Source organism: Hyperolius riggenbachi, chromosome 5, assembly GCF_040937935.1.
Source record: "Hyperolius riggenbachi isolate aHypRig1 chromosome 5, aHypRig1.pri, whole genome shotgun sequence".
Lineage (NCBI taxonomy): Eukaryota > Metazoa > Chordata > Amphibia > Anura > Hyperoliidae > Hyperolius > Hyperolius riggenbachi.
In genome coordinates, this window is record NC_090650.1 from 148,184,581 (window position 1) to 148,418,137 (window position 233,557).

At 44.3% G+C, this 233,557-nt stretch overlaps 1 protein-coding gene across 3 annotated transcripts; it reads left to right on the forward strand.

Annotated features, from left to right (window-relative positions):
* Positions 1-72,537: 72,537 nt before the first annotated feature.
* On the forward strand, positions 72,538-208,723 carry COA1 (cytochrome c oxidase assembly factor 1). Of its 3 annotated transcripts, XM_068236359.1 has the most exons (7): positions 72,788-72,842; positions 105,957-106,098; positions 174,233-174,303; positions 178,582-178,678; positions 179,914-180,065; positions 205,915-205,991; positions 208,311-208,723. In XM_068236359.1, the coding sequence occupies exons 4-7, from the start codon at positions 178,585-178,587 to the stop codon at positions 208,420-208,422; spliced, it is 435 nt and encodes a 144-aa protein (XP_068092460.1). In that variant the 5' UTR covers positions 72,788-72,842; positions 105,957-106,098; positions 174,233-174,303; positions 178,582-178,584; the 3' UTR covers positions 208,423-208,723. The 3 variants fall into 3 exon arrangements, with proteins under 3 accessions (XP_068092461.1, XP_068092460.1, XP_068092459.1); XM_068236360.1 differs by lacking the exons at positions 72,788-72,842; positions 174,233-174,303 and adding an exon at positions 72,538-72,617; XM_068236358.1 differs by lacking the exon at positions 174,233-174,303.
* Positions 208,724-233,557: the final 24,834 nt, after the last annotated feature.

Sequence of the window (233,557 nt, forward strand, 5' to 3'; positions counted from 1 at the left end):
ACCTAAGTGATGACAAAAGGCTCGCCAGAACCTAGATACAAACTGGACTCCCCTATCTGAGACCACATTTTCTGGTATGCCATGTAAACGAAAAATGTGCTGCATGAAGAGACCTGCCAGTTCTTGAGCAGAGGGGAGTCCGTCTAGGAGAATAAAATGAGCCATTTTGCTGAATCTGTCAACTACCACCCAGATAACCGTCTTTCCTTCTGACCTAGGGAGTTCGCCCACAAAGTCCATCGAGATGTGGGTCCATGGTTCCTCAGAAACTGGCAAAGACTGAAGGGTGCCCGTTGGAGCCTGTCTAGACGGTTTATTTCTAGCACAGACTGAGCAATCTTTGACAAACTCCCTACAGTCCAGGGCCAGAGACGGCCACCAAACATACCTAGACAGCAGATCCTGCGACCTTGCAACCACGGGATGCCCTGCATTTTTATGAGCGTGGAACAACTGCAGAATCTGCAAACGTAAGGGCAATGGTACAAACAAAACCCCATCGGGTTTCTCCTTGGGGACGTCCTGTTGATAAGGCTTTAATGCAAGTGACCAGTCTTCCCATGTCTCAGTGGCTGCTACAACCACCCTCTCAGGCAGAATGTTTTCGGGGATTGGTGGCTGTACTGTTTCAGGCTCAAAACATCTAGACAAAGCATCAGCCTTGATGTTTTTACTTCCAGGCTTATAGGTAATTATGAAACTGAATCTCGAAAAGAATAACGACCAACGAGCCTGTTGGGGGCTGAGCCTCTTGGCCCCCTCAATGTATTCTAAATTTTTATTGTCGGTGTAGACCGTGATCACATGCTTTGCTCCCTCGAGCCAATGCCGCCACTCCTCGAACGCAAGTTTGATAGCCAGTAATTCTCGATTTCCAATATCGTAATTTCTCTCGGCTGGAGAGAATTTACATTAAAAAAAAAGCACAAGGATGCAATCTGCCTTGGAGACCCGAGTGCTGAGACAGTACAGCCCCAACCCCTATCTCTGATGCATCCACTTCCACTATAAAGGGGCAAGAGACATCCACATGTCGCAAAATAGGGGCGGAGAAAAACATACTTTTCAAAGATGAGCAGGCAGAATGCGCTTCTTCAGACCAGTTGTAAGTGTCCGCCCCTTTTTTGGTGAGGTCAGTGAGAGGTGATACCACAGATGAGAATCCTTTAATAAATTTTCTATAGTAGTTGGCGAAACTAGAAACCTTTGGAGTGCCTTCAGCCCTGCGGGCTGTGGCCACTGCAAGACACCAGACACCTTCTTGGGATCCATGGAGAGCCCAGAAGGAACTTCAGACACCTCGAAAAGGCATTTTTCGAGTTTAGCATACAGGTAGTTCTGTCTGAGCTTCTCCAAGACAAACTTTACATGTTTCCTGTGTTCAGACAAATTTCGTGAGTAAATTAAAATGTCGTCGAGATAGACTAGAACAAAATGCCCCAGAACCTCTCTGAAAATCTCATTAATCAACTCCTGGAAAACGGCAGGCGCATTACACAGCCCGAAGGGCATGACCAAGTACTCGTAGTGCCCATCGGGCGTGTTAAAGGCCGTCTTCCATTCGTCACCCACCCTGATGCATACCAGGTTGTATGCCCCTCTCAGATCTAGCTTAGAGAAGATACCTGCATCAGTAATTTGGGAAAACAGATCATCAATCAAAGGGAGTGGATAATGATTTTTTTATGGTAATTTTATTCAGCTCCCTATAATCAATACACGGGCGAAGCCCACTGTCCTTTTTCTGAGCAAAAAAAGAATCCTGCTCCGGCCAGAGACTTAGAAGGACGGATAAAACCCTTGGCCAAGTTTTCTATAATGTAATCCTGCATGGCGAGTTTTTCTGGACCAGAAAGGTTATATAAATGACCTCTAGAGGGCATACAACCTGGTCTTAATTCAATGGGGCAGTCAAAACTCCTGTGAGGAGGAAGTTTGTCTGCTGACTTGGGACAGAATACATCGGCAAAGTCAGCATACTGTGGGGATACACCCTCGATCTGAACCTTGGTGGCACATACAGCAACTCCATACAATGCTGATGGCAGAAGGGAGACCAGCTAGACAATTGGCCGGAACTCCAGTCTATCCGAGGGGAGTGTTTCTTTAACCATGGCATACCAAGAATCACGGTAGAAGTGGCCATCTTGAGTACAAAAAATCATAATCTTTCCTTGTGTAATACCCCCACATGACATAAGAGAGCTGGAGTCTGAGAGAGAGCCTGCCTGCCTTGTAATGGGGAGTCATCAATTGCCATGACGAAGATCTGCCTGTCTAAAGGAACAAGAGGTATCCCCTATTTCTTAATGAAATCAAAATCAATAAAATTGGCCTCAGAACCCGAGTCTATAAATGCCTGGGTAGACAAAACTTGGTCTTCCCAGGTAATAGAACAAGGGAGCAATTAACGTTTATCAGGTAGAGGTAAAGCTGGCTCGCCTAGGGTAGTACCTCTAGCTACGCCTAGGCGGCAGAGTTTTTCGACCTCTTAGGACAGTTTTGTATTATATGTCCCTTTTCGGCACAGTATAGGCAGAGGCCCTCCTTTCGTCTCCGGGTTTTCTCTACCTCAGATAATCTGGAGTGACCGATTTGTATCGGCTCATCCTGAGGAGGAGAAGGAGGGGACAAAGAGAGGGGAACAGTTTTAACAGATAGTTTACCCCGAGTTTGCTTTTGATACCGGATGCGGCGATCAATTTTAACTGCCAGTGCTATTGCCTCAACCACTGTTTTAGGCTCTGGGTGGCTGAGCATTACGTCAGACACTGGGTCTGATAAGCCGGTTAAAAAACAATCCGGTAAAGCAAACTGTCCCCACCTAGCCCACACAGCCCACCTTCTGAATTCAGTGGCATAGGTCTCTACTGTATTATGTCCCTGCTGGAGGATCTTCAGTTTCCTCTCAGCAGTCACTGCGATATCTGGATCATCATAGATTATCGCCATCGTTTTAAAAAATTCTTGCACCGAGGACAGGGCCTCATGACCACTAGGAAGACTGTAAGCCCATGTCTGAGAGTCCCCAGATAACAATGTCTTGATAAAGGTTATCTTTTGGCTCTCAGAACCTGAAGATACAGGCCTCATCTCAAAATACGAAAGACATCGGTTTCTGAAGTTTCGGAAATCAGACTTATGCCCTGAGAATTTTTCTGGCATGGGCATTCTAGGCTCTACGACTGGAGGGAACTGCACTGGTGCGTTTGCAGTCTGGAGGGTCCGAACAACCTCAGACAGCTGAGTGATCTGTGGCTGTTGGGTATTGACCGTTACGGTTAAATTGTTCACCGCTGTGGTCAAGGCCTCAACCTGGCTACGCAGTGCGTCCATAGACATTGTGGTCTGCTGTTATGTAACAATGTGTCAGCAAAAACACTAATATCTGATTAACAGCAGCACTTTTTTTTTTCAAATCATGTAGCGAGCCCAGGGCTCGCTACATGATAGCCGCTGAGCAGCGGCAGCTCTGCAGCCACTCCGATCGCTTCCGGCGATCGGAGTAAGCAGGAAATCCCGTTCAGAACGGGATTTCCTGCAGGGCTTCCCCGGTCCCCCGGTCGCCACGGGACGTCACAGGGAATCCCGATCCACCCCTCAGCGCTGCCTGGCCCTGATTGGCCAGGCTGCGCAGGGGTCGGGGGGGAGGCGGCTCGGCGGGGCGGATTGCGGCGGATCGGTGGCGATCGGAAGTTACAAGCAGCTAGCAAAGTGCTAGCTGCTTGTAACAAAAAAAAATTATGCAAATCGGCCCAGCGGGGCCTGAGAAATCCTCCTGCGCAGGTTACCCCGAGCTGAGCTCGGGATAACCGGCAAGGAGGTTAAGTGGTGATCTGCAGTATCACCACCAATGCAGATATATAGGCAAGCAATCAGTATCTTACTGATAGTAGATCAGCGGTAGGCTTACTAACACAATCAGTACTTTAATAAGAGTGATCACAGGTGATTAGTGCACAGTATACAGGAGTACTCCTATGTGATAGCCCCCCGGCTGTAGGGACTATCACTAACAGAATGGTCGTACAGGCAAAGTCGGTAAGGATCCTTCAGCAACAGTACAAAATCGTGAGGCTAATCGTAGTCAAAGAGGAAGCGGAGGTCGGCAACAGGTCGGACAGATAAGGTACAGAATCAAGAGGCACAAATCAGAATCAAAAGTACAGGCAGGAAATCGTCAACAGATCAGATAGCTTAGTACAGAATCAGGAGGCAGAAATCGTAGTCAGAAATTCGAGCAGAGGGTCATACACAATAAATCAACAATATCTTTCAATTACAGTTATAGCTATCAAAGGTCTGAGCGCTAACACGAAGTATTCGCAACAGCAGACAAGGAGCTCCTTTTATGCTGAGGATCACTCAGCAGAGCCGCCCAGAAGCCCAGCGAATCAGGAGGCCTCATGAGGTCAGCTGATCTGAGAGTCAGCTGACCCTCCTCCTGGAGAGATAAAGGTCCTGCCGCTGGGCGCGCGTGAGCAGCCCCTTCTCTATGCGCGGCTGAAGGACCTATGTGAAATGACTGAGCGGCGGGAAACGCCGCTGGCTGGTATGCGGAAGCGGCGGACACGCCGCTCTCTGCCGCTGCGGTATCCCCGCCGCATGTTACAGGTAGATTCCTGTGCAAACCGAGTCTCCATGCTAAGAGCTGGAAAAACAAATCCTCACTGCAAACAAGTAAAGTGAGCTTGAACTTAAAGGATACTCGAAGTGACATGTGACATGATGAGATAGACATGGGTATGTATAGTGCCAAGCACACTAATAACTATGCTGTGTTTATTTTATTTTTTCTCTGCCTGAAAGAGTTAAATATCAGGTATGTAAGTGGCTGACTCAGTCCTGACAGGAAGTGACTACAGTGTGACCCTCACTGATAAGAAATTCCAACTATAAAACACTTTCCTAGCAGAAAATGGCTTCTGAGAGAAGGAAAGAGATAAAAAGGGTCAATAGTTCATAGGTTTTAGCTCTGGCATACTTCAATGAACATGTCATTGAGCAAAAACAATAACAGTTATAACTTAAAAAGTAAATTTAAACATAAAATAAAACTGTGGAATATCTTAAAAAGTAATTTTTAGGAGAAGGAAGATAAATACAATTGTTTATTTCATTAGTTTATTTTTGCCTTGGGTTTCCTTTAAGCCTAAAGGGAACCTGAAGTGAGGGGTATACGGAGGCTGCTTTTTCGATAGTAGTAAAAAAGGGCACACTTGACCAGTGGACTAATTGGGCTATACCATGGGCGCCAGTAGAAAATATTGGTTTGAGTGCCACAGCAGAAACTTGGGTGCCCGGTATATAATCTCTTGAGGACCCCAGGCTTACACCCCCCTAGCTTTAACGTTTTTTGAATGGCTATACAACTTAGCACCCTTTTCTTCCCACCAACAGAGCTTTCTGTTGGTAAGATCTGATCGCTGCTGCCGTGTGTTGTTTTTTTTTTTTTTTTTTTTTAAAAGAAAAGGTTTTTTTTATTTTTATATACCCCCCCCCCCCCCCCCCCCCCAAATTGGCACTACACTAATGGTACGTACACACTTGCCACTATGGTCGTTTGAGACAGCAGATTAAAGATCGGTCTGCCGACAATCGGGTAAAGAACTTTACCAAACAATTATTAAGTACAATGACAAACGAACGATATCGGCACGATGAGAAAATCCAACAGGACTGATCATATTGAACGACAATCGTTACAAAACTATAGTGTGTACAGTTATCTGCCGAGCACGATCATTACAAGGGCCAATGTGTCTGCGTTGGATTCTGCCCAGCTTCCATACATCCTGTGTAGCGCGGCCCACAACGATTGTTACATTATAAATTTCAAGTTAACTATCATATATTCTTATCTATTGTAACCCCATGTTTGATTTTTTTTTTTATTTTATATAAATATGTACACAACATTTCCCTCTGATCGTTCTTTTCTGCGAGAACGATCGTTAATATGTGTATGATGATTGCTGCATCCCATCGTTGCATTCCAATCGTTCCAATACTATGGAACTCCCTACCTCCACCCATTAGACCAGCCCCCTCCTTCAACATCTTCAAGAAGGCCCTCAAAACTCACCTTTTCACTTTGACCAACTACCCCTCACAAGTGCTCTAAACCCACAGCTGAACTCTGGTCCCCTACCTTTCGTGTCCCTACCTCTCCCTCTAGATCAGGGGTCTCAAACTCAATTTACCTGGGGGCCGCAGGAGGCAAAGTCAGGATGAGGCTGGGCCGCATAAGGGATTTCACAAAAAAAGTCAATCAGCAGCTACCGCCCCCTCCCCCCGATCCCTTGCATTGATTTTTATTTCATAATCAAATTCACACTGAAGCGAACTATTTTGCCTATTTTACCTTATAGTTTGCTTCAGTGCTCCCATTACAAGTAATCCGCCGCGTCCCCGCCACAAAACGAGGGCTGCCTCTCCCCACCCCTCTCTGTGAAGGAAGAGTGAGATGGGTGGGCAGAGGCGGCGATGCGCCGCATTGACGTCACGAGGGGCAGAGCTGAAGCTGAAGGCTCTGCCCCTTCCAGGAAATGCCGGCGGATTGCCCCCAGGGCGATTTGGGGGCTCTGCAGCCCTCGTTTAATGGCGGGGATGCGGTGGATTACTTGGGAGCACTGAAGCGAACTATAAGGAAGCTTTTGCCGGCGGGGGCCACAAAATATTGTATCGAGGGCCGCAAATGGCCCGCGGGCCGCGAGTTTGAGACCCCTGCTCTAGATTGTAAGCCTTTGGGCAGGGTCCTCCTCCTTTTGTGTCCTACCTAATCAGAATCAGTTTTATTTCGCCAAGTACAGCAGGGCTGTACTCGGAATTATTTGTGGTACACATGGCATAGGCATAGTATAGGAAGACCAGGGGTGCAGCTAAGGTTTTTGTGGCCCCAAGCGGACTGTAGCAAGAGGCCCTATCCTGCGGCGCGCGAAGCGCGCCGCGGCGAAAAATGGGTGTGGCTATCCCGCATAAGTGGGCGTGGCCATGACATGTGGGTGGAGCAGGAGGGCGGATTGGGGCGGGGCTGTTTGCGGGGAAAAAATGGATGTTGGGGTGATTGAGGCGCGCGTAGCACGCCGAAAGATTGGCGCGGCCATGACATTGTATGGGCGAAGCTTAACCGTAGCACAGCAAATATAGCCAACTATGACCATTAAATAATAAATGCAGCAACAGTTACCCCAGACACCAGAAAATAAAAACGCAATTTGGGCCACATTTCAGCAGAAATCAAACGCAATTAGGGCACATTTTCAGCAGAAATCAAACGCAATTAGGGCACATTTTCAGCCGAAATCAAACGCAATTAGGGCACATTTTCAGCAGAAATCAAACGCAATTAGGGCAGAGTTCAGCAGAAATCAAACGCAATTAGGGCCACATTTTCAGCAGATATCAAACGCATTTAGGGCACAGTTCAGCAGAAATCAATCGCAATTAGGGCCACATTTTCAGCAGATATCAAACGCATTTAGGGCACAGTTCAGCAGAAATCAATCGCAATTAGGGCCACATTTTCAGCAGATATCAAACGCATTTAGGGCACAGTTCAGCAGAAATCAATCGCAATTAGGGCCACATTTTCAGCAGATATCAAACGCATTTAGGGCACAGTTCAGCAGAAATCAATCGCAATTAGGGCCACATTTTCAGCAGATATCAAACGCATTTAGGGCACAGTTCAGCAGAAATCAATCGCAATTAGGGCCACATTTTCAGCAGATATCAAACGCATTTAGGGCACAGTTCAGCAGAAATCAATCGCAATTAGGGCCACATTTTCAGCAGATATCAAACGCATTTAGGGCACAGTTTAGCAGAAATCAATCGCAATTAGGGCCACATTTTCAGCAGATATCAAACGCAATTAGGGCACAGTTCAGCAGAAATCAATCGCAATTAGGGCCACATTTTCAGCAGATATCAAACGCAATTAGGGCACAGTTCAGCAGAAATCAATCGCAATTAGGGCCACATTTTCAGCAGATATCAAACGCAATTAGGGCACAGTTCAGCAGAAATCAATCGCAATTAGGGCCACATTTTCAGCAGATATCAAATGCAATTAGGGCACAGTTCAGCAGAAATCAATCGCAAATTCGCAATTAGGGCTGCGGCTGCAAAAAGAAAAGAATTTACTCACCTGGCAGGCTGGCACTGGCAGAAGTCTTCTCTCCCTGGTCTCCTCTCCCGGCCGGCTTCTCAGGCGCGCAGTTCCCACGGAGCTCCCTTCCTGGCTTCCTCCTCCAATCTCCCGCGCTGATTCATGCAGGGCTACGGGTCGGGAAGATGGCCACCCGAAGCCCTGTACTGGAGACATAGTCTCCAGAGCAGGGCTTCGGCGGCGGCCATCTTCCTGTAGCCCTGCTCTGCTCTGCCAGCCCGGCGGGGCTGCGGGGAAAAAGTGACGTCACGCCGACGTCACGGAGCCGCCGAGGCCCCTAAGATTGTGAGGCCCCAAGCGACCGCTTGGTTCGCTTTATGCCTCGCGGCGCCCCTGAGGAAGACAAGACATACAACACAAACAGTTGGAATTACAGTAATGGTATAGGTCTGAACCTCGTTAGTAACAGATCCCAGTCATCAGTTAGTGTTCTTCCTGTCATGCAGGAACCGTCCAATACTAATAATAGTCATGACAATAATAGTAGTAATAATGATAATGATGATGGTGGCCCCCATACTGCCCAGGGCAGTGAGAACCAGGGCGGGCAGAGGTGAGAACTGGCTGGAAGGCCCCGCTAGGGCATGCCAGAAGGCGGGCCTGACGCTGGGAGTTTGGAGTTCAGCAGCCGAACCGCTTGGGGGAAGAAGGTGTTCTTCCGTCTGGAGGTTTTGCATGGTATAGTCCTGTAGCGGTGGCCAAATGGGAGGAGCTTGAAGTAGCGTCTGCCTGGGTGGGAGGGGTCACGGGAGATCACAGTGGCCCTCTTCATCATCCTAGCGGAGTGGAGGAGATCAAGTGGTGGAAGAGGAGACCCGATGATCCTCTCTGCGTCAGTTATGACTCTCTGTAGTTTGTATTTTTCACTGGCCGTTGCACCCATGTACCATACAATGATTGAGGAGCAAAGGATGGATTCTATGGTGGCAGTATAGAAGCTGGCCAGCAGCTTCCTGGGCATGCCGAATCTGTTTAGTTGGCGCAAGAAGAACAACCTCTGCTGAGATTTCTTCTGAATGTTGGTGGTGTTCTGCCCCCACTTCAGGTTGTTGGAAAAAGTCATGCCAAGGAACCGCACAGATGTCACCCTAGAGACTTCGGTACCCTCAATGAGGACAGGTGGGAGGGGGGGGGGGAGGATTTTTCCTGAAGTCCACGACTAGTTCAACGGTTTTAGCAGCGTTGAGTACTAGGTTGTTGTCTCTGTACCAGTTGCAGATTCTCTCTACTTCGCTGCGGTACTCATGCTCTCCGGAGCTGCCAATTAGGCCGATGATGGTGGTGTCGTCTGCAAATTTGATGGTTTTCAGAGTCCGTGGATGCAATGCAATTGTTGGTATATAGGGAGAACAATAGTGGTGACAATACACAGCCTTGTGGAGCCCCTGTGTTGGTGGTTCTGATGCTAGAGTAGCAGTTGCCGAATTTCACCTGTTGCGTTCTGTTTGTCAGGAAGTCCTTGATCCATGCTCGAAGGGAGGGATCTACTCCGAGCCGCGTCAGATTTGTGAGCAGGATGTCTGGGCAGATCGTGTTAAACGCTGAGCTGAAATCTAGGAACAGGATCCTGGCATAGGAGGCAGGGTTGTCTAGGTGCTCAGTGATGTATGCCAGGCTGGCATTGATGGCGTCCTCCACGGATCTATTTGCCCTATAAGCAAATTGGAGCTGGTCGAGGTGGGCGTTCGTTTGCTTCTTCAGATGAGCAAGGACCAGCCTGTCAAGGAGCTTCATAACATTGGAGGTTAGGGCCACTGGTCGAAAGTTGTTGTGCTCAGTGCTGCCTGTTTTTTTGGGGACTGGTACAATTACGGACCGCTTAAAAAACACGGAGGGACAGTACCGTCCGATAATGACCGCTCGAATAAGGAGGGTGAGCACAGGGGCTAGCTGATCGGCACAGGTTCTCAAGCAAATCGACGATACTCCATCTGGGCCAGAAGGCTTCCTGGGATTCAGCTTACGGAGGTGCCGGAGTACCTCTGGTTCGTAGACAGCGACAGGAGCCAGGGCACCGAATTCACTTTAAGAGGGGGGTCACCTTGGCCGTCGCTGTTTGGCCCACATGCTGGTTTGGTTGCTGCTCGAACCTGCAGTAGAACTCATGCATTGATTGCATCTATTTTCCCCTCTAACCACCCCCTGAGACACCCATCAATCACCTCCTGTCACCCCCCTAGCACTCCATTCCATCAGATCAGGCCCAATACAACCTGTCATCTAAAAGGCCACCCTGCTTATGACCGGTTCCACAAAATTCGCCCCCTCATAGACCACCTGTCATCAAAATTTGCAGATGCTTATACCCCTGAACAGTCATTTTGAGACATTTGGTTTCCAGACTACTCACGGTTTTGGGCCCGTAAAATGCCAGGGCAGTATAGGAACCCCACAAGTGACCCCTTTTTAGAAAAAAGACACCCCAAGGTATTCTGTTAGGTGTATGACGAGTTCATAGAAGATTTTATTTTTTGTCAAAAGTTAGTGGAAATTGATTTTTATTGTTTTTTCACAAAGTGTCATTTTTCACTAACTTGTGACAAAAAATAAAATCTTCTATGATCTCACCATACACCTAACGGAATACCTTGGGGTGTCTTCTTTCTAAAATGGGGTCACTTGTGAGGTTCCTATACTGCCCTGGCATTTTAGGGGCCCTAAACCGTGAGGAGTAGTCTAGAAAACAAATGCCTCAAAATGACCTGTGAATAGGACGTTGGGCCCCTTAGCGCACCTAGGCTGCAAAAAAGTGTCACACATGTGGTATTGCCGTACTCAGGAGAAGTAGTATAATGTGTTTTGGGGTGTATTTTTACACATACACATGCTGGGTGGGGGAAATCTCTCTGTAAATGGACAATTGTGTGTAAAAAAAATCAAAAAATTGTCATTTACAGAGATATTTCTCCCACCCAGCATGGGTATGTGTAAAAATACACCACAAAACACATTATACTACTTCTCCTGAGTACAGCGGTACCACATGTGTGGCACTTTTTTGCACCCTAAATGCGCTAAGGGGCCCAAAGTCCAATGAGCACCTTTAGTATTTCACAGGTCATTTTGCAACATTTGGTTTCAAGACTACTCCTCACAGTTTAGGGCCCCTAAATTGCCAGGGCAGTATAGGAACCCCACAAATGACCCCATTTTAGAAAGAAGACACCCAAAGGTATTCCGTTATGAGTATGGTGAGTTCATAGAAGATTTTAATTTTTGTCACAAGTTAGCCGAAAATGACACTTTGTGGAAAAAAAACTATTAAAATCAATTTCCGCTTACTTGTGACAAAAAATAAAATCTTCTATGAATTCACCATACTCCTAACGGAATACCTTGGGGTGCCTTCTTTCTAAAATGGGGTCATTTGTGGGGTTCCTATACTGCCCTGACATTTTAGGGGCCCTAAACCGGGAGGAGTAGTCTTGATACCAAATGTCGCAAAATGACCTGTGAAATCCTAAAGGTACTCATTGGACTTTGGGCCCTTTAGCGCAGTTAGGGTGCAAAAAAAGTGCCACACATGTGGTATCGCCGTACTCAGGAGAAGTAGTATAATGTGTTTTGGGGTGTATTTTTACACATACCCATGCTGAGTGGGAGAAATATCTCTGTAAATGGACAATTGTGTGTAAAAAAAAATCAAATAATTGCCATTTTGGAAAGTAGACCCTTCAAGGTATTCAGAGAGGAGCATAGTGAGTCCGTGGAAGATTTCATTTTTTTGTTGTTGCAAGTTAGAAGAAATGGAAACTTTTTTTTTGTCACAAAGTGTCATTTTCCGCTAACTTGTGACAAAAAATAAATTCTTCTATGAACTCACCATGCCTCTCAGAGAATACTTTGGGATGTCTTCTTTCCAAAATGGGGTCATTTGGGGGGTATTTATACTATGCTGGAATTTTAGCACCTCATGAAACATGACAGGTGGTCAGGAAAGTCGGAGATGCTTTAAAATGGGAAAATTCACTTTTGGCACCATAGTTTGTAAACGCTATAACTTTTACCCAAACCAATAAATATACACTGAATGGATTTTTTTTATCAAAGACATGTAGCACAATACATTTGGACAAAAATGTATACAGAAATTTTACTTTATTTGAAAAATGTCAGCACAGAAAGTAAAAAAAATCATTTTTTTTGACAAAATTCATGTCTTTATTGATGAATATAATAAAAACTAAAACTCACAGCAGCAATCAAATAGCACCAAAAGAAAGCTGTGTTAGTGACAAGAAAAGGAGGTAAAATGAATTTAGGTGGTAGGTTGTATGACCGAGCAATAAACCGTGAAAGCTGCAGTGGTCTGAATGGAGAAAAAGGCTCTGGTCCTTAAGGGGTAGAAAGACTGTGGTCCTCAAGTGGTTAAATATGCAATATAAATAATATATACAGAAAATCGTTATAATCAACAATTATAGAGACATTAATAGCCAGTATGAAAATAAAAGGGAGAAAATACTTAGGTTCGTGGAAATATGTCCTTTCTGGGAAAACTTGTAAAGTTCCTTTGTTTCAGTTCAGGAGCAAAGTTCAGACAATGGCTGCTAACCACATGGTCCTCTGGCTAGCAGCAGCATGCTCTCGTGAAGATGGGATTTGGAGGACTGAGGTCCGCCTGCTGGCAATGTGCTTCTGATGAAGCTGGTTTGGGGGCATGGCAACGCCTGCCCCCTCTGAATTACCCACCAATGACAGTTCGTTCCCTCTGAGAGAGATTTTAGGTTTAAACTTATAAAATGCTGTAACTCATAAACGATACATGTCATATTTAGGTGGATAGCAGATTCATAATTGTCAGAAAATACCGATTAATATAACATCAGATGTGATTAGGGCAGAGGGTCCCGTTCCTAAGATGGGTCATACACCAATAACATTGGGCAGATTTTAACGAATAAGACTATATAAATTTCATAGCTGTGCTATACACGGTCTCCATGTAACAGACAGAAATCATACAACACATGCATTCAAATCTGCCCCCATCGGTGCCGCACTGGCTAGCTCTTCTATGGCTTCCTGGCTTCCTTTCAGGCAGCCATATGGCTGAAGCAATTGACACCTCTGCTAAGGACCAGATTCCAGTCACATGCTAATGTATCATGCATCATGTGAGTGCAGGTACTAGGTGCTGGCTATAGAGGAGGAAGGGGTGCTGGGTTGAAAAGCAGGTTACATAGTTACATAGTTATTTGGGTTAAAAAAAGAAAACCCAGAAAAACCAGAAAATAAAGTACAACACCAGCCTGCTCCCTCGCATATCTCTGTTGATCCAGAGGAAGGCGAAAAATCCTTACAAAGGCATTGTCCAATTAGCCCCAAAAGCGAAAAAAATTCCTTCCTGACTCCAGATGACAACCAGATAAAATCCCTGGATCAACACCACTGGGCATTACCAAGTAATTATAGCCATGGATGTCTTTCAATGCAAGGAAAGCATCTAAGCCCCCTTTAAATGCAGATATAGAGTTTGCCACAACTATTTCCTGTGGCAATGCATTCCACATCTTAATCACTGTTACTGTAAAGCACTCTTTCCTAAATAAATGTCTAAAACGTTTTTCCTACATGCGCAGATCATGTCCTTTGTGAAAGCCTAGGGACAAAAAGCTCATCCGCCAAGCTTTAATATTGCCCTCTGATGTAGTTATACACAGGGCCGGATTTCTGCAAAGGCCACAAAGGCCATGGCCTAGGGCGGTAAAAAATCAGAAGGATAAAAGGGCGGCAGGACCTGAGAGAGATAAGAGACTGAATGTCAAAATAAATCATTTCTCCTGCTCCGAACCCACCCCGGCTTTGCTGCACACACAGTCAGAATTCCAGAGCTCCGTGTATTTTCCTTACTTCATGGTGTGCGATAAGACAGTGCTATCTCCTGAACATACAAGCTTCAGTTTAATGCCAGTGATGTAGAGAAACATGGATCACCATGTGCTTGCTGCGCAGTCTGTGACTCTTGTTGTAGACACAATTTCTGATCCAGTAAAAGTAAACATTTTAACAGAATTATTTCCACTTTACAACTCAAGCTGGGCTAAACAATGTATTGCTAGTCAGACTCTGTTAATGACTTGAGCCATTCCTTCTCCTCTCTCCCCCTGGATTATAAATCTTAAACAGAAAGATAAGGTTTTTTTTTCCTTAGAGAGATTTATGACAGCCCCTTCTAAGCTAAATCGTAACCCCTTGCTGGCTCATTTTAAGGCAGCAGTACTGTCTGCAGTAGTATGAGATAGACAACTTCTCTATAATTATAATTGCAAATGTACTGTTGTATACTTTTGTATTGTTACATTCTGTTTTGTATACCAAAAGTAATAACATACTTATTAATTAAAATTAATTAATTAAAAAAAAAAATATATATATATATATATATATACCGTATATACTCGGCTATAAGTCGAGAAATTTAGGTCTGATCTACTTTTGTAAAGTAGGGGGGTCGACTTATACTCGTGTCAGACCTAAATTTCTGACTTGTAGCTGAGTATCAATTGACCCCTCTGCTCTGCATCTGCTGCAGTATGATCCCACTAGTGCTGCCAGCCAAGCGGATTTTATCCCCCTGCTCTATGATTCCTAGATGCCACAATGCTGTGCCCCCCTGCAAGCAGGAGAATGGACTAACCCCCGCTCATTACTTATTCTCTCAGGCGGCAGCTGAGAATGCTGGTCCCCGCTGAGCATGTGATGCTCCGGCGGCTGCCGGGGTAGGAGCCGCTCACTTTTCCCCATTAAAATGAATAATACAGCTCTCTCCCTGGCACTCGCTGTATGTGCTGACACTTCAGGGAGGAGCAGCAATTAGATGGGCATGGGACAATGATGAGAATGGCGGGGGGCGGAGATTAAATCGCCGGTGTCCTGTCATGAAATGCTGCTTGCATCAGGGATAGGCAGGTGAGGACAGTGATCGGTGGCTGGAACGGAGGGATTTAGAGCGGCTCCTACAACCGCTGCGGGAGTAGAAGCTGCTCTAAAAATCCTTCTGTTCCAGCCACCGATCACTGTCCTGACCTGCCTATCCCTGATGCAAGCAGCTTTTCATGACAGGACACCGGCGATAAAGCTTCATTGACAGTGCGGTATCCTCTATACTCCCTCCTTTCCGCTCTCTGTCCAATAGTACAGCGCGACTCCCGATGTCACATGACACATGAAGTCACATGACATCAGGAACCGGAGCTGTACTATTGGACAGAGAGTGGCATGAATGGAGAGTGTATAGAGGATTCAGCGCTGGCAATCGAACTGTAAGTGTTGGCTTCTGCTGCAGTGCTCACTGTGATCGCACAGAGGGGGGGGAGAGAGGATGGAAGCACAAAATAGTTTAGCATTGCGGGGAAGGGGACAGAAAGAAGCTGCCTTCCCAGCGCATAACATTACAGAGTTGTGCTGGGAGGGAGGGGGGATTTTCAGTGTGTTGCAGGTGATTTAGCACTGTGGGGAGGGATAGAGAGATGCTGGCTGCTGGGGCTCTGGGAAGGGTTTATTGTTTAAAGCAGACCTGATCTCAGATCTTTCTCTCTGCTCTAAAAGATATGCAATAGCATGATATCCTTTAAAAGAAAAATGCCTTTTGTTTGCAGATGAATTGCAGAATTTGTATCAGCTGTAGTGTGTCTACTTCCTGCTTTCATGGAAGCAGGCATATTGTTAACATCCTGTGCTTTCAAATGAGTTTATCTGCCTTGTCAGGTGACACAGAGAAGAGATCAAATTACAACTTGTTATTAGACACAGATGAGTAGGGATTAGACAGGCTAAACTCTCTTAATACATACAGTTTGCATTTCTCTATGTTTTCATTATGTCTTGTGCAAGGCTTCAAGTCTACTGTGCAGCCATTAACTTTGCTAGATAGACTTATACTTGAGTTATTAAAAAATTCCAGCTTAAGAGGGTCAAATAGTGGGGTCGACTTATACACGAAGTCGACTTATATCCGAGTATATACGGTATATATATATATATATATATATTTGTACCTTGTTGGCAAACAGTAAAAAAAAACCTGTGAAAGAATCAGTACAATAAATAATAGAGAATAAATGCAACAGATCTGTGATTACAGAAGAGCAGAGAGGGAGATGAACGCTGCTCTGCTACTTCATGCCTGGTACACACCATGCAATTTTCCATCAGATAGACGGGTCGAACCAATTATTTCTGACAAGTCCAATCAGATTTCTGATAATTTTTCTAATCGACTTTGTATAAGTGATCGGAAAATCGATTCAACCCATCTATTTGGTGCGTACCAGGCATTAGGGACTCACTGCTCTGACAGGAAAAACAATCATTCATCATTTTTTAGAGAGAAAACATTCATAGGTATACACGAGTCACTAAAACAGGCATTTCCTCCTGCAAACAAGTGATCGTTAGGGTGCATACACACATCAGACCATAGTCTTTGGAAAATGAAAGATCACAGACCTATCTTACCACCCTTCATGTAGTATGAGAGCATTTCTACACAGTCTATTCTATGGAGCTGAACTCAGACATCCATCAGACAGAAATCTTTGCAAGATGCTGCACACACAGATGCTGTACAGACACAAAAGATCAGTACCTGCAAAAGATCTGTTCCTGCCAAAGATCCGTTCCTACAAAATGCATTCATAGTCTATGAGATCTGCAGATCCTCATACACACCTTGTTTAACTGACATTCATCTGCAGATCAGATCTACCAGGATGGATTTTCAGATCTGCAGATGATTGTCTGATCTGCAGATGAATGTCAGTTAAACAAGGTGTGTATGAGGATCTGCTGATCTCATAGACTATGAATGCAATTTGCAGGAACGGATCTTTGGCAGGAACAGATCTTTTGCAGATCCTGATCTTTTGTGTCTGTACAGCATCTGTGTGTGCAGCATCTTGCAAAGATTTTTTTTTTATGGGGAGTTCAGCTCCATAGAATAGACTGTGTAGAAATGCTCTAATACTATATGAAGGGTGGTAAGATAGGTCTGTGATCTTTCATTTTTCAAAGACTGTAGTCTGATGTGTGTATGCCCCTTAAAGGGAACCTTAACTGAGAAGGATATGGATGTTTCCTTTTAAACAAGTCAGGGTGTTGGACAGAATGATATTGAGTGAAGGTGCATACACACATCAGACCATAGTCTTTGGAAAATGAAAGATCACAGACCAATTTTCCCCCCTTCCATGTAGTATGAGAGCCATACCTACACAGTCTATTCTATTAAGGAAGGGGGGGGGGGGGGGGGGGGGGGCGGGTTGGTGGTACCAGGCCTAGGGCACTGGGAAGTCCAAATCCGGCCCTGGTTATACATCTTAATTAGATCCCCTCTAAGGAGTCTTTTCTCCAGACTAAATAAACCCAGTTTATTTAACTTTTCTTGGTAAGTGAGACCTTCCATCCCTCGTATCAATTTTGTTGCTCGTCTCTGTACCTGCTCTAAACCGGCAACATCTTTCCTGTAATGTGGTGCCCAGAACTGAATTCCATATTCGAGATGTGGCCTTACTAGAGAGGTTCTGGGCTCTATGTGGGTGCTAAGTATTGGGGGGGTGGGGTCTGTGGGTGCAGCAGGCACTCCAGAGGTCACTGTGGGTGCTGCTAGACAACACATGCATTCAAATCTGCCCCCATCGGTGCCGCACTGGATAGCTCTTCCATGGCCACCTTGGGAGCTAGCTTCCTGGCTTCCTTTCAGGCAGCCATATGGCTGAAGCAATTGACACCTCTGCCAGATTCCAGTCACGTGCTAATTACCAATCACAGGCACCCTGTACCTTAGGTTACTGAACTATTTCTCTGCTGAGAGAAGGAGAGATCCCAGGCTTGACTACAGGTAGCCCCTACACAACCAATCCAGATTCTATCGTTAATCGCAGTCGGTGCAGAAAATCGATTGCGATCGCATTTTTTTCACGGGCGGTTCAAGGACGCCGTCTGCGGCTGCGCAACCGTCCGTGACACCTTGTACTCATACTGTGCTGCATGATCCGGTTTTTCTTGTATTCATGTATTGTCATTTTGCTGTATGTCACCCCTAAATAGTGTCTGTAACCTAAACTAATGTCCAGCGCTGAGTAATATGTTGGCGCTTTATAAATACAATAAATAAATAAATAAATATTGTTCATCTGGTCACTATCATTCCTTGTATCCCTCTCACTTCAGGCTCCCTTAACAAGATTAAATGGTGGCCAGCAATGCATAAACTACACTGGTAATCATGTGATAGCTTTGAAAAACAGTACAGTACAGATACAATAGGTCCTAGTATAACAATAGTTCCTACCAGGAGCGTAACAATAGCCCCTGCAACCCCCACTGTTGCAGCAGAAAAGGGGGTAACCAGGGCAGAGGTAGCCCAGTCCTGTGGTGCAGTCAAATGTATAGCAGTGGCAGCTGAATGTCATACTTTACATACATCCAGTGGTGGGATAGGTTCTCCTCACTCTTCAATGCAACAATGCACAGTCTATCTTCTTGCGGCTCCTGGTATATGTCATGTGACATTTAGATATGGAAGACCCAAGGAGATAACCTGTACAGAACATGGATGCACTGAAGAGAGAAGAAAGGAGAACCTATTCCACTGCTGAATGAGGTTAAGTCTGAAACTATGGCCTCAATTCATAAAGCATTACCACATGCGTTATCGCCCAAGCGGTAAATTACCGCTTGGTATGTTTTTGTTAGTCGATTCATATTCGGTAATAGTGCGGTAATGGTGCAGTAATGTAAACGTTGTTTGTGTCGGTAAAGTGAATGATGTGTATTCATGAAAAAAAAAGGGGGAGTAAGGAAGCAATAAATAACAGCTTGTTATCGCCAGCAAAGACCTGGCGAGTTTGCTCCACACAGTAGCATTTTAGGTGACAAATGGAGCCCTTGCAGCTTAAAGGGAAGGTCCAAGCAAAAAAAAAAAATGAGTTTCACTTACCTGGGGCTTCTACCAGCCCCATGTAGCCATCCTGTGCCCTCATAGTCACTCACTGCTGCTCCAGTCCCCCGCTAGCAGCTTTCTGACCTCGGAGGTCAGGGCCACATTGCATACATTTTTACGCATTCCAGCTAGTGCAGGAACAAAAATGTACGCGTTGCACCACTAACGCGTAAAAATGTATGTGTTAATGTTCCTGCACTAGCGGGAATGTGTAAAAATGTACGCAATGCGACCCTGACCTCCGAGGTCAGAAAGCTGCCAGCGGGGGACTGGAGCAGCAGTGAGTGACTACGAGGGCACAGGATGGCTGCATGGGGCTGGTAGAAGCCCCAGGTAAGTGAAACTCATTTTTTTTTTTTTTTGCTCGGACCTTCCCTTTAATGTTATTGGAATTTTTAAGGATACAGAGGAGGAAGGGTTAGAAATCGTACAGAGTTATATAATTTATAAGAATAAATATATATATAATATATATATATATATATATATATATATACTATATTTATATTTATATATAAATATGTGTATAAAATATAATAATTTATAAAAAAATATAATAATTTATAAAAAAATATAATAATTTATAAAAAAATATAATAATTTATAAAAAATAAGTCACGTGTCTAAAACTGCCCACTTCTACCCAGCATGCACCTTGTCATTGGGAAGTAAGGGGCAAACTACCGCACTCAGCAAATTTTACCGACAGCTTTCCGCACCACACCGCACACTTACCGACTGCTATCGCACTCGGAATTTTTTTTTTCTCCACAAAAATGTTTTATTAAGTGCAATAAATGTGTACAATCAGAAGGATAAGAGAGAGCATAAACATCCACATAAATACACTAGTACACGCATTAAGAACATTCACTGTATGTCAGATGAGGTAAACAATGAACGATGAAATATGAATGCAAACAATGTTTAACTAGAGAACAGGTTAGCTGAACCTCTGCATCAGTGGACACTGACGCTTGTCATAATCTTTTAACCTGGTAATACTTACTGCCTCACTGGGTGGCAGCATCTATAGAATGCTTAACTAAAAGTGGGTGCCAGCAGCGCTAAGGCCTCTATCACCGGCACCCTCCATGGTGTCCACAGATTGAGCTTAGGATGGATGAGCTATACAAGGGTCCACCGAGCAGGGGTGGGCTATTAGGGAATTGATGTGGCTGTGGAGACCAAGGTGACTAGGTCACGCTTATTCCATGAAGGGGGGGAGAACTCGTAGGTTGTCTTCCAACCCCTGATAGATCAAGGCAGGCGTTTGCGCCTAATACAAAGGGGAGAGGTTCAATAAGCAAGAGAAAAAAGAGAAAGGGACAGAGTAGAAAGAAGAGAGGAAGGAAAGGAGTAGTAGGCAGGGGGGGAGGGGGGTGGCCGGCCCTGGCTACACCAGAGGTTCAAGAGTTGGATTTTTGGAGAGGCTGGAGCAAGAGCCAACAAAAGAATGTCAGCCAGCCCCTAGACCACTAGGAGAGAAGTGGAGAGTCCTTGATGGTATTGGTTAACATAGGGGAGCCAGATTTTTTCAAAGCGGGGAAGGGAGTCATCAAGGATAGCCTTCATCCTGTCAAAACAAAGTGCGTTACTCAAGTTAGTTCTAAATTGAGCTATTGGCAGGGATGGAGATTTCCATGAGCTAGCTATTACCCGTTTTCCCGCCAGGCAGATATGCATAAGTAATTTATATTGGTGGGTAGTTATTTCTGGCGGGCGCATACCTAAAAGGGCAATTTCAGGTAGCCTAGGGATCCTAACTTTGATAGTGGAATAGATAACCTGATAGATTCTGATCCAGAACCTCCGGGCTCTTGGGCACGACCACCACACATGTAAGAGAGTGCCCCTCTGGCCACAGCCACGGAAACATAGTCCATTGCAGTTTGTGTCAAATTTGGAGATGCGGTGTGGGGTGAGGTACCATCTTAGGAGCACTTTGTACTGGGTTTCAACAAGCGAGGCGCTTATGGAGCATTGTGGGGTGACCGACCAAATGGTGAGTAGGTCCTCTTTCTCAAGAGTGGTATTTAGATCGTGTTCCCATTTTGTGACATAGGATGGTTTTGGGAGGCTAGAAGGGGAAACGATGCTCTTGTATAACACGGATATTAAGCCCGGGGATCCTGGGTCAGAGGCACAGATGTGCTCAAAACCCGTGCGCGTCTGGAGAGAGCTATGGCCCTTGATCAGTGTGGTGAAGAAGTGTGTTATTTGTAAGTAACGAAGAAATTCTGACCCTGGCAACTGACACTTTTCTTTTAAAAATGTAAACGATTTGATTGCAGTGTCGGTGGTTAGGTCGTAGAGGATTGTTAAATGTTTATGTTGCCACCAGTGGAATGCTGAGGGGCTTTCAATACCCGGAGTGAAACTGGGGTGGCCTAGAAAGGAGGTGAGAGGAGGTGTGCTGATATCAGGCTGCCTTTATGCTTAACCGCGTCCCATATTCTGAGAGAGTGCTTAATGATTGGATTTTTGATGTTTCTACATTGTTTAGGAGATAACCATAGCAGATTCCCAAGGGAGATGGGAGAGCAGATGGATTGTTCTATGGAGGTCCATTTGGGGGGTTGGGATGTTGCGTTCCACATGGTTAGCTGTGATATCTGCGCAGCTTTGTAATAAGCGCTAATATTGGGGAAACCTAGCCCCCCATCGCACTTTAGGCGAAGTAGGGTGTTCCTCGGGACTCTTGGTTTGGTTTTACCCCATATAAACGCAAAGATAGATGATTGCAGGTTTTTGAGTGTTGGGGCTGGGATATTTACGGGTAGGACGTGGAAAGCATAGAGCAGCCTCAGTAGGACCACCATTTTAGTTGCGGCGATACGGCCGACCCAAGAGATGCAATATCTCTTCCAGCACTCCATAGACTGAGTGACCCCTCTAATTAAATCTGGGTAGTTTGCCTTGAACATGGTGTGGTAAGAGTTGGTGAGATAAATTCCTAAATATTTTAGCTTTTTAGGCTCCCATTTAAAATCAAAAGAGGCTTTCAGGGGTTCAAGCTCTCGGAGGGAAAGGGAAACATTGAGTGCACAAGATTTATGGCTGTTTATTCGGAGGCCCGAGATATCCTCAAATGTTAAAAGAATGTCAGCTAGGTTGGAAAGGGAGTTATGAGCGTCTGTAAGTGTCAGGACCACATCGTCTGCATACATGCAGATTTTGTGTTGAAGGCCAGCGATGGGGAGCCCCCTGACCCCTTCATGTCTATTTATCAGTATGGCCAGGGGTTCCATGGCGAGTGCAAACAGTATCGGGGACAGGGGGCATCCCTGCCTTGTGCCTCTACGGACCGGAAAGGTCTCAGATCTATGTCCACTATACTGTATAAATGCTTGTGGGGAGTGATAGAGTGCTCGGACCCAACATTGGAAGTTAGGGCCGAAGCCCCAACGAGATAGCAAGGAGAACAGGTACTCCCATTATAGTGTGTCAAATGCTTTCTGAATGTCAAGGGAAAGAAGCATCATGGGAGTACCTGTCTGCTCCGCAGAAGAGATGACTTGTAGCAAACGTCTGACATTGTCTCCCGCCTGGCGCCGAGGCATGAACCCCACCTGGTCCAATCCAATGATTGAGCCGATGCCTTCATTGAGTCGAGTGGCCAAATTTTTGGCCAAGATTTTAATATCGACATTTAATAGCGATATGGGTCTGAAGTTAGACCAGGCGGTCTGGTCAGTTCCAGGCTTGGGTATCATGCTAATTGCTGCTGAAAGTGATTCCATCCCAGGTCTCGTTCCCTGTAGCAGGCAGTTGAAGGCTTTTTGCAAGAAGGGGGAGAGAATGTGTGCAAATTTTTTATAATAAAGGGAGGGGAATCTGTCCGGGCCGGGGACCTTATTTATCTTGAGGGAGTGAATCGCCTGAAGTATCTCCTCATTAGTGATGGGCTGCTCGAGACTAAGTTTGAACGAGTCTGTAAGTGGGGGGAGGGAGCATGTGTCTAGAGTGTTTTGAAGAAGGACTGTGATGATATTATCTGGGGATTGATACATTTTAGAGAGGCCTTTATGGAAGATCTTTACTATTTTGCTAGGATTGCTAGTGAAAGATGTGCCATCTGCACGTAATTTGAGGGCTTTGAAGCCTGGGTCTGCGTTTCTTAATTTTCGTGCAAGTATCGATGAGGGTTTATTATAATTTACATAAAAGTGGAATTTATTCCACCGTAAGCGTTTCTCGGTTATGCTGGTTAAATGGAGATTGAGTGCTTCAGCGGCCTTGAAGCAAGCTTGTTTATTTTGGGGTGAGGGATCGGCAGAGAGTTGTTCAGTGGCTTTTGAGTATGCTAATTCTAAATGGCCCAGTTCCTGCAGTTTGCGTTTTTTCCTGCTAGCAGCAATGCCCACTAAGTGGCCCCTAAGAACAGCCTTATGGGCCTCCCAAACAGTATAGTCAGAGACGTCTGTGCCTCCAGAATTTATATGAAAATAGTCTGAGGTGGCCTTCCAGGGTGGAAAAAATTGTTGAGTCAGAAAGAAGGGATTGATTAAGCGACCAGCGCAGGCCTGGAGGTTTGGTAATGATAGAGGAAAAGGTGGTAAGCACTGCACGGTGGTCTGACTATGGAACTGCTTTGATCTGCGCTTTGGTCAGTTTAGGAAGTAAGTTGGTATGGATGAGGCAGTGATCTATGTGGGATTGCGAATTATGGGGATGGGAAAAAAAAGTATATTCTTTTCTGCAAGGGTGTAGCTCTCTCCAACTGTCTGCCAAGGAGGCGAATCTTAAAAGGTCCTCATATTGCTTAGCGTATCAGAGCTCCGCAGAATTGGAGCTGGGTGTTCTTGGGCTGTCTCGGTCTAAATGAGGGTGTAGGCACATGTTAGAGTCCCCGCAAGCAATTATGGTTCCCTGCGCATGCGTCTGCAGCAGTTCTATAAAGTGTTTAAGAAATGGTAGTTGGTCGGTGTTTGGGGCATAATATGAGGCTATAGTAACCTCAATGTCATGGATTGAGCCTATGAGTAAGAGATATCTGCCATTAGGGTCCCTGATTTCTTTACTGCAGGTGAAGTTAACTGAGCTCCTAAAAGCTATTAGTATGCCCCTGTGCTTGGTAGGAGCGCTCGCCAGAAAGAACTGCGGGAAGGTGCGGTGCATGTATTTTGGGTCGTATGATTTAGGGAAATGTGTTTCCTGCACGCAGACTATGTCAGCGTGATTGGCACGAAAATATGAGAACACTTTGGAGCGTTTGACAGGTGAGTTGAATCCTTTAACGTTTAAAGAGCAAACATTTAACCACTTGCCGACCAGGGGATTTTTCACTGATCGGTGCTGCGTGGGCTCTGCAGCCCGCAGCACCGATCAGGAGTGCAGCAGGGCGATCAGACTACCCCCCCTTTTTCCCCACTAGGGGGATGTCCTGCTGGGGGGGTCTGATCGCCGCCGGCTGCATTTGCTTAGCGGGGGGGCTCTTCAAAGCCCCCCTCCGCAGCGTTCTCCGCCGTCTCTCCCGCTCCCTCCCTCTCCCTCCCCCTGTGAACTGCGCAGGACGGATTTTCGTCCTGCGCATTGAAGGATAGGCTTCAGCCTATCATATGCCGGCGATCCCCGGCCAATCAGAGGCCGGGGATTGCCGATCTGCCTTACGGCGCTGCTGTGCAGCAGTGCCGTATGATGTAAACAGCGGGGATTTCTTCTCCGCCTGTTTACATTTTGTCGGCGAGCCGCGGTCGGCGGCTCTCCGGCTGTTCACGGAGACACCCTCCGTGAACTGACATTTTCCATGGTAACCCGCAGACGACCAGTTTACGCCAATCGGCGTTAGCTGGTCGTCAAGAGGTTAAAGCCATCTCATCATAGTAAGGGGGAGAACTGCTGATTTGGTTGAGGATTTGAGGGAGAGTTTCCCACGTATGAAGCTGTTGGCGGAGCCAGGGAGGCCAGGGTAGGATGGGAGAGGAGAGAGAGAGAGAGAAATGAGAGGAACAGGGTGTGAGAGGGAGAAGTAAAGAGAATGAGAGATAGTACATAAGAAGAGAGGGAAGTGGGGGTGTCTGAAACATCAGAGACCCCCAGACATGTCTTATCGATGCCCTTTGGCATCAGGACGTACCCCCGGGGCCTCACAAAGCAGGGGCTCATGGGGTACAGGTGGGGGCACGAGATGGGTGGGGGAGAGCTTATAAGGTGGAAATGATTGTGGTTGAGAGGTTGTGAGTGAAGGTTTAGATTTCTCTGCGTTAGGGTGTACAAATGGAGCTGCTAGGGAAAGGCTAAAGCAATAGTGCTTGGTCCCAGTTTCCGGGTGTGTGGGAGTGGGGTTATGCTGATAAGAAGCTTGTGTGGAGGCCAATAAGGTAGTTATCTTAGGTCTATGCAACCCAGGGGGCTGAGCATGCTGAATGCGTAGGGCTTTCCATCTCCCGCTGCGCGGGCCCAACCTAGGAAAGAAAAGAGGGTATAATGTCCTCCGTGTTAGCCCGACTACGGGAGAGGGGGGAAGGGGGGTCAGCGTCTGGGCAGGTTCCCCGGGGTTGCCGCCCTGGAGTGAAGTTGTGCGATTAATGCTTATCAGGTGTCTCCCATGTCGGATTTGAGCCATGGGGATAGGAAGACAGGGCCAGATGTATCCCAGCGGTGGGGTGTTTGTATAAGATATAGGATTCGGGGTTCCCGTCCCCGCGTCACAGGGTGTGAAAGTGCGTCCCCAGAGACGCAGGGAGGGGGAGCCGTATAACGTTAGAAGGCAGAAAGGAAGGATGTTCCCAAGCCGCTTTAGGAAAGCAGCAAGCCTAGACAGAGGGCAGATGTTTACAATAAAAAGGCATATGTTTGGCATAGTTTGTAGAAGGTCCAGGCATTATAAGTCTATCAAAAGGCAACGAGAACAGTAAAATAACAGAACATAGACATTAACTATCTTATTATAGGAGAAATGAGTCATGGGCCCGAGCGCATGCAGGGGGAGGGTGGGCCCAAAAAGATGAGCCGCGCACGTGCCACAAGCACCCAGGCACACGCTCCTATGCGATCCCAAAAAGGGACTCCCAGGGGACCCGGGAGGGCAGCACAACATTGTAACATTATAACCCCATCCTCCCGCGCCGGAGACGTATAAAGGTTAACTAAATAATCAAGTTGAAGAAGTCTCTCGACGCGGGGGGGGGGGGGGGAGGAGGGGGAACCCCGCCATTATGCAGTTCCAAAATTTGCTTCATAGGCTAGTGCAGTTTGTAGGAGAACTATAAGAATCAATCACTGTAATCAACTTAAGCCAGTAAAGCAGAGTGTAACTTGTTGCTGCTCATTTGGCTCTATGAGTTGCAGCAAATATAGGCACATAAAAATAACGTGCGGGGCTGGAAGCAGGTGTAAAAAAATAGAGTCAAAATGCTCCTGAGATGGGTAAGTTACCCTCCGTGGTGAAGGTTGTAGCATAAATCAGCAAAGTATCTTTGTATATGGAGGGCGATGTTGTTTCCCCAGTGGCACCTTTGTCAGGATGGACCCTATCCCATCATGGCGGACATTTACAGTCTCGGTAGTTCAGAGAGGTGCAAAAGTAAGCAATCGTGCTTGACAAGGGCAGGCATTCAGAAGGGGAAATGGGCTGCTCCATATGGCCATGACGATCCCACTCTGTACACTCACATAGAGCAAGCAGTACTAAGGGTGAGGGAGTGGGCCCGTCCGAGAGCCGAATCAGTGGTGGTAAAGGTGAAAGAAAAAAGGGTCACTTATCTGGGAGTTCAAGTAGCTTTTTGGAAGACTTGGGATGACAGTTGTTGCAGAGCGTGCTTTCGATCCTTCGTACTCCTTTGCTCTCGAGGAGGTGACTGACTCTGATGAGAAGATGGTTGAGAAGGGGACCCTCCCTGGTTCTGCGGTTCCTGCGTGGGTTTCGGTGGCAGAGGCAGGCCTAGTAAGCGGAAACGTTCCCTTGCATCATCTAGGGAACGGATGATCTGCACTTTATCTTGCCAGGTGAAAATTAGCTGGCCTCTTTCTCTCTTAAGATTTGCAGGTATGGGCGTAGATCCTTGCGTTTTGCTAGCGTGGTGGGCGCCAGGTCGGCATAGAGCTGGTATTTGTGGCCTTGGAAGGACAAGTCAGGCTTGGATCTTGCAGCTTGCAGGAGTTTTTCTTTAGTGAGGTAGTGATGGGTCTTCAAAATTATGTCTCGAGGAACACCGTTGGTAGTTTGGCGCGTTAGGGCGCGGTGCACCCTGTCCATCTCGAGGTGATCAATGGGTATGCTTGGAAGGAGTTCCTGGAAAAGCGCGGTAACGAAGCCCTGCAGGTCTTGCACCGACTCAGGAATTCCGCGGATTATCAGGTTCTCCCTGCGGGACCGGTTCTCGGAATCCTCTTGCCTATCATGTATAGTGTGTACCTCTGATCGGAGGGCCGTGATCTCCTCCTCGTGGCCCTCAAGTACCACTGTGGCGTTGTCGAGTCTATCTTCGATGGCGGAAGTGCGTTGTGAGAGGTGGCGTATCTCGCGCAGGAGCTCGCATCCCAGCTGTTTGTTCGCACCTACTACCTCCTGGCGGATGATTCTTCTGAGCTCATCCAGGGTAAGTTGCTCAGGGAGGGAGGCAGGTTTTTCAGCGGAGGGCTCTCCTGCAGGGAAGAGCTCCTGACTGTTCTCAGAGCGCTGATCTGGCTCAAGTTCAGGGGTGGACGCCATCTTGGGAGACTCCGGTGGCGAAGATGAAGTCGTGCTTTTGGCTCCGGTTCTGGCCCTAGTGCTGGTGGCCATAGCTCAATCTGACCGCGGGACCTTCCGAAAGGCGGTGCGGTAGAACAAAGCGCTATTCGTGCAGAGGTGATAGCTTTAGAAGCAATTTTTTTCTCCCCGTACTCACGCGGGACCTAGATTAAGCGGCCATCTTGGTCTGCTGCGCGCATGCTCCCCGTCCGCACTCAGAATTTTTTTAATGAATTCACTGCAAAAAACCCTCATTTACCTCTAGCGGTAATTTCCCGCCCGTCTCTGAACTACCGCACTCATTTTTATGAATTGAGGCCTAAATGGGTGATTCGTGAAAATCCCCTGGTCAGTGGCGTCCCTACTGTAGAGCGGAGGGGGCGTGGCGCACCGGGTGTCAGACACCCAGGGGGGTGTCGCCACGACCCCCCACAGCAGCACAGCAGGAGGGGGAAGCAGGGCTAGAAGGAGGGGCTGTGGAGGCAGCGGTGGGGAGGGGGGACATATCCCCCCCCCCCTCCCTCACCTGGGACCCCTCCTTCTGCCTCTCTCTCCCCCTCCAGAATAGCGTCGACAAGTGCGTGGGAAGCCGGAGGCGTATGGACAATTACTCACCTGATTTCCACGTTCCAAGCGTGGAGCGCAGCGTCATGACGTTACAGGTCTCCGTCTTCAATGCCGCCCACTGTGCTTCCTGATTAGCGGAAGCACAGTGGACGGCATTGGAGGCGGAGACCTATAATGTCATGACGCTTGGATCGCGGAGATTAGGTGAGTAATTCTCTGTACGCCTCCGGCCGCCCCGCACTTGTCGCCGCTATTCTGGAGGGGGAGAGAGAGACAGAAGGAGGGGTCCCAGGTGAGGGACCCCTCCACAGCCCCTCCATCTAGCCCTGCTTCCCACTCCTGGGGCACCTACACTGGGGGCAACTATACTAGCTTACTGGGGGCAACTATACTAGCTTACTGGGGGCAACTATACATATTGGGGGCAACTATACTAGCTTACTGGGGGCAACTATACTAGCCATACTGGGGGCAACTATACTAGCCATACTGGGGGCAACTATACTAGTTTACTGGGGGCAACTATACTAGCCATATTGGGGGCAACTATACTAGCCATACTGGGGGCAACTATACTAGCTTACTGGGGGCAACTATACTAGCTTACTGGGGACAACTATACTTACTGGGGGCAACTATATTAGCTATACTGGGGGCAACTAAACTATACTAGCTATACTGGGGGCAACTAAACTATACTATCTATACTGGGGGCAACTATACTGGCTGGGGCAACTATACTGGCTGGGGCAACTATACTAGCTATACTGGGGGAAGCTATCCTGGCTGGGGGCAACTATACTAGCTATACTGGCTGGGGGCAACTATACTAACTGTACTGGCTGGGGCAACTATATTAGCTATACTGTCTGGGGGCAACTATACTAGCTATACTGGCTGGGGTCGACCATACTAGCTATACTGGGGCAACTATACTAACTTCATTGGGGGCAACTATACTAGCTATACTGGGGGCAACTGTACTAGCTATACTGGGGGCAACTATACTAGATATACTGGGGCAACTATATTACCTACACTAAGGGCAACTATACTAGCTATATTGGGGGCAACTATACTAGCTATACTGGGGCAATGGCAGCGCCATTCTCCAAGCACCCCTAAAGCACCCACCAGCGTGAACTGACTTTCGGCATCTAATAGACGCCGTGTCAGTTCACTGACGCAGCAGCCCACAGCTGCGGCAGAGCAGGGCTACAGTAAAATGGCATCTGAAGCCCTGCTCTGGAGACTGGAGCCATTTTCCCATAGCCCTGCTCTAAGTGCGGGAGTTTCAGTTGCTGGCTGGCTGCAGAGGATTGTGGGAGCTGCGCCTGACGGAGGCTGGGACAGGAGGTCTGCTGCTGCTTCAGGTGAGTAAATGTTTTTTTTAATTTATATTAGCAGGTGTATCGACTGTTCTGGCCAGGTCTGCTACATGATTGCATGTATTTTCTGGTCAAATCTGCCACATGATTGCATGTATTTTCTGTGCAGGTCTGCCACATGATTGCACGTGTTTTCTGGTCAAATCTTCCACATGATTGCATTTATTTTCTGGTCAAATCTTCCACATAATTGCATGTATTTTCTGGTCAAATCTCACAACTGCTGAGGCTAGGAGCACTCTAAACGGAATTGCTAGCGATGTGGAAAACACAAACATTCATGCACATAATAAAAGTGTATGTATAAAAACCGCATAGCTCTGCGTTTTGCGATGTGCGTTTTTGAAATGCACAACTTGCTGCGTATTTTTTCCCGAGACACATGTAAATCACACAATTCATGCCAATGAGGATGTAGAAGTACTGCATTTAATAGCTTTTTTATATACTTTTTTGGTTTTGAAAAGCAAGTTTGGTGATGTATTTCCACTTCCTGTTCACTTTCTAGTGATGAGCCAAACAGGACAATGAAATTGTGTGCTGATAAGCTTTAACAGTTGAGTGTTAATGATGTATAGGCTGTCATACTTGCTTATCATGTGCACAGGGCTGGATTTACTATAAGGCGCTGTAGGCACATGCCTACTGGCGCCTGATGATGGATAGCCATCTCACTTTCTTCCTAGAGTGCCTCCCTCCTTCCCTATGAAGAGTCCTGGTGAGAGTGTAAATGAGTTTATTCAAACTGCTCTTGCCATTCCACTGACGAGATCTCGCTTCAGTCAGGAGCACCTCTAACTACCTAATACTTTGGGCACCTCTAGCTACTGAATACTGAGGGCACTTCTGGCTACCTAATACTAAGGGGCATCTGAAGCTACCTATGACGTGCAAGAAAAGTAAGGTAGTAGTGACAGCTGGGACAGCCACCACACTTGCGGTGCAGTTTGGTGGTTTGTAGGTTCATCAAGGGTGAAGTCTAAAGTGCCAGGACATCTGTGTCTATAGGCTCCTGTGATGTAAATCCGGGCCTGCATGTACAGCTCAATGATTTAGAGGAAATATAAACTAAATGAAAAAAATCAAGTGTAACTTACCTGGAGCTTCTGTCGGCCCCCCTGCAGCCGTCCTGTGTCTGCACCGGGACAAACCGATCCTCCAGTCCCCCGCAGTGAGCCAGTTTCGTTTCTGGCGACTCAGGCAGCCCTGGCCAGGGCCAGTTCTAGACTTTTTGCTGCCCGAGGCAAACTTGTGAGGATGCGTCCAATTGGAATGATCGCACAGCACCCGACAATTTGCACTGCACGTTATAGCTACGGTGAGCCCCCAAAAAAACACCCTCAGTATTGGTAGGCAGCCAAGTATAGGTGCCCCCAGTATTGGTAGCTAGGTACAGTTGCCCCCAGTATTGGTTGGCCAGGTACAGTTGCCCCCAGTATAGGTTGGCCAGGCACTCTCTGCACTTCCTGTTTCTGCCTGGTGCTGCCCCCAGACTTCTGCCGCCTGAGGAAGTCGGCTCACTTGGCATCATGGGCGGACGGGGCCTGGCCCTGGCCATGCGTGTCCTTGATCACGCTCCTGTTGCCGGGAGCATCCTGCGTTGCTATTTTCTCTTACTGTACATGTGCAGGACGCTCCCAGCAACGGGAGCATGCATGATTAAAGATGCGCACGGCCAGGGCCACGCAGTGCCCATCAACTGGCAGAGCCGCTAGAAACAAAACTGGCTTGCTGTGGCGGACTGGTAGAAACCTCTGGTATGTTAAACTGGATTTTTTCATTTAGTTTAGGTTCACTTTGAGTAGTTAAGGTTTAGGTACAGATGTTAGTGTAAAGGCCTATGTTTTACCCTACCACATGCTGTCACCTGTACTAAGCTTCTCAATAGTAATTCATAGGTTTGTTAATACCCATTCAATATACCTATACAATCATGTCTTCAGTAGCCTGACAATATCGAACCACATACACATGCTGTATGTTGCATTATGGCACATAAGTAAACAATAAGATTTAAGGGCTGGTTCATACTTTTTAGCACTTTGTTGCTCGACTGTGATCCATAAAGCCACATTCTGCATTAGGCATAGCTATTGCTGAGGAGGACCCATGTGAAATCATTGAGCTTGGCTGCAATGACTATGTCACCTGTACACAATTAAGCACGGCCCCACAAGCTCCTAACTACAGTGTTAAATCGTAATCTGTTAGGGCCGGTTTCCACTAGGAGCCATGGCCGTTTCCAATTTGAGTGGGGCCCCCATTGTGCTGCGACAATGCAACTCCAATCGCTAAGCCATGCCATGCACAGCTATAGAGACTTAGCTGCATGCTGCAGAAATCTGCAGCATGCCAACCAGATACGCACATCAGTGCAATCTGGACAGTAAATGGATGTAAAAGATAGGCAGTGTTTCCCGCCTCTCTCGTCAGCAGGAAAACGCTGCAGATTAGTGCCAAATTCAGCACTAGTGGAAACAGGACCTGAAGTTCCTTAGCTATGGTGACAACAGGGATCAGTAAAAATATGATGTATAATAATATGCATACAATGTGACCTTTGTTGTTTTATATTGTTACTTTGACAATATTGTGTCTTTTTTCATCATGAAAATAAAGTATATTGTTCTTTTGAACATTTGTGATGTATGTAAGGTTATACATACAACATTTGTATTACTCTTAACTGCTTGGTTACAGTGAAAAAAAATGGGTGAAAATAAACCCTTTTTGATAAAAAGGTTGATATCCAAAACGTGTTTGTCTATTGCTTTTGTACATACATGTACCTTCTATGTAAATATGAGAAAGATTTGATATACTACATATACTAGGTATTCCTCAGACAGGGGTGGGCCAGTGGGGTAATGCTTTCACATTATACAGCACTGACAGTTTAAGGTTATGAAACACTTTAAACATGTATTAGCCTGTAGTAAAGGCAAAGATTTTTACCTTCGTGTCACTAATAATTTCTCCTCGGGACTGATGGATATCCTGAATTTAGTGCTTGGATTGTAAAGGTCTGCACACAACAACTGAAGCAGTTTCTGAAACCTACAGATGTGAAGATAGTAAAACATACTGTATATCAATATACTCAGCGTTGCCGCAGCTTCACTCTCTGCCAGTGTCCTGTGATTCCCTCCATAGAGTCAGGTCACTGACAGCTACAAAGGAGAGCCCAGGACACTGGCAGAGAGCAGAGCTGCGGTGAGGGACACATAGGCTTCTAGGGGCTGGAGAAAGCCCGAGGTAAGTAAATCTGATTTTTTTGTATCATGTAAGTGAGACAACCTAAAGGGAGAGGGATATGGAGGCTGCCATATTTTTTCCTTATAAACAATACCAGTTGCCTGAGTTTACTCCCAAAAAAAGTTAGGCAAAGTGACCCTAAAGGTATTCACACATTGAATACTGGGTGCCATGTGGATGTTGGTAATGGGGGTATTGGTTGTCATGTGGGTGCTAAGTGTGGATGGTCTGTGCCATGTTGGTTCTGGGTGCATCTACAGGGTGTCATGTGGGTGCTGGCTGTGGGTGGATATTGGGTGTCATGAGGGTGTTGAGTGCAGGTACAACGTGCCATCTAGTTTCTTGGTGCTAGATGGGAACTAGATGTCATGTGGGTGCTAAATGTGGGTTCTGGGTGCCAAGTGATGGCCTGGTGCAGATTAAACTGCTGGGTGCAGGTACTGTGTACAAGTACTGGGCGCGAGTACTGAGTGCCACATGGGTGCAAATACTTGCCATTCCTTTACTGGGTGGTTGCTATTGGTGGGCATTGGGTGTCATGTGGGTGCTACCGTATTTTTCGCCATATAAGACGCACTTTTTCTTCCCCAAAATGTTGGGGGAAAAGTGGGTGCGTCTTATGCGGCGAAGGTACGGATTTCGGGAGGCAGAGGTGCGCAGGGAAGCACTATATACATTACCTGCTCCTGCCGCCGCGCTCCTGGCTCCAATCCTGGCTCCCCGATCCTCTTCTTCCATCTACCGCTGCCCGCTGCTGCCCCCGCCGAACATCGCTGGCCGGTCTTAATTAGCCGCATGGATACACTATCAGCACACCACGTGCCGGGGTCACGCATGCCGCCGAACGCTGGCCGGTCCTAATTAGCCGCGCAGGGATACGCTATCAGCACACCACGTGCGCCGGGGTCACGCATACGCATGTGTGACCCGGCGAACGCTGATAGCGTATCCCTGCGCAGCTAATTAGGACCGGCCAGCATTGTTCGCGGCATGCGTGACACTGCCACAGGGGACACTGGCACAATATGGGACTCTGCCACAACAGGAGACACTGCCACAACAGGAGACACTGCCACAACAGGGGACACTGCCACAACAGGGGGACACTGCCACAACAGGGGGACACTGCCACAACAGGGGGCCGGAGACACTGGCACAGGGGGCTGCAGGCAGAACAGGGGGATACAGCAGGCACAGGGGGACACGGCAGGCACAGGGGGACACGGCAGGCACAGCAGGGGGAGACAGCAGGCACAGGGGGACACGGCAGGCACAGCAGGGGGAGACAGCAGGCACAGGGGGACACAGCAGGCACAGGGGGACACAGCAGGCACAGGGAGACACAGCAGGCACAGGGGGACACAGCAGGCACAGGGAGACACAGCACAGGGGGACACAGCAGGCACTGGGGGACACAGCACAGGACCAGCACAGGGGGACACAGGAACAGCCAATCACTACACTGACCACATAGAGGAACATAGGCAGGCAACATGGGAACAACCAATCATAACACTGTCCCCTTATGTAGTGTAATAGTATGTAATGTAACTGGAAAGGGGGGTTAAAAGTCCTTAAGACACCCCTGCATCACACCTAGGTTTAGTTTTTCTTTTTTTCCTGATTTTTGCCCTCTAAATCTAGGTGCGTCTTATATGCCGGAGCGTCTTATACGGCTAAAAATACGGTAGATCCTCCTTTTGCAGTAATTACAGCCTCTAAACGCTTCCTGTAGGTTCCAATGAGAGTCTGGACTCTGCTTGAAGGTATTTTGGACCATTCCTCTTTATAAAACATCTCTAGTTTATTCAGGTTTGATGGCTTCTAAGCATGTACTTTATGTACAGCTCTCTTTAACTCACACCACAGATTTTCAATTATATTCAGGTCTGGGAGCTGAGATGGCCATTCCAGAATGTTGTACTTGTTCCTCTGCATTAATGCCTAACTGCATTTAGAGCAGTGTTTAGGGCTGTTGTCTTGTTGAAAGATCCAGCCCCGGCGCAGCCATAGCTTTGTCACAGATTCCTGGACATTGGCCCCCAGAATCTGCTAAAACTGAGTGGAATCCATGCGTCCCTCAACATTGGCAAGATTTGCAGTCCCTGCAGTGACCACACAGCCCCACAGCATGATCGAAACACCACCATATTTTACTGTAGGTAGCAGGTGTTTTTCTTGGATTGCTATGTTGTTTTTCCTCCATGCATAATGCCCCTTGTTATGCCAAAGTAACTCAGTTTTAGTTTCATCAGTCCACAGCACCTTATTCCAAAATGAAGCTGGTGGCTACCTCAAGCGGCTCTGTTTGTGCTGTGGGCGGAGAAAAGGCTTCCTCTGCATCACTCTCGCATACAGCATCTCCTTGTGTAAAGTGCGTCGAATGGTTGAACGATGCACAGTGACTCCATCTGCAGCAAGATGATGTTGTAGGTCTTTGGTGCTGGTCTGTGGGTTGACTCTAACTGTTCTCACCATTCGTCACGTCTGTATATCAGCGATTTTTCTTGGTCTGCCACTTCGAGCCTTAACTTGAACTGAGCCTGTGGTCTTCCATTTCCTCAATATGTTCTTAACTGTGGAAACAGACAGCTGAAATCTCTGAGACAGCTTTCTGTATCCTTCCCCTAAACCATGATGGTGAACAATGTTTGTCTTCAGGTCATTTGAGAGTTGTTTTGAGACCCCCATGTTGCTACTCTTCAGAGAGAATTAAAAGAGGATGGAAACTTACAATTGACCCCCTTAAATACTCTTTCTCATATTTAGATTTACATGTGTATATAGGTCAGGAGTCACTGAACTTACCAAGCCAATTTGAGTTCCAATAATTAGTTCTAAAGGTTTTGGCATCAATAACATGACAACAGTGCCCAAATTTATGCACCTGCCTAATTTTATTTAAACAATTATTGCACACTTTCTGTAAATCCAATACATTTCATTTCACTTCTCAAATATCAATGTGTGTGTCTCCTATATGATATATTTAACTGACATTTTTTATCGTAACAACCGATTTATACAGGAAAATCATGACGATTAACAAGGTTACCCAAACTTTCGCATCCCACTGTATGTATGTATGTATGGATAGATGTGTGTGTGTGTATATATATATATATATTCCTTTTATTCTCTCTAAAATATGTTCAAACTATCTAAACAAATAGCTAGCATAAGGCATTCAGAAATCCCCTTCTCATCACAGCGTGGTTATGCTATGTACATTCAACATTGCGCTGAGTTGAATATTCATTTTATCTTGCCACTATAGCAGTATCTGCTGAGAGCAGAAGTGGAACACCGCCTACTCTTCTCTCAGACAACTCACTTTAATCTTCTGGTCAAGATAGGCTCCCTGCTGTGCTGCTTTCAGTAAAAGTGCTGCCCTCTCCTTTTTTGCCTTTATAGCAGGCATGGGCAAGATTCAGGTCAAAGAAGTATAAATATCTCAGAATTGCAGTTACTGTACTAGTTGAGTAAAGCCTGTAAATTAAAGCACAATACATGATAAAGCTGTGCAGATAACTTCAATCCCAATAAGCAACCCCAAGCCTGTTGGTCTGCTGTTCTCCTTGTCATCTTGAGCTGTCAGGCAAAGTGGGTATATTCAGTACATCCCAGAAAACTTTAAGTATGTCAAATTTGTGCTCAATTAGACATTTTCCCTCTCCAGGGTGAAGTTACTCATTAGTGTTACACATGTCATGGGTGAATGGGGAGCAGGTATGTTCAGTGGCGTAGCTAAGGAGCTGTGGGCCCCGATGCAAGTTTTACAATGGGGCCCCCCAAGCACTCTATACATAACAATTTATACGGCGCACCAAAATATGCCAATGGCAACTACAGTGTCAGAGGTGCAAGAAGAGGATGGGGAACAGTTTGGTAATGATTACCACTATTCAAAGTATCTACAGAAGTCATTATTATGAGCATAAGACCAATAGAGAGCTAATTCTGTAGTTAAGGGAGGGCCCTTCGGGGCCCCTCTGGCCCAAGGGCCCCGATGCGGTCGCTACCTCTGCACCCCCTATTGCTACGCCCCTGGGTATGTTATATTTGGTGTTATTGATCTCACCCTTTCTGATACCGGTCACTACCTGCTTTACTCAAATGTGCATTGTATAGTTTCTGGAACTGCATCATTTATGTAAAGCCCGGTACACTTTGAAAGCACTACCAAGAGTTTACCTAATCATAATGAATATATCCCCAACATTTTTTATTGGTGGTGTTGATCCAGAATACTCATGTGACAGGAGAGGCAGAACAATGTGCTCGGGGGTCAATCAGGCATAGGGCATCACTAAAGATTCAGCATGAAGCCCCCTGCACACTGCAAATCCGATTTGCGATTCCGATCTTTCCTGGATGCTATCAAAAGAAAAACGCAGGAAAAAATGCAGCATGCAGTCCCGATTAAAAATCGCAAATCGGAATTGCATGTAGTGTGCAAAAGGCCTGAGATGGGGAATAATTTGCAAACTCAGAAAATGTTCAAACTTCCCTCATTAAGGATAGGAGAATAAGCCATGTTTACAGTAACAATAATGATTACATTCAGGTTGGGGGTTGGTTGAAGAATTTTTTCCTTCCACAATTGGTCATGCCCATTAGCCAATCCCATCACATTAATAGAATTGATCAGTTTTTCCAAGAAAGAGGGACAGGGACAGGGACTTAGGCCTCGAACCCACTACAGTCTTTTACCAGCGATTTAAGCTTTTTAGGAATCGCTGGGAATTCCAAAAGGCGTTTGCTGCTGAAAGTGAATGGCTGTGATCCCATTGGAGCAATTGAGATTTGCCAAAATTGCAATAGTCCTGCATGCAGCATTCTTGGAACCATTTCATAAGGGAAGGCAGGACTTTCCTTGAAATTGCTCTGGAAATCGCTCTGCTTTTAAGTGGCAAAATCAAAAATGGGTCCCAGGCCTTAACCTTTTGCCTTATAATAGACCTATTATATTTCTAAACATTTATCTTGTTTACAAGAAGATGAGATTGAACAGATCACCTCAGAGATCCTACTCCTTCTACAGATCTCAGATGCACAATCTCTTTTCCCCATCCATCTTCACTTTTAGAAGCATCTCAGAGCTGCTGTGTTGGTTCACTCAAGCTCTGTCTATCGTCCGTTTACAGCCCTCTTATTCAGGCTTTCAGCAGTCCTAAATAAATTCACAATAGTGATGGTGAAATGTGCTGCTTTGAGGCTACAAAAGATTTTTAAAGTTTCCTCCTGGTAGCTTAGAACAGGGAAAAACTTCTTGCTACATTTAAAGAGGAACTCCAGTGAAAATAATGTAATACAAAAGTGCTTCATTTTTACAATAATTATGTATAAATGATTTAGTCAGTGTTTGCCCATTGTAAAATCTTTTAAATCCCTGATTTACATTCTGTCATTTATTACATGGTGACATTTTTACTGTTGACAGGTGATGTAGCTGCTGCTTGCTTTTTTGGCAGTTGGAAACCGCAGTAAACAGCTATTTCCCACAATGCAACAAGGTCCACAGACAAGAAACTGCCAGGAGTACCACGGTCCTCAGAGTTTCTTGTGGGAGAGGTTTCACCAAAATATCAGCCATACAGAGTCCCCTGATGGTCTGTTTGTGAAAAGGAATATATTTCTCATGTAAAAGGGGGTATCAGCTACTGATTGGGATAAAGTTCAATTCTTGGTCGGAGTTTCTCTTTATGTAGTAAAGACCACACTGATCCAAGATGATACATCCAAGATGGCGCCAAGGAGGTAGCCACGGCCACAGGGCTCTGGCTCTCATCTCTTTTTTCTGCCTTTCCCCTGGGACCAATGGCTAGAAACAGCTTTGGTGGTCCCCCTCCAACTCCGCAACTCCATCGGGAGGATGAAAAACTCTCCCCGAGCTACAGCTACAGTGCCCGACCACCCACGCTGAGGTCTGGCTGACCACGAGGTCAGCTCCAGCTGATCGCCCATGTGGTCGCCAACCTCAGCTGCTGCAGATAACGCTCATCTCTCCACCACCATCTGCTTCCTGTTGCACGTGGACACCACACTGACCTGTACAGGAGGCGGAACGCTGAGCTCGCCTGACCCCGGCATCCACGCTGCTCCTCCGCTCCACGTGTTACCTCTGCCAGGGAGACCAATGGACGCTGAGATGCAAACGCTGGCATCCATGCTGCTTTTCCGGATCACTGCTGCCTGGGGCACTGGAGACCAGAGGAGGCTGGTGCGGCTCAAAGGATCATCCCAGCTCCTGCATCCCCGCAGACGGACCACGTGGGCAGTTACACTGCCGCTGCCAAGGGAACCGGAGGACACCGCAGTTAAAGGCACAGAGGCAGTTCCACCGCCACAGTGGGTCTAATGCTGCCACAGCTGCTTGCACACTTCCAGGCCATCAGATGCTGCTGCTGCCTGCACACTCCCCCAGTTAATCATCCTGGAGCCCTCTACCTGGGACTACTATCTTCCTCAGGGCTAGGCTATTGCATTTTACCAAGCAGCACTCCACCAAGCGCAGGTCTAACGCAGCCCCAGCCCCGAATGGAAGATATGGAAACTGCATCACAGGAGCTACGCATCGACCTCAGCCACTTTGACGCCTAGCACATTCCCTAACTTTGGGTACCAATTTCTGCAGCAGACAAAGCCAGCCAGTGAGACACAAACGGACACTATCCGATCAGGTCGTGCCGCAATCCTAGGGGGACTCTATCACTGTCCTTTTCACTTTCTCTCTTTCTCTTCTTTACTCTCCTCTTTCTGTCTCTCTCCTAGGGTTAGACTGGGGAGCATCTGATTCAAAGTATCGCTGCAAAGTGTTTTGAGTGCTATGGACGGCAGCGGATTATCCCCCCTGGTCCTTCTCCGGGGTTAATCTGTTATGTATGCTTCTATCCATGCTTTATTTCTATGCCTTTGTTCTTCATGTGTTATGTATGCTTTATTTCTATGCCTGTGTTCCACTGTTCCTACCGTATGTATCTACTCTATATGCCTGTGTGTATCTACTGTATATACCTGTATTTCCTGTATGTATCTACTACTGTATGTATCACCACCGACCCTGTTGTGCCAAAACCAATTCTGGGTATTGGCAAAATAAAAATTCTGATTCTGATTTTGATTCTGATAAATTTGGACTGGTTTATGAACAAAGCAGTCAAATTTAATTCCAGAACAGATGACGGTGTTTCGGGACTATTACTGTGTACAAGAATTTAGACTTCCTTCTTCCTGCTAGTGAAACAAGAAATATGAATGCATTAAGTGCCCAATTTCCTATAAGCAACATTAGTTTTGCTAAGGGATGCAATATCTCCATTGAAAATTTTCACATCCTGCATTCCATCATAGAAATGGGTGAAGAGGAGTTGCAGAACTCTGCAAATATACATCCTTCTCCAGAGAGTGAGATTGCCTATTCTAGTGGAAAAAGTGTCAGAGTTTATAAAAGGGCATGTCCTGGAAATTCAACAACTCCCTAGTGTTAACTTCAGAGGCCACTCTGACTGGGAAGTACACCGTCTAATCCAAATTACGGTAGTTTAGGGTCAGTGGTCCCCTTCTGGAAAGTTCCTTTTCTTCAAATCACAGGGAGCTTTTATCGGTTTAGTTTGAGACCTTTCAACAACCTGATAGGCTAGAACTATGTTAGAAAACACATGTTGTTTATGTCAGAACACTGTGACCACTTCTTATGCAAAAATTGTTTATGCCTGTTTTACGAAAAACTTCAGTGTTGGATATACAGTACAGTAGAATCCCTTTATCTAAACTTTCAGTCCCCCCTCCGCCATTTACCCCCCCCCCTCCCTCTTTTTATATTTATTTTGAAAACCTTTTCTTTTTCTTTGACATTTTGTTCTTTTTTCTGTCTTGCCTTTTTCCTCCCTTTCTCTTTCTTCTTTTCATTTAAAGTATGAAAGTCACGATACACTGTGATGATCTTGGAACAAGAGTACGGTAATACAAATCAATATAAGTAAATTGCTACATGATTATCAAGAAATACTTGAGGCATATTTCATTGGCTTATCTCGCTAGCGCAGACCAACCCTGCCTGCTTAGGAGCATCGGGTGCTCTGGTGCTGGTGAACCATTGAACCACTATGATGAGATATTAGGAGAAGGCCTGATATGTTCATACAAGTTGATATATTGCTATTGGTGAGTGACATGATTGGTCTATATGAATTGATATATGGTTTTGATGTACTGATGTGAGACACTTCTTTTTCAGAAAATATTATTCAATGTATTGCACTAACTTTGAAATGTTTTAGACTTATTGATGCTATTACTGTGTATCTGATCAAATGTGATGCTATTTTTTTCTGTACTATTCTATCTGGGGGAAAAAATTATGAAAAATAAAGAATCTAAAAAAAAAAAGAAAAAAAAAAAGAATCCCTTTATGGAAAACTTCAGGGAGTGGCGTAACTACAATTCATGGGGCCTCACAGCGACACTTTGATGGGGCCTCACCAATGTTCACAACCTTTCTCTTGCCTTCCCCTGGTGCCCTTCATGGCCTTGGCGTCCTTCTCACAAGGATCATAAAACAAGTGTGGCCATCATGATCTCCACACTCATGTCTAGCCACATAAAACCTGTATCAGAGAAAAGAGGAGGGTAGTAGTTGGGCCCCCCTGTAATCACAGCTCTGGGCCCAGGGGGGGGGGGGGAATTCCCGAAAAGTCTTCCTCAGCCACTCACAATACAGTATAATATATGGTCTGGCATCATGCTGGGTACACATAAGGCAATTTCCCATCCGACTGACAGGATCTAACAATTATTTCCTAAATGTCCGATCTGCTCCCGATCGACAACGGGATTGATCAGGAGCAGTTTGGATACAGATAATGAGGACAGCCAACATTGCTAATGAAAGGGGGAAGTGAAGCATCCACACAGCAGGGCACAGGGCTGTGCTCATACCTGACTCTGTTACATTCTCCAGAGCTGCTCCATGCTCTGTACACACACTGCTGCTCCATCCAAAGTCAACTGGTGTCTCATCTTGTGCCTATCCCCAGTCACTGCACCGGCCCTGGTCTGAAGGAGGATTCTGGGCAACTGTAATCCTCCCCTGCGTTTGCCTATGGGCCTCCCTGCAATCGCAGGGGCTGCTTCCCTCTAGTTATGCCCCTGGCTTCAGGGTACCTAGCCAAGTAATTTGCTATATCAGAATTGGTTATACGCATTTATACGTATATTCATATAGGCGCACAGTTGGGAACTGGAGACTGGGTTCACTATAGCCAGAGGTTTACTATATCTGAATTTACTATAAAAAGATTCTACTGCATAATGCAATGTATGCTATTTACACAGCTCACAGATTATGTAGATTGTGTAAAGCCCGGTAAACTTTATGTGCACTTTCTGCACATGGAAATGGTACAGATCTTTAGTTGATTTAAGCAAGTGTCACATGTCAGTTCTGGTACACTTCAAGGCATGAAAATCTATATTGAGTTGCTGGGTTAAACAATATGCCTGGCTTATGGACACTCGCTGGGCCGGATTTACCATAAGGCACTGTAGGCACATGCCTACAGGCACCTGATGCTAAAAAGGTGGCTCACTCTTCTCCCCATGTGCCTCCCTCCCTCCTTCCCTTTGCAGAGTCCTGATGAGAGTGTAAATGAGAGGTTACTCACCCTGCTCTCACATTCCACTGATGAGATCGCCCTTCAGTCAGGGGCACCTCTAGATACTTGATACTGAGGTTCCTCTAGCTACCTAATACTTGGGGACACCTCTAGCTACTTAACCACTTAAGGACCGGGCTGTTGTTTGCTGATCTGTGCTGTGTGGGCTCTCCAGCCCACAGCACAGATCAGCAGTGAGGCAGGGCGACCAGACTTCCCCCCTTTTTTCCCCACTAGGGGGATGACCTGCTGCTGATCGCCGCCGCTCCGTGTGGCCGAGCGGTGGGGCTCCTCAAAGCCCCTCATCCGCAGCGCTATTCCTCCCTCCCTCTCCCTCCCCATTGCTCCATGGGCGGCACAGGACGGCGATCCGTCCTGCGCCGCCTCTGATAGGCTTCAGCCTATCAGATGCCGGAGATCCCCGGCCAATCAGAGGCCGGGGATCGCCGATCTCCTTTACAGTGCCGTATTGATGTAAACAGTGGGGATTCTTCACCCTCCGTGAACTGACATGGAACTGTCGCCCGAACGAGCGGCCATTTCCATGTAAAACCACAAACGACCAGCCGCCGCCTATCGGCGTTATGCGGTCGTTATGTGGTTAATATTGAGGGTAATTCTGGCTACCTGATACAAAGGGGCACCTGTAGCTACCTATTACAGGCAAGGGAAGTAAGGGAGAAGTCACAGCTGGGTCAGCCAACACACTTGGGGTGCAGTTTGGCGGGGTTTGCAGGTTCATGGAGGGCGAAGTATAAGGTGCCAGGACCTCTGTGCCTATAGGCTCCTGGGAGGTAAATCTAGGCCTGGACAGTTGAGTACAGACCCTCTAGTAAATTTAAGAGCCCACTCTACTAAAGCAGTCTCCTCCTTCTGGGCGTAAAGAACATCTGCTTCAGTAGTCTCAACATGTAAAGCAGTGAAATAGTCATCTTTTAACCTTCGTGAAGCATTAATGATTGGATGTCTTAACAAATAAAGATCTGTCTATTGGGCAAAAGAGAAATGTAAGAACAAAAACAACCTATTAATGAGTATCAATAGTATTACAATTTGATACTAGGGACAGACAACTTAAATAAAAAGCATTGTTACTCTATTTTATTGTGATTGTGTATCACAGATATTTCAATGGCTGATCTCAAATACTTTAAAAAGAAAAATCTATGACTTCATTAGAAATATTAAACTTTGAGATAAAAAAGATAATAAAGGGTCGGCATTGAGGAAATGTAATTAAATAAACCCCCAGTGTATGCTTATGGAAGTAAAAGCTTTGTTTAAAAAAAACCCAGTTCTTATAGAAAGAAACTGTAGTTAGCAATTTAAGTGTAAAAGTTTTTTAGGGTGTGACTACTGGGTCTTTATCTGTAGCAAACACACAGCACACTAGTTCACACTACTTTAAATGTGCTGAATGGTTCACATATTTCAAGTAAGACAGGTTAAAGAAAAGAATGTGAAAACCCAAGTGTTCATACAAACAGAAGTATGTACAGTACATTCTGAATAATGAGTCGACCATGAGAGGCAATATAAAAACTAAAATCTACTGGAAAGCTTACATTATACACATAGTCATGCCAGATAAGAGTGTACACTGGACATTTGCTGCAGACCTGTCACTTCTTACTTCTCACCTCTAGTCCTTCATGAATACATACTTTGGTTTAAAAAGGGTCATTGTGTTTTAAAGTGTACCATGCGCATGCGCAGAAGACCACGACTGATGCGACTGAGCCAGTTAGGGCTCTTTCACACTAGAGGCTGCGGTAGAACAGGCTGAAAGTCAGCCTTTTGCTTAACGCCAATACATAGCGTTTTCAAAGCGTTTTGAAAGAGTTTTACAGCTCATATGAAAACGTCCTTTTTTTTTTCTTCTATAAAAATAAGTGAACAAGACAGCTGTAAAACGATTTGAAAACGCTGAAGTTGGCGTTTTCCATTGACTATCATTGAAACGCCAACAGCCAACTTCGGCTGTAAACAGCCCTGAAAAAGCTCCTGGGAGCGTTGAAACGCAACGCTCCAAAACGCCGAGTTAGATGTGAAAGGTAAAATGAAAGTCTATGGACTTTCTTTTACCTAGCAAAACGCCAACTTCGGCCGTGGCGTTAAAACGCCGAAAAATCCCTCTGGTGTGAAAGGGCCCTTACTGGGGCTGATTATGCCAGAACGGCAGACCCCGGGAGGACGGCGAGGGACATGCTTATTGGGCTGGAGGAAGCCCTGGCTGGAGGAATCTGGAGTTTAAACAGTCTCTGGTTTCCTTTAAAGGACAAAAATGGGTTTGGGGAGCCCAGAGCAAATTTAATTCAAAAACAGCTTTATTAAAGATCTAGTAACAAAATTTCCATACATACAAACTTGTAAAAATTCCCCCCTTAAAAACATATCAGAAGCACCTAGTATATATGGCCATATTAGTCCTTATTGAAGTGCACTCCCATTTCATCAGAACTAAATTGTGTACACAAATTATCTTCAGGCCCATAAAATAGGCAATCTTCAATTGTTCTATAGAAATACTTACGGGTGAGACAAGCTTTTGTATATATGGTTTTGATATCCTGTTGTTTACACTTTAATATTTATTCCTTTAAAGGACCACTTTCGCAAAAAAACAAAAAAAAAACAAAACCAAAAATGCAGAGTGCTCTCCCCCTGCAGCATCTTTCCCATTACCAGCTGCATCCACAGCATCCCTCTACCACCCTCCAGCAGCACTTCATGACCTCTCCCGCCCCCTTCACCCACAGTATCTCTCTCATCCTCAGCACCCACAATTACATTTCCCTCCTCCCAGCCTCCACAGTGACCTTTCTCTCCCCTAGCAGCACCCACAGTGACCTCTGGAGTGCCCCCTGCACCCACAGACCCCCCTCCCCCCCAATACTTAGCACCTACATATCGCCCAGAACCTCTCTAGTAAGGGCACATCTGGAATATGGAATTCAGTTCTGGGCACCACATTACAGGAAAGATGTTGCTGGCAGGGGCGTAGCAATAGGGGTTGCAGAGGTAGCGACCGCATCGGGGCCCTTGGGCAAGAGGGGCCCCAAAGGGCCTTCCCTCAACTACAGTATAAGCTCTCTATTGGTTCTGTGCTCATAATAATCACTTCTATAGATGCTTTGAGTAGTAGTAATCATTAACAAGCTGTTCCCCATCCTTTTCTTGCACCTCTGACACTGTAGTTGCCATTGGCAGGTTTTGGTGCACCAAATCAATTGTTATGTATAGAGTGCTTGGGGGGGCCCAATGTAAAACTTGCATCGGGGGCCCACAGCTCCTTAGCTACGCCACTGGTTGCTGGTTTAGAGCAGGTACAGAGACGAGCAACTAAATTGATACGAGGGATGGAAGGTCTCACTTACCAAGAAAGGTTAAATAAACTGGGTTTATTTAGTCTGGAGAAAAGACGCCTTAGAGCAAAGGGGATCTAATTAATATGTATAACTACATCAGAGGGCAATATAAAAGCTTGGCGGATGAGCTTTTTGTCCCTAGGCTTTCACAAAGGACATGATCTGCGCATGGAGGAAAACCGTTTTAGACATTTATTTAGGAAAGAGTTCTTTACAGTAACAGTGATTAAGATGTGGAATGCATTGCCACAGGAAGTACTGTAGTTATGGCAAATTCTATATCTGCATTTAAAGGGGGCTTAGATGCTTTCCTTGCGTTGAAAGACATCCATGGCTATAATTACTTGGTAATGCCCAGTGGTGTTGATCCAGGGATTTTATCTGATTGCCATCTGGAGTCGGGAAGGAATTTTTTACCTTTTGGGGCTAATAGGACAATGCCTTTGTAAGGATTTTTTGCCTTCCTCTGGATCAACAGAGATATGTGGGGAGCAGGCTGGTGTTGTACTTTGTTCTCTGGTTGAACTCGATGGACGTATGTCTTTTTTCAACCCAAATAACTATGTAACTATGTAACCTGCTTTCAACCCAGCACCTCCTCCCCCATAGCCAGCACCTAGTACTTGCACTCACATGATACCCAGTACCTGCACCCGGCCCCGACATCGTACCCAGTATTCACACCTGCACACAGCCTCCACTTGGCACACACTATCTGAACCAACTAGCACCCACATGGTAACTAGTACTTGCACCCCGAACAATCATTTAGTACCTGCACTCAGCACCCACATGACACCCAATGCCCACCCATAGCCAACACCTACTACAGGCACCAAATATTCATAGCCATGTGGCACCCAGTACCTGCATCAAGCACCCATATGATAACTAATACCCACACCCATCGTGGCACTGAATACCTGCACTTACCGGTACTTAATATTGCTTTTATTTCTTTTTTTAGCACCTGCCTAATTTTTTTAAACAATTATTGCTCTCTGTAAACTCAATAAACTTCATTTCACTTCACAAATATCACTGCGTGTGTCTCCTATATGATATATTTAACATTAACAATCCTGCCACAACTACATAACACTGATCCCTTGCTCACTCCTATTTTGTCCCCCTCTGTGTCGCCTAATGCCCCCTGTGCATCTTTTGTCCCCCTCTGTGTAACCTCTTGTCCCCCTCTGTGTCACCTCTGTTCCCCCTGTGCCTCTTTAATCCCCCTCTGTGTCACCTTATCCAGCTCTGTGTTAACACGTGTCCCGCTGTGCCTCTTTTGTCCCCGTGTCACCTATTGCCCCACTCTGTGTCACCTCTGTTCTCCTTGTGCAGTGTTCTCCCCAGAAATGTTTTCTAGATGGAAAAGTAGCCAGGTGGAGTGGGATTGGGAAATTTGGTATTTGGGAGTATTATTGGTTAAATTATTGGTTTGGGGAATGGGGTGGCTTACTGAAGGTGATGGGGGAGGGTGTGGATGGAGATGCTGGGAAGAGGGAGGAGTTACTGAGGGTGCTGGGGGGTACAGAGAGCCAGAGCTGCATGATGCAGGGCAGTGAGGAGACAGCTGTCACCTCTTGTCTCCTCTGTTGCCCCATGTCATCAACTCTTGTCTTCCCTACTGTGTTTCTCCAGTGTCACCTTTGTGCCCCCGACTTTCACATGTCACCTCTTGTGCCCCCTTACTTCTCCATGTCACCTTTTGTTCCCCCAGCTTCCCTGTCACCTCTTGTGCCCCCACTCCCCCCCCGTGTCACCTCTTGTGCCTCCGCCTTTCCCCCTGTGTCACCTCTTGTGCTCCCAGCTCCCCCGTCATCTCTTGTTTTCCCAGCTTCCCCCCCATCATCGCTTGTCCCCCAGCTCCCCCAATCATCTCTTGTCTCTCCGTGTCATCTCTTGTCCTTCCAGCTCCCTCCACTTGTCATCACCTGTTCTCCCCAGTCCCCTATCCCCCCCCCCCTGATATCACCTTTTGTGCCCACGACTTCCACTGTGTCACCTTGTCCCCCAGCTTCCCCTTGTCATCTCTCAGACTCTCAAGTATGCCTAGTGATTATTAGCTAGAAAATTAACTCTGGCTTCTTTGTCAGTATGCACCAGTTGGAGGTCTCACTATCTAAAACGAACCCAAGGGGGCCAATCTAAAATCCCTATCAAAACAAAAGGAAATAGGAAGATGAATGAGACACAGTGTACTCCCTTATAGTGATGGTCAAGTAGATGCAAATAACTTCGTGTTGATGCAAATTTATGTAATTTTTTTATGAAAATGTATGCAGCTTGAAAATGAACCAATGGAATTCTACATCAGCAGGATTTGATTGGTTCATTTTCAAGCTGCATAAATGTGCATAAAAATGTGCATACATTTGCATCAACTCAAAGTTATTTGCATCTACTTGACCATCACTACTCCCTTGCACCTCCACCCTACCCAGTCCCCATACACACTCCCCTACCCATACATTTTCATATATCCAGTCAATTGACTCTGTCTAGGATATTGGTCACACTGCTTTTTAATTATTATTTGTAAATAAATAGAATGTACAAAACAAAACAAAACAAAACAAAAAAAAAACATAAATAAGACAAACTATAAAGAGAATTTAAAGCCCTAGTTCATCTTCCTGATTTTTTATTGTTTGTAAACGAGTGAGTAAATGTGCCATTACTCACACACTTTTTATATTTCATGCAGTCATCCTAAAAAAGCTCCTTTAGGAAAAGTCTAAGTAGGAGAGCTGGAAAGTGGAAGTTGCCCCCCCCCCCCCCCCCAACCATCACCTGACTTTGCTGGTCTCCTCCGTCAGCTCCCTTCTGTGGAGCACTAGGGAGAGGTGGGCAGGGTCAGCTGTGTGCTCAGAGGGAATGATCAGTTGGTGCCACCTCACAGGTCCTGTCTGACTACCACATGTGGGTGATGCTTGGACTGTTCCCAGACTTGCTGTTCTCTCAGGCAAGGAGCATCTGACATAGCAAGACATCTTTGGAAACCCTGCCAGCTAGGAAATAAAACAAAAGGTAATACAATTTTAAAAAAATGCATTGCAGTTTGTGGTATGTACAAGGCAGGATTCATACTTTTTGTGCCCCTAGGCCAAGTATGTTGAGGCTCCCCTTTCTCATACAGCAGTGCCCTTCCAATCCCATGTGCAGCCCCTCTTCCTTGTGTATTATCCATGTACTTTCTTTCATGAACAGCTCCCTTGAGCATCAGTTTCCCTTTTTCAGGAATTGCTCCTGATTTTCAGCCTCCTCTTTCATATGTAGCAGCCAGACTTTCATGTCCAGGTGCCTCCATGGCTGCAGCCGCCCAAGGCCCGGGCCCCTATGGCCTTTTCAGAAATCCGCCCCTGGGTATGTTCCACACAATAAGCATCAAAAAACTAGAGCCTTAAGGGCTGGTTCACAAGGGTATCTGCTTGACATTTGCCTCTTATTGCGTTTGAATGCTGGCATTTAACAACTATATCAATCAACGCCCTTTGAATTCTTTTGCAACCTTTTTGTTCCAATGCATTTTGTTGGCTTTTAAGAAGAAGAAAAGAGGAGGGAGTTTATTTTTTTTTTTTTAAGGCTGGGAATGCAATGCACAGGAAGGGGAAATGCCTTTGTACTTCCTGTTCTCGAAATGCTGGTAAGATTGTTTTCTCAGTGCTCTGATCTACTAATTTAATTGCTTTTTTGCTGCAGAAATGGATGATCTTCAAGTTTGTCTTTTGCAGCTGAAGCTGTTGGCTGTTTTGGAATACTCTGACAGTTCAGAGGGTGTCCAATCAAAGCATGTGGGTTCATCCCATAATTGAGCATAGGTTAACCTTTATGGCACTTTATTGTGATCTTCAGAATCATCCTGCAAGGTTCCACAGTTATGTCAAAAGTACTGTGCAGACCTAATGAATTATTAGCCCTGTTGTCTCTGTATCTTCATAGACAGTGTACAAACATGTGGTTGCCTGTGTACCCAGCAGAACGGCTCCTGGTCAATCTAAGATGAGTAGCCTCCCCTGCTCATCTGCCTTGCACACCCCACAGCTCTCTTCATACAACTAACCTTATTCGCACGCATAGTCATCCCCCTCCCATAGCAGGTGCCTTATGGAATGCCCGCTCTGTATGTAATAAACTGGAACATATCCATGACCGTTTTATCACACATGGCCTCACCTTTTTTTAGAATAACTTAAACATAGTTACTTCCCTCAAACACTGTCTCGCCTGCTCATATGGCAGCCTACAATTCAGTCACATACCCAGACCTGGTAATAAACTTGGTGGGGTTGTAGGCATCATTCTTTCTCAAAACTATTCATTCAGCCCTCTTCCTGCTGCCTCTGCCTTTTGTTTCTCATCCTTTCAAGTCCACTCAATCTGAGTCTACTCCTCCTTTCATTTTCAAATTTCTGTAATCTATCGTCCCCCAGTTCCAGACAGTCTTTTCTTGCTCTCTTCCTGTCCACTGACATTCCGTCAGTCATCTTTGGGGACTTCAACATCTTCATCGACATTAACACCTCCTGCGCCTCCAAGTTCCTGTCACTTACCATCTCCCTTAACCTCACACTTTGGCCCACCACTGCAACCCATGCTGATGGCCACACATTCAATCTAATCTTCACTAGATGCTGTTTCCTATCCAACCACATCAACTCTCACTGTCTGATAACTTACTCAAATTCAACATCCTTCCATTCAGTCCCGACACATCCCCATGACAGACATACATAAGTTCAGAAACATTTGTAATCTTATCCTCCAAATGCTATCAACCTCTCTGCATTCTCTACTCACTCTACCCTCTTTTACTGACCCTGAGCTAGCAACTGCTCATTCTGTGGCTCTCTCCTCCATAGTCTACCATCACTGGGCCCTTCAACAACCCTGGCTTAACAAGGAGATCAAACTACTAAAAACGCCACTCCCGGATAGCTGAATGGCGTTACAAAGTTACAAAGAGGCTTTACATACACTCAGACAGGCCTTTTCAGCAGCCACCGAATGCCCCCTCGACCCCATACCCTTTCGCCTCATTACTCACCAATCCTCTACCCTTTCACCTGCCTTAACTCCCTTTTCAACCTTTCTCTCACCAAAGGCATATTTTCATCCACACTCAAACAAGCACTCATAATGCCTATACTCAAAAAACTTTTTCTTGAACCCTCTTGAACTTCCTTGCTTAACTAATACCCTTTTTCTCTCTTCCCCTTCTCTGAGCGCCATGTCTACACTGGCTGACTGTCACCTCACCGCTAATTATCTGTTTCACAACCTCCAATCTGGATTCCACCCCAGTCACTCAACCAAAACTGCCCTACTCAAAGTAACCAACAACCTGGCAACTGCTAAATCTAAAGGCCTTTACTCTCATCTACCTGGATTTCTCTAACGTTTTGACACAGTGGACCACCCTCTCCTTTTCCAAATCCTCTCATCTATAGGCATTCTGGGTCTTGCTCTCTCCTGGCTTTCCTCTTATCTCATAGATAGGACCTTCAGAGTCGCATACTCTGGCACCTCCTCCTCTCCACAACCCCTCAATGTTGGAATTCCCCAAGGCTCAGTCCTCAGACCTCTCCTTTTCTCTATCTACACTTGGTATTGGTTAGCTCATCAGTTCCTTTAGCTTCCAATATCACCTATGTGCTGACGATACCAAATCTACCTTTCAGCACCCGGGTATTTTAACAGCTCGTGTCCCTGACTGTCTCAACGCAATTGCCTCCTTCATGTCCTCCCGTTTTATCAAACTCAATATAGACTGAAATGGTAATATTCCCACCCCACAATTCAATGCCCCTGCCTGACATCACTATTTCTATTGCTAGCATTTCAATAACGCCTATCCCCCAGGCTCACTGCCTAGGTGTAATACTGGATTCAAGTCTCTCATTCAAACCACACATTGACAAACTATCCTCCTCTTATCGCCTAAAAAAATCTGCATCTTCCCTTTTCTCTCACATGACACTACCAAACTTCTGATAATTTCACTTGACTATTGCAACTCTCTGCTCTGGGGCCTCCCCGCCAACCATTTAGCCCTGCTACAGTCTAACATGAACTCTTCTGCATGACTCATCCACCTCTCCTTCTGCTTCTCCAGCCCTATTCCCCTCTGTCAGTCCCTTCACTGGCTGCCAGTTACATAAAGGATATAATTTAAAATCCTATCTCTCCACAACCTAGCTCATTCTTATCTAAATAAACTTATTTCCAGATATCACATACCTCCCAACATTTTAAGCACAGAAAACAGGACACTTAGGCCACACCCCCAATACCCTCTAGACACGCCCACCATTAATTTTTTTATTAAATATTTTTATTTTAATTAATATTATTAATATGACTCCTGAAAGGAGTGTGGGGGAGCGTGTGTGTTCCCGTGGGTGTGGGGGAGCGTGTGGGTGCCCGTGGGTGGGGAGGAGGCGAGAAAAAAAAAACTGATCGAGGCACCAGCCCCGGGGTTTGTATGCGGGATGGATTGCTGCCGCTATTTCTCCCTCCCTCCCTATGTGCCCCCCAGTGTCGCCCCCACCTGCCTGCAGAGAGTTCAATGCGGAGCGGGATGTCATTTAATGATCTTACAATTGCCTCTCTGTGCGTTTCATCTGCTCTTCTCAGCTTCCTGTCACAGGAAGCAGGAAGCCAAGAAGAGCAGATGAAATGCACGGAGAGGCAATTGTAAGATCATTAAATGACATCCCGCTCCGCATTGAACTCTCTGCAGGCAGGTGGGGGCGACACTGGGGGGCACATAGGGAGGGAGAAATAGCGGCGGCAATCCATCCCGCATACAGATCCCCGGGGCTGGTGCCTCGATCAGTTTTTTTTCTTCTCTCTACCCAGCGGCCGGGACGAAAGGGGGGGCAGAGCGGGATGGCGGGAGGGCCCCCCCAAATCGGGACTGTTGGGGACTATGGATATCATCTTACATACAATCTATGCTCTACTAACAATGTTCTACTGTCTTCCTCTATGGTTACCACCTCTTCTCACTCTCACAAGACTTTTCTCGATTCTCTTCCCTCCTCTGGAACACCCTCCCTCAACAAATCCGCCACTCACCCATACTTACCCTTTTTAGGTGCAATCTGAAAATTCACCTCTTCAGGCAAGCATACTTTCCTACCTAGGACACTGTGGCCACTGACCACCATCTCTACCATCTCATACACAGTATCCCTACCTACTGTCCTATCCCTTAAACCTTTGGACCGTAAGGCCTTTTGGCCAGGGCTCTCTTCCCCTTTTGTCTCACAATGCTGTGTAATGTGTGTGCATACCTCCCACCCCTGTGTAAAACTCTATAGCTGATTTGTTCACTGCATCAGCTGTAATTTACGGTACCATTGTCTTGTATTAACTGTTGTATTGTTTATTTTGTATTGTTGTACCCAGTATACTGTTGTACAGCACCACGGAAGATGCTGGCGCTATATAAATCAATAATAATGCTTTTGCTTTTCAAAGCTCCATATTGACTTATTAGTGATGATTAATCACTATACATACAATAATACCATAGAGAAAACATAAACATATGGCTTGCCGTACTGGACAATTGGCATTTTTGTCCTACCTTTATTGTTATTGTTCAGATTTGTTTGTATTTTTCAAAAATCCATGTGATCGTAAATGTGTACATAGTTGAGCAACCAAATGCATAGTTCAGTAGGTTATGTAGTATGCAAATGGGTATTTCAATTGACACAAAGATTTTTCAAAAAAATCTAAATACATTTGAATATTATGGAGAGGGATGCCAGGTGTCAGGTATTTGTATCTGTATGTTTGCCCTAATAACCTCCTGGAACATGCATATTTTCTTTTCTTGTATCATTCTTTCTAAAAGCAGGTTGGTATCCGAAGCTTATTCAGGATCCATAAAAATAGTGCTGGTAGGGACTTTGCGTTACGGATTCCAGGAGCAAAGTTAACAGATCAGTTAAAAATGCACAAGTGTGGACAGCTCCTATATCTAACATAGGATCTGTTGACCAGGACTGTTTCTGGCCATGTTGGTGCCCCAAGCAAGGCACCTTTTGTCTCCAAACCCAAATCTAGTAAACAGGAAGATCATAACCTACATCAATTAGTTTTGTGGGCACCAGTAACAAATTGATAGTTTACATAGAAATAATGTTGTTTCTCAAAATAAGTTTGTAAACAATACCCAAATTATTACCAGGCCATATCCATATCACTGTTCCAAACTCACTGAACCTATGTAATAAACCTTTCCAAGAATATATGAAGCTGTGTGTGTATCCCCTTTATAAACATTATACTGTTTATGTACAGCCTGGGATTTACAGGGCAGAATCGTGTTCTGAAAATCCAAGCATAGTGGCAATAATCAACACAGCAGTAGTATCCATTTAGATATTAAAATTACCATCCATCCCTTTCTTAATAGAACTAGCAGTTGGCTATAAGAATTACATAAAGTAAAGTGTGCTAAGACTAGCTCTGTGGTGCCTCCTCCTACAGTTATCACCCCAGGCACCTGCCTGGTTTGCCTATGCTCAAAAACATCCCTGCTTCTGACATGTCCATTCCTGCAATTTGTGAAATGGACAAAATCTGTTTTTTGTTTTTCTTTTTACAGCAAATGTGAACTGAGCCTAAGGCTTCATCACCAATTACAGTCTCCTGAGATTGATTGATTCCCTTTGACTACTGTACCTTAAAATGAGAGCACATGCACAATTTTCAGTCACACAGTGGCACAATTTAGTTGTGTTGAATAAAGTATGTGTAATTAATCATACTAAAGGAATGGATGGTACTATTTGCTGCGTACGTACAAAAAGGGCGCCCGGACAAAAAGGGCGCGGGGTATAAACGCTAATTAATAATTAAACATTGTGGAAAAAATGTGTACAGCGCTCACTCTGTGCACTGTAATATGAGAGTTATACCATAGAACCTGCATCAACTGTTTCAGAACATTCTAACACATACACAGACTAAAGTATGACAAAAAGTCTCTATAGCTTAGGGAACAGTTCAGTAGGCAATCAACCATCAATGTCCACTCCACAGGATCGATGCAATACACCACCAATGAGGCAAATGCTCCTAGACACCTCCGCAGTAATTAGTATACAGTAATACTCTCACCAATGTTTAGAGGCTGGTACCAAAGATGCCAGCAAACTCGCTTTATATATCTCCCCGCTATTCTGGTGGCCTTCCTCCTGCAAAACAGCTCAGAGAAACAAGGGGGGGTACATAGCGTAAATCAGTTTGGATACTAGTACATCAGCAATCCCTCCACCGGTGCTGTAAAGCCAGTGCTGTTAGATATTCATAAGGCACCCTTTGAGGTTTAAGTGTATCCACATGCAGCCCGTGACAACACAAAGACTCAATATGCGCTCACCAGATTCCTATGCTGACCCTCTAAAGACCAGCTGTAGCGCTTGTGATGCCGGCTGCTGCTTGATTTACCCTCGTGTCATGGCTGTATTCCTTAAGAAACTCAGAAACGAAAGCTCCCATAGCATAATTCCATTTAATAAAACTTATGAACACATAAAAGTTACACTCACATTTGTTAAAACGATATGCGCATATCATAAAAAGGCTCCTCATCTGTAGCTGTCCATCCGCGAGACGCTGCTATCATTTGCACATTTATGTGGTTTCAGCAACCAGTGAGGTATTAAATAGTTTACATGACGTGATTAAGCTTGAAAATGGCAGTGTAGCCCTAAACTATACTGTTTTTCCCCCCTAAGTAAGTTCCCTGGCTTTCTTTTCATTACATTTGGCTTAGGTATTACATGCTTTAATAAGTGCAATCCATTACGTTCAGTTAAAACAACAGGCAAAGTTCATTGTTGCTCATGCAATAATAAAGAAGCAGCGTCTTTAAAGTGAACCTCCGGACTAAAAATCGACTCAGCAGCACTGAAAAGGCTTTGTGTTTCTTTAACAGTTTCACAGCATCAGAACGTTGTTTCTCTTATACAAGCCCCATTTTTAGCTGCACAGAAGAAAACTGCTGTTTTGGTGCAATTTTTTTTTTTACAATTTGAAATTTTAAGCCTAGCGTGTGCAGCTGGGAGGGGGTAATCAGGACACAGGATAGTTGGAACTGTGTCTCCTGCTCCTTGTCACCTCCTTTCAACCAAAAAGATGGCTGCCCCCATGACAAAGATGGCAGCCCCCATGAATCACAAACATTTGCCTGTTCTTTTAAAACAGGGTGGGTAAGAGATTATATTACCTATCTATTCCTATTAACATAACTAATGTAACTTGATGACAGTATGTTTGTTTAGGCTGAAGTTCCCCTTTAATTCTTCTGTTGTTGTTAGCAATGGGGCTGTGAAGTAAATTTAACAAGGCTATCTTTTTTGATTGTTTTTCTATGTATCTGTGATAAGCAGAAACTCCCTGGGCCTGAACCATATCTTTGTGCAGGACTGATTAGATTCAGAGGGACAATGATTGCTATTTGTCAGTTTGATTATTCAATTGTCAGGTACCGGTAATTTTTGGTTTTTGAATAAATGTGGCCGTGTGAAGAAACTTAAAGGGGTTCTTTCGCGAAAAAAGTAGGCAGTTAAAAAATGTGACAGATGACAGGTTTTGGGCCAGTCCATCTTTTTAACCACTTGAGGACCTAGGGCTTTCTACCCCTTAAGGACCGGCCACTTTTTTTCCATTCAGACCACTGCAGCTTTCACGGTTTATTGCTCGCTCATACAACCTACCACCTAAATGAATTTTGGCTCCTTTTCTTGTCACTAATAAAGCTTTCTTTTGGTGCTATTTGATTGCTCCTGCGATTTTTACTTTTTATTATATTCAGCAAAAAAGACATGAATTTTGGCAAAAAAATGATTTTTTTAACTTTCTGTGCTGACAGTTTTCAAATAAAGTAAAATTTCTGTATACATGCAGCGCGAAAAATGTGGACAAACATGTTTTGGATTAAAAAAAACCAAAGTATTCACTGAGAGGCATAGTGAGTTCATAGAAGATATTATTTTTTGTCACAAGTAAGCGGAAAATGACACTTTGTGAGGAAAAAAAAAAAAAAAAAAGTTTCCATTTCTTCTAACTTGCGACAAAAAAAAATTAAATCTGCCACAGACTCACCATGCCCCTCTCTGAATACCTTGAAGGGTCTACTTTCCAAAATGGGGTCATTTGTGGGGTGTGTTTACTGTCCTGACATTTTGGGGGGTGCTAAATTGTAAGCACCCCTGTAAAGCCTAAAGGTACTCATTGGACTCTGGGCCCCTTAGAGCAGTTAGGGTGCAAAAAAGTGCCACATATGTGGTATCGCCGTACTCGGGAGAAGTAGTATAATGTGTTTTGGGGTGTATTTTTACACATACCCATGCTGGGTGGGAGAAATACCTCTGTAAATGACAATCTTTTGATTTTTTTACACACAATTGTCGATTTACAGAGTTATTTCTCCCACCCAGCATGGGTATGTGTAAAAATACACCCCAAAACACATTGTACTACTTCTCCCGAGTACGGCGATACCAAATGTGTGGCACTTTTTTGCACCCTAACTGCGCTAAAGGGCCCAAAGTCCAATGAGCACCTTTAGGATTTCACAGGTCATTTTGCGGAATTTGATTTCCAGACTCCTCCTCACGGCTTAGGGCCCCTAAAATGCCAGGGCAGTATAGGAACCTACTGTCCTCTTTCCAAAATGGGGTCATTTGTGGAGTCTGTCCTGGCATTTTAGGGTCTCTGCAATCATTACATGTATGGCCAGTATTAGGAGTTTCTGCTATACTCCTTATATTGGGTATACAAGTAATGCACTCTGGGCTGAAAGGAAAAATGAACGGCAAACATACCTTGCTCCACATCAATGGCAGATCTTCCTCCACATCAATGGCAGTGATAACCTCAGGAGAGAGACACCCCGTGCCACCCTGCACTCAGGGTGAGCCACCAACTTATGTGACTGGGCCTCAGAACTTTAGTATACAGCATTATGCCTGTAGGATACAGCAATATGCCTGCCAATAGAGATGACTCTGTGGCATTAAAGCATCATCATAGGCCCAAATCACATATAAACCGGGGGTGTCCACACTCAAGGGAAATTCAAACATGCCGTCTTATATCGCCAACCCAGGACAGATCAGCAATATCAAGCATGGAAACCGATCCTTCTTCCCACTTTTATGCTTACCCGTTTGGTCTTCAAGCTTACCTCTCCTCTCCCTGCGACAATGTGCAAAAGACCACTGAGTGTGTGCCTACTCCTGTGTCTGGAGTTCCCTAGGTTCTAATAGTGTACCTGCTCGTGGTACCTCTCAAAACACGGCCCTACGCATAGGCCAGGCTGGTCAGGACAGCGGGGACAATAAAAACTGGTGTCATTCCTTCTTCCAGTCCTGCTGCAGACACGACAACGTTTTCTTCGGATGCGTTGACCTGGGGCACACGGAATCTGATAGGCGTAATGCCTACCATGCAGTCGGCTAGTTGCATCTGGGGGGGGCTGGCACCTCCTGGATACAGGATGTCCAGAATTATCTGTTCTTGAAATTGGAGGAAAGATCCAGTTCTCCCAGCCTTACTGTAGAGAACAAAGCTGTTGTAAACTGCCAATTGAATCAGATAAAAAGACACTTTCTTATACCAGCGTCTTGTTTTCCGGGTCATTAAATAGGGCGCTAACCTCTGGTCATTGAAGTCCACCCCTCCCATGTTGACATTATATTCGTGGACGACAAGGGGCTTTTCAATGACCTTAGTTGCCCGTTGAATTTGGACTGTCGTGTCTGTGTGAATGGTGGACAGAAAGTAAACGTCCCTCTTGTCCCTCCATTTCACCGCGAGCAGGTCTTCAGTACGCAAGGCGACCCTCTGCCCCCGTAAAAGTCTGGTGGTAACGAGCCGTTGGGGGAAGCCCTGGCGACTAGGCCGCGCAGTGCCACAGCATCGGATTCCTTCTAACTTTAAGTGCTGAAAGAGGGCCACACTTGTGTAATAATTGTCCACAAAAAGATGGTACCCCTTCTGGAACAAGGGTGACACCAAGTCCCACACAACCTTTCCACTGCTCCCCAGGTAGTCAGGGCATCCGACCGGCTCCAATTTTGAGTCTTTTCCCTCATAGACCCTAAAACGACATGTATAGCCTGTGGCCCTTTCACAGAGCTTATACAGTTTCACCCCATACCGGGCGCGCTTGCTTGGGATGTACTGTTTGATGCCAAGGCGCCCGGTAAAGCGTAAGAGGGACTCGTCTACGCAGATGTTCTGTTCAGGGATATAAGCATCTGCAAATGTTGAGGACAGGTGGTCTATGAGGGGCCGAATTTTGTGGAGCCGGTCATAAGCAGGGTCTCCCCTTTCATGACAGGTTTCGTCGTCGTTGAAGTGCAGGAAGCGCAGGATGGACTCAAATCGTGTCCTGGACATGGCAGCAGGGTACAAGGGAACATGATGTACTGGGTTCGTAGACCAATACGACCGCAATACATTCTGTTTCATTAGTCCCAAGTGAAGGATAAGGGCCAAAAAGATTTTAATGTCGGAAACTTGGACTGGTTTCCACCCGAAAGGCTGGGCATACATGCTCTCCGGGTGCTCGGTGATGAATTGTGTGGCTTTACGGTTGGTCTCAACCACAATTAAGTCCAAGAGAACCTGGGTGATGAACAGCTGCAAAAATTCTAGGGCCGTTCCTAGATGAGCTGTCGCCACCTGGACTCCAGACTGGGCGGTGAAAGGGGGCACTACGGGTGCGGCGGAATCAGGGGATTGCCAATCTGGTTGTGCTAGCACCTCTGGGAGTCTATGGGTACTACGGGCCCGTCTTCTTCTTGGTGGCTGCGACGGGGGTACTACTGCACTTGCCACCGAACCAGTTTCAACTTCCATGCTGACGCTTACCACTTCGCCAGGGTCTACGGAAGCACTGGCACTAAGTCCAGGAGATGCTGCGCTGCTGGTGCCTGCCTCACCAAGAAAACTATCAACAGCGCTAGCACCACCCTGCTGCCCTTGAGGCGGATCCTGCGCCACCTGCGGTCTAACGACTTGGGGTCTGGTACGCCTGGCTCTAGCCGGGACCATAGCCTCGTCATCACTATCGGTCAGGGAACCACTGCTTTCTACAGGTTCAAATTCAGACCCGGAAGATTCGACGGATGATTCTTCCCAAAAGAACTCATCCGACTGGTCCATGTACCTGTATACCTCGTCATCGGAAAGCCCCCTTCTTGCCATTTTGGATTGCTAAATTTATGGGGTTTTCCTCCGAGACTACCCAGAAAAAAAGAGCATCTACCTAGCAAAAAGGGAGTATTTGAGAGGTATTGGGGTTGGTGGGAAGTGGGGTCTCAGAGGCAATCAAACAATCACGGGACAATCAAATACAATTACAGCACAATCGACTCCAATCACAGCACAATCAAATCTGATGCACTCGGAAGGTGATGGGGGGAGGGTGGGATTGGGTGTGGCGGGAAGTGGGGTCTCAGGCAATCAAACAATCACGGGGCAATCGAAGCCGATCACGGGACAATCAAATATAATTACAGCACAATCGACTCCAATCACAGCACAATCAAATCTGATGCACTCGGAAGGTGATGGGGGGAGGGTGGGATTGGGTGTGGCGGGAAGTGGGGTCTCAGGCAATCAAACAATCACGGGGCAATCGAAGCCGATCACGGGACAATCAAATACAATTACAGCACAATCGACTCCAATCACAGCACAAGCAAATCTGATGCACTCGGAAGGTGGTGGTTGGAGGTGGTGGGGGGGGAGGGTGGGGTTGGGTGTGGTGGGGGGGAGGGTGGGGTTGGGTGTGGTGGGGGGGGGGTGGGGTTGGGTGTGGTGGGAAGTGGGGTCTCAGGCAATCAAACAATCACGGGACAATCGAAGCAGATCACGGGACAATCAAATACAATCGCAGCACAATCAAATACAAGCGCAGCACAATCGAATACAAGCGCAGCACAGTCAAATACAATGCACTTGGACGGTGATTAGGGGGGGGGGTCTGAGGGCGATTTGAGGGGGTGGGGGGTTGATCAGGAGCCCGCACGGGGCAGACTGAGTCCTGATCTGATGAGAGGCAGACACAGGGGGTTACTGATCAAAGATCAGTTAGTGATCGCTGGGGAGGACAGATGTAAACAAAGAGCAGGGGATGTAATCAGGCGGGGGGTATGAGGGCAATCGAGGGCCTGGGCAGGTGATCAGTTACCCCCGCGGGGCAGTTAGGGTCTGCTCTGATGGGTGGGGGTGCTGAGGGGTGATGGACAGGTGATAGACAGGTGATCAGAGGGGGATCAGGGGGTAAGGTAGCTGTATACAGATGTATACAGTATACAGGGGGGTAGTCTGGGATGGGGTCTGGGGGTGATCTAAAGGTAGGGGGGGGATCAGGGGTGACTAGGAGGCAGTTAGGGACCTAAACTAAGGGGCAGCGTCGCTAGTTAGTGGCAGGTGGGGGGGGTGGGGGTTTTGCAGGGGTGCAAGGGTGCTGGCAGGGGTCTGCTGGGGTGATCAGGGGGGGGGTATGAGGCCTGGGGTGGGTGATCAGGGGGCTGTAAGGCAAAAAAAAAAGGCTGTGTGCTGCTACTTACAAAGTGCTTCCTCCTCGCTAGTGGTCTCTGCAACAATGAGACCACGAGGCGAGGAGGAAGCACGTATAAGGCACTTTGTTTACTTTACAAAGTGCCTTATACTACCTGATTGGCTACTTTGTTGGATTCCTCCGCTCCCCGGCTCTGCTAAGTGGCCGGCGAGCAGAGGTAAAATGCCGGGCTTCCGACTCCCGGCGGAGGATCGCGTCACTGATGACGCGATCGCTCCGCCCATGCCCCTACAAGGACCGCCGCCATTTGTCAATACGGCGGTCCTTGCGGGGTGCACTTCCCGACCGCCATTTGTCTATACGGCGGTCGGGAAGTAGTTAAGGGGGATTCTCAGGGCTTTCTTTGTTTTCAACAGCATTTCCTGAACAACAGTTTAACTGCCAAAATAGCAAGATGCCAGCCGGCCTCCCTAATCACTTTCACACTATTATGTCAGTTAAATTTTGAAACTGTTGTTCAGGAAATGCTGTTGAAAACAAAGAAAGCCCTGAGAATCCCAAAAAGATGGACTGGCCCAAAACCTGTCATCTGTCACATTTTTTAACTGCCTACTTTTTTCACAAAAGAACTCCTTTAAAGAAAAAATAACTGCTCCATACTCTGTACACACTCTGCTGCTCCATCCAAAGTCAACTGGAGCAGAGCTGGGACAAGGTCCTCCAGCACCCAAGGCTGAGACAAAAAGTGCGCCCCTCCATCCCTCCGCCCCAGCCGTCACACACTGATTGCTACTAAACTAAGAGGCGCCCCAGGGCCCCCAACCTCCCCAATACCTTAATCTCTAGTTATCTGACTTGCAGTCACTGCCATGTATCCCCTTTTCCTATTTCTTTCTGCTTCAAACACAATTGGGAATGACAACTGAATGAATTGTGCGCCCCCTCCTACACTGCGCCCTGAGGCTGGAGCCTCTCCAGCCTCTGCCTCGGCCCGGCCCTGAACTGGAGTCAACTTGTACCTGTCCCCAGTCACTGCACCGATCCTGGTATGAGGGGGGATTCTGGGCACCTGTAATCCCGCCCTGCATTTGCCTATAATACCCCCAAACCCCATTTATACTCATGAGATCCCTGACACTGCAGTAATAACTTCAAACTGGGGCTTTCCTCTGGGTTTCTGTCAGTTTCTGAAAGGTAGTCTGTTGCATCATTGCAGTGACTCAAACGTCTCACAGTGACTTTTGGGATTAGGTGTTGCACTTGCCCCACTCACTTCTTTCCTTTGCTACTGAATGGTGGGGAGACATGGCGGTTCTAGCTATGGGAGGTACATAGCATTAGTATATCGAGCAGTGGGCATGGTTTCCTGGGAAGCAGCAGTGTAGTGAAGTGGAGTTGGCACAGCTACAGTATGTCAGCTCTGAGTGCTTTGATATTCCTGGCTGTCCAGTTAGTTGGTAGTGTCATGTGACTCTGAAGCTGAAGACATATGGAAGTGGGTGTGGGCGTGGGAGAGCAAGGTAAGTTTGAGGGGAGGGGATATGGAAAAAAAAAAAAAAAACAGAATACGTTGGGCAGACCATGAAGAACTAATTAGCCAAATGTAAACAATTATGCATATAAATATACCTAGAGTTATCTCCACTAGCAACAAAAAACACAAAACAAAAGCAGACCACTCATGTAGAAAGTAAGCAACCTAAGGATCTCACACTTAAAGAGAAACTCCGACCAAGAATTGAACTTTATCCCAATCAGTAGCTGATACCCACTTTTACATGAAAAATATAATGATTTTCACAAACAGACCATCAGGGGGCGCTGTATGACTGATTTTGTGCTGAAACCCCTCCCACAAGAGGCTCTGGTACCGTACGGTACTCTGGGCAAACTGCCACAATGTAACAATGACACACACAGGAAATGGCTGTTTATAGCTGACTGTTAAAGCCAGAACAGCTACATAATCTGCCCACAGTAACAATGTCACCATGTAATACATGTCAGAATGTGAATCTGGGAGAGGAAAGATTTTACAATGAGCAAACTCTGACTAAATCATGTATACATAATTATTGTAAAAATTAAGCACCTTTTTATATTAAATTATTTTCACTGGAGTTCCTCTTTAAAAGTTAAATAGCACAATTTACTGCACAGTTCCTCCCAAAAAAATGTGTGACTACTGAGAAAAAATTGGATGAGCGCGATTTGGCACCAAAAGAGCAGTTATTGTATTTTCACTACAGTTCCTCTTAAGACAGCTTTGGTAACGTCCACAATGGTTGCTTTGGGACAGTGTACAGCTTTTCTGAGTTGGAAGTTGACAGATTTGCATCAGGATTTTACATGCTTCAGAAGGCTTACACAGTAGAAAGCTTGTCTATTCTTCATTTTGAACTAATCTCACTAATATTATAAATGCAAAAGTTTGGATGTTTGTTACCAATCACGCAACAATGGCTGAACAGATTTGAATGAAATTTGGCACACACATAGTACATTACCTGGAATAACATATATGATACTTTTTATCCCCATAACCAAAAAGTGGGGGGTGACAAATACAAATTTCACCGGGAATGTGTAACTACAACCATTCTTACACTGTTAATGGTATGGTTCTCAAACTTTGCACAGTTGGTCACTGGGTGACTGGGATTAATATTCAGAAAAGTGGGTGGAGCTTACAAAAGCCAATCAAAATTCCCCTATTTTCAAGGGGAATATACAGTATGTAATTGCTGCCATTCTTGCACTGCTAATAACAATAATATTTTTATAGCGGTTTTCTCCCTGGGGACTCAAAGCGCTGTGACCCTGCATTATGCAGTCTCAAAGGCTAGAGAAAAGAGGTGAGTTTTTAGCCTTTTTTTTAATAAAGCTGTCCACAGAAGGAGTCTCTCGTACTGATTGTGGAAGTGAGTTCCATAGAGTAGGCCCGAGCACCAAATGTTAAGTGTGTCCTGGGAAAAACCAGATTCATCTTGTTGGCAGAGTGGAGGGAGCGTGGAGGGGCATAAAGTTACAATAGATCCGCTATGTATTTGGGTCCCATGTGGTTTAGAGCCTTGAATGTCAGCAGGCAGATCTTAAAATCGATTCTCCATTTTACTGGCAACCAGTGAAGAGTTTGCAGTACTGGGGTGATGTGTGAGCTGCGGGGGGCATTGGCTAGGAGTCTGGCTGCAGCATTCTGTATTAGTTGTAAGGGGCGCAGAACCTTATCTATAGATCCGATGAACAGGGCATTGCAGTAGTCTAGGTGGGAGGATACAAATGCATGAACCAGGGCAGGTAGGTTTTCACCTGGGATAAGGTGTTTGATTTTCGCTAAAGAAAGGGGGCAGTGCTGTGAGCTGCAGGATGCCTGAAGATATTCTGGTGTCTCAACTTGTGCCGGTCTCCAGACACTGCACTGCCCTGGTCTGAGGGGGGATTCTGGGCAGCTGTAATCCCCACCCCCCCTGTGTTTGCCTATGACATATAACACATACAGCTAAGAAGTATTTTTTCCCAGACTAAAATAAACTATGAATTACTTTTCTCCTATTTTGCTGTCACATACAGTAGGTAATCTGACAGAACTGACAGGTTATAGGACTGACATAGGAGAAAAGTAATTTATGGCTCACTTTACTCTGGAAGAAATGTACTTATTTGTACGTGTTTCCATGTATTTTACAATTTTTATCGGCAGGTCTCTGGCAATGCAATGAGGGCTAGATGTCCCCATCTGTGACTAATCTTTTTCTGGTTGGTGGGAAACAGAATTAGTGGGAGGGATGTTGGTGGGGTGGTACTGCTACACAGATAACATGTTTCTCAGTTAGCATGGAATTTTTGACTGCAAACCAGAATGAATTCAAAACTAACTACATTTTGGGACAACATACTTAGTAGTGATGCAGTTAGTGAGGCTCGTTGCCTTCAGGTTAGCTCCAGTTCCCCGTTCTGTGCAGTGTTTTTTTTTTTTCAGGGAGGGAACACACTTGACTGTTTTCGTGCGCGTTTTCTGCACAGAAAAACTGTGAACTCATGTTAATCAATGTGCTAGTGCACACTTACTGTGTTGTTCGCACGCAGAAAAGAAAACTGACATTCTGCATGATGACTCTGGCAGTTTTCTCTATCAGTTACATCAGCTGCTGTGAAAAAACGCACGCGTTTTCCTGCATGGAAACACACTTGGTGTGCAGAAAAAGTTTGCAGAAAAACGCGCGCGGAAAACTGAAAGTCGTGTGTTCCCTGCCTCATGGAATCGTGGACGTTCACCAAGCCATGAAGCTGTGCATGTGAACTAGGTATGTGCAAGTTGTAAACAAGGAAAACCCTAACCCTTTTGGAGAGGTTTGTGAAGAGAGGTTATCTGATAGGATGCCTAAAAACAAGGTACTATACCTGTATATAGCAAATATACGATTGTGTCGAAAGAGTCCTTGCTTCTGCAGGAATGGTGGTGATATTGGGGCTTCAAGGCGAGAGTGCTAATGCTAACCACTTTGCCACTGTGCTACCCCAATGATGGTGATGCTTCACAACAGTTGTTAAAGGGGAACAGAAGTAAGAGGTATACGGAGGCTGCCATATTTATTTCCTTTTAATCAATACAAGTTGCCTGGCAGCCCTGCTGGTCTATTTCTCTGCAGTAGTATCTGAATAACACCAGAAACAAGCATGCAGCTAGTCTTGTCAGATTAGACTTTAAAGTCTGAAACACCTGATCTGCTGCATGCTTGGTCAGGGGCTATGGCTAATAGTATTAGAGGCAGATGATCAGCCGGGCTGCCAGGCAACTGGTATTGCTTAAAAGGAAATAAATATGGCAGCCTCCGTATACCTCCTACTTCAGTTCCCCTTTAAGAGAGCAGGCCAGATGGATATATATAGTAGGCTCTGTGATCCTGAAAGGTCTGAAGGAGGAGTTAACCCATGGTTTTCTTTTTTTTAAATTTCTTTTTTAAATTGATGAATTGTATTGTTTTTACTCCAGCTTAGTTAAGTGCTGACTAACACACCTTGTGCATTGTGGGGTTAAAATTGATTTATCTTTTTAATCGAGTGACACATATAGCTGCCATCATCTTAGTTCACTTATTTCAAGAATGTTTCCTATTTTTTCATATGTTTTACTCAATTCAATCAATCTTTGATATCACTTTATTTGGTTGATTTGTTTTAATTTCTACTTCCCACCCTTTGTCTGTATTTCCCTTACTAAAGTGAAGAGGGGCCTATAGTAAACAAGTAAAAAGCTTCTTCATGAACTATAATGTCATATCCCCAACATCTTATTTTATAAGGAACTACTGTAGGAAGACTTTGAAATGGGCAACATTAGTATCTGTGACAAGTTTTAAATTGTCACAGATAATACAGTCATAGTAATAAGAACTATTTATATAATAGTAATTATTGACTTTGCAAAATGCTTATGGTTCAACCAATAGATGACCAACAGAGAGATTGACAGAATAAAGGCAAAACAAAAGTCAGTCTTCAGCTCAACAAGTTTTGTGAAATATTTTGTACCACTTGTGTATTTTGTATATTGGTGCATACCATTGTCTGTATTATTATGTACCCCATGTTTGTTTCTTACTTTGTATCGCACCACAGAATACAGTATGTGGGTGCTTTATAAATCAATAATAATACTACAGTAAAATATTAAATATCATTTACTTCCTCAGAAGCAAATAATAAAGGAGAACCAAAACCCCCTCTGTGCATAAAAGTCTCAATAAGGCTGGATCCACACTATAAGCGCTTTTCTGAGCGCTTGCTGAGCACTTGTGATTGCTGAGCGCTTTCTTCTGAGCGCTTTTTAAAAATCACTCCCATTCACTTTCATTAGAACCGCGGTAAAAATCACGTAAAAATTGCAGCGATCACGCAAATTGCATATGAGGCGATTTTTACGTGATTTTTTTTACCGCGTTTCTAATGAAAGTGAATGGGAGTAATTTTTAAAAAGAGCCCAGTAATCACAAGTGCCCAGTAATCACAAGAAAGCGCTCAGAAAAGCTCTTATAGGGCTGGGGCACACCGAGCGGGTTTTCAGGTGTTTTTGCAGCCGCTAACGGCTGCGGATATGCATGGTCAATGTATTTCAATGGGGTGGGTCACACCAGAGCGGGAGGCGTTTTGCTGAAACGCATACTCCCGGGGTGAGGCATTTTTTGGATTGCGGAGGCGTTTCTGCCTCCAATGTAAAGTATAGGAAAAACGCAAACCACTGTAAAAAAAAGGCAGTTCAGAGCGGTTTTGCAGGCGTTTTTTGTTACAGCAGCTGTTCAGTAACAGCTTTACTGTAACAATATATATGAAATCTACTACACCAAAACCGCTTCTCAAAACCGCAAAATGCTAGGTGAAACGCTACAGAAAAATAAGAAAAAGCGTTTCAAAATCTGCTAGCATTTTGTGGATCTGCTAGCGGGTTTTGGTGTACACCAGGCCATAGTGTGGATCCAGCCTTCACGAACATTCTACACAGATTCTACAACAGGAGAGTGTGTGCATCAAACACCAAGTGAAACCTGATATATCTGGCTGCAAACTTGGCCTGATTGGCTCAATTAAGATGCATTGCTTGTGCAAATATGTCTTCGCTTTCACTTGCCAGAATATGCAGCTTACAACTAATTACACTCCAAAGTTTGCCCTGCGGAGAATAGTCCATGCAACATTCAGGACTTTAAAAGGGGTGCCACACCCCATGCCCCCATGAGACGGAGCCGCATAAACAGAGCTCCAAGTCCTCTCACTGCTCAGAAACCCTGTAGCTGCACCTGGATGGAAGGGAGTTCTGAGAAGTGCAGAGACCCCTCCCCCTCCCAAGCATGGCCACAGCCAGGAAGAGCAGTCCACACCCACCTCCCAAAGGATAGGTATCTACCTTGTAACGCATTACATCCATCTGAAGCGGCTTGGGAGCACCACAGAAAAAAGGGTGCAAAGCAGGGGCCACCCCAAGCTGATTAAAGCTCAGGGGTGACTCCCATGCATCGCACCCCAGGAAGGTGTTTTTGGGAGGACAGGCGCAGACGGGTCACCCAGAGAGGGCCATCCACCACCCACCTCCAAGGGAAAGAAATGCAACAATACTACATATGCAAATTTGCATTTGCTTTTGCTTGCCAGAATATGCGGGGTCTTTCAACTAATTACACCACAAAATTTTGCCTTGCAGGGATTAGTGTGCGCAACAATGGGCAGTTCGGTAAAATATTTTTGGTCGGTAAAATACCTCATTCGGTGTTTTACATTTTTTTTTTTCCCAAATTCACTAAAGTTTTCCTGCATGAGGCAGAAGTTCGGTAATTTACTGAACAAACAGTTGCCTCAATTCACTAAGACCTGCTCGGTAAGGCCTCTTTTCCATGAACAGCTGATAGGCAGTGAAGTGACTCTCAAACTCTCACAACTGCTCACTGCTGCCTGGTAATTGCTCACTGCTGCCTGGTAATTGCTCACTGCTGCCTGGCAACTGGTTGCTGAGAACACAGTTCAACTGTCCATGGAAAAGAGGCCTTTGTGTCACTTACCAACGTGGAGAAGGTCAGCGAGCAGGCATGAAGCTCTGTGTGTGACTCGGAGGTTTTCTGTCCAATGCAGCCTGTCATCCCTTTAGATGTGCTGAAGATCCCTTTAGATGTGCTCACCAAGGGGCGCTCTTCTGTATGCTAGAATACAGATTTACACATTTAAAGGGATGCAGGAAAGCCATCAGAATTGTCAGCTTCCTCTGCTTTGTTACAGTGAAAGACCCACCCAATACCCCATTGCATCAAATCAGAGTGAAGAAGCAGCCTGTGTGGCTCTCCCTATTGGCTGCCTAGGTCTCCCTGTTGGCTGCCTGGCTCTCCCCAAAGGCTGTCTATCAAATCCACCACACAGAGACAGCATGGGGTAAGCGAGTCATTGGCTGCTGTGAGCTGGAGAAAAATACTGAACACTTTTGGCCGGTAAATTAAATGCGGAAATCTTTGTGAATTGAGATATCTTGACATTTCCTGAGGTAATTACCACACAAGACTGTAATTTACCTCACTAGTCAGGAACTCTGATTTTCTGAGCGGAGATAGGTTTAGTGAATTGTAATTTGGAAAGGTGATCGGTAAGGGCCCGTTTCCACTATCGCGAATTCGCATGCGTTTAATTGCCGCATGCGAATTCGCATAGCCAATACAAGTGGATGGGACTGTTTCCACTTGTCAGGATTCCTTCGATCTCCCTCTGTAGGTGAACCTTCTGCGCCTGTCCTCCTCCCCCCCCCCCCTCCCCCGGGGTTGGATGCGTGGGAGCCACCCATGAGCTTTAACCACTTGAGGACCCACCCTTTACCCCCCCCCCCTTAAGGACCAGTGTTGAATTCTGTGATCTGTGCTGGGTGGGCTCTACAGCCCCCAGCACAGATCAAACACCAGGCAGAGAGATCAGATCACCCCGCTTTTTTCCCCACTAGGGGGATGATGTGCTGGGGGGGTCCAATCTCTCCTGCCTGCGTGTGTCTGGCGGGGAGGGCACCTCAAAGCCCCCCTCCGTGGCGAAATTCCGTTTCCCCCTCTCCTACCTGGCCCCCTGGTGATCGGGGCTGCACAGGATGCTATCCGTCCTGTGCAGCCTGTGACAGGACGTCCCCTGTCACATGGCGGCGATCCCCGGCCGCTGATCGGCCGGGGATTGCCGATCTGCCTTACGGCGCTGCTGCGCAGCCTGCGAGCCGCGATCGGCGGCCCGCAGGCTATTCACGGAGCCCCCCGCCGTGAATTGACAGGAAGCAGCCGCTTGCGCGAGCGGCTGCTTCCTGATTAATTAGCCTGCAGCCGGCGACGCAGAACTGCGTCGCTGGTCCTGCAGCTGCCACTTTGCCGACGCGCGTTATGAGTGCACGGTCGGCAAGTGGTTAACCAGCCTGTGGTGGCCCCTGCTTCAAGTGGACCTAATATCTTGCACATGACTGAAGGAAAACATAGAGAAATGCACCCTGTTTGTATTTAGAGAGTTTATCCTGTCTAATCCCCTCTCGTTTTTGTCTAATCACAAGTTGTAATTTGATTCTCCTTCTCCCCTGTGTCACATGACTGCCTATGCAGATAAGCCCATTTGAAAGCACAGGCTGTAAACAATAAGTCTGCTTCCATGAATCAGGGAATAGAAACAGTGTAGATTTATTTTAGGATATGTATCAGCTGTTACAAATACATGTTTTTTGTTTAAAGGTTATTATGCTGTTGTGTATCTTTTAAAGCAGAGATGACTTCTGAGTTCAGGTCCGCTTTCACTCCCCTTTCTCTGGGGTGCTCTCAAGTCGTGCTCATTTTGCAGACTCTATACATTACAGATGGACGCAATGCGTTACAATTTAGGTACCTATGCTTTGGGAGGCGGGTGTGGATGGCTCTACCTGGTGGAGGCCACGCTTGGGCCACTTCTCACCTTCTCCCTTTCTTTCCTTTCCTGTCATAGGTAGCCACCCTAAAGCTCAACACACACCATACAATCTTGGTTGTACAATCTTACCACTTTCATGTAGTATAAGAGTTTATCCAAGCAATCATTCCAGGTATTTTCAATCTGTTGGCCCTTATACTACATAGATTTGGTAAATCTGTACAACCAAGATTGTATGGTGTGTGTTGAGCTTTAGCAAGAGGTACCCCCAAGTATTAAGTAACTAGTGGTGCCCCCCCCCGACTGAAGGGAGATCTCATCAGTAGAATCGGGTGAGTAACCTCTAATTTACATCTTGCTCAGGATTCTATCTAGGGAAGGAAGGAGGGAGGCACCAGAGGAGGGGAGTGAGCCGCCTTTTCATCATCAGGCGCCTGTAGGCACGTGCCTTATGGTAAATCTGGCCCTGGTCACTATATTGTTTTTTCTTCTGCACAGGACAGGTCAATAGTTCACTGGCCTGCTCTGTAAAATCATTTAGAATGCTAAGTAGTGTGTGCAAACTGCAAATATTAGAGAATGATGCAATGTTATAAAAAACACTATGGCGTCAATTCACTAGAGGTTACCAAACTATTTATCACATGGTTGGTAATTTTGTGCGATAAATAGTCGGTAGTTACTCGTTATTTTTTCTCAAAATCACAATTCACCAGGGAAAAAAGGGGGTGTGACCATTCGTTATTTTAGATCTATTTATCACCTAAATGTACCTGTAATATGTAGTTTTTCGCAAAGCTGCTGCAGCTCACTCTGCAGCTAGTTTACTAGCAGCACACAGTAACAGCTTATTTTGTACATATTTCAGGCAGCAGAGAGCAGCCCATCTACAATAATAAAGTAAGTATCGGTATTCAGGCCACTGCGGCTGCGCGAATCGCCGCTGTCGATCATGGCCATGTGTGCCGCGGCAAACTGCGCAGGCGCAGAACTACTGTGCCTGCGCAGTTTGCCGCGGCCCATGTGGCCATGGTTGACAGCGGTGCTTCGCGCAGCCGCAGTAAGGCCTGAATACTGAGCGGGACAACGGAGGTGACATCGTGGGACAGACGGCTGCAAGGGGCTCGAGAAAGCCCCAGGTGAGTAAAGCTCATTTGTAGTTTTTTCTCCTCTCCTCTGGTGAATTGAGGCCTATAAAACTGAAAATAAAAATATGAGAATATGTAATATCTGTACTACATAATCAATTAATTATATCATAATTTTTTTTTCCGCTTCAGTGTCTCTTCAAATTCCTTGATTTATAAAAAGAAATGTCAGTGTCTTCTCCTTTTATGTGAAACTAACAGACAGCCACAACTTTGTTGCAGGAAAACATTTATAGATAAATACCTACTACTTTCTCCTAGGAGCCTCTCTTTAATTGTGTGACTTTTTTTCTTTTTTGCTTCATCTTTCATTGATTTTCAAGTACTCACCGTCAGCTATCTGAATTTTCAAGTGGCATTTTGAGCTTTATGAAAATACACGTTTGGCCAGTAGATGTCAGCGTCTGCCCGTTGTGTTCCTTTCTTTGTATCGCACGCAAACTTTTCTTTAATAGCGTGTAACAACTTTATTGTATCAGGTGAGCATTTCACATTGTTTGTGTATAATACTATTGTCTTGTCTATAACTTTGAAAATCTGAGTTTACGAGAACTGTATATTCCTGTGGACAGCTGTATTATTATACAAATAGTAATACTGTTTCCTGGTCATGCTGCATCTTTATCATGCAGATACAGGAAGTACTTGATTCACTTCCTGGTTTTGGTCAGAGCATGGATGTATTGATTGAATACCACTGCTAGGTATGCAGTTTTGCAACCATTTCCGAGATTGATATGGATCACAGCTAGTTATCTGTATTAATTGTTATTAATTCATTCATGTATGTTTTCTGCACATTATCATACTTTTGCAGTGTATACTTTATAATGAAACTGTTATGCATAGTAAATAAGTTACATATATTTTTGACTAGGCATCATCATATGACTCATGTAGCAGCTACTTTGTGGTCACTACGTCAATCTCATTATTGATCACCCATATATTGCAGTGGTTTACAGGGGATGTTTGCATTTATTGGGTCGTTAGGAGATTCTGTTTGTAATAACTTATTGTTTCATTTGGAGGAATACACTTGCTCAGTTTTTGTGTGTTGTGTTGTGTAGCTTCATTGATAAAATAAAATTGGATATATAAATCTCTCTCTGGTTCTCGGCTCTTCCTGTTCAGTAAGCCAGCACCTCTGCAGTAAGTAGGTTTCCTAACACGGGTGCATATTATTTCTGTGCCGCTCAGTTCGGCGCGATGAGAGACGAATGACGGCTCTCACCGCTGCCTCTAAACTCAGAGGCGGCGTTAAATACTATTCCCCCTCCGAGTTGTCGCAACTCGGAGGGAGATGTAATTCGGGGTCAGACAGCCGCCAAAGCCCTGAATTACCGATATGTGCCCTGCGCACAGGGCCGGGCCGAGGCATAGGCTGGAGAGGCTCCAGCCTCAGGGCGCAGTGTAGGAGGGGGCGCACAATTCATTTAGCTGTCATTCCTAATTATGTATGAAGCAGAAAGAAATAAGAAAATGGGATAAATAGCAGTGACTGCAAGCCAGATAACTAGAGATTAAGGTGTTGGGGAGGCTGTGGGCCCTGTGGCCCTCTTAGTCTAATAGCAATCAGTGTGTGACGGCTGGGGTGGGAGGGATGGAGGGGCGCACTTTGGTGTCTCAGCCTTGGGTGCTGGAGGACCTTGTCCCTGCTCTGCCTGCGCAGCATAGCATTGCTGCTATGGGGCGCCCAGTTTCAGCGCTCGCCTCTCAGAGCCGCACACCGAAAACAGCTGATTCGCCCTAACACTGCTACCGCCTATAGAGCGCGTCCTAGTGGATGCAGCTCTGGCACTTTGAGTGCTTTGAGTCCGCCAGGAGAAAAGCGAAATATAAATGTTCTGTGTCTTGGTATCCAGGGCTCTTTCACTTTTTGTCTTGTTTGCATGCTATAATTTTACTTTAATTACAATCCCCTTCCCCAGTGTACCCAAGTCAGTATGGCATATAAAAAAAATTAGATAATGCCTAAGAAGAGGGAATCCTCTTGATCCTGCAGAGGCTTCCTCCGCCTGGCCTCCACCATTGCTGCACTTGGTCTTCCCCTGGAAAATATCCACCAAGTGCTTGTTGGACATGTTTACGTGGCTGCATTCTCTGCCGTCTACGAGCGTGGCTATACTGTGCCTGTGCGAGTACAGCCATGCCTGTGAATAGAGCATAGAGCTGAAGACCCTCGTTCACAGGTGGCTTTGGCTTAGTGCACAGATATGAGATACTCGCGAAGATGCAGCACGGCCGCACTTGTGGGGGTGAAAACTTCAAGAAGACCCTTGGCTGCAGCATTGGTCTGGAGGACGACGTGGGAAGCCTCTGAAGGATCCACAGACTTTCCTCATGGGTAAGTATTTATTATTTTAGGCTACCTGGGGTTCTCTTTAATCGTTTTTGGTGCTAGTCTATTTTAGGGGACTGAGCAAGAAATCTCACAGGGAGATTCCACTAATGAGATTGGGTGGACAGCACCCGCTCGAACTGCGAGGCTTTAGATAGGTTGTAGTAAGCTAGGCCCATGCTATTTGTCCAATCACACTGCTTTGTGCTGTAGGGGTGCTGTAATTGGAGAACTGTTCCTCATAAGGTTTACTGCTGGGTCTGCTAAACTAGACTAGCACCTGGTTGTTTGTGTGATATGTCGCTGTAAGGAAGGACCATGAGGTTAGCAACATTTAGTGTGTGTTCTGTCCTACAGTACAGTAAAACCTTGGATTGAGAGTTACTTAGTTTAAGAGGGCTTTGAAATACAAGCAAAATGTTTTGTGAAATTTTGACTTGATATACAAGCAAAAAATGTATACATGCGTCACATCATCACAACTAAACCAGCAGTTCTTCCCCCTTTGACACTGCAGGATTGTATTTAATTTGAGCGTAGGGACTGTACAAAGTCATATTTCCATGAAATCCATAAAAGGAGGCAACAGTCATTGGATAAGTTCCGTGTTAAAGAGACTCTGAAGTCTCTAAAAAAAAAAAGTCTTTTTATATCATAAATATGTTTAATATCTTAGCCCTAACTAAACTGCCGCAGTAAATTATCTAAATCCCCCCAAACTCCCCGGGGGGCAATCCGGGCAGCGCTTCTGTGAGAGGCAGAGCTATGATTAGCAGCTCTGCCTCTCAGCGCGTCTGTCAGCCTGGATCGCCGCCTCACCCCCGCCCCTCTCAGTCTTCCTTCACTGAGATTGGCGGGGGAGAGGCGGAGATCCGCCGCTGACAGACGCGTGTGAGGCAGGGCTGCAGCTCATAGCTTAGGGCAGCAAAATCCACGACCAAGAAAGCCGTGGATTTTGCAGGGGAGAGGGAGGGCAAGATAGAGGGGATTTAGATAGTTTACAGCGGCGGGAATGCGGCGGTTTAGTTAGGGCTAAGATCTTAAACATATTTGTGAAATAAAAAGATTTTTTTTTTAGAGACTTCAGAGTCTCTTTAAAGTCACGCAAAACAGGTTTGGGTGAGCCATCAGATAGCAATGATTCTGTTAAAGTGAAAGTCTTGTTTACATTTTCATTTTATACAGTACAGTCCTTAGTTTATTATTTAATACAATTTTTGGATTGTGGAATGAATCACTTGAATTTACGTTAATTTGTATGGGGAAATTTGCTTTGATATAAGTGCTTTGGATTGCAAGCATGTTTCCGGAACAAATTATGCTCGCAAACCAAAGTTCCAGTGTACATACTTTACTGCAAAGCCAGTGGTGTGCCTCCTCTTATTTCATTTGTTCGACATCCAGGGTTACATGCTATCGAATTATGTTGTTTATGGGTTACATGCTGTCCAATTGTTTGGCTTAATTATGATCTAAGGCTCTCCAAGCATTTTTTGTTTGTTTTTGTAGAAAACAGTAGATACAAAATTTAATTTATTATCATTTTTATTTGAGGAGAGAACTTAAAGGAGTTATCCGGGCAATTTTAATAAAATAAACGCTACTTACCGGGGGCTTCCTCCAGCCCCAAGCTCCCAGGACCTCCCTCGCTGCATCTCTGCTCTCAACCGTTCGCCGGAGCTCTGACCCGGTCCCCGGCGATGACTTCAGAGCGACCTGGAGGTCGCTCTGTACTGCGCCTGCGCGATCGGCGCTGTCAATCACCGCCACGTGGGCCGGAGCGGACTGCGCATTGCAGCCCAGATGTTCCCCGTATCTACTCATATCCTAGAAACACCGTTGGCAGACACAGCTGCAAGAGTCAGTTCACACAGTCAGCTGAAGAGCAGTGCTGTCAGAGTACACTTTAAAAGAGGGTGTGTTAAACAACATCAGAGCTGAAATGTTAAAGATTAGATGTACTTACCTGGAGCTTCTTCCAGCCCCTCCCAGTCTATCTGGTCCTTCTGTGTAGTTCCCCAGCCCTTTCAGTGTTCTGCCAGAAAGATTACGGACTACAGCTGTGGTCCCAGACTAATGCACATGCGCATCCATGCGACTCTCTCGATTTTAAGTTTTTGTGAACTGGAAAAGTGCAGAATGCTTCCATCCACACAGAAGCTCGATCGGGGGGGGGGGGGGGGGATAGTGGCACACTGGAGGGCAGCGAAGCTACATTGAAGGTCCAGATAGACTGTAAGGGGCTGGAAGAAGCCCCAGGTAAGTACAGTAGCTAGGAAAAGTATGTGAACCCTGTGTAATGATATGGATTTCTGCTCAAATTGGGCATAAAATGTGATCTGATCTTCATCTAAGTCACAACAACAGACAATCACAGTCTGCTTAAACTAATACCACACAAATAATTAAATGTTTCCCTCTTTTTACTAAACACACCATGTAAACATTCACAGTACAGGTGGAAAAAAATATGTGAACCCTTGAATTTAATAACTGGTTGAACCTCCTTTGGCAGCAATAACTTCTACTAAGCATTTCCTGTAGTTGCAGATCAGACGTGCACAATGGTCAGGAGTAATTCTTGACCATTCCACTTTACACAGCTGTTTCAGTTTAGCAAGATTACTGGGATGACTGGTGTACATTTTTTTTGAGTTCATGCCACAGCATCTCAATCGAGTTGAGGTCAGGACTCTGGGCCACTCCAGAAGACATATTTTCTCCTGTTTAAGCCATTCTGTTCTTGATTTACTTTTATGCTTTGGGTCATTGACTTGTTGCAACACCCATCTTCTGCTGAGCTTCAGTTGGTGTACAGATGGCCTTAAACGCGTTATCAAGCAAAAAATAAAAAATCAGCTTTACTCACCTGGCGCTTTCTTCAGCCCCTTGCAGCCGACTGTCCCACACCGACCGATCTGCTCCCGCTGCCGTCCCGAGCTCCCCGCACAGTGCAGAGGATGACCTCGAGGTCGTCCTTACTGTGCCTGCATGAACAGCTGCTGTCAATCAAGCCCACGTTGTACGTAGCTTACTGCGCAGGCGCCATAGTTCTGCGCCTGCGCAGTAAGCCTCGTACAGTGTGGGCTTCATTGACAGTGGCGGTTTGCGCAGGCGCAGTAAGGACGACCTCGGGGTCGGCCTCTGCACCGTGCGGGGAGCCCGGTGCGGCAGCGGAGAGCGGAGCGGTTAGCGTGGGACAGTCGGCTGCAGGGGGCTGGAGAAAGCCCCAGGTGAGTAAAGTTTTTATTTTTTTTTATTTTTTTATTATTATTTGCCTGATGATTCCTTCAAGTTCTCCTGCACAATGTCTTGATAGACTTTGGAATTCATTTTTCCTTCGATGATAGCAATCTATTCAGGCCCTGACACAGCAAAGCAGCCCCAAACCATGATGCCCCCACCACCATACTTCACAGTTGGGATGAGGTTTTGATGTTGGTGTGCCGTTCCTCTTTCTCTCCACACATAGGCCCATATGCAATTCATTTTTTCTCCTGAGTCATCTCCTAGGAGATATTTTTCATATTCTCTTTTAAAGAGAATCTGTACTCTAAATTTTTTACAGCAAAAAGCATACCATTCTATTCATTATGTTCTCCTGGGCCCCTCTGTGCTGTTTCTGCCACTCTCTGCTGCAATCCTGGCTTGTAATTAACAGTTTTAGGCAGTGTTTACAAACAAACTAACCAGCTTGTGATAGGCTCACATAAGCAGAGTGTGTGAGTCATACAGAGCCTGCAGGGGGCCTGCAGAGGGTGTGTATCGCTTCTATCCAATCACAAGCAGCCCTGCACATACCACACATTCCAGCCTTTGCCCCACAGAGCTGACAGAAGAAAACAGATTAGATCATATAACAGAGATAACACAGCCACTGTGCAATTAGGAAAGACTGCAGTAAGCCAGAGCACATTAGAACAGGCAAAGGAACTTGTAGGATAGAAGAACTAAGGCTGAACATTTTGTTACAGAGTCTCTTTAAAGAGGAACTCCAGTGAAAATAATGTGATAAAAAAAGTGCTTCATTTTTACAATAATTATGTATAATTGATTTAGTCAGTGTTTGCCCATTGTAAAATAGTTTAAATCCCTGATTTATATTCTGACATTTATCACATGGTGACATTTTTACTGCTGGCAAGTGATGTAGCTGCTGCTTGCTGTTTTGGCAGTTGGAAACAACTGTAAACAGCTATTTCCCACAATCCAACAGGGGTCACAGACAGGAAACTGCCTAGAGTACATACTCAGAATTTCTTTGTGGGAGGGGTTTCACCACAATATCAGCCATACAGCGCCCCGATGGTCTGTTTGTAAAAAGGAATAGATTTCTCATGTTAAAGGGTATCAGCTACTGATTGGGATAAAGTTCTTCTTGGTTGGAGTTTCTCTTTAAGCACTCTACAATCGAATAAGTACCTAACAGTTGGTGAAAAAGTGTTATCAAATTTTTTTTGAGTATTTTCTTGCTTACTGATGGCTTAAAAGACATTTTACGACAAGGTGTGAAGATGTCACCTAGGAGAAAACTCCGGAAAAAGGTTAATTGCATACGGGCCATAATGTTGTGTTTCTTCTAAACAACTAAACTGTGGTTTCATCTGCCCACCGAATATTTTGCCAGTACTGCTGGGGAACATCAAGGTGTTCTTTTGCGCAGGCACAGTACAGAGCGACCTGGAGGTCGCTCTGACGTCATCGCCGGGGACCAAGACGGACCTGCGGCGAATGGCTGCGGGAAGAGCTGCGGCGAATGGCTGCGGGCAGAGCTGCGGCGAGGGGCGTCCTGGGAGCTTGGAGCTGGAGGAAGCCCCAAGTAAGTACCACTTATTTTACCACATTTCCCCTGATGACTCCTTTAACCTCCTTGCCGGTTATCTCGAGCTCAGCTCGCGGTAACCTGCTCGGGAGGATTTCTCAGGCCCCGCTGGGCCGATTTGCATAATTTTTTTTATTGCACGCAGCTAGCACTTTGCTAGATGCGTGCATATTCCGATCTCTGCCGCTCGCCGCCGATTCGCCGCTACCCGGCTTGCCGCCCCCCCCCCCCTCCAGACCCCTTGCGCAGCCTGGCCAATCAGTGCCAGGCAGCGCTGAGGGGTGGATCGTGATTCCCTCTGACGTCCTGACGTCCATGAGGTCGGTGACGTCATCCCGCACCGTCACCATGGGGAAGCCCAGCAGCAAATGCCGCTCTGAACAGGGTTTCCTGCTTACTTTGATCGCCGGAGGCAATTGGAGTGGGTGGGGGGATGCCACTGCTCAGCGGCTATCATGTAGCGAGCCCTGGGCTTGCTACATGATTTTAAAATTTGCTGCTGGGCTTCCATGGGGAAGCCCAGCAGCAAATGCCGCTCTGAACAGGGTTTCCTGCTTACTTTGATCGCCGGAGGCAATTGGAGTGGGTGGGGGGATGCCACTGCTCAGCGGCTATCATGTAGCGAGCCCTGGGCTTGCTACATGATTTTAAAAAAATAAAATAAAAAAAAAAGTGCTGTGCTGTCCCCTTGCCGCGGGAATTGGACCGGCAAGGGGGTTAAAGGGAACCTTAACTGAGAGCCATATGGATGTTTCCTTTTAAACAATACCAGTTACTTGTCAGTCCTGCTGATCTCTTTGGTTGCAATAGTGTATGAATCACATACCTGAAACAAACGTGGCTAATCCAGTCTGACTTCAGTCAGAGCACCTGATCTGCATGCTCGTTGAGAGGCTGTGGCTAAAAGTATTAGAGACACAGGATCAGCAGGAGAGTCAGGCAACTGGTATTATTTTAAAAGGAAAAATCCATATCCTTCTCAGTTTAGGTTCCGTTTAAAGTGTAACAGAGACAACAGATTTTAAAGATTTTTTTTTTTACTTACCCGGGGCTTCTTCCAGCCCCACAAGCACAGATGCGTCCCTCACCGTCCTCCCGAGTGCCTTCATTAAGCCGCGATCAGCTCTGCTATTTGGCTCAGTGACGTTAGTAGGGGGCCTTCTGCGCATGCACCGACCTTCTGCGCAAGCTCAGAAGATCCAAGCTGACGTCACAGAGTAAGACTGGGCCCAACTGATTCAAATACTGGGAGCTTATCGCGGCTTAATGGAGGACTGCGGGAGGAGGCGAGGGACACATCCATACTTATGGGGCTGGAGGAAGCCCTAGGTAAGTATAAATCTTTAAAGGCTGTCGTCTCTGGGTTACTTTAAACATGCAGCAATGTTTTGGTTTTTTTTTGGACAGCAGTGGCTTCCTCTTCCTCTGTGGTATCCTCCCATGAACTCCATTCTTGTTTAGTGTTCTACGTGTTGTAGATTCTCTTGGTGAAACTTGATGGAATGAAATGCATTTTTTATTTTGTTGTCACACATTTCACCAATAATCTATGCAGCCAAAATGATCAATGCACCCATCCAATGATACCTCAGGGGGTTTAGTTTACTGAATTAAGTCATTTTGGTGGGAATTTGACAGACTTTTTAGCTCCAACTTTTTTGTGATCGGCTTACACTGATAAATACCAGCATGTGATTTATGCTCTCTGAAACCTCAATTATAGACAACATTTTCTGGATACTGCTTTTAACTATAAAACAATGTAGCCCCACATATCTGATATCGTTTTATTCGGAAGGAGTTACTGAATCATTTCTGGGGTGAATTTCTTCTACACTCCAAAGTATGTCTATGAAAAAGCAGAAGAACTGACGTTTCTAAATAAAAAAAAAAATGCATTTTGCAAACGCTGGGATTTTGGGGGTAGAAAAAATTAAAATGTTGAGGAATGGTACACCTCTGCTGCTTTTGTGAAATTTAGTGGAATTTTAGGGGAAACTATTTAAAATCTTATGGAGAAATGGTGCTTCCGGAAACAATCTTTCATACACAGTCCAGGTTTTTCAGGACAATCTGTACAGTGATATCGACTGAGTACTCTCCTTTTCTGCTTAGAGGAAACCCTGCATCTTTTCTGTGGATATTCTTTGCAGGCGGTTGGTGGAATTTTTACTGGGTAATGTTTCCCAAAAAGTCTGGCAACTGCATCACTTCTTGTACTTGGGCCTTCATCTGATGGTTCCAGCAGTGCGATAACTATGGTCTCCAGGAAAGACTTCTAGGTACCACAGTTTGTGGACTTTTTGTGGAGTATCCAATAATTAACTATGCCCACTTGAATTAAATAAATTGCAACCTTTTTATACCAGTACTTTGACTTGCGCAATGCCAGGTGTGACTGTACAAGACGGTCGTTGAAGTCCACACCTCCCATGTACTAGTTGTGCTTGTGGATACATAATGGCTTCTGTACACCATCTGTCCTGGTCGGTGCGTTTGCTGCTGGATGTACTGTAGAAAGCATGTACACAACCCTTTTGTCCTTATACTTTGCTGCCAGCATTTCATTGCTGCGAAGATATTGTGACTCTCCTCTTTCAAGGCGCTTGTTGACTAGCGTCTGTGGGAAGCCTTTACGGTTCGATCTCATTGTACCACAAGCAGGTGTTTTCTGGCTGAACAGATGTTTAAAAAGGGGTATACTCGTGTAGAAGTTGTCCAGGTAGAGATTATAGCCATTATTTAGCAATGGGGTAATTAAGTCCCACACCACTTTCCTATTTGTGCCGATGTAATCTGGGCACCCAGGGAGCTCTAATTGGCTGTCCTTCCCCTCATAAATCCTGAATGCCCAGGTATAGCCACTGGTGCTTTCACAAAGCTTGTACATTTTGACACCATACCTCGTGCGTTAAGAGGGTATGTACTGCTTTATGGCCAGACGTCCGGTGAAATGTATGAGGGATTCATCGATGGAAATATCTTTTTCAGGCGTGTATAGCTCTGGAAATTTTTGGGAAAAATAATTGATAAGGGGACGGATTTTATAAAGCCGATCAAAATTTGGGCTGGTACTGGATGCACACTGAGCGTTATCATTAAGATGCAGGAAACGCAATATTGTCAGAAAACGTGTTCTGGACATAGTGTATGAGAAAATGCCCTTGTGATGGATGGAGACCTTGCTCCAGTAGTCTTTATAATGATGTTTTATTGTGATGCCCGGGCTTTGCATAACTGGACCCTGGGTGAGCAGCGATGTGCTGCTAAGCATACAGATTTGTTTGCTCCACAATCATCCCCAAGAGCTCATCCGATATTATCAGCTGAAAGAAATCCTTTGGGGAGAAATTTGAGGTGTCTATGGATATTCCTGCCTGGGCGGTAAATGGTGGTTGCTCGACTGCTTCCAAATTGGCGGGTGACCACACAGGACTCACCATGTCCTCTGGTATCAATGTGTGGCGGTGCCGGCGTTTTGCAGGGGGTACTCTGCTCTCTCCGCTGTTTGGCTAGCTGTCACGACAGTCTCTCTCTGCCTCCCGCTGCTGTTTGGTTGGGGAGAGGACTGATCCTCAATTTCTGAATCAGCGGATATGGTGTCGCTGTCGACGACTGGCTCAGAGTCAGAGTTGTCCACCTCCTCGCTGCTTTCACCAGACAGGCACATAAGTTCATACACCTGCTGAAGAGAGTATGTCCTCTTCGTCATTTCTGCCTTTTTACGAAATGGCAGTATATACACAAACTGTATATGGTACGGCCCCTATATGCAGTCACTTTCCACAGCAATATATATACAATGCTGTATATACTACACTATATATACACTCCTCTCTACACTACACTATATATACAGTATATATACACTCATCTCTACACTACACTATATATACACTCCTCTCTACACTACACTATATGTACAGTATATAGACACTCCTCACTACACTATATATACAGTGTATATATACACACTCCTCTCTACACTACACTAAATATACAGTATATATACACACTCCTCTCTACACTACACTATATATACAGTATATATACACACTCCTCTCTACACTACACTATATATACAGTATATATACACTCCTCTCTACACTACACTATATATACAGTATATATACACACTCCTCTCTACACTACACTATATATACAGTATATATACACTCCTCTCTACACTACACTATATATACAGTATATATACACTTCTCTCTACACTACACTATATACACTGCTCTCTACATCCACTCTTATATACTGTACTCTCTACCCTTACACTATATATATATATATATATATATATATATATATATATATATATATATATATATCTACACTCCTTTGTACACTGATCTACACTGATAGAATACAGACCCTAGACAACACTAACACTCTAGGTGGTTGGGAAGGGATCAGAGGGGATCAAAGGGGTACAATAGTTAAAATAGTTTATTTTTTTTTACATTAAAACCATCTGTGAGACACAGACACAGCAGCTGCAGCTCTCTCTATCAGAGATCGCTGACAGTCTGACAGGGAGGGCGGGCGAGAAATCAACTTTGTTGCTTTCTGCCAGTGATCAGTGATCACTGTGATTGGCTCACAGTGATCACATGGTAAGGAGCCAATGAAACTGGCTCCTTACGCATAAATTTACTTCTCGGCTGTCTATTGACAGCCAAATTATGGGCTGCCAGTAGACCCGATCGGCGGGTGGAAGCAGGCAACCGGCGGCGTAGATCCAACGCCGGATTAGAGTAGATGCGCTGCAGGAGCGGCGTAGAAACGTATTCCCGCGGTCCCCAAAAGGTTAAGCAGACTGTGATTCTCTATTGTTCTGACTTAGATGAAGTTCAAATCACATGTTATGACCAATTTGTGAAGAAATTCATATTCCAAAGGATTCACATTTTCCTGCTACTGTATATGTAATCTTTAACATTTTACCTCGGATATCCATCTAAATTAGGTGCAAGATGTTGCTGATTGTACAATATCAGTAATGTTACCGATATTCTGCTATTGCCTTCCCTTATCCTAAACCTCACACTAACCTCTCCCCTACCTAGCCTAACACTAACTTCTCCCTATCACTAACCCCCCCCCCCCCCCTAGGGTTGCCGCAGTATAGTGGTATACTGTGATGTGTTTGTGCATAGTAATCATACTATGCACAATCCTCTATTACCGTTTTTTGGGGGAGGGGGGGAGACGGCGGCAGGCTCATAGAGCAGCTGAGCGTGTAGTGAGAATCAGATACACGCATTGCCGGGATCCACGCGCCACATGTACTACTTACTTCCTGTTCCTGTGTTCAATTTCATAGTAACAGTGCCCCCTAGGGTGAGGGAGTATCTGATTACCCCCTTAGCTGCTGTTTGTGCGCCTGCTGCTGCATTCCCGCCCCCTTCCTATTCCTGGCTATTTATACTGAGGGCACCTATTCCTGGCTACCTATACTGGGCACCTATGCCTGGCTACCTATACTGGGGCACCTGTTCCTGCCTACCTATATTTGGGGCACCTATTCCTGGTTACCTATACTGGGGGCACCTATAGCTGGCTACCTACACTGGGGCACCTATGCCTGGCTACCTATACTGGGGCACCTATACTTAACTAGCTATACTGGAGTAACTTATGACTGGCTACCATACGGGAAGGAGTGGGGGCACATTATTTAATGTAAGGAGGGGCCTGGGTCCAAATAATTGTGTGATACCATTATTATCCCTTGAATATTTCATACCATTGTAACTCTACTCCCCCTACCTACATCTAACACTAAGTAACATCTGATATTTAGCTATATGAAAGCCAAACACCTATCTCTTATTCTCCATCCTGCCAGGCATGATTGCCAAAATCCAATGTTACATAGCTGAACCCCGGGCCTAACAGCCGGGCCCCAGTCAAATAGCCAAAATGTCACTGCTACCTTCTGTGATACCTTAAAGGAATACTATCGATCTATGCATTTATTTTTAAAAGCTGTATGTTGTAGCAAACATTAGGACAGGTACTAGGAGCAATTTGATTCCTCACACAGCTGTTCCTCTCAGCTGTAAAATCCTCGGTCAGTTTTAGATACAAAATGTAACTAAAGCCTCGTACACACGCTTGATTTCCTGGAATGACGGGTCCGTCAGACCCTCCCACTGGGCAGGCATTCCAGCGACAGTACAGTGTGTGTACAGTCTGTCTGCAGACTGATAAGGCTGTTTCTGAACGAAGGTTGTTTCTGAACGATCCGCTGCGCGGATCATTCAGAAGCAGCCTTATCAGTCTGCCTGACAGACTGTACACACGCTGTACTGTCGCTGGAACGCCTGCCCAGCGGGAGGGTCTGACGGACCCGTCGTTCCAGGAAATCAAGCGTGTGTATGAGGCTTTAGATACATTTTGTATCTAAAACTGACCGAGGATTTTACAGCTGAGAGGCAGCCAGGCAACCAGTCTGAGTGTAAACACAGACTAGTGTTATAGCTAGTTATATTCCAGCAATATTACAGCTCATTTAGTTACCTGTTACCACCTCAGATCAGCCTATTTCTCCTCATGTCTCCTGCATGCTGTGAGTGACACAGTGAAATATATTTGTGAGCTGTGTGAGAAATGAATTTTTAAGCAGGGATAGAGGGAGAGAGGCTTGGGTGAATAAATAAAGTGCCCCTAGCACTAGTGGTAATGTGTACACTAATATAGAGTATTAAAAAAAAAAGTTGTTTCAATCGATAGTATTCCTTTAATCGATAACCAGAGATCAGCTATATGACAGCTGAACCCCGGCGCACCTTCACTTCTAACACTCGGGGCGCCTAGTCTGAGTTCCGCTGCTGCCTTAGCCAATAGCTAGAGCTCATCTAAATAATAGATGAATCTGGTGTACCTTTGCTGTTAACTCCAGGGTGCCTAGCCCAAGTTTTGCCGCTACCTTCGTTGATAGTTAGACTTTGGTTATATAATAGCCGAACCCTGACGTAAGGTTTGCGGCCCTGAGGTCCAAACAACTCAGTTGGCACTGTCATAGCCGTAATTTACATTGAGGTCGATGGACCCTTGGCTTGCTCAATTGATTGTCAGAAACTATACGCAGACTACACTACACTTACCACACACAGCCACTGCACTTGCCAAATGCTTATACAATGTGCAGGTAGCATTTAAGACGAATACTGCCATTTGGTCAGTTGCATTATACAATGGAAAGCCTCAAATAAGTTAAAATTCATGGCTTATGCAGTTCTTATATTAAGCCTCTAGAGGGAATGTGCAGACTGTGCTTTATTAAAGTTTGTTGTCAAACTCGCCTGCTGTATATGTTCAAAAGAATACAAATCTAAAACACTAGGGCTCCTTTTACACTTACAGTTTAAACCTGCATTGCGTTACCCTATTTTACTGCAAGGGACCACAAAAGCAATGAAAGTCTTTGGATACTTTCACACCTATTGTGGTCCATTGCGGAAGTTTCCGACGCAAGTTCTGCAGCACATTACCGCAAGCACCGTGTGTAACGCACAGTGCTTGGGATAATGGAAGTCTGTGGGCGATGAAGTAAGTGTAAACATCAGAGTGTGGTGCGACCCGCATACATGGACCAATGGGAATCCCAGTGGTGCCCAGCAGGGAGTACGTCATGAAACGGGGGGTAGACGCTGTGCATATGACCCTGTTTTTTTTTTTTGCATTGCGGTGGGATGCAGCAGGAGCATCGCACTGCAACGCAAAAATCAAGTATAAAACCGGCCTAAGGAACATCTGATTAGGTGGTGTTTTATAAAACATTCCTCTGTTTAAAAAGGTTTGACCACTCTCCTCTAATCAATAAGAATAAACAGGGAACAACTCCAATACTTTGATGGCTCATCAGACTTGCATTTACAATATACTGGTGATATACACAGAGGCGCCTGGTGCACTAGGTAGACCAGGCAGTCGCTTGAATCGCTGTGCGGGGGGGGGGGGGGGGGAATCGCAGTTGGGAGGACCGTGGCCACCCCTGCCAGATTGTGTGACACCTCCCCCAAGGCGTGAACTGGCTTGTGGTGTCTAATTAGAATCTGCGCCAGTTCACTGGCCGCAGCCTGTATCTCACTTCAGCCTTGCGGGAATCTGTGGTTTCTGGCAGACAGAGCTGAGCTATGGGGAAATGGCGTCCAAAGCCATTGTCTCCAGTGCAGGGCTTCGGGCACCATCTTCTCGTAGCCCCGCTCAGCCTGTCAGCGCGGGAGTTTTGCACCCGGAGTGCTACATGGAAGATCATCGGGGGAGCAGCGCGCCCTGGGAGAGCAGTCTTCTGCAGGTGAGTAAATGCTTTTTTTTTTAAACTAGAGGTAACTAGCTTGCTATTTCAATTGGTCTGGCACTGCTATTGGCCTGGCACTGCTATTGGCCTGAGGAAGCGGGCTCAGACCCGTGAAACGCGTTGCCTGTGCTACCAATAAAATCTTTTGTCCCTACAAAGATTTGTCGTCCTTGAGGTAAGCAACCTCAAACCTTTATCGGTTTTAAAACTGCTTTTAAACGCTTTTATATACCACCAGGGCTCCTCTTTAAACCATTTAGTGCATCCCTAACCCCCATACGATACCCGTGTGAGGGGTGGAGGCAGAACATATGTGGTTTACACCACGGGGAACATCTGCCTCCCTTCTTTTTTCCAAGGAGAGCAACCGCATCCAGGTCCTTAGTGACCTTCCCGAGTGGAGTCGGGTTAATTGTCTCCACCTGCTTCCTGTGGTCGGTTGCCCCTCTGCAACCCACTCTTGTGAGTAGATTCTTATCTTCTACATTGACAATTTTGACTAAACATATTACACTATTGGGCTCCCATGTTTTTTGTTTTCTGTGTCTTTTCCCCAGAAGGTGTCCTGACACCAATCATCCATTTCTAACTAAGAGGAAGGTGGGGGAGGAGCCCTGCCAATGTCTATTTTCTGGTGAAACGCTGCCCACATTACGTATATTTTCTGGTGAAACGCTTTCTACATTACATGTATTTTCTGTTGAAACTCTGCCACATTATGGTTATTTTATGGTGAAACATTGCTGCATTACGTTTATTTTCTGGGGAAACACTTCTGCAATACGTGTATTTTCTGGTAAAATGCTTCCGCAATACATGTATTTTTGAGGTGAAATGCTGCCGCATTCTGATTATTTTCATGGGGGGAGGAGGGGGGCACAGGTTTTCTTGGAGTGACAAAATGGCTGTCTGACTTCCTCAATATATTCACATGCACACCATGGTGGTATGGAAGTGAACCTGACTTCTTTCATCTCTCCCTCTCCTAAGGCCCCTCCCTTGCTCCGCTATAGGCAGAGACTAGGGCAGCAGTGTTTAAAAGCCTGCCATCTCCAGCGCCACATTTCCCCAGGCTCGACCATACTTCTCTTTAGTAATCACTGCACAGAGAATTAAATGTGTGCATTAAACACCAAGTGAACACCTGGCATAACTGGCTGAGCAAATTTGGCCTAATTGGCTATTCATGAGGCAATGCTCATGCAAATATGCATTTGCTTTCGCATGCCAACTAATGCAGGGTCCATTGAACCAATGCCGCAAAGCGGTTGCCCTGCGGGAATTAGTTCATGCTTCAATAGCACTATCCAGGAGCGCCACGAGGAGGCTTCCCAATGCCCCCATACAGCCGAGGGACCGCGGGGTCCCAGGCGCTCTCACTGCCTGGGAACCACAACAGCACCCCGGAGGGGGAGGCCGGACGGCGCAGGCGACTCCCCCAAGCGTGGCCAGCGCCGGGGAGAGCCATCCGCACCTTTCACCTCCCAATACTTAAAAACATGCACTTACCTTAACACCATTGCGTTCTGCTGCTGAGCATAGCTTGGGTGCAACACATTTGAAAAGGAAAGGAATGAGGCATGGGTCGCACCGAGCTTTGGAGCTCAGGGCTGGCTCACACACTGCACTCCAAGGGGGGTGGAGGACAGGCACTGACAGCCCACTCCAGGGCTCACACTACCTAGAATGAGCCATCCGCCACCCGCCTCCAAGGGAAAGACATTCACAAATCACTGCACAGAGAATTAAATGTGTGCATTAAACACCAAGTGAACAGTAAGTAGTAAGCTCCTAAACATCCGCTACACTAGTCTCTACCTACAGGGGAGACCTAGAGGAAGGTAGGAGAAAACTCGGCCCTCCCCTCATCTCTCCTTAATTGTGGCCAGAGGCTTGAGCTTTGATTGCTTCTGCCTGGGTGCGGCGAAACCTGGTGCGGCCTGCACTTCCCTTATGACACCATTCTGCATCAAACATGATATGCAGAAGGCTTAGTTTTTATGTCTAGCATTTTATGAAGAATAGTAAGTATTGTACTTAAACTTGTAATTCTTCACAGAAGTGTGTTCCATAAGGCCTTGTTTCATATTACAATCTTTTGTCTTTTTATCTAGCAAGATACATGGAACAGGGGAAAAGCCAGACCATTGAAGATGTGTCACAAGTAGTGAATTGACATATTTGCTTTTGTGATTCTGCATTTCATGGCTGTCATGCAAGTGTTTTTATACAGCCACTGAAAAGAACAGAAAAAAAATAGTTTGTGCAACGTTAACTTGTGTATTATACTGCCTGGAAGAATACAAAGCTTAGTATGCACACTCCATTTCATTTCAAAGAAGCAGCAAATGAATTCCAGCCAGCTTTGTGCAAAATATAAAGAGCTCCAAGCTCGCTAAACCCTGTATGTAAGCGCACCTTGATTTTATTGTTTGGAACAATGACTGCGTTGAACAATTTTACATTAAATGAAGTGTGCATTTTTTAGCTCTGTGGGTCTTTTTTTTTTTAAATAATTGTGGGGATATTCACTTTTTAGGTTATGAAATCATGCCAAATAGATATCCTTGTCATCCAGCCAGACTGTATTATAAGGCTTAGCCCTGGAAACAGAAAATACAAAGTCAATTGGCTAAGCCACTGAAATATATTATACTTCTTAATCCTTATTACAGCTGCTTATCCCATGTCTGGCTAGAAAAAAAAATCTACTCGGTGCAAATACTTTACTAGTGGATTCTGTCTGTGGAATTCTTTAATATAATCCTGTTCTTGTTATACATATATCAGGCTTTTAGTGAACTGAAGCTGATATTTGTAAGGATAATTTAAATATATATTGTCATTAAGCATTATCAACAATCGTTTTGGATATTTATGTGAATATAATGAGCTTACAGTAACATATTGGATATAAAAAAGTAGAAACCCTCCCCCCTTAAATTATCCACAAATAATAAAACCAGTACATCACTTTCCAGCTGTATTTCCTCAGTTTAACTCATACCATTTACCTGAAAATAAGACCTACTCCGAAAGCCCCAGCATGATTTTTGAAGATATAAGCCCTATTCCAAAAATAGGCACTAGTTGCAGTTCACCAGAAAAGTCAATTTATATAGTGTCCAGGCAGCATGCAAAATGCAGCAAGATAGGTAGACCCTTCACCAAGGAAAGCAAACAACAAAAACATTTCACTTAAAGGAAACCTGTAATGTTCTGCCAGCCCCCTGCAGCCACCCTGTACCCACGATGCTCCTCAACGATCCCCCAGTCCTCCGCCCCTTTGCTTTCAGCAAATGAGCCTGTTTCTGGCCACTGCACCTGCGCGGCCCTGGCCATGCATGTCCTCATTCACGCTGACATTGCTGGGAGCGTCCTGCGCAGACGCAGTATGATATTTTCTCTAGCTGCACTTGTGCAGTACGTTCCCAGCCACAGGAGCGAGAACGAGGACGCTCGTGGCCAAGGCCGCTGACTTCCAAGTTGGCAAAACTGAGCCGTGGCGGGGGACAGGAGGATCGTTTTTTTAAAGACATTACAGGTTTCCTTTAAAAGACCCCACGGGACCCAAAATATTAAGTTTTGTTCACAGTGCCCATTGTGTTCTCTGTAGCAACAACAATAGATTGGGACAGCGGCGCCACACGTTATGTTCGTGTTGCGTCAGGTACAGTGAAGCATACAGTCAGTGAAAAGTATGCTTCACGTCTACTATTAACAATCACGTTTACCGGTAATTCACTGCATGTAGTGCGTTACCATGCCACATCCTGGTATTCCGCAACGCACCCGCCGCACTGTAAATGTTGCATAGGTAGCGCATTGGAGTGCGGTAAGCCGCATTACAGAGCGGCCATTACACTGCACTTCAATGCACCACTGTGAACAGGCTTAAGGCTGGATTCACACTGCAGGTTGCATAACGCACACATTATTATGTGTGTGAACTGCTATAGGCATTTAAAGGATACCCGAGGTGACATGATGAGATAGACGTGTATGTACAGTTCCAAACACACAAATAACTATGCTGTGTTCCTTTTTTTTCTTTCTCTGCCTGAAAGAGTTAAATATCAGGTATGTAAGTGGCTGACTCAGTCCTGACTCAGACAGGAAGTGACTACAGTGTGTCCCTCACTGATAATATATTCCAACTATAAAACACTTTCCTAGCAGAAAATGGCTTCTGGGAGCAGGAAAGAGATAAAAAGGGTCAATAGTTCATAGATTTTATCTCTGGCATACTTGTCATTGAGCAAAAACAAAAAAACAGTTAAAACTTAAAAAGTAGATTTAATAAATACCAGGGGCGTCGCTAGCCCTGTTTTGGGGTGGCACGTGCCCCCAATCTGTTCTGGGGTGCCACGGATCTCAGCGGCTCCCTCCCGTCGCCGCGTCACTCAGACCTCAGGATCAGGCAGCGAGCCGGCGACCAATCGTGCGGGCGCTAGGATCCAGCGCCCGCACTGATATGCGGAAGTGACATCACTTCCGCATATAGAGCGGGTGCGTCCAGCGCCCGCTCGTACAACTGGTCGGGTCGCCGCTGATCCTGAGGTCTGCTGAGAGGTGGGGGGGGAGCGGCGGCGGCTAGAGGGGGGGCCTCCCTGTCACGCACTCACTCACTCCCTAAAGGGGCTCCCTGGCACTCACTCACTCCCTAAAGGGGCCCCCTGTCACTCATTCACTCCCTAAAGGGCCTCCCCGTCACTCATTCACTCCCTAAAGGGGCTCCCTGTCACTCACTCACTCCCTAAAGGGCCTCCCTGTCACTCACTCACTTCCTAAAGGGGCTCCCTGGCACTCACTCACTCCCTAAAGAAGCTCCCTGGCACTCACTCCCTAAAGGGGCTTCCTGGCACTCACTCACTCACTCCCTAAAGGGGCTCCCTGGCACTCACTCACTTCCTAAAGGGGCTCCCTGTCACTCACTCACTCCCTAAAGGGGCTCCCTGGCACTCACTCACTCCCTAAAGGGGCTCTCTGGCACTCACTCACTGCCTAAAGGGGCTCCCTGGCACTCACTGCCTAAAGGGGCTCCCTGGCACTCACTCACTCCCTAAAGGGGCTCCCTGGCACTCACTCCCTAAAGGGGCTCCCTGGCACTCACTCACTCCCTAAAGGGCCTCCCTGTCACTCACTCACTCCCTAAAGGGCCTCCCTGTCACTCACTCACTCCCTAAAGGGCCTCCCTGTCACTCACTCACTCCCTAAAGGGCCTCCCTGTCACTCACTCACTCCCTAAAGGGCCTCCCTGTCACTCACTCACTCCCTAAAGGGCCTCCCTGTCACTCACTCACTCCCTAAAGGGGCTCCCTGGCACTCACTCACTGCCTAAAGGGGCTCCCTGGCACTCATTGCCTAAAGGGCCTCACTGTCAGGGATGGGCGCAACTTCGGCTTCGGGTGAGTCCGGATAATGCTATCCGGATCTCACCCAGTAATGCTGTGCGGGGGGGCAGGGGGGTCAAACTTTCCTGTCTGACGTCTTCTTAGGTATGTCCCTTGGCGCCTCCCACGATGCGGTCCACGCGCGTAAGGCAATTACAAACACTTCCTCCTTCAACCCGGAAGGAGGATGTGTTTGTACGCATGTGACTGCCGCTTGGAGCGCATCGTGGGAGGTGCCGAGGGACATACCTGAGAAGAGGTCAGACAGGTAAGCTTGAACCGCCCCCCCCCCCCCCCCCCTGCACAGCATTACTGGGTGAGATCCGGATAGCACTATCCGGACTCACCCGAAGCCGAAGTTGCGCCCATCCCTGCTCGCTGTCACTCACTCACTACCTAAAGGGCCTCCCTGTCACTCACTCACTGCCTAAAGGGGCTCCCTGTCACTCACTGCCTAAAGGGGCTCCCTGTCACTCACTCCCTAAAGTGGCTCCCTGGCACTCACTCACTGCCTAAAGGGGCTCCCTGGCACTCACTCACTGCCTAAAGGGGCTCCCTGGCATTCACTTACTGCCTAAAGGGGCTCCCTGGCACTCACTAACTGCCTAAAGGGGCTCCCTGGCCTTCACTCACTGCCTAAAGGGCCTCCCTGTCACTCACTCACTCCCTAAAGGGCCTCCCTGTCACTCACTCCCTAAAGGGCCTCCCTGTCACTCACTCACTCCCTAAAGGGCCTCCCTGTCACTCACTCACTCCCTAAAGGGCCTCCCTGTCACTCACTCACTCCCTAAAGGGCCTCCCTGTCACTCACTCACTCCCTAAAGGGCCTCCCTGTCACTCACTCACTCCCTAAAGGGCCTCCCTGTCACTCACTCACTCCCTAAAGGGCCTCCCTGTCACTCACTCACTCAATAAAGGGCCTCCCTGTCACTCACTCACTCCCTAAAGGGCCTCCCTGTCACTCACTCACTCCCTAAAGGGCCTCCCTGGCACTCACTCCCTAAAGGGGCTCCCTGGCACTCACTCACTACCTAAAGGGCCTCCCTGTCACTCACTCACTTCCTAAAGGGCCTCCCTGTCACTCACTCACTTCCTAAAGGGGCTCCCTGTCACTCACTCACTGCCTAAAGGGGCTCCCTGGCACTCACTCACTGCCTAAAGGGGCTCCCTGTCACTCACTCACTGCCTAAAGGGGCTCCCTGTCACTCACTCACTGCCTAAAGGGGCTCCCTGGCACTCACTCACTGCCTAAAGGGGCTCCCTGTCACTCACTCACTGCCTAAAGGGGCTCCCTGGCGCTCACTCACTGCCTAAAGGGGCTCCCTGGCGCTCACTCACTGCCTAAGGGGCTCCCTGGCGCTCACTCACTGCCTAAAGGGGCTCCCTGGCACTCACTGCCTGAAGGGGCTCTCTGGCACTCACTCACTACCTAAAGGGGCTCCCTGTCACTCACTATCGGGGTCCCTGTCACTCACTACCTAACTGGAGGCGCCTGTCACTCACTAGCTAACCTGGGGGTCCCTGTCACTCACTACCTAACTTGGGGGGCTACCATATTAAGGGGGCATTCTGCCTATTTATGTGAAATGCTGTCTATTTATGTGCCTCATGACTGCTGAATTTGTCTTGTTGGGAGCCTTATGATTTGTTGGGGGCCTCAAGATTGCTGAATTTGTCTTGTTGGGGGCCTCATGATTTGTTGGAGGCCTCATGATTGCTGAATTTGTCTTGTTGGGGGCCTCATGATTTGTTGGGGGCCTCCCTGTCTCTCACTCACTCCCTGAAGGGCCTCCCTGTCACTCACTCACTCCCTAAAGGGCCTCCCTGTCACTCACTCACTCCCTAAAGGGCCTCCCTGTCACTCACTCACTCACTCCCTAAAGGGCCTCCCTGTCACTCACTCACTCCCTAAAGGGGCTCCCTAGCACTCACTCACTGCCTAAAGGGGCTCCCTGGCACTCACTCACTGCCTAAAGGGCCTCCCTGTCACTCACTCACTTCCTAAAGGGGCTCCCTGTCACTCACTCACTGCCTAAAGGGGCTCCCTGGCACTCACTCACTGCCTAAAGGGGCTGCCTGGCACTCACTCACTGCCTAAAGGGGCTCCCTGTCACTCACTCACTGCCTAAAGGGGCTCCCTGTCACTCACTCACTGGCTAAAGGGGCTCCCTGTCACTCACTCACTGGCTAAAGGGGCTCCCTGGCGCTCACTCACTGCCTAAAGGGGCTCCCTGGCACTTACTGCCTGAAGGGGCTCTCTGGCACTCACTCACTACCTAAAGGGGCTCCCTCTCACTTACTATCGGGGTCCCTGTCACTCACTACCTAACTGGAGGCGCCTGTCACTCACTAGCTAACCTGGGGGTCCCTGTCACTCACTACCTAACTTGGGGGGCTACCATATTAAGGGGGCATTCTGCCTATTTATGTGAAATGCTGTCTATTTATGTGCCTCATGACTGCTGAATTTGTCTTGTTGGGAGCCTTATGATTTGTTGGGGGCCTCAAGATTGCTGAATTTGTCTTGTTGGGGGCCTCATGATTTGTTGGAGGCCTCATGATTGCTGAATTTGTCTTGTTGGGGGCCTCATGATTTGTTGGGGGCCTCCCTGTCTCTCACTCACTCCCTGAAGGGCCTCCCTGTCACTCACTCACTCCCTAAAGGGCCTCCCTGTCACTCACTCACTCCCTAAAGGGCCTCCCTGTCACTCACTCACTCCCTAAAGGGCCTCCCTGTCACTCACTCACTCCCTAAAGGGGCTCCCTAGCACTCACTCACTGCCTAAAGGGGCTCCCTGGCACTCACTCACTGCCTAAAGGGGCTCCCTGGCACTCACTCACTGCCTAAAGGGCCTCCCTGTCACTCACTCACTTCCTAAAGGGGCTCCCTGTCACTCACTCACTGCCTAAAGGGGCTCCCTGGCACTCACTCACTGCCTAAAGGGGCTGCCTGGCACTCACTCACTGCCTAAAGGGGCTCCCTGTCACTCACTCACTGCCTAAAGGGGCTCCCTGTCACTCACTCACTGGCTAAAGGGGCTCCCTGTCACTCACTCACTGGCTAAAGGGGCTCCCTGGCGCTCACTCACTGCCTAAAGGGGCTCCCTGGCACTTACTGCCTGAAGGGGCTCTCTGGCACTCACTCACTACCTAAAGGGGCTCCCTCTCACTTACTATCGGGGTCCCTGTCACTCACTACCTAACTGGAGGCGCCTGTCACTCACTAGCTAACCTGGGGGTCCCTGTCACTCACTACCTAACTTGGGGGGCTACCATATTAAGGGGGCATTCTGCCTATTTATGTGAAATGCTGTCTATTTATGTGCCTCATGACTGCTGAATTTGTCTTGTTAGGAGCCTTATGATTTGTTGGGGGCCTCAAGATTGCTGAATTTGTCTTGTTGGGGGCCTCATGATTGCTGAATTTGTCTTGTTGGGGGCCTCATGATTTGTTGGGGGCCTCATGATTGCTGAATTTGTCTTGTTGGGGGTCACATGATTGCTAACTGCGAGACTATGGGAAAAGCTGAATCCTTATCATATGAGACAATAGCATTAAACCTACTTTTTTAGCGTTTTAAAACAGAAAATAAAACTGGGAGGTTCTAAAAAATTGAATACATTTTTCAGGAGTAGGATGGATGAAATTGTTTATCTTCACAGTTTATTTTCAACTTGGATTTTCCATAATGTTCATGTATGAGTTAAAACGTTTGTACAGTATTTAGTTTAAATTGCTGTTGCCACTTTGCGATAGATAAGTGACTTTTGGGTTGCAGTTTGGGCACTCGGCCTCCAAAAGGTTCGCCACCACTGTCATAATCTAATGTCCCACCATTGCTAGGTTCATGTAAATTTGTCTCCACCCGTTACCACACCTATATTCTGGTCCATGGCCCACCCATTTTTTGGTGCGGCGCGATAAGCACGCCGCACAACGTGATCCTCATATTTTTGGCACGCTAGCTGCAGTGTGCTGAATTCTGCTGCCTACAGTATGTACAGTATACGCTGTTCTCTAGTGCCTGCACTGTGTGCTGATTTACCTCCAGTGTGTACAGTGTAAGGTGTTACTCTGTGCCTTTACTGATTGTAAACCAGCTGTATTGTATGCTGATCCCTGCTACTTTCAGTATGTACAGTATTAGCTGTAAAGCCTGGTACACACATACAATTTTGATTAGCCAATTTTAGCTCTGTTCATAAAATTCATTGTCTGTTGGCCCACTTACTGCACGGGGGTGGTAAAATTGGGGGTCAGTGATTGACCAATCAAAATTGTATGTGCGTATACATCTTTGATCTATGCCTATACTGATTGTAAATTATCCAAATAAAGGACAGGGGGCTCCATCCAATATTTCGATGGGCAGGCCCGTTATCTGTAGCTTACACCGCTGCTAAGTTCATGTAAATTTGGCCCCACCCATGGCCACGCCCACTCACCTCATGGGCACGCCCATTTTTTGGTGCGGCGCGCGCATATACCTCCCCGCCTGGTGCCCCCGATCTCCAAGGACCTTAGAAACTCCCCTGATAAATACATAAAATAAAACTGTGGAATATCTTAAAAAGTCATTTTTAGGAGAAGGAAGACAGATACAATTGTTTATTTCATTCATTTATTTTCACTTCGGGTGTCCTTTAACATACATCTTAATGCAAAGCCTGAATGCAGCGAGTTAGAATAACATGATCTGTTACAATGCAGAGATGTGAACAGCCCGATAGAATTGTTTGGGCAGTGAGCCGGCATGCAGAATTATTCTGTAACGCAATGGACATAATGTGAATGGCACCTGAAACATGCCACGGCTGCCTTGGGAGCATGACACAGTTATCTGTAATTGTGGTGCAGCCATCTTTACTCATTATGGGGTTGATTCATAAAGCAGTGCAACTTCAATTGAGCAACGAGTTAAAATCTCTGCACACAAGCTCCGCGCAGTAGAGCTGCATAGCGTGCGCTGGTAATTTACGTGCACTCCTTTGAAATAACGGCCGCTTCTTTAATCCAGTGGCTTTCCAGGATGTGATCTTCGCACTTTGATTGGCCAAATAGGCTACCTGTCAAGTGAATCAACCCCTATATCACCTATATCTATGTGCAACATAGTTTTAATGCTTCATTGTTTATTTATGTAAATGCAGAATAGTCAACGCAGCTCTTTCTGTAGCAGCTTTGTTAAATCAGCAGTCACTTAGCAAAAAACCAACATGAAAAAAAAACCTATTTTGTTTAATATTACAATGGCAATAAATTATGTATGCTGTGAAAATAAACTTTCATTTTTCCTCATACCATACAGTGAAATTGGCACACTATGGCGTATTCAGCCACACTAGGGAAGCTGTAAATTGACTTTTAATGTTGAGTGCTAAGAACAACTTGCTGCATAATTATTGTATGTGCCATTTAACAGCTAGTGACAACCAGTGGGAGATAGTAAAGATAGCTGTAAGAAGGGTGACGTCATCATTTGCAACAGACAAACTCAAGACTCTAACCATCAAAACTCTCTCAGGTAGTAACGCCCACTGCAGTCATGAAGAGAAAAGAGGAATGCAGCATAGGATTATGGGAAAATTGAATCTTTACAAGCAAAATACAGCCATACATATAAATATTTCTATACAAGTGACCATAACAGTCCCATTGTCACTACAACAGACTGCCTGTGCTAATGATCCTGAAGAGCTAACTTTAATTCCACTGGTTTATACAAAGCAATTATAAGGTTCCTTCTGTACTAATGTTTAATTCAGACTTGCAGGAACCTTCAAACATCCAATCTATATATCACTGCCCTTTTATACATGTGAATTCAGGTCCAACGGTGGGACAGGAGAGATTTCCTAGCATAAACTACTATCCGTGAATCGGGAGTCAAACCAGCTTGCGTACAATGTGTACAGCGGCCATACGATGTCCGCTAAAGATCTCTTTACCGATGCCTGAGCACCGCCCAATCTCATTGTTTTTCCCCTCTTCCCCGCCCACAGGAATCTACTCTCTCGCCCTCTGCCCACTTCCATAGCAATAGATGCATTGCTAGCCTGGAGGCTGATGACCTGTCTGTGCAGCGTGTCCCAAGGGATCGTGTACTGATCCCTGCTGGGTGAAGGAGGTCCCCTGGTGTGTATGGGGGCTTTAGGCAGTGCTTATAGTTTAGTCTCAGTTCACATTGAGCTACATCACAAACTGCCTGTTGGAATCCATAGCAGATGGGTTTTCTATAGGAAAAAGCATTTGGTATCTCAAAAAATACTGGTCGGCTCTTTGCATTATGTTAGGGTTAGTAACCTGTTCTTGCAATCTAGCAAAACGCGCTATTTTGCCTTGAAGGACAACTGAAGTGAGAGGAATATGGAAGGTGCTATATTTATTTCCTGTTAAACAATACTGGTTGCCTGGCAGCCCTGCTGATCTTTTTATTTGCAGCAGGGTCTGAATCACACCAGAAACAAGCATGCAGCTAATCTTGTCAGATCTGACAATAATGTCACAAACACCAGATCTGCTGCATGCTTGTTCAGGGTCTATGGCTAAAAGTATTAGAGTTAGAGGCAGATGATCAGCAGGACAGCCAGGCAGCTGGTATTGCTTAAAAGCAAAAAAAATATGTCAGCCTCCATATCCCTCTTGCTTCAATTGCCCTTTAAAATGTGAATGGAGCCAAAGTGCTGGGACTCACTTGCAAATTACAATCACTATAACAATTGCTAGTGTTTCTTTCAAGCATTTTGTAAGCGATTTTAGGAGCAATTTCTTGGTTGTTTTTAAAGCAGTTTTATAAAGCGCTTGCGAATTGAGAAGTAAAAACAAGTGTTTCTGGGTAGTTAAAATGCAATGAAATCACACAATTCACTTTGTACAGCAATTCAGGAGTTTTTTTTTACAACACTCCAATGTAAAGTATTGGAGTGCTGTAAAATCAATGAATCACTGCCAAAATGCTGCATGACCTTTGATTGTGACTTTAGCTAATTGCACATTCTCCAGTGGGTTCCCCTCCATTCACTTTCATTGGCAAAGCATTTTTTGGCTTTGCAGGTGATTGACAGTGGTCCAAAAATGCTGCCAAAAGCACTGTAGTGGGACCCAACCCTTACAGTTTTTTTTAAATTAGGATGTTGTGGGGTAAGGTGAAGGAGATGCAAGGCGCACAACTTTGGGGTTGTGTGAGGAAGCTACAGGCTGAACTTTATTTAGGATTTATTGCAGGGTGGATTTATTTGAAAAATGAACTGTGTTTGCGAATTTTTAATGCACTAAGACTGAGCTAGTGCTTTGTGCACCCTATTTACTGAACCCCCCATTTAGATGTTCTGTTTGAATTAAGGCATCTTAATGACGTATTTATGCTTGAAAAAAATATTAGCCTGCAAACTAAGCCCGACGAAGGCTGCAAGGCTGAAAGCTTGCTTATTTTTATTCATTTTTAGTTAGCCAATGAATGGTATCATCCTGATTTAAAACTTCTTGCTTTTACTGATGGCTAACACGGTACAATACCCTACTGCTACTATTTACTGAAGGGTAGTTCAACTTCAAAAAAATAAATTATTATAATTCTACAGTGCTGCACAAGCCATTTCCTAATTGAATAGCACATGTTCCTTTAACCACTTGAGGACCACAGTGTTAAACCCCCCTAAAGACCAGGCCTTTTTTTGTAAAATAGGCCACTGCAGCTTTAAGGCCAATCTGCAGGGCCGCACAACACGGCACACAAGTGATTTCCCCCCCCCCCCCTTTTCTTCCCACCAACTGGTGGGGTCTAATCACCCCCAGGTTTGTTTGTTTTTTGTAAATAAGTATTTATTGTATTTTTTTAATAAATATATATATATTTTTTTCTTACCATCCCTCCCCTGGCCAGCCTGTCACAGCGATCAGCTGTGATAGGCTTCAGACTATCACAGCGGATAGCTCCTGTGTCCCACAGGGGGACCGCCGTGTCACACGGCTGTCTGCAGTACAGCACTGCTGCAGATCTCAGCGCTGTACGGGTAATGAACAGTCTCCTGAGACTGAAGGCTCCGCTCCGCCCACCAAGCAGGAGATGCGCGCGCAGCCTGCCATTCTGTGTAGCATTCACAAAAAGATTACAAATGGTTTATACTATGCTGCACATAAATTGCCATTTTATTGCATGATTCATATTTATCTTCAGGCACAGCTCTAAAGGAATCAGATCATATCTGAATGATTACACTGCTCAAATGTAAAGATTATTATTAAAATTTTCCCACTTGCTGCAAATTTTATGGGAATTTGGACTAAATGAAAACGCCAGCAACAGCATTTCACTGATCTAGAATCAAGATGTGTACAAATTACTATAAAATGTGAATGGCATCCGAAAAATGAGTACCTCACTGATCCATGTCTTCTTAAATTTTACTTTTTTTGTGTGAAATAAGCAATTGTATTATCAGCCTGGACACTTCCTTGCATGAAGTTTTTTTTTTTTTTATGTTCTTCATGTGTTTGAGTGGGTTCTCTCCAGCACTCCAGTTTCCTCCTACATTCTAAAAACATGCTGAAAACTTAATTGGCTCCCTCCAGACTGGTCTTCAGCTATGATAGGGACATTCAACTATGACGTGGTAAGGATTACATTGTGGTCTCTTCTAAAGGCTCATACACACGGGTTACAACTGTCGCCGCAACCACGTGGTACGCGCGTGTTGCGGTGACAGGTCCCCCGTGTGTATGACGCGCGCGCCACGAACCATCGCTAGTCCTAACTGTCGCCAGGCGATTGACTTGGCCAATCGCCGGCAACAGCTGTCGCCGCAACTTTGTCGCTAGCCCGCCACGCGTACTGCGTGTGTATGCGGACTAGCGACAGCAACCCATAGACGGAGCACGGAGCTTCCGGCGGGGGGGAAGAACCTTTGGCGATAGCTTCCGCCGCATCTCTGTCCCTCTGTGCGCCGCGTGTATGGCTGCTGCACAGAGGGACCTGGCGACGAGCTGTCGCTGTTTTTTTTTTTCTTTCTTATTTTGGTCTCTTGTGACTTTTGTGCCTCGTGTGTACGAGGCTTAAAGGAACAGTAAGGGCCAGTTTCCACTTAGCACAAGACGCACGTCGGCACTTGCATCGTTGCAAGCACACAGCTGAATCACTTTGCCATGCATGCACAGCTATAGGGATTCAGGTACATACTGTCCAGAATCGTACCGAAGTATGGTTCAGACAGGAAAGCATAGGAGGGATAGGCGGTGTTCCCCCGCCCAGTTGCCTGTGGTGAAATGGTGAAGATTTGCACCAGATTGTACCCTAGTGAAATTACATCATGGTGCTGTAGTGTGTACGCACAGAGTGATCCTGGCCGCGCGCGCCTGTGCACTAAAGCCCGACTCCGGCGACCTGGACTGAGCTGCGGCAGAGGATTTATGGTTTAAAGGAGGGGACGGAGGAGAATGGGGGAGGGGGTGGCATGAGGACGGCATCTAACATGCCTGCTCCCCCCCCCCCCTTTTATATAATAGTTCAGCTCTGGTATCCTTTACGTGACTTGACTACTCTGTGGAGCATTGTTTAGAGGTTTCAGTGTTATATACTGTAGGTACATAGTATTAACAATTTGGATATATTACAGTCATTTACTGTAATTTTTTTTTTTTTTTTTGCACAGCTGAACTGACAAAGTTCTATACTAACTCTTGGAATACTTGTATATAAACATAAAAACATGCTAAGATGATGGAGTAATATGTGTAGAAATCTTTGCAATGTACAGAGCTGAGATGTAGTTTTGTCTTCCTTTCTCAACAACCGTGGAATTTCATTTAAAATATGTACAGTGCTGCATGCTTTTCCTTTCCCTCTCTTTTTTATTTACACTTGAATCTATTTTAAGCAGAGTAAAGATTGTTGGGATAAGCAGACATATATTTTGTGTTATCATTACATAGACCTTCTTTGTATGTGTGGTATCCAAGATACGAGAGCCTTACGGCTCAGACAGAGAAAGGAAGTGGTTGACGTGTCACTGATTCTTGACTGATTTTTATGACTCACATACTTTGGACACAGCACTGTGCCAGATAAATGTGTTTGAATTTTTTCATTTAACCTTAGTACTTTTTAACATTTATTCTTGAACTGTGCACTGGTTGCAGCTCCGTTTGAAGATTAGTTAGTTAGGACTCGTTCACATCTGTTGCGCTGAGAAACGTGTGAAGGTGCGTGTTAAAAAAAGCATGCTTTAGTGTGCACTTCAGTGCGTTGCGCTGCACTTTTTTAAGCCCGTTTTTCTTATTGTAGAAGTAGCAGTTGTCAACAAAGCTTTATTTTCATATGTAAATGTATTTTGTTCCCAATTAGAGGTAAAAAACGCTTGCTAAAAAAGCGCACCCATTCACTTGCATTGATGTGCGCTTTACAGCTGAACACACAGAAATGCATGCAACCCTACGTTTTTGTAACACTGCTCAGTCAAGCACATAGATGTGAACCACGCACATTTAATTATATTGGAAAATCAGTACCTTGCTGAACGCACGGAGCAATGCGCTGTGAAAAGCGCACAGAAACGTCCCTGATGTGAACAAGGCCTTAGTTAGTTAGTTAATCAGCTAAAGTTGATTGCGTCCAACCTAAAGTTGGGTATACACTTACGACTAATGTCCCTAGGCAGGGATTGGGACTTCATCTGGGGAGAAGGGCCAACAGAGTGGCACTCATCAGAGCAGGTGGGGAGAGGGAAAAAACTATTCCCTTGTCTGAGTCAATCAGTCGTGGTGGATCTACCACCAATGCATCTAGGTGCATAAGAGGCTGCTTTACACATGATAGATTCCCAGACTTTGTACGTGTGTACACACCTTTACTAAGGCTGCAGAACAACAGACAACCCAAGAGGCCATATGGGAACCAGCAAACCTGGGCTGGATTTTTTTTTTATATAAGATGAGATATTACTTGGCAAAAGTTTGCAAACTTCACCCAGGTTATTTCAGAATATAGTGAGGGCTGATGACTTCGGCAGGGTGCACACTTAAAATGTATGTGCAATTTGGCTACCTATACATCCTCATGCATCGGCACAATTACACGCACTGGTGTCATGTGTCTGGGCCACAGAGATTAAGCCATTAACCAGAAAACAATGAGAGCAGAAGGCAGTCCAAAGGCAAATTCACAATATTAGCAAGCAATAGATGGCAAAAAGCAGGAAGGCAGATAGCCGACGTCAGTGGGTGGGATACAATGCTCTCGCCCATCACTCAAAGCACTAGCGGAGGAAGGTCGGGGGCTGCTGTGCACACACTGGATTCTCGTCAGAACAGCCCCCTCTGCCGAGTTTCATCTTATGTGTGCCTTAGTACTTTTAAGTGCACCTGTCGCCTTCACAGAGTGGGAAGCTTTTTCAGGAAATGATTTGATATTCATACTGTAATTACTTTGTATTGTTTCACTGTAAGCTGGTCCATCAAATATAACAAATGCCCATAAATAAATCAGAATGAATCTGCCAGCTGTTGCTCTTTGTTTTGGGTTAAAACTCAACATAGAGTTATGCCATGTGATACTTACTGTATTTAAGAGCAAAGCAAAAAGAACAGTACAGTGGAAACTTGGTTTGCGAGCATAATTTGTTCTGGACATTGAACATGCACATTTCTCCATAAGAATTAATGGAAACCCAGTTGATTCGATCCACAATTCAAAAACCGTTATAGTAAAATAATATGAAATAAAAATGTAAGCAAGACTTTCATTATAACAGAATTATTGCCATCTGTTGGCTCACCTCAACCTTTTTCCGTGTGTGGCTTTAACAAGGAACTTATCCAATGACAGTTACTTTTCTGGATTTCATGGAAATGTGACTTTGCACAGTCTCAACGCTCAGATTAAGTACAATTAAGTACAATCCTGCAGTGCTAAGAGAGAAGAACTATTGGCTCAGTTGTGATGATGTGACGCATGTATACTTTTTTTTTTTGCTTGTATATCAAGTCAAAATTTCACAAACATTTTTGCTTGTACTGCAAAGTGCTCTTAAACGAAGATACTCTCAATCCAAGGTTTTACTGTACATAAAATGCACTGGAGGCTCAGAAGGAGTTAGTTGAGTATAAAACAATGCTTAAAATATGTGACAAGTGAGCAGGGCATGTTGTAGACTTTTTGCTGCCTGAGGCAAACATTGTGAGAATGCTGCCCCATCCCCGCTTCCTCCCCCCTCCACCGGCATGCTCTCATCAAGCAAGAAGACCTGTCTTATACATTAGGATAAAAATTTTGTACCATCACTGCGCAGCAATTACTTCCTGTTTCCTCACATTGGAAAGCACACAGCGTCCCGGAAGTGCCTGGAAGGAGGATCGGTGTGCAGAGATGGCATTTGGCATGTTCATCTGCTGATGAATGAAGTAATTGTATTGTTTACAGACATTATTTAACCCATTAGCATCTTCAAAAGAATTATCTCGTTTGAGATAAGTGCACTGCTTTTGACCTCAGCTGGCAGAACTCATTGTGCTGTAAATTCTTGGAATGTTTTGATGTCTTTGTGCTAGCAGAGGATATAGAAGCTGAAAGCAGAAGTCCTCTGTTATTGTCTCACACTGCCCCCAAGTGACAAGTGGCCCTAAATACACATTGCAGCAGTACTAATTAGTAGCAATGAAATGTAACAAACAAGAAATTTTAATATGTGCTAAAATAAATTGGCCTGGAGCACTTGCAAGCCTCGAAATAATTTGGTCGCTAAAGGGTTAAGGGGTGTCTATTGGGGGCTCATTGTCCTGACAAAGCACCTTGTGTGTTGATGTGAAATAGCTGTCAACCTCTGTGCATGCTTTGTTCCCTCTGTTTGATGTGATTTTAATTGTTTTGGAACAAAGTCTGGCTTTTAATTTGGATGTGTACTGTTGCTTCACCTCAATGTATACAGATTCTGACTGTGCCTTCCTCTTTGCAGTGGGAATAATGCAGTCCAGATAGCTGCAGCACCCACAACCATAGAACCTAAATCTTTACTGCTGTACTCCACTGTGTCTGGTCATGTGCTCAAGATAATAAGACAAGATTTTAGCTGCAGAAGCCTCAACTGACCCAAAAAGGTAATATTTCTGCACTTTTATTACAAAGCTTTCAAATGGTAATTTTAGATTTGTTTGTGAAAATGAGCTTTAAGTAGGTGGGGGTAGCTCTATGATACCCTTACGTACATTTAATAAAGACTCCTGTTAAAATGGGTGCATGATACTATCAATATTTTGCCATCCCTGATAGCAGAATATTGGTACCGCTATTCTACTCTACTATCACCCACTGTAACACTATTCTCACACTAACCTACCCCCACCTAACACTAACCTTCAACCTACCTATATATACTAATCCCCTTACTTACATAAACCCGTTCCCCGCTGTTCCACGGATAACCAGGCAAGCCGATGCTCCTCTGATAACCTAGTGCCTAATATAAGCCCTGGCTCTTGGCGATAATATAGCCAAGTGCCTATTACCACTGTGCTGATAACTGTAGTTTGTCTATACCATACCCTATCTGTGCCGCCATAGCCGCAGCAGGAGTATGTCTATTTGAACCCTGGAAACCAAATTACAATACCTTCACTGGCCATAGCCACAGCTGGAGTTTGTCTATAAGAATTCCAGGAACCAAATTACGATATCTCAGCCCCCATAGCCTCATTTAGAGTTTGTCTGTCCTATGGACAAACTCTGGCACCTAAATTACCTTCTCAACCCCACCATAGCTGTAATTTATATTGCGCCCTATGGCAGTGCCCAACATACCAGGCATTGTACCTGTTTTGGGCTTTTTTTTACAAGATAAGCTCATGGTGATGTGCTGAAATAACAGGATACAACGTGTTCTGTAAATGCTAATAAGCATTTGAAAGTCACGAGTCGGTTCCTAACCTGTAATTGCCACAATGCTATTAGAGCTGTGTTTGCTGATGGTCTAAAAGTCCAACTTCTGTTTTCCAAGTTAAAACCTTAGTAGCGCTGAAGATCCAGCAGGCAACAGAAGAGAACAAAAAGAAAATGCATGTAAAATGCAAAACATGGTACATAAATTACAGAATTCTGTGGAGTTTAATTTTACACCTACATTCTGACCCTGCACAGAGCAAAGTCTGTTTGTCATATGTAGTTTTCCAGTATTTTTGTAGATTATTGTTTTCCATTTCAAACCCACTGCTAAATTTATCATGAACCTAGCCTAAAGCACATGTGTATACAAGCAGTAGCCAATCTCAGATGAGATGCAGCTGTTTGAATTATAAAATCTGAATGGTCTGCAAAGCTTCAGGACGACTTGGCAGTTTTTCACAATTCCATCCATTTATTCATTACAGACCGCCAAACCATGTATGTACATTTCTATAGTGCAGTAATGGAAGTGGCATCAGTCAACACAATGGAAACCTTGATTCTTTTTGATATGTCTTCATAGCAACATTACATTTCTTTACGTAGGAATGGAAACTTCCAGTTATCATTTTTAGTGCAGGTTAAATAATGAGGAACAAATCTGAGTCATTTAGAGAAGCTTTTCTTCTAGATATGAAATTATTAGACTGCTGTGACAAATGACAATGCTCAACATACTTTTAAGTTCATAAATTGCTCCTTTTGGTAATGTGGTCATTTGTGATGCAGAGTGAATTTCTGCACACAGTTTCATACAAAGTAATACATCAGCATTATACCACTGTAGATAATTGAGGTCATATCAAACAAACAGGAAGCACATACAAACGCTGGCCACCATTTCCCAGAACTTTGCATTAACAGGAAGTTGCACAATGTCTACTCGTTTAAAGTGTAGAGAAGGAAGTACAGAGAAACCGCATTTGGTTCTCTGTACGGGCCAGTGTCACAATACACAGTAAAAAGCTTAGCGCACAGGGTTTTCTTTAAAATGCATTTATGTACTGTGCTCATTTATTTTGTTAAATATTTTTTTTTTTATTAAGGAAATGAGTAAACCTTTATTGCCTTTTAAACAATGCCACTTCCTTGGATGATGTACTGATCCCATGTCTTTTCTACTTCATGAGTCAGTGTCCAAGAATGAGTGTGTAGAATTCTAAATACAAAGGTTGAAGCCCTGTACTCACTGCTAGATGGATTGGGAAACACTCAGCGACACGGCCCGATTAACCAGCATTCCCCGATCCATCTTCCTACCCTCAGTAACACGCGATGTCACATGTCGGACGCGAACGAGAGTTCAAACGATCATGGCACTTTGCCCGGGAATCGTCTAGGATCTTAAATACTTCAGCCCTCAGTCGTTCTCACTTTATGCATCCGAGCAATGTTCACCTCCCATTCATTAGCCAATAACTTTATCACTACTTATCACAATGAACTGATCTACATCTTGTTTTTTCCGCCACCAATTAGGCTTTCTTTGGGTGGTACATTTTGCTAAGGGCTACCTTACTGTAAATGCATTTTAACAGTAAGAATAAGGAAAAAATTTATTATTTCTCAGATTTCGGCCATTATAGTTTTAAAATGATACATGCCTCCATAATTAAAACCCACGTATTGTATTGCCTATTTGTCCCGGTTATTACACCGTTTAAATTATGTCCCTATCACAATGTATGGCGACAATATTTTATCTGGAAATAAAAGTGCATTTTTTCCGTTTTGCATCCATCACTATTTACAAGCTTATAATAAAAAAAAATAGAAATATTTCATCTTTACATAGATATTTAAAAAGTTTAGACCCTTAGGTAAATAGTTATGTGTTTTTCTTTTTTCTTTTATAGTAATGTTTTTTTTTATTATTTAACATTTTATTTGGGTATTTTTGGGAAGGTGGGATGTAAATAGTAATTTTTTTAATGTAAATGTATGTTTATTTTTTTTTTATTTTTTTTTTTTAATGTAGATGTAGTTTTACTTTTTGCCCACAAGATGACAACCTTAGGTTTGTTTACATGACGTCACTCTAAGCTTAACATGTACGCTTAGGGGGACGTAGGAGGCAGAAAAAGCAAGGCTTCCGAGAGAAGCTGTCGCCTTTTTCTGCGGGGGAGAGGAATCAGTCAACGTGCACCATGGCCTGATTCATTGATTCCTGGGCTAACGATCCGCGGCAGGGCGTGTGCGCATGCGTGCGATCGGCCGCAGGAGCGCGCGGGAGCGCACATGGCCTTCTGGACGTAGCTCTACGTCCAGGAGGAGAAAGTGGTTAAAGATCCGCCGTGAAGGTAATTATCGCCGTACCTCGCTAAATATCGTTTGCCCAATCTTATACACGTACTGACAATGCGAGGTTGTGGAAACGATTGCTTGTTGCGCAAAAAAATTATTGGTCATGGAGAAAATTGTTCTAAAAATCGCAGTGTGGGTACGTAGCTTGAGTGCATGTTGCTGCTGTGACTCAGACAGTTCTGAAGTCAGAAGATTACCATGGCAACTGTGTAACTGGCATAAAAGAAAATTATGGCAGTCTTTCCACCTCTCACTTCCATTGGGAAAATTCCATTGAAAATGGGAAATGCTGTTTTTTTGGTTTATTTAGCCTTTTGACAGAATCTTTGATTTCATTTAATGTCATCATTTTTGTACTGAGTTTGGAAGTGGAACTCCTCAGCATTACTTAAAAATTTCAAATTCCTGGAAAGATGTGAACTTGTCATGAGGAAATATACCGGTAGAAAATCGTCTACACATACAACCATATCAACTAGAGTGATGTATTCCAAGAATTCTTCCCTGTCATGATCTAGGCACCATTACTGACTTTAAATGGTGCAGATTTTCTAGCTTGTTTAGATGATGTTCTGGGTATAATATTTGCATTTTTTTTTTCAAATTTTCACTTGGAAAACACATAATCATAACAAGAATGATTTAAGTGATTCCTCTCAGAGTAGGAACACATTATCAACATATCTACCCCAATATAGAATGTCCCTGACAAAGCTACTGTAAGGGTGAAACATGTTGGACTAGGGAGCACTGTATATAGCTTACTCAATAGGGGGACCTTATAAGGTCATGTCTATGCCTCATATGTACATATTATGTGTAAAATTAGACCTGTTGAAGGTGACACTTACATCTCCCAATAGGTCGCAATAGTTTATGTATGCGTGAGGTATGCAATATTTAGGGAACTTTTTTTAACAGATTGAGTAAATGTTTTAAAGGTATTACTTATTACAGTGGTGTGAAAAACTATTTGCCCCCTTCCTGATTTCTTATTCTTTTGCATGTTTGTCACACTTAAATGTTTCTGCTCATCAAAAATCGTTAACTATTAGTCAAAGATAACCTAATTGAACACAAAATGCAGTTTTAAATGATGGTTTTTATTATTTAGTGAGAAAAAAAAACTCCAAATCTACATGGCCCTGTGTGAAAAAGTGATTGCCCCCCCTTGTTAAAAAATAACTTAAAGGTGGTTTATTACACCTGAGTTCAATTTCTGTAGTCACCCCCAGGCCTGATTACTGCCACACCTGTTTCAATCAAGAAATCACTTAACCACCTTAGCGGTATGGACGAGCTCAGCTCGTCCATTACCGCCAGAGGGTGCCGCTCAGGCCCTGCTGGGCCGATTTTGATCAAATAAAGAGCAGCACACGCAGCCGGCACTTTGCCAGCCGCGTGTGCTGCCCGATCGCCGCCGCTCTGCGGCGATCCGCGAAAGAGGGTCCCCCCAGCCGCCTGAGCCCTGCGCAGCCGGAACAAATAGTTCCGGCCAGCGCTAAGGGCTGGATCGGAGGCGGCTGACGTCAGGACGTCGGCTGACGTCCATGACGTCACTCCGCTCGTCGCCATGGCGACGAAGTAAGCAAAACACGGAAGGCTGCTCATTGCGGCCTTCCGTGTTACTTTTGGCCGCCGGAGGCGATCAGAAGAACGCCTCGAGCGCCATCTAGTGGACTTTCAGTTGGCTGCATGAAATAGTTTTTTTTTTATTTAAAAAAAACCCTCATGCAGCCGCCCTGGCGACTCTTAATAGAACGCCAGGGTGGTTAAATAGGAGCTATCTGACACAGAGAAGTAGACCAAAAGCACCTCAAAAGCTAGGCATCATGCCAAGATCCAAAGAAATTCAGGAACAAATGAGAACAAAAGTACTGTAATTGAAATCTATCAGTCTGGTAAAGGTTATAAAGCCATTTCTAAAGCTTTGGGACTCCAGCGAACCACAGTGAGAGCCATTATCCACAAATGGCAAACACATGGTACAGTGATGAACCTTCCCAGGAGTGGCCAGCCGACCAAAATTACCCCAAGAGCGCAGAGAAAACTCATCCGAGAAGCCACAAAAGACCCCAGGACAACATCTAAAGAACTGCAGGCCTCACTTGCCTCAATTAAGGTCAGTGTTCACGACTCCTCCATAAGAAAGAGACTGGGCAAAAATGGCCTGCATGGAAGATATCCAAGGGTCAAACCACTTTTAAGCAAAAAGAACATTAAGGCTCGTCTCGGTTTTGCTAAAAAAAACATCTCAATGATTGCCAAGACTTTTGGGAAAATACCTTGTGGACCGACGAGACAAAAGTTGAACTTTTTGGAAGGTGCGTGTCCCGTTACATCTGGCGTAGAAGTAACACAGCATTTCAGCAAAAGAACATCATACCAACAGTAAAATATGGTGGTGGTAGTGCGATGGTCTGGGGTTGTTTTGCTGCTTTAGGACCTGGAAGGCATGCTGTGATAGATGGAACCATGAATTCTACTGTCTGCCAAAAAATCCTGAAGGAGAATGTCCGGCCATCTGTTCGTCAACTCAAGCTGAAGCGATCTTCGGTGCTGCAGCAGGACAATGACCCAAAACACACCAGCAAATCCACCTCTGAATGGCTGAAGAAAAACAAAATGAAGACTTTGGAGAGGCCTAGTCAAAGTCCTGACCAGAATCCTATTGAGATGTTGTGGCATGACCTTAAAAAGGCGGTTCATGCTAGAAAACCCTCAAATAAAGCTGAATTACAACAATTCTGCAAAGATGAGTGGGCCAAAATTCCTCCAGAGCGCTGTAAAAGACTCGTTGCAAGTTATCGCAAATGCTTGATTGCAGTTATTGCTGCTAAGGGTGGCCCAACCAGTTATTAGGTTCAGGGGGCAATTTCTTTTTCACACAGGGCCATGTAGGTTTTGAGGTTTTTTTCTCACTAAATAATAAAAACCATCATTTAAAACTGCATTTTGTGTTCAATTATGTTATCTTTGACTAATAGTTAACGGTTCTTGATGAGCAGAAACATTTAAGTGTGACAAACATGCAAAAGAATAAGAAATCAGGAAGGGGGCAAATAGTTTTTCACACCACTGTATGTGTTTTCTATGACCATTACCCTATATTAAACCCTCATGTGTATTTACCCTAAGTTTTCACTTGCACAGAGCAATATCATTACAGACAGCTAATCAGCATTTTCAGAAGAAAGTAAGCAAAGGCTGCTTCTTCCTATTATTACTTTCACAGCCTTTCTGGACAAGAGTACTTTTCTGCTCACTGAGGATTGGCATTCCTAAATATATTATGTAGTTCAAATGAGTATTTGTTGTGCTGCAATCAGGAAGTGTTATGTACAACCTAGATGTTCTTCCCATATGGTTAAAATTCCACCAAGCATTGCTTATTAGTAGGAGGGCTTTTTGGTCTCTTTTATCCCCCTATACATTCCTAATGGTTTGGCTCACCCTGAGCTGCTTGGCTACTCTGTTGTACTGGTCCAAACCCTATCCCATACAGCCTTCTCAATCCCTATCATGTATTGATGGAGGGCCAAAAGCCCAAAACAGGCTGTCTATATGTAGGGTTGGTGTGGCTGTGTTATATTTAAAGCTATAGGCTTTCTATACACCAGCAGTTCTGGATGCTTGCCTTGCTTACAAGGGTGAAAAGGGATCATTTGCATATTCAGTAGTGGTGTATTGTGGGTAACCACAAATGTTCACTTATAGCTGAATAATTGCAAATTTCCTTGTGTTTTAAGAAGGCAAATTTCACCAACCATATGGTTAAACAAACCCTACTGGAAAGCACTAGCTAGATTTGTCCAGACTGTCTGGTACAGGCCCCCTTTAAAGTGCAACTCTGTTAAAAGCAAACCTGAATTGAAAATAAACTGATGAGATGAATAATGGTATGTTATGCATTTTTTTTTAGTGCTGGATGTTCAAGGGTCTTTGTTCTATTTACTTTTCAGGAGATCTGCATTTGAATGTTTTTCCTAAGAAAAACTGTAATATGGGAGTGTTCTGGTTTCCTGCCAGTAAGTGGATTAGACCAGGCATGGGAAATGAACACCAAACTTCACTCTGTGCAGATAATTACTCCTACATAAAGAAGTTAGGTTTGTAGACGGTCCATACTCCACAAAGAGAGAGAGAAGATTGCAAAACTGAAAAGATTCTATTTTAGCATCAGCTTGTTTTATAGCTGGCTGGTATGCAAATTGTAACATATTACTTTTAAAAAAGTCTTAAAGTGACTCCGAGCTCATCAAAAAAAATGAAAGTTGTACTCACCTGGGGCTTTCTCCAGCCCAGTGCTGGTCGGGAGGTCCCGCGCCGGCGTCCTGGCTCCTCTCCTTCTCCCCGCTCCGGAATGGCTGACAGGCCGCAGCCCGGGCGACACTCTCCCGAGTGTCGGGCTGCTCCTTCCGCATATGACGCGGATTACGTCACACGCCGGCCGCCTCGCGTCATCACGGCGGCCGGCGTGTGACGTAATCCGCGTCATATGCGGAAGGAGCAGCCCGACACTCGGGAGAGTGTCGCCCGGGCTGCGGCCTGTCAGCCATTCCGGAGCGGGGAGAAGGAGAGGAGCCAGGACGCCGGCGTGGGACCTCCCGACCAGCACTGGGCTGGAGAAAGCCCCTGGTGAGTACAACTTTTATTTTTTAGATGAGCTCGGAGTCCCTTTAAGGAGCACTAAGATGTGTTTGTAATAATTTTCAGTATTTTTTTTCACTTTGAAAGAGGATCTGTAATGAAAATAACTTAGTGATCCCTAAGTGAGAGTGATATGGAGGCTGCCATATGTATTCCCCTTTAAACAATACCAGTTTCCTGGCATTCCTTTTGATCTTCTGGCATCGGTAGTGTCTGAGTCACAGCCCTGAAAGAAGCATGATGCTAATCTAGTCAGACTTGAGTCAGAGCACCTGATCCACATGCTTTTTCCTGGTCTTTATATAAAAGTATTAAGGCGCGTACACATGTTATACTTTTTCAAACTACGGGTCCGTCAGACCCTCCCGCAGGGCGATCTTTCTGATGACAGTTGCACATGAGTACAAGCTTTCGGCAGACTGTCTCTGACTGATCCGCCGAGCGGGAGGGTCAGACTGACCCGTAGTTTGAAAAAGTATGGCGTGTGTACGCGTCTTTAGAGACACAGGATCAAGGGGACAGCCAGGCAATTTGCATTGTTTAAAAAAAGTAAACAAATGTGACAGCATCCATAGGTCTCTCACCCCAAGTTCTCTTTAATGAATACAATTGTTTATTTATTTACATTATTAATTTATAAATTAGTCAGTGTTTGCCCATTGTAAAATCTTTCCTCTCTGATATACATTCTAAAATGTACTAGTGCTGTTAAGTTGTGCCACAGGGCAGGGCTACATTTAATATACAGCAATATATACTGTAGGTATATAAAATGTTTCTGATGCTGAAACCAGGAAAGTTGATGTTAAAGGGAGTATCCTAAATCATTTACTGCATTCTACTATATGTCACTACAGTGACAACTTTTAATGTATATAGCCGCATCCAGAAATCTGGATCCAGAAAAACTGATGCAGAACTAGTGGAAATAAGAGTATAAAAAATGGTAATTGTAGTCACATGTCAAGTTTAAATATCTTTCAGCCAAGGCTAATCATACAAAGCATATAAAGTGGAGATGAAAGAGGAAATTAGGACAGGCTAATGAGAACATCTGAAAAATAAAGCCGTAAACCTGAGGCATTTTAACTAATCTTATTATTAGGAATGTTGGAAGTAGTTTGGGCACATAATGTTACCACTTTAGATAAAATCAAGATGATGCAACTTTTTCCTTTAATAGCTTGATATATTATTGCTTTCTAAACATATTTACTAATAGAGTATGCCAACTGGTGTGGACCAGTTTTTTTCTTCATATCTCCCAGATATATATTGACTTCCTTCCTGTGTTCTTAAAGTACATCTGATTTTTTTTTTTAACCACTTCGCTTCCAGACCTTGTTTTGACATTAGCTATTTTCCTATTTAATCGGCCATAACTTTATCCTCACTCATGACACCTAAATGATCTTGATATCGTTTTTTTCAGGACAAACTAGACTTTCTATGCATTTTAATGGGAAAAAGAGGGGAAAAAATGCATTATTTCTCAGTTTTACCAATTCTAGTTTAAAAATACGTACGGAGGTGGCTGTGAAGCTGAATACAGAGGCTGCCGCTGCAGGATCATCGCTGGATAAAGGAAAGGTGAGCCAGGCTTGCTGGACACGCTTTTTTTACAGATCTCTGCCAGGAGGGGGTGAGATGAAGGATCACCGCTGGTTGCTACAGCAGTGATCGTTCATCCGCAGGGGGGAGGGGCGCTAATTGGTTAAAGCGACTTATTTCCCCTTAGACCAATTAGTAATGCAGCTTAAAGTGCCGGGGGCGTGCACAGGAGCACGCCCAATTGTGCACAGGGATGCCACCAGTACAAAACGTATATCTATGCGGTTGTGGCTTGGATGTACCCACAGATGACGTAGATATACTGTACTGGTGGAATAAGTGGTTAAAGTTATATTCTTACCATAGTAGTAGGACACCCTTGGATATTAATAAAGCTTCCTGGAGCCTCCTGATGTCCACGGATTAAGCCTAAGGACCCTCTTTAGCATACGTATTAGTACGCGCCTGTGAGCTTGGCGCAGGTTGAGACGAATGATGGTTCCCCCTGCTGCTGCTCAAATTCCTGGTGGTGTTAAAGAAAATCAGTATTACAAAAAAAAGTCCCCTGGGGGGTACTTACCTCGGGAGGGGGAAGCCTCTGGATCCTAATGAGGCTTCCCTCGTCCTCCTCTGTCCCTCCGTTGCTTTACCGGAAGCCCTGAATCGCGGCCGAGATAAATATTTACCTACCATGATCTTGAGCAGGAGCACTAGCCACTCTTCCTTCGGGTTAAGGCGGAAATAGCTGAACCTGATCGATTTACTCTACTGCACATATGATTGGGCTCGGCTATTTCCGCCTAGCCCGAATGAAGAGCCGCTACTGCGCCTGCACTGGATCCCGGCGAGGTAAATATATCAAGCCTTGTCAAGCTTGTTGGGGGAGGATTCAGGAGAGCCAGCGCTGGATTCCTGCAGGCTTCAGAGGTTGGGGAAGCCTCATTGGGTCTCATTGAGTGCTTTGGTTTGCAGACTGGATTCTGCCACCACACAAGCCTCATTGGGACCCTGAGGCTTCCCCCTCCCGTGGTAAGTATCCCTCAGAGGGCTTTTTTTAATTACAGTGTCTCTTTAAATACTAATCCACCTCAGAGTCCTAGCAACTCGGAGTAAGAAGTAATTCGGGGTCTGGCAATTGCTGAAACCCCGAATAACCCTTATGCGCCCTGCGTACTATAGCATTACTGCTATTTGCCTGGTGGAAGGAGATTTGCATTGCCCCATTTTGTAAATTGCAAGACCAAATTGGTTGTCTACCTTCTTGTGTGCCCCTGTGGGGCGTTTTATAAAGGAAAGACGAAACGCATGTTACGACAACGAATCTCTGAACATATAGGTAACATCGAGTCAGGTGAGACCTGCTCTCCGGTTGCCAGGCATTTTAGAGAAGAACATGGGGGTAGCCTGTCTGGCCTACATTTTATAGGGTTGGACAGAATACACCCCACGATTCGGGGCGGCAATTTTGATCGTCTCCTTTTGCGCCGAGAATCCAGATGGATTTACAATCTAAAAGCCTGTGAATTCCCAGGCTTAAATGATCAACTTAACTTTGCGTACTTCTTGCCAGATTAATATGTGCGTGTCACTGAGCATTGACTGTCCTGTTTGATCACCGACCGACCACCGTGGCTATTCAGGATAGGTTTTTGGGTCTGTATTGATCACACATAATTGAGGATATTATAGGGCCCGTATGGGACCCATTAAAGGCATATTTTGAGTATGTCATAATAGGGCTGTAAAGCCATTTGTTATTATTATGTATATTTTTGTAGGACCCCTCTCATTATACACTTTATTTAGATAGATATGCATATTCTTTAGACATGTTGGTCTGTTATTTTTGAACGTTGGTTTACATACCTAGAATGTGAATGTGGGGGGGGGGTTATCCGTGCATTACGTCACTCTGTATTGTACAAGGGCTGTCTGCTGTTTTAGGGACATGTTCCTGACGTGGATGGCAGTGGCTGTCCAATGCCGGTGATCTGCGTCTCCCTTGTAATTAGTGACGTATACTGAGTTGGTCTGCACGGTCCCACCCCGCCCACCAACTTTCTCATTGGTGAATGGCTGTATGAAAGATCTCCGTAGCGAGAGTGAGGCCACACCCCCTGAAGAAGCCAGAAGCCGGCGAAACTGTCGAAAGGCGCACTCCTCGCTCCATGGGACGACACGCCAACCCGTAGCTATCCGTGGGTATCATTGGCTAACACCATCTGCCTGGCATGACTTCCTGCTGCGCATCGGGCCATCAGTGCTGATCCCGTGGATGCCACACCGCCCGTACGTTGCCACCACTGCACACTCTTGACCATAGGTTGATCCCTGTGGAACTGCATACTATCCACTATGGAGATCGATGGTGTCTAGCACATGATGCTCAGGACTTAGCACCTATGAACTGGTGAGATCAATCCAACACGTCAATTGTTGCTTTTTGGCTTATGCTGCTTTGCTTGACTCCCACTGTGATGCTGCTTATGCTGCTGTGAGTCCGCAAGGATCTGTGGTTTGTTCACAATGTGGTAGTGAATCTGCTCGTCAGCTATCATTATCTGGTGACCTTATCAAGCTTTGCACAAAATACCCCAAAAACCTAATTTCCCAATCATCTATATAAAGACTCCAATTAGTGGCCTGTGTGAGTAATGCACCTGCTGTGTGTGAATTTAGGTGGTTGCGTGGTGGGGTGGCCATCCCATATGTTTTTTAATCTTTTTTAGTGGATAATTATATTAATAAAAGTATTTTCTATTTTTGAAGCATTTATTGGGTATTTAGTATTTATATCGCACTAGTCAGGTATTCACACACCACTTCCTATTATCTTGGGTATATTACTGCTATTGCGACACCTATAGCGGAACCCGACGTAGGGGGGGGGTGGGGATATGGAGGCTGACGTAACTATTTCTGTGTTTATCCTCCATTTGCGTATACGGCCGGTTGTTGGGCAATTGTCAGTCAACAAAGTATAAATTACAATGGAATGTAAGTTCCTGGCTTTCTACGCCTGTTGTTTCCTTAAATTTTGAAAAAAAAATGTTTTTGAATAAAATGACTAGTTACTTCAGACTCTTGGCTCTGAATGTGCTGGTCAATCCTACATTAAGTCTCACCAGTCTCCTGGTGCTCTGACATGCTGACTATTGCAACTATTTTTGATACTGCAAGTGCGTCCAGAACCCCTATTCTTTATTAATTTACCAAATAAGCATGCTTCAATTCACTAAGCACTGCTTGGTAAATCTCACTTACCAGCTGTGGAGCAGGTCGGACAGCAAGCTGCGACTCCGTGCATGAGTATGGGTTTTCTGCCCAGTGCATCAGTGGCTTCCCTTTAACTCTTTTACGACTGCGTCATGCCAATTGGCGTGAACACGGCGCCCCCCGCACCCCCCCCCTGGTTTTGCTAGGGATGCTAACGATCGCGTCTAAACTGTAAAGTGCTGCAATCTACGGCAGCGCTGTACTGAGGACAGCCGTGTCACTTGGCTGTCCCCTCTGGAGGCTCAGGAGCGATCGGCTATCATAGGCTAATGCCTATGACAGCTGATCGCTGTCATTGGCTGGCAGGTGGAGGGATGGCTGTCGAAAAAAATAAACTAAAAAATACAAAATTTTATCTTAAAGAAAAGATAATTAAATTAGTTAAAAAAAAACAAAACAACTTCCTGCAGCAGAGGTCAGAGTCCACCAACGGAAAACTCTGTTGGTGGGTAGAAAGGGGGGGGGTTCATTTATGTGCACGGATCTGTGGCTCTGCAGCAAGCCACTAAAGCTGCAGAACCCTAATTTGCAAAAAAATAGCCTGGTCACTGAAGAGGGGGGGATTTTCACATCTAAAGAATGCAGAATAGCCTTTTAAGGCTGCGATGACACTAAGCAGAAATGCTAAACGCTAGCATTGCGGAAAACGCAGCGTTTATGCATGCAATGTAAGTCAATGGGCCGCATCAAAAACGCATATAAAAAACACATATGCATTTTGTATGCGTTTTATAATATGCGTTTTTTGTAACCCATCCCGCTGCCCTACGGACTTTTGCTACAGAGTTGTTTTTAAACTTTTTTTTATACAAATACAAAGAGGTAATGCACGAATAGAGGCGGGCCCTCTTTCTTGTTTTTATTTCCACATTCCAAACGACTGGGAAGGAAAGTGCAGCAGAGCCAGCAGACGTTGGAGGAAATCTGACAGCCAGAGAGGCGATGGGGGGGGGGGGGCAGCACCCCCGGAAGTGAGGCTTGGTCACTTAAGACCTTAGGATCTGGTGAGTCTGTACCCGCAAGGGGACCTGCACTTTTGTACCTTACCGAGTGTAATTATTGTGGATAAGGGGGAGCGCATGATCATTTCCTGCGTTTTTAAAAACGCTGGTTTTGTTGTATATTTTTCAAAAACACACATAATGAAAATCAATGGTGACGCAATGTAATGCGTTTTGTATGCGTAAAAAAAAACATTGCATCCAGCAGTTTTGTCCCTGTGTCCCAGGATTTTTGTTACTGCGCATGTGCGCAGTAACTCACAGCTGGGACCAGGGAGCTAGACGGGCGAGCGAGGTGTGCGGGTGGAGCGAGCGAGGTGGGTGGGTGCGGGCTCCCGCCTGCGCTGGGCGCGCGGCAGTTGCGTGCGCATGCGCACTGGCGGCGGCGGCCATAGACCTAGAGTTGGTTTTTGAACGGGCTGAGTCTACTAGTGATTTTCATAAAAGGCATATTAAAAAAAAAAGCCTTAAAAGTCTCCTTCTACTGCTCTGGCAGACTGAAGTCCCACCTTCCCAGATATCGGATCAAATCAGGGTGAGAAGCAGGGCTGTGTAGCTCTCCCTATTGGATGCCTAGCTATCCCTTTTGGCTGTCTGCTACATTTGTCAATAGGTTACTGCATGGAGAGTGTGAGTTATTGGCTGGTCAGAGCTGGAGATAAATACCGAACACTTTTGCTTAATTTACCGAATGCATTTATCTTTGTGAAATTCTTTACATTTCTTGAGGTATTTACCACACAAGTCGGTAATTTACCTCACTAGTCAGTAATTTTCAGTTCGGTAATAGGTTTAGTAAATTGGCATTTGGCAAGGTGAGCGGTAAAATCAGTCATTTTCTGCATTACCGAATGTGGTAATGCTGAGTGAATTGAGGCCATTGTTTTGAGGTCAAATCTGTACTAAACAGACAAAATTGACAAATACATGTTCTTGTGTTGAATCATGTTCAGTGAAGGCAATAAACAGCAGGTGGAGGCCTCTGCTCATTCCCTACACCTGTAGGGCTTTGTGCAACACAAGACTGAAGGAATGGTACTACAAATCCTTTGGTGGAGAATACATTTAGCATGCGTGTATCTAAGCTAGTTATATATCTATATGTTGAGAGAACTTTTTTAACTTTTCCCTGACAGCTATTAAGCCTCAAAATTGCCTGGACCCTCTCTCACCATCTACCCCTAGCATCCTCCATTCCCCAGTACCATCATTCCCACACTCCACAGCACCCTCAAACCAACCCTCACTCTTTCCCCTAGACCCTCAATAAAGGTGGGCACACGTGCACAGTAACTGTTGCCCTTAATGGCCTTGCATCAATTGTCCGGGCAACAGTTTGGGGTAGGGGGGTGGGGGTTATATAGACACACGTTTTGGCTATATCTATGGGCAAGCAAAAACGCTATTGGGCATATTCACTAATTAGTGGTGAAATTGTCATACACAGGCAGTGTTACTTATGTCAGTTGTGTATAAGCGCTGCCTGCATTATCTAAGTAATGTGCTAGTGTAACACATGCTATGCAACTGGTGTAAGTAACAGTGGAATTACTGTGCTCTTCATATGCACTGCAATTTTACCCCTATTTAGTGAATATGCCCCAATGTACAAATTTGCAAATGTCATTTAATGTGGACCTAAACTTTTGCACAGGACACAAGGAAATCAGTGAGAATTGCACCCTGTGTGTTTTTAGAGAGAAGAGCATGTCTAATTCCCCCTCATCTCCAATTAATCACAATTATAATTTGATCTCTCAGCTGTTTCAGCACAGAAATTCGGCAGTCCTCGGCAGGCACAGCTAATATGTAAACACAGGATGTTAACCCTTTGTCTGCTTCCATAAAAGCAGGCAGTACAATACAATACAATAACATTTGTAAAGCGCTTTTCTCCCATAGGACTCAAAACGCATAGCTGTGTCTCAGATTAACACAGGGTTGCAGGCTGGTTTGTGTTACAGAGGAGATAGTCAGATGTTCATGAATGCCAAACTGAAGAGGTAGGTTTTCAGTTTAGACTTAAAGAGACTCTGTAACAATTTTTTCAGCCTTAGTTCTTCTATCCTATAAGTTCCTATGCCTGTTCTAATCTGCTCTGGCTTACTGCAGTCTTTCCTAACTGCACTGTCTCTGTAATAAATCAATGTATCTTTCCTCTGTCCTGTTTGTCGGGCTAAAGCTTGATTGTGTGGAATGTGCAGGGCTGCTTGTGATTGGTAGAAGCGATACACACCCTCTGCAGGCCCCCTGCATACTCTGAATGACTCATACACTATGCTTAGCTGAGCCTATTAGAAGCTGGTTAGTTTGTTTGTAAACACTGCCTAAAACTGTTAATTACAAGCCAGGATTGCAGCAGAGAGTGGCAGAAACAGCACAGAGGGGCACAGGAGAAAATAATGAATAGAATGGTATGCTTTTTATTGTAAGAATATTAGAGTACAGATTCTCTTTAAATGCTTCCAGGGACGGAGCTGTCCTGATTGGGTGTGGCAGGGAGTTCCAAAGTGTAGGGGCAGCATGACAAAAGGCTTTGTCTCCAAAGGTTTTGAGGTGGACTCTGGGGGTGACCAAGGTGTTACGTCCTTTTGATCTAAGATTGTGGGGGGTGTGATGCAGTTGCAACAAGTCCTTCAGGTATCCAGGGGCCAGATTGTGCAAGGATTTGAATGTCAGTAAGCCAATCTTAAACAGAATTCTCCATTTTATCGGTAGCCAGTGGAGTGAGCACAGGGTTGGTGTTATGTGGCAATGGCGGGGTTGGCTCGTTAACAGCCTTGCGGCGGCATTCTGTACTAATTGCAGGCGGCGTAAGTCTTTCTTATGCAGGCAGTAGACATACTCCAGATTTATTTCAGGAGTTCTGTAAGCTGTAGCAAATAAATGTTCTTCTTTAAAGAGACACTGAAGTGAACTAATTTTCCCCATTTTACCTTATAATTTGCTTCAGTGCTCTCAAGCTAAGTAATCCGCCGCTTCCCCGCCGCAAAACGAGCGCTGCAGAGCCCCCAAATCCCCGAGGGGCAATCTGGCCGGCATTTCCTGGAAGGGGCAGAGCTTTCAGCTTCAGCTCTGCCCCTCCTGATGTCAATCGCGGCGCATCACCTCCTATCCCCGCCCCTCTCACTCTTCCTTCACAGAGAGGGGCGGGGAGAGGCGGCGATCCGTGCGGCGATTGACGTCAGGAGGGGCAGAGCTACAGCTGGAAGCTCTGCCCCTCAGCACAGCAAAATCCACGACCAAGTTGGTCGTGGATATTTGCGGATGGATTTGGGGCTCTGCAGCCCTCGTTTAGCGGCGGGGACACGGCGGATTACTTGATTTGAGAGCACTGAAGCGACTTATAAGGTAAAATGTGGAAAATAAGTTCACTTCAGTGTCTCTTTAAATGTTATTATGCCGTTGCTTATCTTGTAGAGCAGAGAGGAAGTTCTGAGTCCAGATGCGCATTAATGACCCAGTGTGGTAATCGAAATCCTGGGATGGGGGGTGCTAAAGTCAAGGTTTGCTCAGGCCAGCCCTGTTTGCGTCTCTTCAGTGATGAAGAGCAATAGGCCCAATTCAGAGAACTTTCCTCTTAAATGATCTTCCAGGAGATATTTTCTCATCTTTTCTAGAAAATACATTTTCATCACCTAGAAAGAAAAAAAGTGTACAAACTACCGGTAGGTAAGAAAAGATATATAAATGTTTGCTAAATGTTGGACAAATTATATAGAACACCTTTTTTTTGCTAGCAGGTGCAAAGGACTTGTGAAAAGTTTATTGAATCAGGGCCAGTTCTTCTCGCCTTTATGATTACAAAACATTTACCGGTACTGAACTATACCTCTATCCCTCACTATCTACATATCCCTCAGAGACTGTCTCTTGTGTGTTTATTTCATTTCAAGCCTTGCGTGTCAAAAAACTGGGGCATTTGCCTGCTGTCTGCATCTGTGCGGAGTATAAGCGGCTTAATGGAAGACACGCCAGCTGACAAGTGAATCTTCTAAATCTACTGAAAATCCCTATGCTTTTATCCATCTTACTCTGCCATTCATTTTCACTGTTCTGCAATTCGTCCATGTCAAAACAATATTTCCTGAAAATGAAACAACCCCATTTAGTCACTCCTTGGTTCCCAGCAAGTCTGCTAATCGTGAGCTTATGCAACAGCATTAAAGTATAACTGCAGCCAAATTTAAAAAAACAAAGTCTGGTTGTCTTCAATATATACAGTATATTTGTTCCACAGTAAGTATTCCCTGTGCACTATAAGACATAGTAATTTAAATCTATAACTAGCCGACCCGCGGTGTAGCATACGCCGCATAAGAGGGTAGAGGGCAGGAAGGGGGTATTGGGCATAGCAGCGGGGAGGGGGGGTGGGACCCCCCTCAACTGGGTCCCCATGTGTGCTCTACCTCCAGCTTAAGCTCAGCAGGAACCCCCCCCCTCACCTGGGTCCCCCATGTGCACTCCCCCTCCAGCTTAAGCTCAGCAGGAACCCCCCTCATCTGGGTCCCCCATGTGCGCTCTCCCTCCTGCTTAAGCACAGCAGGAACCCCCCCCTCCTGGGTCTCCCATGTGCACTCCCCCTCCAGCTTAAGCTCAGCAGGAACCCCCCCTCACCTGGGTCCCCCATGTGCGCTCCCCCTCCTGCTTAAGCACAGCAGGAACCACCCCCCCTCACCTGTGTCCCCCATGTGCGCTCCCCCGCCTGCTTAAGCACAGCAGGAACCTCCCCTCACCTGGGTCCCCCATGTGCGCTCCCCCTCCTGCTTAAGTACAGTAGCAGCAGCACTATTAGTAAGAGGCAGCGGGCGGGGATAACTCACCTCTTCCGTGTTCCATCGTGCGTTCCACTGTCGTCACTTCCTGCAATGCCGCTCACTGTATTGGTGTAATTTGCCTTTTTAAAACAGAAGGAAATCTGCAATAATTCAGCTATAAGTGAACATTTGTGGTTACCTACAATGCACTGTTACTAAATATGCAAATTACCCCTTTTCCCCCCTTGGTAATCCCAGCAAGCATCCAGAGCTGCTGGTGTATAGCAAGCATATAGCTTTAAATTTTACACAGTCATATCAAACCCACATGTAGACAGCCTGTTTCAGCCTTTCGCCCTCGTCAGTAGATAGCAAAGATTGATACAGCTGTATGAGATAGGGCTTGGACCAGTACAACAGAGTAACCAAGCAGCTCGCGGTGACCCAAACCACTCGAAATGTATAGGGGGATAAAAGGGACCAAAAAGACCACCTACTAAAAAAAGCAAAGCTTGGTGTAATTTGCCTTCCTAAAACAGAAGGAAATATGCAAAAATTCAGCTATAAGTGAACATTTGTGGTTACCCACAATGCACTGCTACTAAATATGCAAATAATTCCTTTTCACCCTTAGTAAGCCAAGCAAGCATCCAAAACCACTGGTGTATAGCAAGCCTATAGCTTTAAATTTTACACAGCCATATCAAACCCACATGTGACAGCCTGTTTCAGACTTTTGGTCCTCATCTGTACATGGCAAGGATTGATATTGCTGTATGAGATAGGGCTTGGACCAGTACAACAGAGTTAGGCCCCGTTCACATGACAAACACGGATGGCCATGCGTGCGGAACACAACGCATGCGAACGCACGCCATCCACGTTTGTGTGCGTTGCGTCGCTGATCCCATCACTGAAAAGTGAATGGGACAGCCACGCGTTTTTACAAAAAATGCGTGCAGCATGCATTCCCGGACTGCACAGGTCCGGAACGCATGCACTGTGAACATCAGATTGTGCACTCTATGCACTGTCTGATGTTGTGCGTGTCTGCCTCCTGCACGCATTTCCAAAACGCGGCTGGAAACGCGTGCAGTGTGAACGGGGCCTACCCAAGCAGCTCAGGGTGACCCAAACCACTCGGAATGTATAGGTGGATAAAAGGGACCAAAAAGACCTTCTACTAAAAAAAATCAAAGCTTGGTGTAATTTGCCTTCTTAAAACAGAAGAAAATCTGCAATACTTCAGCTATAAGTGAACATTTGTGATTACCCACAATGCACTGTTTCTAAATATGCAAATTATTCCTTTTCACCCTTAGTAAGCCAAGCAAGCCTATAGCTTTAAGTTTTACACTGTCACATTAAACCCACATGTAACAGCCTATTTCAGTTGTTTGGTCCTCATCAGTACCTAGCAGGGATTGATAAGGCTGTATGAGATTGGGCTTGGACCAGTACAACAGAGTAACCAAGCAGCTCAGGGTGACCCAAACTACTAAGAATGTATAGGAGGATAAGAGAGACCAAAAAGCCCTCCTACTAAAAAAAACAAAGCTTGATGTAATTTTTCTTCTTAAAACAGAAGCAAATCTGCAATAATTCAGCTGTAAGTGAACATGTGTGGTTACCCACAATGCACTGCTACTGAATATGCAAATTATCCCTCTTTGCCCTTGGTTTGATTGATATGACACTACTTCTTCTTGCTTGGACCAGCCCCTTCTTTTTGCTTGGACCGGCCCTGGGGACAGGGCGCTACTTCTTCTTCTTGCTTGAAGGTTGAGGTACTTACTCTATTATATATATAGATGCTTCCAGGAGGTGGATGCTGGGATATTATAGGAGTAAAGTTAAGAAGCTTGCAAAAAAAAAAAAATAGAACTAGGAGAACTGAATCAACATGAAGTAGTTGGAGGTGAGAATGTGACTGAAATAAAGATGTCACAGGCCTATAGCTATGTAGTTTGTCATGAAGCATGAATTACAAGTGTTGTTGCTTGAACAGCCCCATCAGCACCTTCTATTTCTGGGCAAAAGCTTGAGCATTCTCCATAATGCCTTCAGACATTTGAGAATCTTATAAAATGATGGTGTAGTGGTATAAGTAGTGCTGCTTGAATTTGGATTAAAGTCAAATTAGTCTCAAATATTGGCTGTTTGATTCTCCTAGGGTGTCCGAGAGAGGGTCACAAGCATTATTTTTTAGCTCTACAGTAATCGTTACCAAGTTTGGTGGGCATCACAATGGCATATGTGTTGCTTTTAATAAAATAATCTGACCTTAAAGAGGAACTGTAAGGTGAAAATGAACTCAACACCAGTGTGAGCTGATGGCAGGTATGTCAGAGAGAACTCACTCCTCAGAGTGGGAAAAAGTCCTGCAGCCAATGGAAATCCAGCTGAAATCCCTCCCACTCAGTGAAGTTAGTTCTAGGACTAATTAAAATTCAGCCATGGATACACAGCCTTATGGGTAATGATTCCACATGTAGCTTCTTACATCTTTTTATAAATCTTTTTCAAAGAGTGTCTTTAAAAAGAATAAAGGCCATGCTGAGAATCCCCCATAGAGAGAGGGACTAGCCCAAAACCTGTTGGTTCTGTCAGATTTCTACTACCTACTGTAAGTGACAGCAACATAGGAGAAAAGTAATTTATGGCTCATTTTACTCTGGAAGAAACATGCTTCTTATTTGTGTGTGTTTAAATATATTTTAAATTTTAACATTTTCGCAACAGTGGTCCTATAACATAGTTTAGGGCTCTAAATGTGGTCAGAGAATTTTACCATATTATTAATATACATCACTAGAGAAGTCCAGACGCCCTCTAGTGCTCTATAAAGTTTCTGCTGTGGGAACTGCTGCAATTAGAGAGACAATCTACTGTCCTCTCCCTCTGCTTCCATTTTCACAATAGCCATGTTGGTGACATTGTGCTCCTTTTATTTAACCAACCTGATGGTTACCTGTTCCGAAGTACACAAAGATTCTGATTACCTTTTTTGCTGCCAGCTAAACTACTGAAGTGGCTGGATAGTGTACTGGTTAAGGTCCCAACCCCCTCAACACCTTAATCTCTAGCTATCTGGCTTGCAGTCACTGCCATGTATCCCCTTTTCTTATTTCTCTCTGCTTCAAAACAATAGTGGAATGATAGCTGAGTGACACTGCGCCCTGAGGCTGTAGCCTCTCTCGCCTCTGCCTCGGCCCGGCCCTGCCCTCTATCATACTTCCCCCAACCCTACGATGGGGAAAATGCCATGGAATCCCTGCAGAGTACTCAAGGAACCTTGGGGGTCATAGGAACCCTGGTTGAGAAAGCCTGGCATGGCCTATTAACTGACAGCAATATGGAGAGACTACATGGCTGAATGTTTTGATGTTCCCCTTCCTGTAGTATCTTCTGAATCTTTCACCCAGAACCCGATTTCCTGACAACTGCTTTTCCATATTCTTCCCACCTCACGTTCTATTATATGAAGTGATTGCTGATCATTGAAGTGCACCTGAACTTAGGAACACTTTCACAATGTAGTGCAGACTCTCCAAGTTAAAAAAAAATGAAAAGTACAGACTGTCCAAGAGTGAATTTTTATTCACAAAAGTTTAGATATCTTTGAACAATGATTGAGCAATTTGAGGTTCTTTTTATTCACACAACTGCTTTAGTCAGATACATTAGTAGATGTGCTTGACAATGTGCTCACTTTAGGTCTTTCCATAGCATTGCTATTGGGTTTAAAGCACAACTAACATGAGAGGGGTATGAAGGCTGTCATATTCATTTCTTTTTAAAGAGAGCCAGATACGAAGCACCCTCAAGTATTTTACCATATATATCAATGGGAACATGACAGTAAACACCTACCCTGCTCTCTGTTTCATTTTTCTCTGCTAAATCTGCCTTTTATCAGCCCTGATAAGAATCCCAGACTGAGCATTCAGTCTAGCTTTTCCCCAGAATGATTATAGCTGAGTCAGTCTTCTGTGATGTCTTTTCAAGCCCAAGCCTGCCCCCTTGTGGCTCTGCTTTGCTGCTTCGAGGACAAATAGCAGCAAAGCAGGGCCACAAGGGGGCAGACTTGGGCTTGAAAAGACATCACAGAAGACTGACTCAGCTATAATCATTCTGGGAAAAGCTAGACTGAATGCGCAGTCGGGGAGTCTTATTATCAGGGCTGATAAAAGGCAGATTTAGCAGAGAAGAATGAAACAGAGAGCAGGGTAGGTGTTTACTGTCATGTTCCCATTGATATATTGTAAAATACATGAGCAAATTTGGACAGAGGCGCCAGGCAGGTTAAAATGATCTAAAAACAACTAAAAAGGAGAAGTACAGGTGGACTTACCTCCTGAAATGATGGACAATCGAGATTGTTCAAATCGCAAATAACAATTTATTTTGGCACTCCGCAACGCGTTTCGCAGGTATAACCCGCTTCATCAGGCAAGGAGTGCAAGCTCAAAAAGGTCCAATAGTGGCAATGCGCCTCTGTCTCCACTATTGGATCTTTTTGAGCTTGCACTCCTTGCCTGATGAAGCGGGTTATACCTGCGAAACGCGTTGCGGAGTGCCAAAATAAATTATTTGCGATTTGAACAATCTCGATTGTCCATCATTTCAGGAGGTGAGTCCACCTGTACTCCTCCTTTTTAGTTGTTTTTAGATCATTTTAACCTGCCCGGCGCCTCTGTCCAAATTTGCACAGTATATAGTCCACCTTGGGTGGCGGGGACTCTCCCCTTCTTTCTATCTACAGAGAGCAACTTCTTAAACCTGAGTGGGGTCAGGTTCTAATGCTCCCCACCTGCATTTCAAGTGGTTGCCTATGTGGTAACTCGTGTTTGTGAGTATATCCACATCTGTTAATTATTTTGCCAACAATTGCTAGACTTACTGCACTATATTGGGCTCTCGGTTTTTCTTTTTTTTTTTTTTTTTCGTTTCAAGTGCGTAAAATACATGAGGGTGCTTTGTCTCTGGTTCCCTTTAAACAATACCACTTGCCTGGCAGTGCTACTGATCTATTTGGCTGCAGTAGTGTCTGAATCACACACCTGAAACAAGCATGCAGCTAATTTTGTCAGATCTGACGATAATGTCAGAAACACCTGATCTGCTGATTGTTTGTTCAGGGCCTATGGCTTAAAGAGACTCCGTAACAAAAATTGCATCCTGTTTTTTATCATCCTACAAGTTCCAAAAGCTATTCTAATGTGCTCTGGCTTACTGCAGCACTTTCTACTGTCACAGTCTCTGTAATAAATCAATGTATCTTTCCCCTGTCAGACTTGTCAGCCTGTGTCTGGAAGGCTGACAAGTTCTTCAGTGTTGTGGTTCTGCTATGAACTCCCCCTTCCAGGCCCCTCTATGCACACTGTCTGTGTATTATTTAGATTAGGGCAGCTTCTCTCTTCTTTTTTACAAGCTGGATAAATCATCCTCTGCGCTGGCTGTTCTTTCACATACTGAAGAATTACAGACAAGGGCAAAGCTGTTTGCAGGAAGAAATGAGCAGCCTGAAACTTCAGTGCATGAGAACAGGGGGAAAGAAACACACAAATGATCTCTTGAGATTAAAAAGGAAGGCTGTATACAGCCTGCTTGTGTATGGATGTATTTTCTATGTGTGGACATACTGTACATCAACCTACTTCCTGTTTTGGTGGCCATTTTGTTTGTTTATAAACAAACTTTTTAAAACTGTTTTTAACCACTTTTAATGCGGCGAGGAGCGGCGAAATTGTGTCAGAGGGTAATAGGAGATGTCCCCTAACACACTGGTATATTTACTTTTGTGCGATTTTAACAATACAGATTATCTTTAAGTATTGGAGGCAAAGGATCAGCAGGGCTGCCTGGCAACTGGTATTGGTTAAAAGGAAATAAATATGGCAACTTCCATATCCTACTCACTTCAGTTGTCCTTGTAAGTCTAGACTGGGCCAGTCCACAATCTTAGTGGAGAACATAGAGCAACTCACTACAGATGATCACTGAACTACCTTTTTCTCTGACTTGATACAAATTTTGATGCAATTTGTATGCAGATTGAAATTGGACCAGTCAAATGCACATTCTGCAGATTTTGATTGGTTCAATTCTAAGCCACATGCAAACTGCAACATAGTTGGCATCATTCTAGGATGTTAGCATTTTATTGATCATATCTCCATGTCCCATCATTCTTTGAATATACTCCATGCGGATAGTGTTTTTTTAGCTGTCATTTCCCGTAGTTCGAACGTAAGTTATTCAATTAACTTGTAAAGTATATCACTCGTCTGTCTCGTTAAATTGAAGATCTTTGATGAAACAGTTTCTTTTTAGTACTGTGTCTATGACTGTAAGCATGATTCTTACTGTTCAGCCCTATAATAAAGCAAATTTGTAACATTGTTCATTCGATTTGTTTTCTTGGGTAATCTAAAATTAGGTTATATGGCCATGCTTGAGCACTTTGATCCCAGCTCATTACAAGCCTATGCCTTCTTTTATAAGTGCTGCTTTCATAGCACTAGTGTGGGAGTGACATTCATTAGTTTTATTAATGTGTACATTTTACTGCACATACCAAACTGCGTTAGCTGTAATGTCACAGGAACTTCAACATCAAAGAAATCGCTTACACACTACAATTTACTGAAATAGGTTACAATATTGAAATGAAGCATATGTGCCTACTTGTATAGATGTGTTTATACTGTAGTTCCACAAATGCAATAATTTATAATATATATTCATCATTTTTACCTGAACAATGTTTTTGTACAAGCTGTATTTTTCTTTGTCACAGCTGAAATAAGGTTACGGCGCCCGTTCACACTGTGCACGTTTACATATCATTGCTGTGTGTCAACATTCACTTATAGAATTGGGGATAAACCAAGATGCTACTAACGAGTAGGGATGGTCGGAAAATTCCGCGGAATTATTAATTCCGTGATTCCGGCCGGAATTAGCTAATTCCGATTCCGGTGGTCGGAACGGAATTCCTATACCTCTTAAACGGAATTCCGCGGAAATTGTATAATTCCGACGGAATTTTCCGGAATAACACCCAAAAAATCTCTCCCTCTCCTCCTCTTATATCATCAAGTAGGGAATTGCAGATTTTCAAAACAGCTTATATACCATAGCTGGGATTTGAACCCAGGACACAGTGTGTAGTAGGTATCTGTCTTACCCTCTAGACCATGAACCACACTACATGCTAAAGGTGGCCTAGCATAAACCATACTACCATTACGATCAATTCAATAGAAAAAGTAGCATGAATAAGGATTTGTACTTTTTGAAAAGCATGCTTATATTACATAGCTGGGATTTGAACCCAGGACGCAGTGGGTAGTAGGTATCTGTCTTACCCTCTAGACCATGAACCACACTACATGCTAAAGGTGGCCTAGCATAAACCATACTACCATTATGATCAATTCAATAGAAAAAGTAGCATGAATAAGGATTTGTACTTTTTGAAAAGCATGCTCATATTCCATAGCTGGGATTTGAACCCAGGACGCAGTGGGTAGTAGGTATCTGTCTTACCCTCTAGACCATGAACCACACTACATGCTAAAGGTGGCCTAGCATAAACCATACTACCATTATGATCAATTCAATAGAAAAAGTAGCATGAATAAGGATTTGTACTTTTTTAAAAGCATGCTCATATTCCATAGCTGGGATTTGAACCCAGGACGCAGTGGGTAGTAGGTATCTGTCTTACCCTCTAGACCATGAACCACACTACATGCTAAAGGTGGCCTAGCATAAACCATACTACCATTATGATCAATTCAATAGAAAAAGTAGCATGAATAAGGATTTGTACTTTTTTAAAAGCATGCTCATATTCCATAGCTGGGATTTGAACCCAGGACGCAGTGGGTAGTAGGTATCTGTCTTACCCTCTAGACCATGAACCACACTACATGCTAAAGGTGGCCTAGCATAAACCATACTACCATTATGATCAATTCAATAGAAAAAGTAGCATGAATAAGGATTTGTACTTTTTGAAAAGCATGCTCATATTCCATAGCTGGGATTTGAACCCAGGACGCAGTGGGTAGTAGGTATCTGTCTTACCCTCTAGACCATGAACCACACTACATGCTAAAGGTGGCCTAGCATAAACCATACTACCATTATGATCAATTCAATAGAAAAAGTAGCATGAATAAGGATTTGTACTTTTTGAAAAGCATGCTCATATTCCATAGCTGGGATTTGAACCCAGGACGCAGTGGGTAGTAGGTATCTGTCTTACCCTCTAGACCATGAACCACACTACATGCTAAAGGTGGCCTAGCATAAACCATACTACCATTATGATCAATTCAATAGAAAAAGTAGCATGATTAAGGATTTGTACTTTTTGAAAAGCATGCTTATATACCATAGCATATCTATTGAATTGATCATAATGGTAGTATGGTACATGCTACGCCAGCTTTAGCATGTAGAGGTGGGACGAGGTCCTTCAACACCCAAGGCTGAGACAGCAAAGTGCGCCCCCCCCATCCCTCCCACCCCAGCCGTCACACACTGATTGCTATTACACTAAGAGGTGCCCCAGGGCCCCCAACCCCCCCAACACCTGGCTTGCAGTCACTGCCATGTATCACCTTTTCTTATTTCTTTCTGCTTCAAACACAATTGGGAATGACAGCTGAATGAATTGTGCACCCCCTCCTACACTCCGCCCTGAGGCTGGAGCCTCTCCAGCCTCTGCCTCGGCCCGGCCCTGAGTGTGGTTGATGGTCTAGGGGGTAAGACAGATACCTACTACCATGTAGTGTGGTTCATGGTCTAGAGGGTAAGACAGATACCTACTACCCACTGTGTCCTGGGTTCAAATCCCAGCTATGGAATATGAGCATGCTTTTCAAAAAGTACAAATCCTTATTCATGCTACTTTTTCTATTGAATTGATCATAATGGTAGTATGGTTTATGCTAGGCCACCTTTAGCATGTAGTGTGGTTCATGGTCTAGAGGGTAAGATAGATACCTACTACCCAATGTGTCCTGGGTTCAAATCCCAGCTATGGAATATGAGCATGCTTTTCAAAAAGTACAAATCCTTATTCATGCTACTTTTTCTATTGAATTGATCATAATGGTAGTATGGTTTATGCTAGGCCACCTTTAGCATGTAGTGTGGTTCATGGTCTAGAGGGTAAGACAGATACCTACTACACACTGTGTCCTGGGTTCAAATCCCAGCTATGGTATATAAGCTGTTTTGAAAATTTGCAATTCCCTACTTGATGATATAAGAGGATGGATGGATGGATGGATAGGAGGAGGAGGAGGAGCCCTATTTTTTAGATATCCTGGTGTCAGAGTCCACTGAGAACTGTTATCAAAGGAGAGCACATATTCCAAAGCATGTCTTGTCTGTGGTCCTCCTCCTTTATTTAAAGTGGATTCGAGATAAACTTTTACTCATTGCATAATTGTGTTCCTTTCATATAGTTTATAGGACATTCCTCAAGCCCAATTTTTTTTCTAATTCACAGTATATACTCACATATAAGCCGACCCCCCCCCCCCCCCCCACACACACACACACACACACACACACACACACACACACACACACACACACACACACACACACACTGTTACATGAAAAACCAAGAAAAAATGAATGACCCGCATATAAGCCGGGGGTAGGAAATGCTGGATTGGTGCAGATGGAAATAATCTGATCGGATCATTTATTTGTAATGTATTTATAATACAATTACATTTTATATAATTGGATTTATATTAGCTGTAACAAAGAAATTGTTTTTTTTTTGTTTAAAGATTACTGTATTATGCTGTAATGCTTATGCTGTTGTGTATCTTTCAGAGCAGAGAGGACATTCTGAGTTCAGGTCCGCTTTCAGGATAGTCCTCCTCAGAGCCTCCCCCTCTCCATGCAGCCCCTACTACATGCCCCAACAGGTAGTAACTGCCCCCCCCCCCTCGAGTGAAGCACCCACCTTAATGTAAAATAAAAAGATAGGCAACAATGGCCGCGTGATCCCTCCCCCAGTCATGTGCTCACTGTTTAGTGCTGCACATTCAAGCAGATGGCCGTGTTATCCCCCCAGCGTCCTGCCAGACATGAATGTCTGGCAGCTTTGATGTGTCCGATGCGTCTTTCTCTCCCCCCCCCCCCCCCGAGTGTCTCCGCAGATGTGTGCCTAAGTGGCTTCATTTGCTTATCACCGAGCTGCCGACATTCCTCCGTAACTGAAGTCCATAGAGGTCTCGTCTCTATGATACTTGCGTCACGCAAGGCGCCACTAGAAGGTGTCATAGAGACGAGACCTCTATGGACCGTTACGGAGGAATGTCGGCAGCTCGGCGGTAAGCAAATGAAGCCGCTTCATTATGCACACATCTGCAGAGACACTTGAGGGTGGGGGGGGGGGGAGAGATGCAGCGGACACATCAAAGCGCTGGGGGGATAACATGGCCACCTGCTTTAAATTGTAGCACTAAACAGTGAGCACATGTTTGAGGGGGATCATGCGACCATTGTTACCTAGTGGTGGGTTCTTCACTGGGGGGGAGGATCACTACATACATGACTCACATACAAACTGACCCCCCAACTTTTGGGGGTCAAAAATTCGGCTTGTATGCGAGAATATAAGGTAATACTCTAATTCCCTACAAAGTAAACAAGCCTTGCCCACAGCTTCTCCAGTGCCTTGGCACTTTGAGACCTATGTAGCAAGGGCTTATGGGAGCTCAGTCTGGGCAGGAGGAGGAGGTGTTACTAGCCAGAGATTTCAGAGGCAGAGGGGAGGAGAGGGGAGTGAAGTTTTCACAGGCTGAGGGCTGGAGATACAGATCAGCTTTCCTGTGTGTAATGTTTACAAGCAGAACATGGCTGCTCTCATTGTTTTACAAGAAGAAATAATCATATACTATTGAAGCTGTTTACAGCTAGATTTGCTGTGTAAACTACAATATAATCAAAAAGAGAAAAAAAAAACTGCTCTATACGCACCACACTAGACAAAATGTATAAATTGAATCATCTTTATTTTAAACCATCAAAAAATAAAAACATATAAAAACAACAAGGATCTGGGGTCCACAAAATAACTATAATAAGGTACAATAGCAATCAAAATGAGGGATGATAATAATGGATGGACAAGTGGGGTAACCTCTCAATGCCAAAGGGGTGTATAAATATGCATAAAGACAAGAGAATAGTCACAGCATGTCAAAAATGTGCCTGGGTAATAGGGCACAGTAATGTGCAAAAGATAATCTATCATATAATTGGATGAAGCTATAGAAAATTTATGAAAGTTGTAAAATAACAAAAATATATGTGGTAATACTCAATATTCACAAACAAGGTAACAATAAATATGCATCCACATATCTAATGTGCTTCCAGACATTACAACAGTGCATTGAGTGCAATACATAAATGGTAATAGTCACCACATGGTATGAAAAGATGTGCAAGGAAGAGCACAGAGATGAAAAAGGATAGAGTGCAAAATATGCAACGCTGGACTTAATGAATGGCAGAAGAGGCGATTGACACACCAGATCCAGTTGAGACGAGCCAGACAACTCTTTCCTATAAACGTTTTATAAATATAAGTCAAATCATGTTTTTGAGATGTATCTAATATTGCTTCAAAAATTGTGTTTATTTATACTAATGTTTTTTCTAATAGGATATCACCTTACATCTTTATCTTTTATCCTCCCTCGCCCTTTGTTTACCAGTTGTTTAGCGCTACCGCCCCCTTCCCTATTCTCTCACTATCAGCACATTAGACGGCTTAGCCGTGTCTAGATTGCTGTAGCAACCAGACGCGGCTTGTGTATTGATGCGGCATGTCTGGGTGAGTGTACACGTCACTTCCCTTTCCTCTAGCTCAAAAGGTGGACTTTTATATACATTACCTAACCTCCTCAGAAGCGGGCGGCGTCCCACAAGGTGCACTAAGGTCTAGATCTGGGGTGTCGGTCTCCTCTCCTGCCATTCATTCAGTAAGTCCAGCGTTGCATATTTTGCACTCTATCCTGGATTTTGGTTGAAAGTATTTTGGACCATTCCTCTTTAAAAAACATCTCTAGTTCATTCAGGTTTGATGACTTCCGAGCATGGTCAGCTCTTTTTAACTCACGCCACAGATTTTCAATTATATTCAGGTCTGGGGACTGAGATGGCCATTCCAGAACGTTGTACTTGTTCATCTGCATGAATTCCTTAGTGGATTTTAAGCAGTGTTTATGGTTGTTGTCTTGTTGAAAGATTCAGCCCCGGCACAGCTTCAGCAGCTTAGTCACTGATTCCTGGACATTGGTCTTCATAATCTGCTGATACTGAGTGGAATCCATGTGTCCCTCAACTTTGACAAGATTCCCAGTCCCTGCACTGGCCACACAGCCCCTCAGCATGACGGAACCACCACCATATTTTACTGTAGGTAGCAGGTGTTTTTCTTGGAATGCTGTGTTCTTTTTCCTCCATGCATAACGCCCTTTGTTATGCCCAAATAACTCAATTTTAGTTTCATCAGTCCACAGCATCAAAATGAAGCTGACTTGTCCAAATGAACTTTAGCATACCTGAAGCATCTCTGTTTGTGCTGTGGACGGAGAAAAGGCTTCCTCTACAATCACTCTCGCATACAGTATCTCCTTGTGTAAAGTGCGCTGAGTGGTTAAACGATGCACAGTGACTCCATCTGCAGCAAGATGATGTTGTAGGTCTTTGGTGTTGGTCTGTGGGTTGACTCTGACTGTTGTAAGGGAACTAGTCCAAACGGTGCAGTCTCAGGGGGTTTAGGCAGATTGCAGGGACCAGTTTGGTCTCAGAAACAACAGTTCAGTCAGCAGACCAAGTTGTTAGCTAATTGCATCAGCTTTATTCACATTTCCAAAACACAGGAGTACAACAGAAAACAAAACCATAAAAATAAACCCTAGCATGTCCGGCTCTAACTAACATACATAGATTCCCTCTCTATGCAATAGAGAGGATCTAGCATCTAGCTCTACTCTTTCCAAAAAGCCAAATGCAGTGAAAGAACACTCTTTCACTGTTGAAATACTTGCCCTGGAGCTTAACATATATAAGAGAGAAATCTGGGAGAAATATACACACCTTCCACCTCTAACCCAGTATTTCTCTTACACACCCTCCCCCTCTGTTTCGACGTAAGGGTCGGAACACAACTAGCCTCAAGACAGTGTACCCAAAACAAGGCATCTGCATTCCCCAGCTGGGACCCTGGTCTATGCTCCACTGTGAACTTGTAGTTCTGAAGGACTAGGAACCATCTTGTCACCCTTTTATTCTTTTCCCGATTTTCACACATCCATTTTAGGGGGGCGTGATCAGTAACTAATGTAAACTGGCGGCCTAACAGATAGTATCTAAGCTCCTCCAGCGCCCATTTAACTGCTAAGCATTCCTTCTCTACTGTAGCAGTTTCTTTCATGGATGTTTGGCTTTTTACTCAGGAAAACCACAAGATGCTCTGCACCGTCTCTGATTTGGGACAGTACTGCTCCCACTACCACATCAGACGCGTCTGTCTGCACAATAAACGTTTGTGTGAAGTCTGGGGTTATCAGCACTGGTTGGCTACATAAAGCTTTTTTAAGCATCTGAAAGGCCTGTTCTGCCTCAGAGTTTCACTTGATCATTATAGACTTGATCCCTTTTGTAAGGTCAGTCAGAGGGACAGCTATAGTGGTAAAGTTAGCTATGAACCGTCTGTAGTAACCAGTGATCTCCAAAAAACTCGAACCTGTTTCTTTGTCAATGGTCTAGGCCAGTCTTGAATTGCTTGCACCTTGTTAAGCTGAAGCTTAACTAGCCCTCTACCAATGTTATACCCCAAATATTTGGCTTCTTCCAGGCCTATGCTACATTTTTTTGGGTTGGCTGTCAGTCCGGTCATACGTATGGAGTCAAGCACGGCCTGTACCCTAGGTAGATGGGATTGTCAACGTCCACGTAACCACGTCAAGCAGATACGCTGCTGCATATTGTCTATGGGGCCTTAAGATTTGGTCCATGGTACGTTGGAAGGTGGCCGGGGCCCCATGTAACCCAAACGGCAACAAAATATATTGGAACAGACCTTGGGGAGTGCTGAAAGCAGTTTTCTCTTTGCCTTGGTTCGTCAGGGGAATCTGCCAATAGCACTTGGTCAAATCTAAGGTCAACAAACACAATTGCTAACTTCCAGTCAGAGCAATATCCTGCCTCTATCTGGCCAGCAGACGCTAGTCAGCCAATCAGGTGCACTGTCATACACCCTTTGCCTGCTGTACCATACCTAGCAGGAATTACATAGATTAGCATTCAGGTGGGAGGCTTCGGTTGGACGCAATCGTGAATTGCGTCGTTTAACAGGGACGCCCCGTGTAGGCACATCTCCCACACGGTCCCCTCCCTAACCACTCACCTGTCAACCGCATCCTAGAAGCTGCAAAAAATAAATTTAAAATCACAAACACTGGTCCACATGACAGCCCAGGGGCCCCAGGTCTTTCTCACTCACTGGGGCCCCCAAACCACCATGCGACACCTAAAGGGAAGTGCGGGCAAGCCCTGGACCTCTCACCTCCAGGGAACTCACCCCACCACCTCTAAACTGAATGCCAACTGCAACAAACACAATTGCTAACTTCCAGTCAGAGCAATATCCTGCCTCTATCTGGCCAGCAGACGCTAGTCAGCCAATCAGGTGCACTGTCATACACCCTTTGCCTGCTGTACCATACCTAGCAGGAATTACATAGATCAGCATTCAGGTGGGAGGCTTCGGTTGGACGCAATCGTGAATTGCGTCGTTTAACAGGGACGCCCCGTGTAGGCACATCTCCCACACGGTCCCCTGGGCCCGGGGCCCCTGGGCTGTCATGTGGACCAGTGTTTGTGATTTTAAATTTATTTTTTGCAGCTTGTAGGATGCGGTTGACAGGTGAGTGGTTAGGGAGGGGACCGTGTGGGAGATGTGCCTACACGGGGCGTCCCTGTTAAACGACGCAATTCACGATTGCGTCCAACCGAAGCCTCCCACCTGAATGCTAATCTATGTAATTCCTGCTAGGTATGGTACAGCAGGCAAAGGGTGTATGACAGTGCACCTGATTGGCTGACTAGCGTCTGCTGGCCAGATAGAGGCAGGATATTGCTCTGACTGGAAGTTAGCAATTGTGTTTGTTGCAGTTGGCATTCAGTTTAGAGGTGGTGGGGTGAGTTCCCTGGAGGTGAGAGGTCCAGGGCTTGCCCGCACTTCCCTCTAGGTGTCGCATGGTGGTTTGGGGGCCCCAGTGAGTGAGAGAGACCTGGGGCCCCTGGGCTGTCATGTGGACCAGTGTTTGTGATTTCAAATCTAAGGTCGTCAGATATCTGGCAGTTCCTAGTCTCTCAATTAATTCTTCCACACGAGGCATAGGGTAGGCATCAAATTTGAAGACAGCATTTCATTTTCGAAAGTCATTGCAGAAGTGCCAGCTCCCGTCCGGTTTAGGAATTAAGACAATTGGACTGGACCAATCGCTATGCGACTCCTTAATGACTCCCATCTCCAGCATCTTCTTAACTTCCTGAGATATGGCTTCTCGTTGAGCTTCGGGAACCCTATAAGGTTTTACGTTAACCCTTACCTCAGGTTCAGATATGATGTCATGTTTTACCAAAAAGGTTTGTCCAGGTTTCTCAGAAAAAAAAATCCCTATTCTTCATTACAAAGGCCTGTACTTCTTTCCTCTAAGTGTCGGACAAGGAGTCTGCCACCTTAACCTCTGGCACTAAGGGTTCTGCACTTAGGGATGAAGTAGGCTTGGTGAACAGTGACATCCTTTCTTTCCAAGGTTTCATAAGATTGACATGGTAGGTTTCCTTTTACCTGGTGAACCTTATAATTTACCTCGTCAATCTTCTCAAGGATTTCAAAGGGTCCTTACCACTTTGTCAAAAATGTGCTTTCTACTGTGGGTATTAGCACTAGTACTCGATCACCAGGGGAAAAATTACATATTTTAGCACTCCTATTATACACCCTCCGTTGGGCTTCTTGCGCCTGCTCCATGTGCTCTCTTACTATGGGCAGTACTGCCGTTATCCTGTCCTGCATTTGGCATATATTCTCAATGACACTTTTAAAGGGGGTGGGTATATAGAAGTGTGAAGTTAGTCCACTTTGAACAATCTGCACAACACCTTCATGACCCGGGACATAAATGAGGTGCCTTAGTCAGTAAGTATTTCCTTTGGGATTCCCACCCGGCTAAAGACATGTACTAACGCTCTAGCAATGGATTTAGATGAGGTATTATGTAGAGGAATAGTTCATCAATAGTTGTCAACTTTTGCATATAGTAGCTAGCACGTATAGCACTTGACTTAGTGGTTTCTGTAGTAGGCGTTTCTGCACTCCTTGCAGCTAGCTGCTGTACCACCTCTTTGAGGAGCTCATGGTCTTGTCGCTGTTCCTCTCGGTTTGCAATAAGCTGTTGTTGCTGGACTCTGGTGGCCTCTTGCTGAGCAGCCATAGCCTGTATCAGCCTTGACAATGTCATTCATAATGACATGCAACAAAACACTTTGCTTTCACTTAGGTTATGCCTTATGATGTTGATCCAGGGATTTTATCTGATTGCCATCTGGAGTCGGGAAGGAATTTTTCCCTTTTGGGGCTAATTGGACCATGCCTTGTGGGGGGTTTTTCGCCTTCCTCTGGATCAACAGGGATATGTGAGGGAGCAGGCTGGAGTTGTACTTTGTACTGGTTGAACTCGATGGACGTATGTCTTTTTTCAACCAAAATAACTATGTAAATATGTATGTAACTTTATACTGATGAGTTGCAATTAGGTTTCTGGCTCTTTTAAAGAGAGTCTGAAGCGAGAATAAATCTCGCTTCAGACCTCATAGATAGCAGGGGCATGTGTGCCCCTGCTAAAACGCCGATATCCTGCGGCTTAACGGGGGTCCCTGATCCCCCAAATCCCCTCCGTGCAGTGGGGGAGCGCTTACGCATTGGGGCAGGGCTAACTGCCGCAGCCCTGCCCCACGCGCGTCTGTCAGCGCGTATCTCCGCCTCTCCCCCGCCCCTCTCAGTCTTCCTTCACTGAGAGGGGCGGGGAGAGGCGGCGATGCGCGTCTGATAGACGCGCTGAGAGGCAGGGCTGCAGCCGTTAGCCCTTCCTCCAGGAAGAGCAAAATTTACGACCAAGTTGGGTCGTTGATTTTGCAAGGGGGGGTTTGGGGGTGAAGGGACCACCGTTTAGCCGCGGGATAGCGGCGTTTTAGCAGGGGCACACATGCCCCTGCTAACTATGAGCTCTGAAGCGAGATTTATTCTCGCTTCAGAGTCTCTTTAAATCTCAAAAAACAAAAAGACAAACAAAAAACAAACCCCCAATTTTTTTTTTTTTAATGCCAAAGCATCCTCCACCACATGTAAGGGAACTAGTTCTATCGGTGCAGTCTCAGGAGGTTTAGGTAGATTGCAAGGACCAGTTTGGTCTCTCTCAGAAACAACAGTTCAGTCAGCAGACCAAGTTGTAAGCTGATTGCATCAGCTTTATTCACATTTCCAAAACACAGGAGTACAACAGAAAACAAAACATAAAAATAAACCCTTCTAACTAACATACTAGCATCCAGCTCTACAAAACAAACAGTATCTTTAAGTTTGGTTACTCACTGTGTTTGGCTCTCTCCTTAAAGAGTAACGGTTAGCCCCCAAATTGAAATTTAAAACACTATTGCAATGTTTTATTTATTATATAAGTGAGCCAAAAAGCCAATGTACAAGTTAAAAATCAATCTAATTTTGTTACTATCTAACCTTTTCCCCCAGCTCCGGACGCAAGCCGCATATCAGATACTGTAGCATGCAGAGCATGCCTATGTCTGGCCGACCCCCCTCTCCCCCCCAGGACCAGGTGCCAATATATTCTCCCCACCGCAGCTGACCGCTCTGACACGGAGAGAGCGGCAGCACTTCCAGAGCAGCACCGCAGAGCAGCCGCCGCCGAGTCACATGTGAGAGAATCACATGTGAGAGAGATGCACGGCGCTGGCTGCTCTGCGGTGCTGCTCTGGAAGTGCTGCCGCTCTCTCCGTGTCAGAGCGGTCAGCTGCGGTGGGGAGAATATATTGGCACCTGGTCCTGGGGGGGAGAGGGGGGTCGGCCAGACATAGGCATGCTCTGCATGCTACAGTATCTGATATGCGGCTTGCGTCCGGAGCTGGGGGAAAAGGTTAGATAGTAACAAAATTAGATTGATTTTTAACTTGTACTTTGGCTTTTTGGCTCACTTATATAATAAATAAAACATTGCAATAGTGTTTTAAATTTCAATTTGGGGGCTAACAGTTACTCTTTAAGGTCCGTACACACGCCGGACTGCAGGCAACGACGGGTCCGTCGTCACCTCCCGCTGGGTGGGCGTTCCAGCGACAGTCCGGCGTGTGTAGTCTGTCTGCAGACTGATACGGCTGTTTCTGAGCGATCCTTTACTGCATGCAGGCAGATCCCCAGGAGGAGAGAGAGACAAATACGGGAGACACCACATTTAAAGGGTTTACCCTGAAGCCTAATGAGGCATTTAATTCGCTATGCTTTTCCGAAAGCCTGGATAGCCCTGTGAATGGAAGTCTCACCCGCTCACTTCTATTCACTCCAGGGCCCCTTTTACCGGCTTGTCCAAAAAGCCAAATGCAGTGAAAGAACACCCTTTCACTGCTGAAATGCTTGCCCTGGAGCTTAACTTATAAGAGAAAAATCTGGGAGAAATATACACACCTTCCACCTCTAACCCAGCATTTCTCTGACACTGTTCTCATCATTCGTTGCTTCTGTCTATTGGAGATTTTGTTTTCTTAGTCTGCCACTACGTGCCTTAACTTGAACTGAGCCCGTGGTCTTCCATTTCCTCAATATGTTCCTAAATGTGGAAACAGACAGATGAAATCTCTGAGACAGCTTTCTGTATTCTTCCCCTAAACCATGATGGTGAACAATCTTTGTCTTCAGGTCATTTGAGAATTGTTTTGAGACCCCCCATGTTGGTACTCTTCAGGGAAATTTAAAATAGGAGGGAAACTTACTATTGAGCCCCTTAAATACTCTTTCTCATAATTGATTTACCTGTGTATGTAGGTCAGGGGTCACTGAGCTTACCAAGCCAATTTGAGTTCCAATAATTAGTTCTGCAGCTTTTCGAATCAATAAAATGACAACTGTGTCCAAATTTATGCACCTGCCTAGTTTTATTTAAACAATTATTGCGCACTTTCTGTAAATCCAATAAACTTCATTTCACTTCTCAAATATCATTGTGTATATCTCTTAAATGATATATTTAACTGACATTTTTTATCGTAACAACCAGTGATTCATACAGGAAAATCATGACGATTAACAAGGTTGCCCAAACTTTCGCATCCCACTGTATATTGTATTTTCTCTTTTATTTTAACTTTTCTTAGGTAAAAGTGCCTGAAGAATTCTGATCTATTTGTAGACATATCTTGATTTACTTTTGGCGTGGTCTGCATTCCTAACTGTATGAGTTTTCAGAAAATAATCTGAAAAGTTGGCAGGTGATTCAACCCATTGATGTTGACTCAAACCTGCAGAATTATTTTTTCTTTGTTTGGGGGGGGGGGGGGGGGGGGGTACATTTATCAATAGTGTTCTTAAAAGTGTATTAAGGTGGCTTTTTTTTGCCTGGGTTAAGGGCACAGGTCTCCTGTACTTTCTGATACAGGTTCAGGTATTGACAACTAGTAACGGCCTGAAGCATTTGTTTTGAATATTTCAGAGGTGGGATTACTGAAAAGATCGAAAAACCTGTGTGGGAAATTTGGGTCTTTCGGCCACTAGACAACTTTGGTGCCACATAGACCACAATACTAATTACGGCTATTGAAGTGCCCTGTGGACAATTTAAACGCCGGAGGTGCTGGATGTAGCTGACGTGTCGGGCGGCAGGGTAAGTTACTGGGTGTAAGGGTGAAGGTGTTGGAGATTCGTGTTAGGAATAGGTAGGGGTAGGTTAGTGTTAGGCTTAGATAGCAATAGGTTAGTGTTGAAAGTAGGTAGGGGTAGTTTAGTGTAAGGCTTAGGTAGCGATAAGTTAGTGTTAGGGATAGAGGGTTAGTGTGATAACTTTTTTTTTTATTACAAATATTTTTATTGATTTTAGCATACAAAGATACAACATTGAGGGATGCGCACAAATTCACGCATTCCTCAGATTAAACAAAATACAACAGAGAGAAAAAATCGACCTATTGGTCCAAGAAGTATAAACCAGTACATAGTCATGACTACAACAAACATTGCAGTATACTTTATATTTAATGTTATTTGATAGGTGGTACAAACTAAGAAGAGTTATGATTGTGTACATCTGTGTGTCGGGGGATAGTGCTTCCCGTGACCAATGAAGCCGACTGAGAGAAGGGACCGCTTATCTTGCAGTAATTATAGAATGACCACTGGGGGACAACACTGTGTATATTATAGAACAGTGTCGTTCTGTGAAGAAAGGACACTAAGATATACATCTAGTATGACCCACAGGCCTATAAGTTTGAACTTCCTGTTAAGGGCTATTAATTGTACTGAAAGAAAGGAAGAATAGAGGAGTTAGGAATAAAATGTAAGAAAGTCAGAAGAAGAAGTAAGAAGAATGGAAAGATTTAGGACCCCGGTGTCCACACTACCCACCTCATCCTGTTAATCACTGCCACCCGCCAGCTCTTTGCAGTCTATGCAGCCAGACCATATTTTGTCAAACATGGCAGGACATCCCCGACTAACGTATGTAAGTTTATAGAGTGGTAGTGATTTATTGATCTCAGTGATCCAGTTGCTTTTGGTTGTAGGAGCTGAATCTGACCACATTAGAAGTATTTCACGTCTGGCATAGAAACAGAGCAGTGGGAAGAGAATTTTATTGTGATTGTTTTTTATTGTTTCCTCTGTGATGCCAAGTAGCGCCATTTTGGGGTTTAATGTTATTGTTTTTTTTAGTAGAGTGATAAGAGCTTTCTCTACCTGTGTCCAGAGATTAGTGGCAAAATAGCAATTCCAAAACATGTGCAGAAAGGAGCCTGCTTCTCTTCTGCATTTGCGACAGATAGGGTCTTTTATAGCTAGTTTCTGGGTTGTATAGTATATTCTGTGTAGAAATTTAAATTGAATGAGACGATCCTTAGCAGAAATTGCTATTTGTACAAACTTTTCAAGCATCTCTTCCCAGTCTTCATCTGTCAATAGTGGAATATTTGCCTGCCATTTTGTCCTGCACTTATCTATTTTGTAGGTATCAGCCATAATTAATTCAAAATAAATGGCAGGGGTTTATCCAAAGAGTTTTGTAATAATGCATCTTCCAGTGTGTTAGTGGGTGATAGGACGTTTAGGTGAAGCGGCAATAGAACAGAAAAACTTTCAACTACCAAGATTCTGTAATGAGAGAGACCAGGAGCCCGATGGTGTAGTAACCTTAGTAACGACAGAGCCTATGGGAAATTAACCGTTCCCATTCGGTATCCCAGGTCTGCTATGCAGGTGCTGGTCGTTCGCTCTCCTTAAGTTATTGGGACATGTGGTGTCCAATACTTTACCCCAAAGGGTTGGGCTATTGCTAAAAGGAACTGTAGAAGGCAACCAAATATATTCTATTCTAAGTCATAAAATATCGGAGTAAATTTGTCTTACCTCCATAAAAGTTCAAACCAATTAGGTAGATACAATTTTTAATGATGCACAAAAGACAACGCGTTTCACGGGTACTGGCCCACTTCCTCAGGGCAATAACAAGTGCCCAAGTCTGCAGCAGTCAAGGGTGCCCACACCTGCGACTGCTACAGACTTAAGAATGTGTTATTGACCTGAGGAAGCGAGCCAGTACCCCTGTAATGCGTTGTTTTTTGTGCATCATTAACATTTATATCTGCCCACTTGGTTTGTTGTTTTATGGAGGTAAGACAAATTTACTCCTATATTATATGACTTAATGAATAGAATATCTTTGGGCGCCTCATACAGTTTCTTTTAGTAGGGGAATATTTATAAAATTAGAGATATTCTATTATCAGAATAATTTAACTCCCAATAGTATAATATCGGCAGTATTGTCAATATTCTATTAGTGGTTTGACCCTCCATCAACATTTCCCTGTCGCCCTTTTTTCTTCTATGCAGAAGTATGCCCTGTTAAATCAGACCTTCAAATAAATTGGACTGTTTAGTTCACTGGTAGTAAGTATAGATGGCCCAGCCTAGGAGAACTCATGGAGAAGCATGTGATCAGTTTGATCAGCTGATAGATTTGTAAGGCTCTGATTTGCTGGTCATGTTCATGTGTTAAATCAGGAAGTCATCACTGCAAATTAAAGGCCTACAAATCTATCAGATGATCAGACTGATCACATGCTTCTCCATGAGTTCTCCTAGGCTGGGCCATCCCTAGTAGTAAGTTTCAAGAATTACAAGCCATAGTGGCTTCAGCGTTACACACACTGGCCAAACTGACTTTCTGCAAGCTGATTTTTTTGTACTAAGGAAAAGGGATGGTCAACAAGCAAATAATTCTGAGCTGATGCAGGACTGTGCAAATGTATGCAGCTTGAAAATGGATTACTCAAATCCCACCTTGGCTATATTCGATTAGTACATATTCAAGCTGCATATATTTGCATTAAAAAAATTGCACAATCCTGCAACAACTCTGAATAATTTGCATCGCTTTGACCATCCCTACTAATGACGCTTACTATGATTGGTGGCACGTGTGGCAAGTTACTTACAATGGTACACCTCAAATAACACAAAAATGACTGATCTCTTTTGACTAACAAGTTTAGACAGGTATTTCACATGTCTATTTAGCTATGTGTCAAAGGTTGCAGCTTGATGTGTACTGACTTGCACTGTGTTTCTGGGGAAATGCAGCCTCAAAACTTTGGTGCTGATATAACAGATATATGCACACAGAACTCAAATTCTGTGCATTTCTCTACAAGTTTATTACTTTTCACAGTAGACAGATTTCCAGGAATCAGAGCTTGCTTTTTCACGATATACAGACAATTGCAGTTATATCTAAAGTGCAAGCCAAAAATGTCAGTGATGCTTCCTGCCAGCTATTTTACATATTCAACGCTAGTTATTCTGACAGGAAATGCCTTGCATAAACCACAAGGCTGAATTAAAGGCTATGATATAAAACAGCCAGATTCGGCTTAGTGTACACATCAGGCAACAGATACACATTTTTTGTTGTTGAATGCTATGCAGACCTACAAAAGTTTATAAACAGAAAAAAAATACAGCAAATTAATATTAGGCTTGGCTACTGTTTGCCTTTTTAAGGCAGCAGTAATTCTCCCAGGGATGCTTACATACAGCTAAGTCTTTTGAAGACATATGGTCCAGTCAGAGCCGGATTTGTACTCTTTACCAACCAAGCCCACTGTCTGAAGCGTCCCTCCTCCAGTATAGATAGCCAGATGACTGCTGCCCCTCCAATATAGGTAGCCAGATGACCCTTCTCCCTCCAGTATAGGTATCCTGATGACCTTCCCCTTCCCTTTAGTATAAAAAGCCAGATGACCCTCCCCCCCATTCTGTATAGATAGCCTGATGACCACCTCCCTCCAGTATAGGTAGGCAGGTGACCTTTCCTTCCCCCTATTATAACCTGCTTCCCACTTGCCCTTGATCCTGTGGTGCCCTAGGCCATGGCCTACGTGGCCTTGGCTTAAATCAAACCATGGGTCCAGTGCATGATTAAATGGTTATACCAAAGAGATGCTAATTATCAATAAGATAACATTTACAAATAAAATGCAACCGAATCAAACAGAATCAATTGTTTTAAGCCTCGTACACACGCCTGTGACCTGTACTGTGCAATTATCTGATAGATCTTTCAACATTGTGCAACTCAGGTGAACATCATTTTACTTCACCATCGAGATGTCCAGCTTCCCAAATAATATTTTATGATTTCTAGCAAGACAAAAGTTTGCCTAGATGGAATTTGGGATAATTCAGGTTGGAGTGAGCATATGATGTCTCCCACAATGCATCATTGCTGAATATGCAAATTATTCCTTGTTGTTCGTGTAAGCTAGCCATATTTTCAGAACCGCTGGAATGCAAAGATGCGTCAACGATGGCGATTTTAAAAAATCGCTTTAAAAGCGCTTGTGCAATGTTTGTTTATGTGAGTATTCTCACATAAGCGATGAGCTTTCTTTCCAAATGCAAACACGGCTCCTGCGCCATTTCCAGAGCGTTTGCAATTCAGTGAAAAGTATAGGAAAATCACTAATCGCTTGAAAAAGCGATTTGAAAAGCGATTTCGTGAGTGCTTTTATGAATAATTACACTGTATTTATTCATTTCCAAGTCAAAGAGATCACTTCCTGCTTGATGGCAGGAAGTAAAAAAAAAAAAAGGAAATTGGTTTTCAAAGTGAAAATCGATCTGAAAGCATAGGGAAAAGCTCTTACAAAATTGCTCAGCGCTTGCGATTGCACTAGGGGATTTCTAATGTGAACTAGGCCTTACTAAAATGTTAAGCAAAACAGAAGTTTGCCTTCTTAAACCAGAAGGAATTTGCGATAATTCAGGTTGGAGTGAGCATATGATGTCAACCCATCCGAAACAGTCTGTATGCATGTTGGATTATTGTGGCTCTGTACAATTAACAAGCTGACGCATCATTGCCTTCCAGCGGTTCTGGAGGTGTGGCTATCTTACAGAGACAACAAGGGATAATTTGCATATTCAGCAGTGATGCATCGTGAGAGACCTCATATGCTCATTCCAACCTGAATTATCACAAATTCCTTCTGTTTTAAGGAGGCAAACTTTTGTTTTGCTTAACATTTTAGTTAGAGGGCTTTTTGGTCCTTTGTAGCCCCTTACACACTCCAATGAGTTCAGGTTAATAAGGCTGGAGGTTTAGTCTGGGGCTGTAAGGCACATGGAGTTGCAGAGCTGCTGCCTCTGAATAATTGTTCCAAATTACAATAGTAGCTTGTAATTCACAAGCAGCAGTTTGTAGTTACAAGTGCAGCTTTAAGTGATCTTGAACTCTGGATAGTTTTTTTTAATGTTCTCCTCTAAACCAGGATTATATACGGTAACTGTCATGTCTGCTCTCCGCTCTAGTGAGAACATAGTCTTTACTTTCCTAGTGGTTCTGGGTCTCTGTGAGCTATCTGGGTCGTTCCAAGTCCTTGTATATTCTCACTTCCTGACTTATCTCAGTTCCAGTAGCTGCTCCCTTGCACAGCCTCCCTCTTGTGTAAACAGCGTTATCTAAGATACACTCAAAGCAGGAAGTTTTGAATCAGGATGATACCATTTATTGGCTAACTTTACAACACTCAAAGATTAAGTTTTAGTGCATAGCTGTGATTCAGAAAAATAAATATATATATATATATATATATATATATATATATATATATATATATATTGTTTGAAAATCATAAAAAGGCACATTGATTTTATTAGCTACATCAAATACATATCATTGTGATGCATTAACAGCAGTGGACGTCAAAGATAGCATGGAGCAGGTCCACTAATCCTTAAAGCTTGTAAAGTTATTGAAGACCTGTAAATTCCTTTGAAGCTGAAAGAGCTTGAAGCTGAAAGAGAAGCATGTCAGTTAAAGAGTACCTGAAGCGAGAAAAATAAAAAAGTTAGATACTTACCTCAGTGGGGGAAGCCTCTGGATAGTCCAGACTAATTCAATCTTAGACCCACGGCAAACTCTGTCATAAAGTCATAGCATTTGCTGACGACACCACCATCGTTGGCCTGGTAACAAACAATGACAAGCAGTACTACCGTCAGGAGGTCAACAGAATGACAGTGGTGTAGGTAGAACAGGCCACACACAGCCAAAACCGTAGAGTTGATGGTAGACTTTAGGAAGCATGCCCCTTCCCCTCCACCAGTCTAGATCAATGGCACCAAGGTTGAAAGAGTGGCCAGCGTCTGCCTTCTGGGCACTACCATTACCAAGGCCCTGAGCTGGAAGGCAAACACCACCTCAACTCAGAGGAAAGCCCAACAGAGGCTATTCTTCCTCTGCCAACTGAAGAAGTTCGGCATGGCCCAGGAGCTGTTGACAAGCTTCTACACTGCCGCCATTGAGTCATTCCTCTGCTCATCCATCCTAGTCTAGTTCGCCATCTCTTCCACCAGAAACAGATTTCAGAGTCATTAAGTAGGAAGAAAGGATCATTGGAAGACCCCTCCCCTCACTTGACCTCCTCCACAACTCCAGACTAAGCTCCAGAGCACTGAGGATTGCCAGCAACCCCTCGCACCCTAGTCACCGCTTTTTCAGTCGGCTCCCTTTAGGCCAAAGGTTTTGGGCTATCACCACCAAAACAACGAGGCATAGGAACTCCTTTTTCCCTGCTGCTGTCAAACTCCTGAATTCCCTTTATGCCATTTCAGCTTTAGCGCCCACCCCCATCAGTTAATCCCCCTGTAAAGCTGCAGCCGTCGGATGGATTGATCTATCTAGTGGGACACGGTGTTGGGAACTGTATCGGTTTACCTAACTTTAACTTGCACCCTTGTTAATAATTATTAATCTGCACTCCTTTCGGATCTATTGACGTACACAAACTGTGAACTGTACCCTTTTTACTTTATTTCAAATTTCACTGTTTATAATTATTTTTTTTCACCCCTACTTATGCTTGTTCTGTTATCTATACTTCCTATCCCTACTCTGAGCAATTGTATGTACCAAACCCAATTCCAGACACCACCCAGTCGTGCTTGGCGATTAAAATATTTCTGATTCCGATTGCATCACACACCAGCAACAAGCATGTAGCTAGCTGAGTTGGATCACCTGTAGTGGCTGCATAGTGTACTGGTTAGAGGCTGTGCCTCTGACACAGGAGACCAGGGTTCAAATCTTGGCTCTTCCTGTTAAGTAATCCAGTACCTATTCAGTAAGGAGACAGTGAGCAACACTCCCTAACACAGCTACTGCCTACAGAGCGTCTACTATTGGCTGCATCTCTGGCGCTTTGAATCTGCTAAGAGAAAAGTGCGATATAAATGTTCTGTGTCTGTCTTGTCTTGAGTTTTTGAGAATATTGGTTTTCATAAAGTCTGCTCCAGTATTTTAAGATCTTTTTGTCAGTTGTTTCTGTGTTGTATTGAAGTATAATTACAAGCATTTCACAAGTTTCAAAGGCTTTCATTGACAATTCCATAAAGTTTATGGAAAAAGTCAATATTTGCAATGCTGACCCATGTTTTTCATGACCTCTGCAACTTGCTCTTTTTCTTCTCCGGACAACCATTTTGCCACATGCCCCAAATATTCGGAAAGGGGATTCATCAGAGAAAAATACTTTACCTCAATCCTCAGCAGTCCAAACCCTGTATTGTTAGCAGAGTATTAGCCTATCCCTGATGTTTTTATTTGGAGAGAAGTGGTTTTTTTACTGCCCTTCTTGACACCAGGCCATCCTTCAAAAGTCATCACCTCACTCTGCGTTGCAGATGCACTCACAGCTACCTGCAGTCATTACTGATCAAGCTCTGCACTGGTGGCACCTCTATTCCACAGCTGAATAATCTTTGAGAGGGTCCTGGTACTTGCTGGACTTTCTTGGACACCCTGAAGCCTTTTTCACAATAATTGAACCTCTCTACGTGAAGTTCTTGATGATCCAATAGGTTGTTTTCAGTGATCCAATAAGTGGTTTTGATTTTCTTAGTAGCAGCAATATCCTTTCCTGTAAAGCCCTTTTTATGCAATGCAGTGAGGACTGCACATCTATTCTTGCAGGTAACCATGTTTAACAGATGACGAACAATGATTTCAAGCATCACCCTTCATTTAAAGCATCCAGCCTGCTATTCTAACTAAATCAGTATGACAGAATGATATCCAGCCTTGTGTGTCAACACTCTCACCTGTGTTAACGAGAAGATTACTGACTATGGCCTCAATTCACTAAGCTTATCTCCTGTCTTTAGTAACGTTTCTAGAGTGGTCACCATGGTGATAAGGCATGTAGAATTCAGGAAACATTTTACCTCAGGCAAACCTAAAGTTGACTCCTCTGTCTTTAAGTTAACTCTTCAATCCTTAAGATAACTCCACAGTTAAAGACAGGCTGTTTATTAACTGCGTGTGAAAATGACTACGGAGGAGGTAACTTAACTACAGAGGAGGTAACTTAACTACAGAGGAGGTAACTTAAGGAATGAAGAGATAAGATAACTCTCTCACTGTGTGGAGGTAAGTTTTCTCTTGCCTTATTATCTCCAGCATGACCTTAGTGAATTGAGGCCAAAATCTCAGCAGGTTCTGTTGCGGCAGGGCTGAAATGTAGTGGAAATGTTTTTTGGGGGAATTAAGGAGGAACTTTAACCCAGGATTGAACTTCATCCCAATCAGTAGGTGATACCCTCTTTCCCACGAGAAATCTTTACCTTTTCTAGAATAAATCATCAGGGGGGTCTTTGTGGCCAATATTTGTGGTTAAACCCCTCCCACAGTGTGATGTCATGACTATAGTCCTGACAGTTTGCTGTCTGTGAACCTTGTTGCATTGCAGGAAAGAATGGCTTTTTTCCAACTGCTAAGCAAGGAATGTCTGTGCATAGAACTCTCAGTAAATGAACATTCCGTACAGATCTTCTGGCAGGACTAAGGCTGTGGCTATCGGTGATACATTTCAGAATATAAATCAGGGAAAGGAAAGGTTTTACAATTGGCAAGCAATGACTAAATAATCTATTCATGAGAAATTAATTTATTCAGTTTATTTTCATGGCAAAGAAGGACTTTGCAGTTTGTCTTATCACTCTTCATAATATTTTGGAGTACAGTATATACAAGCAAATTTACCATCATACAAACGGAAGCTGCAAACTTTGTGAAAACCAGTATCTGTGCCATTCTCAAAACTTTTGGACAAGACTAAACATACGCAAGAGCCTAGCAAGTAGCATTATTAAGGACCTCAGCAGTTGTCCTTACTCAAATTGAATTAAGCGTTAAGGATTTCAGTGAGCAAGTAAGAGATGTGGAATTATACTAATGACTTGAAATATAAATATGACAACATACCAAACGCAATCCAGGAGTATCAAGAGACAACTGCCACACAAGAGAAATGAACTGGTGAATTAGAATGGAAAAAGCAACAGAAGGCACAATATCTGAGTCAGAAGTGTTCATTAGAGTGTTATGGAAACTGTTGCCTCAATACACAATGCATGCTTCCTGTAAGTATTAATCAGATTAATCATGCCCTGGAATACTGATTCTCCTATGGACATCATTTTAGAGTTCTGTTACCTGGAGATTAAAGACAAGGGGCATTTAGAAGCTACAAAGCGGGTAGATGGGGCTTGAGGGAACCTCTATCTTTTTCCTTATATTTTGGCTATCGCCCTGGAAAAGAAGACAAAAGTATGTAAACCTCTAATGCTTGTTCTTTTAGGGTTTTCCAAGTCCATTTCCACCATGGGGTCTGAATGAAAAATTTGACTTACTAGTATTTTAATACAGTACAATCCCTTTATAGTAAACTTCAAGGGACCTGGCCAAGTAGTTTACTATATCACAATTTGTCATACATTATATATTTATATAGGCACATAGCCAGGACCAGGGGACGGAGTTTACTACAACCAGAGGTTTACTGTAATGTGATTGTACTGTATAAACTAAAGATTCCAGTCACTATTGCCTGTCAGTCATTGCAATGTTTTTGGATGATTTTTAGTCCATATCTCATTTTAATTTTTATATGACCCACCCAGTTGTCCCCCCAATTAATTGGATGGGGAATTCTTCAAAACAAGAATACAGACCGCAACAAATCCTGATAAGCGCCACACATACCTCACCTTTCTACAAAGTCTGCAAAGAGTTTGTATGTTCTCCCCGTGTCTGGTAGTTTTGGTTAAACAAAAGACATGCATACAACAAGTTTAACCAGAAAGAAAAAAGCAAAACAAAACAAAAAAAAAATGGCCTGAACCCACACTTATCACAGTTGATGTACAGTATGTATTAGTATTGCTGGATGGCCTGATTGTACAGTTTTTATTGTCTCATGTATCTATGCTACCCACTATTGTTTTTTGTACTATGTATAGCGCTACAGAAGATGTTGGAGCTATATAAATAAAAAATAATCATGATATTGTTAGGTTTGCAGTCCTAGGAACTTACAGTAGGTGTGCATGTTCCCCTCAATACTGTGTTAGAAGCTAGACTGCAATTAGGTTAGTTACCATCCACCCAAAACTGAATTGTCAGGTTTTAGGCAGTTTCCCATTCCTCCTTGTAATAGAAATGATAAAACAACAAATTATGTTATATACATGTCTTCATTGGCTAAATAGTGGAAAAACAGTAACTGATATGTTATTCTGATGTGTTGCGACTTTAATATGCATGAGATAGTCTTTCCATTTGCTACTTCCTGAAGACAAAAACAATTAGGCATATTGTTTTTGCTGGGAAGGTGACAGCACATTTTGCAATGTCTGCTGGCTAACTGTAAACATCCATTTACACTGAAGGCTTAATACAGTTGCCTTATCCCTGGCTTCTGTGAAACACACCCCTGCCAGGTGTTTTTTAATTCGCTGTCAATGTGTTATGTCTGGGTGTGGTTTATTCTTAAGCCTCTTTATCCCTTGCCTTTTTTTCCCTACTGTCTCATTTGCTAAACATCTCTGTGTCTACCTCCTGTTCATCACAACTACTACTGAATAAATGTAAACTAGATTTAAGTCTGTGTGAAATTGCGTTGTGTATGACTGTGGCATTGCAGGCCTATCTAGAATACTAAATGACAGGTGTAATTATGCATTTCATGGAAGCAGTGCGCGCATACACACCACAACCGCTGCCTATTGCGCTTGCGTGGTGGGAAGGTGTGTGTGTGTGTGTGTGTGTGCGCCTAGTGTGCAGGCCCAGGCTTTGGGAGGCGCAGGCTCTCCGATGGTTGTGGCGTGTGATTCTTTCCAGAATCCAGGGTTTACTGGTTGCAAATTACTATGCACTAACAGGAGCACCAAAACCTCACAACTGGAAGTCCACCAACAACACCTGTTGGGTTTCCAGGGCTCAGTCGTTTTCCTTCTGCTAAAACTCCATTGTTTTCTTCACTGTGAGCATTGATCCTCTGGCCTTATACATAAGTGCTGAGTTATGTGGCCACTATATAGTACCACTATATGTGCTCCTGTCATTGACTGACAATTCAAAAAAAACATGGTTGTCCTGATCCATTACAATTTTTTTCCCCGTGGCATCTTGAGCAAGAAAAAGCAGCAAAGACATTATACTTTAATTTATAGGCTCCCAACTTGGTGTAAAATAATGTCTAGTGTGATGCAAGTGAACAATTTACATGTCAAGCTAGTTTAATAGTAAGGTGAGAAATGGCAATATCAGTGTCACTGTACAACAGCCATATAGCAGAAGGTTGCCAAACGGAACACGCAAATCAATTAAATGCACCATTTTTAAAAAATATTTTTTATACTAATGTTAAAAAAATACTGTAATCGTTTAGAGCAGTGTCTCCCAAACCTTAAATAGATAATTAAACTGTGAAATTAATATAAAGTAGTACCCCATTGCATTATCTCCAGAAGAAAAAGAGTGTCCACCATTATGACTATCTAGTCTGCTAGCAGGAGCCTTCATAAAACTCTGCCACTATTATAATTCCTTAGTACCACCATAAAAATATTCCTGACACCATTGTAATTTGCCAATATTGTCCTTAGTTCCCCCCATTAGAAACTATGGACGTGTTCAATACCATGAGAATGTTACTAAAAGCTGCAAAAGCTTAAGTACATTTTGCAGGGTGCTGCTATAGACTGCAGACATGTTATAGGGTTATACTAAAGAATGCGAGCAATTATGGGAGATGCTAGAGATTGCAGGCATATTATGGGGCTACTAGGAATTGTACACGTTGTACAGGCATACTAGAGACTGAGGGCTTGATATAAGGGGATACTAGAGACTGAGGGCCTCATATAGGATGATACTGAAGACTGAGAACTTGTTGTAAGGGGTGCTAGAAACTGGGGGCTTATTGTAGAGCAGGGGTCTCAAACTCAATTCACCTGGGGGCCGCAGGAAGCAAAGTCAGGATGAGGCTGGGCCGCATAAGGTATTTCACAAAAAAAGTCAATCAGCAGCTACGGAAACCCCTCCACCCCCCCCCCCCCCCCCCGTCCCTTGCACTGATTTTTTATTTCAAAATCAAATTCACACTGAAGCGAACTATTTTGCCTGCTTTACCTTATAGTTTGCTTCAGTGCTTCCATTACAAGTAATCCGCCGTGTCCCCGCCGCAAAATGAGGGCTGCAGGGGGGGGCAATCCGCCGGCATTTCCTGGAAGGGGCAGAGCTTTCAGCTTCAGCTCTGCCCCTCCTGACGTCAATCGCGGCGCATCGCTGCCTCTCACCCCCCCTCTCTGTGAAGGAAGAGTGAGAGGGACGGGGAGAGGCGGCGATGCACCGCGATTGACGTCAGGAGGGGCAGAGCTGAAGCTGAAAGCTTTGCCTCTTCCAGGAAATGCTGGCGGATTGCCCCCTGGGCGATTTGGGGGCTCTGCAGCCCTCGTTTAGCGGCGGGGATGCGGCGGATTACTTGGGAGCACTGAATTGAACTATAAGGAAGCTTTTGCCGGCGGGGGCCACAAAATATTGTATCGAGGGCCGCAAATGGCCCGCGGGCCGCGAGTTTGAGACCCCTGTGAGGGATAATTGAGACTGAGGGCTTCATATAGGAGGATACTATAGACTGAGGGCTTGTTGTGGGGGTTACTAGAAACTGGGGGCTTATTGTAGGGGGATAATAGAGACTGAGGGATCAGTGTAGGGGGATACTACTGGAGACTGAGGGATGGTTGTAGGGGGATACTACTAGAGACTAAGGGCTGGTTGTAGGAGGATACACTACTAAAGACTGAGGACTTGTTGTGGGGGGATACTAGAGACTGAGGGAGTTTTGTAGGGGGATACTACTAGAGACTGAAGGCTGGTTGTAGGGGGATACTGCTAGAGACTGAGGGCTTGTTGTAGGGGGATACTACTAGAGACTGAGGGCTTGTTGTAGGGGAATACTAGAGACTGAGGGATTGTTGTAGGGGGATACTAGAGACTGAGAGCTTATTGTAGGGGAATACCCTTAGAGACTGAGGGATGGTTGTAGGGGGAAACTACTAGAAAATGAGGGCTTGTTGTAGGGGGATACTAGAGACTAAGGGCTTGTTGTAAGGATATGCTAGAGCCTGAGAGCTTGTTGTAGGGGGATACTAGAGACTGAGGAATGGTTTTAGCGGGATACTACTAGAGACTGAGGGCTTATTGTAGGGGGATACTAAAGACTGAGGGCTTGTTGTAAGGGTATACTAGAGCATGAGAGCTTGTTGTAGGGGGATACTAGAGACTGAGGGCTTGTTGTAGGGGAATACTACTAGAGACTGAGGGCTTGCTGTGGGGGGTGTTGTAGGGGGACACTAGAGACTGAGGGCTTGTTGTAGGGGAATACTAGAGACTGAGGGCTTGTTATAGGGGGATACTAGAGACTGAGGGCTTGTTGTAAGGATATGCTAGAGTCTGAGGGCTTGTTGTAGGGGGTACTAGAGACTGAAGGCTTATTGTAGGGGGACACTACAAATTCAAGACTTGTTGTAGGGGATACTAGAGACTAAGGGAAAGGGAAACAAAAGAAGTAGGTCTTTTATGCCAGGAACAATCTATGAGATTTTCTGGCAGATTTACTGTTAGATCGATTATTTCTAACATGTCCAATCTGATTTCCAAGCATTTTCCAATCGATTTCCAACTGCTTTCTGTTGACATCGGAAATTGATCAGAAAACGCTCAGAAATCGATCAGAAATCAGATTGGACATGTTGGAAATAATCAATTGGACAGTAAATCTGCCCGAAAATCTCATAGTGTGTTCTTAGCATTAGAGGGACCCTAGAAATTGAGGACGTTACAGTTGGTCACTGGTGTGATGCCCATCTATGGGTATGGAAACATGCATACACATGTACAAATCCATGTTCATTACAGGGGAGCCTGTTCTAGCTCCTGTTTTGTAGACTGCAGAGAGCCACAATTTGCAGTCTTTTAACCCAGTGAATCAGGCACAGTGTCTTCAATAATGAAGTGCCTTCACTTGGAAGAAACTTATTTTATGTGCTGTCCTAGTGAGTAAGACTCTGGCTGTATTTAGTATATCTTCCTATTTTTATATCACAGACATGAAACATTGTATAAGTAGTCCTACTAAAGCTAGCCAGTATGTATCTAATATTACTCTATATTTCTGTATAGTTTTGTGCCCTTGATGTCTCCTCATATGAATAGGGAAAGAGGATTTGCAGAATGCAGTAATCCTCTGTATTCAATCAAATTACCATTCAGGATGTTTTGCTGCATCACTCCAGGGATGACACTTTAATCATATGATATTTCTCTTTATAGCAAATATTTATTGAAGTTTGTTTTTCTGAGTCTTCCCATCTTGGGAATAAGGAAATCTCAGACATTCCAAGCAGCCGAGATAATTATATATCTGTCCAGCTGTAATCAAAATAAGGAAGATTTTATTAAGTGTCACTATTCCCACAGCCTCCTTAATTCTCTCCTGTGAAAAATGTCAAATAAGTCCTAATAAAATTTGATGTGGATTAATAGATTTTATTGCATAATATGGCAACAGAGTGTTTTGCCTGGCTGGAACTTCATTAGAGTGGATACTTTGCAGTTTGGTATAATCTATGTGCTTGCTGGATTCGATTTAAGCTTTTAAGCTTTCACAAATCGTCATGATTACATAATCAAAATACGTTGTACAGATTTTCCTGCCTTTTATTTTATGTTTTTTAATTTATCCATTTTAGATAACATTTTGAAATGTTACGCCAGTTCTCTTCCATTAGCAGGGCCTAAGTAAGTTCCATAAGTAAGGCAAAGGGGGCAATTGCCCTCAGGCCCCAGAGTTCATGGGGCCCCCTTTGCCAGCCAAAGATGCCTGAAAATCTGCCCTGACCGCGACAGCCGACGGATGCTGGCCAGCTGCCACCCACTCAGTGTGTGTGGTCTGCCTGAGAATGTGATTGTACCGGGGAGCAGGGCCGGTTCTAGCTACAATGGCCCCGGGGCAACAATTAATATCAGGGCCCCCCGACACTCCCCCCAACAAATTTCACTACAAAGGAGCCAAATAAATGGTAGGATGCCTGGTGGAAGGCTGTGGGCTGTGTCTGTCTGTCTCTGTGGATTGCGTCTGTCTGTCTGTCTCTGTGGACTGTGTCTGTCTGTTCCGTCGTTGTTTCCTGTGTCTGTCTCTTTGTGGACTGTGTCTGCCTGTCTGTGGACTGTGACTGTTTGTCCTGTCTCTGTGGACAGCGTCTGTCCTGTCTCTGTGGACAGCGTCTGTCCTGTCTCTGTGGACAGCGTCTGTCCTGTCTCTGTGGACTGCGTCTGTCCTGTCTCTGTGGACTGCGTCTGTCCTGTCTCTGTGGACTGCGTCTGTCCTGTCTCTGTGGACTGCGTCTGTCCTGTCTCTGTGGACTGCGTCTGTCCTGTCTCTGTGGACTGCGTCTGTCCTGTCTCTGTGGACTGCGTCTGTCCTGTCTCTGTGGACTGCGTCTGTCCTGTCTCTGTGGTCTGAATCTATCTGTTTCTGTGGTTTCGTCTGTCTATGTGGACTGTCTGTCTATGTCGACTGCATTTGTCTGTCTTGTCTATGTGGACTGCGTTTTGTCTGTCCTGTTTCTGTGGGCTTTGTCTGTCTCTGTGGACCAGGGCTGGTGCTATAATAAGGGCGAACAAGGCAATTGCGTATGTACGTCCCACCCTCTAGCTATACTAAACCATGGGTGCAGGATGAGATTCTTCCGCCGCCAGGATTCATGCATAATATGCTCAGCTGGAGCGTTGGGTTCACAAACATTATCTCTGCAGCAAGTGCATTGTTCATTTACCTTCCACCAGGCGTCCTACCATTTCATTGGCTCCTTGTAGTGGAATTTATTGGGGGGGGGGGCGGGGAGTGTCGGGGCTCCGGGGCCCCATTGTAGCTAGAACCGGCCCTGTTCATTAGAGCTGTATCTTTAGTACACTTGATAGTTTATGATTGACAACAGCTGGCAATAGACCCCTCCAGTCAGTGTCTCAAGATCAGCTCTTATTTTCTTCTGAGAGGTGGTGGTGTTTGGCTGCTATCTACCCATCCTCCTTCATAGACATAAACCTGCTCACTTAGCTGTCTAAAATACATGGTTTCCTGTAAATAAAGGCCTGTTGCTTTTCAAGTGAGCTACAACAATGTAAAAAGCGGGTTTACAAAGTTACATACTTGGACTGAAAATGATGTATGTGCCTAAATTTTAATTAGATCACTAGAAAAATACCTACACCACTATAAACTGAAACTGATATAACGAAATATTTCCACCAATATATCCATTTTCTTTTCAAGAGAGAAATACATTTTCTGCAGCACTTTACAGAGTACACTGAATAATGTATACCACTAACTGTCCCTCAGAGGAGTCACAGTCTTATGCTGCAGGCACTCTCATAGTGTAATATCCCTACCATAGCCTAGGCAGGAAGAAAGACAGTTAAGTAACCAGAATGATTTTGGATGTGGGAGGAAATCTCAGTACCCAGAGGAAAGCCCCAAGTATATGGGGAGAACAAACAAACGTCATACAGAAGACAAGAAATTCAGTCTGGACTCTAGCACTGCAAAACAAGAGCGTTAGCCACTCAGCCAGCCTGCTGGCCAAACAATTCACTCTTAAAGAGGAACTCTAGTGAAAATAATGTATTAAATAAAACTGCTTATTTTTTACAATATTCATTTATAGATTATTTAGTCAGTGTTCGCCCATTGTAAAATCTTTCCTCTCCCCGATTTACATTCTGACATTTACCACTGGCGGTAACATGTTTAGTCCTGCCAGGTGATCTGTACGGAATGTTACTTACTGAGAGTTCTATACACAAAGGGAGATGCTGGTTGCTTGACAGTTGGAAAAAGCCGTTATTTGCCACAATGCACTTATGGTGTCCATTGATGGTACAATCTCCCGAACCATCGACTGTACAATCGATCGGATCAGATACAGTTATTGGTGCCGTTTCTGAATTCTCAAACTATTTGGTCTGATCAGATTGCGTATCATTTTCACCTCCATTGGTGGGCCCAAAAGATCGTTTCCAATCGATTGCAACTATCGGATTGGACGGTTGATCATTCAGGAAATTGTACTGTTAACGTTAAAACAGTTAAATAAAAGAAACTATGGTGGGATGCAAAACATTTAAAATAAAAATGGTAGATATAGGCATATATTCATGGTTGTAAGGTCAGTAATTTATATATATAAATGGAGGGATATAATACTGCTCTACTGCTATTTCATCTTCTGTAATGTTTTACAATTAGATATGGATCATTGCTATTAGCTTCAAACTGTTCATGTTGTTCACAGTCACTATGGTCCATATACAATTCACTTTTTCTCCTTAGTTGTCTCCTAGGTGATATTTTCAAAACTTGGCATTACATGTTTTTTAAACCATCAACAAGCAAGAAAATGCTCTGAATCATTTTGATAGTACTTTTTCACCAATTTTGGGTACCTTTTACATTTGGAAAATGCGTAAAAGTTATTTTAACCACTTGATGACCCACCCTTTACCCCCCCTTAAGGACCAGCGCTGTTTTTACTGATCTGTGCTGGGTGGGCTCTGCAGCCCCCAGCACAGATCAGGTAGCAGGCAGAGAGATCAGATTGCCCCCCTTTTTTCCCCCCTATGGGGATGATGTGCTGGGGGGGTCTGATCTCTTCTGCCTGCTGGGTGTTGCGGGGGGGGGCACCTCAAAGCCCCCCTCCGCGGCGAAATTCCCCCCTCCCTCTCCTACCTGCTGCCCCCCCGGCGATCGAGGCTGCACAGGACGCTATCCGTCCTGTGCAGCCAGTGACAGGACGTCCCCTGTCACATGGAGGCGATCCCCGGCCGCTGATTGGCCGGGGATCGCCGATCTGCCTTACGGCGCTGCTGCGCAGCAGCGCCGTACAAATGTAAACAAAGCGGATTATTTCCGCTTGTGTTTACATTTAGCCTGCGAGCCGCCATCGGCGGCCCACAGGCTATTCACGGAGCCCCCCGCCGTGAATTGACAGGAAGCAGCCGCTCGCGCGAGCGGCTGCTTCCTGATTAATTAGCCTGCAGCTGGCGACGCAGTACTGCGTCGCTGGTCCTGCAGCTGCCACTTTGCCGACGCACGGTATAAGCGTGCGGTCGGCAAGTGGTTAAAGAGAAGATGAAAATTGTCTCCTATGAGATAACTTAGGAGAATAAGTTAATTGCATATGGGCCTATGTATGTTACCAAGAGGGAAATTGAAAGAATACATACATATATGCATGTAAAGGTAGAGGGAGAGAGAGAATATAATATGCTGTTATATACCTAAAATCTTAATACAGGTAGTCCCTGACTTACGAGCGCCCGACTATGAACAACCTGCCAATACGAATGGCATGGATTCTGTGTTTCCATGGGAACAAGTAAAAAAAATGATTTTAAAAAATTCTAAGAAAAATGGCTTTTAAACTTGTATAAGCAGGTGCAGAGGTGACACGGAGGGGGACATTGGAGGCACAGAGGAGGTACAGGGGACAGAGATGGCACAATGGCCTTCTGAACAGATTCAGGTTAAGAACGAACCTACAGTCCCTATCTCATTCATTAACCGGGGACTATCTGTAGTGATTAAAAAAAAAATCCTTGATTACCATTGCTGTTTTAGGAAAACCCAATGTAAGGAGAAAATACAATATAGATGGTAGCTGTTCCCTGCAGACAGACCTTTAACCACTTGAGGACCCACGCTTTACTCCCCCTTAAGGACCAGCGCTGTATTCTGTGATCTGTGCTGGGTGGGCTCTGCAGCCCCCAGCACAGATCAGGTAGCAGGCAGAGCGACCAGATCGCCCCCCTTTTTTCCCCCCTATGGGGATGATGTGCAGGGGGAGTCTGATCGCTCCTGCCTGCGTGAGGTTTGCGGGGGGGGGCACCTCAAAGCCCCCTTCCGCGGCGACATTCCCCCCTCCCTCTCCTACCTCCCTTCGTTCCGGAGATCAGAGGCTGCACAGGAACGGATCTGTCCTGTGCAGCCTCTAACAGGCTCCTGCCTGTCATGTGACAGCGATCCCCGGCCGCTGATTGGCTGGGGATCGCTGATCTGGTACAACGCTGCTACTGTTAGCAGCGTTGTACAAATGTAAACAAAGCGGATTATTTCCGCTTGTGTTTACATTTAGCCTGCGAGCCGCGATCGGCGGCCCGCAGGCTATTCACGGAGCCCCCCGCCGTGAATTGACAGGAAGCTCCTGATTAATTAGCTTGCAGCCGGCGACGCAGAACTGTGTCGCTGGTCCTGCAGCTGCCACTTTGCCGACGCGCGGTATGAGTGCGCGGTCGGCAAGTGGTTAAAGGTACAGTCTTTGTGTCTCAAGCAGCAAACATTACTGGATCTTATCTCCATCTTGTCATTTCTGTGGGATGAAGAGTAGTCAGAAAGGTCTAAAATCCTTTCCTGATCATTATTGGTTCTCCTGAGACATGCCAGCCCATGGTATGTCTACCCATGCCTCAAATGGTTTTTAACATTCATACATATTTACAAGCTAGCTGAGATTTGTACCTGCATATTCAGCCAGTGTTTTCAGTCTATGCACAGCTTCATGTTAGTATTAGGAAACTTTAGTTTGTTCAGTAGTATTTAAACAACCCATCTCTGTTACCCCAATATCAATAATTTCACAGAAGCTGCCTGGCAATTTATCAGGCCTATCAATCTACTGAAAAATAGTTTGATATTATCTGATTAGTTTACTCTGGCAAGTACAGCATTGTGTTTTTACAACAAAAGGTAATTGAAGGTCCTCTCTTCTAGAGCATGTATGGAAAATAATGCCTTAATGCATAGTTACATAGTTATTTTGGTTGAAAAAAGACATACGTCCATCGAGTTCAACCAGTGTAAAGTACAACACCAGCCTGCTCCCTCACATATCCCTGTTGATCCAGAGGAAGGTGAAAAAACCCTTACAAGGCATGGTCCAATTAGCCCCTAAAGGGAAAAATTCCTTCCCGACTCCAGATGGCAATCAGATAAAATCCCTGGATCAACATCATTAGGCATTACCTAGTAATTGTAGCCATGGATGTCTTTCAACGCAAGGAAAGCATCTAAGCCCCCTTTAAATGCAGGTATAGCGTTTGCCATAACGACTTCCTGTGGCAATGTATTCCACATCCTAATCACTCTTACTGTAAAGAACCCTTTCCTAAATAAATGGCTAAAACGTTTTTCTCCATGCGCAGATCATGTCCTCTAGTCCTTTGAGAAGGCCTAGGGACAAAAAGCTCATCCGCCAAGCTATTATATTGCCCTCTGATGTATTTATACATGTTAATTAGATCCCCTCTAAGGCGTCTTTTCTCTAGACTAAATAAACCCAGTTTATCTAAACTTTCTTGATAAGTGAGACCTTCCATCCCACGTATCAATTTTGTTGCTAGTCACTGCACCTGCTCTAAAACTGCAATATCTTTTTTGTAATGTGGTGCCCAGAACTGAATTCCATATTCCAGATGTGGCCTTAACCTCCTTGCCGGTCTAAAAAATCCGGCAAGGAGGCAGCGCCGCACATTTTTTTAATTTTTTTTTTTTTTAAATCATGTAGCGAGCCAAGGGCTCGCTACATGATAGCCGCTAAGCGGCGGCATCCCCCCACCCACTCCGATCGCCTTCGGCGATCAGAGTATGCAGGGAATCCCGTTGAGAACGGGATTTCCTGCAGGGCTTCCCCGGTCACCATGGCGACGGGGCGGGATGACGTCACCGACGTCATGGACGTCGGGACGTCATAGGGAATCCCGATCCGCCCCTCAACGCTGCCTGGCACTGATTGGCCAGGCAGCGCAGGGCTCTGGGGCGGGGGGGAGCGACTCGGCGCGGCGGATTGCGGTGGATCGGCGGCGAGCGGCGGCGATCGGAAGTTACAAGTGGCTAGCAAAGTGCTAGCTGCTTGTAACAAAAAAAAAATTATGCAAATCGGCCCAGCGGGGCCTGAGATATCCTCCTGCGCAGGTTACCCCGAGCTGAGCTCGGGATAACCGGCAAGGAGGTTAATAGAGAGTTAAACAGGGGCAATATTATGCTAGCATCTCGAGTTTTTATTTCCCTTTTAATGCATCCCAAAATTTTGTTAGCTTTAGCTGCTTGGCATTGAGTACGATTAATTAACTTGTTGTCAATGAGTACTCCTAAGTCCTTCTCCAAGTTTGATGTCCCCAACTGTATCCCATTTATTTTGTATGGTGCTAGACCATTAGTTCGTCCAAAATGCATGACTTTACATTTGTCAACATTGAATTTCATCTGCCATGTATGTGCCCATATAGCCATCCTATCCAGATCCTGTTGCAATATGACACTATCTTCCTGAGAGTTGATGATTCTGCACAATTTTGTATCATCTGCAAAAATAGCAACATTGCTCACTACTGCATCTACTAGGTCATTAATAAATAAATTGAAGAGCACTGGACTCAGAACAGACCCCTGTGGGACCCCACTGCTAACAGTCTCCCATTTTGAGTACGATCCTTTGACCACATCTCTTTGTTTTCTGTCCATTAGCCAGTTCCCTATCCATGAACACAGACTCTTCCCCAGTCCTTGCATCCTCAACTTTTGCACCAGACTTTTGTGGGGAACAGTGTCGAAGGCCTTTGCAAAGTCCAAGTATATCATATCTACAGCATTCCCAATATCCATATTAGCATTCACTACCTCATAAAAGCTGAGCATGTTAGTCAAACAGGACCTGTCTTTAGTAAACCCATGTTGATGCTGAGAAATAAGATTATTTTCTTCTATGAAGTCATGTATAGTATCTCTTAGTAACCCCTCAAATAGTTTGCATACAACTGATGTTAAGCTTACAGGTCTATAATTTCCTGGATCTGATTTTTTGCCCTTCTTAAATAATGGGAAAACGTGGGCTGTACGCCAATCCACTGGAACTCTGCCAGTTGCAAGAGAGTCACAAAAGATAAGATAAAGGGGTTTATCTATAACTGAACTTAATTCCCTTAGGACCCGAGGATGCATGCCATCTGGGCCAGGTGCCTTGTCTATTTTTCATTTATTTAGTCTTGCCTTCACTTCTTCCTGCGTTAAGTATTTAATATTACAGTTAGAAGATTGAGACTCTTCCGCTTCTGTAGTTTGCAACAGTGCGGTTTCTTTTGTGAAGACAGAAGCAAAGAAAGCATTTAATAACTCTGCCTTACCTTGGTCATCCACTATTGAGTTCCCACCCTCATCCTTTAGGAGTCCTATACAGTCAAACTTTCTTTTTTTTAGAGTTAATGTACTTGTAAAACTTTTTTGGGTTAGATTTGATATCCTTAGCGATATGTTTTTTTTCAGCTTCAATCTTTGCCTGCCTAATTTCTTTTTTACAATTTTTATTGCACTCCTTATAATTGCTTAGTGCGGCCTCAGTCCCCTCCTGTTTTAGGACCTTATAGGCATTCTTTTTCCTCTTCATTTTATCTTTAACCTTTCTATTCATCCATAGAGGCCTTTTTTTATTCCTAGATATTTTGTTTCCATATGGGATATACATACTACAATATTGATTGAGTATACGTTTAAAAGCTTGCCATTTCCCTTCAGTGTCTTCCCCTTGTAGTACATTATCCCAGTTCACCAAACTTAGTGCCTGCCTAATTTGATTGAACTTTGCTTTTCTAAAATTCATAGTTTTAGTGGTCCCGCTGCCCCGTGGCCTATCAGTCACCAGATCAAACGTTATCATGTTGTGATCACTATTTCCCAAATGTTCTTGAACCTGCACATTTGATACATTATCTGGTCTATTAGAAATGATCAGATCCAGTAACGCATTCCCCCTAGTTGGTTCAGTTACCATTTGAGTCAAGTAATTGTCCTGTAGTGCTGCAGAAATCTGCTGCTTTTACCAGAATGGGTAGCCTCAATACTCCAGTCAATGTCTGGAAAGTTGAAGTCGCCCATAATTATGACCTCATTTTTACTTGCAGCTTTTTCAATCTGCTGTAGTAATCGCAGTTCTGCAGCTTCATTAACCACCTTAGCGGTATGGACGAGCTCAGCTCGTCCATTACCGCCAGAGGGTGCCGCTCAGGCCCTGCTGGGCCGATTTGGATGAAATAAAAAGGAGCACACGCAGCCGGCACTTTGCCAGCCACGTGTGCTGCCTGATCGCCGCCGCTCTGCGGCGATCCGCCGCGAGCAGCGGCGAAAGAGGGTCCCCCCAGCCGCCCGAGCCCTGCAAATAGTTCCGGCCAGCGCTAAGGGCTGGATCGGAGGCGGCTGACGTCAGGACGTCGGCTGACGTCACTCCGCTCGTCGCCATGGCGACGAGGTAAGCGAAACACGGAAGGCCGCTCATTGCGGCCTTCCGTGTTACTTCTGGCCGCCGGAGGCGATCAGAAGATCGCCTCCGGAGCGCCCTCTAGTGGGCCTTCATGCAGCCAACTTTCAGTTGGCTGCATGAAATAGTTTTTTTTTTATTAAAAAAAAACCCTCCCGCAGCCGCCCTGGCGATCTTAATAGAACGCCAGGGTGGTTAATAAGAGGTGGCCTGTAGCATACCCCAATAAGCAATTGGCAACTTTTATTTCCACCATGAATATTTACCCAAACGGACTCCACATCTTCGCAATCTTCCTCCATCTCATCGTTGAGGACAGCTGTAAGAGAATTCTTAACAAAGAGACAAACCCCTCCACCTTTTTTCCCTGTTCTATCCCTCCTAAACACATTGTATCCTTTTAAATTAGCTATCCAGTCATGGCTTTCATCCATCCATGTCTCGGTTATTCCCACAATGTCATAGCCTTTGTCATTCAGAATGAACTCTAGTTCGTCTATTTTATTTGCAAGGCTCCGAGCATTGGTTACCATGCACTTTGTATTTTTGCCACCACATTTACCAATTTTGTTTACATGAAATGGGCTATTTGAATTTTTACCAACCTCCTTAATCTTTACACTGTCCCCACCCCCCTCTCCACCCCCCCATAATGTTAGGTTCCCACTGTCTTTTTACCTCATCTTGTCTACGTATTGAGACTTTATCCTCCCGCCTCCCCCCAGATCCTAGTTTAAAATCTCCTCCAACCGTTTAGCCATCTTCTCCCCCAATGCAGCTGCACCCTCCCCATTAAGGTGCAGCCCATCCCTGCTGTAGAACCTGTAGCCGAATGCATCCCTTGAAGTCAGATGGCGGGGTTGTGTAAAGTCTTTGCTTTATGTCCTTATAGGCCAAGTTGGCCCAGAGGCTTCCCAGCTTTCGAGATCCTCTTTGATGACACAGTTCCTCCATAGAATCCTCTCCTTGTGGCCATGCTCTCATCCATGTACAAGTGTATTCGCACTTAGCAGGCGCAAATAAGGTCCGGGCATGCCCAGTAGAATGGTGTACTAAAGTGCAGAGGGAAAAAGCTGTGCATAAGCGGCTCCCCTCTACCGAACATGAGGCGCTTGTTCTTGCCTGGCCCGTCTGTAAGTGCTCGTACATGACACGGCTATGAGAAACATGTGCAATAAATAAGCTTTTATCCAATATGTTTAGAAGGACCCAGTGCTAGAACAGTGGACTGCAGGAGGATTGTGGAAGCCTCTGGACTATCCAAAAGCTTCCCACTACGGCGGTATCTTAAAGAGTAACTGTCAGGCTGCAGAAGCTAATTTAAACCTCTATTCTCCTGTGTTAAACAGTTTAGACGGAAGCCAAAAAGGCAATAGTGAAGATAAAAATCTGTCTTTCATTTGATGTGTGCTTATCAGCAAAGCTGTTAGACCCAAGGTCTTAAGAGGACGCAAGCCGCATACCATACTGCAAAGCATTCTGGGGCCCTCCCCTCGGCTGCTAAGGAGAAGTTACAGGATCAAGTTTCAGCAGCTTGTAACTCAGTCCAGCGCACAGCACTGAAAAATCTCCGGGCAGAGTACACTGCAGGAGTCTGCTATTGTTCCTAGCCACTTAGCTAATTAATATTCACTGCACACTAGTGTTATTCAGTACGAGCTTTTCTGTGATCAGGAAGCAGGCAGGACATGACGACACATTTGGCTTCATAGGAGACAGACAAACATGGAACCTGCCATGAGCTGTCAGGGCCCTTTTCCACCAGCGCGTTTGCGCTGGCTGAATCGCAAAAACGCAAACCGCTAGCGATTTTACAATCGCTACGGTTTGCTTTTTAACATAGGAATCGCGGTAGGTCATTTCCACTACCGCGATTCGTTTTTTACCCGAACGCGAACGCGCGGCGGAGCGATATTTCCCGCGATTTTGCTATGCAGTGCACAGCATAGCAAAATCGCGGCCGCAAAACGTCGGGGAATCGCCGGTTTTGCGATTCAGCAATCGCTAGCGTTCAGCGTGAACGCTAGCGACTGCAGGTGGAAAAGGGCCCTCAGGAGCATCAATCTCTGCATATACTATATACAAATTCTGTGAAGTACAAACGTGGACAGTGAAATGCATATGTAATGTAAGTACAGCCAATCTTTAGCTACTGATATATGTGTTTATTTTCTCTGAGACCTTATACCTAACAGCTCCTCTTTAACTTTTTGTTAAATGTTTACTGTTGATACGATTTAAAGATCCGGCATGTTGATTCTTTAAGCATTTTCTGCAGATACCTGTACTCACTCTAGATTCATACGCGAGAATGGTCTAAATGTCCGCCTTGGACAAGTTTCATCTCGCTTGTGTGCAAAGCTAGCAAATGTCTGTATATCTCAAATTTAGTTTGTCTCAAATGTTGCATATTGCAGAAAGAGAAGCAATCACATGTACAGTTTGCTCTGCAGCAGAATTCCATGCGCTGTGTGCCTCTGTTCATAGACATACAGGGCTTGAGGATACAGAAGCAAACGGATGGTGGTGCACATGATTCGATGAGAAAATAGATAGTGTTTGTTCTTCAGTATGTGAACACACAGACCTCTGTTTGGTAAGCACTAAAATGAATTAATGAGGCATGTGGCGGAACATGTTTTTGAACATGGAACTCCGTACTAAAATTCTCCAACAAATTAACTTGTACATGGTGTAAAAGCTGTATCGTAATGTACAGTGCTCCTCTGTCAACAGAAAGCCCATCCTTTAACCGCTTAATGAATTACGTTATGAATATCGCAGTCACTTGTATTTTGTAATTTAGTCGTTGCTTCTGTTTTCTATTATGTAAAAATAAGAGCTATTTAGCCCTTTATACCTTGTCTACAGTCTATTGGGTTAACGCCTTTAATGTGAAAAACATTTTTTTCCTTTTAACCTCAGAAAAAATTGAGGGATTAAGGGATAGTAAGGGGAGTGGGGAGCAGATATCTGGGAGCGCCTTCATTGAAGATTCTGCTAGGAGCTGCCCCCAGGACCTCCACCCACACACATGGAGAGGGTTTTCCCCACCTTTTCCTGGGCACAAATTCCTGTTTGCCACAGTCAAGCATTGTTTTGTTAATTGAATCAGCAGGTAAAGTGTGTGTGATGTTTGCTGATAATTCTATGCACCAGTTGCATTGTTTTTTCTCTGGTAATTCGGTTAGGTCCTACCTTTGTTATACTTTATTATTTTCCATGTGTCCAGAGAGCATTTACAAACTTAAAGGACATTTGACCTGAGTTTGGCGTATATGTTGTCCCAAAGTGCATCTCTTCTAAATATGCATGTTATCCCTTTGTTGTCCCTGAAAGCTAAACACACCCCGAGATTCGCTGGAATGCAGTGATGTGTCAGCTTGTTAATTGCCTGGCTGTATTGCGGATCCACTGCTTCCAATAGTTTAAGTCATAAACGCTAAACAAGCATGCAGATGTTTGGCTTAAGTTTGACTACATTTGCCACATATTTGTTTCAGGTGTGTGATTCAGACACTACTGATGCTTGGAAGATTAACAGGATGCCAGGCAACTAGAATGGTTTAAAAGGAAATAAATATGGTTGCCTCCAAATCCCCTCTCAGGTCAGATGCCCTTTAAGCCTAAACTGGATTAAGGTATTGGCTTTTATTTGTTTATGCTAGCTAAAAGCCAGTCATCTGCAAAAAGGAAAAAGAATGTACTAAGCGTTTAGCTAGTTTTCTGATATTTCACATCGCTGCCCACTGCTTCAGTGCAAGGGGCAGCATTTCCTGTTCCACCTTTGCAGCTTGATGAATGAACTGCCCGTGACCACATTAAATGTAAAGCAAGGCTGAATAAAATAGGTGAAATTCACTGCTAGCGATAACACTGGTTTCATTAGTGATGCAAACCTACTCCTTCATGACTACACTTGGCTGTGTCAGGATGACCAATTTACTAGGTGGATAGGATACAAATTGGCAAGAAATGCAGATACTATAAGCAGGAAGATGAAACTGTTTCATTCCCATTGATGAACTTGTATGAATATGTCTGCCCAGCCCTGTTACAAAATACTTTCTTAGTATAATTACACATGACTAAGAATTTGGAATTAATTTGCTATATCCAGCTATAGGCTTGTAGAACATTCATATCGATAATTACACTGAAAGTTTCTGTGGTTGGTTAGGTGTGAAACAGATATTGAGGACTATAGAGATAATAACGTATATATATATATATATATATATATATATATATATATATGGAAGAGAAAAAGAAGGTGTTTCCTGTTCAAGGATCAGCAGCTATTTTCAGTTTTCATTTTGTTTGGTTCTGTAACCTCCTACATTAAAGGGACTCAGAGCACCTCTCGTGGGCATGCCTTTAAGACTCCGACCAATACTGCAAAGTACTTAAAGATGCATACCTTTCTGTAGCTTGTGCTCTCCTCTTTCATTCGGTGCCTGAATCACCATTCTACACCAAATAGTTTTTGTTCGATTTCAATTTAAAAATCGCAGCTGCCATCTTGGCTATGTTATAACTTCCGGGTCACCCCCCTGTCTTCTCTGTTCGAGAAGTGCATCACTGAATAAAGCAGGAAGAGGAAGTGACATGCAAGGCCATTGCAAGAGGCTCCTCTAGAGGGGTCATAGCATGACTTTGTTGGAAGTCGTCTGGCTTAAAGGCATGCCCATGAGAGGTGCTCGGAGTCCCTTTAACAGGAGACCCTGTCGTGTGGAACACTGAGGTACTTTTCCTGAATCTTGAATATGTCACTTGTTTATAATGTAATTCTGTTAACAATTACACTTTCTGTAAGTAAATGCAGTCCTTTCCTAGATAATGTATATGTTACGGCCAGAACCCGAAGTCTGGCCACTTCGGGTTCTGGCCGGTCAGAACTAGAAGTAGCTGTCTTGCTGCGGCCAATGTGTGAAATGAATTGTATCCTGGCGGATCCGTTCTTGTCCCCTGGCTCTGGCTCCTCCCCCCTCCTCTTGGCTTCTGGCAGCCGTGGACACACGCAGTGCAGCCATAGTTGTTCGTGCTGCAGACATTGCTTCTGTTTGCACCCGCTCTGCAGGAACGAATGACACAAATCCTTCATTTCCTGCCGCAACAAACGACTCTGGCTGCATTGCGTGTGTCCCCAGCTGCCGGAAGCCAATAGGAGGGGAGACGGGGGAGGAGCCAGAGCTCGGGGGGAGGAACGGAGCCGCCAGGATTCAGTTCATTTCACACACTGGCCGCAGCAAGACGGCCAATTCTAGTTTTGACCGGCCAGAAACCAAAGTGGCCAGACTTCAGGTTCTGGCCATAACATATGCAAAAAATTCCCATTTACCAATGTGGTTCTATTTTTATAACCCCTTTATTTTCTAAAAGGGAATGTGTTGATACAGTGTTTGATTCAAACCATTTTTTAAATATTGCTAATATTGATTCAGACCCTTTAACCACTTCCCTATCACTGGTTAATTCCCCTCAAAAACGTGGAGTACTGATCGAGGAACAAGAACATGTGTTCACCGATCACTGGGGGGGGCATAAAACATTAGGGGGAAAGCAGCTAAGGGGAGTCGCCAAAATATTTTATGCTGGCCTGTGGTTTATGGTGGCCAACAGATCTCTCTCTTCGATCAGATTCAATCAGAGAGAAATCTGTTTCTTGGTCGATCACCACCAAAATTGCTAGTGATATGGCTACCTTAAGTGGACCTGAACTCTTGCACAGGACAGAAAGAAAACATAGAGAAATGCATCCTGTATGTATTTAGAGATTTTAGCCTGTCTAATGCCCCCTCATCTGTATCTAATCACAAGTTGTAATTTGATCTCTCCCCTGTGTCACCTGCCTGCCATGACAGATAAGCTCATTTGAAAGCGCAGGATGTTAACAATATGTCTGCTTTCATGAAACCAGGAAGTAGAAACACTGCAGATCTATTTCAGAATTTGATCGGCTGTAACAAAAAAAAATGTTTTCTTTAAAGGTTATTAAGCTGTTGCGTATCTTTTAGAGCAGAGAGGAAGTTCTGATTTCAGGTCTGCTTTGAGAGGTCTACCAGCCCTATTACACCTACATCACATACTTTGTATTGTGAGAAATCAAAGATTCTTATCTAATTTTTATCTATTTTGTTTACAGATTATATTTTTGCATTTCATCTATAAGATACATTTTGGGCCTCCAGCAAGCAAGAAAATACTTGAAAGAAGGTTGCTTACTTTTTCAATTATGTGGCAAAAAAAAAATGTTTTATAGATAAGATGAAAAACTATTTCCTAGCAGAAAGTAAATATAAGAAGGGCCTTTAATTTCAAATTCCACTTTCATAACAGCAGATCCAGATCCAGACCCATACATGGTTTTTTTTTCTGATTCTACAAAATGCATGTCCCACATCTGGAAAAACCTGTGCATACACTGAAAACAGTTGCAAATCTGTCAGCACTATAAAATGCCTAATAAAATATACATGATTGATGGAACTTTCCACTGATGCTAAGTTTGTTCATCTGCAACAATATCAGCAGATAAGCAGTGATTGGATAGTAGAGTCAGGTGACAGTCTGGTGCCTAATTATGTTGTTTGGGGAAAATGCCTGCTTTCTTATGATCTAAGATTCCAGGAGTGGTACATACATACACAGGCTATATATATATATATATATATATATATATATATATATATATATATATATATATATATATATATATATATATATATATATATACAGGCATCTCATATGGTGGTTTAGGCCTATTGTTTATGAGGATGGAGACTTCAACTAAAGTTATGCTGGGAAAGGGGCGGTTTGCATTGATTTTTTTTTTTTAATTAACCCTGCCACCATTCACATGCATTTTGTTAGCCAACCCTACAATCGATCATGACCACACATTTTTTTTTTAAACAGCACAAGTAATGTGCCACACATTTATACCTCCACTGATAGGTACCAAAAGCTTACCCGGATCTTCTGAGATTCTAGCAGCATCCCTGAATTCAGCTCCACGAAAGATGCTGGTGCTACCAGTATATAAATCAAGAATAATCACAATCCCTAACAATGAGGACATCTTATCACACAGTTGGTTAGGAAGCCCTTATTGTTCTTTCTAAACAGCACCTAGATTTATTCCCTCTCATCACAACAACCTAGTAGCATCTCCCAATTTGGACTGCCTCCTTGATCATATTAGTGTAGTGTTAATATAGTCCTGTTAACCATCATAATTCTTAGACACTTTGCTGGACCCATACAAGGTACACTTAAGAGCTCCTCAATGTTTATTTAGATATACCACATATACCACGATCTGGAATAATGACACCGTTTATGGAAGCAATAATAGTGCTTCTCATAATTTGCCAGTGTCCAGTTGTGATGTGAGTTGTCATGGTCTAATGCGTCACACATCACACCTAAAGGTGACAAGAAATATCTCTATTCAATTTCATTTTACCTTTCTTATTCCAATGCGTGTAACTGCCCATGTTTCCTGTACTGACTAATACCAGTAAGTACCTGCTTTATATGGGAAAACCGTCATGAAAACTAATGGACACCATTCCTTTCACTTTGGCCTCCCCCTCCCTTCCATTATCCCTGCATAGTCTAGTACATAGCTCCCCAACCCTGTCCTCAAGGCCCACCATGTTATGCTGGAATCCACAAACATTCACAGGTGGGGTAATTAGTGTCTCAGCAGAGCTCCTTAACTACCTCTGTGTATTTCCACAAAATGTACTGTTGGTGGGCCTTGAGGACAGGATTGGGGAACACTGGTCTAGTACACTCTGGGTCACCATTGTTTGTGCAATGCCTCTTTCTGTGATACACCCAACACCAAAGAGTTTCCACTTGTCAGTGAAATACTAGGAATGCCAAACTTGGCAGAGATGCAAGAATGAATCATGAAATTCCTTCATGCAGTATCATTTGATTAATCTGCTTATCTGACTTCAGTTGTTTTGTGGTTTGTCTTACAGACTAAAAAAAGCATACTCATCTTAAATATATTTTTCTGTAGACATTTAAAATTATTAGAGACCCCGCAGTAACAAAAAACTAACTTTTAAAAGTGATGGTTTTCAAGCAGGTTTAAATGTTTACCTGCATTTTCCCCGTTTTTTATTATTATTATTGTGCAGTCTGTGGAGGGTTGGCTCTCATAGCATCGTACATATACTGCTTTGTCCTGACTTAGGCCCCCAATTTTTTGGATCTATATGCAGTACAATAGTGGTAGTAGTAGACGCCCAGTTCTGCCTTTTCACACCTTTGCATGGGTTGCTTCTCAAACTTTTTTATTCCTTTTAAGTTCTCATGTTACCCTTTTCCTATTTGTAATATCAGCTTCATATGAAGCTGCTAGAGAAGAGGCTGCTAGGTCAAGTCCTTATCATTGACTTCTAACTAATGAAGACGTGTAAATTAGTGTAGATTGTGTTAATCCTATCAAGAGGCTTAAAGATTCAGCAATTCAACATGTGCTGCAGAGAAAATCCTGCAAAGTCGACTAGAAGACAATCTCTTATGATCTGCCAGTTCTGGTGTTTGCCAGTGAGAGTGTGCCAATAATGGCGCCTGCAGAGCTGTGCCTATGTCACACAGCTAAGAGCTGCACTATTTTCTCTTTGATTTAATATTTTGATGCCAGTAAAATGGATAGGTAATTTCCACCAAAACTATAGCTCAGAAATTTGGTTAAGTGTAAAGATATTAAAATAAACAAAATTACTTGCTGCCTTGTTTCTCAGGTTCAGCGGCTGAGGAGCTTATTCCTGTGCTGGCAATGTTGCCATCTCGCTGCCTTGTGTGCCAGGCTCACTGAACAAACTGTTGTACAAAGTGTACCTTCTTGTCGAGGGAAAAAAGAACAATCCACTCTGGGCAGACGTATACATTAACATGCATTTGGCAAGCCACGCTGGAGATTAGAGTACTGAAGGTAGTGAGACAAGCCATTGCAGTGAGGACTTGACAGGAGATGGATAAAAACCAATCCAGCAAACTCTTCTAAATATAAATCAATCAGACTTTTTTCCACGACAGTCAATAAATTTCATACAATAAAGGGGGGGGGGGGGTGCGCATCCCTAAAAACATGCTGCAATTGACCGCTTAATCGTTCCAGCGACTACAAATTACATACAATGTTTCTGCACAATTGATTTTTGCCCCCCCCCCCCCCCCCCCAAAAAATGGAAAAATCAAATATCTTGATCGAATCGTGTATGACATTGGATCAGATTTTTATGGCCAATCACTACAGTAGAATCTGGTTATAGTAAACTCTTATGTAGTAAACCTCTGGCTATAGTAAACTCTGTCCCCATGTCCCAACCATGCGCCTATATAAACAATGTATGATTAATAAGGATATACAGTAGAATTCTGGTTATTCTGGTTATCCAGAACTCCACTAACCAGCAGTCTCAACCAACCAGAACAATTCCCAGGCAGTGGATACAAGTACTTGTGTCCACCCCTGGTGGAGGGGTATGCCCACTTTTTTCCTATCTACAGAGAGCGACGTCTTAATCCTGAGTGGGGACAGGTCTAATCTCCTCACCTTCCTATTCAGTGGTTGCCTAGGAGGTAACCCTGGTTTGTGAGTATAACTTTGTACTCTTTAATCATCATCCATTTACCTGTAGATACTACACTATATTGGGTTCTCGGTGTCACTTCTTTTGTAATTCCCAGGCAGTACTCACAGTGGTGAAGGCCAACTTCTTAGGCTGATGCTGTGGGCTCTGCTGTGCTTAGACTAGGTTCCACAGCTTCCCTGAGGTTAATATACTCTCAATTACTGTATATTAACATTTAATACACAGATCATGGTATGGATACAGGGTGGTGTATAATATTGTATTAGCTAAACTTATTTTGAACACTGAGTCTCAAACATGAAGAAAGCTCACTTATCTGGCATCAGCCGATCCCCATTGATGCTGGATAACAGACTCTACTGTAGTAAACTTCTGATTAAGTAAGCTAATGGCCAGGTCCTTTGAAGCTTACCATAAAGGGATTCTACTGTATTACAACCCTTTATTAAATGTTTTGTCTGCTCCCCTTTCTACTCCTCTTACATAAAAGTGACTCTTCATGGATAGATCAGTTCAGGGCCAATCAAATTTGCTTCCTGCATATATAGACTGGCCCAAATCCAAGCTGCATACTATGTGTATAAAATTGGCATGTAAGTCAGAATGATTAGCATTTCATTTCACAGAACAATGCTAATCAGGTGCTCTGCACATCAAGCTACAATCTCATGACTGTCAATGAGTGCTCAGTGTGTACTTGAAAAGGTTTACTCTGGGTCACTTTTTTGACCTGGTGAAGTATCATTTCAGGTGAATGGAAGTACAATAATATGTTAATTTACAGACCTACCAGTAGTTTGACCATGACAGTGTCTTCTACATAAGATAAGTACCTGACTTAGGTGAAGTTAACAGCTTTGTCTCTCTTCCCCAGGAGATGCGCGCCTCTGTTCAACAGCTCCGTGAATTGGCCATTTTCTTTGGTGTAGTGTCCGGAGTAGGATGTGGCACAATGTATTATCTAATACAGAGTAAGTGTTCAGTAGTATGTGGTAGAATCCACTGTATGGCTTGTTTCCTTTATTCTGTTCTTATGGCAGACCACTCATTTGTGTCAAGAAGTCTGTATGTACAGACATGCTGCTTGCCCCCGACCAAGGACTGCATTCTGTTCTGTAGACAGGGGACAGGGAAGGAGAAGATGAGGTAGTAGTACTCCACTGTAGAAATGTCCAATAGTTTTCCACAGGAACAATAGAGGTTAGGACACCATGATCCCTCCTGTTAAATCACTAAAAGGGAGGCCAAAGATGTTGGGGGGGGGGGAGGGCAGCTGTACACTGTACAGCTGTGTAGCTTCTCAGTCAAGGCAATCACAAGTGATCACTTTGGCCAAGGAAAATCTGAAGTGTGCACATAACTACAGGTGTAAGAAGCTAGAGTACAATTCAGTCAGCCAAAATGTACACAGAATGAACATTTGTTGGGTGGCCTGACTTTCTAGGATCACTATATTTTCAAAAGAGAATAATATGGGGTTCCTAGTTCAACCCAGACTAAAAATAACCTATAAGCCCTTGAGTAAAAACTCTGCACAAGTACAATATTGCATTCTCGAAACAAAAGGTAATAACGTGTTCAGTATCTCTTGCGCAAATTGTATAACCCATAATTCCTCATGCAATCATGTGATTGATACGCACCACGTGTAACTGCTATCCCCACTCTCGATGCACCCCTATCTCCTTCCTTATAGAAACACAGAGGATCAGCTCACTGCCCTATTTCCCACAGATTGCAGCAAGTATGGATGGATGTAAGAATACAGTGGAAGTGTACTAATGTGTTGTGGTAATACATTATATGTAATGGAGACTTTGGGCCTACTTTATATATATATATATATATATATATATATATATATATATATATATATATTCTGTAGGTAAAACCACAGCTTCTACCAATAGCACATTTTGGGCTGTCACATAGTTCCTTCTTAGCCTGTTCTGTTGGAAGATGTTTTGTTGGATGCTTTTATTTTTATTTCTATTTGTCTTATTATTCTTTTATAACGATCATCAGGTCACCAATTTAGTTAACTTGGTGACTTGTATAAGAATATTTATGTACTTATTGAAATTGTTCTGTTATGACACTACCAAAAATATTAGACATGACTTGATGTTTTTGTATGACTGGCTTCTCTATTAATGACTTTTATAAAAACTGTTGTCCTATAATAAACAACACGTGTTTTTTGCAGAGTCGTTTACCAAAAAAGATTATTATACAGGAGCCCTAGAAAAGCTGGAGTCTCAGCCCAGTGCTCTAGAGACCATTGGAGCACCTCCCCTTAAAGTTCACCATCTCAGCTTAATGGACCAATACAACCATGTGGATAAATCAGCAGCTCAGGTTAGTTCATCTTAGCAGTGACAAAGATCATATATAAAAAAACTTTTTTTAGTTAGCCATTTTATTGCTATCCTGAAAAACAATGGGCTTGATTCATGAAGCTGGGCTGCTGCAGCAGGGCGAGCTCCATGACAGCAACACGATCTAAACCCTGAGCTGCACACTACGTGCGGTCTTGCAGCGTAGCATGCCTTCCTTAGTCACTAGCATGGCCCCTACTATGTTAATTCATTGACATAGTAACTAAGTTAATTAACATAGTAGTGGCAGCACTAGTAAAGTATCACAGATGCAATACCTCACAGCAGCAGCCAGCATCCAATGGAGCGCACGTTGCTAGGTAAGCAACGAGCATAGATAAGAAAGGTACACTACGCTGCATGACCGCACATAGCGTGCCTCCCTGGATTTAGGTTGCGCTACTTCATGAATCAAGTTCAATGTTTATAGCTCTGTTCTTTTATTATATTTCAGTCTCTTTTTATCATATTTTTATGTTAAATCAAACCTTTTAGTATTTGGAAGTCTAAATGGTGCACAGTTTTTCCAATATCTTGAGCAGGCTAACAGCCAATATTATATTGTGTGAAACCACGCTGCTGTGTTTGGTAAAACAGGTGTGGTATGTATTCCAACAGAAGCAATGAACATGTATAAAGACAGATTACATATTTTTTACTAGTGTTTTCAATGAAAAACAAACATGACAAAAAAAATGACAATTCCACACATACCCCTCCCAAATCAGGTCTCCCTTGCTGTCAATTGTCAACACATGCTATAAAGGATGCCAATGGATAGAAAATAAATATGCCAATGGATACAACAAATCATACATTGAATCCGCTGTGACCGTATACAGTGAAATCTGGCATAGTGTGGACCTAGCCTTAATATGAGAAACACTGCTGGCATTGCTTGGGGCAGAAGGAACACAAGGAATAGAAAGAGGCTACTTCCAAATTTGTGGAAGGAAATGTGGAAGCTAAGCCTTTTGAAAGGAGTCATCATACTCCCAATATTTCCTGTAGTGTCGACCCTCTTTCCTTTCTCCTGTGTGGTGGTATGCAAGCTACAGTATCGTCCGGTCGTTTAGCAAATTTTAAGAATAATCAAATGACAAACTAGCTATAGACATCATTAAGGTCTGCTAAGCACAGCATCATTTTTGAATACAGCAAAGTCCTTCATGTTGTGACAGTTAAAAAACTTGTTTGAAAATGTTGACAAAGAGTTCAAGCAAATTATCACAAATACTAGGCCTCTTACCATAACAGGCACTAGAACAGTTGCAGTTTCCTGCATAGGAGAAAGCACTTCAAGAGGCAGCAGAGTGTGGAGCTTCTGCTGAGAGAACCTGTCCATGACAGGTTAACTGTAAAACAAAACCTAAAGGCTTGTACACAGTAGTAATAATAGTCATCCAAAATGATCATTCTTGATTGTTTGGGGCAGCCTTTTACCGTAAGAGCATGCAGTTAGGCTACGTGTCAGTCTATGTGTTCTGCTCTATGAAGGGGGGTTGCTTCTACCCGTTGTGGAAAAAATACAGTAGTGATCTAGCACAATTTTCTAGCATGTCCAATCACTGAAAGCTGTCGTCAGGCTTTGAGGAGACACCAATAGACACTTCCAAAGTTAAGGTGATCGCCTTTTCCAATCTCCCATCAGGTCCACTTATGGTTTCTTTGTTTATATTGGTTATTTTTGTGTACAGTGAGGGTATTTGAAGAAGGTTATAGATACGAGTGTTTGTGCACCACACAGCTTTAGAATGGTCAACAACCTGCCCAAGACAATAATCTATCAGTGTCTGTAGCATTGACGTGCAGGCTGTATCGTTATATTTATGTCTCCTGCAGCAGTGCTCAATCGCTATAATTACATTGACTTTATAGCTATAATTACTATCCTTTGCCGAATACTGTTGGTACTATAGCTGCAATGCACAATGACATTTTAATTGAAGATTATATAAATAAATTCAAGTGTGTGTGAAGAAGCAAATTCCCTAATAATGGATGAACTGTTAACTGTCTTTTTTGGATGAAATGATGTGTATGTCCTGGTTGACTGACCATGCGCTATTTGATAAGAGGAGGAAGGGTTCCTGATTGGGTATACAGACTTGGAAAAGACAGCTGATTGTGAATATGAACAATGATGTTGGCTGACCTGTATTATAAAGTCTTGTACACACATCCAATTATGATTGGCCAATCTTCACCTCAATGTTCTATGAGGGCCAACAGATTTTGAATACTATGAATAGATTGTGTAGGTAAGTTCTCATACTACATGAAGGTGGCAACATTGGCCAATCAAAATTGGATGTGTGTATGCACCCTAAAGATAACCACAAACGTGACATTTTTAGTGAAGAATCGTTTGAGCAATCAAATAAAGTAAATCAGATTGGAAGAAAATTAACTCTGTTGATGTTTCCAATTGACTCCAAACAATTCTAAAAGCAATTGTTCTGTGGCAAATTTGTTGATCACGAATTCATTTTTTATAATTGGTTGTGATGGATAGGAAGCATAGACTGATTAAATGATGGAGAAATAATCAATGTATTATGACGTTTTATTTCCTGATTGCATTTATCTGATCACTCATACAATATTTTGCTAAAAATTGAACAGTTAGTGGCCACCTTAAGGTTGTACTGGCCTTAAAGAGAAACTCCGACCAAAAATTTAACTTTATCCCAATCAGTAGCTGATACCCCCTTTTACATGAGAAATCTATTCCTTTTCACAAACAGACCATCAGGGGGCGCTGTATGGCTGATATTGTGGTGAAACCCCTCCCACAGGTAACCCCTCCCACAAGAAAAGTTCAAACTTTTGGCAGTTTCCTGTCTGTGAACCTTGTTACAGCTGTTTCCAACTGCCAAAAACCATGCAGCAGCTACATCACCTGCCAACAGTAAAATGTTCACTGGAGTTCCTCTTTAAGACTTTACATTAACTCATAACAGAGTATAAAATCAAGATGTAAGATTTAAAGCAACCCTGAAGTAAAAATGCATTTATTAGATGATTCATTGTATGTATTTTACTATAAAGGTACATATCACAAAGAACTGAGTCTCTTTTTTTATGTATGTTCAGTTTAGGGGCTTCATTTTAAGACTGTATTCTAAACAGCAGCCATGCCAAATCTGCCTTGCTGAACTGAAAAAACAAACTGAAGTAATGACACTTTAAACTTTCCAGCACTAAAACCTTATAACAATCCTACTCACTCTCTCACACACTCTTTTGACTTCTATTTACTTTTCAAGAAACAGACTGAATTCAACGAGCTGTTCTGCGTCCTACTAAGCATAATACAGTACATACAGAGGCACCAAGCAGAGTAAAACAATGTTCTAAAAATGATAAAAAGAGAAGTCGAGGTGGACTTACCTCCCTCTGGTAGTGGACATGTACTCAAATGCAGAGTAAAAAATATACAATTTATTCACAGCTCCATAAAATCGCAACGCGTTTCGCGGTCAACAGTCTCGCTTCATCAGGCAGTACAGGAGCATATAAAACTGGTCCAGGTCCATAAAACGTGTGAGCGCTCACACGCTTTATGGACCTGGACCAGCTTTATATGCTCCTGTACTGCCTGATGAAGCGGGACTGTTGACCGCGAAATACGTTGCGATTTTATAGAGCTGTGAATAAATTGTATATTTTTTACTCTGCATTTGAGTATATGTCCACTACCAGAGGGAGGTAAGTCCACCTCGACTTCCCTCTTTTTATTATTTTTAGAACATTGTTTTACTCTGCTTGGCGCGTCTGTTCATACATATTACAGCATGATTAAGTCCACCCCTGGTGGAGGGATTCTTTCCCCATTTTCCTATCTACAGAGAGCGACTTTTATACCTGAGTGGGGTCAGGTACTAATACTCCCCACCTGCCTGTCAAGTGGTTACCTGATGGTAACCCACCTTTGTGAGTATAAGAACATTTGACATTACATTATATATTGAGCTTACCAGAGAATATTGCACTATTGGGCTCTTGGTGTCCTCTGTTTTGTTTTTACATAATACAGTACAAAGTTTGTGCTCAAATTCTAACAGTGCATTAACATTCATTATGGAAGATGTCATATGGATGTGAACCAATTCCCATAACACTGATGCACTGACTCTCTGTAGGCTGCTATCCAATACTGTTTCTGTATTTGAACACAGGGATGCTTTGTTAAGGTGTTGCAACACAAGATAAGCTGGTCAACTCACTCACTTCCATTGTATGGGCAGGAAGTTTTGAATCAGGATGATACTATTTATTAATTGTCATTCATATGTATTATTTACAACAGGATATTGTAGGTGTACTCACATCCATGGAATAAATCTCCCAGCATGCATTACAGAGGTAGGGGTGGGGGGCAGACGTGCAAAAAGCAATTGACCACGCATCGCCAGAAGCCCGTGTGAACCGATCCTTAATACAACATATGCCAGAACTGGCCATCATGTGTTGCAACATTTGTAACAAAGCATCCGTATACAGATATAGTCACAAACTTTTATATAACTGCGGTTTGTCAAACAAGGACTATAATGTGCTGGCTATGACTGGTATATTCATCAATTTTGCCTTTGCTTAATACTGCTGTAGCATCAAATTCACTTGTGTCATCATGATACTTCTGGGATTCAGCACCAGTATATACAGTGGAATCCTGTATCTATTGTGATCATGCTTGGGCTTAGTAATAGGTCAATTAGGGATTGATTCTCACTCTCGCTTATCTCTCCTTACTTATAGTTAACCATATGTTTAATAAATATTTTCAGCTCTTTCCAAGCTAAAAAAAAAAAAAAAATCAAGATAAGTTGTTTCTGATTATCTTAACTAATCAGGTTCCTGGTAATGTTGACATTTCAGCTGTGTAGCAACTGATACACAGAAATATCTTTTTCCTTACTTATGACATGTATTGTTATACTCAGCATAATCTAGACTCTCTCAGGGAAATATTTTTCCAGACATTATTCTATTCTATGGGCATTTTACAGGGAAATATAGATGTGAATGCAGAAAATACATTTGTTTTGTTCTTGTTTCCTAATTTCAAATGACAATTGCCATTGCTATAAAACTCCTTAAAATCTAAACTTTGGCTCTTCCCAGTTAAAATAATACCACATGTGCTTTATTTCATTAGTAGTTGGGCGTGTAATGTATCATTATCCCTAGCCTGCACATCTGTCGTGATCACTACGGTGACAGTTTGGGGGCCCTGATGCTTTACAGATGCATCACCAGGCAATGGCCGAGCAATGCATCAATGGGGGCCTGAACTGTCACCCTAGTGATTGGGCAGCAGTCATTAAAGGTGTGCATGGGTGACACTAGGCCAGGTAGGGGTTAACTCTTCACTAAAGGAAAAAAAACCTTAATTCTTTACACTGCAAATCTGCCACTTTTTCAACTTTTTTTCCCCTTAACTTTAAATAAAAGATTGCTACTATGTGCACAGCAATCATTTCCTTTTCAATGGAGTGCACAGTAAATCTATGACCAGGAACGATAACTAGTTAAAGGGACACTAAGTCAAACAAAAAAAATGAGTTTTACTCACCTGGGGCTTCCAATAGCCCCCTGCAGCTGTCTGGTGCCCTCGCCGTCTCCCTCCGATCCTCCTGGCCCCGCCGGGAGCCACTTCCTGTTTTGGTGACAGGAGCTGACAGGCTGGGGACGCGAGTGGTTCTTCGCGTTCCCAGACACATTAGCACCCTCTATGCTGCTATATGGTATATGATATATGCTATAGCAGCATAGATGGCGCTATTGCGGCCAGGAACGCGAAGAATCACTCGCGTCCCCAGCCTGTCAGCTCCTGTCACCGAAACAGGAAGTGGCTCCCGGCGGGGCCAGGAGGATCGGAGGGAGACGGCGAGGGCACCGGACAGCTGCAGGGGGTTATTAGAAGCCTCAGGTGAGTAAAACTAATTTTTTTTGTTTGACTTAAGTGTCCCTTTAACTTCAATGTTTTTCTAAGATAATTTTTTGTACTTTTGTGCTTGTTGAGTGCTTAAAGGACAATTGAAGTGAGAGGTATATGGAGGCTGCCCTATTTATTTCCTTTTAACCACTTGCCGACCGCCCACAGCCGATGGGCGGCGGAAAGTGGACGCCGAAAGGACCGCAATACGCCCATCGGCGCTGCTTCCTTTCGGCATGCCCGGGCGCGATTGCGTCACTGGTGACGCGCCCTTCCCCCGGCAACTGGCTCCGCCCACCCGCGACGACAACCCGCCAGCCGTTCGGAAGCGCCGGCGGGTTGTTAACCCCACGATCGCCGCATACAAAGTGTATAATACACTTTGTAATGTATACAAAGTGTATTATACAGGCTGCCTCCTGCCCTGGTGGTCCCAGTGTCCGAGGGACCACCAGGGCAGGCTGCAGCCACCTTAGTCTGCACCAAACACACTGATCTTGCCCCCCTTCCCTCTGATCGCCTACAGCACCCCTCAGACCCCCCCCCCCCCTGCCCACCCCTCAGACCCCTGTTTACACCCAATCACTCCCCTAATCACCCATCAATCACTCCCTGTCACTATCTGTCAATGCTATTTTTTTAGTGTAGGTCCTAACTGCCCCCTGGGGGCTCCTCATCACCCCCCCCCCCACCCCTCAGATTCTCCCAAGACCCCCCCCTGTGTACTGTATGCATCTATCCCCCCTGTAATAACCCACTCATCACCTGTCAATCACCCCCTGTCACTGCCACCCATCAATCGGCCCCTAACCTGCCCCTTGCGGGCAATCTGATCACCCACCCACACCATCAGATCGCCCGCAGACCCGACGTCAGATCACCTCCCAAGTGCATTATTTACATCTGTTCTCTCCTCTAAACGCCTACTAATTACCCATCAATCACCCCCTGTCACTGCTACCCATCAGATCAGACCCCTATCTGCCCCTAGGGCACCCAATCACCCGCCCACACCCTCAGAACGCCCTCAGACCCCAGCCCTGATCACCTCGCCAGTGCATTGCTTGCATCTATTCCCCCCTCTAATCACACCGTGAGACACCCATCAATCACCTCATGTCACCACCTGTCACCCCCTAGCACACCTACCCATCAGATCAGGCCCTAATTTGCCCCGTGTGGGCTCCTGATCACTCGGCCAAACCCTCAGGTCCCCCTCAGACCTCCTTCCGATGACCTCCCCAGTGCATTGATTGCATCTATTTTCCCCTCTAATCACCCCCTGAGACACCCATCAATCACCTCCTGTCACCCCCCTAGCACTCCTATCCATCAGATCAGGCCCAATACAACCTGTCATCTAAGAGGCCACCCTGCTTATGACCGGTTCCACAAAATTCGCCCCCTCATAGACCACCTGTCATCAAAATTTGCAGATGCTTATACCCCTGAACAGTCATTTTGAGGCATTTGGTTTCCAGACTACTCCTCACGGTTTTGGGCCCCTAAAATGCCAGGGCAGTATAGGAACCCCACAAATTACCCCATTTTACAAAAAAAACCACCCCAAGGTATTCCGTTGGGTGTATGACGAGTTCATAGAAGATTTTATTTTTTATCAAAAGTTAGCGGAAATTGATTTTTATTGTTTTTTTTTTCACAAAGTGTCATTTTCCACTAACTTGCGACAAAAAATAAAACCTTCTATGAACTCACCATACACCTAACGGAGTACCTTCGGGTGTCTTCTTTCTAAAATGGGGTCACTTGTGGGGTTCCTATACTGCCCTGGCATTTTAGGGGCCCTAAACCGTGAGTAGTCTAGAAGCCGTGAATAGGACGTTGGGCCCCTTAGTGCACCTAGGCTGCAAAAAAGTGTCACACATGTGGTATCGCCGTACTCAGGAGTAGTAGTATAATGTGTTTTGGGGTGTATTTTTACTTATACCCATGCTGGTTGGGAGAAATATCTCTGTAAATTACAATTTTTTGATTTTTTTTTTTTTTACACACAATTGTCCAAGTTAGCGGAAATTGATTTTTATTGATTTTTTTTCACAAAGTGTCAATTTCCGCTAACTTGTGACAAAAAAAAAATCTTCTATGAACTCACCATACTCCTAACAGAATACCTCGTGGTTTTGTCTTTCTAAAATGGGGTCACTTGTGGGGTTCCTATACTGCCCTGGCATTTTAGGGGCCCTAAACCGTGAGGCATAGTCTTGAAACCAAATGTCTCAAAACGACCTGTGAAATCCTAAAGGTACTCATTGGACTTTGGGCCCCTTAGCGCAGTTAGGGTGCAAAAAAGTGCCACACGTGGTATCGCTGTACTCAGGAGAAGTAGTATAATGTGTTTTGGGGTGTATTTTTACACATACCCATGCTGGGTGGGAGAAATCTCTCTGTAAATGGACAATTGTGTGTAAAAAAAAACAAAACATTGTCATTTACAGAGATATTTCTCCCACCCAGCATGGGTATGTGTAAAAATACACCCCAAAACACATTATACTACTTCTCCTGAGTACGGCAATACCACATGTGTGACACTTTTTTTGCAGCCTAACTGCGCTAAGAGGCCCAAAGTCCTATGAGCACCTTTAGGCTTTACAAGGGTGCTTACAATTTAGCACCCACCAAAATGCCAGGACAGTAAACACACCCCACAAATGACCCCATTTTGGAAAGTAGACACTTCAAGGTATTCAGAGAGGGGCATGGTGAGTCCGTGGCAGATTTCATTTTTTTTTTCTTTTGTCACAAGTTAGCAGAAATGGAAACTTTTTTTTTTTTTTTTTTTTGTCTCAAAGTGTCATTTTCCGCTAACTTGTGACAGAAAATAAAATCTTCTATGAACTCACCATGCCTCTCAGTGAATAGTTTGGGATGTCTTCTTTCCAAAATGGGGTCATTTGGGGGGTATTTATACTATCCTGGAATTTTAGCACCTAATGAAACATGACAGGTGCTCAGAAAAGTCGGAGATGCTTCAAAATGTTTTTTTTTTTAATCAAAGACATGTAGCACAATAAATTTGGACAAAAATGTATACAGACATTTACTTTATTTGACAAATTTTATCACAAAGTTAAAAAAATCTTTTTATTTTTTTGACAAAATTCATGTCTTTTTTGATGAATATAATAAAAACTAAAAATCGCAGCAGCAATCAAATAGCACCAAAAGAAAGCTGTATTAGTGACAAGAAAAGGAGGGAAAATTCATTTAGATAGTAGTTTGTATAACCGAGCAATAAACCGTTTAATCTGCAGTGGTCTGAATGGAAAAAAAGGCTCTGGTCCTTAAGGGGTAGAAAGAGTGTGGTCCTCAAGTGGTTAAGCAATACCAGTTTCATGGCTATCCAGCTGATCCTCTTCCGCTAATACTTTTAGCCATAGCCCCTGAATAAGCAAGCAGCAGATCAGGTGTTTCTGGCATTATTGTCAGATCTGTCAAGATTAGCTGCATGCTTGTTTCTGGTGTGATTCACTCACTACTGCAGCCAAATAGATTAGCAGAGCTGCCAGGCAACTGGTATTGTTTAAAAGGAAATAAAAATAGCAACCTCTATATTCTTCTCACTTCAGTTGTCTTTAAAGGAAACCTAAAGTGAAATAAAGGTGGCCAATTTAACTTGCCTGAGCTTCTTCCAGCCCCCTGTAGCCCTCCTGGCCCTTTGCTGTCTTTCTGCACTCAGCTCTGCTGTTTTGAAAGTAGCATACGTGTTCCCGGGGCACGCGCCTCCCGTCCACGCTTCTAATAATGGGAGTGTTCTGTGCATGCGCAGTTCGTAAAAATTGCTACTACGTATGCACCAAATGCTCCTGGCTATGGGAGTGTGATTGAGGAGGCACAGGGCGATGCGTGCACAGTAAGCCACGAGTGGACCAGTCAGCCAGCTTTCGGAGGGGGAAGCCGCTGAATTAGACAGAGCAAGGGGCTGGAAGAAGCCCCAGGTAAGTTAACCACTTAAAGGACCTCTATCTTGTCAAAGATGTAAAAAATATAAAATACATGTAAACACATACAAATAAGAAGTACGTTTCTTCCACAGTAAAATAAGCCACAAATTACTTTTCTCCTATGCTGCTAACACTTACAGTAGGCAGAAAATAATCTGACAGAACCAACAGGTTTTGAGGGCTAGTCCATCTCCTCATGGGGAATTCTCAGCATGGCCTTTATTCTTTATAAAAGACACTCCCTGAAAAGGATTTATACAAGGTGCTGGGCAGCCTCCCTGCTCGTTGCACACTTTTTTGGCAGTTGGACGGAGCCACTGTCATTAACTAAGTGCTTTTGAAAATAATGAAAACCCTGAGAATCCCCCATGAGGAGATGGACTAGTCCAAACCCTGTCGGTTCTGTCAGATTTGTATTACCTACTGTAAATGACAACAACATACAAGAAAAGTAATTCACATCTCATTTTACTCTGGAATAAATGTACTTCGTATTTGTTTGTGTTTACATGTAATTAAAATTTTATGATTTTTACGATAGTGGACCTGGTCCTTTAAGGCAAAATAGACATTTATAAACATTCTCTTTGTGCTCTAATTAGTGCAAATAGGACATTAAATACATTTTTCATTTTGCCAAAATACAAGTGCAGGACACGCCTGTTCTAACCTCTTTATTAGGCGTTGCGTTGTTAAACTGACCACTTTTATCTTCCTTTAGCTTCCCTTTACAGTACACCTGAAGTGAGAGGGATATGAATGCTGACAAATGTATTACCTTCCAACTCAGTTTGGCCTGCTCGGCTTTGGCCCTCTGGACCAGAGACTTTTTTTTTCATTTTTTTCTTTGTGATCACTCTGATTGGCTCACAGTGATCACAGGGTCAGGAGCCAATGAAATTGCCTTGATTGTAGTACAGCGCGCGATCACATCCCGTGCATGGGAGCCAGTGTAATTAAATCTACGCTGCATCAAGCTTAAGCAACTACAGTTCCGGTGTTGCTTTAACTACGGCCGGTCTCAATGCGGTTATAAACCATGCACATTGCCTCGCTTTCCTAATGCCCCTGCCTCTAGAACTTTAGCTATAGACCCGTTCAGGCTGCTGGAGAGATACGCAAAGAGCGCACTTCACTTACGTCAGACTGGCTGCGACTGGCTGAAGTGACGGTACCGGAGCAGCAGGCAGCGGAAGATGGCGGCGTGGGAGCGATCTGAGCTTATGGGGCTGGGGAAAGCCCCAGATATGTATAAAACGCAGGGCTGTGGAGTCGGTCCAAAAATCCACCGACTCCGACTCCTCAGTTTAGGATTCCTCCGACTCCACGACTCAGACTCCTCTAATTTGCATATTACAATTTTGTTGATTAAAAGTATGAAACATGAAATTCGTCTTTTAACTGCCAACGCTTAGGAATTTTACAAGACAACTGAAGTGAGAAGGATATGTAGACTACTATATTTATTCCCTTTAGACTAAAACTAGTCCTTGGTAAGAGTACTTGTGAAAGGTACAAACCGGAACAAAGAACATCTATCAGGCCCTAGGCAATGTAAGTGTGGGTACATGTAAGAATGATGTGCAGGTACTCTGCAGGGGAATGAGGAGATTGTAAACCGACAACACCTCTGTGTTCAATGTGCACAGCATTCTCAGTGGATTCCCTGCAGCTCTGTGGGGAGTGCATATGTAGAGTATAGTACTACTGTGTAACAAAGTAAACCTGAGACAGATGAAATTAAAGTTTTATACATACCTGGGGCTTCCTCCAGCCGCCTTCAGGATAATCAGTCCCTCGTTGTCCTCCTCCGCCACCTGGATCTTCTGCTATGAGTCCAGGTACTTGAGCCAGTCAGGCGTAGTGCGCATGCACACACTCCGCAGCCAGGAGCATACTACACCTGTGCAGCACTATTGCGCAGGTGCAGAATGTTCCTGGCTGTGGGAGCGGCATGCGGCCGGACAGCGCTGACTGGCTGAATTACCAGGACTCATAGCAGAGGATCCGGGTGGTGAAGGACAGCGAGGGACTGATTAGCCTGAAGGGGGCAGGAGGAAGCCCCAGGTATGTATAAAACTTTACTTTTCATCCGTCTCAGGTACCCTTTAATTTGTAGTCACCAAACCAAATTTTAACAACATATCAAATTATTTGATTTCATCAGCAAAGGGAGTGCATACATTTGCATAAATCAGCATCAATGCAGAATTATTTCCATCTCGTTGACCATCTCTATTAGTGACACAGCTACACATCAGGCTTTATTCTTACAGCATAGATGTTATTTAGTATATATAAGAGATTCCTGGGTACACATCATATATACAGTCACAATCAGATATGTATATCTGACCTTAAAAATACGGGGACTGCTTTATTGAAGCAGCACAAGTAACTAATTTTGATTGGTTTATTTCATTTTTGTGGACTAAGCACAGCTATTACTGTATATATACTTTATATATACATTATTTTTAATGACTATTATCTGAGAAATAGAACATTTTATCATATTTTCTAGTTTAATTACAGTTACAAATTCATTAGGAGTCGGAGTCGGTGCATTTTTTCCCGACTCCGACTCAGACTCCAGGCACCCAAAATTGCCCGACTCCACGACTCCGACTCCACAGCCCTGATAAAACGTTTTCATTTCAGCAGCTCTGGTACACTTTGAGGTGAAAAACATACAAGGTAAGAATTGGTGATATTCCACAGGTGGAGAGAGGTTATCAAAAGCAACCATTAAATTCTATGGCTGTGGGGCGTGGCTACCGCTCGATCCGGATGGTTGTGTGCCTCTGAGCTCCGTCCTTACCGCCGCTGATCTATCCCCCTAGGCGAGCTTTTTTCAAGCATTTTTTCTCAGGGACACCTGCCTCATTACCCCGGAACGCTGATGGGACCAAAGAAAGCGCAGAAGCACCAAGCTGAAGCGGAGGCCATGGAGAAGTTCCTCCGTGATACTCAGCGCTCACAAGATGGCGTCTGTTTGGGACAGGCAAAAGACCTTCCTCAGGCTGCAACTGGGAAGTCTGTGTCTCCTCTCACTGCGGAGAGCATGGAATTTCTACTGACTCGCCAGAAAGACTCCCTGATGGCTCACATGAATAAGCTAATTACATTTGCTACAAAGGAGCTGAAGACTGAAATCGCTGCCATAGGTGAATGCACGAGTGCTCTGGAGAAGAAGACGGATGATCTCATAAACAAGCAGAACATCTTGGAGGATGAACAGACCCAGGTTCACTCTGACATACGCTTTCTCCGGCTAGCCCAAGAGGACTCTGAAAACAGAGACAGACGCCAAAATGTTCGCATCAGGGGGATCCCTAACTCTGTGACCACAGACATTCTATGTGAGTACCTGCTCCGTTTATTTAAACATTTAATCCCTGACCAACCTGACGAAATGTGGCGTCTAGAAAGAGCTCACAGGGCCGTGGGAGGCTCGCTAAGGAACTCACAAGCACCCAAAGACGTCATCATGCGTTTTCATTATTTTGAGAGTAAAGAGGCTCTTTTGAATGTCACCAAAAACATGGCCGCAGTAAACTTTGAAGAGAACTCACTAAGCTTTTACAGTGATCTCTCTCTGGGCACTCTTGAGAAGAGACGCCAGCTTTGCCCACTCACTTCAGCTCTTAAAGAAGCAGGAGTACGCTACAAATGGGGATTACCCTTTAAATTGATTGTGACACGAGACAGTCGCACCTACATCTTGCAAAACCCTGACGAAGCTTCGGATTTCTTTAAGAAACTAGGACTTTCGCGCTCTAACGGGAAATCCCTGGATTTCTCATCTCAACAAGACTCTATTCCGGCTGCAGCATCCCCTCCTAACAGACAAAGGATGTCACCGGACTGGTCTGCTGCTGACTCGAGACGTAGGGAGTCCCCCTCCGAAGCAGGATCAAATCCGGCCTCACCAGACCCATTTGTTTGATCTCTCCATGCTTACATAGCTTTCCCTCAGTACCCCCTGGGATTTTTTTTTTTACATACTGAAGGCGGCTCGGACACGTCAACCTACGTTTTGAGCTGAAACTCGTTCTCCCACCTTACTGCCTAATACCTTATCACTCTGTGCCTCCATTCTTATGTATCAAGCTTGGCAGGACTTTGGCAGTATGGCATCCATGCGTAATGGATGCGGTGATGGTTTATTACAGACTGTTTGTTCTCTGTTTATTCTGTTTTTGTTTAACCCTCTCAGGTTCGACCCTTTAATGTACAGATAAGAAAAAGACACCGAGAGCCCAATATGGTGTAGTATGCTCAGGACAATAGTGGATAATGTAATGTGAGAAGGTTATACTCACAAACAAGGGTTACCGCTGAGGCAACCACTGTGAATGCAGGTGAGGAGATTAGACCTGTCCTCACTCAGGGTTAAGAAGTCGCTCTCTGTAGATAGAAGAAAGGTAGGGGTGGGTCCCCCTTCCACCAAGGGTGGACACTATAATGACTTTGATGAACAGAGGCGCCAGCAGAATAAAAACAACAATTAAAAGTTTTAAAATATGCTGGGGAGGCAGTGGTGGACTTACCTCCGAAAGCAGACTAGACTACTTGTCTGACATAAATAAACACTTTATTAGTACCCCAATAGATGCAACGCGTTTCGCAGGACCAAGCCCGCTTCATCAGGCAATAAAACAGGGGACAAAACTGTGGACAAAGGCAAAAATTACAGGACTGCAGTGAGCTACATAATATGAAACATTCATACGGTGCATACAAATATATATATTAATTGCTAAAAAAACGTTGAGGGGAAAAAAAAAAAAAAAAAAAAAAAAAAAAACCTGCATAAGGTTTGCATGCGGTTTTGTAAACAGGTGTTTGTAGTTAATTGATGCAACTGCTCAAGGCAGCCAGACAGTGGGTACCCAGACTATGGATGCCCATGTGAGGTGTGGGAGCGGAGCCCCAATCACACCGTTTTAAAGTGCACTGTGTAATAAATATTAAAGTGCAAAGTATAGTAAATAAATACTGTGGCATAATGTATTAATCATGATGACAAATGGCCTGAAAAAGTAGTTAATAAGTGAATAAGAACAAGGGAATGCTTAGTAGCTAACCAGGGGCCAGACGTTATCTCACCGAGTGACACATACTAATAAAAGGACATTTTTATGTATAGTAATATGTAATAAAAGCCTTAAAGATTATGAAGCCAATAATAATAAAAAACAGTCCAACTAAAAGGGATGACGAGATGTAAGGGAATCGCAGTCTTAATGAAAGGCAAACAGCAGAGTATAAAAAATGGAGTGTAGCTTACCAGTAGCTCTCAGGTAGCACATATAGCGCCTCTGTACAGAGGTCAGGATGCTGGGTGCTATTAATGCAGTTGTAGACAGGTCTCACCCAATCCGGGGCAGCCACTGGAGTAAAGTGGGTGGGGCCAGACAGTATGGAGGGAAAGAGTAGCAGCCAATCGGCTGCTGACATGTGTATATTCGGCATTGCGTGTGCTGAAAATGGCGTATCAATGCAAACAAAACTACGGATGGCATGCATATTATTATTAAGCTGTGGCAGGATGGTACAGTGGTCAAGTGCTCTGCCTTTGACACAGGAGACCCGGGTTCAAATCCCGGCTCTGCCCGTTGCCATGTTTAAGGGCAAATGCTGGGGGCACCTGTATTTTGAAGGCGTATAGTGAAAATCACCGCTGTATTTCAAAAATAAAGGCTGCGTTGATGGACAAGGGGGGGGGATCAGGGCTCAAATATATGGGGGCAAAATGGTATTATGTTTAAAAACAGGGGAAATTTATAAACAGCATGTACAGCTGGAATCTTGTTGCCAACTAGTGGTGGAAGTATAGAATTGCATCTTTGGGGATATAGCTACTATATAAATACAATTTCACAAACACAAAACACAAATAAACAACAAAATCTAGTTAAAATAAGTAAAATATCTGGAAATAAAGTGCTTAAACATACCCAATTCATAGTTATAATCCCTTGGACGTCTCTTAGTCTACCGATAAATGATATGTACGATCATTAAAGTGACAAAATATAGTTTTCACAGAATATACATTGGTCTCTTTGCACACAAACAGTGGTAATATATGGAAAAAATGGTGCAATGAATTAAATTGGGTATAGATCATGTAATTTTCATATTCAAAGTAAAATCGTTATGAGATGATAAAAAGAATTAAAAAACTAAAAGAGAGCGACCAGGATAAAAACAGCGGATAAGAATATTGATAGGTTAGTGTAATTTCTCTAATTGTTCATTGAGGCCCTCTGGAACGAGGGTCCTCAGGATCTGGATCCAATACATCTCAGTTTTTTTCAGTATGTCAAAGGCATCAGGCAGGTATGCACGTACTGAATCGATAAGTGTGATGTGAAAGAGATCCGGGTCATTATTGTGGTGAGTGGAGAAGTGACGTGAAACACTGTGCAGGGGAAATTTGTTGATAATATTCCTTTTGTGTTGGCCGATCCGATCGGCCAACACAAAAGGAATATTATCAACAAATTTCCCCTGCACAGTGTTTCACGTCACTTCTCCACTCACCACAATAATGACCCGGATCTCTTTCACATCACACTTATCGATTCAGTACGTGCATACCTGCCTGATGCCTTTGACATACTGAAAAAAACTGAGATGTATTGGATCCAGATCCTGAGGACCCTCGTTCCAGAGGGCCTCAATGAACAATTAGAGAAATTACACTAACCTATCAATATTCTTATCCGCTGTTTTTATCCTGGTCGCTCTCTTTTAGTTTTTTAATTCTTTTTATCATCTCATAACGATTTTACTTTGAATATGAAAATTACATGATCTATACCCAATTTAATTCATTGCACCATTTTTTCCATATATTACCACTGTTTGTGTGCAAAGAGACCAATGTATATTCTGTGAAAACTATATTTTGTCACTTTAATGATCGTACATATCATTTATCGGTAGACTAAGAGACGTCCAAGGGATTATAACTATGAATTGGGTATGTTTAAGCACTTTATTTCCAGATATTTTACTTATTTTAACTAGATTTTGTTGTTTATTTGTGTTTTGTGTTTGTGAAATTGTATTTATATAGTAGCTATATCCCCAAAGATGCAATTCTATACTTCCACCACTAGTTGGCAACAAGATTCCAGCTGTACATGCTGTTTATAAATTTCCCCTGTTTTTAAACATAATACCATTTTGCCCCCATATATTTGAGCCCTGATCCCCCCCCCTTGTCCATCAACGCAGCCTTTATTTTTGAAATACAGCGGTGATTTTCACTATACGCCTTCAAAATACAGGTGCCCCCAGCATTTGCCCTTAAACATGGCAACGGGCAGAGCCGGGATTTGAACCCGGGTCTCCTGTGTCAAAGGCAGAGCACTTGACCACTGTACCATCCTGCCACAGCTTAATAATAATATGCATGCCATCCGTAGTTTTGTTTGCATTGATACGCCATTTTCAGCACACGCAATGCCGAATATACACATGTCAGCAGCCGATTGGCTGCTACTCTTTCCCTCCATACTGTCTGGCCCCACCCACTTTACTCCAGTGGCTGCCCCGGATTGGGTGAGACCTGTCTACAACTGCATTAATAGCACCCAGCATCCTGACCTCTGTACAGAGGCGCTATATGTGCTACCTGAGAGCTACTGGTAAGCTACACTCCATTTTTTATACTCTGCTGTTTGCCTTTCATTAAGACTGCGATTCCCTTACATCTCGTCATCCCTTTTAGTTGGACTGTTTTTTATTATTATTGGCTTCATAATCTTTAAGGCTTTTATTACATATTACTATACATAAAAATGTCCTTTTATTAGTATGTGTCACTCGGTGAGATAACGTCTGGCCCCTGGTTAGCTACTAAGCATTCCCTTGTTCTTATTCACTTATTAACTACTTTTTCAGGCCATTTGTCATCATGATTAATACATTATGCCACAGTATTTATTTACTATACTTTGCACTTTAATATTTATTACACAGTGCACTTTAAAACGGTGTGATTGGGGCTCCGCTCCCACACCTCACATGGGCATCCATAGTCTGGGTACCCACTGTCTGGCTGCCTTGAGCAGTTGCATCAATTAACTACAAACACCTGTTTACAAAACCGCATGCAAACCTTATGCAGGTTTTTTTTTTTTTTTTTTTTTTTTTTTTTTTCCCCTCAACGTTTTTTTAGCAATTAATATATATATTTGTATGCACCGTATGAATGTTTCATATTATGTAGCTCACTGCAGTCCTGTAATTTTTGCCTTTGTCCACAGTTTTGTCCCCTGTTTTATTGCCTGATGAAGCGGGCTTGGTCCTGCGAAACGCGTTGCATCTATTGGGGTACTAATAAAGTGTTTATTTATGTCAGACAAGTAGTCTAGTCTGCTTTCGGAGGTAAGTCCACCACTGCCTCCCCAGCATATTTTAAAACTTTTAATTGTTGTTTTTATTCTGCTGGCGCCTCTGTTCATCAAAGTCTTTAATGTACAGGTTTTTACCCTTGACAAGTAAAGTTCTAGGTCAATATATGTCTGATTATCCTAATCCTAACATTCAATTACGAGTCTTTCTATGTATAATAGAATGGTGGTCATTATCGCAATTAATTGTAAGGGGCTTAATTCCCCTTTAAAGGGACAACTTTTGCTGAGCGAGTGCAAGGGCCTTCAGGCTGATGTGGTCATGGTGCAGGAGACTCATTTTAAATCTCCTGATCATCCTAAACTGATATCTAAAGAGTATCCAAATGTCTACTATGCTTCAGGCAAAACTAAAAAAGCGGGGGTTGCTATACTATTTAAATTCTCTTCAATTTCAGGTCCAAAAGGTGATCTCAGATCCTCTTGGCCATTACTTACTCATACAGGGGATCTTGGGGGGCAGGAATATCCTTTTAGGCGATGTCTATGCTCCAAATTCCAACCATTTTATTTCTCAAAAAATTACAGAGTAAACTGATGATGTTTCATTCTTCTGAATGGCTTCTGGGAGGCGACTTCAATCTAATATACTCCACCATACAGGATAAAACTCTAAAGAATAAAGCTACACAGATTAAAGTCGATCATTTGTCAAGAGAATTTAGGAGGTGGGCGCGTGGGCTCCAATTGGTGGATATCTGGAGAATCAAAATCCTAACTGACAAATCATACACTTTTTTTTCCCACCCTCACCAATCATTCAGTAGGTTAGATTATTTTTTCATATCCAAGAGTCTAATTAGAAGGATCTCCTCTACTGATATACAACCTATTACCTGGTCAGACCACGCGCTCATCTCCTTGTCACTGGACTCGGGTTCCCGCCGGAAAGGCTTATGCCATTGGAGGTTGAATGAAACCCTTCTGAAAGACGATGAAATTCTTGTCAATCTCATTAGAGACTTAAATTAATACTTTTCTTTAATTACAAACTCAGTCTCACAGATGTCTACTTTATGGGAAGCGCACAAGGCCTATATTAGGGGATGCTTAATTGGGGCGGGATATAAAAAGAAAAAGGAAGCCCAGGCCCTTTTACAATGGAAACTAGATTTACTGAAGCAGGCCGAAGGCAGCTATAGGTTAAATCCGTCTAAGACTCATTATGAAGCGTGGCAGACAGCCAAACTTAAAGTGCAGGAAACACAAACGCATGCAGCTGAACGGGCTCTGAATTGGACTTGCCAGCTCTATTACGAGAAGGGAAACAAGGCGCACACTCTCTTAGCAAAAAGATTACGCAAGGCGCAATATGCTAGAACTATTTATGCTTTAAGAAACTCGAAGGGTTTTGTTTCTGCTGATCCTGATCATGTGTCCAAGACCTTTGAGGAATTTTATACTCATCTTTATAATATCCATTGGGAGGGGAATGGTTCCTATACAGGTAAAGGCTTTCAAGCCTTTGTGAATAAAACTACACTACCTCAGCTTTCTGAGAACCAAGTGCTAGGCTTGAATTCTGAGATCACTTTTGAAGGAATAGCATTAGTTATTAAGGAATTGCCTAATAAGAAAACACCTGGCCCAGATGGGCTTTCATATATCTACAACCTACGCTTCCAACATATCTTGATCCCCTATATGGTGAAACTATTTAACTAATTTATGGATGGCTCCCCTATCCCCACCTCCATGAAACGTTCTTACTGACAGTCATACCAAAAGATGGGAAGGATCCTCTTGACCCGAAGAGTTACCGCCCAATATCTCTATTGAACTCTGATCTTAAAATTTTAACAAAAATTCTAGCTAACCGCCTTAATGAAGTGGTTGCTTCATTGGTGGGTAGTGATCAGGTGGGCTTCATCCCACAAAGACAGGTGGGGGACAACACCCGTAGGGTTATAAATTTTATTCAGGTGGCGTGATCCTGTCGGAGGCCTTCTCTCCTCCTGAGTTTGGATGCGGAGAAGGCCTTCGACAGGGTCGCTTGGCCTTACTTGTTTCGTATACTAGATAGATTTGGCTTTCAAGGTAGTTTTATGTCTTCCATAAGGGCTCTGTATGGTGGGGTGGAAATGGCAATGAAAATCCCCTTGGCATCTGCTTCCTATTTCCCCGTTTCTAACGGAACTAGGCAGGGGTGCCCCCTGTCTCCACTATTATTTGCCTTATGCATCGAACCCTTAGCGGTGGCTATCAGGCAGGCACAATATATTAAGGGCATACAAATAGGAGGTGTTGACTACAAAGTAACATTGTACGCAGACGATGTGATGTTGACTCTATCTCAACCCTTGATCTCGTTGCCTAATTTACTCCAGCTGATAGACTCTTTCGAAAAGATTTCTGGATTTAAAATCAACCCAGATAAAAGGCCCTCCCACTATACCTACCTGAGGCAGATCTTTCCTCCTTAAAATCACACTTTCCTTTTAAATGGAAAAAAGACCCTATTAGATACCTGGGAGTTAATATTACGAAGTCATACGCTACACTGCATGGGTCTAATTTCCCCCCACTGTTGAAGCAGATTGAACGTGATCTTGATCGTTGGTCTTCTTATGGGATCTCTTGGATTGGGAAAATCTACCCTGTAAAGATGAATGTCCTACCTCGCTTATTGTATCTTTTTGAGACGCTGCCGGTGAAGGTTCCCTCAAAGGTCTTGGACAGATTTCAAAAGGATATCAGGAGATTTATTTGGGGAAGGAAGAGACCTAGAGTTCCCTTTTCGGTCATGGAGTCCGATAGGACCAGAGGCGGACTTTCAGTCCCTAATTTCAAGCTATATTACCTGGCCTCTCACTTAAGACAGGCTATTGAATGGTCATCTAAATTCTTGCGATATAAATGGACGCAGATTGAACAAGCTTCAGTTCACCCTGGTTCATTGGGCTCCATGCTCTGGTATAATGGGACTTCATATGGGTCCTATCCTTCTGCGTTGCTTACGGTTCGTTTTACTAAAACAATCTGGGACTCCACTAGATTAAAATATGGCCTACGGGAGGTGGTCACATCGCTGGAAAGAATTAGAGATGTTCCCAATTGTCCTGCAGATGCACTTGATCTTATCTCACGCCACTCAGAAGACCCTGAAATATTTTACCTTCAAGATTTATATGATCCCTCTACAGGTTCCTTCCTTTCAATTTCAGTATTCCAGTCACAATTCCAACTCCCACCTTTTTCATTCCTCCCATATTTACAACTCCGTTCTTGCACTGCCTCCAGGATATCTAGTAATAACTTACCCCCTCTTACCGAGTTTGAGAAAATGACTTTAGAAACACAGAGGCCATCCCAATCTATTTCTAAATTGTATGGTATCCTCTCACTGAAGGCCTCCCAACAACCTGCAACCATAAATACATGGCATACTGGGAAGAGGAATTTGACGAATACTGTAAAGGAAAACATATATAAATTAATGTTCAAATGGTATTATACCCCTGTACTTTTACACAGACTGTTCCCAACTACTTCAGATCAGTGTTGGAGGGGATGTGGTAATAGAGGGACTTTGGCCCATATATTTTGGTTCTGCCCCAGAATTCTGTCGTTCTGGCAGTCTATAGCTGACTTGATTTTTAAAGTCATTAGGAAAAAGATCCAGCATGGGTTTATGTTTTGGGTAAATCCCCACCAGGGCTCCGCTCTCATACTCGGAAAATGGTAAATCACATCCTAACTGCCGCACGACTGCAGATCTCGGCCAATTGGAAAAATAATTATCCCCCCACTTTAGAGGAGGTTATCCTCCGCATACGCAGGATCAGGATAATGGAATATCTGTCATCCTTGGTCAATGAATCCGCAGGACAATTTTGTAAAACCTGGGACTTTTGGGATATCAATTTTGATTTGGCTTCTGAATCCTAATCCCCCCACTCTCCTCCCTTTTCTCTGAATATTATCTATGCTCCTTAATCTTGATTCATCCTGTTGAGACGAATGCTAGGATATGACATAGCACTATATCAGTCATGTGAAGGGTTATTGTTTTCACTCATACCTTAACTATTACATGCCTTTTTTATGACTCTACACTAGTTAAGGAAAAAGAAAAAGAAAAGGCGTTCACTCTTCTTTATCCTTTTTCATAGGTTTCATGGAATAATATGTTACTTTGGTATGCTTACTTATCTGTTACATTTTCTTATAAGATATATTCTTTGATTTCCTGTAAATCCTGTTTATATATTGAACCTCTTAATAAAAATTGAGTTACAAAAAAAAAAAAAATTCTCTGGCTGTGTGTGGTAAATGGAGAGGTGTGGACGTGAACTGTGTAACACATGTGGTGTAATACATAAAAGTGTAATGCAACATCCTTTCTAGGTACCGTATTTTTCGGACTATAAGACGCTCCGGACTATAAGACGCACCTAGGTTTAGAGGTGAAAAAAAAGGGGAAAAAAATACTAAACCTGGTGGTCTATGGTGCAGGGGTGTCTTATGGACCTTTTCCCCCAAACTGTCACTACCTAGAATGACCCCCATTGGTGACAGGACACCATTAACAAGCAAGAATTCACTTTTGAGGTCAGAGGAACACTCCTAATCTATTTAGCATTAGTTTACTGTACTTATTCCCCCTGTGAAGTACTGAGCCAAACATCTTTAGTCCCACACACCCACACATGCTGCAGCCCCCACGCTCCTCTCCTCTGCCTACCTCTGCAGACGTTTTCAAGTAGGCACCCCTAGAACTGGAGGCAAGTGATACATTAGTGATGTCCTGAGAGTTCAGTAGCAAGGCGGGCATCCATTTGCGGGCATACTGTACGTGCAGTGAACTGGTGGGTGGGAGATCGGCTATGTCCCAAGTGTTCAGCCATGAGGCAGCCATCCATCCATCCATGTGCGGGCACAGTAGTACATATGACAGTGAACTGGCGGCGGGTGGGAGATCGGCCATGTCCCAAGTGTTCAGCCATGAGGCAGCCATCCATCCATCCATGTGCGGGCACAGTAGTACGTATGACAGTGAACTGGCGGCGGGTGGGAGATCGGCCATGTCCCAAGTGTTCAGCCATGAGGCAGCCATCCATCCATCTATGTGCGGGCACAGTAGTACATATGACAGTGAACTGGCGGCGGGTGGGAGATCGGCCATGTCCCAAGTGTTCAGCCATGAGGCAGCCATCCATCCATCCATCCATGTGCGGGCACAGTAGTACATATGACAGTGAACTGGCGGCGGGTGGGAGATCGGCCATGTCCCAAGTGTTCAGCCATGAGGCAGCCATCCATCCATCCATGTGCGGGCACAGTAGTACATATGACAGTGAACTGGCGGCGGGTGGGAGATCGGCCATGTCCCAAGTGTTCAGCCATGAGGCAGCCATCCGTCCATCCATGTGCGGGCACAGTAGTACATATGACAGTGAACTGGCGGCGGGTGGGAGATCGGCCATGTCCCAAGTGTTCATCCATGTGCGGGCACAGTAGTACATATGACAGTGAACTGGCGGCGGGTGGGAGATCGGCCATGTCCCAAGTGTTCAGCCGTGCGTGAGGTAGCCATCCATGTGCGGGCATGGCACATGCTGCACACTAGTCTGCAGCCTGCACGCTCCTCTCCTGTCCCTCAGTATGCAGCCGGTTTCAAAAATCCTGCAGCGCTATCGGCTTCCCGTACTTCCTGGTTTGTGACGTCCTATCACCGCGTGACCTGAAAGAGTCACATGCTCTTTCAAGTTTTGTTTCTTCCATTGTCCACCCGCGGGGATCGAGCGCGGTATTGATCCGGTGCGCTGATCGGACACGTCGGGTATTATCAATCGAGCCATCAGCGGCTCGATTGATAATAAAAAACGAGCCGTGTATGCCCAGCATTATGCTGGGAATACACCCACACAATTTTCTGTTAGATTTACCTGACAGATAGAATAAAGTTCAACATGTTGGAAATGTATCTATCTTACCATCTATCATCCGGGCAATTAGGCATTGTTCTACTCAGCAGGAGATAAACAGAAGACAATGCACCAGAGATAATGACCATTCTCTACAGTAAATAATCTAATTATGCATTCTAACAGAAAATCTAACAGAAAAATCTAACAGAAAATTGTATGGTGTATTCCCAGCATTATACTATGCACACCATCTCAGATGTACCTGTGGTCGATTTCCCACTTTCCCTCCTGTATCTGGGTATCCTGCATTTAGACAATTGTTATTCCCTTATATTTACTTATCCAGTGTCCCATTCCTTGATTTGGAAAGACTATGGGTTCCTTGCTCCTTTAATTACGTTACTTTTATTGCCTTCATTATTATATTGCCATCCCAGTATCTCTATTTTGTTTTGTTCTCCCCAGTGCCCTGTTATTATACTTTACCCTGGTGCCCCTGTTATAATACTGCATCATAGTGCCTCCATTAATACAGCACATCACATAGTGCTCCCCCGCAGTATCATTAATACAATACTCCTCTATTATTATAGTTCTCCCCCACAGTTGCAACAGTGGTTATAGTGTCCCACATATTACAGTGTTCCTTCCTAGTGCCTCCATTATTATAATGATTCCTCCTAGTGTGCACCTGTTATTAGTGTTTCCTACTGCTCCTGCTTATCTTTTTTGGCTTGCTGCAGCTCTCACAACCACCTGTGCAACATGTTGCATGTGGAGGAGCATGCCATGGGTGGTTTTACTCACATGTCTGTTCTTTCTTTGCCTTTTCCCAGTTGCAGGCACTACTGTCAGTCTTCACACTGATCTGATGGTAACATGAAGCATCAAATTACCATCTATTCAATGTGAAGACTTCAGCGTTGCATGTAGCTGGAAAAGGATTGTGATGGTGCATAAATACATGCATATAGCAACCCGCCACACAGCTCTGAACAGGAAGGGAGTGGGGAGCAGGAGGTTGCAACACTTAAGCCAGGGACACACATCAAATTTTTATTGGCCATTGACTGACCTGTTTTACCTCTATGTAGCATGAGGGCCAACACATTTTGAATAGTATGCACAGATTGTGTACCGGTATGTAGGTTCTCATAGTATATGGAAGAGGTAAAATTTGCCAGTTATTTGCCAATCAAAATTGAATGTGTGTACAAGGGTTTAGGCTGTCAGTTCGGTGGCACTGAAAATATGCTGAGTGGGATGTCTGGCCAAGATCAATTAAGTCAATGAGATGCTAATTTTCCTGACTGTTTTTTTTTTCCAAGTTGATGCAAATTGTGTCACAATTTTTTATGCAGCTGGAAATTGGGCCAATCCAAATTTGTAGCAACTGCATTTGACTGGCTTAATTCTAAGCTTCATTCAATTTGCTACAACATGGAAAACTAGCATCTCATTGGTCCCCTCTAATTAGGAAGTGACTGAGCCTGAGTCATACCTCAACTTCTATTCATAAATTTAGCTATGACAATGTTAATTTCATAACACAGGAATTTGTGAAGGAGCTTGAAAAGTCTATAAAACATTCATTGGTTATTTTTGTTTTTCTTTGTAGATCAAGATTCCAATCTCTGGATCTCTACTGACTGGCCATCTGTTCTCTACAGCCATCAGAGACCATGTAAATCAGAGGTATGCGAGTGTGGTTGAGTTTTGTGTATATGTTACGACCAGAACACGAAGTCTGCCCACTCCGGGTTCTGGCCGGTCAGAATGCGAAGTGGCCACCTGATGCGGCCAATATGCAAAACGCTCCTCAATTTCGGACTTTGGCCAGCCAGAACGCGCTGTAAATAAATGTGGCCGGCCAAGTCCCGAAGCTCACTTCGCTGCAAGTGTCCCGCTTTCCCCGCTCAGTTCTCCGCTTCATTCCCGCTGTCCCCGCTCAGTTCTCCACTTCATTCCCGCTGTCCCCGCTAAGTTCTCCGCTTCATTCCCGGTCCCCGCTCAGTTCTCCGCTTCAGGTCCGCACTGTCTGCATGCAAGGACCCTGGCCTGCCTATATGCTGCCAGCTGCTTTTCTCCTCCAACGATGAGTTAGTGAAGCAGGGGGATTGGTGTGTGTGTGACAGGCCCTGCACAATTCGTCCACACTGTTCCCGCTGTGCCAGCAGCCATGTCCCATGAGGCTTGGAAGGACCCGAGGCTGCCTTTCATTCAAAGGACCCTGCCTAAATGCTGCTGTATCTTCCGTCTTCCCTCTTCCGCTGCTCACAGTTCCTTGCCGCCCAATTAAAGTGGACCTGAACTCTTGCACAGGACAGAAAGAAAACACAGAGATATGCATTCTGTATGTATTTAAAGAGTTTAGTCTGTCTAATTCACCCTTGTGTGACTAATCACCAGTGTAATTTGATCTCTCAGCTGACTCAGCTCAGGAATCTCCTCTGCCATGGCAGAGCAGCTAATTTGTAAACACAGGATGTTAATATGTCTAGTTCCATGAAAGAAGGAAGTAGACAAACTGCAGAATTATTGCAGGATTTTTAACAGCTGTAACAAATAAATGTTTTTTAAAGGTTATTATGCTATTGCGTATCTTTCGGAGCAGAGAGGAAGTTTCTGAGTGCCTTTCATACTGCCGGACAGGACCAGGGATGTTCTGGATTTGTGCATTTTGGACTTTGGCCTACTGACTTTGGCCATTTTGCAAACTGGCCGGCCAATGTCAGAAATTTTCAGCATTTTGGACTTTGGCCGACGTCAAATCAGCAAGTGCTAGAAACGGCCGGCCAATTCTAGAATTGGCCGATTTCTGGTTTTGGCTGTAACATATACATATTATTTTCCTCTTAGTCTTGCTATGCGTTCAGATTTTCTAACTCAATGGACAACAATACAAGTACCAGCAGGTTTACAGAAGCCTTCACCTGGGCAGCGTTAACTGAGCCAGGTAACCCTGATGCTGCCCATACAGGGTACAATAAAAACACTCAATTTTCCCATTTATTCGACCAAAATGATCGAATCAAGTGAAAGTCAAAAATAATCTTCTTTTCGATTAAGAAAAACAAACGGTTATCCTATTTTTTATGATAATCAGAACGGACATGTTCAAAAAACCTTTATATTCAATCGAATTGTAATAATCAAACCATATTATCTAATCGAAAAAATTGTGCCATGTATGGGCACTAGGGGTGATCAAGGAGATGCAAATTTTTCCGAGTTGATGCAAATTTATACCAATTTTTTTTTCAACTATATGCAGCTTTAAAATGGACCAATCAGTTTAAACCTGGGTTTAAATTGATTGGTCCATTTTCAAACTGCATATATTTGCATTAAAATTTGCATAAACTTAGAAGTATTTGCATTTCTTTGATCATCCCTAATGGGCACCTTTAGAGTGAACCTAAAGTAATGAAACTCGCTTCAGGTCAGATACCTATATAGAGGGACAGCTCGCGATACCATAGAGCCTTCCCGATCCTCTCTATTCCCTCATTCCATCACTGCCCCCCATTGAATTTACATGCCTTTGGGACTCCTCAGCAGGCTTCAGAAGCACTCATGTCCCCGAGGATTTAACCACAGGAAATTAAACCTAGGAAGGGAGGCCCCACAATTTGTAGATACACTCCTGATATGTCACAAAGGCTGGAATATTAAATCAATATTGCTAGTGATAGGAGTGCTGACCACACAATTGCCTGGGGGGGGGGGGGGGGGGGTGAGTACATAAATAGTGTAGAGCAAGGAAAGGGTGGCATGCAGCCATTCAAAGCCTCTGGCTACTTAATAGGTAACAGAATGGCAGCTACTGGCTGTGGCTGTCATTTTTTTCTCTGCCCCGGTCAGTGGAAAATATCATGTTAAATCCTGCAGTGCATATTCCCAATCTGTTGGAATTGACTACAGATGTGGCTGGCTGTAGTGTAGCTTTGTGTAAGTCAGAAATACTGATGCCGGCTCAGTTTTGTGCTAACTGTACTATTTTCTCTTATTTAGATGGGAACTCCAAGATGTGATTCTAAAACTAGAGGACGGTAAAAATATCCCAATTTACCATTCCAATACACCGCTTCAAGGCGAAACAGAAGCAATTGTTAATGTCTCTTAAGTCTTATGATATGAAATAAAGCCTTATCATGAAGCCAAGAAAAGTGGATGACATCATATACTGCTTTGCTCTTTTACCTGGATATGAATATAAAATATTTTTTGGGCCTGATTACATCAGAAGCTTTACTGGTGTCTGATTCAGTTCAGCCTGGACTGAGCTGGGTGCAGATGAGGATAATTGTCAGCCAAAGCAAGTTGTATGTTAGTCTGTCCCTGCTCTGAACCCTTGGCTTGACTGTGTAGCTTGTTTTGCACTCTGGAAAGAGCAAGTGAAATAAAATACAAATCGGTTAAATAAATTCAACATAGCCAGCTACTGTTTAATGTCAGGCCTTCACCCAATCAAATCATACATTATCTATTCAGGTTATGGTAATCTAGTCTTTGATACAAGAAGAGGCGTAAAACTGGGTGTACATCCAGCACATGGCAATATTACCGATAATAATCCCAGCAGTGTGCAGTAACATGAGCGTTGCTACTGTAACTTGTACCCATGTACCATGAGCCACTCTACTTGTGCAACGTACAGTACTCTGCTGGTATTTGTACTGGTTATATTGCCAAGTGCCATTAACACACAGTTTTACGGGTGCCAGTAACCTCAGCCAGCTGCACTTCACCTACCTCTCTGACCCTCAAAATAACCAGTCTCTGCCCACCTACCCACCCATGCAGCTCTCAGACCTGCATCTCCCCAGCCAGCACCCTCACTTGCTTCTGCACAGTCATCCAGCAACCTAACGTGTCTGTCTCCACCTTAGTCTTTTGCCTGCACTTTTTGATGCATTAAAAAGGCTGGGAACCATTGAGTTTCCTACCTCATCTTTTTAGGGGTCCTGTATAGTCCATTTTGTTCTTTTTGAATTGATATACAGGTCCTTTTCAAAAAATTAGCATATTGTGATAAAGTTCATTATTTTCTGTAATGTACTGATAAACATTAGACTTTCATATATTTTAGATTCATTAAACACAACTGAAGTAGTACAAGCCTTTTATTGTTTTAATATTGATGATTTTGGCATACAACTCATGAAAACCCAAAATTCCTAAAAAATTAGCATATCATGAAAAGGTTCTCTAAACAAGCTATTAACCTAATCATCTGAATCAACTAATTAATTCTAAACACTTGCAAAAGATTCCTGAGGCTTTTAAAGATTCCTAGCCTGGTTCATTACTCAAAACCGCAATCATGGGTAAGACTGCCGACCTGACTGCTGTCCAGAAGGCCATCACTGACACCCTCAAGCAAGAGGGTAAGACAGAAAGAAATTTCTGAACGAATAGGCTGTTCCCAGAGTGCTGTATCAAGGCACCTCAGTGGGAAGTCTGTGGGAAGGAAAAAGTGTGGCAGAAAACGCTGCACAACGAGAAGAGGTGACTGGACCCTGAGGAAGATTGTGGAGAAGGACCGATTCCAGACCTTGGGGGACCTGCGGAAGCAGTGGACTTAATCTGCAGTAGAAACATCCAGAGCCACCGTGTGCAGGAAATGGGCTACAGGTGCCGCATTCCCCAGGTCAAGCCACTTTTGAACCAGAAACAGTGGCAGAAGCGCGTGACCTGGGCTACAGAGAAGCAGCACTGGACTGTTGCTCAGTGGTCCAAAGTACTTTTTTCGGATAAAAGCAACTTTTGCATGTCATTCGGAAATTAAGGTGCCAGAATCTGGAGGAAGACTGGGGAGAGGGAAATGCCAAAATGCCTGAAGTCCAGTGTCCGGTACCCACAGTCAGTGATGGTCTGGGGTGCCATGTCAGCTGCTGGTGTTGGTCCACTGTTTTATCAAGGGCAGGGTCAATGCAGCTAGCTATCAGGAGATTTTGTAGCACTTCATGCTTCCATCTGCTGAAAAGCTTTATGGAGATGATTTCATTTTTCAGCACGACATGGCACCTGCTCACAGTGCCTAAACCACTGGTAAATGGTTTACTGACCATGGTATTACTGTGCTCAATTGGCCTGCCAACTCTCCTGACCTGAACCCCACAGAGAATCTGTGGGATATTGTGAAGAGAAAGTTGAGAGACGCAAGACCCAACACTCTGGAAGAGCTTAAAACCGCTATCGAAGCATCCTGGGCCTCCATAACACCTGTGCAGTGCCACAGGCTGATTGACTCCATGCCACGCCGCATTGAAGCAGTCATTTCTGCAAAAGGATTCCGACCAAGTATTGAGTGCATAACTGAACATAATTATTTGAAGGTTGACTTTTTTTTTGTTTTAAAAACACTTTTCTTGTATTGGTTGGATGAAATATGCTAATTTTTTGAGATAGGAATTTTGGGTTTTCATGAGCTGTATGCCAAAATCATCAATATTAAAACAATAAAAGGCTTCAACTACTGCAGTTGTGTGTAAAGAATCTAAAATATGTTAAAGTATAATGTTTATCAGTACATTACAGAAAATAATGAACTTTATCACAGTATGCTAATTTTTTGAGAAGGACCTGTATTTGTAAAACAATTTTGTATTAGATTTTAGTTTCCATATTTGCCAACCAATGTATTTTTACAATTTGTATCACACTGATTATATTTTAATGCATACTCAGTCTTCTCCTGTTTTAAGACCTTAATGGCATTCTTTGAACCTGTACACTTGATACAATATCCGGTCTATTTGAAACAAGCCAAATCCAATAACTAAGCCGCCTGTTCTGCTCTCTAACTTCATGCAGTGGGGAACTTCTTTGAGCAAGATGCATCAGTGATCTAACCAAGGGAGGCCAGCAGCATCAGGGACACCTGTACACACTTTAGATTTCTGTCTGTCACAATTAGACAAATTGTTTTTACCAAGGAGCATCCAAAGTGTGTATGTAGCATTAGGCTGACTATATTACCGATTTGTAATGGCCCATACACACGGGCTACAACTGTCGCCGCAACCACGTGGCACGCGCGTGTTGCGGCGACAGGTCGCCCGTGTGTATGAGGCGCGCACCCCAAACCGTCACTAATCGCTGCTGTCGCCAGGCGATAGGCGCGGCCAATCGCCGGCAACAGCTGTCGCCGCAACATCGACGCAACTGTCGCTAGTCCGCCGTGTGTATGCGGACTAGCGACAGCAACTCCATACACAATGTTTGGAGCTGATGGCGTGGGGGGGGGGGGGGGGAACCTTTGGCGACAGCTTCCGCCGCATCTGTGTCCCTTTGTGCACCGTGTGTACGGCTGTTGCACAGAGGGGCCTGGCGACGAGCTGTCACTGCTTTTTTTTTTTTTTTTTTTGAGCTGTGGCTCATGTGTATGAGCCTTAAAGCACTGTAGAACAAGTCTGAGCTATAAAAGTGATGATGCAGAAAGTATTAAAGGCAGAGGATCAACAGAGAAATGGAATAAAAAAATAAAAAAACAAAAACAATGTATAACAATGGCAGTTTCTATATCTCACTCACTACATTTTCTCTAAGTATTAACCTTCTGCCACCCGCGTCACGCCAATGGGAGTGGCCACGGCGGCAGCCCCAGGACCGCCTAACGCCAATTGGCGTAAAGTCCTGGGGCTGTAATTTGCATGAGATCGCGTGCATGGTGCGCGCACATCTGATGCTCGGAGGGCGGAGCTCCGCCCCGCCTTCAGTCTCCGAGCGGCTATTGCCGCTCGGGAGACTGTTAGACGGCGATCACGCCGTCTATTTACTAGGTGAAGCGCTGCGATGAGCAGCAGCGCTGCACTGGGGTCAGCCGTGTGACACGGCTGACCCCATGGGGGACAAGAGAGCGATCGGCTCTCATAGGCAGAAGCCTATGACAGCCGATCGCCGTAATTGGCTGGCTGTGGGGAGAAATTTAAAGAAACCGGGTTTTTTTAAAAAAAAAAAAACACAACAAACAATAATATTTATTTAAAAAAAAAATAAACATGAGGGGAGCGATCAGACCCCACCAACAGAGAGCTCTGTTGGTGGGGAGAAAAGGAAATCACTTGTGTGCTGAGTTGTGCAGCCCTGCAGCTTGGCCTTAAAGCTGCAGTGGCCAATTTTGCTAAAAATGGCCTGGTCACTAGGGGGGTTTAGCCCTGCAGTCCTCAAGTGGTTAATGCTTTATACACACTTGAGATAAAAGTCTTTGGAAAATGCAAGATCACAGACCAATTTTACCCCCTTCCATGTAGTATGAGAGACACACCTATACAGTCTATTCTATGGAGCTGAACTCCCCATCAGATAAAATCTTTGCAAGATGCTGCACACACATGCTGTACACACTCAAAAGATCATTATCTGCAAAAGATCTGTTCCTGCAAAAAATCCATTCCTGCAAAATGCATTCATAGTCTATGAGATCTGCAGATCTTCATACACACCTGATTTAACAGACTTCATCTGCATATCTGGCAATCATCTGCAGATCTGAAAGTCGATCCTGGTGGATCTGATCTGCAGATGATCTGCAGATGATTGTCTGTTAAACCAGGTGTGTATGAGGATCTGCAGATCTCATAGACTATGAATGCATTTTGCAGGAATGGATTTTTTGCAGAAACAAAACTTTTGCAGATAATGATCTTTTGAGTGTGTACGGGCATCTTTGTGTGCAGCATCTTGCAAAGATTTTTATCTGATGGGGAGTTCAGCTCCATAGAATAGACTGTGTAGGTATGGCTCTCATACTACATGGAAGGTGGTAAAATTGGTCTGTGATCTTGCATTTTCCAAAGACTTTTATCTCAAGTGTGTATGAAGCATATGTCTCCAAGAAACCAAATCCAGGCCTTGCAACATCCAGTATTTATTGCTGATAAACAATCCTGCCTTACGTTTTTAAAGCTTTATGACTGATTCCAGAGTTAAATGACCCATAAATTACTTTTCTCCTATGTTGGTTGCTGTCACTGTAAGTAGTAGAAATCTGGCAGAAGTGACAGGTTTTGGACTAGTCCATGTCTTCATAGGGGATTCTCAGCAAGGCTTTTATTCTTCATAAAGATATTCCCTAAAAAGGATTTAAACAATGATGCTGGCCAACTTTCCCTGCTCGCTACACAGTTTTTTGGCAGTTGGACAGAGCAACTGACAATCACTAAGGCCTGGTGCACACCAAAAACCGCTAGCAGATCCGCAAAATGCTAGCAGATTTTGAAACGCTTTTTCTTATTTTTCTGTAATGTTTCAGCTAGCGTTTTGCGGTTTTGTGTAGCGGTTTTGATGTAGTAGATTTCATATATTGTTACAGTAAAGCTGTTACTGAACAGCTTCTGTAACAAAAACGCCGGCAAAACCGCTCTGAACCGGCGTTTTTCCTATACTTAACATTGAGGCAGAGGTTGAGGAGCGGGCTCGCACACCAGCTTCTCAAAGGAGCAAAAAAAGTCGTTTATTAATCCATCATGTGTCAAACACAAAGCATGACAATTGTTTCGGGGCCACTGCGGGTCCCCTTCATCAGATAAGTGCAGACAAACATTGAATTGAAAGGTGCACACCAATAAGTACTAGTGATACAGGCTCAGCCCATTCAAGTGGGAAACACCCACTCATTATAATGTAAACATGTAGCAAACAGATAGATAAATGCCATCTATGCAAATAACACACACATCAACAAACATTATGGATGCATAGTGTAAAGCCCAAGTAGTGGGTCTCATAGCAAGCTTTGCTGTATGCATAAAAACTGAACAGGAGTAATCTATCTATGCTGTCACTCACCGCTAAGTTCAAACCTATTGGCCAGCGCCGCCCGTGTGGGACAACACCCACCATGAGCAGCCGTTGGAGCAAGTGCCGATCGTGAAGAACATCAACAATCCGCCCATTTCCGGCCAGCCTGATCCGCCGCGAGATCCAATAGAGCTCGCTGAAGCGGAAGGGGCGTGGCCCGACGTACCACCGCAAGATCCAATAGGAGCCGGATCGCTCTGCGCATAGGAACAGAGCTCGCCGGAGTGGAAGGGGCGTGGCCCGACGTGCCGCCGCAAGTTCCAATAGGAGCCAGATCGCTCTGCGCAAAGCAACAAAGCGTGGCGTCATACACGACCAATAGAGACAAAGCAGCTCAATCAGCTGGTATACCTGGCGTCTCACATCACCTTGGCAACCACACTGAGGCCACCCTGGAGTATGCGCTGCGCTGGCTGCTCCCCAAGTGCGCTAGCGACGACCCATAAGAACGTGCACACATCATGCTCCAATATCAAATGCGGGGGTGTCCCACTAAGGTCTGCGCTGACCAATCATAGGTATCAATCTTTGCAGAACATGTAAAGTTATCGTAACTATCCATATAATGCTAAACAAATAGGCCCTTGTAATACATCCGCAGTGTTAGAACAAGTGACAAAGCTGCATGCACATTAAAGAGATGGGCAAGGAAGAATAGGAAGGAAAAGATCAGGGAATGGGAAACGAACAAGGGAAATACACAAGAGGGAAAATAACAGGAGGGCCTGTATAAATGAACAAATACATCATGCAATTGCAAGTAGTTAATTGGAGACTACAGCGGAGAACTGCAAAAACTAATACAATAAACCTTCCTAAGGGGTAAATAGAGCTATCTCTCATCAAGATAACATGTGAAAGAATTTAACTGATTGACTCCTTTAGGTGACACAGTGTCCAGAGTATGTATCCAGAAAGTTTCCTTCCTTAGTAAAAGATTGTCCCAATTGCCCCCTCGCCTCGGTTTCTTTACCCTGTCAATGACAAGGCCCCTAAGCTCACTGACTCGGTGACCCATTTGCACAAAGTGTACCGCAACAGGCTTAGTAGAATCCAGGGGTTTGCCTTTCTCATGTGCCTTTATGGCAATGCGTATATCACTCCTATGGTGTTTGAAATCTGGTTTTAAAGGCTTTCCCACATATCCCTTGCCACATGGGCATTTCAATAGATAGACACAGTGTTCGCTGTTACAATTGTAATAGTCATTCATAACAAATTTCTTACCAGAACTTGGATGGGTGAAGAAGGTACCTGTGATAAGAGAATTACAAACATTACAGTTAAAACACTTATAACATCCTTTCTTTTCAGAGAAAATAAATTGTTGTTTACTATATTTTTGACATGGATCAGCTTGCACTAAAATGTCCCGGATGCTCCTGCTTGATCTATACGAGAACAGTGGTTTTTCTCTAAGTATAGGATTAAGGCTTTTGTCAGATTGTAAAATCGATAAATTTTTATCTTCTGATCTTTTAACAGCTATAGACATTTGGCTAAAGTCTTGGACAAAGGGAATGTTGTTTTTGACCGGTTTCGTGACTGTACCATTGAAGATGGCATGTGCCTTACCAATAGCTCCCTGGAGGATGTGGTCTGGATATCCTCTCTCAGTGAATCTGTCCCTCATATTTTCAACTTCATCCTCTGCTTCTTTTGCATCAGAGCAAACCCTTAGTACTCTAAGAAATTGAGAGACAGGCAACCCATTCATTAAATGACTGGGATGAGCACTACTATACAGTAAAGGTGTGTTTCGATCAGTCTATTTTCTGTACAATGTAGTGCTCAGACCATCTGCCGTTTTTTCCACCTTAACGTCCAAGAAGGGCACAGAGAGATCAGAGATCTCCGGGTTGAAAACAATACCTACAAAAAGTGAATTGAGGTATCAATGAAATCAAAAAGATCATTACGATCACCTCTCCATAGCACAAACACATCGTCAATGTACCTTACCCACATAACAGCGTGGGCAAGGTACAGTGGTGACCGGAACACAAACATCTCCTCAAAATATCCAACAAATAAATTGGTGCTACACAGAGGAGGGGTCCACCAAGGCGGTGGCCGAAACCTAGGGGTGGTGGTAAACCAAAACCCAAACCCAAACAGACACCAGAACAAAATCCGGATTCTGACATCATCACTGAAAACCCCTCATCAGATAGTGACGCTCAAGGCGCATCGGGTTTTCAGGGCGGTCAAGGCAGCGAAGACTCAGGAGGGGTAAATCCAAAAGAAAAAAACCCACGCCAACCGCAATCACAAGGACAACAACCAACCACACGGAGCACCCAACAACATCACCAATAGTGAATCTGAGTGAGTACACACTTAATAAATACGAAATGGCTGTATTATCTAAGGGTTTATCATTCTGCCCTACGTCTTGTTTTGACTCTTTTCGCTTTGAAGTTGATCTCTTCAAGTTTGAAAGATCACTTAAATTGAAACAGTTCTTTTATAACAATCTTGCACTGTGAGAGACAAGTCGGCAAGGGTGGGGGGGTTGCCATATGCTTCAGATCCTCCTTGAACATAAGGCCCCTGCCCATAGGCCCCACTGAAACCTTTGAATGTATTGCAGCTCAACTGTCAGCAGAAGTAAACATCAACATATTGCTCATATACCGCCCCCCAAAAAATGGTCCAGCCTTTCTTAAGGAAATATCTGAACTCTTATCCTGCGTAACAGTGGAACACCCTAGATGGATCATCCTGGGAGACTTCAATGCATGGGTGGATGATCACGACTCCCAGCTAGGAAGTGAACTACTTCTCATAATGAATGAACTGGGTTTCTCTCAGGCTATCAACCTCCCCACCCATACGAAAGGGCACACCCTGGATCTTATATTTCATTCCGGACTTTTAATATCACACATGGATATAAACCCAGTGGTATGGTCAGACCACCACACCATCCACTTCTCTCTGACAGCACCAGCGATAAAACACAGAGGGAAAGAACTCATAAAATACCGTTCACTGAAAGATGTCTCACCCCAGCACGTTCAGAATATCCTCAACTTCGACGCATTAACCAATCATTGCGCAGACCCAGACTCCATGGTCCTGATTTACAACCATGCAGTGTCATCTGCCTATGACGCCCTCGCTCCAGTTCGCATCAAACGATCTACACCACTTCACCATGCACGGTGGTTTGACAGCTCACTAAAGGACCTAAAGAAAGAAGTGCGCAGACTAGAAAGGAAGTGGCGAAAATCTCAGAATTCAAAAGATAAACACACCCTTGTCTCTCACCGGGAAAGCTACCAAAATGCGATCACCAAGAAAAAATCCTCCTACCTATCACAGGAGATCGCAAAGGCCGCCAACAGACCAGCCCAACTATTCCGCACAGTTGATAGACTATGTAATCCATCCTGTCTAAAACCCACTATAACTCCCTCAAAGGAGCTATGTGAGAAATTTGCCTGCTACTTTGCTGACAAAGTATCTTCTATTCGGTCTCTCATTCAGTCCACAGCACCCAAGACTCATGCAACTAATGGAAATAGCTGCAAAAACAACCTAACACCCTGGACTGATTTCAAAAGTATTAGTGAGGAAGAGATCTCAGACACCCTCTGCCGTCTCCACCAGACAACCTGCGACCTGGACCCTGGACCAACTAAACATATGCTGAAATGCCCTGACCTGCTTGGTCCAGCATTTCACAAAATAGTAAATTGCTCTCTGCAAGCAGGGAGGTTTCCTACCTCTCTAAAAGAAGGAATCATCAAGCCCCTTCTCAAAAAACCTTCCATGGATCCAGATGCTATGAGCAGCTACAGACCTGTCTCCAACCTCCCCTTCTTAGGTAAAGTTATTGAAAAGGCTGTCTATCTGCAACTTGAAACCAGGCTGTCAGTAAACAACATCCTGGACCCTCTACAATCTGGCTTTAAGAAACACCACAGCTGTGAAACAGCCCTCATCCAAGTCTGCAACGATCTGCTCATGGCAAGGGACAGAGGGGAATGCTCCATCCTAATCCTGTTGGATCTCTCAGCTGCTTTTGATACAGTTGACCATGAAATCCTGCTTAACAGACTGCAGGAGTACTGTGGCATCAGTGGATCAGTCCTCCAGTGGTTCAGATCATTCCTGACTGACAGAACACAGAGAGTATCCCTAGGACCTATAATGTCCAAACCTGCACCTCTACAATTCGGAGTGCCACAAGGATCAATCCTATCCCCTCTGCTGTTTGCAATCTACATGTTGCCACTCGGTACACTTATCCAACGACATGGCCTGACGTACCACTGCTACGCCGATGACACACAGCTATACCTGTCCTTCAAACCTGGTGGAACAGACCCTACCCCAAAAATAAACTCTTGCTTAGCTGAGCTTCAGGCATGGATGAATGATAACTGGTTGAAACTGAATGCTGACAAAACTGAGGTCCTGTTTGTCCAAAGCCAGTGCTCGCCATCAAAACAGCTCTATCCTAAAGCAACACCAATCAGGATTGGGAATTCAGACATAAACAGCTCCAACCTTGTGCGCAGCCTTGGCGTACTAATCGATGGGGAATTGAGTTTCAGAAACCAAATTTCATCTGTAGTTAAATCTTCCTTCTTTCATCTGAAGAACATTGCAAAGATTAAACATCTGATTCCCCCAGAGGATCTTCAAACCCTAGTCCACGCCTTCATCACATCACGGCTGGACTACTGCAATGCCCTTTATGCTGGCCTCCCCAAAAAAGACTTGCGTCGCCTGCAATTAGTGCAGAATGCTGCTGCCAGATTGCTAACAAACCAGCCTCGCCACTGTCACATTACACCGATCCTTCGCTCACTGCACTGGCTACCAGTACAATGGAGAATACTCTTCAAGATTGGACTGCTGACATTCAAATCCCTGCACAATCTGGGCCCTGGATACATGAAGGACTTGCTGAAGCTGCACCACACCTCTCACAACCTCAGATCAGCAAGTTCTATAAACTTGGTCACTCCCAGAGTGCACCTCAAAAAATCTGGAGACAGAGCCTTCTGTCATGCTGCCCCTACTCTTTGGAACTCCCTACCACACCCAGTAAAGACAGCACCATCCCTGGAGCTATTCAAATCCAGACTGAAAAGCCACCTGTTTAGCCTGGCATTTCCAGATTTATAAAATTCTTCCCCTGTACCACGATGGTCGGAGCCATGCTTATGCGCTTTGAGTCCCACGGGAGAAAAGCGCTTTACAAATGTTATTTGTTGTTGTTGTTGTTGTTGTTGATAACAAACCTACCTCTGAAACAACTGCACCTACTTCAAATTTCAAACTGAAAAGCAAATTTGTTCCACCCGGATCTTTCCCCAGTATTTAAAGTTTTGTCAAAACTGTACGTTATGATGTATTGCACACTGCCCAACATAAGACTTCCAATCGAAATCTTACACGGAATGAGAGATTGGCCCTTAAATCTTTGAAAGAAAATAATGAAATCATAGTGAAGCCAGCCGACAAGGGTGGTGTCATTGTGGTATTAAGTTATCAAGAATATAGCAAAGGCATCAGGGCAATGCTTAGTGATCAGAGCAGTTACTGCATGATACATGGAGATCCCACCCATTCAATACTGAGGAAATTGAAAGATCTGCTATTACTTGGGAGATCTAACGATTGGATAACAGAAAAAGAAATGGAGTTCCTCCTGCCGGAACACCCTCAAAAACCCGTTGTTTACGGATTACCCAAAATACACAAAGGGACCACACCTTTGAAATACCGTCCAATCATATCTGGCTCCGACTCGGTGACCCAACCAATTGCTCAATTTATTGACTTCCATCTCCAACCTATTGTGCAATCCCTACCTGCCTACTTGAAGGACACACAGCACTTTCTTGCTAAACTTAATGATATCTCAATTGAACTGGATGATGTCATCCTGTGTACAATGGACATATGTTCATTGTACACGTCAATTCCTAATGAGGAAGGACTTGGTGCGGTAAGACATTTTTTGCTACAACAACAACATGTCCTTTTGCCATCTGAGTTTATCCTGGCAGGTCTAGAGCTTATACTCACATGCAATTGCTTTAGGTTCGAGAACATGTGGTTTAGACAGAGCAAGGGGACAGCCATGGGCAGCTCGGCTGCCCCTGCCTATGCTAATTTATTTGTTGGATATCTTGAGGAGATGTTTGTGTTCCGGTCGCCACTGTACCTTGCCCACGCCGTTATGTGGGTAAGGTACATTGACGATGTGTTTGTGCTATGGAGAGGTGATCGTAATGATCTTTTTGATTTCATTGAATAGCTCAATTCACTTTTTGTAGGTATTGTTTTCAACCACGAGATCTCTGATCTCTCTGTGCCCTTCTTGGACGTTAAGGTGGAAAAAACGGCAGATGGTCTGAGCACTACATTGTACAGAAAACCAACTGATCGGAACACACTTTTGCTGTATAGTAGTGCTCATCCCAGTCATTTAATGAATGGGTTGCCCGTCTCTCAATTTCTTAGAGTACTAAGGGTTTGCTCTGATGCAAAAGAAGCAGAGGATGAAATTGAAAATATGAGGGACAGATTCACTGAGAGAGGTTATCCAGACCACATCCTCCAGGGAGCTATTGGTAAGGCACATGCCATCTTCAATGGTACGGTCACGAAACCGGTCAAAAACAACATTCCCTTTGTCCAAGACTTTAGCCAAATGTCTATGGCTGTTAAAAGATCAGTGGATAAAAATTTATCGATTTTACAATCTGACAAAAGCCTTAATCCTATACTTAGAGAAAAACCACTGTTCTCGTATAGATCAAGCAGGAGCATCCGGGACATTTTAGTGCAAGCTGATCCATGTCAAAAATATAGTAAACAACAATTTATTTTCTCTGAAAAGAAAGGATGTTATAAGTGTTTTAACTGTAATGTTTGTAATTATCTTATCACAGGTACCTTCTTCACCCATCCAACTTCTGGTAAGAATTTTTTTATGAATGACTATTACAATTGTAACAGCGAACACTGTGTCTATCTATTGAAATGCCCATGTGGCAAGGGATATGTGGGAAAGACCACTGGAGCCTTTAAAACCAGATTTCAACACCATAGGTGTGATATACGCATTGCCATAAAGGCACATGAGGAAGGCAAACCCCTGGATTCTACTAAGCCTGTTGCGGTACACTTTGTGCAAATGGGTCACCGAGTCAGTGAGCTTAGGGGCCTTGTCATTGACAGGGTAAAGAAACCGAGGCGAGGGGGCAATTGGGACAATCTTTTACTAAGGAAGGAAACTTTCTGGATACATACTCTGGACACTGTGTCACCTAAAGCCCCGTCTACACCATAAGAGGTTGCAGCGATCCGGCGGCTCGATTAGCCGCCGGATCGCCTCTTCCACGTGCCCGCCGCGTCCCCACTCGCCGCGCGTGCGCCGCATTCAATTCCCCGCTCGTCCCCGCCGGCGCCGCTTATCTTCCGCTCAATTCCCTGCCATTGTCCCCTCGCGGGGAGCGAGCAGGGAATCGGCGGTGCGGAGATCCGTCCTGTCGGATCTTATCAATCGAGCCGCATCAGCGGCTCGGTTGATAAGGAGCATCGCGGCCGCATCTACTCGTGTAGATGCGGCTTAAAGGAGTCAATCAGTTCAATTCTTTCACATGTTATCTTGATGAGAGATAGCTCTATTTACCCCTTAGGAAGGTTTATTGTATTAGTTTTTGCAGTTCTCCGCTGTAGTCTCCAATTAACTAATTGCAATTGCATGATGTATTTGTTCATTTATACAGGCCTTCCTGTTATTTTCCCTCTTGTGTATTTCCCTTGTTCGTTTCCCATTCCCTGATCTTTTCCTTGCCCATCTCTTTAATGTGCATGCAGCTTTGTCACTTGTTCTAACACTGCGGATGTATTAGAAGGGCCTATTTGTTTAGCATTATATGGATAGTTACGATAACTTTACATGTTTTGCAAAGATTGATACCTATGATTGGTCGGCGCGGACCTTAGTGGGACACCCCCGCATTTGATATTGGAGCATGATGTGTGCACGTTCTTATGGGCCGTCGCTAGCGCACTTGGGGCGCAGCCAGCGCAGCGCATACTCCAGGGTGGCCTCAGTGTGGTTGCCAAGGTGACGTGAGACGCCAGGTATACCAGCTGGTTGAGCTGCTTTGTCTCTATTGGTCGTGTATGACGACACGCTTTGTTGCTTTGCGCAGAGCGATCCGGCTCCTATTGGAACTTGCGGCGGCACGTCGGGCCACGCCCCTTCCGCTTCGGCGAGCTCTATTGGATCTCGCGGCGGATCAGGCTGGCCGGAAATGGGCGGATTGTTGATGTTCTTCACGATCGGCACTTGCTCCAACGGCTGCTCATGGAGGGTGTTGTCCCACACGGGCGGCGCTGGCCAATAGGTTTGAACTTAGCGGTGAGTGACAGCAAAGATAGATTACTCCTGTTCAGTTTTTATGCATACAGCAAAGCTTGCTATGAGACCCACTACTTGGGCTTTACACTATGCATCCATAATGTTTGTTGATGTGTGTGTTATTTGCATAGATGGCATTTATCTATCTGTTTGCTACATGTTTACATTATAATGAGTGGGTGTTTCCCACTTGAATGGGCTGAGCCTGTATCACTAGTACTTATTGGTGTGCACCTTTCAATTCAATGTTTGTCTGCACTTATCTGATGAAGGGGACCCGCAGTGGCCCCGAAACAATTGTCATGCTTTGTATTTGACACATGATGGATTAATAAACAACTTTTTTTGCTCCTTTGAGAAGCTGGTGTGCGAGCCCACTCTTCAACCTCACCTTAAGTATTGGATGTTAGCTTAGCGTCCAGGACTCAGCACCCAATTTTTGAACCCGGAAAGGTGTGCCGCTCCTAACCCCATTCTAACATTAACATTGAGGCAGAAACGCATCCACAATCCAAAAAATGCCTCACCCCGGGAGTATGCGTTTCAGCAAAACGCCTCCCGCTCTGGTGTGAACCCCATTGAGATACATTGACCAAGCGTATCCGCAGCCGCCAGCTGAAAGAGCCGCTCGGTGTGCACCAGCCCAAAGGGCCCTTTTCCACTAGCGCGTTTGCGCTAGCTGAATCTGCACTACAGCATAGCAAAATCGTGAACGCAATCGCCAGAGGTTTCCTGCACTTTTGCGATTCAGCAATCGCTAGCGTTCAGCGTGAACGCTAGCGACTGCTAGTGGAAAAGGGCCCTAAGTGCTTTTGAAAATAAATAAATCCCTGAGAATCTCCTATGAAGAGATGGACTAGTCCAAAACCTGTTGCTTCTGTCAGATTTCTAATACCTACTGTGACAGCAACATAGGAGAAAAGTCATTTATGACTCATTTTACTCTGAAAAAAAGTACTTATTTGTATACAATTTTTTGCCAAAGTGCCCCTTTAATGTGCCCATTAACGGTACAATATTTTTCATCAGATGTGCTCTGACGTAATTTTTGAAATTGAATTGTACCAAAAACTGTACAGTGTGTGTCTAAAAAACAATCAATTTGAAAACAATTCCATGGTCAATTGGATCAGAACATTTAATTGATCTAAATGTTGGATTTTACAATTGAATAGAAAAAAAATGCCCTAACCGACCTGTTAACCTCTTGACGACCAGCTAACGCCGATTGGCGTAAACTGGTCATCTGCGGGTTACCATGGAAACGGCCGCTCGATCGAGCGGCCTTTCCATGTCAGTTCACGGAGGGTGTCTCCGTGAACAGCCGGAGAGCCGCCGATCGCAGCTCTCCGGCAAAATGTAAACAGGCGGGGAAGAAATCCCCGCTGTTTACATCATACGGCGCAGCAGCGCCGTAAGGCAGATCGGCGATCCCCGGCCTCTGATTGGCCGGGGATCGCCGGCATATGATAGGCTGAAGCCTATCCTTCAATGCGCAGGACGGAACTCCATCCTGCGCATTACGGAGAGAGGGAGGGAGGTAAGGAGCGTGAGGGCGGAAATGGCTGCGGAGGGGGGCTTTGAGAAGCCCCCCCCGCAAAACGCAGATGGCCGGCGGCGATCAGACCCCCCCCAGCAGGACATCCCCCTAGTGGGGAAAAAAGGGGGGTAGTCTGATCGCCCTGCTGGACTCCTGATCGGTGCTGCGGGCGGTAGAGCCCACACAGCACCGATCAGTGTAAAATCCACTGGTCTGCAAGTGGTTAATGGGAAAAATTGAAAATTACTTTAACTGGAGTTTAGTTGTTTTCTCTGATATACTGGAACATTGCTGAACTTTATTATACAGACGGTCAATAAATAAGTGTTTTTATGATCTGAGTGAAATATACAATGTAGTCAGCTAGCAATTATCATTTTACAGTTTCCTTTGAATCGATGTGTCAGTGTTACCAGCATGACGTACAGACGGGTATGAACAAGTGCTGATGCGGAACACATTGCAAACTGCAGTAGTCAGCAAAATGTTTTTCTTTAAAGATATCCATACACTAGTTTATATCAAAGCTGAAGTCTAATTAGATATAAACACTGACTGAAATGTAAATATAAAGATTCTCTCTTAATTTATGATCTTACTTTGGAAAAGCCTTTTGTTTTGTAACAGAGTATAGCAGGAATCTGGAGTAGATGAGGTATAGCTTCCAACTGTCCCTCTTTGGGAGACCTGTCCCTCTATCCTCATTTGTCCCTCTTTCAGGGCATTGTCCATCGTTCTATGTAAATATAAATATTTATCTACTAAAAAAATGTTTGACTTTAAACTTTATTCCCATCCTTTAAATTGATATATTACTAATTTTAAAATGTTAATATGAAGGAAAATGAACCAGGATAGAAAGCAACAGTGTGGTTTAAATTATAAAAACATTTTTCTTATGAAATCTTTATGGTATGGGTGACTAGGGGTGTGCCAGGGGCATGGTTTAATTGTCCCTTTTTCTCATCTCAAAAAGTTGGGATGTATGGCTGAGGTTAGGAGCTGCGTAACTTTGTACTGCATTAAGCTAGAAGTGCTGCAATCTATATTACACACCTGTCAAAGTGAACAGAGAAAACAAAAGGGAGTAGCATAGAAGTGGATGTGTGTTGCAGCCAGAGGCAAGAGCCAGTCCCTTGGTCCTGAAATAAAGAGTAATGTAAAGTTAGCCTCGGCAATGACAAAAGGAAATGTCTGAATCAAACAGCCACTGGGCAGCCTTAGTGGCATGTAATGCTGAAACAGTGGATGTAAAGGAAATTGGAAACAAAACGGTACCTCCTCCTGAAGTACCGTCAAAAGAAAACCAAAAGGTGTACTAGTGTGGTGGCATAGCTCTGATGCCCGCAAAATGCTCCCTGTAATCCCAAACTCCTGAGCGGACATCCACTGATGGAACGGCGGTAGACGAAGGTCTATCTGGCAAAGCTCAACACAGCGCTCTCAAGACTACCTATTTGCGTCTCACTTGCGTTCTACAGCACGTCTCTGCTCGTTTGCCAGTAAAGGGAGCGTCTGACACTTCCTGGTTATGGGGAGATAAAAAAAAAATAGTGCACACTGCGGCACTTTGAAGAATTGCACAAAGCAATGCACTTACTACTCACCCCCTGACTAAAACCCTTTAGAAAATGTGGTTTTCATTTGATGGTACTAGAGGAGGTACTGTATTGATTCCATTGCATCCACGGTTTCAGCATTACATGCTACTAAGGCTGCCCAGTGGCTGTTTGATTCAGACATTTCCCTTGTCATTGTACCAAGGCTAACACCTATTTATATTCACTTATATTACACACCTACTGGTCAGATTAAGGCCCCCTGCAAATCCAATTTACAATTCTGATTTTCCCTGGATACTATTAAAATAAGAATGCATAAGAAAAAATAAGCATGCAGTACCGATTAAAAATCAGAATCGCATGTAGTGTGCAAGAGGCCTTACATCAGAAAAAGAAACATTAACTTCACAGTTTTCAAAGGGATAATGTGAAATAAATGCTTTTTATTAAAGCCAAAAATTTAACACATGCAAGTCTATTTTCACTGATCAAAACTGTTTAAATAATAGGGGGCATTGATGAAAAATGCATGACATTTATGAGGGCAATTCATTATGGAGCTGGATTACTTACGAATTTTCAACTAACAAAAGGGCCCTTGCACACTATGCTATTGTTGCGATCATTCCACAACGCAGCCATAAGTGCGACAATAGTGAGGTGTGACTATTCAGTGCAATGTAAGCATGCCTCACTGCCACTGTAATCGCATACGTTACCTGGTTACTGCATCAGAACCTGCTGCACTGCCCTATGTGAAAGCCACACAGAAAAAGCATTGCATTATGTTGCGCTGACATGGTCTGTTGCAACACAGTGTGAAAGAGCCTGAAATCATAATTTCTGCCAGCCTTGCAAATTGGTATACAAGTCCATGCATGCAGCTGCATTGAGACACTGTACTATAGACCTGAAGAAGACTGGTCCTGCAAAATGCATCATCCTTTCTGGTTAAAATGAACTCAATTTCTATACATTCAAGTTTGAGGTAAAGGGGCCCATACACCTAACTATTTTCCCACCGATATACAGCAGATCCGATCACTGTGATCAAATCTGCTGTGAAATCATTGCGCAAACGTTGGCCAAACGATCGATTTCCAACCAAAATCGATAGTTCTCGTCAATTCCAGTCATTCCTGTCTGTGCGGAAGATTTCGCTCGATAGCAGCATTCAAATGTCCGACGCAATACATCGGCAATATATTACCTGTTCCGCCAGCACGTGTCCCCGTTGTCACCGCTGCTCCTTCTCCGTTGGGCTCAGAGTCCAGCAGGCTTCACTTCTTCCTGAGCGCCCTCTACTGTTTAAATTTCCCCAGACAGGAAGTGGAGCTGGAACCAAGCGTGAGAAGACAGTGGAGACCAGGGGACTTGCGCCGGCCGGATTAGGTAATGTCTGCGGGGGGGGGGGGGGGGGGGATGAGGCAGCGGCAGCTTTACAGATGGTGAATAGACTTCATGCTGAAATCGATTCACAATCTGTTTGCAGTAAAGGCAGCCATACAATCCCTCTCTGATCAGATAGAGATCTATCTGTTGGTCGATCTGATGGCAAATCGACCAGTGTATGGCCACCTTAAGACGGTCTCATTATCTACTCAGAATCAATTGCATACAACCTTTGGAGCACCTCCTCCCAATTTGTGATACAGGTAGCATTCTTTCTTTTTGGGGGGGGGGTCTTGGACAACTGACAAAGAGCAAGGCAAAGCTGCATAAAACTAACACAACATTTCTATCAATTCAAAACCATTATCTTAACCATTCTTAATAACCACACAAAAATTCATGTGAAATTACTAAAAAAAAAAGTTAAACTTTACAGAATATAGAAGTTTAAAGGGAACCAGAGAGGAACGCGGAAAAAAAAAAAGAAAAAGCTTTTATACATACCTGGGGCTTCTTCCAGCCCCATAAGCCTGGAACGCTCTCACGCCGCCATCCTCCGCTTCCTGGATCGGCGGTACCGGGCCCGTCACTTCCGGCGGACGCGGCCAATTGTCCGCATCACAGGGGCTCCCTCCATACCCGTTAGCATGCGGCTGCGCAGTAGGCAGCCTCATGCGTACTTGTATAGAGGGAGCGCCGTGTGATGCGGACAATTGGCCGCGTCTGCCGGCCGACTGGTGGCCATGACGGGACCCGGTACCGGCGGATCCAGGCAGCAAAGGACGGCGGCGTGGGAGCGATCCGTGCGTATGGGGCTGGAGGAAGCCCCAGGTATGTATAGTATCTTTTTCCTGGGGCCTCTGGTTCCCTTTAACGTTTCCTCTTAACGGTTTACTCTTTGCTTTCTTCCTCAAAGCGGGATTGACAGCCATAAAATCAAATTTATTGCCCACTGCTGTGTTTATTATGTAGTCTACATCCTGACCCTGCTTTGCAAGAATGCCAATATAATCATAAATGTGTCTGCTGTAATGAATTTCATCTGTCAGCATGGCTCTTTTCTTGTACATTGCCAGGGAGAGGGAAGCTTAAAAAAAAAAATTCAAGCCATGTTATTTCCCCTTCTTCCCCTCCCACATTCCTGCTACTTGCTGATTGGCTGAGGGCAGTTCAGTGTGATGCAAAGATGAGAAGGGAAATAGATTGGATTTCAGCAGCTCCTGCAGAAGGGTGAGGCGATTTATCCCCTATGTTCTGCTCACGTGTTTAAAAAGCAAACTAGATATGACAGTGCAGTTCTGCATACACCATTTTAGGCCGGGGGGGGGGGTAAGTAAGGGAGGAAATTACATCAGGATTGGCTTCAGCCAGAGGCAGTAAAGATGGAAAAATGCCTGGAACAGTTTTCTCTTAATTTACAATATAAAATTCACCAAAATTAAACCAGACAGTGCGTTTGTTATGCAAGTAGAAGTATTTAAAGTGAATCTCCATACTAAAAAGAAAAATCCTGAGCAGCTTTGTCCCGCGAAGCCATACTGAAGACCTCGCATCACGCCACTTCCAGCGCCTGGTCCCGCCTCTCCTCTGAGAAATTGCTGCAGTAAATGATTTTTCTTTTTAGTATGGAGATCAACTTTAATTATACAGGTAGTCCCCAACTTACAAACGGCATGGATTCTGTGTTTCCATGGGAACAAAGTAAAAAAAAAAAAAATTTTTCAAGTTGGACTTTATTTTTTTAAATTGATTTTCTCAAAAACTACAAGAAAAAAAATGGCTTATAAACTTGTATAAGCAGGCACAGAGGGCAGAGGTAACACAGAGGGGGACACTGGAGGCACAGGGGACAGAAATTGCAGAATGTTCTGACTTAGGGACTGTATGTTCATTCTTAACCTGAATCTGTTCTTATCTCGTTCGTTTACCGGGGACTACCTGTACAGGCATTTTTTTACCCTGGGATAGTATGGCTTCCCTTGCTGCTTTAACATTCTTCTGTGACCTCACAAAAGGCTGCTTATTATCTTACCGATAGCTCCAGGAAGGAGATAAAATACCGAACATCTCGTTTTACAGCCTGCATTATCCTTCACCCCCAAGGTTTTTTTTATCCTAACTGACCTGAGCAATTTTCACCTGTCAGCGCTCCTCCATTTTATTCGCCAATAACTTTACTACTAATCACAACAAAATTATCTATTCCTTTGGTTTTTTTTCACCACAAATTAGGATTTCTGTGGGTAGTACAAGAATTATTTTATTCCAAATGCATTTTAACAGGAAAAAGGCCATTATAGTTTTAAAAATAAAACCATCTGTGGATAAAACGCACACATTTTATTTGTCCATTTGTATTGGTTATTAAACAGTTTAAATTATGTCTATCACAATGTATGGCCTTACATTAGCAAGAGCTTTTCAAATCAAGTGCTCAGAAAAGGCTGCTAGTGTGTCCCAGGACTAAGGTGCATATATACACATGGCCAATTTTACCACCTGCCTGTAGTATGAGACCAACAGACATTGAATACTGTGAACAAAATATGTAGAGAAGCTCTCATAACACATGGAAGTGGTAAAATTGGCCAATTAAAATTGGATGGGTGTACCAGGCTTTAGTGACGTGGTAATCCCTCTTCCCACTTGCTCTAACTGGCTTATCTCCTTGGTCTCTTGCTCCCAGGCAAGCTGCTGCTGCACCTGTAAACTTGTTCCTGCACACAGGGCTCTGAAAATGTGCCATTTTATGTAATTGCCCTGAGGAATATACAAAAAAAAAAAATAGCCAAGCAGCTAATTTAGAAATCCCCAGAATCAAACACAGGACCTAGAGTATCACAGGCAGTTTTTTTTATTTTTTACTACTATGACATGGATTCTGCCATGCTAGAGAAGAAAAAGTGCCATTAGTCCTGCAGGGCGTCATGCCCCCAACTGAAGTCCCACCTCCCACAGGTGTTTGATCACCTGCTTCGGCTGCGTGTGCGCAGCAGCAGAAAGGTTGGTGTCCTGAAAAGTAGCAGCATCGCCAGTCCCTGGTGAGCAGACATCATTCGATCCAGATGTTGTAAGTTGCAGGCAGCCTCCACTGTGTCCCTCTGTGCCACCTCTCCCTCCCCCTGTGCATTCTTCTGTCACCCTGTGCCTCCTGTTCCCATTTGTGCCACCTATGCCCTTCTTGTGCCTCCTCCTGTGCTACCTCTACCCATCTGTTCTGCTTTCAGTCCCTCTTTGTGCCCCATGCAATCTCTTCCCGCTGTGCGCCCTTCTGTCTCCCTGTCTCCATCCGTGCAGAGCATAACGCAGCAGAAGCTGTGCTCTCACCTCCCCACCAAAGTCCAGTGATGTGCCTATGGAACCATCCTGTCTGTCCCCCTGCTCCCTCTAGTGCTGGCACATCAGTCTCCTCATGCAGTATGTAATGACACTACATGTGGTAGGAGATGCTGGGCACTGGACTCTGGGGGAAAGGTAACAAGATCGTCAGGTTTTTTTGAATCTCAGGGACCCTTGTGCCTCCTTACATGGCACATGGTTTTTATTCTGGGGCAGGGGGGGAGGGGGGGGGGGGAAGGGCAGACCATATGTGTCATCCTGCCTAGACATGGCTGCAATTTGGCACAACACGATTCACATCTAATTTATATGCAATACCTTGCATCAGTTACTAGTCATATATTACCCTTATTTTCCAGTTTCTTCTCATCCTAGAGAAAAAGCAACCACCTAAGGGAGATATTTGGTGTGCGGTTTCTGGTATCAGAACAGTTAGATGAGAGCTTTTAACAGGGCAACAGACATACAACATCCACAACTGGAGTGGAAAATATCTTTATTATAAACAGCTTAAGGACTGCATTATTGGCTTTTTTTTTGCCTGAAAAAAAAAATACATCAGTAGAAACAATTTATTTTTCCAGTAATAAAGAGTATATAACAGGCTGTTTATAACTTACAAACTTTAATAGAACTATACAAAAACAGCTCTTATTTTAAAATTACTGTACAAAAAAAAGGCACGGACAAACACATAAAATCAGAACATTGCAGATCTCAGAACAGCCAAATGAAATATTACCAGATAACGAATTGCATTAACAGAAGCATCATGAGATGTGGGGTTTACTTGCAGTGGAATCTCAGGATACTTGGATATCTGACTAGAGTTCCCCATGTAAAATGTGAAAAGGAGGTCACCAATACCAGAATCTTTTAGCATGAAACTCCAGGAAAACAGATATAAAATGTTAAATTGTATTACATATTAATTCAAAAATCATATAATAGTATAATAGACATTGGTTTTAATTTTCCATAAGATTCTGCATTCCAGAAATCACAATGACAAATACCATCACAGTTGTATAGCAGTGTTGTCACTCCACATGACTCAGGCACTGGGTATTGGTGGGAATGTTAGTGGAGAGATGTATCATAGTCCAGAGAGCAGCCAGCCATAGGAAATTGTATATAGCATTGGATAGAAGTCAATCTTTATAAACTGAGGTATTTAGTTTTTCCTTCGAACCCCTGAAGAATTGTATGGAGGAGGGTTAAAAGTAGCGGCCTGGGTTTATTCTTAAGTCAGAGTTTTGGTGCCCCCTCCCTCTCAGCGTGTTTCCCTGGTGTCTAGTGGCTGGCCGAACACCCTCCTGGCAGCAGAGGTAGTGGAAAAGCATCTTCCATTATACGATGCCAGACACACTGCCTGTGACTCCTTGTTAGATTCAGCCTCTAGTGTTTAGCAAGCTGGCACTAGAGGCCCAATCTGATGAGGGAAAAAAAACAACTTAATTACACAGAGTATATATGGTCTGCCTTGAATTTAATGAAGCTGTGCATTGTTTGGCTTGAGTTCTGCGTTAGACAGCTGTGCTGGCAGCAAGTGTACATACATAGATGAACTACCACAAGTATGCATAGTGGTCTTACATAGCATGAGAGATGGGAAGACACTTCAGACATAAACAGAAGGGAAGAAAAGGCACTTCAGTAATGCTAGCCTTATGGTATAAAACATTAAATATTGGCATGTGTTGCAAAGAAGTTATATTTACTATGGAATGTTTATGGTACTAGCATGGAAGAAGAAGGATAGGACAGAACAGAGATGTTCACAGAGACACTGTTGTGATCATTTGCAAACAATACATTTTTCTGCTTTCACAGTGGCTCAAGAGGGGTGGAGCCAATTATCCTGCTGTGTGTTCCAAGAATATACATAAAGGAAGTTCTATTCATTGCTGGGTAAAGAAACAATGCAATCTGAGTAGATGGAGGCTTGCATATACAGGTTCTAAAGATCAATGTGTTGAAATTTACTGAAGTACTGTGAAAGCTAGACAGTAAAACCTGGTTGGATAGTTCTTATGTAAAAATCCCAGCATGGTAAACCCTCAGGAAAGGAGTCATCAGATTCTCACCTGTGAGACTGTTTCACTTTACTCCATAAATTTAATCAGTCTACAGTTACAAACACCTGGATAAAACGACACCTACAACCATGTCATGTATGAACCTCTGCCTATGTCCATCTCTTGCTCACAATGCTGCCACCATTTTGCAGCTGCGTAGAATATTTACTTCTGGCTGTTCGTGACAGCTCTCGTCATGGCAGACTGAACAAGGCAGCAAATCTAGAGACTGCTAACCTGTCACACTGAACAGAATAGGCACACTGACTTACTACACATAACAGATGCTGGACTATCAGCAAGCAGGATGTGAATTGAGAAAATGAAGGATGTGCACTAGATTTTACAAGGGAATCAAATATCCCTTTACAGCATCTCTATAGTTCTTTCACTGGGCTGTGAATAGGAGGCTATAAATCTGGTCAGGAACAAAACACCTGTATATATTTATCCTTGTAATAAACTAGGCAGGATTAAATTACTGATATCAATGTATGCAATGAAAATTTAGTCAGGTGTGTGGTATTCACAAACTCAGCACAGCCTGTGAACTAGCCATGGCTGGGGGGCAGAGATGACAAAACAGTACATTACACCATCTCAACAAAGGGTCCAGAACATCAGAAGATGTAGCAACACTTCCTCTTGCACTACTAAAAGTGCAAGATTTATGGATTTCACAAGAACAAAACTATTTTCCTACATAAAACATACATATTCAATAAAGAGTTGTTGACTTCGAAATATCAGTCTGGCATAAAAAGGAAGATGGTAAGTGTTGTGGAAACACTGTCTTATCGAAGACAAAGCTGTACTGTGCTCCACGAATAATAATAATAAAAAAATGTTTTTGTAAACCAAAGTATCCATTTCATGAAGGTTATGTATACCAGGCAATAATATGAACTCCATTTTTTACAAATTCCTGCTACCGGCAGAAGATCTGTAATTATTTTTAAACAGGAGTTCTACCAGAGATATTCAAATAGGACAAAATAGTGCAATTTCAATTTCTTATTCACCTGGCTGCTCACACCTAACAGGTACTCATTACATAAGTGAAAGAGTTGATCTACTATTGTACACACTGCTAGCTTGGGCCACTAACCACTGCAGTGTGAAGCTTAAAGACTTAGAATGCTTTT

Excerpts from the sequence above, each read along its gene's own strand:
- COA1 (XM_068236360.1), top strand. The coding sequence starts at position 178,585 with ATGCGCGCCTCTGTTCAACAGCTCCGTGAATTGGCCATTTTCTTTGGT. Across the intron at positions 178,679-179,913 it reads AATGTATTATCTAATACAGA|AGTCGTTTACCAAAAAAGAT; the intron begins GTAAGTGTTCAG and ends TGTTTTTTGCAG. Across the intron at positions 180,066-205,914 it reads TGGATAAATCAGCAGCTCAG|ATCAAGATTCCAATCTCTGG; the intron begins GTTAGTTCATCT and ends TTTTCTTTGTAG.